Genomic DNA, 288,358 nt, shown 5'->3' with positions numbered 1-288,358 from the left:
AGCACAGAAACAAAAATAAAACATACTTTAACTGTCAAAATAAAATACACCGTGCTCACGGATCATATTTCCCTGCACTACACCTTGAAAACGTCATAATGGGTGGAGACAGCCCTGAAGTCAACAGGTCAGAGGTTTTCAGCGACCAGTTCACCCCGTTGCCACCATGGATGAGGAGATGCTGATCATTCAAGTCCAAAATCACCGAATCATTTATGACCCGTCGCATCCTTTTTATAAGGACAACATAAAAAAGGATATGACATGGAGAACAGTGGCAGGAGTAATGGGTGTGGATGGGAAGTCACTCATTTTGTCCAATTAATAATAAAAATTATAACTATTGTACTTAGCATGGTAAAAACACAATAATCTCCACAAAAAAAGAGAGAGATCAGCAGGTCAGCACCGAGTTGTTTCCCTTCTACTCTTCTTGATGGAAATAACTTGTTGTTGGTTTGCGGTTCTCTTTATAGAAACTACACCCTGTTATATCCCGCGATCACACGTGAATTCGCGAGATCTCGTGGGTCCTTGTGACGTTGTGGCCGCACCACTGTGGCGGAGGCGGTGGGGATTGGCGGACGGCGAAACACGCAGCCGACACACTGCGCCGCTGCTCCGCCGCTGTTCCGCCGCTGTTCCGCATCCAGTGGAAATCAGGGGTAAGAACTACATTTTCCTTCATATGCTAGATGTTGGTGTCTTGTTTGTGATCGATTAGCCATGATCACCTTGATGACATTTTGACGAGCAACATTTCATTCAGTCATTAACATGCTCACTGTAGGCGTTTAAACATACAAACGTTAGCAAGGATGTACTATACATACTGTCATTCAGAGCAAAGTGAAAATAGGGGAAAACTGAAAGTGAGGCAAATGAATTACAGCTGAAACTGAAGAAAGCTGAGCCAAATCTGATACTGAAGGAGGGAGAGACTAGTCCCAATGAAAACCAATGAAAACAGAAGATAAGGACCATGTGTGAAGTTTGGAAATCTGACTGTTGTGATCTTTTGCCTGAAATACTGGACCAGACCTCAGAAAAAACATTTCAAGTGAAAGCTGAAACAAACAGAATGAAACATTGAAAAATAACTATTCTATGTGCCATGTCAAACTTTTACTGTAGGTTAAATAATATGAGGTGTGAAGACATAAGTAAGACTATACTAATCTTCTGAGCAAGAGATGAGACACAATCGCACAAAATGACAATTACAGCCACGGGCTGACCTAAATCTTAACTGTCGTGTTCCGGGACACACACAAATGGCAGCTGGCTTGCTTTATTTCAAAACATCATTGTCATCATAAAGTAATCACCAAAACCCATTTTTCTACAAATTGGGCACATGTTATATGTCACTAAATAGAGGAAAGTGGAAGAAACTGAAGCAAGAACATTGGAACAGGTGACTAACTGTAACACTATAATTGAGTAGTTAAATATTACATCTTACAGTAGAGCGGCTCTTGTGTGGAGCTTTGCAGGCAATATTAGGTAGTCAATGGTCACACAAAGCTGAAAGGTGCTAAAGAGAGTTATGGCACTTCCCATAATGTTCCCTAAAACTACATCTGGTCTGGATTGGCTGGGAATACTAACCATTACACTGACAGCCAATGGAGGAGGGGAAAGCACCACACTGCAGTTTGATCTGATCATGATCTGTTATATGTGCGGTGCTAGCATAAACCACGGTCTGAACATTTTCATCATGTTCATTAAACTCATTACTCCATTCAGGGGGAAAAGATCCAGCAAAAAGCTACAGTGCACCAGAATAGCTCTGCTGTGTAATCAAATGACAGCTTCCGAATGTTAACTGCACCCACTACTTAGATGTGGGAAATTTTATTAGCCCACTTGTAAATGCCTCTCTGTTCTTTCTAAGGGAACTCTTTTCTTAAGTCTGCCCCAGAGGCAGATGCCATAATGTCAGTGACTTTGCTGCCAGTGTCAAAATGGAAGTGGCTTCTTAAGAGAAGAGGGAAAACACAACCATAATTGCTGGTCCAGGCCCACAATGGCCTAGTGTGTGGTTTCGCTATGCACCAAAGAACATGGAGCCTGTCTGTCTAGTAGGGTGCCGGTGGGGTGGTGACACAATCAAGACCATCCTCTGACTAAAGCAGAGGTTTTCACACAGGAGAGATAAGTTGTTTTCTTTATGTAATAACAAGTGCCGTGGGGTGTCAAGGAAAGAAAGTCATTGTGGATGATTACCTATGCAATTGCCTCAATAGTACCTAGAAAAATAGGGGGGGGGGGGGCAAATTAATACCAAGTTGGTGTGTGAGTGCTCCCTCCACACACATTTTTCTGACTCATTCAGTCCACCATTTCCTCATCTCCATAGAGGGCTGGCACTTACATAATCACATCATCAAGCTCCAGCAACAACCCCCCCCCCCCATCCCTCTCTCGTCCCCTATTCTTCTCCCTCTTGTGAGCGTGCAAAATAATCTCATCCCTGAGGAGGATTTATCTGGAGGATGAGAATGAGAGAAAGAGATGTGTGTAGATGTGGTGGGGGGGGGGCGTGGACCGTGAGGGGAGGAGAGGGTAGGGGGCAACGCAACACAACTGCCTATAATAGCTCCGTCCCTTTCTTTCTGGCTTACGCCCTATTACAACAAGAACAGAGATCATGTGTGCCGATTGCAGCCTGTTACCGCGAAAGCACCGCGCCACAGCTGTGAGCCGTGCAGGGGAAGCTAGTGCCTTAGACACACTACCAGTTTGCAAAGTTGTCAGATCGCTGTACCGTTCATACTACACAACATGCTGTCTTGTAATCGGAGGCTTTCAGTCGGTGTGCTGTTCACACTACGCGACTCATCTGCGACGGGGGGTTCACACACTACACGATCCTTCGCCGTGAGAAATGTCTTCAAAGCATATTTTTCACGAAAACACACGCGAGAAGTGACACAGGTAAATATGTGATACACGTGTGAAACACAAATTGTTTGTTACTTTCACAGTGGACGTCAAAAAGAAACTATTCGATATATCGCAGGATACTCTTATGTTGAAAGATCAGAAACAGGAAGTCTGCGGACAGAGAGAAATAACCTGACAGGTTAATATGTGGTTCCACATTTAAGTCAGCTCGAGATTACCCTCATCATCTGTTGCAGTGAAACCGCACAAAATGACAAATGAAAAAAAGCCCCGCATATAGTCTGCTTGATGATTTTTTTTCAGACACACGGAAAAGGCAGAGAATATGGATGAAGAGTGTTGTTGTGCTACAGTGTTTTACAGTGTCCAGGTGTCACATCACAGCTCACACTGCAGGAGATGGGTTCCCCGACTTGTCCAGATATTTAGCATGCTAGATATTTGAAAAATGTCGGCGAGGCCCCGGTGAGTCACTTTGATCGCGTCTTTGGTAGTTCACACATAGCGATCGAGTGTCGATTTGCGTGGCCCTAAATAGGGCTAAAAATCGTGTAGTGTGAATAGGCTACCGGATTCAAGTTAAACCGCGATATCAAAAAGGCAAGGTTCCGAAACCACTTACATCTCCCGTCAAACCGTCCCGACGCCATGAACTGTCTTTTAAATCCTTTGCGCTGAGCTGCCCGGTGTTGAATGAGCGAGCGAGCGAGAGAGAGAGAGAGATTGAGAGAGAAAGAGAGAGAGCGGTGAGCGTGTGTGCCGTTTGTTTGGCTAATATTCTAACGTGCAGTGCCAGTTGCAGTCTGTGTCACTTAAGTTTAAAGAAGACGTCGCTGTGCGTCGGAGCGAGGCGTTGATTCCCTACTACAGTACGATCCGGACTCTGGACACCGGCTGCTCCGGAGAACTTGATTTGCCGTATGGAGCCAGAATTGGGTCATATATACAGCACACAAAAGAAGGACTCACGAGTGATGTATGTGACTTCACACGCGCATATATTCACCATCGCGAATCAGGCGACATTCGCGTCACCAGACGTCTCGTCATCGTATCATGAATGGAGGATCACTACTGTCGCTGTGTGCGTGCAGCCTGACCGGGTTGATATTTGCATTATGACTGGGTGAAGAGGGAGAGGGCTCGGCAGAAAGTGAACAAGGAAGCTGGACACTAGCTAGTTGTCCCCAGTTAGCACAACCACTTTGTGTAGCTTCCCCAGCGACACTCCCGTCTGCCTTTTTTTCCTTCAACAGTTCATGTAATGCGATGCGAAAATTTGCGTCGCGTCCAGTGTGAACGCACCATAAGTGTGAACTCGGTATAACAGGGTGTCTGGAGCCGGACTGACTGCACCGCAGCTTGGATGAATGAAACTGAGAAAGAGTACAGAAGGATGGGATGATATGTCCACCACCTGTATTTATTAAAAACGAAAGAATCAATAATACTGAAATAACCGAAAGCTGCTTTCTAAAAAAAATTGTCTGATAAAATGTGAAGAATGGAAAGAGAACTTTGGGATCCGCAATACATTTAGTGGTTAGTCAGTATTTAACAGGTTTTCTTTCTAAATAATTAAAAATGCAGTTAAAACAAAGGCAGATGTGAAAAGATTGTACACAAACACCAAATTAAAATAACTGTGGGTAAATACACAAAGAACCTTGTAAATAACAGCAATAAATCAATCTATTCATCTTAAAATGGCATTACAAAAATAGCTGTTCATTATGACATGGCATAAGAATCAAGTATAGTGGACAACAGAGCCATATTAGAAAATATCTGGAAAATGCTGGCACACTGGCGACACAGAATACAACTTTTATTCACTGCATTATTTACTCACGAGAACAATCAAAGGAAGGGAACACTCATTAATAAACACTTAATTTGTATTACTGCACCATATTTGTTTGTTTTCTCTCTGTTCTGAACAAAAGTGGCTTCTCTATATATTCTTACTATAAAATGTTTTCTCTCCCTTTCTTGAGTAGCCTGAGATCACCTCAGATAGATTGGAAGATGGGAAGAGGCGAAGTGACTGAGATTTCAGAGGAGGATGGAACAAACAACTAGCACAGTGGCTCACCAATGATTATACTGTTGTGGTGTTTCTGACCTGTTATTAGGGTAAACTTGAAGCATTAACTGAAGGGCACATTTTCACCTTGCCTTCAGTGTTTTATAATTAAAGAGCAGATGAAGGACGCGTAGATCTATCCACTGAAGCAGAGACAATGCCTTTCTTAAAAGGAAAGCAAAAGATTATATTAGTGCTAACATTTACTGACAGAAAGTGAACAACCCTCAGTTTCCTACAAATGTAGACGTGGTGTGCACAATTACTGAGACTTGTGAAAAGACAAGCACACATATGAGAGGAGAATAGATTGAAGGATTGCCACAGCCAGAATGACACTATTCAGACTTGTAAAGTGAGGGTTGTAGATTGGATTCAAAAGCCCTCTATAGGAATGCTGAAAGGCCTGATATATTCAACTGAAAGCCTCCCCACCAACAGACGCCTGCCAGCAAAACTAGCAGTATATTTCAAATTCCAGAAAGACAAATGGGCTAACTGCTCCTCTACCCTTTCGATATGATGGTTATTTTCGTAACTGGTGGAAAAACAACATCACTGTTCTACTGTTGACGGTCGCACATGGCATCTGTCTTGGAGAAACCGACATTATGGTTATTGAGCGTAACTGCCAAAGCCCCTGTGATTGAATGAAAGGTGTCAGCAAATCAGGAGCTGGTGAGTAGCAGTCAAATAGCATGGAGTTAATGACCCAGTGTTCCCACACTGTGGTCTAGGCTAGGCTAACCATTAAACCGTGCCTGCACATTGCTTTTTTCATTGAAGACCCTAATCCCATCTGATTGATACTTAAAGACAGCTACTACGCAACTGCAACACAAACCGCTGCAGTCATACTACCATCTGCTGTCTGCTGTTGTAATCTAATTGTGTTCAAGACATCAAATTATTTGATATATCTTGAAAGACAGCCCCAACTCCCCACCTGGCTAACTGTTACTGTAAGTATCTGACAGCTGATTTCTAGTAAAATCCACTCTTCAAAACTAAATGCTGTGCCCCTTGCATGTTTTAACATACGCAAGAAAATCTGCCCTGAGATTAAACTGAGGAGCAAAAAATATCTTCTGGAAATCCTCATGCAAAATTCATGGTAAGCATATATATTATTCACAAGTACTCATCAAGACTCATCCTCAAAAAAACATGTCTATATAAATAATAAACAACCTTGGTAAGTACAAGACCTGAGTCTCCAGAGAGAGAGTACTATTCATACAATGCTTTTGCCTGACTTACAGTTGGTCTTTTGAAGATGGCAAAACTCTGCAAGCTCCATTGCCCCGCAGAGCCTTTTAGCACAACATTACAGAGGACCAACTTGCAGAAGCCAATTACATAAGGATTACACTGGGGGAGGGTTCACAGGCAGAGGCTTTAGTAGAATAATACTGCATAAAAATACAGCTTCATGTGAGTGGTTACTTCTAACAGTGAAAACCACATTATGCATTGATATGAATTGGCCTCTATCAACATATGACATTTTGGTCAGCTCTACTTTACACTGTAAATGCTGCACAGACGAATGTTACCACAAACCGTGTTCAACACGGTAGGTAATGTAAAAATGGCAATGTAATAAAAAGCAACAAAAAACTAAATGATGGCAACAGGTTACCAGTGGGAGAATAGCCCTTATATACAGTATATGAGCATGGTGAACCTACCTCTCATTCCCAGGCTGAAACTCTGAAAGCAAGGATGGCCTACGGCGATGAGGCTGGACCAAGTGGGAACTGTATTCTCTGGCATGAGGGTGGTAGTCCACCAGTCCCATTTCCTGGAACACAAACAACAAAATGTTTTCAGCAATGATTCTTTCTCTTTGACATTGATGCAAAGACCCCTGAATTAAAAAAAATGTTTTCCTACATTCCCCGCCTTGTTTCCTCTGTAATATCCAGTCATTTTCACTCCTGCTCTCATTCTCCTCATTTGTTTCTCACACAAGCTGGGTAACCTATACAGCTACTGTAAACTTGCACCTCTGCCGACCGAGGGTTTGTGGGACACAGCCCATCAACCCTCATCTCCTCCTGAATGTGATGACAAGAGGGAGTGGAAGGATTAACGTGTGCAGCTGTGGGGATCCTGAAGGGGTTAAGCCTTAGGCTCTCCCATAACATATGAACAAGAAAAAAAAAAAGACTTGCAAACACTGGAGGTCACCAAATGAACTTCTGCATCATCTTTAAGTCACTTTGAAGCACAGACAGCTTTGTCCGTGAGACGTAGAAGAAGATAATCTTGAAAATTAGGAGATGTGGGTGGAAAGAATGGGAAAAACCTTACAGTGACACCGTCATGACAACATGAACTTTCAACTCAAACATCTAATGAGGGGTTTGTGTGCACAACATTGTAACCGGGGAATGTTTCTGTTGGAAAAACACCAGTGGGGGCCCATGGGGTCAGACCCTCTCCAACGGTAATACCTTGTTTACTAAATATCCACCAAGAGGGCAAAGTCTGAGCTGCAACTACAGTAAAATCTCTCAAATGTTGAGGCACTACAGCTGGTGCCATTAAACACATTACGCGCCGTGCCCCTTACCGTGTGTGCCCGTTGCAGCTGCAGCGGTAGACTAGCCGGGCTGGGCAGGTGCCGTGTGTCCAGTCCAGTCCTCCTGCCCGACGGCACTGAGTGGGGGTGAGAGGACATGCTGGCACAGCCGCTTCCTCTACAGGCGGGAAGTTTGTGTGGCTGCAGAGCAGATGTCGTGCATTATCGGCTGCTTCTCTTAGCCAGAAACCTGTAGAGACAAAAAACATGAGCCATTTTTTTGTAGCTGAGCAACATCATATGAATTGCCTGAACAATTTATAAAATGTATGCATAACTTTTGCTCTGAAACAATTTTGTAGCTAAAACTTCCAGAGTAGTTTGAGAAGCAAGTGTGTGTCTGTCTGCTCCGGATATCAGTGTCATCGCTTCCCTACCACAGCTGCTCCCCCCACCACTGCTCCTAGTAAAAGAGTGAGAGGGCCTGCACCTGCTAGACTGAGCCCCTCCCTCACTGCTTATTGAATGGGCCACTGTCCGCACACTGAGGGCTCACAGACAGAGACCAGCCAAATCAAGCAGCTAGCTGGTAAACCAAAAATACTCTTGAGTTTAATGGGGCTTTAGAGGCAACATAAATAACTTAATGACAGATAGAGATGTAGGCCTCGAGTCAGGCACTAGATTTTTAATTCCAGATAAAATAATGCTTGTAGAGTGTCCCCTTCTACCAGGAGTGTAGTGGAGAATAACGATGTAAGTAAAATCAGACAAAGCTTCGCATTCTTCTAAATGGCACGGACGCATGAAGCCAACGCAGACAAACGTGACAAAAATGAATGTGACACAGGAGTCAAAATAGATGTGGTTTGATACAATAATAAAGTTTGTCAGTTGACAAAGTCTGTCATTGTGTAACAGGCTCAACAACACAAAATAATAAACCTACATATGTGCATTAATTAGGGCCCAAGGGCCGACCAGCAGGAGGCTGGCGAAGGCCCTTTTGTGTTTGCTCCTATTATTATTTTTCTCCTTTGAGCTTTGCGCTCATTTTTGACTGCCTAACATGTCTGAAAGTTTGCTGGGATTTCCACAATTGCCAGTCTGGCGGTATAATTTGCGATAAGAATTATATGCCATGGACGTTGCAAAATGCCTCTATATTGCCCCCTTAAGAGATGCCCCAGCATTGCGTTTATCAGACATGTACACAATTTGGGGGGCACATGTAACATGTCTAGACCTACCAAAAAAAAGCCTCTTGGAGCCATTCCCTATAACCAACAGGAAGTCAGCCATTTTGTTTCAAAGTCTCATTTTTGTAATTTTACACGTTTCATATAAGGGCTGAACGATTAATTGCATTTGCGATAATATCGCAATATGATAAACGCGATTTTCTAACCGCAAGGGACGCGATTACACAGGTCAGGTGATACGCGAGTGAGTGGAGCCTTCGGTTCCAAGAACAAGCATCCGTCACGCTGCACTAACCTGGTGCGCAATGTCCTCAAGCTCGACAGAACAGTTGGAAACTGATACAGCGGAGACTTTAGTCTCGAAGAGGTACAGCACGTCGGTTTGTTGTGCAGAACATGCCGTGCTACCGTTGCTACTTCACGGGGCAACTCCAGCAACCTGTATCAGCGCTTTGCACAGCGCCACAGCAGCTTCATGACGAGTGTACGGCCAACAATCAGTGACAGTAGTGACGAACACAGAACCACCCGAGAGTTGTTTGAGACTGTTACTCCGCATGAAAATGTCTTACGTGGCACCGTGACAAACACTACGACAATTCCCTCGTTAAAGAGACAGACTGCTAACAGAGAGAGAGCTCTCTCCCCTTATCCTCTTCAACACATCTTGCTCTGTCAGTGTGCGCGTGTGCACGCTAATTATAATCGCAAATCGCAATATCTGTTAAAAAAAAATCGCGATTCAATATTTTCCCCAAATCGTTCAGCCCTATTTTATATTTTAACTCCTCCTCCTACAGATTTCACACGAGCAGCTTTAAAAGTAGTGTGTGTCCAAAGACCTATTGGATGAAAAGTTATCAAAATCCTGACTTTTCTTCAGAGGGCATGGCCTTGACAGCGTGGCGAATTTCGATCATTTGCCATGAAACAGGAAGTTGAGTGTAATTGAAAGTAAATGGTCCGATCTGACCCAAACTTTTCAGGCATGATAACGGTCTCGCCCGCAACACATCTACAGGTCAATGTTGGCCAACCGCCAATAGCGCCACCTGCTGGCAACAGGAAGTGACATGTTTCATATTTTTACGTCCTCTGCGTTGAAGGTTTACCAGATCCACCTCTTAATTGCTCAGAAAACCTAAAACACGATGATGTGATATACAGTAATCTGTGACCCTTCGTCAGATGCCCTCTATGTGGCATGGTGGCGAACTTCGATGTGCCGCTATGAAACATTGGACTGTCATAACTAGGCCATATATGGTCATATCTTTACCAAATTTCTCAGGCATGATAACAGTCTCACCTTCAACACATTCGCATGTCAATATTGAACCAGGGTTATAGCACCAACTACTGGCAACAGGAAGTAAAACGTTTTGTACTTCTATGTCCTCTGCTTTGAAGGTACACCAGCTCCACCTCAAATGTGGTCAGTAAAGTTGTGAGACTCTAATGATGTCAAATTATGAAACATTTAAATAATAAAAGATATATTTAAAAAATTAAAAATTTGAAATTAAAAAAAGAAATTATGAAACATTTGACCATGTGTTTAACGGTGTTGCCATGGCGACCTATAGTTCGCCATTAAATACAAATGTGTGTTTGATGGACTTGGGATGCTTAGAATCTCATGAAACTTGGCAGACGGTTTAAGAGGGGCTAATCCTCATGTCTGAAATGGCTCTTTAGTCTAATGGTGGCAAAAAGGCTCGCTAGCGCCCCCTGTAACATTTCAAAGTCAAGGCCCCCACCTTTAAATTTGATGTAGATGGACTAAATTTGGAATGCCCATGTATCATGTGACGCCCTACAAAAAAGCCTCTGGGAGCCAATAGCCCAGCACCAGAAGTCGGCCTTTGAATCAAACATCACACGATCATAACTTAACCATATGTCGTCATATCTTCACCAACTTTCTCAGGAATGGTAACATTCACACCCTCTACGCATGTCAATATTGAGCCATGGTCATTACGCCACCTACTGACAACAGAAAGTATGACTCGTGCCAAACATCATCCTATTTACATGATGCACTCAACGCATCATGTAAGCGTACGCAGGATGTGAAAAAACACTGTGCGCAGCTTGAAAAACATGGGACGACTTGCTCTAGTTGTAATTACTACTGCATGCTGAAATTGGGTAAGTTACTCTGTTACTTTTTAAATAACTGTATATAATTTCTCATTTTCAGTCACTTGCCCATCACTGGTTATAAAAAGTCTGACACAGACCAAAAAACAGTACATTGCAAACAATACTACAGACTGGTCCTTGTGCCGGCGGCAAACTATACGGCAGAGAATCACGAAGATGGAAGGAGGTGAAAGCCGCTTATGCAACTTACATTTGCAAAGACATTGCCCCTATTTTTTACATTGAAGATTTTACAAAAATGTGCTTTACAGTGATATGTCTATCTAGATATGAGATGACCTTTATTATTATGAGATTTGGGGTTTTTTGTCACACAATTTATTCTTATGTGTGTAATCTCCTGTGTGTCTGTCAATAACGCAGCAGCATTATTATGTACTCGATGATTTTTTCCCCTCATAGTATTTCGACTTGTGATAAATTTTATAGGAGGAATATTTTTTCCTGGATCATAGTTTCACATCCACATGTTGCTTTTCTCCACAGACGCTGACTTTGCTGGGGGAACAGCTGAGGAAGGAATATTCAACGCACCTACTGTATTTTATTCATGTGCCAAATAAGGCTTGACAATATTACATCATTGTCTACTAACTAAAGAACGTGTTATAGTCTAGCAGTGTCAACAGTAGTCCCTGTTAGCTTCTTACCCGTGGGAACGTGGGAACGTAATGTTACGTATCTGGACTGGCTTCTGTTGCAATGGTAGCGTGCGCGGGCACGGCGGACTGGGAGGAGCTGTGGAGGCAGAACCGAAGTGCAGCGGAGTGGGAGGGGGAGGGAGCAGGCGCTGAGGGATTTTGAATTCTGAGACCACACTTCTCTCAATCCTACCGACAGCAGCTTTAATAGGGTTGGGTACCGAAAATCTGGTGCCAGCCAGGTACTGATTCTAAAACAGCCAGTACATAACGGACCGAATCACAACACAGATTTCTGTGCCTCAATTTGCTGCCAGAGGTATGTGATGAAATAGTTGCGCTGCCTTCAGGCAACATTGCCCACATTGCACATGCCTAGTTAACATTATACTATAGTGGCAATACACTCTACATGGCTCTGGCAGCACATTACATTAGCTACAGTTAGCTGGAAGCTACTTACTACCAGCCAAAGTAAGTAAACAAGACATGTATTTAGTGTTAAATAATTGGAGTTCAGTTCGGTTTTATTTATGTTAATTTCTTTTGCACTTATTTATATTTGTATATTTAAATATACTTTAAAGTGTTAATATTATATTATTTATTTATTTAATTTGTGAAATTTCAAGTTCCAATTTGCCTTATTGTTCTTATTGTCAACCGTCATTTTGTGCTTTTTTTAAGGAAAAGGTATCGGTTATGGCACTGTTTAGGCACCGGTACAGTTTTAAAGGTATGGATTTAGCACCAGTATTGGAAAAAACCCAAACGATACCCAACCCTATCAATTGAAAAATAATTAACACTTTAGAACCATAACAAACCAGTGTTGCGGACATTGTCATTCCTTGAGGTCTAAAAAAAAACATGTTGAATGTCTTGCCTTTCATATTAAAAGGCAAATAGATTTTTTTTTTTTTAAATTTTTAATATATATATATATATATTGATCTGTATAAAAATATTATGATACTTTTAGCCATGTTTTCTGGCCTCAAACCTTACCGGGAATGAATTTTTGGATTTTCATGATCAAGACGATGTTGAGCTCTTTACTATGACTGTACTATTCTCAGCCTCTCCAAAAAGCCTGTGATAGTAGTAGTAGCTGGACTTATACTCGTGATATGTGTCCCTGAGACTCCTGCCAACACAGAAATTTGGTCTCCTGCCATTTCTATGAGCCACTGACTAATGACGCCTCTCTCCCACAGCTCATGTTTCAGCAATGTGTGGGGCACACAACAAGAGGCCCGGTGGCAGAAATATGGTCTCTCAACATGGCACTGATCGAAATCTGGACAGAACATCAATTTTGTTAACTGAATGGAAGACCCACCACTACTGAGTCCTGGAGTCCTTTAAGTCCTAGAAAAAGATCGATGTGTATTTCATAAAGCCCGACTGATTTAACGGTTGGCCGATTAAAATTGGCTGATATATGCCTTCAACATATCGGCTTCCTTGTTTCTTTGCTGTAGGCTTGTCGCCAGAACCGACATTACGGTACCAAGTTGGTCCAAACATTCTGAAAATGTGACGGCCCTTTTTTTTCCTGCAGTAGCTTAAGTACCGTAGGAACCGAGGTAGTAATTCTTCCGGAACTGAGGGGGTCAGCATTTACACCTCAAGTGTTGTAGTCTGCCCTCAAATAGTAAGGAATTAGAAGAACACCCCTCAGCACACTGGAAAAGTTCGAGCGGAAGATGGCAACAAGTTCTGCTCCGTCCCGACAACAGTTGGATGCATTTGAGGCGGATGAATATGACGTTATAATTAATGCTCTAAAGCCAATATGCATCGATGCTATCATTGCCATCGTGCATTTTAAACCAAGGGAGTTAACAGCTGACAAGGCATCCAGATCAGTTTAAATAATTCAAGGCGAGTGAGTTTCAATTCAGATTAACATCATATACAAAATGTTAAAACTTCTAATCTGTATCCTGAAATCGGCGCTACATGTTAACACGTTATCTGAGGCAACTGGCATTGTTGCTGTGAAACCTCCTCACGTTCTGCTCCATACAATGTTAGCAATAGCCGTTTGCTAACAACGCTACCGCTACCTCGTAGTGAGCTAACATCTGTTCAGTCTATGTCCCATCAACAACATGTTGCTGATGTTCAGAGTATATAAGGTGTGCGTCTCGGCGAGTGTGTGCTGTGTGTTTGTGTGTGTGTGTGTGCGCGCGCGTCTTTGCGTGTTCGCGTGCCTTAGTACAGTAGCCTCAACTGTTTTCTTAGTCATTGTCAGACAGTATGTTTGATAACTGAAATCTCTCTCTTTTTTCCCAGTAGCAGCCAGAGGATGATGCACCCAGAGCAAAGTCAGTAAACCATATCAGAAGCTCTTCTGAGGTACAGAAAATATGATTTCTAAATCTAAGCTCAGTATTGTTTTAAATATTTGAAGGCTATATGCCACTTTTTTCTTTTTTTGCCATATAAAGAGGTGCTTTATTTTATTTATTATATCTAGAAGCCATGACTTCCAATGGCCAGGTTTAAAAATGTTAAGTATGTGCCATAAAAAAAGTAGATATTTTTTGTAATGCTAAATTGTTTCTTTTCATTTATTATTTGAAGGCTACACGCCACTATTGTTGTTTTTTGTAATGTTCAAATATTTATTTAGTAATAGGAGTAATTGTTTAAGTATTATTGTTTTTGTCCTTTTTTTATACCGTGGTATCAAATTTGGTATCGACTGGAGTATCAACTAATATTTTTCATATCGTGACATCCCTAGTTTGCCGACATGCTTCCATCGAGTCTGCGTAGACTATCCACCCTGCGCCCATGCTAACTACGCACGCTCCAGACAAGTCAAGTGGGTGCTTGTTTCGTGTAGGTATGTACTCTTCCTTTCCCGTTCTTGGTCCTATTCTGGTTAAGCTAGTCATTTTAGGCTTTTATATTCAGTTTAAAACAACAAAGTCTGCAGTCAGTAAATTGCCATCATGATTTTTCATGGAACATGTCCGCATACACATAGCACCAATGAAAGCATAAATAGAAGCGTACCCACATCCTCAGTCCCTAATCCAATCAAGGGCAAGCAAAAACCATGATCTGGCCTAGAGGGGTACAGCTGTCAGCGTATAACTCCAAAGCAGAGGAGTTTATTGGCATCAGATAGCACTGTATTACTTTTTGTCTCTGTACAAACTGTTGTTGTATTAAAATAAATGCCGGTGCTGACACATGCACAAGCACCTTGTCCATGAGTGATAACATGCATCATTCTTTGTGAAGATACATAATATCTTTGGAGACACAATTAAAAGTGCAATAGACAGGAAAGTGCCATTAAGTTTTTGAAAATAATATTTTTAAAAAACTAAAACAACCCTAACCCTAAGTCAATTGTGGTCTATAAGCTGTTGAACATAAGCTCACAGGCTAGGTCAACTATCCCAATTGGTAGCCATAGTTCCTGTTAGAGGTAATTTGAAAGTCTCCAAACCTTCCCAGGACCTCTGCAACCAGGCATAAACAAGCACTTTTTATAGCATGCGCCTACATCATTGGCAGAGTATAGCGGTGTGCCAAGTATGGTGGAGTGCCAGTGTGCCAGTCTCCATTGTCTCACTCTAGTTTTGACTCTTTTTTTTGCTGCACAAAAAGGGGCACTATATTCCTACTCCTGTTCCTTCCTGCTGGACTGTCACAAACACAGAATGTCACTTGATTTCATTTACGCAAAGGGCTCTGTTATGAAAAGCTGAACATGGCTCTGCTTTTAAGGAACAGAGTAGCTCTGTAAACATTGGCTCAGAGAAGCCAATGGGTAGGAAAAACACTGCTCAAAGTCTCACAGCAACTAGACTCTCTGCCTTTTGTCAAGTAGCCTTAACTGTGGCTTTAAATATTTTCAAGAATCTAGTGCACTGGTGCTAATTTTTTGCTTAGAAAAACCTGGATAAACACAACAAACAAACGGGAGTGCTGAAGTCCTTGAGTAGGTCTCAATGCTGGCGAAATATTATATGAGGAAAAGTCCAAATATGTTATATAAATACAAATATGCTCAACAAAGGGCAGAAAAAGAGGCCAGCAATACAAAGAGAGAGTGAGATAAACCATCCTTTGATGACAATCCAGTCCAGAGAGATTCGCCTGAGAAGGAGGAAAACAAATCTGAAGGCAGTCACAAGATCTGCAGAGGACAAAAAACCTGAATCAAGATGAGAGGGCCAACACAATGAGAGAGCTTTGACATAAACTCTGAGGCGAATGGGGCCTTCCAGACGAGAGGGCCAACACATGCACTGGCACTGTTACAGACACCCACAGGCAAGTCGATGGCTGACTGCCAACACTGCGAATGAACTCAGTCACCTCACTCTCTCACTCTAGCGTGCTTCCCCCCACCACCTCTTTTGCTTCCGTCTTCTCCACAGAGTAGAGTGGGCCTCAGCCTTCAGAGGTGCAAGCCAACATTTCATCCTTTTATCCCCCACCCCCCACCCTCCCTCTCCATTTTAGGAATGGCTGTGGAAATACTAGCACAGAGAACACATGCGGCGTCCAGTCTGCCAAGGAGAGCAGGAGGCCGACTTCAAACAACTGTTTAATTCCACGGATATAAACAGTTAATCAGAACGCTGTCTAGTTTGGCTTGGTAGGTTGACATTCCAGCTCCAAAAAGAGTATGAGATATTCAACCATCAATAACCATCAACATATTTTGAGCCTTGATAGCATGGCATGGACTTTGGTATAACCAAGCATGTGATTGACTGTAACTGCAATAATGCAGTGTAAATTATATGTCCATAAATATATTTTGCCTGTATTTTTACATGGGGAAAAACACAGTATAGAGCTGTCAAGGACGGTGAGTGATGATGAGTGTACAGTAATGGACACAAGGCTTGGTCTGGGAACAACATCAGAAGTCTATAAAGCAGTGCCCTACAGAGTTGTGCTTAGGGGAGGGGGGCTGCTAGGACTCTCAGCCTAGGAATGTGGCACCCTGTCAGGTCTCATAAGGATTTATCTCCCTGGAGCCTCATTACCGAAGGGCCCAGGACAAGCAGGCTCTCGCTCTCTTACCCTTTCGCTCACTCACCCTCAACCTTAATACTGAACTGCTCCCAAACACTATGCCTGCATGACAACACATTGATTTTCAAAATCTTTACTCGGAACATGGGTGGTCTGCTTTACCTTTGAAGGTGCAAACAAAAAGTCACTTGCTATTCGTATCCCTAGAAACAACTTACAAACTTCATAATTTGGAGGAACCAGAGGTCTTTTCCATCTACGTATATTCAGTGTTATTAAAGTAAACACTTAGCAGCCACTACAATTCAATTTTGAATACTTCTGCAGAGTTTATGTCTCTTCCCATCCACTCAAATTTAAAGGAGAAATATTGTATTTTTTTCTGTTTCCTCTAGTGTGTTATATAGTTTTTTTGTGCATGTTAAAGGTCTGCAAAGTTAAAAAATACGAAAGTCTGCAGTCTCTCCCCAACAGAAAACACTGTTCCTGGAGCTCCTGAAACGCCTCATCAGCAGTCAGGCCAATGCTTCCGTAAGATGTTGACACCAACATATTACGGATGCACATAAAGCATCTCTAGCGGCTAGTCCGACACGCCCCCAACAGAGCTGGGTAAAGGGAGAGCGAGAGAACGTCCTACACTGCGCTGAAGTTGTTGACCAATCATTAAAAGGGGGTCAGCTGGCCAATCAAAGCAGACTGGGCTTCAGGGGGGCCTTAAAGAGAAAGAAGCTAAAGTCAAGTGTTTCAGACAGAGGTTGGAAAGAGGAGCGGACAATATGAGGAAACTGATGGGTTTACTGAACCTTTTCAAGTAATAACCCAAATTAAAATTATGAACCTGAATAAGGGGTGGGAGAAATAATTTTTGAACGATTATGTCTCGATGCACAAAAATTCATAATCATAATTTTTGCAACTCAATTTTCAACATTAAGATGCAACTTAACATCACCAAGCTTCAGACTGTATGGTGGACTGCTGCAAGCGAATGAGGCATGTAAAGTACATCCCTCCGACATCCACTACGTTCCTCACAGCTGAACGTCACGGACGAAGAGACCATTAAGATGCAACTTAACATCACCAAGCTTCAGACTGTATGGTGGACTGCTGCAAGCGAATGAGGCACGTAACTTACATCCCTCTGATGTCCACTACGTCCCTCACGACTGAACGTCACGGACGTAGAGACCATGGGCGCCGTGTTTACGTTGTAAGCTACATGATTGTTTTTTTTACTAAAAGGGTGCTGCGACAGGCACACTTTTGTTGTTGTTGTTTTTTTGCTGGGAAATATATTGGCAAATATAACCTTCCAGTGGAGACATCAAACACAGCAGACAATTTAATCACATGCCTATATTTTTTCAAGTGTGAGAGCTAATCTTAATTCTTTTTTTAAATCCAAACTATTACATTTCTCCAACCGTCACTGGACAAAAAGGAGAGCAAGATAATGAGTTACTCACAGCGAAGTAAAATCAAATGTTAGGTGACAAGAAAACGGCCACAATAAGCAGAATGTGATAAAATTATTAGTGTAACTCCCGAGAGGCCAGTAGCAAAGTGAATTGACAGAACATCCCAACACCCAAAAACTGATCTCACCCATACCTCCCCTCAACTTTAGACAGGAACTCTGCGGTCACAACAAATATCTAAATCAGCAACTGAAGACGCTGTGAGAAAAGTGTGAGAAAAGTGTGAGCACGCCATCAACTTTGACACCGCTGTAATTTCTCTGAGGGTAAGAGGTACAATCATGTCCCTTAAGCACAGCCTGTCACACCTTCCAATTTTAGTTTGGCTGAACACAACCACAATAGAAGCGATAATGAAACCGAAAAATGGTGGAGGTATTGTTATGTAAACAATGGTAAAATCATCTTCAGCATTGACAGACATGGCTCAATGTTAAACTGCAGCTACAGGTTCAGAATCAGAAACAGTGGAACATTGATTTTAAAGATTTTTTTAGAGGATTATAAGCAAAAATAGATGTTAAATATTCAACACTAATGTTTTTTGAAATGTGTCTAAGATTCACAGCATTTTGTTACTTAAAGTATGAGGTACTTATGCATAGTTAATAGGGCTGGGACGACTCGTCGACGTAATCGACTACATAAATTCGTCGACTCAAATAATTTGCATCAATGAGTCGCCCCAAACAACTAGATTAACTCTTGTTTCGGTGCAGAAGGCTGCGAAGGCTTCAAGCTCTGGGTTGCAAGCACAGCGTTTTACACACTCCTCATACTGAGGTTTATGGCGATGTTTTAAATGGTGGTAGAGATTCGTCATGCTCAAACTTTTAGTTGCAACCTGTTTGCAGGATTCTCTACACATCTGAAACTTGGAATCCATCTCCAAATGATCGAGCCAGTATTTGTAATAATCTTCGGCTGCTTTCCTCTCATTTGTGTCTGTTTCCGTGTTGGTGCTGCATGCAGGACTTGCGTGTGTGTGAGTGAGCGGGTAGGCGAGGGGCTCAGAGAGGAAGAGGGGCGGGGCCAGGCAAAGTTGTGTGCGAGGGACAGACAGGGAGAGGAGAAACAGGCGAACTGACGGCTCCGCGAAAGAAACTTGTTTACGTTTCTTTTACGTTATTTTGACGCAAAATAAATCTCGATATACACAATATTGTCTTATCCTATATCGTGTTTGAAAATATATCGATATATTTCAAAAACTCGATATATCGCCCAGCCCTACCAAGGAGTCTAACGCAGGCGCGAGTCAGAGGTCGCGCTACTCAAAACCCCGTGGTGCAAAGAAAGTGCGGGCCGGCGCGCGACGGCTGAGGTGGGATCCCGGCTCCGCGGGGCTCCGGGCGCACCACCGGCCAAAAAAATGTATCATTAGATTAGTCGATTAATCGAAAAAATACTCGCTAGATTATTCGTTTGAAAAATAATCGTTTGGGACAGCTCTAATAGTTAATATGCTACCTTATGGAGATGGTGATCAGCACAGTCATTTTAACGGAGTTTGGAGAAGTGGATGTAGCGAAAGGTGCAGAGGAAACCCCCGAAAAATGCCTTTTTTCGCCACATTTTTAAAAAACGTTAACCTTAAAAAAAATGATACGAAGATATGCCATTCACTGTGGACGTAGGAGGATACCTTTATGAGCTATGATTCGAACAGCTAATTTGTAGAGTGATACGCTGATTTTCTGCCCCGGCGTGAGTTGGTGTAGTAATACATGGTCGCTTGAATACAAGTACGCCTTTTTTTTTTAGGTAAGCATTTAAAAATGTGACGAAAAGGACGTTTTTCTGTGGTCCCCTCTGCAACAGTGGGACAACAACTTTCGCTACATCCACTTCTCCAAACTCCTTAAAATGATGGCGCTGATCACCATCTCCATAAGGTAACATATTTACTATTTATGAATACCTCATACAACCCCACTTCAAAACCACTGAACTATCCCTTTACAATGAGGGAAGTATTCTGCCGTCACCAAAATATTTGACATGTTGATGGTTTAATGACAGAAAGGATGTATTCAGACCAAAAAAAGCCCTGGTTTAAAAGGCACATAAGATTGTGCTTGTGGGCGTGTTGTTTCATATACCAGTGAGACATTGAAACATGATCCAGGGAAGTCCAGTTGAAGGAATGCCTATGAGTTGAAAAAGACGGTTAAATGCGAAAACGCAGCACAGTGATTTGGAATACTCAGGCAGGATTTTACAACTCAGGAAAGTTACCTCGGGAACAACTGTTTTGCCTTTCGTAGCAGCAATCTTGAGGTAAACAGCAGATATTCAGAGTTCACGTCACAAAGTAATCCCCAAGGAATGCGCACTTACATGTCTTATTTACTGCAGCAAAAGTAGATTTCTTATTGCCGCATAACTTTTTTGCAAGCATGAGCTGAAGGCTTGGGATTTTATGAATTGGATTCAATTACATGACTTATTTACTGCAGCAAAAGTAGATTTCTTATTGCCGCATAACTTTTTTGCAAGCATGAGCTGAAGGCTTGGGATTTTATGAATTGGATTCAATAACTGATTGAATAACACTTCTTTTTATTTCGTTTTGTGTGGAATTTTCACATCACAGATGGTGTGCAAAGGCATGAAGACATTACAGGAAAATGTGCGACTGGACACGTAAGCGGTCAGCGGAGTATAATGTGGGTCAGAGCTCTGCTATTATGAAGGACTGTGGTATAACTGTGTGGAGGCTGAGAATATATTTCTTATCAAGCCTGTTAGGGTGATCTTTTAAAAAAAAACATCAATAATAATGCAGAACAAAATAGATTCTTGTGATGAGGACAAAAAGGATAAAAGGACAGGAGATGTGTTTAAGTGTGAATTATATATCCTCATACTTTTGTGATCATTATGCTTTTAAAACCAACTACAAGAAAAATAATGGCTACAAATGATCAAATTATGTACTCATGTCAGATTCTAAACATTTATTAAATGTTGGGCGGGCACAGTCAATTCACATATTCTCTTCTTTAACAGATTCTATCAATCATAAGCATTGCCCCCACACACAGACTGGAAAAGTACATGCCTGACATGGAAGAAACAAGAGAGAGGAGCAGGAGACAGATGAACAGGGCCACTGACTAGCTGGCCTGTCCCTCCAGATGTGGTCGTCCAGCTGTATCCATGCTGGACAACATAGCAGCTATCTGACTTCCTGCCCGTTGCCCTGCTGGCCGCCTCAGCGACACTCTTTGAAATTACATAAGGCTCTACCCTCCCCCTTCCTGCTGGCAGGCATAGAACCGGGGCCTTTACACACTGCCTCAGCCATCGACGACTCCCTGTAACCATGGAGGCGCAGGCACTCCACTGAAACACGCTGAAGGATCTGAAACCGACTTCCTCATATAACAGACACATGGCGACACCACGAATAAACATTCTACATAATAACTATGATCGGTTAATTATAACAATCAATAGTTTTTGGGGTAAATTCAATTACTGTTTAAAAATATAGGGGTGATGCTGACTCAAACTTTCAAGATTTATTCCTCTGGGAGACACCCACATATAAAATAAATGAAACCACAAGTTAACAGCACAGTATTTGTGTATTAATTTAAACAAGGGAGTATATATTAGTAGGGCTCCAACGACATGTCGACGTAATTGATTACGTCAATTCGTCGATTTGCGTAGAATGCGTCGACACGTCACACTGTTTACATTCATCCCCAGTGATGGCAACTCCCGTTCTGGGGAATGCAGGAAATGAAACTTAATATGAAAAAGCTTGTGTTATATGAGTGGCGTATGTGCATCGTGTTTGTGGCAGAACGGCAGAGAGAGAGAGCCTCGGTGCAAGTGAATGTGAGCATGGCGAGGTCCGGTGAAACGGAGTTTGTTGCAGCAGTGAATTTACAGTGAAGGTTTCAGTCTGTCTGTTGATAAATTGCAGCGTCTAAAGACAAGTTTGAAGTTTCACCGCTTCAGTATTTACCGCTGGTTGAGGAAGTAAACGGGGTAAGTCTCGGTCTGACCGAGACAACACGTTGGCCCTGGAGAAAGTAAAATCACATCTCCCCTGGAGGAAAGGCTGCAAACTCAGATACTCACACCAGTTAAGCGATGCGTCAATTTTTCCGCAAACTGCGACAAACATAAACTATGTTTTACCTTTAATATTTTGTCATGATAAGTTGTGTTTTGAGCCATAAATTTGCTCCTGTTCATGAGTTTTACAGTGAGAAACGTCACATCTGACAATGTCCAAATAAAGCCTGTAACTTCGCTCTTCTTCACTTTATCAGCATGACATTTGGGAGAGATAATGTTCAGATGTGCTATGGAAGATCTTTTTTCTGTCATATGCATTATTAAATAGAGAATACTCACACTAAATGTCTTCTTTTTTTTTGCTGTGATTTGTTAATCGATCCAAATACACTGTCATTCCAAAAGGCAAAAAATATGGGCTTCCTCTCAAATCAAACAAACTATTTTGCCAAGTAAGTTTAATAATAATACAAAAGGCAAGAAAACCTATCTTGTGAAATTTTACTCTTCTGAGATCTTTACACATCGTGTGTGTGATTTATAAACAACACAAAAATGTGAAATCCTCGCATGCAAATGTTTTGCATTAAAACAATTCATACTGGCAACGATGCAAATTTGTGAGCTTTAGCACATGTTCGGATAAAATCATCCTCTTATGGAGAAGCGATTTTTCAAACTAAAACGGTGTGGGCAGTTCTCTCAGTTTTAGGTGCTCTGAAAACTCTGGAGTAATGTAGCAGCAGCGATGTGTTGTGTTGTGTGGAAACAAAAATGTAGTAATATGGATGTAGCCCAAATCAGTCCCTCTCATAGAATTGATCATTAGTTTCGCTAAAAGATTGTCAGCGTCAGCTTACCATCCTGCGTCTAGAGCCTAATGTCACAGATTCCAGGACTGCTGTGACTCAAACTCACAACAGGTAACCAATGCCAACACTAATAATTTACAGCGACGTGAAGTCAGATCTTGGAACTTAAATAATCAACACTGTATCATTCACAACAAAGTGTCAAAAAGCATTACCTCGGTGTCACAGTGAAACTTAATTCAACTTGAGGAATTGAATCAAAACATTTAAAATATTTATCCAGGCAACTTACAGCACTTTAACAGCTCAGCCTGGTTGCTATATTGAGTCAAACAATTTTTAGTACGTGAATTCTTTTCACCACGATAAACACCCTAAATAAATTGCGAGGAAATGTACATGATGGTAGAATAATGGGTCACTGATCAAGTGTGAATGATAACTACCAATGATTGTTAATTATTGATGAACAAAATTACTGAGCAGATCCCCTTGGATGGCACTACACTAAACACTCCTCAGTTCGGGACACAATGTGACAACATGGATATGAGGGGTCAACTTTTCGAATCTCTCTTTATTCTCTGCCGGCTCTGCTCTTAAAGTACACCTGACATTCGGCTCTCCATCTGAGGAGGAGGAAATAAAACCGAGGAGTGCACTTGTCTGCCGGGTTGACCTACTTCCTCTTCACTGCTACTTAATTATTCAAGAGCTTTGAAATAAGCTTCTGTATGGCAGCATGCAACCCAAGAGCCTCTGTTTGCCCCTCATGACAGCAGCCTCACAGAGCTTCCATTTATGCATGAGAGGGTTCAAGTGTGTGTGTACAGTGTCGGCGTGCGCGTCTGAGAGCACTGCCAAACACTAATGGCCATACGTGCCCGTGTTATTTACAGACAACATGACAAACAAAACATCCCAAATAGATTTGATACACAAGGTTTTAAATTATGGACAGGGAAAGGTTCCGTAGAGGGGAAAAACACTCCAAATATTTCAAAACACAGACCAGATGTCACAACAGCAGCGCAATGTTTATATGTATTCAGAGGAATAATTTGGTCAAAACTGTGCTGTCATGGATCCAGTGCACATGTTAAGGCAGGGGTTCAATCCTTCCACATACGCAAACCATAACCTGTAATTACACTCCACTTAGGCTTTCATACCTGTCACTGTAACATATTTATTTTGTATTTTCACAGTTAGATCATCAACCCTGAGGTGTGCACCCTTGGCTGCCCTTACAACATGCTTTCCAGAAGCTGCAAAACTAACTATGCTGTGACATACGTTCCAAGCTTAAATGTGAAGATAAACAGAGGGATTTCTTTCAGCCAATAGACTCATACCACACCTCTGTCTGACACTCTGGACTCTGTTTAACAAAAATCCTGCACATTTTCACCTGAATGTCTTCTTCTTATGCACATTACTGGTGTCTGATTATTCACTTGCACATATATTATGTGCATTATTTATTTTTAATTCATCATACTTGTACAGTCCTGCAGTTCTTATATTTTAAAATTTGTATTTCTTATATATAAATATATATACATTTAATTTTTTGTAAAGTCTGTTGTGTGACAGATACCTGCAGCTATGACAACGGAATTCCCAGTTTGGGATCAATAAAGTTCATCCATCTATCTACGAGTCAGATTCAATACTATCTACAATACAAATTCTAGGAAAATAAGTCCATCAAAGCAGCAACAAGGGCAAACAATGATAAATAAGTGCTTCAGTGCAACATCTAACTGCATGTGGAGATCTTTCCTGGAGTAGCTGGTGCTGAGCAGACTAACACACTTGTCGCACTCTAAGACCGCAAGACAACAAATACTGAACATTGCTCCACATCAATGTCGCGCTGTCTTAAATGTTTGTCCAGATTCGAGTGCGACCCCACTTGCAGCTTATAAACGCCCCGTAGTTTATAAATGCCCCGTATTTACTGCACTTTGCATGGTTGTCGCTTTCTCTGTTAAAGTACAGGCAGACTTATGACCGTTTAACTTGGTGCATGTTTCACTCTGTGGCCCGGACGTTAGCATGCGTCCTATGCGCTAGCTCCTTTCAAAATACAGGTGCAGTTACGTTGATGCGTGACATATATTAATATGTATATATCTTTAAGGAACCAAAATGTAGAAGCGAAGTTTAACTTTTTCTGACAGGTACCCCGTAATAGGGCTGCAGCTATCGATTATTTTAGTATTGATAAAATATTCGATATACTCGAATACTCGATCGTTTAATCGAGTAATCGGATAAGAAATAATTTTGCTTAATTGAGAGGAGTGTTGATCTTTTATCCTGCCCGTTGACCGTAGTTGGGGAGACGGGAGAGCTGTCTGCTCCGGGACCAACCCCTTATTTTCCCTCCAACAGCGCTGAGAACAGACATACGGAGACTTCTGTGTGGAACACACAATAACTTTGCGGCTTTAACATAAAACTTCTGCAGATGTGTGTGCAGTGTCGGGCTTGCGAGCACAGGCATCAGCCAATACCGACCATCTCAAAATGACTAAATGCTGCCCACAGCTGTAGCCTACGCACAAACAACAGCAATGGCCTGTAACATGCCGTCATCCATGTTGCGTAATGGAGTCAAGTGAATCATTTACCACAGAGCCATTTCTAATCTCCGCTAATCCGCTGTTTGCCACTCTTTTGGTATGTTTAAATATGGGTGACTGATTTTTGGAGCTACTCCATTTCATGGCCAGAGAAAAAAGAAAAAAGAAGCCTTTGAATGATTAATGACTGTCTTTGAATTCATGTAGTTTCTAATTACACCCAAAAATCATCAATAAAACAAAAAAGTGAATTCAATATCTTTAAAGTCCAATTTTGATTATGTTCGCATACCTCAAAAGAGCCGTGCGGAACAATCTCCAATGACCGGAAGCTGATTTATCACTGATCGGTCAGCTGAGTTGTCAAATATGTGCCAATGTGAAAACCTTTATATACAGAACGTAAAGCACAAAAATATGTTTGGGTGAATAGTGTCATCGCTAATTTTGAGTAGTGCTCCTACACAATTGATTACTATTGTCTGCGGCACATTAAACAGAGAACTTGACACAGGTTAGTAAACGATGGTGGCGAGACAAGCTGTAATTCTAGTCTGTCACAAAAGTCCAGTATCGGCCGTGCTCTACCAAAGACCCAGACTAACTCACAAAAACTCATTCAAATGCTTCTTAAAACACTCACTCATGCACACACACATACAGACTACATTGCGTTTGTGGTTTATTTGCATATTAAGCAGGAAAGCCAGCTTCAATCACTAGGGGCTACTCAATAAATTAAAGGTATGTTGCTTTTTCTGGCCATTGAGAAAGGTCATATGATTTCACTGGAGCAACTTACAAAATGGTGTAAATTTCAGTTTTCAATTAACCCTTCTTTCTGGGTCATGCCGCGTTACTCACGTTACAACCCGAAAATATCTGCTCGTTCCCTGTTTAATGTGGACGTCGGGAGCAGCGCTAATTGGCTTTTGCAACATTGCGTCACAAGAATATTTTGTTGCTTCATCCACGCCATTCACTTCGCCTGGCTACGCAACATAAAACTTTAGAGAGATACTGTGTCTGCCTGTGTTTGGGAAATCTGAAATTTTGGAGAGGAATTTTGTTAAATATAAGCTGTATTTAAACAACATCTATGAAAGACTATTTGACAAGGAGGAATGTCTTGAATTTGTTTTTGTATATTTAGTGTGACTATATATTTTTATGTTTTGAGTTTAGGAATACACATTTCAAAACTATCATTAATCGCTGCATTTTTCTTGATAAGCAAGCAATTAGACTCATGATAGGGGTGTGAATCTTCACTGGTTTCACGATTTGAATACGATTATCCTGTCAACGATTCGATTTGATATAACGATGCATCACGATGGGACGCATCCTCCATTTTTGATATTACTGCACATCATGGCTTCCTTTTTCATCAATGAATCAAACCATTCAGATGTATATGAACTCCCTTTTTATTTTATTATTTTAACTGCTCTAAAGAAGGACACTTAGCAAAAAGCAACGTAGTGTAAGCAATTTTACTTATGTAACATTACGTTTCATTTGGAATCTATTTTTTGGGCTGCCTCAGAAAAATACTGAGTGATTTTAAGTTGGGCTTTTACTGTGAAGGGCAGAACGGAAGATGGGAGCGGATGCATGTTTGACGGTGATAAATAAAGTTGTTGTTCCATCATTAACAAGTAACGGCAGTAGGCTATAATCAATTATGGTCCATAATTGCATGGATGCAGCATCGTCCAAGTCCGCATTGCGATGCACCGTAGAAACGATTAATTTCAACACCCCAAACTTATGATAAGTTGGCCAAGACGTACACGAGCATTCCAGGCAGCAGTGTCTGTGCAGAAAGAGTCTTTTCTAATGCGCAGCGGAGCACATTTTTGTTTTACCACATATTCCACAGAAAGCACTATTTTTGTATGTGAGCTGGTACAAACTTTTGTATTGTTTTTTTTTTAATGAAAGCTGTTTTGATTTAGATACAGGCTACGGCTACATAGCAGGGATTTTATGGATGGAGGATTAACAGCTAACCTACTCCGCAGTTCGTAAGCTAGCTACCTAAGATAGCTGTCAGAACTGCAGAGTAGGAAACGCCAAGTTTATAGGACATCATTGATCATATATTGGTGTTCTCTGCATAGACACGCCATTCAAATCGAAACACTACCAAAATCGACTTTTAATAAACAAATTTCAACTTTGTGTGTTTTGGATTAGAGCAGCTTTTTATGTTTTCATGTTCAGAACACGTTGAAGTCTTTTTTTCTTTTCTTAATCTACTACAAGGATAATGCTACAGTATAGGACCACTTTTGTTATTATTGTTTTGCTGGGAAATATATTGGCAAATATAACCATCCAGTGGGGATATCTCTTCCATTGATTATTATTAATGAAATATAATGGAAAGAAATATATCTGTATATTTTTTATCAATACAAAATGATAAATGATTAAAAAAATAGATCACGTATAGAGAATGACGCATCGATAAAAGTTTTATAATCGAATCGTAGCCCTCTGAATCAGAATCAATAGTTAAGAGTAAGAGTGATGTGGAACCTCACATCAGCAGGCAACTCCCTTTGACGCCTACATCCTTACATCTGCATCCTAAATATGAAAGTAGGAGAGCATTTAAGATGAGGGAAAAAATCGCAAGTCTACAGGCTAATGGCTACTTCTGCATAAGCCAACATGTCATGGTTTTTCCATTTAGTCCAAGATAATAGTACAACTGCTCAACTTCATTCCCAACGCAGCCACTTTAACTGAGGTGGCACTGTGTACAGTTCATTTGATTGTGAGTAATGTGAGGCACTGCAACAGACCAGCTGTGCTTGATCACAATATTCTACCACACTGAGTCAAGCATAACATTCTCCACACACGAAACCTACCAGGTGCAGTCCAGTAGAGAGCAAAAAATGCTGGCCAGCTGGGGTTACTCATTCAGTGAGAGGGGAACCGGGTGGGAGGAGGGAATGCGCCTGGGAGGCAGTTTCACAGTGACTGCCTCACATTTCCCCCTTTGGTTTCTGCATGTTAACATAAGGGTTCATAAAGTGCACCGCAACATACCAAAGTTGTGTCATTTCCCTATAAGCAGCGTTTCATATGCTGTAATTACAGTAAATATTGGTAGCAGAGTTAAATCAGGAAAGCGCCATATACTGGAATTTCCTAAATTAAAAGAACAATGATCAAAACTGAAATTACAAACCATATGATATCCAAATTTCAAAAAAGGGACATAAGATACACAGTAAGATCTTAAGAACCTGACATAGCAAGCAGATGTGTTGTGTAAGGCTGTAGGTGACTGGCCCTAGTCAGCTCATATCATCCATCTTTCAGCTAATTTGGGATGTTACATCAGGATATCAGTATGCGCATGTCAGCTATTAAGCTCACTCACTCACTCACTCACCACTGATCTCCAAGATCGATTCCATTTTGATATACAAAGTCCCAATACGATTTAATTTCAATATTAGAATTCAATAATGATTCAGTTAGGAATATTTCACTTGAAATACCAATTATGCAGCATGGCATAGCCAGACTAATACTCAAATGTGTATTGTCAGCTCATTTCCGATTTCCAAGAGGAGTTACCAACAATCGCAGACCAAAATGCCTTTGGATGCAATTGGATAGACCTACAACCAGTGAGAGAAACATGTCATGTGATGTCTGTTGAACGAAAGCGAACATGTCAACAGACATTCTCACATTGGCACAGAGCAGAGAGGCGATGCCTGTAATGGTGATTCCACAATGACTGTGAACCAGTTTTGCTGTTTTTATGGGAGAGATTTGAAAATATCGGGTACTTTTGTCAAATGCTCGTTCATCAGCCATCTTGTTTGTTTGCAAAAGTCGCTTCTCTTTTCAGCAGAGTGAGACTGGAGTGGAGACAGGAGAGACAGAGACTGATGTGAATGTATTGCCAGAAGACGACGAGGACAGCAATCAAGGTCCTGTGTAACTAGACATCTCTGCAGTACCGTTCAAGAGATCCAGGCATTCTTGCTCTCTAGCTGACCTACTTGGTCAAACATATGCTGCAGGTTAGTGTGATAATACTTTAAAGACCACTAGGAAAACTACAAAGAGTGCCCATGATTTCCCATCATGCAAACATGTCTGAAAAACAAATATGTCAAGTCTATTGTGTTCTGCTTGAACAAATTGAACTTCCCTGGTACCCTGTAATAAAAGGGTGCTGCATCAAGTCACTGTGACTGATGCTGCAAATAAATAATGTATATTGAAATACTGAAAATGTATAAAAAATGATGAATGACACTTTATTGTGAGATTATTGATATTAATTTATTGTGTTGTCCACCCCTCCTGCAGGTGCTGCAAAGAAGTTGAAATACAAGGAGGAAGCTCCCCTGCCACTTGTAAACAATCCACTGGACTGTTGGAAAGATCATCAGAGCGAGTATCCTCTCGTCACACGTTGCAAAGAGATACCTGTGTATCCCGGGGACTACCGTCTCTTCAGAGAGAGTTTTTTCTACTGCAGGGGATATTATCACAGCACAGAGGGGTGCACTTTCCCCAGACCATCTTGGTCAGATTCTGTTCCTAAACAAAAACTTGAAAAAGTAGGCCTGCCAATGGATCCATCCATGGGTTGGACTACATATTCTATGTTTACATCATACTGACTATTTGTTCTATTCATTTTGTTTATATAGGGTTATATATATTTAATATTACATATTATATATATATATATATATTTTTTTTTTTTTTTTAATATGCACTATGTTGTACATTTCAGTTCATTGTGTTAAGTACCTGTGCATATGCACTTTATTTTCTTGTTTTAAATGTCAGTGTGTCCACTGCAGTGCCTTCAGTTAAAGTGCAAGAGTGATATTAAAGAATGGAGAAATACATTGAAAAGGAATTACATTGTTTTGACTCAATTTGTCTGCTGCTTTCAGTTAACTATGTGGAATATCGCAATATGCATCGTATCGCAATGTATCGTGATATAATCGTATCGTGACCCATGTATCATGATGCGTATCATTTTGTGAAGTCCTTGCCAATACCCACCCCTAAATGTGCTCTCCCAAATGTAAACATCAGTGATAATTTAGTAAAAAACACTTTGCTGTGATTGTCTAACAAACATCAAATAAACACACAGTGTGAGAAGAAAAATTACCAAACGTACCCTGCATGGTCTCCATCCTAATAATCATTAGGAAACATCATTAGCTTTTCATTTATGGCAGGTGCTGAGTGTCGCACACGAGTCACACGCAAGATAACAAACATGGAGCTGGTTCAGCGAATTAGCTGTAACTAATTGATGATAGGCCTAAATGAAAGTTGGCTGTTGACAGTTGTGTGTTCACTGTACACTGTCATGCCATAGGTAGTTAGTGAGATAAGAATGGCCACTCTACTATAACACCCCTGTACAACCCAGTGGTATATTCCAGTGATAAAAAAGTTGCAGCAATGCAGCTTGAGGAACATTCTGTAGGCTGTTTTAATGACAATAAACAATAACAAACATGATCATTCTTTGTGTGCACTAGCAACACCCCATATACTGCTCAGCTCTTAAAAGGTCCCTGGCATCTGTACGCAAACATGGAGGAATACACAACACCAGTCTCCATTGACTGGGGAGAAAACCCATCCTGACATTTTATTTTGATCACATCTGTTTTGACAAAAGTGATTGTGACATCTCATATGTAGCTTGGACTTACAATAGAGCATTTAGCCCACTTACGTATGTAGTAGAAAATGCAGAGATCAATAGTGTATCACCATGCAGACCAAAAATTACCAATGACTTTTGGTCCATATTAAGTTATCGATTAATAATTCAAATGACATTGAGCTGCCTCTCTGATAATGATTTGATACTTAACTATTAACAGACAGATAGGTGTTGCCCTCATGAAAAGCAACAATGTATGACCTTTATGTCTTTGAAGGATAGACTTTGATTTTTTTCTTTTTCTTGCATCATTACACATTCTTTAGCGATGTGTGATGACGCAACATGCTTTTATTCTTCGCTGTGAGGATTTGTCATTTACAGACAATAAAAGCAAGAGCTTTTCCAGTTACATGACAAAGCTGTGTTTCATAATACAAGCATAGATTGAACAAGCAGTGAATTGGTCTCCCTGGGGCACCAAACGGGATCACTTTGCCCCGTTTACCCTTTTAGATAAGGGGGAGATATCTCCTCACTCTCATCCAAACTGCCTAGTTTAAACTGTACTATGAGTGCACAGAGCCAGCCATATAAGTCTTTGTGCTTTCTATACAGCCTTCTCACGCGCACCAACTGTGTTTCAGGTATTAAGCTAAATCAGTGCATCTATGGCTTATACTAATACCATAAAGGTGTATGTTAAAGTACTAACCAAACTGTTGGTCCATACCACAACATATCACGACGTATCAAGTATGAACTAAACCATCAGGTAAATAAACTTCATTCATTCATTCATCGTCTACCGCTTTATCCATTTAAGGGTCGCGGGGGGTCGCTGGAGCCAATCCCAGCTAACATTGAGCGAGAGGCGGGGTACACCCTGGACAGGACGCCAGCCTATCACAGGGCCACACACAGAGACGGACAACCATTCACTCTCACATTCACACCTACGGTCAATTTAGAGTTTCCAATGAACCTAACCCCATTCTGCATGTCTTTGGACTGTGGGAGGAAGCCGGAGAACCCGGAGAGAACCCACACATACACGGGGAGAACATGCAAACTCCACACAGAAAGGCCCTGGTTGAACCGGGAGTCGAACCCAGAACCTTCTTGCTGTGAGGCGAAGGTGCTAACCACTACACCACCGTGTAGCCAGGTAAATAAACTTGACCCAAATATTTGTTCAGACTGTAATTATGTCTTTCCAATTCTTTTGTTGGATGTTTCCTTAATCAAATCACAAAAATATTTCTCTCATAACTTATTTAAGGCTTTATGTTCTTGAATGCAGTCTGTATAAAGAAATCACTAAACAACAATGTATTTGAGAAGTGTGCCTTTTTTCATGAAACCTCAAAGTCTGAGGTCAGATCATCAATGCATTATAGCCCTCAACAGACGAAGAGAACTAAGATAAGATCAGAAAGACAGCCCACTTCACAGATGAAATAAAAATCATCAAAGCGTGTACCAACACCTCCATAAATGAGAACAAACAATTACTTAAAATGGAAGGGTATTAACTGAATAAAGACATTTATAGAAAAAATGCTCTTGATGATGTGGGTAATTTTAAAGTGTTTTATAGCAGAGAGGGACCATGAACAACACATCCTGTATCATTCAGGGGGTTATTGTTTGGAGAGAATCAGCTAACAAGTGGATAACCAGATGAGATGCAACAATATGGCTTACCACCTCAGGCTAAACTATTTCCAGACAGGTCTCTCAATGCCTGAGCATGTGAAACTGAAACTACATTAGTGGTTAAATACCAACCGCAGTAAGTGACAAAATATGTCTGTGTTTTGGATGACCCAACATTTCAACAAAAAAATTGAGAGCCACCCCCAGAGAGCAATAAATACTATGTAAATATTTAACTCATTGCCTAGTGTATGTGTATGTTATTAAACAGAAGGCCAGATCTTTTCAGAAATAAAGAGTATTGTTTGTGAGTAAGACATTCCTTGTATATATTACAAAATAAAAGGTTATGTACTGTTTTAAGTTTTCCAGAGTGGTGTTTACATATTCACACAAACTGGGTGTTATTGCAATGTTTAGTTTAGTTTATATGTTTAGTTAACTACAAAATACAACCATGTATTCACCTTAACTGTGTCACAGGCAGTGATATAGGTGCTTCATGAAATATTCTCAAACTGCTAAATCACAGTCAGAAAGAATAATGTACCTGGCTGGATTATTTTATAGAGACTGGAAAAAAGAAAATGAAACATCCAGTCTATTGCACAACACTACGAGTTTACGTCATTAATGTAAATTATCGTCTCACCTGCCTGTTCAAATTAGCCTCCCCTGAAAGATTGACAACATTACATTCAGTTGGTAACTCAGGCGACCTATATTACACAAATGGATCTCCGTCTCCGGGGTGGCTCTGAATGCAGCCTTCCAATAAATTACGTTACAATGTAAGAAATGTCATGAGACTAAAAACCACAGTCCAACGCAAAAACCATGTGCGTTGTCAACAACAGCAATTTATCAATCCGAGACAACCAGCTATTTAACGCTAACTCGCCTAACATTCCAATTTACTTGGGTCGGTGACTTGACGTCAAGGTGGTTAGACAACTTGAATTAATAAATCATAGATTATCACCCCAATTGACAACAAAGCGTTGTGTTACCGGTTGACGATAGTTGAACAATCGACACGGCGCATTACGTCTACTCGATGTTAAACCAATGTTAGCAAACGCCAACCGGGCGCTTTTGTGCATAGCTATGTTAGCAGGCTAACTGAGTTAGCCAGTCATCACAATGTATCGACACATTGTAGACAGTTGACATTGTTTATTCATTGTCGACATTGGTAGTGTTTCGATTTGAATGGCGTGTCTACGCAGAGAACACCAATATATGATCAATGGTGTCCTATAAACTGGGCGTTTGCAACACCGCATTTCTGACAGCTAGCGTTGGTTGCTATCGCTGTTAGCGGTCGGCTAGCATAGCCTAGCCATGTAGCACGTGTTCCTGATTTATAAAACAATTAACTAGCAGATGATAGGCAAGTAAACTGGGGGTGTTGTAGTCGGGCGAGCAAGCCGCTAGTCGGACTTCCCTCAAACACTGCGCTTCCCACGCGTTCGACGAACCGTGTAGCAGCGCATAGCCTCGAAAAGGTCAATACTGCTATGTATGTTGCCACTCCAAAGAATAGCCGGACCCCGTCGTCCAACAACAGAACAGACATACCCCCCGCCCCCCTCCCTACACAAACCAACGGACAGCCAGCCATGGAAGCTAACTAACCTTAGCGGTGAGGCAAGAGAAACCATTCGGCGGTGTTTTCCTACAGTAGCGTATGTCCCAATCCTCGTCAGTCGGTCCAATTTCGCTTAAAGAGCCTCGCGCCTCGATGGCGTGTCTCGCCCCTGAATTAATCCACACGACACAGTAGTGTTCGTTTCATTTGTTCCGCTGGCGGTTTCCAGCTACGTCGTGCCTGATCCCCGCACGACACAGTAGTCTGGTACTTCTCCCTGAGCCGCCGCTGCCGAGACCGTGGCGGGACTGAACCGCCTCCCTCTCTCGATAGGTCGGCGTGCTCTCTCGCCCCTCCTCTTTACTCAAGCGCTGCACATTTCCCGTTCCCTGTGCCCACAACACCGTCAACGATACGGCGATGTCTTCCCGATGGAGTCAGTGACTATCTAAAGGCACCAAAGCAAAACTACAAATATGTTCTTAGAACCTGTCTTTCCTTCATATCCATATCTGTTTGAACGTGCTCACGTTTCTTAATATATATTTCTTTGTGTCCGCTACGCATTTCATTTGATACTGTAGATCTCTGATCCAATCACAGTGTATTGCTTTACAAATACATGTTGCCTTCGTCTCATTTATGTCTTGTGACGCACAAATGTTCTACAAAACGATTGATCGATCGATCTATCTATCTATCTATCAATCTATTTATCTGTCTATCTATCTATCTATCTATCTATCTATCTATCTATCTTTCTATCTATCTAGATATATATCTATCTATCTACTGTATCTATCTATCTATCCACCTACCTACATACCAACCTATCTATCTATCTATCTTTCTATCTATCTACATATATATCTGTCTATCTATCTCTATCTATCTATCTATCTATCCATCCTTATAATATCCTTATATGCACTCACAAATCAACGTCTGTTTGTATGTGTGTTTAGGTTTACAATCGCCTGAATCCCTACATCCCTGCTGTTCAGTCATGTTGTAGCCACATATGTAACAATTGCCCCCCCCCCCCCCCCCCCCCCACCCCCACCCCTTCCCTCCGTGCTGTATTGTGAACTCAGAGGTTCCAAATGGGGGTCAGCTGAAGCCCTGACACTCCAGGAAGCCTACATCTGTGCTGCTTGATGCCCACGGAGAAGTACAAGCTGTGAATACAGTGACTTAACACTGAAGGATAGTATTTGGCAGATCACAGCATCCCATTCTGTGCACATGGTTGATGACTTTGCTGAAGCCACTGCCCTCTAAATGGTCTGAAACTTCCCCGAATGCTTCACACCACCTCACCGGCTTCCAAAGCCACCACACGTACTGCAGCTATTTCACTCACAGAGAAGATTTTGTTCGAAAGTATTTTAGTCAGTGTGGCTCAGTGCCTGCTGCTACATAATTCTGGTTTTGACAGATGGAGGTAATTAGTTTCAGTTCATCTAATATTGTATAATTTCAGTTACTTGTCAAGTCAGTCACTTGGACAAAGTGCCAGCCACTTGATACTATCTGACACACTTAGGCTTTATCTTGACTTACATTTTAGCAGCTGCCTCTTCTATGATGTGGGATGGGATTGTTTTTCTTCCTAGTGTTTTCTTTTTCTGCTATGTGGTTTTGGGAGGCCCCCTCTAACCATCAGTATACCACCATCTATTCATCCCGCCATCACTGAGCAGGAAGGAGAAATGTTTATTCCAGCTGGGCTTTTTGGACCAAGGCATCTGTCTGTATAATCTATCCCCTATCTCTGCAATGCCCAATTTGTCAGCTCACTGATAAAGCACAATGTTTCTCACTTGCCAGTTCTGATGTCAACAGCTGTGTTTCATCTGCAGCCAGAACCCCCTGTAGAGTTAAACAGCGCATCAGACAAAGCCCAAATGGACAAATGAACTTTGGAGGGATTGCAATATCTCAACCAGTGAATATTTAATATCTGAAGAAGGGAGACTTTCAGTAATTTAAAAAATGAATCTGCATTCCACTTCAGGGGGGAAACATCAGAGTTACCTCCTCTATAAGATACTAAAAAGAACCGGAGAGGATCGTTTCGACAGAGTCAGAGCCTACGTGAAACCACTGAGAGGGACTGCATCAGCTACACAGACTTCACAGATTTCAAAGGCTGTCAGTTGATAGATGCACTGCAGACACTCATTACAGCTCTGGAATAAAAGATGAACAACAGACAATACTTCGGAACAGAGAGGAGGCTGGAGGGAAAATCCTCATCAAAACAGCCCTCTTAAAATATGAGCTGCCTTCCAGAGTCTACCAGATTAACGGAGCTCCCCCTTTGTGAATGATCAGCTTTGATGACAAATTCAAATACTCGTTTGCTGCTGCCGTCATCCAAAACTGTTGCTTATGAGAAATACATTGTTACACTATGCCATTCTCAGTTGTCTATTGTCTTCAGGGGCAGATCATAAGGTGCATTCAGTTCGACTCTGAATAATTGGATTCAAGTTTGATTGAATTAGAAAAACACAATATATGCATATTCAAATAAACATGAAATATCGCTAATTGAGACCATGTGTTCCATGTATAATGTGATTTTCAGATGAAGATGATATATACTATGTGGGACATTTGGCTATTTATAACCCTGATATAATTACATGCCAGGTTCTTCCTTTGGCTATGATGTACATTTTTAGCTGAGACATAATTCATTCTGCCATCACTAGCATTTATTACTGTCACGCCTGGGCTCGAGTCAAACAGCATGGGGAAATTATCTTCCTCTGTAGATATCGGAGACAGAAGGAGAGGCAGAACCAAGAGAGGAGCCTATTTTTCTATCTGCTTAATCGTGACACTTTTTCACTCACGTCATTAGCAAATCAATCTTGGTTTACGATGCACAAGTCAGGGTTGAAATTTATTCTCAGCCACAGGACTTCCCCTTACTGCCTCCTCCTTGCCACAACAAAGACAGCACTGAGAGCAGAAATGGCACCATCTCACTGAGGAGTCTAACGACTGCCTGCATTGTTGGAATTCCCGGAACTTCCTGAGTCTGTCCACACTGGCCAACCGCCAGCACACACTTTTTTTTCCCCTTTCCTTCCTTTTATCAAGATCATATGTAGACACATTTTGACTGTTGTAACACCATGAGTCTTTCCAAGCTCACCCACATGTAAAGTATGATTATGTGCTGTGTGATACAGGTTTAAATTTAGTTGCAGGGCAGAAATCTATTTGAAATGTCCTTGATTAAACATACATACCATTTAATAACCACAGCAATGCACACACCACTTGTAAGAGCTGCTTGGTAATTTGTGGTCTATTAGACCAATGTATTTCAAATTGCAGATCAATTAACAATTGTCTTACTGCTGTATGTGCTTCAGTAGCTCAAATTTCTTCGCTGTATCTGGCTGCCATGGGTGTGACAGACATACTCAAACTCGTCCCATGTCCAAGTGAACCCCTGTAATTAAACTGGCAGTACCACAGTATCGCAGGAGCTTAGCTCAGTCAACCATCTGTTAGGTTGCATGAATTCATGTGGAGTAAACTAGAGTGGACCTTGTATGGACATGTTCCAGCACGACTGTCATGACATCAATGTTCACCATGAAACAACCCCCCCCCACACACACACACAATTCCTGCCTCTTTCTAATGGAAAAAGCATGTGGGGAGAGTATGATTCACTGTCTTTCATGTTGAATCCAGGATTCAGTACTTTAAATAAATTAGATACAGAGACATGATACAGCATAGTATATTATGCATTTATGTCAACATTCGCACACGGATCAAATTTTGGCAATGTTAAGGCTTTCCAGAAATATTAAAAGGCTAGTCAGCCTTGATATTTGCCCTCTGATCTCGTGCCACAACATCTACACACGGCACCCTTTTTACAGATGAAATCAAGGCCTTGGTGTTTCAGACTTTCTTCAGCACATGATGCTGAGTTGTGTTATACAACTTGGCAGGTGAGAAGGATATCATAGTGATGAAAGAGCTGAAAAGAATGAAAGTGGTATTCTGCTAGCATGGATATGAAGTGAGATGACAGGTTGTTGACCTTTTTCAAGCAGGATGGAGATCGCTGCCTACTGGACACCATCTCTGACAGAATACGTTGACATTTGATCTTGTGATGAAGATAAGAGTTGAGTTTGTCCTATCCAGCTATGACACATGGAACTCCTTTCTCTTTCCTCAATGACACAGTTGGTTTTGGCTTTTGGTTCTCTTGTTAAGTGGCTGAGCCATAAGCCCAGAGGTGAAAAGCTCTTGTCAGCCAACTTAAATACAGCTCCACTGGAAGTGCTGAGCATTAAAAACTCAGCCAGCGCTGAGTCCTCCACCACTTCAGAGCACATCACTATCTATCCAGCCTTTTTGTCCGTCGCATGATAACAGGCATTAGGCTCACAGGCTGCTTACCTCTTTACTGCCACATAAACCTGGCAGAGGCAGGGAATAGTTCCCGAGGAAGATATGTGGGAGGGAGAACACCAGGATTTCCAGAAGAAAGAACCATGGTGTATGTGGGTTGCCATAGCACTATATAAGGGAGGAAGGAGAAGACTAGCGGTATTTTCAGTGGGAGGACAGAAAGGGGGGTTCAAAAGAGTGCGGAACCCCCATAAATAAAACTAATGAAATGGCATTTGAGTCTGGAGAAAGGTGGAATGGCTGGTTGGGTCTTACCCACTGTCTGATTTATCCTCAGTATCCCTGTGAGCACAGCGGGGAGATCCATTACTTCACCTCATCAATAACATCCCATGGACAGGGGAAAAGGCCTACCTTCCTCACTGACACCCGCCTCAGGGACCGGCTCAGAAGGCTCACTCAGTGGGGGAGGGAAATCCGGCATAATGTAGTCACACATAGAGCAAAAATGTCTCGGCTGGGGGATGGGTTACTTCAGGGGAGCTGTGCAGGGGGTAGCTCAATGTAAACAACAGAACACACGCAGCATATTGCAGCAGATAATGATCACATGAATCTTGCAGGCAGTGGAAATTGATGTATAAGCCATTTTCCACATGGACACAACGTCTTTATTCTTATTGGTGGCTGGACGGTGAAAAGATAAGCTTATAGCTATCATCTAAGATAATGTCAACACACAGGCTCGTAAATGATTGATAAGGTAATCGATCTAACCTAATTCATAAGCAATGTTGTCAATAAACTAGAACAGTCCAAGTGAACGTATGTCTAACATAATGATGACAGAGCAGTCATGGTAAATTTACAATGATTGGGGGTTTTTTTGCTGCTAGAACTTGACTCTTTGAATTATGTTCAACCTCTTTGTGAGGAGACATTTTAGGGGGCCGTAACAGCAGCAAATTATGAAGGTTCAGGTAATCAGGTCCTTGAAATTAAGGGAAGAAGCAGAATTAGAACAAGGCATGTGACAAAGATAATAAGTCCTTGGAAGTATTTTACACAAGAAATGAGGTGAACTTTCAATGGAGCTCATAGTCTAGAGGGAGCTGATAAGAGATAAGAATAGAGTGCGGTGGCAGATATGGTGACTGGATTAATCTCTGTCACACACTCCCTCTCTCTCACTCCATGTGTATGTTTGAGAATGATTTTCATGTGCTTTTTCGCAGTGAGATCACAAGGTACTTGCAGTGTCTGTTTTAAGGTTGAGTAAGACGGCCGGAGGCAAGGGCTTCTCAGCCGCTGAAAGGAGGAAGCTCAAACATGCCAAAGAAAGACACACTGTAGTATGAAATCCTTATTAATTGCTACCCATCTTTGAGTCTCCACTTTTTCCACCAACTGCACTGGTGTCAGCTGGGCAAATGCTATACTTTGATCACACAATTTGCGGATTTCTCTGCTTGTATCTTGAGTGAAGAATCCAGATTTGCCCTTGGTGAGATCCCTCAATAGTATAACCTATTGCTTTGGGGTGGTGTTTTGGCAGGGACCTTTTAGCTTAATTTGAAATGAAATAGAATGAATCTTTCCCCTCAAAGCTAATCCTTTACACTGCACTAAATGTCATAGACTTCTATCCTCTCTGCGTCAAGAGACACCTAAGTGAGCCTTAGTGGGGGCATTCAGAGTTTGGTTCCCTCCCCAGGCCAAGCTTTTAAACAGACAGACAACCCGATCATATCTTACTCTCACTGTCAAAGAAGCTGAAGGAGTCTCCAGGCACGCAGATGGAGCTCTCTTGCAGCAGCCCAAGATTCAGAAACTGACTGGACAATGGAAGCCTGAGCTATTTTTAAGACCTTCCATTGCTACAGTGATTTTAATAGTTCCACTCCCAGTGGTTTAAATTTGGCCATGTAAAACACAAGTGACATTTTTGTCACTAACAAAAATGTTAGTGACAAATACTTGTTTTCAGACTGTCTAAAAACAGTGAAGTTTTATAATTAGTTTCTGATGCCATTAATCCCATCACAGCTGCAGCGTTAAGCTGGACACAACACTGACCTATTATAACCTTTTAAGCTATGGCTAACCTCTTAAGAAACAGTGGATTATGTACACATCCAGCAGACACAGGGCAACATTAGCATTCACTGAGTAATGTTTCTGGCCACTTGGCAAATGCAAGTCGAAAGTGCTTAGTGCTAATATCCACATGCTAACATGCTTACAATGCTAAATGCTCATACCTTACAGGTCTCACAGCTAATGGGAATGGAGGTATTATTATTCTTAAACCGACTTGATTTTGAGCGAATCAGTCACTAGGCTTCATCCACATGGGGATTAAACATGTCTGTACAAAAAGTGGCAAATTTCCGGTAGTTGTTGGGACATTCATTCTGGAAGAAAGGGGTGAGATGATCAATAGATACAGCCGTGCAGCTAGGCGCTAGCATGGCTCAAATATTAAAAGGTTCTTTAATGATAGAACACGTCTGCTTGTTTCATATTTCACATTACATACTGACATATGGTAAAAGAATAAATATATATTTTATTACAACAGAATGCCCTCTTCATTTCACATTCAAAAATCATCCAAAAATAAACACAAAGCAGATGGCTGCCATACTTCCTTGAGGAAAAGGGAAATATCTTATTCAGCAGCTTCTGTCTGACTCTGCTGACACCAAAACATACACAGCCCTGCTTGGGAAGGAGGGAAAAAAGTTGTGCAGCGAACCAGGCGCCTGCATCCTCTGAGAATAGAGCCTGCTCTTTCACGATCTACAAAGCTTGCCCAAGCAGCCACAGTATGCGTTCCCTTTTCCACCTGTCCTGGCCGTCTGTTCTCCAGCACAGAGTTTCAACAACACTTGAGTTTTGCTTTCATAAATGTAATTTTGTCATGCCTTTGTGAGTGCTCAGAAAGTAGCATTACTAGATGATTTCATTCACGTGTGCCACAGATTTATATGAAATACACCACAGCTGATAATCAAAACCTCATTTTGACAGTGTGTAAATTCCTGCGAAAGTGTGTTCTCCAGTATGAAATCAGACGCTTGACTCCATTGTGGCTGACTTTGAGAGAAAAAAAAACAAAGGAAGTGGAAAGAGCTCAGTGGTCATCGCAAGAGAGTAACAGAAGAAGAATTTAGCCTTCAACTGCCAAAGCTAGTGACTCACATCCAATCTAAGAGATTCTTGTCAGATGTGGGAGAGTGGGAGGTGTGTGTGGGCTGCAGAAATATGATATAGAAGTGCCAACCCAGCCTGCAAGCGTTTTCTCTTGAACACCCAGAAATCAATCCATCCAACTCTGAATGGATGGCGTTTCATGGAGGATGTAATGTGTTACAAACAGGTTTGTATCAGGTGTTTGGGTGTTTATGTCCCGAAGAGACAGCGAGAGGACACTGTGAAGGAGGAAAAGTATACACACTTTAAGTTGCGAATGATGCAAATTGAATGTTTTCTTTGAAATAACTCAATATCTTCTTCTCCGTTCCAATGTGTAACTTGACTACAGTGGGCAACATTTGCAGCCTCTCTGATACTGCAAGTGTCAAATCTAAAATATCAAACTCACATTTATATCCCGCAGTTCATCTCTTTTTTTCTCATATGCCAAAAACTTAGCATTCTGTTTTTTTCTATTTCCCTCTCTCCCATCCATTCACTATCTCTGTCTGCTCAGAGGAACAACCTTCATTTTGATGCTGGTAATGATTGGTGCCCAGCCACGAGGATATAATATGCCCATTCTACTGTGTTTCCTTCCAGAGGTCAGGGGTGCTGAGTGATTAACACACAGGATGTGACCTTTAATCCACGAGCAGCTCCGTGCAGCATTAACCTCCCCCAGTCTGCATTCAGCTCTGATAATGGCATGTTAATTAATGATGCTCTGATGTGGCGTCAGCCAGCACTGGACCCTCCAAGTGCAGGTTGACACCTCGCACATGTTCTCAAGCGTCCAAGTCACCCCCTGAATATCAAATACAGAGATGCACACTCAAAACTCAGCATGTGACAGCCACATCATGCTTAAGATTTCTTTCCAGGAGCTGTTTAACTTGGTGCTCATTATCTTCTTCAGACAGTCGGTGGATTCATGAATAAATGTTTTAATAATTAAATGTTCCGTTGTTGAATGAGAGGAGTTGGAGGAAGTCTCATTTAAGCTATAAAAAAATATTCTTTGTGTCAATGCTGAAGAACAGCGAGATTTGTGCAGTATGTTATCTTAAACATACCGGAACAGCCATGAATGCATGTTTTAGCAGGCAAGACGTCAACCTCTCCTCTCTTCCTGTCTCCTCGTATCTCTCTGATCCATGCACAATCCACCCATTGGACTCTCGTAGCCCCTGCTTATAAATATTTCATCCAATATTTACATTTCTCTTGTCCACTATTCCCTGTTGACGTTAGAAGGAGAGACAACTGACGATGTCTGGGCTAACAGTACAATGGATGAGTCAGGGTGATATGGAAGAGAGGATAAACTGCCCATCCAGTTTCTATATTGATTATTTAACAGCAATATTTTTACAAAAAATAGATATAAACTTACAAGAACTATATGAAATTTACTAAAGTAAGTTTAACCATACTACACTGAGCAATGTTTTTTTTCAAAATATGTTATGTTCGATGTTACCTCATACCTGTAAAACCAAACTAATGCTGTTTCAGAACTTATCAAGACTATCAGTCATTCGAGCAGCTCTTTCATGCTGCACTTTTAGCTAAATGCTAATGTCAGTGTGCTAACATGCACTCATGTTAACATGTTGATATTAAGCAGGCATATTGTTTATAGCAAACAATATTTACTCAGTGTAATAGTATGCTAAAATATTTAAAAAATACAGTTGAGGCTGATTGAAACGTCATTGTTTATGCAGGATAATCATTATAAATATAGTATATATACTATAGTATTGGACAAATTCAAATTGTGAACAAAGTACGACAAATTGAAAAGAAAGGAACATGATTGTCTGTACCAAATTTCATGGTAATCCATCCAAAAGCTGTTGAGATATTTCTGTCTGGACCAAGTGATGGTCGACTGACCCTGCCAAACAGAGATGCTTTATTTTTACACACTGGTTAGCCAGTCAAGATAAATGCCTCATCTGAAGATATGGATTAGTTCAGTGTGAAAGAAAAGAAATTCAGAGAGGTATAAACTGTCCACTTGTGCAAAATCTGTCTTTTGAACCCATCCAGGTACGAGGTTGACCACTGCAGCTTGAGACAAAGCATGATTTCCACTTTCTCCTTCAGAGCCTATAGCTTCACCTTCCCCACAGTGGCTCCATGTCTCCCTCTGGTATTTCCACTCAGTGGTTTTGGAGGAGCCGGTCCTCTGGCTGGTGGCTCGTTTGGCCTGGGCCTGCCTCCATAACTTCCTGAGCCAAGGCCTGGTCCCCAGCTGGTGTCTGGCTCTGAGGCTGAGCCTCTGCTAGCTTCGGAGCAGAGATGGTCAGGTAGGTGCTTACCACTTTGTTTAAGATTTCTGTGGAAATGTTAGCTTCATGAGTTGGCTTAAATGCTGTTTCCAGAAAATGTGCACTTGATAGATACTGAATATTCCAGGCAAAGTCTCAGCAAATTATTCAGCTGATGATCCATGTATCTAGCTTTATAATAGCTATATACGAAAGAAAAAACTATAGTAAATGACTAATTGCTAAGACACTAATATTTCCATGCGTGTGTGTGTGTGTGTGTGTGTGTGTGTGTGTCTGTAAGAGGAAACACTGAGACAAAAAAAAACAGATCAGAAAACATGCAAACTCCACACAGGGATGCTCCGATGATATTCGAGATATAAATAAGAGCTTAAGAGTGAACATTGCTGAACGAGAACACACTATTTGTGTGTGTGTGAGAGAGAGAGATTATAAATCCCCCCCCCACCCCCCCACCCTTTCCTTTCCTCTTCTTCCTGGTTTCCTCCTTCTCCTGTCTCCCCCACTTCTTCCCTCTTTACTTTGAGCCCGCTCTAACAATCAAGGCATGAGAAGAGCCCCCTGACCCAGATACTGGACCCCATCACCTCACGACATAGAAGTATGTGTGTGTGTGTGTGTGTGTGTGTGTGTGTGTGTGTGTGTGTATGTGATTTATGTGTCTTGTCCAGACTCAGTGGGAGCAGGGAGTGCAGACCCCTTCCCCACCCTCCCCCACTTTCCCAACAAAGCCCTCTAAAAATGTGTGTAAGAGGTTTGGGGGAGGTCCCCCTGAGAGGCAAATAGAATTAAGGAGCCAACACGAGTCACTGAAACTATGCTTATAGCTCCTCAGCTGACAGTGGGAGCACACACCCAAGTCAGTGAGAATTTTCATCCACACACAAATGTGCATGTTTTGTTCTTTCTCATACCTGCACGTTTTCACACAACTCTGCTGTAGAAGCGGAGAGATTTGAATTTGTATCATCCCTTGACCGTGAAAATATACAATTTGCAATTACATACACTTACTCAATATTATGATGACATAAGCAATGAATAAAGCAAACACACCACACACACACAAACACACACACACACACACACACACACACAATCAGTACTTCCTCTGCCATTAATCTCACATATCGTCAGTCTACTTGCAGGCAGGAATCCACCAGGACATCTCATGTTGCATATCAACACTTCCATTTGTGCAGCGTGGGGCTTAAGTAGGTTAGAGGCTGGCATGCACACTCCACTTTCGTCTCCAAGCCCTCCAGGCAGTAAGCGATTCTGTCAGAGAGGCTGCTGCTCGTTATCGACGTGCTCGCAGGCTGGAAGTTGTGGGCACAGCCGCAGTTCCTGCACATAGCAATGCAGCCTCTGCCCCACAACAGCCACGGGTGATCGAGTACATTATTGATCAGCTATGACACCATTCACAAAAACACGGTCAAACCCCCAAAAGTGAATGTGTATTGATTCTCATGTAGCACATTAGAAATTGAAAGCAGAAATCACACGAGTCTGAGTGCTGAGCCGACTCAAAGACTGACTGACGTTGCCATCCCTGGAGCCCCGGTGCTATCGTGGCTAGAAAAGAGAACATTGCTTGTTCTTAATCTGCTGCAGCTAAAGCCACACCACACAAGCATTTTAACTGACCGTGCACGCCTCAGGTGTTTTGAAACAGCGATGTTATTAGATAGCTTGTCTGCATGTCTGAATCCTCAGGCCGGTAACTGTGTAGGGGTGTGAGCTAGGATTTGTGGATGCAGTTGCACCAGAATTACAACACTCCAGTTCCTCTGCATGGCTCAGATTCAATGTTGTATTTCATTGTGCATTTGGAGGATGTGAGTTTATTGGAATAGTTCTACTGTATAAGTGAGGCCACTCACACACACCCTGTGACATTTACAGAGAGGAGTGCACACTATAAAGGTTTGGGTGGTTTATGGAGTAAAAGGCAGCAAACTTGTATGATCCATGTGTTGTAACTGATACGTCTGACAGGAGCCCCGTCAGGCATACATGTGACAGGGAATTCCATTATCTCCCACCAACCAACCTCCTCATCTAACACACATGTTTCCTATCATGGTCTGGACATCCAAGGCGTTGTCCGGCATTCCACAAAAACATCTATCATGTACCAAATACGTCCAAATGAAACAAAGATAAAGCACGCTGAGAAAACCTACTAGGATTTCAATGTTTGTGTGCAGAATATAATACGATAAAGTTAATGGCATTAAGTGGACAAAACTAAACCGAACACGGTGGGCAATTTAATCATTGTGCACAATGTCTTGTTGAGTTCCTTGAAAAGCTCCATAGCTCAGCCATGTCTTACAGAATTTAGGGAAATATATTAGCAAAAAAGAAATAAGAATCGTAATAATGTTTTCATCAGTGCATTATGATTCGAAAAATAAGAATTGTTGTGTTTTCATTAGCTTAGAATAAGTCCTTTAAAACTTTGTAGTGGGAGTCAACCATGCTGCACTGCCATGTTTCTTTGGTCGCCTAGACAGACAAAAACAAAACAAAACAAAAGCTCTCTAGTTTTTCGGTGACGTGAAGGCCTCCATAGGTTCTCCTACACCCTTGGAAAGGTAGATATGAGGATGGGATATTCAGTTGGTTGCCATCTGCAATTTCGCCACTAGATATCACTTTCTCCAACAGACTGGTCCTTTAAAAAATAAATAGATATCGAGACGCTACTCTGTAGAGCAAACTGCAAGCTCCACCGTTGTACTCACACTACACTTTGAGTGTGGGTCTTAGCCATAGTAAGTCAGTCTGTCCAACGCTTTGGTCCAAATTGAAACATCTCAAAAATGGATGTTTACCTTAACATTCTGTGCAAACATTCCTGGTCCTGAGAGGATGGGTGCGGTCGAAATGTCCTTCCCATCAACTATTCCTTGACCTCAGTGGAAAACATCATGAAGTCAAGGAAAGGTGTAAAGGAGGACTGATAGGATTTAGGAAAAGCAGACAGCGCTGCTCGGAGAATCTGACTAGACTTTCACTATATTAAGTCATCGCACAACGGTGGATGTCATTGACGTGTGTCTGCCGTCGTGAAACTACAAATTTTTCGAAAAAGGTCTACAAAAAACGCAGCGAATCCGTCCAGCTCTGTGTTTTACCACCGTGTTACATCAGATGTAAATGATTCACATGCAACAGTAACTTAAATGATGATGTGCGTCTCTTCTGGGGTCATATTCATACTCTTCTTCTTCTTCTTCCTCTACTTCTACTTCGGATTGAATCGTTTACGTTCGTGCATGGTGCGTCATGTTAAATATCGCTGCATTGAAGATTCTTCCTTTCTTATTGTATTCTGATCAAATACTTCCGGGTCACTTCAAGATTTAGGAACCTTCCTAAGCCAATTTGACAATTGGACCATACCCGATGAATCCCACGGGCCTTGATCACTGACTTTTCATCTGGAGACACCAGGTAGCAGGTCACTTCCTTTACTTTATCGGTTGGTACAAAGTTTTTTTCACACAATTCCCAGAGGATATATCCTAAGGACAATGGTGATCCTTTAGTCTTTAGAGATTATGCTAACGGACATTGCTCCTGATAAACATACGCATGGTAGCATTGTCTTTGTGAACATGTTGGCCTCTTGGCATTCAGTGAGGACATCCAGTGCAGCCACACACTGATGTCCTCCATCAGTGTTCTCACAGCAGTTTTTACCTGCTGTGAGAATACAGGAGGAGGAACAGGAGTTTGTGGAGGAGGAGATTATTATAATTGTAATATGGATACCTCTGTATACCTATCAACACGTTTTTTACACAAATAATTCAAAGAACTACTGCTACTACTCTCTAGCTTACAAGCATTGACATGGCCGTGTAGTGACGAATGTTGGGTGTTTCCCTTGATGATTAATGACAAAGTTAATTCCTATTGTTTAAAATTGGATTGTATTCTAAAAAAAGATAATATTAAACAAGCTTCATGAATCAATACAGTCACCAACAGGTTAGTTGCCAAAAACGCCTTCAAAACTGATTGTTTATTGTACTGGCTCCCTCCAACTCTTCACTCTTTACTTGTACATTGGTAGATATGCTTAACCTCTGAAATATTTTCATCTTACTAAATGTATATTTGGACATGCATTTTCTACATTTATACTAGAGCTGGGGGGCGCTGGGTCATCCCATATTTCCAGTTTTTGGCCACAATGTTAGATAATCACTATTGCAACCTACCAAAATGTGATTCAGAACAAGTAAGCAATAAAAAGTTATGACATATGAGCCAACGGCCACATTTATATTTGACACACACACACACACACGGGGGGGGGGGGGGATTTATAATCTCTCTCTCACACATACACACACAAATAGTGTGTTCTCATTCAGCAATGTTCACTCTTAAGCTCTTATTTATATCTCGAATATCATCGTGTGGAGTTTGCATGTTTTCTGCTCTGTTTTTTTTGTCTCAGTGTTTCACACACACACGAACACACACACACACACGCATGGAAATATTAGTGTCTTAGCAATTAGTCATTTACTATAGTTTTTTCTTTCGTATATAGCTATTATAAAGCTAGATGTTGAATGTAAACAATGACTCAATGAACAACCTTAGATCTACACATTGTCTGTAGTTAAATGGGAATAAAGTGTTGCTAAAGCCCTTTCTCAGTTCCCCCTGGACATCATGCCAGGTGCAGGGACATCTTCCACTGTACATCATGAGAGGAGGCGAGGGGAGTCTACCAAGCCATCCGTGGGGGCGGATCAGGACAAGATCAATGGGAGTGACAGGGAGTGCAAGAGGCAGCAGGAGATTCAAAGTAGGCCAATAAATAACATCCTAGTGAGACAGCAACTGCCTCCCGTTCATCCACCACCGCCCCGTTACACCCACGACCCCCCTGGCCCCCTTGGGGCCCCCTTGATTATTGGCGTCCGATGTGGGGGGGGGTATAAAAGCCCCGGCTGCACAATGCAGCTCTTATACGGGGCCCTCACTCACCTCTTGCCTCCATTTGTTGGACATTCATCTTTCAGCATGTGTGTGAGTTTGTTTAGGGGGTGGGGGCTTAGTGGATGAGGGGCCGGCAGGGACTGGTGGGGAAGGGGGACGGAGCGATGGAAGGGGGATGGAGGTCTATGAGTGTGCGTGTGGTGGAGTGGGGAAGTCTTCTATGTTTTTTACATTTTCTCTTTTCCATCATCCATCCCCCCCTTTAACACCCTTCTATATTCCGTCTTGCCCCCCCTTACCATCCCCAACCACTAAGCTCCACACTGTGGTTTCACTGAGAGAGTTGAGTGGTTTAAACATTTGCCACTTTTGCTCCATAGTAGCCAGTCAGAGGTACAAAAGCTTGTCATCTGTTCAGTCTGGCTGCAGCAGCAACAGTTCTGTCAGACACCTTGAAACCAAATTTGCTTCTGACATCACAAAGACACAAAATTTGATGGCTGTTTGATAAATCCAGGTCATTGTTCATAACAAAATCTAAAACCTCATCACAATAAAAAATAGCTGGCAGTCATGAGAGGTGAGGAGGAGATTAAAATCAAAGCTCCAACCAAGGATAGTGGATACATTTAATCACAGTGGATGACTGACTTTGGCATGCACCTGGGAAGGAGAGACTATACCTGCGGTTGGCTTTCTTCCACTGCTTCAGCATAGAGTATCTAAATATTTCACAATGCAGGCACAGGACATGCAGGACAGGCGGATGACAGGTCGGATTGAGGAGCGAGGGGCTCGCGTGAAGGCAGGTGGAGCGGGGCCACACCTCAGACAAGCTTATCGCCAAGACTCAGGGAGAAGACAGCGATCCCCTTTGTGGTTCGCAGCCACTCGCTTACATGACTGTCATACCACAAGATGTTTGCGTGGAAGATGAGAGCAGCTGAGCGTGGTGAGCTGACAGATTCGGCCAGGGAGTAAGAGAGCAGAAGGGGCAGGGAGGGAGGAGAGAGAAGCTGAGGGACGCAGGGAGGAAGAAAGAAAGAGAGCGAGGGAGAGAGAGAGAGAGAGAGAGAGAGAGAGAGAGATTCAGAGAAAACGAGTGGGTGGTGGGATCAGAGACTGGCAGACTCACACAGTAGATCTTGGTGGTACGTTTTCAAAGTCCCAAATTACACTTCCTATAACATTGTCGAGGGAAGTGGAGTGTCAGCTCCGGTGCTCTCTCACCCCATCTTGCATGCAGAGGAATTACCACTGCCACGTACAACACCCCCCCCCCCCCCCCCCCCCCCCCCCCAACCACCACGACCAACACCACCACTATTCTCCCCCTGCAATTCAGTGCAATCAGCCAGCAGACCTGTGACTCATCATTTAGAGTAAAAGGCCTGTTCTGTGTTGGCCTGAGGAGTCTCTACTTGTTGGAGGCTTAAGGAGCACAGGGGGACGACCAAACAGCACACAGGTCGTCTCATTACAGGGGGCGGGGGCATCATGGAAATCATCTCACCTCTAATCCCTATTAATATGGATCAGAAAGGCAGGGTTACAGGGTGAAACACCTTGCTTGAAGGACAATCAGCAGCAGAGTATGAAATTAGCTTTTGCTTGGTGGTCTTAAATCGTCTAAAGAGACATGTAACTGAGGCACGTCTCATAATCTGTATTGCCAGCGTGTGCTACAAAAGCCATTGTTTTACCAGCCTTGTGATTTGCGCTGAAGGGGGTCACAGCGGGTTGCCATGGCAACCTTTCACTATAGATGGCCTGTTTCTTTTCCAGCAGTGGTGATCATCAGCGTCATCGGAGGTGCATCATTAGCTGCGAGACCACCAGGGCCGTGCGATCAGCGCCTGGCCAGGACATCGGAGAGTGTGGAGGGAATGATGGACAGATGATTTGGCCTTTATCATGAGCTGGGTGTAGCAGAGCTGAGGCCTGACGAGACAAACCTTCATTGGCTCTTTCATACCTGGGTACCCACCACCACAACCCCGGCGGGATGTGCTCAGGAGTGCTCCATTCACGGCTCTGTGCAAATAGATGAACCCCCCCCCCCCCCACCATCTTTGGCTACCACATTTGAGACTGTTCAGAGGCTGTAAAGACCCTCACCAGATAAACACTCACATGGTGGGAAGGCGGGCGTGTGCGTGTGTGAGAAAGGTGCAGTTACCTTCAGCTGCAAATCTTCCTGTAAACTGATATTCAAATAATATGAGAGCTGATAAGTGTTTACATTCCTCTTTCCTCTGCCACACTCTCCATCAAATGCACACATTCACCGTGAGTGGGTGGGTGTGAAACCACTGATGAGATGTATGAACTGAAGTGGTTGCGTTTCACCTCCCCCCAACCAGATCATGACAGGTCATATGCTCCAGTTTTAGTAAACGTACCATTATAGCTCTTCGTGCTGCTGACGTTCACAACACACACAAAAATATCCCCCATCCATAACTCCTGCTTCATGTGCACATCATTTCTAAGTTTAACTAAGGGAAGTTAAACACAGGGATGGAGCAATGTCCCAGTCATAGGAACCAGCTTTGCCCATCTGTTCAATCACTTGGACTTTTCCCTTCCAACTCAGCTCCGTCCTCTCACTCGTTTAGTGGTGAATGTGGAACGGCCACTGAATGCCAGAGGAGAGAGATGCAGGGTGTACACCGTGGAGCAGATGGGAAATTTCAATGAGCTGGAAAATCCTTGGTAGTGGTGGGCCTTCTCCTGAGAGGGTACAACAGTGCCCCCACCAGGACAAACACATACATGCATCCCTTTCTTTTGTCAAGAGAGCAACACTTCTTTTAATTGAGGCCATTTTCCTGATTCAGAAAGTGAATTTGCAAAGTGTATGGACTAAAAGACAAATGTTTTTGTGTTGGGTGGCTGAGTTAATCCTCAGCTCCTCTGTCCTTGTGTCTGATTTAGTCAGCTGGCATATCTGCCACTGTCAGCAGCCAGCCAGGCCAAGCAGACAGTGCTGATGCTTTCTAGTCTGCAGTGTCTCCCCCTCACACTGTCTCAAGGCAAGATGCCTAAGATGCAAAATCACCTGCCTGTCAAACAGAACATTCCTCTGCAGCTCTACAGCAGCAATTGACTCCAATTTCTGTTCTGTCAGGTGTCTTTGTCTAACTGAAACCTACTGGTCCAGGTGCCACCTCCGTCCACGACAGGAAAAAGTAATGGCCCAAATTCAGAACCGCTGATCAAAATACTGCTGTGCTAAGTGGCAAAAAACTGATTTGTGTGCACTATTGAAAACCGGGAATGTGTTTTATAAAAAGAATTCACAAGATGTCCGAGTAATTACAACAGATTTAATGCAAAAAAAGGAAAAAATGATGAATTTGTGTATAAAAACAAAACACTTTATTACAATTAGGCTGAAAAAACCCAATGAAAACACAACTACTTTACAAGTACAAATGTTTTTGTTGATATTTACAGTTTTTTTTCCTTTCACATCAATAAAAAAAGACAATTTATGAGAAAACACAAAATACTAAAGTACATGTTTACAGTGTATTTGCTGCAATAAAAAACAAATGACTAAAGGAACGTGCATTTATCTCCATTCAGGATCTATAAACAACAAGGGAATTAGACATAAAAGGGACTATTTATGAATACATTTATTCTAATGGACAGCTCGCATTCCCCAATGCATAATTACTCATCAGCCTCATATCTGTTGAGTAACCACTTAGAAGGCAAGATGAATTGGGTCGTAGATGTGGGGGACATTTTTAAGTTGTAGCAATATCAAGAAACATTCCACATTTCATGGATCAAATGAAGACAAAATTAACTCAGTTGATTCAGTAATGCAAAATTATAAATCTCCACAGAATTGCGGGCAGAAGTGCAGTGATGGATCTGCCAAAACTGTTAAGGTACGAGTACCGAAATGGTGAATTTGTTATGTTATCTTGAGATATGCTCAAGTTAAGATATAAGGTCTGGTGTCCCAGCTGCTGTGAGATCCATAAGAGCGCTTCAGCACGACTGTACCGTTACATGTGTGCTGCAAACAAACACTTGATCAATCCAGTTTCATTAGTGCGGCTCTTCTAGCTCCCCCCGCTGGGCTTGGCAGGAGTTTTGGCCCTGATTCCGCCCTGGCGAGCTTGACCCTTGGTGGTCTGTTGGGGCTGAGTGGGCTGCAGCACTGGGGACTCCGTGGCGGAGGGTGCTGCTGGCTGCTGGGCAGGGCTGTGTGGAGGAGGCGTCTGGATCTGGGGTGAGGCGGCTGCAGTCACCACCTGCTGCTGGATGATCTTCTGCTGGACCACCTGGGCTGTCGCAGTACCAGCGGGAATCATTTGCACCTGAGCAGAGGCGGAAGTGGCTGCCTGGGTCAGAGTCACAGTCTGAGGCTGGATCTGAACAGACAACAGCAACAATAAAAAAACATTTAGATCCTGTTTCAGAGGTTCAGGATGAAGCACCAGCCTGGGACCCAGACGAATTATGGGAGCTCATTTCATTTGCTCTGCTAGACAACGGTCTGGATCCCCTCCATTGGGAAGTGATTTCCACCAGTAGAAATCTTGCTGGTCCAATCACAACTTATTATCTGATAATGGCAGGGGTTTATACCATGACGCGCAGATAAGCGACTTTTGTAAACAACTAAGATAGCTGCCCCTGATGAAGGAGCATTTGACTAAAAGTACCTGATATATTTTCACATTTCTCCCCCCAAAACAGCAACACTTGTTCACAGACATTGTGTGATCATCATCACAAGCATGTCCTCTCCGCTGTTGACATTTTCGGGTCGCTCAACAGACGTCACGAGTCGTTGCTCTGTGGCTGTAGGTCAGTCCAATTGCGTACGGGGGCATTTTGGTCTTAGTCTGTTGGTAACACCTCTTGGAAATCGAAAATAGAGAGGTCCCAGACTAATACTCATTTAAGTATTAGTCTGACTACGCCAGGCTAGCGAGACACTCCACTGCATTTAGAAGCTTTTACAAAGAACAAGAAAAGCTCTTTATGAACCATAACAAACAAAAAAACTTTCATAATCCTATAGCCCATTTTCCAGATAGTTCCATGACCACAACCCCATAGTGATGTTTAAGGAGGATATAGACTGTCTGAGGATGTGAGGTGAAAGGTCTATGAAACAGACAGAGGTAACCAGGCTTTCAAGTGATCAGCCATACAGAAGTTACATACAGGAGCAATGCTCAGCCTAAAACCCTACCTGCTGAGAAGACACGATTTGTTGAATATTGGCCACGGTGGGTTGCTGCTGCACTATCTGTGGGAGCTTAGCAACCTGATAAGAGAAGTAAACAAGGAAACCTCACATCAATACACAAATCCATTGTTTATCTGCAAATATTTACTTTGCCATAATGACTGCCACTGCCACAGGGTGTACCTGGATTTGTTGGGCTCCAGCTGTTTTCTGAGTCTGGGCGATGGAAGTGGTGAAGAACTGGGTCTTGATCCCTGGTTGGAGTTGGGTAGTGGCAGCGTAGGTCACCTTCTGTTGCGGCTGCTGGGCCGCCTGCACTGTCACCTGCTGGGTGCCAATCTGAGGGAAATAACAAAACTGAAGGTCAGGCAGTAACTCCATTCACTTTACTTTTTAATATTTCAAGAACTAATACATTAGCAGGAAACAAATTTATCAATGGACATATATTAAAATCTGCATATGATGTATTTGTTGCTTCTGTTGAGGATAGAAACTGGCAAAAAAAGAAAAGAAATTCCAGTGTGTTGGTGTGGCACGTGTACCTTCTGCTGTACAGTGTTCTGTCCTTGCTGTGGCTGCCCCACCTTCTGCTGGGCTGCGGCTGCTGCCTGAACCGCTGCCTGTTGCTGCTTCTTCATCTGAAGCAGTTGCTGGACTTGCATCTGGGGGAAGGATGGCGTCAGCACAGGCCCACCTGACGGAGAGGAGGAGGAACATGACACATAAAAACTCTGGGACATTTCAGAAGATTGTCACAATTGCATATTTTTCACAGTTACAGGATGTCACAAAAAGTTTTAACGACAGAATTAAAATGACAGAAAATGATGCTTAACATGATAAAAAACAAAACAAAAAAAAACACTTCATAAAAGCCCACATGGAAATGCAGAGCAACAGACAAGTCAAAGTGATCAAAATCATTCCAACACACCGGTCTTCTGGGCCTGGCCTATAGCCACACTGATGCCTGCTACAGTGACTGGAAGTGTAGTGACACCGGCAGATGAAACCACAGCTGGCACAGAGACCACAGGAGGCTTGGTGAGGGTCACTTGGGCCGTCTGTCCCGCCTGGGCCTGAATCTGACCCTGAGTGGGCACTCGAGTCTGTAAAGGGGAAGTGAGCAGAGTAAAGAAGAGAACAACATCTTTATTTCAGTGTCAGTGAGACTCAAAGGTGAAGAAAGCATTAACAGCTCTGCTTTAGTCGGTCACTTAACTCCCGCTGACGCTGTTAAAATCTTAGACTTTCATTTCTGGATGTCTGAAAGCAGAACTTCAAACTCTTCTTGACATTGGGCAGGAAGTGAAGCCTTATATTGTATAATTGGGGCGTTAATTATGCTAATGGCTCGCACAAATGCACACAGGTGGCATTCATCATGTTAAAGCATGTCAATTACACACTTTACTGAAGATGGAAGTGTTTGATGATTCATGTGGTCTGTTCGTACGAACTTGCGGTGCAAACAAATGTAAGAGAAATTTAGGATAAGAATACTTGTGTGAGGCTCATTGTCTTGTTAACACGCCACTTTTCATTTCCTCTGATAAAGTACAGCAACAATAACATAAAATTATTTCCTAAACCAATCAATCTATTTTGATTCATAATATTACGAGGATGTTCTATGCCATTAGACTTTCTCTGTATTTGTATCAGATACAATTCTTCTTTACACAATCTTACCAGTCTGGCCACTTGCAGGTTGGCCACAGTGGTGCCAGTCAGCACCGCTCCTGGTCTGGTTGCTGCCACAGCTGCGAGCTGGGGATTGGCTTGGGCAGCCTGAGCAGGCTGCACCTGGGCTGCCTGCTGGGCCCCTGCAGCCTGTTGGCCCTGGGCTGCTGCTGCTGCAACTGCTGCAGCGACCTGCTGCTGTTGCTGCTGCAGCTGCAGCTTATGCTTGTGCATCTTCAGCAACTCCTGGAGAAACACAGATTGCCAGTGAAAGATGAGTTTGGTTAACACATGCTGTTATTAGAACTCTTACACAGTTTCAGCATGTTGTTTACAGGGTAAATCTCAGAAACGTCGCAGTTACAGCTGCTCACATGGAAGCTTTATCCAACAGAGTATGCAGTAATTGTGTAAAGATGCTGCTGCTGGTGTACCTGGGGTTTGCCCACAGCTTTGATCTGCGGGGAAGATGCCTGCTGCTGTTGATGCTGCTGCAGCTGTTGCTGTCGGAGCATCTGTAGGTGGGCTGGGATGAGAGGCTTTCCTTGTGACAGTTGCATACCTGTGGCTGGATGGAGGGCAGTAGATAAGTCAGATCTGTGTGGGATCTGATGTCTGATCAGAAAAAAAGCCTTAAGTTCAATTACCTTGCGTGACCTGAGTGACCAGTGGGCGAGTCTGTGACTGCCCCGGGCTCAGTGTGGTAGAAACAACTGCAGATGCTGTTACTGGGGTAACCGCTCGAACACCCTGGCCTGTCGCTATGGTGACCACTTCAGTGGGAGCAGTAGCAGCCGTAACGGCTCTCTGTTGTGTGTGGACCACCTGGGCTCCAGCTGCACCAGCCGGCTGGAACATCAACAATGACAGACACACAATGAGCAAACCACTATGACACTTGTGATGATCATTGGGTCTTAGAGGGTGTATTGGGTGTGCATTATGCTTCATGTGCCATTTCAAAAGGCTATTTGCATCATGATTCCCTACAGTTGGTCGGTGGCTGAGTTCAGTCAGAGCAGTGGTAATTAATGAACAGGACTCACAGACAGGGTGCCTGGTATGACTGGAGATGCCAGGCGTTTGTTGGCCTGGAAGGGACTTGGAGGAACTCCAGCTACTGTGTTCACAATCACATTCCCCCCTACAGTGGCTGGAAGAAAGAAATATAAATAAGTTAACCAATGGAACTCCCAAAAGCTCACAGTTGTAATGACAACTGCATGAGTGTTGACGTACCAGCCTGGATGGTTGTTCCCACAATGGAGTTTTTTATGGCTCCAGCCTGAAAAACATGAAATGGATGCTTATGAGCCTTCACGGGGTAAAGTGGCATCTTTTGAATCGCACTACATGTTGAAGATTATTGGTGGAGGATGTTTTTGATTCTCACCAGAACGGCTGCATTAGGCACAGCAGCTCCGGCCACTGTGGCTGCCTGGGGGACCTGAGCCTGAGCCTGGCCAGCAGCAGCAGTAGTCTGGGCCTGGCCGGCGGCAGCCGGGGCCTGGGGAGCTCCAGCCTGCTGCTGGGCCAACTGCTGAGCTTTCTGCTGCTCTGCAAGGGCCTACAAACAGACACAAACACACACAATGCACAAAATCAACATAAATACAAGCATGTCAGTAAAAAAACATTTCTCTATCTGACAGTGATGAAACACAGCTCCTCATTTATGACCCTTAGGAAGAAAGGGGTAAATTTGATGTGTTTATCTAGTTTTTAATCTTATTTTTTCTTCCTCAAATATGAATGGAATTTTTGTGGAGATCCTTTTCTTTGATTGTGGACAGTGCATGTCAGCACACATGTTGGGGCATTCCAGCATATCTGTACATGAATGGAACAGTCCCCGTGAGAGGGAGGCAACTATGTCTACTCAAGTGTAACACAAGCATGCAGGTTGTCCCTCCAAGTGAAGTGTCAGATTAGCTGTGTAAACAGTAAAATAAAAAGCTATGTTTGTTGAAGTAAGACCTGCATGGCACAGCATATGGTTAAACACATCTGTAAGCATATGTTGGCACATGGCTGACAGTCACCTTTTTCTCCTTGGCAATTCTTTCAGCACGTTGAGATGCAACCTGAATGGGTGGTAGGGGCTTGTCGTAGCTGATCCCACTGAAGAAAAGAAAGGCATGTTAAATCTTTTTGTTTGTTTCTAGATTAAAATAAAGTTTAAATGAATAGCACAAAAATGGCGAAATCAAACAAACCTTTCTGCCAAGACTGATGCATGTTTGGGATTCTTCTGGAATGGATTCATTCCAAGCCTGGAAATAATGTAAATTACATGAATGCATCTCAATGTAAATCACTATAAGAAAGAAAACAACAGCTTGAAATGTAGAGGATTTTCTTGGTTTCCATTAATCAGGCTTCGTTATCTAATGAATGAACATTGATCATATTAAACTCAATAATTTAACAGTTGTTTAAGTAAGATGTCATGAGAAGCATTTTTCAGTTTTGTAAATCTAATGGTTTAATGTTTTAATGTTAATGGCTCCTTGATGAGTCTAACATAATCAGTATAAACAAACAATGAGCAGCGCTTACAGTGGTTTTATAGGGGGGCTCCTCTTGCTTGCGATGATCTTCATGAGTTCAAACCGGCTGTTGTAGAGCTGAATGTGAGTAGCATTGTCATCTTGTGTGTAGATCTGACAGGTCCTTAGAGGACGACTGTTCTTGGACTGAGTGTATACAAACACACACAATGAAGAGAAACACAACAAAAGTGAGTTCAGAAATTCAAAGCATAAGAAAAAAATGATCACATACACAGAGCAGGTTGGGGTACCTTGTATATGCTCTTTGTTTTCTTCTTGGGGTTCGCCTCATACACCAACTGAAAAAAGTTTAGAGGATCGGTTCAAACAAACAAGTACAAGGTGAGTAATCCAGTTTACAGCAAAAGTAGGATGTCCTTTACCTTGCCCTCCTCTCTGGGAATGATGACATTCTCGTAGCGGTTGCGACACTGTTTGGGCGAGCGGTAGATGCGGCTGCAAGAGTTCACCACGTCGCTCACCAGATCCCAGTTAGGAGTGTGGGCAGGAGACACGATTGTCAGGTTCAGCGGCAACTCCAGTAGCTGCTTCACAGCCTGTGAGAAGCACAAGTGTGATACTTGGATGCTGAGTATACCATACTAAGAGACATTAAGTTCAATAGATTTAATCATCACCATCAATACATTGTTGAACAGCACTGTACAGTACCTGAAGTAGAGCCCAGTCCTCACTGATGAGCCACTCGGGGTTGTCCTGGCCGGCCTCCATGGCAGGTTTAACAAGCGAGGGTAACGGCTTGGCAAAGGGGGCCTGCTGCTTGAGGGAAAAGTTCTTTTTCTGGTCCTTGCCCTCGCGGCGAACTTTCAGCATGCTGGCCTTTTCGAAGAGGGAGCGTGGAGGAATGACCGTCTCCCCGTGGCCCTTCTTTTTCTTTCTCGCTGCTGCTGGACAAACACACTTGAGTAAGAACAGAGATACCAAACAACCAGCATGTATCTATTCTTTCAAAGTCTTTCTCTTAAAAATATGGCGACTTCAAGACGTATAACAACAATTCCCACTGTTAAACATGTTCATGTACTGGAGGTTTAACACTGGCATTCACAATAACACTGCTCTCTTCTTTTAAAGCATTGGGTGCGATTACAAATGCCACATCAGCCCCCACCAAATATAAAATAGTCTTAATACAGTACATGTATCTCAATATGTAATCAAAGCCAGTTAAGGACCAACATTTTGTACAACAGAGTTATTATTATTAATGAGAAATCTTTCACCTGAGGGATCCATCTTGAGCCTCTTGTTCTCCTTGCGGATGTAGATAGGAGGCAGCTTAGACTCGGGCATGGGTGTGGTGTCATACATCAGCATCATTACAGAGTCGATGTAAATGTCATTGTCATCCTGTGGTGGTGTGGGCGGAGTCCAAAGCTGCGTTGGAAAAGTCAGAACAAAGTCAGAAGACAGAGCAGGATATCATGATGTGCCTCAACACAAACTTATTTGGAAGAGAGTAAGGAAGGTGCAAATTCTATCCCAGTTATTTCCTTGTAACATCCCATTGGTGTCTTACCGGCATTATTTCTGTGTGGCCATCCTCTGCATCAAACACATACTCCTGTTGAAACGCACAGAAAAGGTTCATGTCAGTCCACACATCTCTTTTTGGTTGCTTGGCAGTTGGCACAGATCACACTGGCCACCCACCATGTTGTAGGCATCCTCTCTGGTGTAGGTGAAGAGATCTTCATCTCCCTCCATCATCTGCCGCTCCTCCTCCTTCAGCCTCTGCAGCTGCTGCAGCTCCCAGCCTCTCTTAGAGTTCTCCAACCGCTCCTGAGGAAAAATAAACACAAACCATGAATCAATCAGTCCAATTCATTCAAATTAGATTACAGTTAGTTGATTACAGTTTTAGTGTAAGTTACCTTGAGAGCAGTTTCATCATCACTGATGTGGAGGTACTCGAGGTAATGCAGGGCGTACCTTTCAATTGGTGTGAGCTGTTTGAGATTAAGTAAATGTAAAGACCAAAAAACGAACAGCATTTCATTTTATGTTAATTTATTCCATGTATTTGTTTTGTTCCGTTTCCTCTGGTTTCCAAACAGTATGAAGAAAAAGAAATGCTACCTGTTCCATGACTGCATTTAGCTCCTCAATCTGAGCAGGCTCTTCTTTAGCTTGGCCCTCTGACTCCAGGATGTCATGTGATGACTCTTTGCCTGCTAACTCCTCCGCTTCCTGCTGCTGCTCTTCCTCCTTTGGCAGGGCGTCCAGGTTTATGCTATGGAGAGCCTGGATGTAGGGTCTGGCCACTCTGGGAGAAATGGCTTCAGACGCCGATGGCTCTTGGTGAAGGACGACAAACTCCTCCACCTTCTCTCCTGACCCTGCCTCCACCTCAAACAGATCCTGGATTGTCCGCTAGAAATGCACAATATCAGGCCAGTTACTTTATTTCCCAGGTTGAACAAGACTATGGCAATGGGTGTTCATTAACAAGTGGAGGAAATGGCAACTTAACGGATTGGAGGTTTGTAGTTTCTATGAGTGCAGGACATCAAGACAGCGACTGAATCTTACTTGTGTGAGGAACGCCAAGGTGTAGTCAGTACCCTGCGCAGCCACCTCTCTGATCAGGTCCTTGGTGCCATTTTTCAGCAACTTCTCTTCGATGGAGTTCCCACTTTCCAACCTGGGAAACACACACAAAAGTAAACATAGCACCAAAGTTGATCATGATCTATGTTTAATTATGTTTTACCAGTTACCAGGTAGTTAAAGACAACAACATTTGAAAGTAGTTTATTAGTATTCATAAAATACAAAATCAGATTTCCCTCTATTAATAATATCACCTGTATATATGTATATCCTTGGAACGTCCTATCTTGTCACACCACTCCTGGGTGCGGGCATCCATGCTTGGATTGAGGTCTGTGTCGTAGAAGATGATGGTATCTGCGTCAAACACGGTCCCAACAGCAGAGCAGCAGCGGTTGGTCAGGATGCTGCAGAAAACCTGCCTGTTCCTGTTGAACTTCTTCAGATTCTCCTGCAGGGACACAATACCAAGCACATGAACAGACTAGGACAAAGGCCAAGAAACAGATTTCTCTGTATTTTCTTTACTTATCTCAGTAGTTTGAAGCAAACTATGGTGTTTACCCCTTTGTTTACCCTCTACAGTATCAGTACACTATCTTCATACTCCTTTATATTTAACAGTTAGATTTCCCACAAGCTCATTAAAGATTAGCTCTCCATTATCCATTTTGATGTGACTAACAAATGAGAGGGATTACATAATGGACAACAGTTGAGATAAAAACAAGGGCTGTAGCATGTAAAATTTCAATTTGAAAGTTCAGGCACAGTAGGGACACTGCAGCAGCAAATGGAAAAAGCTTTAACCCATTAGCCTAAAATGACTCATGTCTCTCTTGATGTCTGACAGGAACAGAGTCCAGCAGGGAGGAAAGAGAACAGGATAGTTTGTCCCTTAGTTGAGCCAGAACTCTGCACTGACACTGGGAGGTCCATATGTTAGACAGGGAGACACAAAGGTAAAGATGCATGTGTAGGTATCTGGGTAAAGAGTATGCAAAGTCAATGTAACTGTGGTAATTTAGGTATTTTGTTTTTGTTTCGATGTTTAATGCTGATCGATGACCGAACATAACGCAATGTAACTAGTTTTGTGCTCTTTGACATTAATTTTTGCTATAATTATATGCATCATTTCCAGCGTCACAACAGCCCATTGATGTTGATAACACTAACTTAATCTAAGAAAATAGGCTGTTTTAAGTGTAGCTTGCCATGCCGATTTAAAAGGAGGTGGTTTTTACCTGTCGTTCGTCAGGAGAGAAGCTTTCATCAAGCCGTACATAAGTGAGCTGCCTGTAATCGAGGAAGGCCTCCAGGATGTCTAGCATCTTCACCATCTGAGTAAAGATGAGGACGCGGCGGTTCTCTGACCTAAGCTTCTGCAGAAGAACAGCAAGAGCTTCCAGTTTACCTTTGGAAAAGAGAAATAACAAAAGTTGTTAATCTTGGCATGGTCAGATTTTTGTTTCAGAAAGGTTTACCTCAGCTGCAGAGATTTATTTTTGTTGTACAGTATCAGTATCTGTTTCCTACAATAGGAGCAGGAATACAATTTTGTAGCGTGAGCCTTTTGCTCTAACACCAGCAGTCTTTACAATGTTTGATGACTGAGTATACTGAGTATACCAAGTATACAGCAAAAATAAAATCGCATTTACTGAGCCCAGAAGATGGTTGTGTATGATAGACCAATTTTTTCTGTCTAATGAAATATATAATAAGAAAAATGTAGAATGAGTAAATCGGGCAAGAAGGATGCAATACATAATTGTTATCAGTTAATTCTGTTGTAGTTATTCATAGACGTTTTTAATTAATTTATTTTGAGGGGAAAAATGCATCGCTAACCCGAGTCCATCTGCATTATCTGCATATCAGGAAAATGGAAGAGACGCCTGGACGCTAAGTGGTGGATGTCAGCACTGTGGGGGGCAGAGGCCTCTTGTAGCCGATAGCGAAGAGACTTCTGCTCAAGGCTGTATGGGACCAGGGGATTGGCTGCATACAGGTGAGGAGTTTGTGCTACAGCTGGAGGCACCACACACACAAGCCTAAGACATGACAACAGAATATATGTTCATTAGAAAGTGAGTAATTGGATTAAGAAGTAAAACATAAGGAATTGCATTATGATAAAAAAAAATATATTGGGAGAGATGGTGTTCATTTTGAATATTGCACAAAGTGTTTATATTACCTGACCAAATACTTCTAACAATATGGCTAATAACTAACACAGTATAACCCCAATGCATAGATGTGGAAGATTTTTTAGTAGGTTTTCAAACAACATTGAGTATAGAGGGGGCTTTAACACTGAGCTGAAGTACCTCTTGATAAGGCTGTTGGCAGCCTCCAGGCGGTCCTCCACCGAGAGCAGAGAGGATTGCAGTGTAGAGGTGGAAGCCATGCAGGTTCTCTGAGCCCTGAGGCAGCTCTCTCTGCCCACCCACATCCAGCCTCCCGCCGTCAGGACAGAGTGACCAGGCTCCGAACTCAAAGTGCACGCCTGCAGCAGGTCTGACCCATACAATACTCTGCGACTGCAGCGTCGCTCGTTCGCCTCGAACAGGCGACTCAAACGCTCTTTAAGCTGATGTGTCTTTTCTTCTGAGGACTCCTGAACAATACAGAGAGATGGTACACACAGCTACATTTATTCATTCTTGTTCAAAAAATTCAGTCTGCGTTCTTCAGATGAAAAAGTAAAACAGGGCACTATAAAAATGATTTCGCTTGAAAGTGTGTGCTTACTTGAGAAGCAGCATGAGCTGCAATCGTGAGCTTGGTGGGGGCTGATGTGGCATTTGTAGTCGCACTCAATGCTTTAAAAGAAGAGAGCAGTGTTATTGTGAATGCCAGTGTTAAACCTCCAGTACATGAAAATGTTTAACAGTGTAGGTAATGTATCATTTTATGTCCCTCAAAAATGTCTTAACTTTCATCTTATATTAATGAATTGGCATTGGAAGAATAAGTCACATTTGTGTTAGAGACAGTTAATCAGAGAAAATAATAAAATATTTGTACTGTGAATGGTTCACCTTGTTGGGCTGTTGTTAGGGCAGGATGAGGTGTTCCAGGTGAAGATGAGGCATTGGAGACAGGTGCAGCTTGTGGTATTGTTTGCATTACCATGGGTCCCTGGGGCCTGATGATCTGCTGCCCTGGAGCTGACACAATCTGCAGGATGTTTCCTAATTATATGACATAAACATTGAGCAACCATTATAGGAGTTGCCCTCATGGAATGTAACACTAGTAAGAATGGTATTGAAGAATGGCAAGACCAAGATGGACATAAAAAAAGAAGCAAATCCAAAAATGCAGAATAAAACCAACCATTTCACGCTATCAAGATTAGTAGTTACAGTACATCCATATCAAGAAATTGCAACACAAAAAACAGAAACTAAGTTTAAGATAAAATCTAGACAAGACATATTTAATTCCTAAGGACTCCTTTGTTATTTACATTCATTAAGGAGATAATAAAAAGATAGGACAAACGAGGGGACAGGTTGAATAAGTTTCCAGAATTTCATATATAATTCGGTATATATTTCTTAAAATGATTCTACCAATATGAAAAGCAGGTGAATAAAATGGAAATGTCAAAAGGAAACAATGGAGAGAACTATGTTGAGGTAAAAAAATGTGACAATGGGATGTACATTACCGAGTGTACCTTGCAGCTGCAAAGGCTGTCCAGTGGTGAGCTGGCGGAGCTGGCTGGGAGACAAAGTGAACTTGTTACCCTGAAACTGCAGTGTGACGGGAGTCTCTGGCTGGGAAATACGATTCTGACTTCCTGCTATGTTGGCCAGCTGGGCAATCTTCACCACATCTCCACCTTTAATTAAAGAGGAAGAACAGACACTTCATCAAAGACAGCATTAAAAAGTCAAGTGAAAGGACTCACATTTCAACAGTTATAAAACAATATACTTTGCATCAGTTAGTTAAAGGGTGAAAAAAAGACAAAACATGCAGAACCAGGGTGGATTAATCAGTGGAATGAGCACAGCCGCCCTCCACAACAGAACCAGAGCAGCTCCTACATTTATAAACCCTGAAGGGAAAAGAAAATGGATGTGGGGGAAGTCCTCAGGTGTGAGAGAGAGCCTGAAACATACACAAAGCACTGCACCTGACTGCCTTTTCAAGCCAAGGCACTGGTCACAGAGGAGAATATGTTGGGATTGGTTTAGGGAAAAATTATATTCTGTCAATAAAGTATATAAAAGTATGATTAATTTCATGAAATTTAATTTTTTAAATTTTTTAAAACCCTGTACCCCTTGTAGCCATACTGATCAGGCTTAAATTAGAAAATATATGTAAATGAACATGTATACATGAATTGAATTTTACTTGAATTTTTTAATATTTCAAATATTGCCATTTGATGCATTTTTCAATTTTTTCAAAATAGTTTGCGAATGGCACAATCAACCTTGGATTCCTCAGTCCATATGTTTCCGTCCATCCTTTATGTATCTTAAACTAAAGCAAATCTCAGGTCAAACAGAAAAGTCATTATAGTAAAAAAAATACATAGACAGAGCTACCAGACAAATGTGTCATATAATACAGGTGCCAACTATGCGGGATGTTCAAAACACCTCAAACTGGCAGTGAACCTCTGAAAATCATTTGACAATTTTTGCGCACATATTAGTTAGAGTGATGACAACAACAACCAGTGAAGGGTAAATACCAATAAACAGGTTTTTAGGCATCAGTCTAAAAGATTCACTTATGCTTTGGAAACACTCGATTTTGATTGTTACACAAGTAAAAGTAAAAAAACTAAAACTAAAAGAAATGTTATTACTGTTGCTGTTAGTTATTAACTGAAGTTATTAACTCAATGAATGTACCAATTGTTAGTTAGTGGGCACATGATATTAGTTTACATGAACTAAGTTTATATACCACTGATTTATGCACACAAATTATATTTAAAAGATGTTTACTTCAAGATTCAAAGCATTACAGCAAGTTGGAATAGCTGAAATATGTTTTCTCTTTTTATATTTAAAAAGTGTGTTGCTACTGAAAAGGTTTCTCTGTTCACATTTGAGGCAGAAAGGGTTGTGGGACCATTTCCACATGCTTTACATTGATGCTTAACATCAGTGAAATCATAACACTAGCAAAGAAAAAAAATGAAAGAACCAAAGCTTCGGGGTTTTGTCCTGCAGCTGGGCTGATGCAAGAGACAAAGAATATTAGTAAACTGGGGGGAAATGATTAAAAGAAGGGGAGGGGCATAATAATTATGTTAAATAGTGTAGTGATGTGCAGTGTACCATAAGTGGGCCGTTCATAGTGTACATGCAGGTTTTGAGAAAGAAACTGGGGAGTGCTGAGGCTGTGGAGATGCTGCTGATATACGTAGCTACAGATAAAAAAAATATTTTTTTTACCATGAGTTGTATAGCTACTGAAACATGGCATCTCTGCCACGACCAAAATCGCTGCATTATAGTGCAGTAGCCCATTGCACATTTGGGCCCATGTACAAAACCATTTCTAGTGAGAAATAAACCTGAACACATATCAGCAGTGCCCCAAGTAAATGCCTCAATGTAGAGAACCTATACTGTTGTGCCAGAGGTGGAGGGGGAATGCTGAGAGGGAGGGGAGGGGAGGCCACTTACTAGGCAACCGTGCCTGGGCCTGGGATGTAAGAACCAGCCTCTGGGACAGTAAGCTGGGCTGGATGGCATGGCTGGGGGCTAAAGCTGGCCTGGGGACCTGTGATAATCCAGGCTGCCTGATGGGAGCCATAGATCCCATGACTGGGCCAGCTAAGCTCTGGCCCAAAGCCACAGGGGCAGCCCCCAACACATGCTGCCCAATGCCACTGTTCCCAGTGGAGGCGGCAATGTTGCTGCTGCTGTTGCTGACAGGGGGGGAAGTCTGGGCTCTCTGAGAAGCCGTTCCAGCCGCTGTGAAGTACAAGGCAATGGGGTATGGGACCACATGTTAGGTCTAACCGATATGTAGTCAAATCATTAGTATTATCAAACAGTTTCCTCTGTATATTCACTCAGCAGTGGTGGGACAACACAGCAAGCAGGGTCTGGGGTGTTACTGATCAATCACTGCAATTTCATTAATGAAAAAATGAAAAAATTGGTGTGACAATGATTGTGTATCTCTAGAACATTAGTACCATCCGAGTGGGTTTATTTAGTGCTGGTCAAACTTCACCCAAACTGCTGTAAGTGCCTTTTGCCTGCAGTTCTTCCTCTGAAATGTTCTTTGACTGGTAGAGGATCAGGGCTAGTTGTCCCAAAATGACATAATAGTTACTCAAGATAAACGTTTAGAGTATTGGAAGCTGTAGCTGCCTTGCAATAGTTTTAGACTTGCCCTAATGGCTGTGCTGCCATGAGGGGACACAGCGACTCCCACCCACCACTGCTGCCTGAGGTATAAATGTAAACATATGAAACCTTTGGTGACACATCAAACTTGCCAGTAAAGGTGAACAAATCCTTTACTGAAATGTGCTGCAAATACAATATATAACTGAATGGGAACAACATCAATAATGTTTTAACCATGACACAACAGGTACATTTATTTCCAAAAAATTATCAAAATCATGCAGCATAACATTGTATAATGCACGAAACACACTGGTAGAAGAATGTGAGGTAAAGGCCAACAAAAGGGGTCGTTTAAAGTTGGACGTTAGATGTCACCATCTGGAATCCTTTAGTCACTGTAAAACCAAATATTCCTGTTCTTTAACGAGTGCCTGCCCCTGAAGTGGTCTTACCATGAGAAGTGGCATTAGTAGTTGCAGGAGTGACCGGGGACTTGCCTCTGCTCTGGGCTGATTGGCTAGTGGTGGAGACAGAGGTGATAGTAGTAGCTGTGGAACTCTGGCCTGATGCTGTTGTGATGGCAGCCAGACGACCTTCTGGGTTTGTCCCATACTGCACTGGCTGGAACAATCTAATCAGAAAAAAAAATTAAATGATCGCTTTGCGTCAGTGTTGTATCAATATTACAATAGCACGTTCACATTTTAAAACAATTTGAAAACGTCTGAGGATCTCCACATCGTTTGGTCATGTTACATGGTATTGGAGATTTTATTGCAGACCTCATGGGTTTTATCGGGCATTGTTTGGGTCGTGGTGGACGATCTGGACTGGTGTAGATCTCCTGGATGAGCTGCTGAGTGACCTTCAGTTTGGGTACAACCTCTTCTGTCTGATGCCGAGTCAAGGTGTTCTCATTATTGATCAGATCAAATATGGACATGTTCAAAATCTAGGAGGATAATGAGATAAAAGAAGCAGGAATGTATCAATGCCAAATGATTAATCACATTTTAAGGAAAATTAATACAACATTTTTTTCAATTTAAAAAAAGGGAAAAATTGAACTTCAAAGAAACTAATTTTAGTTTAAAAAAAAAATCAATTAGTGGATCAACTAATAAGCCTTCTTTCCACCACACCTTTCCAAAGGAAATAATGAAAAATACAAATTTCAAGTTGCCAGTGCCCAAAGTGATGTCTAAATGATACCTATTTTACCCATTCAATTATATTAATTGTAAACACATACATTTTGAGTTTAAACGGTTGAACATGGTTGGTGCAATTCAGAAGTGCAAAGCACAAGCGTATACCTTGGTTGAGTCATTCTCAAGGGCTCCCAGCACCAGTGATGGGACATTGTATTGAAGAGAGGAGCAGAAATAGGAGCTGCTGGTCTCTCTGGGTGCCACCAGCTCAGGATGGTTACACACTTGCTGTAATTGCATCAAGACCTGAAGCACACTTACGAAATGGCCTGTCTTCAGTGCTTCCTGAGCTCTGAGGAAGGAAACATGTATCAATATTTCTAAATATAGACATCTTGGCACATTATACTATATCTTTCATCTTCCCTCAACTACAATAGATTATATTCATCTTTCCAAGTAAAACTAAAACTAGTTTTAATGCTAATGTTGAATCATTTTTGGTACTAAACATTTGAAGAAAAAAAACTTAATATCAGAAAAAACTTAATGATGAATGTCATAGCCATAAATCATTGTAATAAAGATTCAAATGCTGTCCAGTAATTCATTAGTAAATTCCCTAAAATTTAAGGTATAATGCGAAAATTAAATTTTTAGTATGTGATCTCGCATCTCTTTACGAGACCAGATTAATCTGTGGTGCTTATCAAATATTTCCCAGTGCCTGTAAGAGTAAGTGCAACGCTTCTTTGATAACACAATGTAAGTATGCATACGGAGCTCATATCTCACCCTGATTGAGTGAGGATATCCTCGTAAAGGCTCTTCTGTCTGTTGGAGAGACGGCACTTTAGGATGTGCTCGTACTTCTTGGGCAGCTGTTTTTCCACGTCCCTTTTGGAGCGTCTCAGGATGAACGGCTGGATCATCTACAGTTGAGGGTGGGTGAGGTGAACTTATTGTGTTTCAGAATTTTAATGTGCAGTGAGGTTTACAGTTTAATGGGCAGAGGGATATGCTGGTGCTATACCCACCCTGTGCAGACGGATGACTAGCTTGTGGCAGTAGTCCTGGTTCTGGTCTGTGCCTGCCTTAACGGGGAAGTCAGAGTAAGGCCTGGTGATTCCTGGCAAAAGGAAGTGGATCATGGTCCACAGCTCCTTTAGAGTGTTCTGTAGAGGTGTGTTGATGAGAAGAATCCTCTGCTCACTGGAAGATGCACAGAAATATCTTACTTAGTTACTCAGTCTGAAGAGCCCTGTTAGATGCATCTTGTCAGAATATTAAAAGTGATTTTAACATGGACATGGAAATAATCTCAGCAGTGAAATAATTCGCCAAAAACCACTTGCATATATGCACATGAATCTCTGTCACTCTTTAGTGCTGAGATCCTCAGGAACACAAAATATTGACTGTTAATTTACAGATCACTGATAAATTCAATAGTTAAAACCTATAATCCAGATTCTTGATAAACTGGAATTGATCATATTTTTCCACCCATCTCACCTTCTGAGAGCAAAGACTGTTTCCCAGTGTTTCTCAGTCATGTTTTTTATGTGCTGCACCTCATCCAAGACCAGGTGCCTCCACTTTCTCCGAAGAAAATGGCTCTGGTCTTTCATCAGCAGCTTGTAGGATGTCACACATACATGGAAGCTGTTGGCTTCCCCCCACCACTGTGGATCAGACAATGGGATTATTTAAAAAAAGAGACCCCATATATTGATAAAGTAAAAGTGTTGTTTAAACACAGCCAAAACTACCATTCTCTTCGATCTCCGCTCCCTTCTGTTGCCAAGGTACAGGAGGATTTTAAGGCCAGGGCACCAGCGCTTGAACTCCACCTCCCAATTTAGCAACTTGCACGTCCTTACCACAACAAGGTGGGGTCCCCAGATGCCTGTGAACAAAAGTATTCACAATTTAATATAATTTACGATCGCTATGTAAAAAATAATATGTTTGTGCAGTCTCATACCTTCTTGACCAGCTAAGTGGGCCATGTAAGCCACTGTCTGTACTGTCTTGCCAAGACCCGTCTCATCGGCAAGAATGCCATTGAGGTGTTTCCTGTGAAGGTTTACCAGCCAGTCCACACCGATTTGCTGATACTCTCGCAGAGACCCATGGAGAAGGAAAGGAGCTGTGCTGCGGGACTAGTAAATAAAAGGTCAGTTAAAAATGATAAACAGATTTTTTTTCTTTTTGTGTCTGCGAAGTCTCTATGTGTCTTACTGAGGAGGTTGTCCTGAAGCTGCCCTTGGGCAGGATGAGCTCTGTGGCGGCAGCCACTTCAGCTATATCTTTGGCAGGCTTCCCATTAGTGTCACAGGAGGAGGCTTTGTCAGCACCACGGTACTGGTCCACACACAGCAGAGAGTCAATCAACACTGCTTCAGGTGGACTCACCACAGGAGTCTCCATTTCTGGAAATTAAAGAATATCAACTATTTTAGAGTCACTGCCTAAAACAGCTTTGAGGCTGAACATAACATTTTTTTTTTTGATGACAAAGGCACCTTCCGTCTCTTCCATGTAATCCTCTTCACTTGGACTAGGACTCGGCTGAGGCCACTCAAAGCTATCAACATAGGCGCCAGCATACTGCTTCATCAAAGCATCCAGAGGCATCTCGGCTAAAAGACAAAAAGAAAAGCATTGAGTGAAAAAAGCAAACACCTGTATTATATCTGGTACTTGAAAAGTATATTTAACTGAGCATAATAATGTTTTTATTTTGTGCATTAATTTGTAACTTGATGAGAATTTATTTTTATATATTGCCCATTTGCCCAACTTTCACTATATAAATACCAAAAGTGTTTATCTCATGAATTATCACCATTATGAGCAATAATAGCATATATCATGCATAACATAATTTGTTAACACAATTAATACCATTCACAAAACTCTCAGCCATAAAGAGTGTCAATACATGCAGTGTACATTAATTTCAAGATATGAAAAGAAAACTTGTCCTCCTTAATTCTGCTTTTCCACATGCACATAGGAATCCAACAAGAGTAAATAAGTACCATTTTTTGCAAGGTCAACAAGCTCTGATTTGTGATCTGCCTCCCCTTCCATTGCCTCCTGTTCCTCCATGGTGCTCTCTTCATCTGGGACTGAAAGAAAACACAATGACCAGTCACAATTAAGTTTGCAATGTCAATGCAAATGAAAAAACACCAAGAACTCTTTAAACATTCATGTTAGTGTTTGGTTGTTTTTTCCGACATAAGACCCCAAATATTATGACACCTACCATGTTCATCAAACACAGGAAAACTTGATTTTCTTTTTTTTGTTGAAGTTGCTGCCTCCTATAAAATGACCAAAGAACATATTAAAGGATATTTAAGATGCAACAAGTGAATTCTCATTAGTGTATGAGTGCATCACTTACCTCTTTATCACTCTTCTCTCCGATTGACTGACCGGGTACTGTAACACATGTAATTGAAGTTCAGTACAAAATTAAAGTAGTTAGTTTGGGTAGATCAGCACAGTTCAGCTTTGAACAAGAAAAATTGAACGGGAAAATGAAAACCATTGATATAGAACATGGTAGTTGCTCGATGGGGCATACCTTTGGCTGAGGCTTTTTGTAAGCGGAGTGCTTTGAGCCTCTTTTCGTAAATTTCAAACTGGAGTTTAATTTCCACAACCTGACAGAAAGAAAAACTCATTCAGACTTTAACACATTGTTTAAAAACCATGACAAGGCTTCACAATAAAAGAAAAATAAACAAATAAAAAATACCTGCTCAATGTTTGACCAGAAGAATTCCACCTCTCGGGCTATTGTGCTAGCAATGTGCCTTAGGTGAATTTCTCTTTCTTTCTTTGACCTCTCTTCACTTTTCTTCTGCTCTTGATGGTAACGGGCACATGTGCGAACAAGCTGTAGCAAAGACACGTGAGGCGTGTTGGCTTTTAACAAGGCATCAGTTGTAACTTGTCGTTTTGCTGATTTTTTTGCTCTGAATTACTCCATCTCAGCCATACCTTCTTAGCGGCAGCCTCTTTCCATCTTCTCTCCTGGGCAAAATCTGCTGCCATCCACTGCATCTCCTCCAGGAGGTAGTCCCAGTGGGACTTTGGACGTGAGGCTTCCACAAGCTTGGGAAGTCTACTTGCTGACCACTGGCCCTCCTTCCTTAGCTCAGAGATGCGTTGATGCACTTGACTCTCCTGAGAAATAGAAAGTGCACATGGCATTAGAATAGGAATAGAGGATGTTCGTCCTTGTTTCAGTTGTTCCAATCAGAGATAGGGCGTTGAACCCCAAAACTAAAACCTCTCAGTGGGCACACTCAAATAAAGGGAATGCGCAAAACCAAAACATTTAAAGAACAAAAACAACAGACATTATTGGGCATTGTCAGTAACCTTATGTCAATTGTTCTTCTTTGTCAGATTTCAAGATAATCAACAGTGAGGGAGTTAAAGTATACAATCTTTACTTTCACTAAGAAAAAAAAACTTCAAAACTGTATTTTGTTGTATTAAGTTTAAAAACCAACACATTGCTGTATTTAAAACATTTAAAAGCCAATTTCAAGCCAAATGTTTTAATTTATTTATCTTTTTCCAGATTAGGTGTACATTGGTAACTCACCAGTTTGGCTTGCTCAACTTGCTTATCCTGAGAACCCTCCTGTGAGGACTGCATGGTCGCAGTTTGACCAAAGCCACCAATTTTGACTGCGGATATACCATTTGTCCCAGTCAGTTTGGACTGGGGGCTTGTGTTGATGTTAGAGGCAAGAGGACGGAGTGGACTTGCAGTGTGGGGGGTTGTAACAGAGTTGGGCGTAGAGAGGGGAGCAGGAGAAATGGAAGTCATGGATATCGAGTTGGTCATAATCCTCTGAACTGGCTGGTTTGACTCTGTACCTGGGCGAGCAAGTGTCACCGTCTATAGAGAAGGGAGTTGGGAAAAAAAATCTTAACAGGAAAAATAGCAGTTTCCCCCTTTAAGTCTTAAATACACATGAACATTTTATTTTTATGGATTCATGTCAACTGACCGCTTGTCCCGACTGCAGAATGGCCTGGGATTGTTGCTGCTGAGGTTGCAGTTGAAGATGAAGACCTGGCTGCATCTGCTGCTGCAGTTGGGCCTGGAGCTGTGTGTGGGGGTTAACTGTCGCCAGGACAGGCCCACCCGCCTGCACCTTCACCTGGGCCTGAAGTTGACCACCAGGCTGAGATGTATTCTCCACTAACTGAGCCTGCTGAGAGAGTGTCATGGGTAGGCCTGCCATAGGGAGGCCACCTTGGGGCAACCTGCCAGGCAGCTGGGGAGGTGGGGTGTGCAGGCTGGCTGCATTCTGCACTGGAGGTCCTTTGGATGGGTCGTATTGCTGCTGGTTCTGTTTCTGTCCTGCAATGTGGACCACTTGAGGAGTAGGCGGCATCCCGCCTGCACACATAGTAACCAAATTATAGGACACACAAAGGGGTGGTACAGAAAGACACTAAAAATCAATGCCAATATTATCAACTGAAGTATTTTGAAAAAATTAATTTTGTGCTCTTGCTAGAATCAAAGAGGATTCAAATGTAATTTAGTGTTCGGTAGCTTTTCCTTAATACATTTTAGAGGGACCCCTTTAAACAAGTAACATCTTTTGAAGCTGGTAAGTAGATAATAAAATAGTACTTTTAAATTTTAAATGACCGAGCTTCCGATGTCAGAGCTCCTCAGAACCATGAACTAGATGTACTGTATGTATCAACAGTAGTGAACTACTTTCTGATGATCAGAGCAGAAACTAATGAAACTCATACAGCAAAATGATTACAGAAGAAATGAAATCAATGTGATAATCTACATGTCTCTCAAATAAAATACTACTTTGATTAATGCAAAACCAAAACATTGCATTTCAAATGTTGAGAGAATGTGTGTAAAAACATCAAAACTTATACATGCAATAAGTAAGTTTCTTTAGAGAGGAAAATATAAATGTTACAAAGGAAAATGAAAATAGGAGACATTTTGAAAGTAAAGAGACAGGGAGAAGAAAGGGGAAATAAAAATACAGAGCGGACACTCACAAAAACACTATGTTTGGCATGCATGAAGCAATGTCATTCTAGCGGTAACCAAGGCATCTGGATGCCTCACACAGCAACATAGCACAGAAATGAGCAAAAGGACAGACGTGGGGTCTTGCAGACAGCAGGTGTGAGCGGAGCTGTGCACACTAAAGCAGCGCCTGCCTTACCTCCCTGCACGTCACACCACCTGGCCTAGACGCCATCAACACCTGGCCCTGACACACCCACACCACCACAAACGCAAAAACCTGTGCCGTGAACACAACTCCTCCACATCATTCCCCTCCTACCTAGACTGAGGGAAAGAATCCAAGTCAGAATAAAATGCCATGAAATAACATGGAAGAAAATCAACCAAATGTGAACATGAGATAAAAACAGACAATCTTGAAGATGTCACATATGAACATTAAGATTGATGTTTTTAGAATCCTCGTCGATGATGTGAGGACGGACAGTTGGACAGGGACGGACTTGTGAAGGAATGATGATGGGAAACCAAAGGGGGAACCATGACACGTAGATTCATAAAATGGGAAAACAAGAAAACCCCATTAGAAAGTGAATGTATTCACACAGGGTTCCCACTTTCTGTGATCCATCTCCGAATATGACGAAAATCCATCAGCAAAGGAATGTCTGTCCAAATAAAGACTAACGGTAAAAAACTTCAGAAAAGAAGAGATGGATAACGACGGGTGATCAATAGTTATAACTAAAAAAGGAAAATCATAAGACATGGCATCTTCCCATTGAGTGGCTACTCTTCTTCAGACTTGGATTGTCTTCTTCCCCATTTATCCTGACAGAGAGAACTGGTGCTGGTAGAGCTAAGCTTCTTGACTATTAAGTAATCCAGCAGATGGCTAAAGATCTGTTTGTTGATCCTACTTGGAGTTGTATTCATTGAAGGTGAAGGCTGAGATTCACTTTTTTTTTTATCTCTCTACTTTGTGGAAGGGGATACGTCCAGCAGCATCGAGCAGAGCACAGAACGGCCTGGTAGTAGCACTCCTACCTTGCGCAGTTGGCATAAGCTGCTGGAGTGGAACGCCAGGTGATCCTAAAGAAGATACACCAGGATGCTGGAAAATCAGCCCATGGCGACCAACGTCAATCCGGGACCTCTTAGCCTGATCTGGGATTCAAAACACACAATACCCTCGTAACGCAAAAAAAAGTACTCGGAACACATGACCTTCGGAAGACCTTACAGGTCACCTCTCCTTCCTCGGGTTAAGACTTCAACACAGAGCGCTAGTAGAGGATGCCAAATATCTAAAAGCAGAAGCAATTAGAGGGAGAAAGGAAAACAAACAGAAAACAAAGCAAACGGGGAGGAAACAAAGCAACATAAGAGAGACAGGAGTCTACAATCCTTGCCCTACCTGCTTGCACCATAGCCTGTTGCCTCTTAAAGGCATCCATGTCTCCAGGATTTGTAATGGTGCCAGCAGTGGTCACTTGGTGTCCCTGTAAAAACAAGCTCTTAAAGAATTATTGAGGGATTACACCATTTTAAATAGATTAAATAATAGTAGTGAGTGCTTAAAAACAAGCATTGCCTTTATTACCTGAAACTGCTGCTGGACAGAGAAAGCTGCAGAAACATTGGGTGGAAGCTGTGTTGCTATGGCAACTGGTGTAACTGCTTGGCCATCCTTTCCCGTAACAACCTTTACCTGAAAAATATACAAATTTGAATGATGTACATTATTAATCGGCTAAATGAACAATATTCTAATTGTAAAATTCCAACTGGATCTCACAATAACAGCCAGCCAGCATACCTCATCATTAATGACCTCGGACTGTTCTTCTTCTTCCTCCTCATCTTCAATGTCCAAGTCGTTCTGTCTCAAGTAAGTATACAATGGAACACAGGGCTTCTTCTTAAAAGCTAGGTAGTCCATCATGTTCCCTTGCAGGTGTTGCAGAAAGAAAAGCTCGATCAGATATTCTTTGAACACTTCCTTTAGGTTCTCCATCTTCTTGTTGTGGTGCTCCAAGCACTGTTTTCTAAGCTGGGCTATCTCTGGTGTAGAAGGAGAAATTTCCTCCAACTTCTTGGGAACTTGCTTCTTCATAGTACCCACAGTCAGGATGGTGGATGCAAGAGGATTGTTGGTGCTTCCTTGGGGTGGACTAGTGAGGGATGGGCTAGAAGGGGGAATGGAGGAAGGTATACTGAAAGTTGCAGCCGTGGTGGTTCCTACTCCAGCTACCACACCCCCTGAGGTCTTCTCAAAAATCATAGGGCGTGCCAGCTGTCCTTGAATGATACTGCTGATTTGTGGTGGTAGGTTGGAAGTGGTGATGTGACCAGGACTGCCAAGAGTGGGGAGAGCGGCACCAGAGGCCACTGGACTTTGAGGTCCGAGGTGGTGGATGGTGCCCCCAGTCTGTGAGTGAGGCTGAGAGAGCCGGCGTTCCCTCACAGAGCCTGGTGCTCCTGCAGAGGCCAGCTGTACCTGGCCAGCTGTGGCTGGGGCAATCTGGGCCAGTCCTGTCCCATCCTGGTAAACAAAGTGGCCACTTCCTGATGGACTGCCTAAACTGATTTGTCGCACTAACATACCAGTTTCAACAAATCGTGTTGGACTCTGTCCACACACACCCAGTGCTGTTGTGGGTGCTCCTGGCCTGGTAACACCTTGCAGAGGGACTGGGCTATGCTGGGTAGGACTTTGAGGCTGCATGGGTTGGGGCACAGGCGAGGTGACCTGGATATAGGAGGATGGAGCATGCTCAAACCTCCACTGAGATGCAGTATGCTGGAAGCCTGGGGATGCTGGGTTTTGGATGGGGAGTGGGGTTAGGGTGATCTGCTGGTTACCAGTCACCATCTGTCCCACATTTTGTAATGTGATGTTCATGTTCTGGCCAGTGACTGGGCTACGACTCATGATTATCTGATAATTGGGTGATTGAGGGGCTGAAGGGCTGGCAGCGGAGGAAAATGTGGTCACGGGCGACTGAGGGTGGTTAACTGTAGCTTGCTGCTGCGTAGCTGCCACGTTAGGCTGCTGCGGCGGCTCCTCTGCTTCAGACCCGCTGATAGACTTGGATCTCTGGAGCTGTCGTTGCATATTCTGTGATCCACTTCCATGGTGCATTGCGTGACACTGTTACTATGTCTAAACACAATAATCTGTGGAAAGGGCAAAGGACACTAATAAGTGATTTTTATCAATTAAATATGAAATATAGTCAGATGGATATGTTTAGGGGGTTAACCAAGCACTGCAAACACTATCAATATGTAACATACCAAAAAATAGATCCCTCCTGGTCCCAGATTTCAGACACCTTATTGATTTTTTGAATTTGAAAGAATATACAGATGATAATGTGGATACTGCCATCTATCCATTTAATATATCAGGGTATATTGAGTCAGTGTCTGGAATGCTGAAACTTAAATAATTTCAGTAGTGTTTTGTGCTAATATTAGTTTTTTTCCATTCACATTAATGTGATGATGTAAGTCACCATAGTGTTGTACCTGAATTCTCAGTTTTATATACTGGATTTACTGGATTAACCTAAAACAGACATTTATGTCTGGTTGTTTTTATGTACAAACAATTCCTCAAAGGATTTCAGGGAAAAATATTTCCTTTGTAATAATGAACATAATATGTTGATATCATTTTGCACACATTGTACAAGAGGATTTTCTCCAAACTGCAGATTTCTTGTGTCAAACTGGTAGACTATAGCAATTTCAAAATACATACACACGCACAGAGATCAGAACATACTTGCATGCAGTTAAATATTCAGAGGTTGCTAGAGTACACCTTTAACGTAATATTCAGTTCAGTCGTTTACTGTCATTCAAACGCTTTAAGACATGAGGGAACGAAATTTTATATTTAATAATGTAAAAACAACTGTGTGTAATTTTAAACGGGCATAATATAAACAACAAGCAAGACAAATACATTACATATTCATCTAGTTCGGTGAAGGAAATTATACGTCTGATCTACGGTACCGCTGAGAAACATCTGCATTTTAAACAACGGTTATGTATCGTTACGGATATTCGTAATGGTGATTTGAACAGCTACTGTTGGACTGTTACAATAAACAACGTTGAGAAACGTTCCCGTTTTAACTAGACCACCGGTTTTTTTTTAAACTCTAGAACTGACATTATATATTCAACCACAATGACCTACATAAAAAGAGGATTTTCTCAGTACTTGCTTGCCTTTTCATTGTTTGTTGGGACGTTAACGTTAGCTCCCAATTTCAGTGTAGCTCCGGGGCGGACCGTAAAATAACGCTTTCTAGCTAACAGCGTTACTATAAGACATTAACCGTCAATTGTCCGATTCTTTTAACACGTTACAGATTGGGCTATAAATACACCAAAAACCTATCACAATGTATAACGTATAAACAGCTGCAACAACATCAATTACTTCGACCCTTACTCCGAGACCGAACGAGCTAATGCTAATGGTGTTAGCTCGTTACTGCTAGCAGGCCAGCTGCCAATCAATAAATACATTTTATCACCTCTACGTTGTTACTTACGGGGAATGGGGCTTCTGTAGTAGTGTCATAAATCCTAGGTCATGATTACAGTAAGTCACATGCTGTAACAAATGTACCTAGACGAAAAAATAAAATATCAATATTGCTAGCGGCTAGTCAATGTTTTGGAGCTAATTTCATTCAGCAACATGGCGACCGCGGCAACCTTTTGTGTAACCCGGATGTAGTTCTGTCTCCAGGAAGCGGTAACACCATGAAATAATGACGTTCGCATTTCGCCTTTCTTCCTTTATTATTTATTATTTAAATACGATGCATTTTTTGTGACTCCACAGGACTGCTATTAAAACTGCTTTGGCTGAAAGTTTTGCTTTCATTCTCTCTTAAATTTAGAGCCTTGTTGTCATAGGTTATGTTTTCTACCTCATTGCCTGTAGCCTTGAGCTGTTGAAGTTGCATTATTTTTCCTTAATAAATGTACGTTAGTAATAATTGGTAATAAGGCATCACTTTTTTTGATAAAAAAAAATTTGATTTACTATTTTTATTTGGAGCATGGAATATCAGAATGAAGTTAAGTGTAATGCTAAGGTAATGTCATAGTCAGTTCATAAGGCGAACTGATAAGCAAATTCAGACAGACATGAAGAAAACCCATTGTTTAACAATAAATATTTATTTTCATCTCTGAATGTAACAACTCATTTTAGCAGGTTTAACTGGCTGTCATAAAAGTAGAAAAGGCAATATGATAACTTCTAATGAACTTCATTTTCAAACACATAATATTGATATTAACACAAAACATTCAAAAAATATTGACTATGTAATTGTAATAAACTAATGTGCAGCAGACAGAAATCAGGTAAAAATAAATTCACAAACTTTTAACACAACTTGCACCTACCTCTAAAATAAAAATGAGCACAACTGAAAAAGAAAACAAATGTGACGTGTCATGCATTTAATGTCACTTGAATTACCTCATGACCAAGCTTATCATACATAGTTGAATCAGTGGTTACAAAACATAAATTTCATTAAAACATAAAAGAACATACTTAATACAAGTTAAGACAATTATTCGTTACAGCCACTACTATGCTGTAATGGAAAATGTAAAAAGTACAGTTTTACTACGTATTGCTGCACATTGGCAATATTTGGTCATCTCATCCAGAATATTGTGACTCCAGTTTGCCTGTGAAGTTTTACTGTACAAATAACACAAATGCCTCAAATACAGAAAAAACAAAACAATTTTGGTTTCAAGTACATCCATCCATTTGCTATATCCTTTGAGGGTCGCAGGGTGACTGCAGCCAATGCCAGCTTACATTGGGCAAGATGCAGGTGGCACACTGGACAGATCTCCAGTCTCTTAAGGAAATTTAGAGTCACCAATTAAACTAACCTGCATGTATTAGGATAATTGGAGGAAGCCGGTGTACCCGGCCTCACTTGCTGTTAGGCGACAGTGTTGACCCTTGTTGCCCTGCGTCAAGTACAACACATTAAAAATCAGTTATTATTTAATCTGACAGTTCTACATGCAAGACAACACACTAACACATACAGAATATACCAAAGCAAATACTGAGAGACATTTACCATGTCAAAATATCCAAACAATCATTTTTAAACACTTAAAAATGTGTACAAAACAGGACTTCCAGTCTATTCTGTGCATTTACGTTGAGATAAGAGACAGGGTTTTGGTAGAGCGGATGCTCCAGTGGTCATTTTCCTTGAAGAAAGATCAAAGTGCTTGTGTGTACCGACAGTCAAGGTGGATTCATCTACATCGAGGGGAGATGGATGAGGCAAGATAATCCTGTAGCTGTGCAGTTGTAGAGCTAATGGATACTGTTAAGTTTGCAGTGCAGAAAGGCGTCGCTCAATACACTGCTTACCTGAGAACAACACAGAGATTGAAAAATTCAGATTAGAGTAGAATTTAGTCGAGGCAAGGGCAGGATGCAATGGCGACCCGAGTCCAAGGGGTCTGATTGTAGCATTTTAAGATGCTGTCTTGTTGTTAATGTGTCAAAGTGCTGGCACATACATTTATCTATGCTGTCAATGTCCTTTTGCTCTGTGACGATTCGGGAAAGACCCTCCATCAGCAGAAGGGCTCTATGGTAGCGCTGGACTGATGATGTGCCATGGTGGAACATCTCATCTAAAGCAGCAGACTGTACCTGAATGCAATAAGACCCACATTTAGGCAAAGATAAGGATGCGTGCTGAATACACAGTGTACTTGATAGCCACAGAGTGCTTGGAGTGAATATCAACATGTCCTGTCGTGAGGTGCGCTCACCATGTTCACAGTGTGGCTGTAGATGAGCTTCTCTGCTGTGAGGCCATTGAATCGGTCCATAAGCTTCTGCTTGTCAAGCAAAAAGGTCTGCAGGCGATCGTTGAGGGAGCGACAGTATGTTACACAGTTCTTGTACAATTCATTCAGCTTCCTGATCACTGCACAAAGGAAACACACGGATGCAAAGAAATCTTATCACGGTAATAAATATCAACTCACCCTTGTCATGCTGCTTCAACATGGAATGCCAATTCTCACAGACTCCGACAACAGAAATACCTGGCTAGGTCAAGATACTCTCTGCAATTTAAATGCTTTGAATTTTTATAAAGAATATCCACAAGTGCTTGTTCTTTCCTGACCAACTACAAATAACAAACATTAAACAGAAAGTCTACAAAAGGAGTCCTGGAGAATGAAATCCAGACGTCACTGGTCTCACCTTGTTTGACTATAGCAGAGGGATGGAGTCGGCCTTGTTTAATATTCTCTTTGGCAGTGTGCAGTGCCGATGACAGAAACTCCTCAGCCTTCATGTACAACAATAACTGCTCGGCATAGCTGAAATATGCACATTAAGAAACAGAAATCATTACCAAAAGAACATGTGAAGAAAGTGTGCTGCTGTGCATGTTGAGGAAATGCATAAAGCTTCTTGCTTCTCACCTCCATTCCCTACTCAGAAGGCTAATCTGATCTGCCACCAAGCTCTGCTCCAGGAAGGAGACATCAGGACTGCTGATGGCATCCAGCTCTGGTTCTTTAGAAGAAGCCAATTCAATGACACAATGGACAAAAGCCAAGGTGAAACGCAGGTCACTCAGGGCATCTGTATGAGCCTGCTGTGATAAGAACCAACAGAATACTGTTAATATTGAAAATGTTCAAATAGAATCAGACTTTTTCTATTTTATGTTCATCTGCAAATGTATGTAAGGTCTATAACAACCTGGAGGATTCATCTCATAGCATCTTCAGATCTTTTTTTAGATTTTTTTTTTTTACCTCCATCAGTGTATCTTCAGCGAGCTCTGGAGGGTGAAAGGCCAGATTGCTGTGTGTAGTAGCGTCCATAGCTTCAGTCTCACTGTCTCTACGGCTTCCTCTCTGGAGGAGGCGGCTGTTAAGTAGCCAGGCTGAGTTAATGTAGCTGGGAGAACCTGCAATGAAGACAAATACAGGTAAACTCTGAACGGCTGAAATCTGAGTTATTAAAAGGGCACTTGGGTAACAGACTGCACATTTTAGGGCTATAATAACCCAGTGGCGACTACTTCCTATGTGTTTTTGTTACTATTAAGACATTAAAAACATCAACAATGTAATGTATGACAGTGGACTATAACTTCAATGTTAAAATTAAGTTAGCTGTTTTACCTGACCAATGGTTTACCTCTCATTTTACCTGGTTAACAAAAGTAATCAGTGTTTGTGTTGTTCTTCAGACGATCTAATTGGATGATTGCACCTTATAAATTTGCATAAGTGGTTTAAATGAACTCAAACTAGAGAAAATATGACAATTTAAATGACAGCCTCATTGGTTCACTCCTAACTGTACAGTATGTAATTAAGGAACTTCTGAAAAATCCTCCTAGAACACAATCGATGCCCTCAACATTAAGTCAATATTCATGGCAGTCAGAAAACCTACCTGAGAACATCTTTGATACCACGGTATCAGGAGGAGTGTTTCCTTTGGATGGAGAACCTATGGTGAAGACTGCAAGAGGTGGGCTGTCTGAGCACTGAAAGCCCCTATTATGACCAGTGGGTGGAGCTGTAGGAACAAAAAAGAATAGTCCCTGTAAATAACATAGCCACAGCCACTGCAGTTGGTACCTCAAAATAGGCACTTAAAATAGACACATAACTACTGCATACCATCACATTACCGCTACAATTATGATTATTTCACAATATGTCTTGATTTCATTATTACTGAAAGTCTTCCCTTTGCATTACTTAAGACTGAAGAAGCCAAGCTATATTAAGCTATGAAATGAGTAGCTGTCTTTTTTTACAGTATCACTAGAACAACAGCTTGATAGTCGTAAAAACTGCTGAACAAAGACAAAGAGACCATCAGAGGAAGCAGAACTGGTCCCATTACTTCGCACTGGTACCTGTTATGTCCATGCTTTTCTCACTGTTAAGGCTTTCGCCACTTCCCTCTTCGGTTCCAAAGGCCGCCTTCAGCAGCATGTCAGACAGCCTGCCTGGGCTCAGTCCTCTGGACATTCAATACAACCACAGACACCATGAGCAGTTAATAATTTATCAGATGGCATATATTCAGTGCTGCGTGGCATCTTTAGGTGCTGGATGGCAGGTTTTCACATATATGTGGATTATTTACACAAGCAAATTCACATCCTCTTCCATGATTTTTGCAGGATGTCTTTATGTAATCTTATTACAATAATTGTCATATTCATAGTATTATAATCATATCATAATTTTCTCACCTTTTAAAAGGACCCTTTTTATTGGCAGATTTCCTGCAGAGGTTGGTGTGAGTAGCAGCAGATGGGTCAAAGGGTTGCAGGTCTTTGATCATCCTGACCCGGTTTGGCATTGACGACTGAACCTGCTGTTGAAAAGCAAATAAAACTTACAAAACCTAATTTAAGCACAAAAATGTACACAGTACAGTTAGGCGACCTTCGATTCCAGAATATTTTTATTCTGTAGTGTTAGATTGTAGTTACTTCATAATAGTTTTTAGCCCTCATAGGAAGTTTAAAAGAGTTAGTCACCTTTACTGTTCTGAAGAGAGGTGAAGCAAAATTGTGCCAGCTAATGTGCATGTGAACCAAAAATGTCAATGACAGACTGGCACAATTGTGTGTAGATGATAAAATATGTAAGTGTATGTGTATAATAATATATAGATGTTATAGAATCTGACCTTGGGGCTGGAGGTGCCCTGCATGTCAGGAGAGCCAGTGAGCAGTCCAGTTCTTGTGCTGAGAGGGAGAGTCTGCTCTGAAGTCTTCGGGGTGGTTCCCACTAGAATACAGAGTATTAGGGATATTAAATTTGTTAGCACAACCAGCAACTTAATTGATATTGGTGACAGTGTTCACTATTGTCAGAGAGAGTGAAGTAAAAGTAGATGAGTAAGGCAGAGAAAACAGAAAATCAAATACCAACACTTAACAATAAAACAACTCTGGGGATGTACTGAACAAGACATATTTCCGTTGATGAAGTTTTTCACCCAAATGGCCTTGGTAGCCAGAAGCAAGTGACACCTAATTGTCATCTTCACATATAATGTGTGTGTGCTGTAGGAGTGTGACCATTGCCTAGATTAGAGGTTACATTACTTCAGATTTAAGTCAACAGTTATGGGATGAAAGTTTAATTGACGGTGACTTAGCGCTTATGACGTCATGAATAGTTGACGTCAAGCTTCAGGTGCCATTGCCGAATAGGAATGTCAACAAGTCCACTATTTCAACAGTCTGTGAAAGCCACTGCCCTAGATAGGTAAAACAATAGCCGACTAAGATGGCTACCTAGTGGGGAGCACTGTTGTGGCTGGGCTCCTCCAGCTGCCAACCTCGGGGAGTTGTGGACAAATCCTGGACCTGGAGCTCTACAGTCTCCAAATTGTGGGGAACTTCCACTGCTCCGGCCTGCACAGCACAGTGGGACTCTAAATAATACAGGACACAGTTAGACAAAGGCAGAAAATAATAACAAGGCACCAATGTGGAGTAGGTGCAGAGATAAAACAGCTGACAGAACTATACATGCCTGGTGGAGCCATGCAAACCAAAAGGCTGCAGGTTCTGCTCCAAACGCTGGTAGTTTCGAATCTGTGTTGGGACAGGAATGGGCACGGAGTCGCTGCAGGTGCGGCCAGCAAATTCAACAGGCTTGCTGCAAGGATGACAGAGGAAGTCAAAGGATTAGACACAGAAGAGGGAGCAGTTAGGAGTGTTTTTGATGGTTTTACAAACCAGAGAACAAACAGTTGTGCAATCAAATCAAAGTAAATTTACACGATATTGAAGCACCACTCATCATGAAGACATACAATACATATACCGTGGGATTCATGCTCACACTCAACCTCATCACCTATTGTTGAACACTTCATCTTTAACCCACCAAAATATTAACCTGCCTGGGTCTCTCTTACCTAACAGGTTTGGAGGGAGAGTGAAGCAGGGGACAGGGTAGAGGTGTCTTTCCTTCAGGCCCAGGACCAGGCTCTGCCACCAGTGAGCTGCTGGAGAGAACATATAAAGGCATTTCTTTGGTCTAGTAAGTCTATGTAAAACGTCAGGCATAAATATATATATATTAAAAATTAACTGTTCAGCAAGCATTGGCTTACACTGAGACACACTAGAGTTGTACTTTGGATTTTTGAATTAATTTATTATTATTGATATCAATGTTGGGGCTTACATGAAAAGTCGGTTCTGTTGTTTGTGTGCAACTCACCCACTGTATATAAGACAACTTTCAATCGGTAACTCAGCATCCACATCACATGTGTATTCACCTACAAAGCAGTAAAACATAAATAGTCAGACTTCAACAAATACATGAGCACGTAACAGTCTGATGTAAAGAAAACAAGCAGGATAAAAATAAACAGATATCCATAAAGTGAGCTTGAGGTTCAGAGGTCTTACTGGGGAACTGGGCAGGCACCATGACATAATCCTCTGTGTAAGATGAGGTGCTCCTACTCTCTTGATTGGCCATTTCTCTCGGCAGGAAGCCAGCAGTGTTTTGTGTAGCGGAGTACTGCACTTTGGGCTTGAGTTGGGGGATCTCTCCATTGGAATGCTAAGAGAGTGGAAGATAACAGTCTGTTAGATTAGTGTTGACGATTTTTGTTTTTTTCACATTCACATTCACATGTTGGGTTTTGTTCCATCTGTCCACAAGAGTTGTAAATACTTGAGGTGAAGCCTGATGGGATGTGGAGGAGCTGCTAGAAGAACTGCCCAAGTCTGAACTGGGGCAAATGAACATGGGAGCTGGAGAGCCTGTCAAAAAAAGTGTGCTTGTGTTAGGAACCCGGCTATAGCACCTGAGTTGATACACAGACTCTTACACAAACAAGAAACAGTACATACATTTCTTTAAAGATGAGCTCGTCTCCAGGAACGGATGGTGGAAAAAATCATCTGCACACGAAAAGTTTTAGATGTAAGAGAAGCTTTTGGAAATCAAATTGTGAGAAGGGGTTCTGAATGCTAAAAGGCAGGGGCTCACCAAAGCTGATCCGCTCATTGTGGTTCCTCTGAAGCAGCCGTAGTAGTAGGTTTCTGAGGTGACTAGAAGTCTCCTTTGGGATGCTGGGAAAATACAAAGGTTTCCTATTTCGATTAATAACACTGTTATTGATTATAAATATATATTATAGTATAAATATTATATATATATTTATAATATAAACACTAATATGTATATAAATAATGGAAAAATCAAAACACTGAAAACATCCAAGATTTATGAGAGGCTTAAAAAAGTGTGACGCACAGTATGTGTAGCCTAAAAACTGACAGAGCATGCTAATGTCTTTTAACTTGCCACTTCAGCTTGTTCTTGTGATTTTCTTTGCTGATACATCTGGCATACAAATTATATTTAGGTCAGCGTTTTTACATAAGCTCAAAGTGAGCTGTAAAAAATGTGAATTTTTTTAATCTAATTAATGGTTTCTGTGCAAAACCTCAGGGCATCATGATACTTAGAGACAGTACAGGCTGTGAGTGTGTGTGTGTGTGTGTGTGTGTGTGTGTTTATGTCTGTGTGGAGACATTTGGGTCATGTGGAAAATGATAGCCGTTGCAGGCCACAAACTGGCAGCTCGGAGCAGGTTATATATAGAATGACAGGAAAACAACAAACCATGTCTCCTCTCACACAAGCAGGGCCTGACTTATCATCCGGCTTTATCACTGATAAGCATGGCTACAAGCCAAACGCGGGCTGATAAAGTGCACCATGAAAACAGTGGGAAAACATGTCCACCTTCGAAAAACCGGAGATTCTGTGTTGGATATAACTGTAAATAGCCAAGGGAACTGACAGTAAAGCAATCTGTATTTATTTTAAAATCATGACAGAGTCATACAGTTTCACATTACAAATGAACAACAACTCATATAGAGAAATATACCACATATAGGACACTACATTTCCAAATATCAATGGTGTGAGAGAGCTGATTTAGAATGTTCCAGATGATCGGTCACGTCAGGCGTCTGTATCGGTTTCTTCCGCACTGGGACTATTATTAGTGGTGGTATGAATCTTTTGGATTTATGCAGTGCTAATAATGTTTGTGTGTGTGTGTGTGTGTGTGTGTGTGTGTGTGTGTGTGTGTGTGTTTGTGTGTGCAGCTTGCACGTGGACATGAACATCCTCAATGTCATTCATCAGCAAACTGAGCGCAGAGAAGACAGATCTCCCTGTAATGCCTGTTTACTCTCCCATCATCTTCCTGGGCGTACTGTGTATATACAACATATACTGTGTGTGTGTGTGTGCGTGCGTGCGTGCGTGCGTGTTGGCGGGCGCCCGTCCAGAGGTTCACTCACCTGGGTAACAAGGTCCTGTTGCTTTCATAAAAGAGACGGAGCTCCTGCGGTGTGCTGGCCTACACACACATATATAGACACACAAAAATGAGTTGAGTTAAACATGTAAATAACTCCACACATTCGCACATTAACATGTGCAAATGAACACACCCTTAGAAACAAGCATTTGAATAAATTATTGTGAAATGTTAAACAAATATTTTTTTTAAATAGTTATGCCAAAGTGCGTAGGATCCAAAAAGCAACAACAGGTGGGTGTTTAATGACCCCACTCAGGACAAAGTGGAATGCTAGGAGATGCCAGCTAAGTAAACATCATCATCAACATCATCACCAGCGAACCTCACACTGACCCTTGGATTTATCTCAACTCACTGACCTGCCTGGCAAAAATAGAAGTCAATCTTCCCAGTTATTCTCGTGGGATTCGAATTCAAGGAAACTGCGACATAGATAACCCCAAAAGGTACAAAAGGTCAAACAACAGAATTTGCGAGTTTGTCTTTAACTGCTAGTACGTGGGATCAAAAGTAATTTCACAGAATAAAATTGGGACTAAAGAGGATGGAGAAAAAAACATTAGCACCTGTCTATACATAAATCATGGCTCATGCAATCTGCAAATAACAGTTTCATCTGAGCAGCCACGTGAATAGCAGAAAGTAATACCAGCCGTTGTGAAACAATATTTACTCTGGCTTCAGAGAAATGGTTCACAGCCATTTCCGCTTAGGGGTTACCATCCGTAAACAAGGCTCTTTCCTAACAAGTAGTCAAGCTGTTCCAGCACTTTCCAACTAACAACACTGCATATCATGTAGAGTGACGCCCAGCAGACAGGTGGTTTTTAATGGTTGTGGACCATGTTGTACTCTGTGTTGTGAAATTGATGCATCATGTCAAGTGTTGGGTTCACAAGAATGAGTCTGCCCTCTCCCAAAAAATAAAGCAAAACAATTTAATGGGTATTTGTAAGTATGTGAGGGACTGCAGCAAACATTTTTTTGGCAAATTGCTAAATCTATTTACATATACACTTCAAAAGATTATGACTGAATTTCTTAAATCTCTGTGTGTTTGCTGTGGCACATTTTAAGTGTCACTCACGTGAAATGGTGCCTTTCCAGTCAGACACTGGTACACAATTGTGCCTATGCTCCACAGATCAGCCTTGGCATCATAGTTCTGGGACATGATGACCTCAGGAGCCTGGGTCCAGGATAAAAGTGCAGCTTACAGGTTAGGTACATGGTGATGCTACACTTTGTTGGCACAGCAAACCAGAGTAAGAGACTCACCATGTACATAGGAGAGCCACACAGTGTGGCTGCCATAGTGTTTGTCTGGAGATGACGTGCAAACCCAAAGTCAGCTGGAGCATGAGAGAAAAGATTAGGGATGTATATTAGTGTTTGTGCGCATGTGTGTGTGTGTGTGTGTGTGTTTGTTTTGTCATGTCATTACCTATCTTAATGTAGGTGTTTGTGGAACTGGACCTGCGCCCCTCTGGGTGGCAGAGCAAGATGTTCTGGGGCTTTAGGTCTCTGTGAAGGATGCCTTTGCTCTGCAGGACCTTCATGGCCTGAGCAATCTGCTGGAGGAACACTCGGATTGTGTCCTCACTTAATGTGCCCTTGGCTGTGGGTCAGAGGGATGAAATACAGGAGAGAGAGTCAGCATGGCTGTATAGTGTATAGGCATATTGTGTAGGGCAGTTGTGGCTCAGGAGGGAGTGAGACCAGAAGGTCAGTGGTTCGATCACCGCTTCCCCTAGCCCGCACGCTGCGCCCTTGGGCAAGACACTATACCCGAAATTGCCTCTGAGAGCTGTGCCAGCAGTGTATGTAAATGTGATAGAAAAAGTTTAATATAAAGTAGCACTGTATGAATGTGTGTGTGAATGGGTCAAAGTTATTTGTACTGTAAAAGTACTTTGAGTGGTTGATAAGACTAGAAAAGTGCTGAAAAACTAGTTATTGTTGCGTACAATCATGCAAGTTAAAAGTTTATGTCAATTACATATCAAATATATCACTAGTGATGAAAGTGAGTAACCAGTTAGTTAAGTTGTCCTTAGATTTTTGACAAATGACTTTTTAAGCTCAAATGCCAAATATTTACTGGCATCCGTGTCTCAAATATGAATATTTCAGGCGTTTTTTTTGTCTTTTGTGTTATTAAACTAAATACTTTTTTTATATTGCCCTGATAGCTGGACAACATAAACAATTTCAGTATGTCTGTTTGGAATTTTGGAAATTGTAGTTTTGGACAAATTAATTTTTCACTATTTTCTGACATTTTATAGACCAAATAAGTAATTGGGAAAATTATATTTGTTAGTTGCAGCCTTTGATCTTACTTAAAAACTAGATTGAACTTGTTTGTTCTGACTCTCCCATCAGAGGCTCCAATGTGATCTGAGGTGGAGATGCATCTTATCACAAGCTCTAATCACATCAGTGTCACTGCTGTCTCTCTTTGTGGAAGAGAATTCTGTTAATGATGAGGCTTAATTTGGAAACCACCGTCAACATTTTCCGGCATGCTAGCGACCCCCTACTTCCTGCTAAGTCCAGTATTTCTAGCTGCAGTGTTTTTCCACCGGAGCACACGGGATATGTGAGTGGCAGATGGGTGAGGTCATGTGGGTGCTCCATGAACCGTGCCAAGTGTGACTGCAAATAGCTGGATGCGTCTTCCTGGCAGGAACACAGAATGGGCCAGTCTACCAAATAAGAGATGCTGGCATGATGGCGGTAGACCATCACTCTACAGCAGCATTCAAATGGAAACATCGACACCATTTGGGCATATTTAGCTTGAGTAAAAAATCTGCTGCACACTCCACACCTTCAGCTACGTCAGCATATTTCGAAACAGGGTTTGAAACTTGAGGCAGTGGAAATTTGCAGCGGGACAGTCCAGCGAGAGAAAAAAAATCATCTGAGAATTCAAACATGATGACAACACAGGGTACATCGAAAGCCTGTGGCACGGAAAATATTTTATCCTGTTTTTTTTTATATAATTTGCAGGAAAAACAGAAACAAACTTGATCCCAGGTCATGATGAGGGGTTTAATTGTATCTGGGTCAAGTACTGCTGAGTATTAGTAATCATTTACCCAGTGACTTGTCAGAACCTTAAACCTGATTTCTTTCATTGTACTGGCAAAATCCTATTATTCCCTTCAAAACACTGACAAAGCTTAGCCAAGCCTCTTAAAAGTCACACTGACCTGCCAGTTCGGTAAGCTGTTCCAAACATGTTTACAAGTCACAACTCTGTTTCAACAATAAGGCTAGTAGTATTGATGTCCCCCTTTAAGGTGTAAAGTGGAAAACTTTACTGTGGTGACAACGTGAGCTAAAATAGGCTCCATGTGATGTAGCAAGCTTACAGTGAAGGTACTCTGCCAGGTCACCTCCATTGCAGTACTGAGAAGACAGAAAAGAAAAGTCTTAATAGAGGCTTTGACAGTGCCGCTTTAATACTGAATATGATTTACATCTCCACATGAAAACAGACCAGCCAATGTCCCTTCTAATACAACTCACCTCCATGACAAGATACACACAACCTCCCATTTCCTGTTGAAAAAGATAAAATGCAAATGATCAGCGGAACAGTAATTGAAATACACCGAGGCTAAGAATCAGATCAAGTGTTACTTTTTATACCAATTTGATCAGTGCTAATAAATACACATTTCTGATTTAATTATGACTTGTAATGATGACTTCATTTTTCATTACAGCTTTTCCCCCATGTCACACAGCAAGTGACATCAGGTCATTGAGTTGGCCTGGCCAGCGGTTCCCTGACAGCAGCAAGTCTCAGGGGCCTGAAACTGTACCCCGTCATGATCCAAACCACGCAGGAGCCCTCCCTAGTTTGGCACCCTGTGCGTAACCATAGGAAATCTTCACAGAGCAGTGAGGTGGCACAGTGTGGAAGAGGGTGAGAAGTTTAGGGTGTCAGTCCCACTTCACTTGAAAGGAAAGTGGGAAGCAAGTTGAATCCTGTTTGTCTTTTTGCGTGCCGGAGTGAAACTTAATGAGTGTTTACCATTTGTGCTATTGTATGAAAACACATTAGGGCTATTATTAATGTAGGAGATGGCTGTGAGGTGAATTAAACACCTCATCTCAAAATGATGTCATTATCCTTATGTGTCTTCCGTGCCTGCTGGGAGGCCGGCCTCTGATTTAAAAGCCATTGTTTACACCCTGCCATCTGTCAAAAAAGGTAATCCCACCATGTGTGACTGTCTGGCAGGTGTCAGTAAGTAAGGTGAGAAGAAAGCACGCAAACTTGCACATACAAACTCACATCCTCACAAATATTGTCAGTGATTTGTGACTTGTATGTGCTCCAAAGGATACCGGTAAAACATCCCGCAGAGATTAACCAATATCATGTTCGGATTTAGGATACACCACATGCTAATAAAATCCGTTTCCACTCTTTCAGAATTGAGAAAGCTTCAACAATACAGGTTATATCCGATTCTCGGATAGCTCGGTGGAAAAATTACAATATTCGACAGCCACATTTGCACAACATGAGCAATTTTACCTGATAGTCAAGCAGACTGACAATATTTTCATGTTTCAGCTCCTGGGGGAGATAGGGAAAGAATAATATTTTAGTAAAAGGTACACAGAGAGCCAGACACAGAATGTATGGCAGCATTTTAAAAAGAAGTGTCTTTACCTTTAATATTTTGATTTCTTTACCAAGAAGAGACTGCGATTTCCCCAAGTTTTTCTTGTTGATGCACTTCACAGCAACCTCCCAGTCACGTCTCTAAAAATATTTAGTTTTTCTTTAAATCAGAGCAGCATATCAACAATTACCAGGCAAAACCCAGGTTGGAGCTAAAAGTCACCTCTTTATGTCTTCCCTTGAACACAACTGCGAAGGCTCCGTGGCCAATCAGGTCTTTCCTGCTGAACTCAAACTTCCCAACAGACTCCATCATGGATAATGATTAAAAAAAAGAAGATAAATAAGTAAACAAACGTGTTTAAGTGTCCGAGCAGGTTCAGGAGGTTGGTTGTCCAACTGTCACAGATGTACAGTCCCACGACACGTCTGTCGTGCAGGTAAATCCCATTTCATTGATTAAAAGATACTGTCACGAGTGACGCGGTTTGTAATCGAAGAAAATATCGGCAACATAATTCCGGAGTTTCCGCCAACAGAAGAAGTTAAAACAACGTGCGCAAGGATAAAAACAAAAAAGAATGTAAACAAAATATTAGCGACCCGTTGTGACTATTTACTGAATCAAATGAACCCCTGTCGCTTCTCCACAGCCGGCAGAGTTCAAAAAGTTACAGTTGTGCTGTTAAACGTTGTTGGTATTCAGAGAGTGAGCTCAGATATTATTGTCTTCCTCACCTTCCAACCCATCTGCTGGAGTTATTCATATCTCACGGCGAGCATGCGCAAACAGGCAGGCAGACGTGATGGTGGCGCCTTCAGGGACACCTCGTAAACTCCCAATTCAATGTTTACCAATTATCCAAAAAGTAGTTTGTCTGGTGTTTTATTTAAAGTCTAGACTCACAACGTCTTTTTAAATATCGTGTATGTCCGAGTCTTATAATACTAGAGTGTTCAAAAATGTCTACATGTCCGTGTAACGCTTATCATTTAAATTTTCTATATTAGAAAATGGAAACATTTTATTGAGTTTTCTAATATTCTAAGTAAAAAACAAAACAAACAACACAAGACGGCGTTGGTCAAAATGCGGAAGTTCGCAAAACCGATGGGTGACGTCAGAGTGGGTTGTCACACAATTTTTTTTTACCGTTACATGGACCCGGGTTCACATACGTCCTTATTAAACAACGCTCGCAAATCTTATGTTTGGATTTTTTCAAAATATGTCCATGTCAGTCACCTTGAAAGGTTTCAGGTTTTCAAATATTGCGTTGTCATGTTTACCAAAATTGATTAGTATTTACATAATTCACACAGGAATAAACCAAATAGCATACCAAGTCATACCAACCAATAGAAATGATGGTAAAAAAAAAAAATCGTGCAATGAAGAATACACTGTTTTCTTGTCATAAAAGTTTTTTTTAATAAAGATAACTGAAAGCATAAAAAACATAGTACCATAAGTCAACAATCACTGAAGGCCATATATAAGCTTAGATATACTAAAATATTAAATTTTTGATCTGACGATGGAAGTGAGCGCAGAGTGATATACAGTAAATCCTGTCTTAGGAAACTTAATATTGGTACAGTGTAATATCAATGGGATATTTTAAAACACGCCATCTCCCTCCATTCTCACAGTATGTTAAAAAAGCAACATCCTTATCAAGTCCCCCTGTTGTAGAAAATATTTCATATTTTATTGTACAAACATATATGAAAATGTAAAAGAAATAAGCAACAGAAATATCTTAGGTTCACAGAGTTGCGTCCAAAACACAACCAGTATTCACTATTCCTCAAAAAGCATAACATACCGCGGCTTACAGCAAATAGAGAGAAAACACTCACATAAACACAAAATTTATCATGAGAACATACTGAATGTTGAGCTGTGACACTTTACAGGAGACACGATAAAGAACTCAGAATCACAAATAAATAAATACATTATATCAGAATTACATGGGGTCTAATGCACTGATACTTCATTTTTTCTCTATCAAGCAGTTATTGTGTTGTGCTGTTCCAAAAACTGGATCAAAGCTGTATGAATCAGGTGAAATGCGGAGAAGGTTATCCAGGTACAGTAAGCAATTTATCCTTTGTGTGGATGAATACTGGAAACAGACGGTGAAGCCACTGCTTTTAAGCAAAAAATTTAACGCTGCATTTAGGGAAAACATACCTCTTTTCTTCTCTGTCCTTGGTTATGCATTTGTACCCAACCATACCCTGAAAATTCTGCACTTATGATCATCTCAAATTTTAATAGTTTACATTTTCTGCAAGTAAATTAAGCAGACGTGTCTGCACTATTTCACTGCGTGAGACAAATTTCATGTGAAAACATATAGTTTAAAGGAAAGTTTTGACATTTTAGAAAACATGCTTATTTTCTTTCCTGCCTAAGGTTAGATGATAAGATTCCTGCTACTCTCATGTCTGTATGCTGAAGCTGCCACCATCTATAGATTATGTTAGTTTAGCACAAATTCTGGAAACGGGGATAACCTAGCTAGTCTGGCACATAACTGTAAAACCACAATATGTTGTTTTTTTGTACAAATGAAAAAAAGTCGATATTACACATTAATTCCTGAGCTTTAGAGGAGCTGGTCTGCAGATTTTGTTTACCTATGGACCGTGCCAGATAAACTGTGTCCAGTCTTTGTGCTAAGATTAGTGAACCAGCTGCTAGCAGTAAACTCATATTTACCATACAGTCCTGACAAGTGGCATCAAACTTTACATGTAACGAGGACCAAGAGAGCAAATAAGTGAATTTCCCACATTAACTTTTCCCTTCAATAAACTCTGGAAAACTGCACAATACAGAATTGAGACACTCCACTGCACAGGGCCTCATTGCATGACCCCAAACAATGCTCAAAGATCTTAAGACGTTCTGTCACTTTACTGAACTGCTCCTCAGAAACCCCCTACACTTTATTGTGGGAGCACTATGTTTTATGTGACAATAATAAAGCACAGTCACCATAGTCTGTTTGTCTTTTAAATGAGGAACTATTAATATGCTACAGAATCCCTCTCCTTCAGTTTCAGTCTCTCTTGAGGGAATGAGTATCCAATTCATTATTACATATCGGGAGAGTATACTCTGGCCAGTGTTTGTCATTCTGCACTAGTGAGCTCCAGGTTGCTCTGACAGAACCAGTGATCTACGGTTCTACACGGCGGAGAGGTCAATTCGATTGGCTGAGTTGGTGCTTTTGTCCCATGTGTTCATCTTGGTAGGAGTCACACCCTCCTTGTTTCCATTCATCTACATAGGAAGACGGGAAGGGGAGCATTAGACTCAGGCAGTCAAGAAGAGAAGACCTCTTTTTTTCCATTAAAGTAAGTGTCACAGCAGCACTCACAATGTCAGAGTTGAAGGGCTTCACATTGATGTTTCGAATGGAGCTGCTGGTGAGGGACCACACCTTGGTTTTATGTTTGAAAGCAGCTCTGACCTACAGAAATGACAGACAATGGTGATGATTGTCACTCCACTTTTAAATCACACAAGGCATATACAAATAGATTCAATTTACAGTCCAGTTATATCCTATCCAATAGCCAGATAAAATGTTGGCATTGAAGTGTGAACAGTTTTCTCCCATTGGGCATGACAAATGAGAAAAAGTATATATATATATATATAAAATATTCAACATATTAGCACCATACCTCAGAGTTGAGAAGACAGTGAAATAAGAAAACAAAGAATCCCTAAAAGTAAAAAAGGAAAGTGTAAATTTTAGGAGGACATTCACAAATTACTTGCTCACAGTTTAGAAAAGAATAGACCTGTGGTGCAGCACGTACTTGTAATGAGTTGAACACAGCAAAGATATATAGGAATGGCAACGAGTGTGTGTTGAAAGCAAGAACGCCAAAGATCCAGGAAATGCCAAGTATTGGAAGGAGCACTGCCACTGCCTTTGCGGTCAGCCTTGGAACAAAACAAGAGACAACCATGTTTATATTATTAGGTTCTCATAAAAGTAAAATAATGAGTAATTGAATAAGTATTGGTCTGCTCACAAAGACAAATAAACTCACTTGACAGCATTTGCATCTCCATGAACCTTGTAATTCTCTCCACTGATTCGAGATATGATCCTGGTCACAGATATCAGGATGCCTATGTTCACCTGGGAATCAGGCAGGGAAGTTACTGTGAATATACAATTTACACGGTGGCACAAAAGATGTGATTTTATGTGGTTTTCTTCTTGAATAGCATAACATCTTACACTGGATTTTGATTAAGTTGTCAATGAACTGAGGCAACTACTGGGGGACGTGACTAATGCTTATTTTTGCAATTTCCTCACCACAATGACAAACAGAGCCGGTGCCACAAAAGCCCAGATGGCTCCATTCTTCAGCGAAAGCCAACAGCTGAGAAAGCAAGGACAAGAGCAAGAGTAAAAAAGAAAAAAAATCACTTTATGTCCTTCCAAGCAAATGTACAACAACCCAGTAAATGTAAATATGGAGTGATGTGCATCGTAAATGTTAACCTAAAGTCATTCCACATATATTTAAAATACATTATATATATATATATATATATATATTTATATAGTGAAGGTCATACTTACTTGTCAACTTCACCATAACTGTCCAGAGCTGACGTCATGGACACTATGCATATTACCAATGGAGAGCCTGATAAAAAAACAAAGAAAACAAACACACATGTTATCATGTACTAATGTCACATAATATTCATGACTGTTCCTGTTCACTACCTATTTCTCCTGCTTTCTTTACAATGTGTATGTTCCCTGTTGTGTTCAAGTACCAATCAAATACAGTCCCAACAAAATATATCGTGGCTGCTTGATTTAAATATATTTAAATTTAGGATAATATACAGTATATAGTTACTATATATATTTACTGACACCTCTTTACTGTACACCTTCAAATAAATGCTACAATTATACACAGATACACCTGCGCACTCTGAAATAATTAATCTTATGTAATTCAGCGCTCGATGTTGAGACATGGCCCACACACGAGTCAGTGTCTGCAGATTATAAAAATGGAATTAACATTATGTTTTCATTCACTGCTTCTCCACAAAAGGCACTGCGGGCAAAAAAGTTTAAAACCAGTTGGTGTATTGTGCTGCACACACACTCCTGCGTTTGGACAACACAGATACTGCACTGTATCTACTCTTTAAAGCATTGCTCCATAGTTTAATCAAATTTAGTCAAGGCACGCATTAAATCTGAGGATTTTAGGCCCCACCCAGGTCTGGACCTTGGACCCAGGTCCTGGGTCCAAGGCTGTTGCCCAGACGCAGCAGGGCTGGCAATCAACAGGATTCACCAACAATCTCATGATCTTAGATCGACAGGAATCAAAAAATTTTTTCAGAAAATCTCTCAAAACAATCTAGCAGACCAAAATTTTTTGGACCAAGGCCACAAGCAGGTCATAGCATGTTCAGTGCAAATATTGATTTCAAAAGAATACATTTTATATTTCGACTTCCAGAGGGTTGTCTGCACGTATGCCACTGTTTATTTTAACAAACAGGCTTGGGGACCTAATGAGTAATGTGACACCTATATGGTTCAATGTGTTTAACTCCTCACATAGTGGCAAATGTCTATGTCCATTTTATTTCCCATGTACTTAAAAACAAGTCTTGGTTTTATTTATCTCCTGTGCTGCAAATTGCTCATTTCCATGAAAATAATAATTTTATTTTAAGATCTTGTAATCTTAAAACAAATATTTTTACAGTATTCTACTGACTTGATCTTTTGGCTCACCAAGCCCAATGGTTTTTTAAAACATGTAAAAGGACACTTTTAATTTGTGGGAGGAAATGAAAGATAGAGTAGTCAACAGCTTTTATCACAGCTAATACCAGCAGCAATTCATTATAAAATGAGTATTTACTTTTATGTATAACAGTTCTAATTCTAACTGTCAGACAAGTCTCCAGCACATAATTTGCAGTTGGCCACACAAAATGAAAAATTACTCTGGCCAGAAGAAAGGAAGTAATAAAAGGGGATAGTTTTCCCTCTAATGGCTTCAGCATGTGAAAGAGAGACTATGTATTCGCCAGCAGCCAAAGACAGTATACGTATGTCCCAGGTTCTTTTCATCTGTCCATCAACTCCGGTTCACTGTGATCAGGGGAGGCAATTGTTATGCTGGAATGTAACTCAAAGCACATTCAGACCTTAAAAAGCAGGGTTTATAGTTTATTTGCCACAAATAATATTTGACCAGTAATGTGAAATAAAGAAATACTGCAATCATATTTACAGTAATGGCTTGGCATGAACACTGGGTCAAGTTAGGGACAATAAAATAAAAAAGGAGATGCTGTACTCTTAAAACCAAAAAAAAACGAAATGAAATGAAAGTCACACAATATAATCACGCAAAAAACACGTTTTGGTTTTCATTTGAGTATTATAATTAAAAGACCGCCTACCCCAACCAATGCCGTAGTAGTAGAAGTGTTTGCTGCCCTCGGAGCCGAACACCTTGACCACCATACTGTAGAGGTGGAGGCCCTCAACCAGCATCCAGGCGAAGGCGCTCAGGAAGAAGAAGTGCAGCAGGACAGCCATTACCTTACAAGGCAGCTGGGACATGGAACAAACACAGATCAGGCTTTCAACATTAAAACATTGTCTTTTTCTTTTCCTTTGCTCGGTTTCCCCCCCCCCATATGTACTTTGATATATTTCTAGGTATAACATCGTTCATTCATAATTTAAATCATTTAGTTGGGGTTTTTCTTTTTACCACATTTTAAGTTTTTACAACGTAGCTCACTCGATACAATTGCATTTTATTCTAACAATCTTTGAACTATTAGAATTACCGTGCCCAGGTCAAAGCGAGCACTGATGAGCAGTAAGATCTCAGCCACCAGGATGGCGAAGGACAGGTTGGCGTGGATGTGGTAGCGTTGGTTACGGATGGTACTCACCGACCTACAGAGCAACAGAAGGACTTGCTATTGCACCTTAGTAACAAGTAAGTACATATGTACAGTACATATTAATGACCACATTGGTAGATTTATGAAATAAAATATACAGCATAGGCTATATTAAATAAAAGAGCACAAACAGTATACATGTAGCTCTGACTGATTGCTGATACTCACGACAGGACTGCAAAGGTGACAAGAGTGATGGCAAGACAGAAGATGGAAATCGAGCAGCCAACATAACCAATGGTTGATAGTGCCACCCGGTGGCCAGTAGTGAGCTGTGTAAGGAGAAAAAGCACCATCAACAATGGCCCAGACAACACGTAAAAACATTATTATTTTGCCTACATGGTAGGTTAGTACACTGTGCCACCAACACACATGTGAGGCTTGTTCAGCCTGCTTCATTCAGCCTTCATAACTTGCCAAGAAATTTAAAGGGGCCCTTTAGAGTTGGAATGATGAACACAATTCTGACTCGCATTAGTATATGTGACTGACTAAAACCCTAAAGATAAAACACTGAAGTTGGGTCACAAGTTACCTTTTGCAATAGTAAGGATTCATATATGGCCATTACTTTTTTAACTACACATTTTAGATACAGCCAAATACCTATATTTATTTTAAATTTTGAGATAAGCAAAATATAATAATAATAATAAACTTTATCTATGTAGCACCTTTCATACATGAAATGGAGCTTTACTGCAATGCATTTACATAAACAACATGAAGACATACAATCAACACACTGTACAAAGAGTTATAAATAAAATGGAAATAAAACCCACGAAGTAAAAACCTGCGATGAAATAAGATTCTGAAGAATAAGACCACAGAATAATAATCATAATAATAATAATGATAATAAATTGAGGTCAAGATGGCATATAATTTACGTTAAAAACTAGTCAAACACAACATTATAAGAAAAAGGGAATGGAGCAGTCTCTGTACCAGGGAAGACAGAGCTAGTTTAATGCTAAAGTGAAGAGGTAAGTCTTCAGCTTTCTTAAAAAATATATTTAAAGTGCTGGCTCCCCTAATATCTGTAGGGAGTGCGCTCCATAGCTGTGGGACATATGAGGGTGCATTTCCAATTTTTTTTCAAAATATACATTGTCCAAAAGTTTGAAACGTGACAGCAGCAATTGTGTTCCTCCATATGCACATCTCCATTGCATTAGGCCTCATGCATTGACACTGTTTTGGGGTTCATGCTATTTTAAGTGTGTGTGTTGGATTCTCTATTAATTGTCTTCACATGTGCCATGTCATTACGAGGGCAGAGGAGTCCAGCCTTCCACAAAAGGGATATGTGGAATGTTTCCTCGCAGCTGAGGGATAAGGCAGCCCACTAATTAAAGACTGGCTGAGGGCAAGTATAGCATCAAACATAATCTATACTTAAAAACTGCACTGGCCCACTTTGCTGCAATAAGGCATCCTTTATTTAAAGTAGCCATTGTGGATGCTGACCATATGCTCCCACCGTACAGATACTTGGATAACAAAGCTTTAGACTGCGGTGGCTATGTACACATGGTTTGTCATTCCAAATTGCTCTACATGTAGATAACTTAATTATAAACCGATGTGCAGGACAGTGTTAAGAGAAGAGAATGAACGTCAGCCCAGATGCTTTAAAAGGACCGTTTTTGGAGGATGGTTCATCGGGACAGCGCTTGGTCTACCAGAGAGACTGTACTGATTGGAGAATGGACCACTGACCTGTGCAGCGACCCAAAAGAACCACACTTAATCACTCTAGTCCAGAGTACTGCTGTATAAAACCACCGGTGAAACTGATATTGTGACTGTGTAGGACTTCTATCATTGACAACTGTCCAAAGGCTGCAGTGGGGGCTTCTGTTTGGCGGGTTGCTGTGTGGTAAACCACGGTTTCCTGTCCAATTATCCTCTAACAAATCCACTTATTTTGCAAGGAAGACAGAGGGACTCTAAGAATTAGTTGGAAATTAAAAACAAAAAGCTTCATAAACCAATGAGTAACGTCACAATTTTATAAATAATAAAGTTTATATGGCTAATGTGTTGCTCGTTAAACACCAAGAGATGTGACCTCCTATTTCTGGCCTCCTGGAAAATGTAAATCCAATACTATTCTTTTGGCTCTTTAGCAGCTAAATGCTCCAGTATGTTCACCAACAAGTTACTAACTTTGTCTGTCAACCGTTTGGTTGTGGGCAGTTTGTGGGTCTATCGCAGCTTTTTTCAATCAAAACAGCTAAATGCTGTGTGTGTAGATGAGGTTGATACAAACAGTGAGAGTGACCAAAACATTAAAATTGTAAAGCAATCAGCAGGTTTGAGGGGAACTGCAGAGTCAAGTGATATGCTTCATCATTATGAGCAATTTCACATCACACACGTAGTAATTTGATCAGTTATTAATATAAATATTCATCGGTGCAGCTTTAATGTGTATCCAAAATGTACCTTTAAGGGCACCACTTGCATTAGGATGGCGAAGTTTGTGAGGTGGTTGCACAGACATACAGAGAACGTCATGTTTCCATCTGAGCGGACACAGCCTTTGTTGGACCATACTCCCTCATTCGAACTGAAAAACGCAGCAATTAGGAATTAATCACAGAGAAAATACATTCAGAAATAGACACAGTTTTAATAGGAGCGCAGCTGGCACGGATCACTCAACATGATCAACTTTGGGAGGCAAAGAGATAAATTTCTTTTGCTGAATTTACCAGGACCTTCTGACAGGACAATGTAATAATTCACATTTTCTCTTGAGTTTCGAGACAAGGGGAGTAAAGAGAGGGAGCCTTTTGAATTCAACCAAAACACACTCCCTTTCAAAATGATTTATTCTGTCTAAATGGTGTTTTGGCTCCATTTGTCAGATCACCATATTTTTTACACAGTTCTATTACTGAATATATGCCAATCTGAAACAACAACACATGTAACACTCAATGGTTTTGATTTCAATTAGAAAAGGGGAAATACACATTTTCTAAAACATGGTTATCATGAGTTAAAACCTTGAAAAAAACCTAAGTAACAAATATGCAAAGAGTCAACAACTGCGATAAAATCTCTTTGGCACAACATGAAGACAGAACCCACCTGTAGTCCAAGAATGCACAATAGAGGAAGACTTTATTGCTCTGATTTACTGCTTGGTCTTGCTGTTCTTCAGTCTGAAAAAAGAAAAACATTGAGATCTTTAATTGTGATGCGATATAGGAAAATATTTGCTTTTGGGTTGTACTGGTGAATCAAATTACATGCTTTGTTGTCCCAAAACTAATAGCAACCTGTTTGGAAAATCTACTTTGACTCAAAAGACAGCATGGAATATTTGAGGCAGCAATCAGCAGCAGTCTTTCCTTAATGCACACTGGCCTTTTCTTTCCATTCATAAACTCAACAACAGCATCCCATTTTGACAGTTAAGACAGTAGCACTACAAGTATTCTACAGTACCTATGAAGTGAGTTAAAGTGCTTTGTTCCAGATGAAAAATAAATAAGTATTCATTGGTGCTAAATCCAGGAGGGGAACTGAAGCTAGAGAGATCTGAGATCATAGTCAAGGAGAGACAAGCACTTAGCAAAGGTGATTATTTCACTGAGTGGAAATCCCTGCTGTCTTTAAGAATTTGATTATATTTGATCCTAAATCCCTTTTTCCATGTCTTTCCTTAATATGATATTTGGAGTCCCAGGAGACAGTGAGCTAATGGCTACAGTGCAAGAATGCAGTAATTGGGGCTTGGCCCTGGTTTCAGGTCAAACCACTACCCTCCTCCATCTGTCATCTGAAGAAAACAACACTTCCATTGGCTGGTTGGGTGTATACCCAGAGACTCCACACCTCTTCTCATTTCTCCGAGCCCTGAGCCTCGACTCTCAGACTGAGTAAGTGTATGATTCGATGGACTGTGTCTGCACCATTTCCTTCTGGAAAAAGTGAGAGTGAGAGTGAAACTGACAGTCAGGCTGTCTGTTTCCTGGCTCATAGGCTCAGTGATTCATATTACAAAGCATAGCACAATACATTGACTTCATTGTGTAACCAAATCACTGCTCTCATTCTGTCTGTTTTGCACATGCAGTTCTTTAGTCGTCATGTATTGGGACCCCTCAAGATGAATACAATACATAGATATTCATTTGGCACATTAGAGTAGGTGGGACAATGGGTCCAACGGCCATGAGAGTGCAGTACATACTAGCAAACCCCTTGAGTGAATTTACTGCTCCCTGTGGGCTTTAATAATTCACATTTGTTGGGTTTTAAATGAAAGCAAATGGAAGAGGGACAAGTTGCAATTGGCAAACAATTGCGAGTCTCGCTTTACCATGTTATATCTGCTCGCTAAACTTGTGGAACCTTTATTGTTCCTGTGCAATGAAGGGAGACTAATTGTCCACAAAATGTAAACCCTGGCTCATGGATAAACAATCCATTGCCATCAAACCCAGATGTGTCCCAGACACAAGCTGAAATCTATATAGGAACTAATAGACTAACATACATATGCTATAGTGCTGTTTGGCCGTGCTTCCTCTATAGCAACTGTCTGTTTGTGGAATATATACGGGATGTTGTCGAGTTGATATCTGAGGAGAGGTGCTGGAACCCAAAAGTCACTGGCGAGTGTAAACATGCACTTGGAGATCTGGCCCAACTTTGTGAGCACACTGTTTGCCCCCCACCCCCATGCCTCCCCACCCCAACCCTTTGTTGCCCCAAAGCCTCAGCATCTATACCAGCCAAGACCGCAGCTGGCGCTCCAACTCTTTATTTGCAACAGAAGGCCAGCAAACGCCGCCTGGGAAATCAATTTGTGCCTAGTAAGGAGAATAGACACATGGAAGGTATGAGAGGAAGAAGAGGAAGAAGAGGGTGCGAAGGCTAAAGAGAGGAGAGTGAGGTGGAGTGATAAAAGAGGAGATAATCATGGCGTTTCTGGTGCTTCTATGTTACTATGTCTGCCTCATTTGCAGCTGTCAACCACTGCTCCATCTACAGAGCATTCTTGAACCACAGATCACTGACTCCTCTGCAGCAGCGGAGTTCAAAATTATTAAAAAGTTATTAATCACCACATTCACCAGCAGTGGTGATAGAAATATCCAGATCCTTTACTCGTGTTATAGTACAAGTACAAGCGGTTCCATATTCACACTGTGAATGTATTTCTATGTTGTACATCATTAGATGCACCATTTTTCTAACTACTTCTTCTACTGTTATGTAGTTTAATTCAGTGGTGGCCACCATAGAGGTGTTGATTGTCCAACTCACAAGTATGGTTCCTCCTACAAAATGCATTTGCTGTGGAATTTAGTTGTAGAGAAAGATATTTTCAAGGAGACAGGGTGGAATTTGAATAGCCTGATTTTCCTAATTTGAATACTGTACTCAATGAGTATAATACTAGAGTAAATGTACTTAGTTTTCATCACTGGAATCAAACACATGAAGAGAGTCTTGGGTCTAACTCACATTTGAACGGCTGCATGAGGATACAAATACTGTAAATTATGATGCGACTCTTGGAGGGCACAAATACTTCTTAGTAACCATGTCACCATCATTACATACCTGTAATATGATTGTGTTTAACATAATAGATCCTGTTGACGAATGGAAACACAGCTCTCCCAACTCTCCCAACACACCAGTCATTTGTCATTGGCAACAAAAGGCCTTCAACCTCACCATGAGAACCACTGGCTATCATCGGTGCGTATACTGTATATCCCTCTAACAGAAAGCACACCTCATCCTATTGCTTTTTAATGAGTGTTGAGCCCACTGGGTAAAATGATGACGGATTAAAATAAACACTCTCATGCATCACAAAAGCATTTCAGTCGGGGGCGACGTTCAGAACCCAGCAATTTGTATAAAAGCAATCTCGGTCCTCTGTGGTGTCTTTCAGACCTCCCATGACTGGCAGAGCTGGAAGCCTGAGCTTTGCTGTGGTTGAGCCTATGCCTCAGCAAATCCCAAGACATGGGCAACCCCAGGCCAATTTAAGTAATCTTCATGACCAACATTCAGGCATTCATGACTTTCACAGAAAGCTACAACATGTTAATATTGGCATGTACAGTAATAAAATATAACAGTGAGCAACTCAAATGGAATAAGTACGTGTGCATGTGTGTGTGTGTGTGTGTGTGTGTGTGAGCATATTTATTATATATTTATTTCAGTTTCAGTGGACAGTAAAGTTAATCAAATATGCTCTGAGCTCCATTGACTAGTTTTTTCCAGGGATTGATATGTACTTGAGCACATGGGATATGGGATGTGGTTGTATGCTTTGGAAAGGGCTTGTGATTAAAACTTTGAGTCAAGATTTCCCCCCCCCCCCCACAAAATCTAAAATATAATTTATGAGCAAATCATGCTCACACCCACTCATTCCGTCCAGTACTGGTACAACAATATGCAGCCACAAGAGCAGTCAGGCATATTTGAGGAGGAAAGAAGTCTAAAAAAAGGTTTGGTTGTCCTAAATTTAAAAAAAAGATAGTAGTGAAACACACAACTGCATGAGTGAATAACTTAGTGATCTTCTTTTCCTCAAACATTTCAAATATTTGAGAGCACAGAGAGCCAGGCTGTAATTTGGACTGCTCTTTCTACATTTGGTATATCTACATCTATCAATTTTCAACAGTGTAGCTGCCATCAGGGCAGAAACGGCAGAGAAACTCTTGAAGCTACCATCATCTTTTTGTGGAATTGAACAGTAGGTGAAAGTGTTTGTTAAAACATGAGTCAACAGAAAGGCTGACTAAGAGGTGGCCAAGGTTTGAAAATATTCTTTAAAACAAGAAACAGACCATACATGCAAAAGCTATGTTGAGTGCTGTAAAATTTAGCAAGGAAAGGAAACACTTCATTGCAGTGTGTGTGGGAAAGGTACGGCATAACACTATTCAAACAACCAGCTTTGGACTTTGAGAAAAACCTTCCCCTTGAATCACCTTGAGGTCAATATATTAAAGTATCACACTGATGGAGCACAGATGTCATCGTTGTTGTAACAGGACTTTCCAATTGGAGGCCAGACTTAAGCCGATCCACATACAGCATGTGGAGTAACGATCTGAATCCATGCAGGAAAACACAACTGGCCTTGAGTGAGATCATGCTGTCAGGGGAAATGTAATAAGACGTGCAGCTGTGGTCTCAGCTCAGTCTCTGAGGTAGACAGCGAAAACAACGAGACGTGTTGATAGGCACGCAGGGTGTGAGGAGAATTTGGGGACAATTAAACAACCCCAAAAGTTACGTTGTTTTCAATACGGTGAGTGGCGGATGTTCACAGATACTATACCGTTTCTACTACATTGGTTCGAAACAACAAATGTGACTTTAAATGTTTTTCTTTCTTCTGGAACTACACTCACAATGGGAAAGGTTCTCCATGCTTGAATTCATTTGCTGAATTCCTCTGGGCTTTCATTCGGGCCCACTGTACTGTTTCTTGGATTTCTGGCCTGTTTCTGTCGGCATGACAAGATGAGGGCTGCATTTTGAGCCTTTGCAGAGAAGTTTAAAATGTGGGGAATACACGTGATCGAATAAGGGTCAACACTACGATTTTTTTGGTGATGATGTTCAGGGACAATTTCAAACCTGTAGTATTTCATAACCATTTGTAAACCTAGAAAAAGAATGAGAAATACAAGCAGAGTGAGTTCAGTCATCAATCAATTGTCAAAAATAGCTGAACATAATTAATGCTCTATTACAGACAGAATCAGCACCAGAATCTTTCCTCTGGGCCTAAGCTGGTGGTGGTTGCATGGTTGGAGAGGGTGATACAGTAGAGAGGGGACGCTTTACGGGAGGGGCTGCAGAAAGAGACTCTAAATCTTTCACCAAGGCAATAGCTGGCCTGCCATCTGTGATTGATCAGTGTGTTGGCTCACACCAGAGCCTGCGCTTGTACGTGTGTGTGTGTGTGTGTGTGTGTGTGTGTGTGTGTGTGTGTTGGTGTATGGGTGGGTGTGGGTGGTTGGGAAAGAGAGAGAGAGAGAGAGAGAGAGAGAGAAGGATTTGAGGCTTTGACCACAAGGTTCTAGCTGGGCGTGTGCTGGGAGTTATAAAAAGACTGGCAAAATTAAGATCTGTTAAGATTGTGGTAGAAAGAACTGATACCAGCGTTGGCATACATCATTAAACAATTAGGAGCAGGGCTATCAGAAAGTGTGCATGTCTACTTTCAAAGTCAGTGAACAATCAATCCATTACGTTCCACGAGTGTGGGAAGCTCAAACACGTCTAGACATCTTTGTAAACAATAGGCACCCAGTTTCCTCGCTGCCCCGGCCCCACCGGAATCTCTTCCGTGTCCTTTGAATTATGGGAGGGAACCGGTGGATAAAACACAATGGAAAACTTGGTCACTTGTAGTAGTACCACACTAGCGATAGTTGCTAATGGTGGGGTCTATTGAGTCAACTTGAATAATACAATACAAATTTCTGACAAAAATCCATTAAATTCATAAAATATATTCAACTTTTATTCTGTGTGAAGAGGCAAACGTTCGACATTTAAGGAAAAACTCTTTTCATCTCTAAAACCAATAGCAGGAAGTACTGCGACTCATAACCTGTGGTAAACTAGTTTATTAATTGAATTAATGAGTTAAACTGTGTTGAACTGAGTGAACATGCATGTTAATGAATGAGCTTAAGTTGTACACTACTGGTAGTTGGATATTTCCGCTAGCTATTTTCCCTTGTTTCCAGTCTTTAAGCCAGTCTATGTAACTAGCGGCCAGCTGTGGCCATTTCACATAAGTTGTTTTTAGACTCCAGAAAATATCCGAAGTCTATAAACAACTTATGTTAAATGTGCCGCTAACATATAAAGAATGCAGCAGGAGATATTCTAGGTCAGACTACTTCATAACAGCAGGAATATTCAACCAAGGGGTGGCACCTGGGTAAAAGCGCCCACTTGCTTGCTTTACATTTTCTGGAGATTTTCCTGTTGTATTGTCCTATGGACTCACTCCATTTTCGAGAAGCTGGAGCGAAAAGTTCTGTAAAATGTCCAGAGTGATATTTAAGGACAATTGCATTCTCACTTATGGCCCCTGCGGAAAAGTTCATATCAAGCATCTCATCTAACTCGGCACCAGAAAAAATATGATAAACATTTTTTTTAATGTTTCCGATTTGAAGCTCTACATTACATCAAAAATTAAATTAAATTAAAATGAATTGAGGGACAGATTGAGGCCACCAGCAGCCTTCCATTGCTGCCACACTGCTCCACCCTTCGCCTCAGCCGCCAAACTCACTGCTTTATAAGCCTGTAAAGTCAGGCCCCCTTGTCAAAATCTGCTTTTTAAATCCTCTCAGTTTTGACCCTATAAATTGACTCTCCTCATGAAATCAATCTTTCCATTCATTCACTTCATACACTTCATACCATTAGTGTGATTCTTTGACAGAAGAAGGGGACAGGGAGAAGTTATCTGCCTTTTTATGTATGCATTAATGTTTAACTACAGACCCCCCTGCCTCCCGTCCTTCTGTTTCTTCTCTTCTTCTCTCCTTCAGTCCACTCAAACTGAACTGGTCTCAGACAGCAGTAATAAATCACAGACAGAGCCAGGGTCCAATCAACACCAAAGCTGAATGGCGTGAGAAAGCACGTCGGCCTCCAGCAACCTTGATAACACCATGTCTGGATATCAAACTTGCTCTGCACCACATAACGCAAAATGGTGGCATTTCTTGTCCGGCTGAGTCAGCTGGGAACGGCATGACCTCAGTGGGCTGTTTCAGTGAGCTCAGAGGGCATCAATCAGGACTGCAAGGTCACTCAGATGCCCACCACATGGCTTTGACCTCCAGCAACTGGTACCTGCCATGACTCAAGGACTTTTTTATATGTTGGTGACTCCATCAATCCACGGTACGACACGTTTTATCATGGTAGGTGTCAGATAGAGAAAATAGATGGCATTTGGGTTTGAGCCATGACAGTAGGTGACTGTTTGTACAGTCCAAGAGATGGCACATAGGATTTGTTGTAACCATGACAGCATGACAAGACAGATGAGGTAGCTGACATATTTCTGCTTTAGACACAGTCAGCCCCCCCCCTGCTAGGTTTTAATGAAGTCACTGGGTGCTTGTCTATTCTCAGGGGATGAACAGAGCGGTCAGCTGCAAATCACCCACTCTAGTCCACTGAACTGGTGCCATGAGAAGACATCTTTAAGGTTGAACTTGTGCAGACAGTAAAGTGCGACATAAAAAATGGCGGGAAAGGTCTGCCTCATACTGTGTGTTAGCCGCCCTCCCTGCCTCCAAGCTAGGGAGGTGACAAGTATCTGGCAGTTGCCAAAGACATTAAAACTCCAAAAATAGTCACTTTTTGACTTGGTCCAACTTCAGGTCTGTGCTGCAATCCACTTATAGCAAAACACCCCCTTTCCTGGACATGTTCACAGCCAAAAGCACCGTTTGCGGAATTACGATGCAGCCCCTTAATATAAATCATTGTCCAAACTATGCAGCCTAAGCACCACTGAGGAGTGCTGGCACGGTGCGATCGAATTCAGTATGCTTTAGTAATAAGCATAATAGCTTGTTTGTAATGGGTTAGAGAGGAAAGAATGTAAGAGACCTGATTCATCCTTACATCAGAGGCCAATACAGTCCAACTAAAATAGAAACACCTTGACTCAACAGACAGCAGAGCTGGTGAGCATCTCCAGCACTCCCACAACAAAGGAGGTTATACGCTCTCTCCCATGGTGTCCGCTAAAAAAAACACCGTAATCATTGTCACAGGAACCAGGCCAGATAATTGTAGCATAAACATTTATTTCACTGGGGGAAAATGAAGGTAAACAAAGCAATATTGCTATGGTTACAGGTTTTCATGTTTGTTGTACTATTATGAGTGAAGAGAGAGATATAAAAAATATATCCATAATTCACTTCAATCGAAAGCAAATAATTATTGTTGGGGTCGTGTTAACCAGAACTACATTATTGGGGGTTTGTTAACAAACAACGACTTCAAAATCCTGCCAATGTGCAAAGAAATTACAAAAATATACATGCTGTGAAGTACGTTGCCACATTTCTGACTTTACAGGGAAGGGAGCTAATGCTATACACATTTTTGGGTTAATATTCATTAAGAGTTTCAAGTGCATTTCCCATGGAAAACTGGCACAGCCCCTGTCATAAAGCAGCAATGAAAAGTATGTTGTTCATAAAATAAAGTTATTGTTTCTTTCAAAGCACCCTAAGCCTACAGTTGAAATGTTCATAATCAGTTTGGTTTCTGGAGGCCACATGCTCCATGAGGGAAAATTTAGGCAGGATAATGAAAACCAAAAAAGGCTTCGCTCTTTGTGCTGGTGAGTACCCAGCTGCACAAGCCTCGGTCAGTGATAGACACTCATCGGCTTACATAAGAGAGTACCAAAAATAGAGCAGATAGATTTCATATGGTGGGGATACGGCTACTGTAGCCACAGGAAGACCATGGTCATCATACCTCTGATAATGTGGAACCTAATAACAGTGCCTGCCAACTGGAAACGTGTAACACCATTTACTTTCTGTATGATTGACTCACACAGAAAGTAAATGGTCCATAAATACATGATTTAAATAAGAAGAAACTTGATCATTGTATGGGTTGAATCTTACCAGCATGTGGGTGAGGACAATCTTGATGAGTGGCGCTCCAGAGAGGTTGACTGACAAGGCTGGCGAGGGCTCAACTTTCAGGGAGATTAGACAGCTTGCTACCTGGATCTTGTGATCCTTGAAATCAGCTGCTTCTTTAATCCTAAGAGGCAAAACATTTCGGAAAAAATCATAAAAAATATAAGAAAATAGAGGCAGCGTGACAAGAAATAATATAGGCAGAAAGGAGTCATGGATATAAAAAGACATAAGCTGATACAGACAGATACATTAGAGGAAAACACTGTGACATGGCACTGATATCAACACTTAAGTGTTACATATGGTCCCAGGGCAGTAGCATTTAAGTGGGACTTTGATGATTCAGACAACAGCAGTATTGCACCAGTAGGTTTTCAAAATCATCTGACATGTGACATTAGGTTCATACAAGCATCACCTCTTTATCAAAACTGAAAACAAAGGTACCGTCTCACCCACAGAGGAGCCCGGCAGTGGGAGAGCCGTGCGAAAACAATCAGTCTCCACATGTACTGTCACATATCTTACATTCTGTACTCTGAAGTGCAAAGTGGAGAAAACATGTTGTTTAATCGCTGTTGTGTCAGGTTTGGTAAAAATAAACATTGTAGCATGAGTGGAACAAGCTGGTCCGGTGATAAGACAGTAACTTGGGGGGGGGGGGGGGGGTGTATCAGTCAGTGGAGGTTGAGTGGTGAGATGAGAGATAGGCGAGAGGACAGATAAGGCCCTGGCTCCAGGCTTCATCGGCTGCTCTGCGACTCAGGAAGCTGGGGCTTTCTTTGTGCCAGTGGGCCTGAATTCCCACACAGGAAGTATCCCCTGCCAAAACCAAACTATAAAGCTTGTAAAGGTAAATGTGATTAGATTGGACTGGACTAACTTCAATTAACTATTGACTTTGGGGTTTGTCCCTTCCGCTTACCTGGTCTTAACAGGGCTGATCTCTTTGTAGTAGCTGTGCATGTTGTGGTAGAAGAGGCCAACAATGGTGGTTTGAGCTGAGGAAAAAAGAAATTCAAATAAACTCCTAGATGAATGTGAAAGGCATGGCAGAAGGCTGGGAATGTAAAGCAGGGCTGCTAAAATACTCACAAAGAGGTGAAGTTAATTAACACTGCCTTGCTGATGCATGCTGGCACTGGCAAGCTAATAGGACGCCTGTAAACTTGCACAAAAGTGAAAGGGAGAGGGCTGCAAACCGCATGGATGTCGGGAAGTCTTATGAAACCTCTAAATGACTTCAGTCTGGGTGCAGGGGGTCTGATCCTCCACCCATGATCTAAACTATTATCCAGCTCTGCGCAAAATAAACAATGAAATTGGAGGAAATCCTTAATGGTCCTGTTCCTCCTATCAAAGGCCTTCTACCCGTGCCCCACTGATTGTGACGACAAAAGTTGCTGACGTCAAACAAATGTGCGGTGTATATGCTCCAGGCGGGTTTTTACCCTTCCCAAAAAAGAGTGACCAGAATGAGCCCCCAGGAAGTGCCACAAGAGATCTTGAGGTGGTCAGAGGGAGAGAGAATGAAAAAAAAACTGAAAATAGAATAACGTATCCAAACATATCAAAGTGTCACTTTCTGTCTGTTTAATGAGGATAAAAAACTTCCCCTTAGAGCATTTTAAATAACCAGGTATTCAGAGCTATGAGTTCATTTGGTTCTGGCTCTAAGGTGTCACGCAATGACATATATTCCATTTCGGATGATAGTCCTTTTAATGAATTATTAAAATGGTTTATTCCAGTGTTCATAAGGCAACACTGTGCACACAGCGGCCAGGTGAAACCAAGGGAAACTGACCTGAACAAAAACTTAAACAAACAGAGCTTTAATGCCTACTATAATTACTCCTCTACTTCAATCCGCGATGTGAATCCATTCTTTTTAATGACAGAGGAAAGTGGAGAAAAAGTGCTCTCTCTCAATCTTTCTATTTCAAATAAAAGGGTAGCTGCCAACATTAAAGCCATAGCTGGATCTCTACAGTGCACCGTAAAGCCACACAAAAGCTCTCATGGCACTCCAAGTGCCATGAGAGCTAAAATGAAGTTTTAGTAGTCCTAAATCTTAGCATAATAAATTACAGGCCAATAACGAGAGTCTCCCAGCTGGACAATTTTCTCTTGGCTGAATCAGAGCACAAATAGTGTGCAGTATTCACATTGAACCTAGCGACTAGTTTGTACACAGAGACGCCCCAGGATGGTTCTGTTTTGTACATCACTCAAAGCATGTCGCTGAATGTCTGTAGTTTGTGATATTGCACTTACACTGCATAGTGAAAGCCTCCCCAGGCACAGAGATGTAGCTCTTGCCCTGTGTAGGGAAGCGATAATGCGGCAGGTTGTAGTTCTGTGGGAGCTTCATCAGAGAGTAATCTGTGGGGGTCGGATATTAGAAAGAGTGAGAACAAAGTGAGCCACAAGAACAGTCTGCTGTATCAGGGTTGGGTCAAAGATGTCAAAACGCCCCTTGGGGGAAAGACACAACCCGGATTAGGGGCAAAAAAAATATTACACAAAAAAAGAAGACCCACAGCCGTGAAAGGCAAAGGGGGGGGGGGCAACCCCTGCTTATCTGACCCAATTTGTCTTCTGCATAAGAAAACGAATGATGTCAGCTGGATGCTCCATGTCCTCCTACCATAACCGTGTCCACACAAACTACAAACTGTGAGTCACCTTAGGGGGAGCTGACCCATACCGACCTGCAACAAAAGATGTTCCACCCAGGGTGATGAGAGAGTTCGGGCTGGGTTCCAGGTTCGTCACCATGTGTTCCATCACTCTGTCCACAGTCTCGATCAGGCCGCTGACCACTGGGGTGGACTGCTGCTCAACAACAATGCAACACATGTTCACGATCAATTCAGTCTAATCTTTCGATGTCCTTGGGATAGTTTGTTTCTTTTTTAAAATGACATTCTTCTTCCCAGGTTCAATTTACAAATATGAATAGGCCAATCCACAAATTTTACACAGAGATCAATTTTTCTTGTCTGAAGCATGTGGAAACAGTTGTATAAGGTATTCTATGGCTATGGAATGAACTTTCCAAAGTCTTATACCCTTTTTACCTGAAAATTTGTGCATACGTTGTTTTTTATTTGTTAATATACACACAAAGCTAGGGTACTAGTAAAGATAATAAACCGATGAGGAAATTGGTAGAAAACAAATATATGCTCTCACAAATGACCATTTAATATGGAACCATATAACTGTTGTTGGACAGTGGCCACTTCAGCTACAAATGATAATCATTGGATAATGTTTAATGCAAAACTATGTCTTAGCATATAGCTATAATGCTAAGCTATGTCAGATAAGTGAAGTGAAGACAAGTCATAAAGTCAGTGGACTTGCTCAGTAATGTTTGAAATACTTACCTTCTGTTTGTTAAAATAAGCAAACATTAACTACACACTTGATCATACCAGAACAAATTAGATTGGTCAGCAAAACCCTGAAGTGAGCTGAAGAAATTGTGAGTTGTTATGAATTCAAAGTTTGGTCCTTCCCGTAAAAGCTACTGTGTCATTTAAGTTTACTAAAATGTGCAGCGTGTGTCACACAAACATTTTGAAATCAGTAATTTAACTGGATCAAAAACAGAGGGGCTTCAGAGAAGGCCCAACATATCAGCATTTTGAATGTCATATTTAACATATTTCAATTAATAATAATGTTGTCTTTTAATTCAAATTTTTGGCTGATTATCAATCAGGTTTGTCAGGGTAAGTGACCTAAAACCTTGAAAATAGAGTTATCCAATCAGATTTAGTTGTTGTTGTCTTAAGGCAGAAAAAAGGTTACAGCTCGCTCACTCATTGGTTAGGACTTCATGATCAGGGTAGAAGTCCTGAGCTTGTGTGTTCATTTAATGTGATGGGTAAATCGGCAATGTGTGTCGGAGCTTTTTACCTACTGTGGTGCTGAACGTGAAAGTGTGTGTGTGTGTGTGTGTGTGTGTGTGTGTGTGTGTGTGTGTTTGTGTGTGTGTGTGTGTGTGTGTATGTGTCTATTGGAGCGGTGTGTTGGACCTTGTTGTGCAGCATGTTAGAGCTGTTCACAACTTTAAAAAATATCCCAAAAACATTCTGACTTTGCGATGTTGAAGGCCCAGTGCCAGACCCCAAGGTTCGCTCCTGACAAAAATACAAACAGCAAAGTAGCAGGCTATGTAGTTTAAAACTAAAAGTCATATGGAAACTTGATAGAGAATGTATTTTAACCAGTCTGATTGGTAAATGTAATCACAAGATCACAAGGTTGGTTTGCTGAACACTGGATCTACTGTCCAAGTTTTTCATTCTTTGTGCAAGAACATCTGTTTCAGCTCGCACTTACAAAAACAAGCATGCTTGTTCTGAGCAGTAAATGTGCTGAAACCACACATTTGCTCAGAATGTCTTTCTTCTGGCAATAATGTGTCTGTATATGAGAGTGCAAAGATTTGGCCAGGATAAGTATACAGTACAAGAAGCTGCAAATTTACATGCAAAGCGTTGTGTTGTAGAACACTCCATAGTCCTGCAGTACTTTCTTATAAAATGTGTACAGGCAGGCACACTGCCAGATACTGTTATTGCTGCTGGCACCAGTTATTCCAAAAATATGTTGAATTCTCAAACGCATAGATCTCTTAAGTGCCTTGGATTAAAGTATTCTCCAAATTGCATATGTTGCATTATGTCATATTTGAACATTGCACAACAACAGCGTGAACTCATTTACCTCTGGCAACCCTGGAGAGGACAGCACTTCTTCCACACTTTTGAGAAAAGCCTGGGTGGAAGAAAATGGACATCACGGAACTGTTGCATCATATGCACATGGGTGGGCATTGCGTCTTAGTTTGAACTGGTTTTGTGTAAAATGTGTGTGAGACTGCTCTCCGAGACCTGCGTGAGGTTGTTGACAGTGTTGTGAAGAATGGTCCTATTGGGCAGTGCCTTCAAGAAACCCAACACTGGCATGGACCCTGTGTCCTGGGAGCTTTGAGCCTCCTCCTGCTGACTGCTGATGACAGGGGGACTCACTTCAGTGGCTCTCTGGGAAGACATCACATTAGGCGTCAAATGAAGACGACTATCAGGAGGCCCTTTCTGAAGGAGTACTAAGTTCCAACATACACAGGATGTTTGGTGACTGATAAGTCCAGGGGACACTCTTTGGACAAGGAATTCACTGTTGCTCTTTTTCAGCCTAGTGCCCGACAGGGAGCCATTTTCGTGTGTAGTGTTGAGCACCTGTCTCCACTTCCACTATTTCTTTATTCATTTTCGAACTCCAAGGACCTTAAATGAACAGTAACCTATTCACTGTGCTCTTTTTGTATCCCCTTTCCAAACTTCTCGATGTGCAACATGAAACAATAGGTCAATAAGACATTTGTGTTTCTATTGACATTTCTGCAAATTTGTCATACACTGTCTATGTGGATACTGTATTTCGGAGGATGACCTAGTTCCCAAATATGGTATAGATTATGTTTTTCACAACTGACACACCTGAAACACTGTTGGTGTTGTTGAAGTGACTTCCTTGGACAATCTGGGTGTTGTGGCGGAGACCAGGGCTTGACCTAGAAAAGACAATAAAAAGGTCTGTATTGAAATGTGAGAGGAAACACACTAGTGGCCTGCATGGATGGGTGAAATGCAGTCTTTATCTCTTGGAGGTTTTCCAGTTAAGACAGACGCTGCTTTTTGTCATTTTGTTATTAGGGCCTGTGTTGGACTTGACCAGACTTGGCTGCTGTAATGTAGCTGGACCATAGACTGTAAAAAAAAGGACAGTCACAGGGTTCGGAATATGAAGCCGATGCTGAAGTGCCTGAAGCCTGTATTTTCTGGAATCACCAGCAGAGGGCGACTCTCTGGTTGCAAAAATAAGTCAGTTTTTTGATCCCGCTTTACACTTGATTTAGAATGTCTGTAAACATTTTACAGAGGAGTTTATGTTCTTTATCGCTAGTTTCAAGTATTTTTCAAAACAACATGATGTTAATTTTTTTAAATGATGGTCTCATTTAGAGTAAAATAAACGATAAAGCATCGTAGCATGGATACAGCATGATTGACAGCTGGTCCATCCAATTGGTGCATTGTTGCAGCTCTCAGTCAGACCCACCCCCAATTCTACATCTGGTTGCAAAAAAACAAGAACATTGCGCTGGTCAAAACGCGAAACTCGAGGTTTCAAAACGGAAGTTCACAAACCAGCGGGTGATGTCACAGTGGGACCATGCTAAATCATGAAAAGAGATAGATTACAACCTCAACAAAATTTGGATATTCAAACAAATGATACTCTGCCACCAGCTTCTATACAAGACATTTTATATCTTTGGTGCCATTTCATAAAAACCCCACCACTAGCTACCAGAAAATGACCATATATGGAAATACATAAGAGGTATTACAGTGAGTGTGAACTGTTCCTGTTCCTCTTTGGTTCGATGCAGCATTTTATATGAGTGCTCGAGAGAGGTAAAAATATTTTTCTGTAACCATAACAGTCAAGCTCTTTGTGTCTGGTAATAGTCTATGAAATATATTGCTTTTAGGAACGACATCGATGAAGAAATCCATGCACTGTGCTCCAGCAGCACCCAGTAGTCGTTTTCATATACTATCACCATACACACAGTGGAAGAGACAACGTGCACACGTTTCATACACAACAACAAAGTGGTTCAGCCTTTGTGAGGCTGAAAATTTATATTTCAGGAGTCTCTAAACTTTAATCCGACTATGGTCAAATTTGGTCATACGGATCTTCACACAGCAAAATATTAACTCTAAGTTCTCATAAATGTCAACATGATTTTTTTCCATTTATGGCATTCCACCAACCATTGGAGGTTAACAGCAAGAGAGCAAAAACAGACAAGAGTGTGGGGGTTATGTCTTAACGTGTTATAACCTGTCACTTCGAAACAAAATGATCTGCCCCCTGCAACCCAACCTGCCTCTGCACTCTTATACAATAAATACTTATAAGGCAGAACTATGTGAGCCATGGCATTTATATGGTGGAAGGTCACAAAACTGTTTTTGGTAGAGGAGCCATTTGACAGGGAGGTGGGGTATATTTGTACAGTTTAATATCTTGTTATTATGCATCAATGCTGTGGATGGAATGTGAAAGAGAAAAGGACGGAATTTGCTTGTTAGCCCCTATTTCCTCAGTGCAGAGTGCAGAGGGAGGAAGTCTTATAATAGAATGTCCTAGAATGTCAGGAAATGATTTCCAGTAAAGCATGATTTCTTACCTGTGGCTGCACTGTAGTATAGCAAAATCTCGTTTGGAGAAAGGGCCCTTTCCCAGATGACAAACTCATCAAAAGCGCCTGTTACATAGTGGCGGTACGCCCTGTCATTGCCAGTTCCAATGACGAGGTCAGGGTAGGGATCACCATAGTTCTCTGACACATTGCCAGCTGTGTCACCAGCAGTAAAGGTTCCATTGATGTAGACCTTCAGACCCTCCTTTTTTGTCCATGTGAAGAGAATGTGGGTCCAGAAAGGCCCTGAAAAATAAAACAGAGAATGATATTTAGTGTAGATTTATAAGCAACAGTTTTATAAAATAAAAGCACAATAATAAGGCAGTATGGATAATAAAAGAAAAGGAAAGCAAATAAGGAATGGTGGAAACTGACAATGGTGGTTCTTTCCTTTTATAGTTGACATAGTTGAACACATGATCTGTAGTTGTCCGCACAAACAGTTGGTTAAAGAACAAAACTTTTGGGTCAATGAACTGAACTGAATCACTTCCTAACTTCCTCACTCACTCACTTACACTGCGATGGAACAGTGAATGTTCAGTGATTTCTTCACTGACTATCTACGGTGAACGTGAGCCTTGAATGATAGTCAGCGACTCACACTGCTGGAATCAGGCCCAGCAAGTTCAAGCCTAAAGTCAAATGGTAAATCAGTTAAAAAGACTTGACAATCATTAAAAGCCAGCAATTCTTCTCCAATATTAAAGGAGGAAACTTTTTAAATATCAAGATAAACGGACAGTGCTGTCCGAGCTCCAGGCCTAAAACACATAGTTTTTCAAAATCTCAGACAAACATGAAAAAAATGCCCATTGTTGTTTCCCAGAGAAGAATGTCTACAGATATGCTTGTGGCTTTGTGAGACATGCCAGTGTTTTAGGCTAACTGCTAATGGCCGCATGCCAACATGCTACATTCTGTGATTAAAATTTAAACATTTACGAAACAGTTAGCACCAAACACAAATAAGTTGAGTGTTAAGTGTTAGTTACTGTCAGTAACTCAACTAAAACTTTGACCTGATGGTGGTGCTCGATAAAAGGTTGAGGGATCACCAAAAAATCATTACCATGAATTCAGAGTGAACGTTAGCTTGGTTAAAAATGTCTTAAATTATTCTTCATTAATCATAATTGTTCCTGTTTTTCATATTCATCAACTAATAGCTACATAAACTAATTTTTTTTAATCATTTTATCTGTCTTTGCTATTTTATGATAAAATGCAATTTTTAACCTACAACTGAGAGCACTTTCCTCCTCTCGTTCCTCTGACGTAAATTGACGATAACGGGAGTCCCAAAAGACAATGCATTCACTGTCTGAAAACATTTCTGCCAGATGAGCAAAACAACCAGACCACATCTCATTTGTGGTCAGAATATAAAACACATGTGCCACAGACCCCCTCCCCCATTTTAAACAATACAGCTCTCCCTTTCATTTCTTCATGTAGAGACTTTCATCCATAGTGTAACTTTTAACCTTTACTGACAAAGACATTGGTCATAGGGCACCTCAAGGTTTTCTCCCACTTGTGAAAAACGAGAAAGAACTGACTTATTTTGCTAGTATGTCCTGAAAGTTGAACATGTCACACTGTATGAGAACCAGATGATATTTAATCCTCTTTAACTGAACACATCCAAATTGAATTATGACGCCCCATGAACACAACCTTGAGTAACTGCTGCAAAAGCAAAGAAAATATTGATCGGTTAAAGTTTCACATAACTGCTGAGCCTCACATGGTTGATTCCTTTTTGTCAAAACGTTTTTTCAAAAATAATTTCATCTCATTAGAATACAAAGTTGATTTTCAGAATTTAACTCATTACTCATCCGTGATGTTTTTTCAATGTTTTGTGATAGAGGAAAATATTTATGAAATGTATCCTTGATTTTTGCAAAATCAGTTACCTAGACAGACATTCTGTCTGGTCCAATTCAATAATTAACCTAATAACAAATTGACAAAAATGCAATAACTATCTAGACTGTGTAATACAAAGCCAGATTCATTCACTCTACCTGGGACTTGGATGTTGGCCTTCCATCTGTGGTTGTTGCCTCGAGTGTAAAACTCCACATACCCTCCAAAGGGATTGGTGTAGACGGAGAACCCATTGGATATGACTTTCCCTCCTGAGGCTACAGCAAAACGGGACTCTGCCTCATGGTTTTTCCAAAAAAAGGAGAAAGTAATCCCTAGGGAATTATGAAGAATTAGTTTTAGCCATCAAAAGAAGAGAATAAAATGGTTTGGAAATAATTTGTTTATATTCGTATCTTATTGAATGCATAAACTACGGTGCACTCACCCTCAGGGCCGCACAAAGTAGGGTCACTAATGCAAGAGTTTTGGTAGTTTCCAAAGTGGAGAAAGGTACCACCATTATCTCCATTCAGAAAGATGCCCTTGTTAACCATTCCTTCAACAATGTCTGTGTCAAAGTACAAATCAGGGACATAATTATTATTGAGGCAGAAGGTCGACTGTAGTGCCAAAATATGTTTATTTAACTGCTCATTCTACAATTGAAATCACGCAAAGACACTCAACAGTAAACTAACCATAAATTGTTTGAAACTCATCTGCTTTCTTTGTATCTCATAAAACAACACCTTTGATTAACAGAGTCACTTTAAATGTATTAATATTTGCAATTCTGATCTGACTAAAAGGCTGATGAACAATAACAATTTATCAAAAGACATGAATCCCACATATTGTGCTTAACAGACAAGAGACTGAACAAGGAGAAAAGTATGAAAGGCTCAACTCAACCATGTTTAAATACAGACGACACCAGAGAGCAGTGCATGGTGTAGACACAAATTTCAGTGAGCAGAAAGTGATGGATCCTCACCTACTGTTGCAGAAATGTTAGTGTAGGCAGAGTCATTGGTATACACATAGGAAGAGTTATGGGAGGAAGGGAGCACAGTGTGGTTGTGGATTCTGAGAGCTGGACAAATACAACGGAGAAAAACAGTGATTCACACCTATTTAGACACATAACAGGAGACACGGGAGAACAGTGAAAGGAAGACAATGCGAGGGACGTGTTGTGCAGATATGAGACAGAGTGATGCTGAGCAGAGCACACGGTGGCAGCGCTCAAAGAAAACTCCACACATCATGCTCAAGTCTATACCCGATCCCCCATAAACTTTATCTTTTTTTAAAAAAAAACTTGCACTGAAAATTTATCAACAAAATGGCTACAAACTCAGTGTGTCAGAAGTAATTATCTTTCAATCCCTCATTTACTTTTTTTTGGTCAAGACTTTTACCACCTCCAGATTATGGGATACTATATGTTAAGTAGTGCAGAATTTTAAATAATGTTACATCACACACCAGATATTTTATACTAAAATTTCAGTGATAAATCTAGCACACTGAAAACATTGGCACATTTAAAAAGCATGATGGCTGTGGCTGGGAGGTGGGTGGTGAAAAACAGCTTGAGACCATGCAGAGTGGAGTCAGAGAAAGACATTTAGGTGGTGCAGTCATTTGAGTATAAACAGTCCGTTTATGTATGCACATACTTATGTTGCTTCCATTAACATAACCTGGCCTGTTTCCAAGCTGGTCCCACAGTTCATGAATTCCGTCCACAGCATCAAGAGGCCAATAATGCGAGGCCGTGGCCAACACCTGCAGGCCTGGACGGAGAGTTCACGGGTAAACAAGTATCCAGAAGGGGCTTTTCCCCCCAATCAGACTCATTGCATGAAATTTGGTTTCCTAGCACTCCACTTTGGATTTTAGAGGGGATTAAAAGATTGATAATAATGATAATGTTTATGTATTCACCAGACTACTCTGATTAACGAGAGGAGCAGTAAACAGATCAATAAAATCATCTGGTTTGGAATTTAGAAGGGGAAAAATCACTTTTTCTTATCGAACATATATAACTGTATTTAAACTTGGCAACTTTAAACACTATGAAAGAATGAAAGCAATCACACCACCCATTACTACCTGGATGCTTCGCTGGTTGTTCCACTTGAGCATAAACCTGTAAAGAAATCAAACATATTTATAAAAGATGCTATGCAGCAGATGAGAGGATAGGATTATAGTCATGAGAACATGTATTCATAAACGTACCTTGATGCATGAGAAAAAAAAAAGATGAATTTGCAAAGAAAATTCCATAGCTTTTGGAAAATGTACCATCTACAGTCTTCTGTAAAACAACTGTTAAATCCCCATATAAAAATGAAACCAACAGGAATCCCTCATTATTCCAAGATGTTAAAACATGATCAGTCCACAAGTCCAGACGTAAAAATAAATAATACCAGTCGGCTACTAGAACAAAAAAAGAAATCAAATCAGATCAAAAACCTTTCATGATAAGATGTGAAGCATAACTTCCACTCCCACGCAAAAAAAAAGTTAATCCGTGATCTGTATCCTCACATTGAACTTGTTTCTTTGAGTTTCTGAGTCTTCATCTGGAAACTGCAGTGGGTAGAGAAGCTCCGTGGAGGCGAACAGAGTTTCTGGTCTAAACGTGGGAAATGCAAAGCGTGATGTCATTTTTTTCTGATCCTGTGAGGTGGGGCGTTAGAGGCTGTGCGTAAAAGCCATTATTTGTGCGTAATTGGAGATTGCGCAGGCAATGAATGAGCTGAAGATCTGCGCTGCGCAATCTAAATATCGTTTGAATATAGGACGCGTATTAACACGCGGTTTCATGACTAGTTTGGACACAGGGTTGAATTAGAGGACAACACCCTGGACTCTGTTGAAAAACAGGGATGCTGCTTCTTTTTTTGGTAAAAGTCTGCTGAAAGTCAGGCAGATTCAGAACTCACTGATCTGAGATGGACAGATATAAAATCTATAAAAGACTAATTACTTCTTTTTGTGGGTTTTCCGAGATGAAAAAGAACGCAACTGACAACTTACCACAATACTGTAAATCGAGGTAGAAATATTAAATATCAATAGTTAGTTGTCAACTGATATGGGTCATAGCTCTCCTGGGTTAATTTCCGTTGTGTGTAATGCAGTGAGGATTCACACAGGTTGGGGAATCATCAGCGCTACCGGTCCTGCCACGGGCTCCCAAGGTCACCTTTCCTACATGTGATGGTAAACAGCGCCACCATGTGGCCACATTGCCAGCAGTTAAATGGCCAAACAGCTGTGCTTATCTATTATTTATCAAACCCTCTCATATGACTGCCTACTGGTGTGTTTGGTATCACACGAAAAATCATCGTCTGATGTAAAAAAAAAAAAAAAAAAGCAAAAAAAAAGCAATACAATTCAATACGACTTTATTCATCCCGAAGGCAATTTGGTTTAGGGCAAGAAAAAATACTGACTAGACATATAATATTGTTACATTAGTTTAGATTCTTTAGAACAATGGCCGGATTAAATTGAATTGATGGTGGATTAGTTTCTCTCCCCCTGAGGGAGAGAGAGACAGAGAGAGAGAGAGAGACAGAGACATAGACACACAGAGAGAGAGAGAGAGACACACAGAGAGAGAGAGAGAGAGAGAGAGACAGAGACAGAGACACAGAGAGAGAGAGAGAGAGAGACAGAGAGACAGAGACACACACACACACACAGAGAGAGAGAGAGAGAGAGAGAGAGAGACAGAGACACAGAGAGAGAGAGAGAGAGACAGAGAGACAGAGACACACAGAGAGAGAGAGAGAGAGAGAGAGAGAGAGAGAGACAGAGACACACAGAGAGAGAGAGAGAGAGAGAGACAGAGACACACAGAGAGAGAGAGAGAGAGACAGAGACACAGAGAGAGAGAGAGAGAGAGAGAGAGAGAGAGAGAGAGAGAGAGAGAGAGAGAGAGACAGAGACACCGAGAGAGAGAGAGAGAGAGAGAGAGACAGAGAGACAGAGACACACAGAGAGAGAGAGAGAGAGAGAGAGACAGAGACACAGAGAGAGAGAGAGAGAGAGAGAGACAGAGACACAGAGAGAGAGAGAGAGAGAGAGAGACAGAGACACAGAGAGAGAGAGAGAGAGAGAGAGAGAGAGACAGAGACACAGAGAGAGAGAGAGACAGAGACACAGAGAGAGAGAGAGAGAGAGAGAGAGACAGAGACACACAGAGAGAGAGAGAGAGAGAGACAGAGACACAGAGAGAGAGAGAGAGAGAGAGAGAGAGACACAGAGAGAGAGAGAGAGAGAGAGAGAGAGACACAGAGAGAGAGAGAGAGAGAGAGAGAGAGAGAGACAGAGACACACACAGAGAGAGAGAGAGAGAGAGAGAGAGAGAGAGACACAGAGAGAGAGAGAGAGAGAGAGAGAGAGAGAGAGAGAGACAGAGACACACACAGAGAGAGAGAGAGAGAGAGAGAGAGAGGGGCGTTACCCAGTGAAAAAGGTATTGTTGACCTGTAACGGATCCTTTTCCCCTCGTGCGGTGACACACATCGACACAGACTCCAGACTAGGAACAGTAACATCGGACATTTCTTTGAGTAGCGATATTATTTTGTAGAGCTGAATCTTTGACCCAGTTTTGGTACAAATGCAAACTTTTGGACGTGGCGCGCGCTCTCTTCCTATTTCTGTCGCTAAGCCGCTGTTGCAGCAGGCGCACTGTGACCTCGGCCCGCACTAAGGTGGCGCAGAGTTGTTGTGTTACACATGGAGACTCTCAGGATGAACCAGCGGGTGTTTCACTAGAACCACCTGGCCCGCGGACGAGCCGATCGTCGTGATGAAGGATCGACTGGCCGAACTGACAGCTGTAAGTGTCTGCCTTGTTTTCACTGCAGGTAAATATTCCTAAGAATTCCACCCAAACAACATTTTCCATCCACAGAGTAGGACACAAGCTGATGAGGATGTTGCGGTCACAGTGGACAGAGATGGCTTCATGGAGAGCTTCTTCAGGAGGGTGGGTATCACTGTCGCTCCCGGGATCTTGTGCACTGATTTCCACAATGGGATGAGTTTGGCATTTGGTGTTTCACTTATCCTTGATTTTAGGTGGAAGAAGTTAGAGGACTCATTGATAAGATCTCCTACCAAGTGGAAGAGGTGAGGAAGATGCACAGCATGATCCTTACAGCACCCAACCCTGATGACAGTAAGTCTTTGTAAGAAAACCAAAAAAACAGGATTTTGATTTCAATGCTGACACATCTGTATTAATTGTGCTTACTGTTGAGTTTGACTTTTGAAGAGGGAAAATGCAACAAGTGTCTCACTTCCTTTGTTGCGTTTGCTCCCTCATTGTAAGTGAATTAATAACTGGCAGGAAACCTGTGAAGGAAACCACAACGTTTAGCCCAAAAATCTCATTGTGGTCGTTGGCTTTGATGTGTTCTGTTAGGAAACTTTTAACAGTCAGAGATTTACACATGCTACCAGAAAAAGAAATGTCAATTTAATTTATTACTGAAAAGAAATTGTTTATGAAAATGATTTGAAGCTATATAACAGGACCATGTTCAGCGTGTGAGCTGAGGACTCGAAAGGACAAAGACAAAGTTTACAGTGCCATGGCACCATCAGTGATTGTTTTTACTGTTACATGCTACAGTGTTTTAAGATCGACTATGGTCGCCAGGCAAAGAAACAATAGGCTTGTGCTTTGTGCTTTGTGATCTCTACAATATTGCCACAGGATTGTTGCCAAGTTACCGGAGTAAATCACAGAAAATCCAATATTTATAGTGGGGAGGGTCACAGTGATTAGGTGGATGACATTATGTTTTTTTCTCATTGACAAACACAGTTTTTCCTGTGTGTGTGTGTGTGTGTGTGTGTCAAGGCCCAAAGGATCAACTGGATGCACTGACCAACCATATCAAAGGGAATGCCAACGTCGTGCGAACGAAACTAAAATGTGAGTGGATCCATGACGTGATTTCTTTCCCTTTTACACTTGTTATCTACACCGTGCAAAAGCTGATGTTGTCTGCAACAGTGTGACACTGTACCTTGACTCTCTCCGTCTAAAGCCATGGAGCAAAGTATGCCCAAAGACGATGCGGTCAACAGATCCTCTGTCGACTTCAGGATCCAGAAAACACAGGTCAGGAAATTCAATGATGACTAACTAACTCATCATATATTGGTAACAGATCCTGCCCATACTGTATATCGTAATCCTCGCCCGTTTATTATTACATGGATATTTAGAGAGAAATGGGGATTATATTCTCGTGAGGATACATTCAACTTTTCGTCCTTGTGTTTTCACTTTTCCTCAGCACACCGTGCTATCCAGGAAGTTTGTGGAGGTCATGACCCAGTACAATGAGACACAAGTGTTCTTTCGGGAAAGAAGCAAAGGGAGGATCCGGAGACAGCTGGAGATAAGTAAGTGACAATTAAGGGAGCCCCATGTCCACTCATACGGCCCAAATTATGGGCCATATTTAAGCAAAAGTCTTTGAAGCTTTCAGAGCAAAATAAATGATGTCAATCAGTCATACACAAAATACTCCTTACCCGTTGCTACGGCTTGAATGTGGTTGCACGTACTAGATATGTGAGTGCCAGACTTGTAAATGTTGAGATAAAAGAGTGACAAATAAAAGTCAGAGGTGCTGTTGGGACAGGATCCAGGAAACAGACCACAGCGGTTTCCTCTCTGCTTCTCTCTGACATGAACCTAACTGTTAATAAACAGACAACAGCAGCAGGACAGGACTTATTTACTTTTTTAGTCAAGGTTTATCTCTTTTACACATACCAAAGTTACATGGAATACTAGAAAATATTTTAATATTTTGTGAGTTTTGATGGAGTAATTGGAGTAGTCCGATCGGAGAATAGATGTATAATATAGCACCAGCCAGTTACATAAAGATACAAACTGGGTCCGGACAAACCACTATTAATAAAATGTACTGAAAATGTGGATCACAGCATTAACATGATGTGTAAAATAGCAGCGCTAGTGTCTGCAGCAGCTTAATCTACAGCATCCACTACAGATTTACCACCAACATACTCCATTAATTAGTATATAGGCACATTAACATTCAATCTTGATTATTATTAAGTTTTAACTTGAGGTCAGTGCGTTTGTCGTTGCAGCCAGACAACTTGATATATTCCACCACTTTCCTGAGGAGTATGTTTGGTCGCCTCTTTATGGTGACAAACAAATGAAAAGACAATGTGTATACGCTGTGTTGTTTTATGTATGCATGAGTAACAAGGGACTGTAGTGAAAGGCAAAAAAATAGGACCGTCTCCCACAGTCCCTGCGGCCAGCATTAATGAGATGCTCTAGTTCTCCACACCGCAGGCGGAAGAGCCCGATACCTTCGCTGTGTTTGCGTTGCCTGGGAGACAGGCAAAGGGCTCAGCGGCTTGTGTAACAGTAGTTTCACCAGTCTTTGACATGGCCACATGAGCCTCGGCGTGTGCTGTCACAGACTTGCAGACCATTAATTCACACCGTTCAGAAGTGATACCTGTTTTGCATGAAGTCAGCCGATGGGCTGTAATGGTGGTGTGTTTTACTGTGTTTGGCTGCGGGTCTCTGAGGAATAGCTGTAGCGAAAGGTGTGTGACATAAAGCGAGCACCTGCATTCAGCTCTGTCTCTCCAGGGAGGGTGTTGTACAACAGGGGGCATGGCTTCAGGAAAAGAAAGCTTTCTGTTTATAGAGTTTCAGCTGCTATCTCTGTGAGGGCTGCTGGGTCCCTTTGTTACTCAGACACTAATAATCTTTGTCACAAGTGCCACCCCTTACCCATGAATAAACAGAACACCACAGCAGGAGCTGATTATATTTAAACATCACATTATCTAAATTAACAGGCCTCTGAGAAATGCCGCAGTTGCACTGAGATTTACTTTTGTTTTCCTCAGCATGTATTTCCAAACCCAAAATAATTTAGTTTTTTAAAAACATGTTAACAAAAGTCTTGCAGTGGCACTTAATTTCATCCTTACCCTCATTGTGCCTTACTTAATTATTATTATTTTTTTTTACATTTGGAATTAAATCACAATGTGTTGTTCCATTAAACAATACAATTCTCACCACAAGGGTGTCCCCTGTGTGGATAACAGCATTTTTTTGGGTCTGTCAGCTCCATCGGTAGAGCTACAATGAGGCTTCTTCTCCTCACATGCCACGCTTTTTTCACAACAGCTTCACAACACTGCCAGACAAATTAATTACCCTGGGAATAAACAAACAAACAAAGAAATTGTTGGCCTACTGTGTAGATTTGTCTATTTAATGCCAGAGTTATGTTTTTATTGTTTTTAAAGCATGCTACATGAATGAATGAACAAAGATCACAAGTCACTAATTACAGTAGAGTGCATCAGATAATCTTTTAGTCATAGGCAGAGCTCTGTCCACTGTTCTGTCAGTTCTCAATGGCTGCATCCTTTTCTATACAAATTCTTTTCTCAGTCCTTGTCAATGATTCTCTGTTGCACTGCACAAGTATGACCTGATTTACGGTCGGCACCAGTCTTTGCATCTGAGATTTTTTTTCTCACTCTTTAATGTCACACATTTAATGTTTCATCTACAGTTGTGTGACAAGACCCAATACTACACGGTAAAGTGTAGTATTGGTAGTGATGTTGTAGTGATGTTGTAGTGATGTTGTTTACAAATGGACTTTTTTAGTACTCACACCCCATTATCATAGATGTTATTTGCATCTACAATGTGGTCGACAAGGTAAATATAGAGCACTATTGTAAACAGGGAGTAATTTTGGAAACAGCAGAGTTTGTTTTTTTCAAAAGACATTTTGTCAAACCATACTGATAAAATGAATGATGGATGAATTTTCTTTAGCCGCTTCAGTTCTAGTTCTAGGCGTTTCCTACTATGACAAAATGTGTGCTGTTAAAATGAAATGACCCATTGATGAAACACAATTTGGCTTTTTTCTTTAAATTATATTTATTTATATTTATAATTTAAAGTCACTTTTGCTTGGGAAATTAAAAGGTAATGTAACAAATAACTTTTTTCCTTTTATTGTTTTAGCTGGAAGAGTGACCACCAATGAGGAGCTGGAGGTCATGTTAGAAAGTGGAAATCCATCAATCTTCACATCTGATGTAAGTTCTCATGCTCTCCTGTGCAGAGTCCTGTCATTGGAGGATTAATGTTACTGTCACTGCCATCTACTGGAGTTTTAGTAGTAAATGATCTAGGGTGGTGTAGTGTGCTGCCAGGCCTTATCTCCACACACCTAGGAAAGATTTGCTTGTGCTTTTAATACTTAATTACTTTAATAATTTTAATAAATTTCTCCCTCAGATAATTTCTGATTCCCAGATCACACGTCAGGCTCTGAATGAGATAGAGTCGCGGCACCAGGACATCATGCGTCTGGAGTCGAGCATCAGGGAGCTCCACACCATGTTCATGGACATGGCAATGCTGGTAGAGACTCAGGTAACATATCAGTCTCATTAGAAAGTTTAAAGTAAAAGCTGCTCTTTGTCAATTAGAAATTTTGTCTTATATGTCTACATCTAATAAAGATCTACTTTGTGCAACTTACTCACGTCACACAAGTAGAGCCTGACCGATATGGATATTAGGGAGTACAAGATTCCTGATACCGATACATCGGCCGATATATATTTATATATATTCTAAAATGTCATTTTCTTTATGACAAAGAAATCTAATTAAGTCCTGATACTTTAGTTTAACCATAAACTTTATCATAAAAAACGAATAAAAATTACAAATACAACCAAATAAATAGAACTTGAATTAAGAAAAAACATTTATTTTACTTATGATACATAAATGCACATTTAAAGCTTCATATGAGTTGGCCATTAATATTGGTCGGGCTTTAAACATATCGCCCGATGCCGATATGTCTGTGAAAGGCTAATATCGGCCGATATTATCGGCCAACTGATATATCGGTCTGGCTCTACTCGCAAGTTCACCAGCAAAAGCTCAATACATTTGTAAGATAAGCATTCTGATCCTCATATTTACAGGGGGATATGGTTAACAACATTGAGAACAACGTGTCCAACGCAGCGGAATACATTTTACGTGCAAAGGAAGAGACCAAAAAAGCAGTGAGATACCAGAAAAAGTCTCGGAGGGTATGTGCTCCTTTTCTTATTACGTTTTGCTAAATTGTCATGAATGAAAACATTTGTAAATATCAGATATACAAGTTCTAGTCATGTGCGCCCACTAAAAGGTGTCGGTAGCTCTTTTCAATGGTGCCTTAGTTTGTAGGGTGAAAATAACTTCCTCCTCTTCAATTGGCAGAAATACATTATCCTTGCCTTTGCTCTGTTGATCCTACTTGCTGTCATCGCACTAATTGTTGGCCTGTCTGTTGGACTAACCAAACCTCCTGTATGAGAGTCTACTGTGATTACTGCGTGAGGTAAACATCACTACCACATCCACGACTTCATTCCATGAACCCAGCATTCATCCATCCATCTATCCATTTGTGAATGAATTAATGAATTGATATTAGCCACTGAATGATTTAAAGGATTTATGCAGTCCTTCACCAGAAAACCCTTTTGACTTGCCTTACCTTCTCCTTTTGACAGAAACATCTCTGCCTTGCCACATGTGGGGTGGCATGTTTCCTCCTTTTACTCATCATAATAGTTGGAGTCTTTGAGTGATTGTTTACAGCCTTACAGCTGATCATGTAGCGATGGCACATCGAACAGCTTCATAGAAAGACAGTTATTCACTATCCATCAGCATTATACAGATGATCTTGTGACCAGAGTGAAGTAAGTATAATGTGTGTATTTCACCAGTAACATCAGGCCTCACCATAGACTGCTCTGGAGCAGTTGTATACAGGTAGAATGAAGCATCCTGTCTGCACATATCCCCTTGCCTTAGCATTGATATAATGACCTCAGATGTATACACTGGTGGACATGCTGCCAATTTCCATATTTCTGTATGATCTTCAGACATTTCTTGGCCAAATGACTTTAAAGGAAGTGTTTCCTTTTTGAGAAATAGCCTTCTTCGCATCCTTGCAGAGAGCTTGATGAGGTCCATGTTGTAAGTATGAAGCTACAGCCTCCCCCACAGCCTCATAGCTTAGCTTCACATAAAGACTGGAAACAGAAAACAGCCAGCCTTGCTCTGTCCAACGGTAACAAAACATGTGACACGCATTGTTTGCCAGACCTTTTCTTGTATATTTTGTGTGCAGTGACTTCCCGGAGTGTTTTTTTGTTTGTTATTGTGAGGTTTACTGGTAGGCCAGGCAACAAGTAGTGCCTCCAGGAAGTCACTACGACAATGGGTCATTTTTACATCACTGTTTGTGTTCATAAAAAAACAATCACACTCAGTCACACACACACACACACACACACACACACAAACACACACACACACACACACACACACACACACACACATGTATATATTGAGATGTAGAGGGGCTGCTAGGCTACTTTTGTTACCTTTGGGCAGAATCAGGCTGGCTGTTTCAGTTAAGCTAAGCTGTATTTAGCTTATACACATGAGAGTGGCATCAGTCTTCTTGCCTTATTGTCACCAAGAAAACAAATGTTTTTACTCACAAATTGTAACTATTGCTTGTATTAACTATTGTATAATCTTAAGTTCTCTTTTTCTGTAGTATATATACTGTATTTCTTGTGTGATCAATGTAAAGCTACTACATCTGGGAAGAAGTCTTGCTAGGAATAGAAACATTAATAAAAATATTATATATTACTACAATATATATATTTATTCAGATCAATCAAATTGAATTAGTGAATTGATTAATTGATTTAATAACTCTTACAAAAGTACCCCCTTGACATTTAATATGAAACCTTAACTTATTGAATTGTATTGGTCATGATCATCAAAATATAGCTGTAAATTAGGACTCCTCGATGATGTTATTTCAAGAGCATGAGAGTTTTTATTTTGATACATTTTATTCTTTAATATGTTTTGAAGTTACATCTTGTATTTTTTATTGTAGCAGAACAATTTAGTTGGGTAATTAAAAAATAAAGATGTCTGCTGATTTGTTTCCTTAACAATTTCAGGGTGATAAAGTTGAATATTGCAGGATCACTGCAGATATTTTAAAAAGCAAACACCTCTAAATTAAGGTTATTCTTTCCGTCCCTTTAACACTCCACACATGTTTACATATTTGGTTTGTTTAGAGGAAAGCAGAAAGAAACCGAGGGTGCTGTTTACTCCAGGACTAATTAGCACCTCGCAGAAAGCGTTTGACTTCCGTGTAATCAACCAAACAAGATTAGTGAAGAAAGTGGAAGCAGGTCCCCCGGGGGAAGGTTCTTTCTTCTCCATGAATCAGATCAAAGAAAACTTCAGAGGTGCACTTAGAGTGAAATGCCAGTGAATGTCCTTAAAATCTGTACATGAGGATATTCTCAGGTCACTGACCAAGGCATCCTAGACGTCAAGTCAAGTCATTTTATGGACCGTGATTACACTTGGACATAGCAGTTCATGTGGATGAGTAATTTCTATGGCAACCTGCTGAAGATAAATGAAAACAAAAGCGTTAATAATATTCAAAAACATATGGTTATTCAAATATTTTAACTTTTGTTTTGAATGATATGGAATTACACACAGTTGTCTGCAGGCTATTTCAATTGACAATGAAGAAAATTGAGACAATTTGAGAGCATCTTATTAAGACAAAAATAATTTAAAAAAGGAGATATTCATACTTTCCGTGTCAAACATGTACTTTGAGGCACAGTTCTGCATTCGTAACAGGGTAATGGATGGAGCTACAGCGGGAAACCACAGCACAGGTCGCAGCGAGGTCCCCACTAAGAGGTCAGTACACCAGAGAAACCGTGTTGACTTGAACCGACACGACCGCCGCGAGCGTCTGCTATGTCAATGCAAAGTTTAACACTACACGCATAGTATACCCCCTGCTTTAAAACCACCACTGCACTCCTCTCTGCCCTAATGTAAATATTGGAGATAATTGTGTTCGTCTATGCGAATGCATTCATGAAACCAGTACCGTGGTCATTCATGCAGCCCAGTGAAGAGAGGCAGAAAAAACAGGCAACTCTTATTTTAAGGGAGTTTAGTTCCTACCACAGTTGGCCTACTTCAGTCAGAAATGAACATACATGTATGTCGAAGGAATTTTATCATAACTCATTTAGCAAAATGGCTAAATGAGTTATGATAAAATAGACTAGAAATTGATTTGGCCACGACTCCAATCCTATTGTCACAGATATACAGTACATATATATATATATATATATATATATATATACAGGAGACAGGTATGTGTGCAGGTCATCTATCTTTTACTTACTATATATATATATATATATGTATATATGTGTGTATATATATATCATCATCATCATAATAGTTGGAGTCTTTGAGTGATTGATTTCATGGTTTATAGCCTTACAGCTGATCATGTAGCGATGACACATGGAACAGCTTCATAGAAAGACAGTTATTCACTATCCATCAGCATTACACAGATGATCTTGTGACCAGAGTGAAGTAAGTATAATGTGTGTGTGACCCACGTTTCACCAGTAACATCAGGCCTCACCATAGACTGCTCTGGAGCAGTTGTATACAGGTAGAATGAAGCATTCTGTCCACACAGCCCTTTGTCTTAGCATTGATATAATGACCTCAGATGTATACACTGGTGGACATGCTGCCAATTTTCATATTCCGTATGACCTTCAGACATTTCTTGGCCAAATGACTTTAAAGGAACAGTGTTTCCCTTTTGAAAAATAGCCTTCTTCGCATCCTTGCAGAGAGCTTGATGAGATCCATGTTGTAAGTATGAAGCTACAGCCTCCCCCACAGCCTCAAAGCTTAGCTTCACATAAAGACTGGGAACAGAAAACAGCCAGCCTTGCTCTGTCCAACGGTAACAAAACATGTGACACGGATTGTTTGCCAGACCTTTTCTTGTATATTTTGTGTGCAGTGACTTCCTGGAGTCTTTTTTGTGATTGTGAGGTTTACTGGTAGGCCAGGCAAAATATATATATATATATATTCAGATCAATCAAATTGAATTCATCAATTGATAAATTAATTTAATAACTTTCACAAAAGTGCGCTCTTGACATTTAATATGAAACCGTAACTTATTGAATTGTATGATTAACTAATTAACTTTCACTCTAACTCAAGTTGTTATTTTGATGAGAACTTTTAAGAAAGTAAAAGCACTTTTTACTTTAGTGCCGTTTGTGGCTATTCTATCCACCTCTGATCACAACACTAACAATTTATATTACATTATTACATTACATTCATTTTGCTGACGCTTTTGTCCAGAGTGACTTATAATCATTGAGGGTTTTTTTAACCCATATCAGAGGTAGGCAGGTAGCATTAAGGGCCTTGCATAAGGGCCCACACTGGATATTAACAGCCATGGCCTAACCGAGAATTTTATGTATTAATCTACCATGGATTGGCATAGCAGTCATAGAGCCCTTAACACCAAACCCGCACTGCTGGATATCTGGCAAGTGAAATCACTCACTCTACAAACCCTTTTCAAAATCCAAAATTAGAGCCCGTGTGTGCAGTTGTTCTTGTGTATGCACAAATATAACCTTCTAGGCCTTCAAACACTAAAGACTGCCTGTAACTCTTACATAACGAAACACGGAGGATTGTTGGGGAGGACTAAGCAAACACCAAATACTTCTCTGACCAATGAGAAGAAAACTGTGGGCCTCTTGTTGAAGTCTCTCAAAGCGATGCAAGAGGCATCACATTACTTGGGCTGTGTAGAAATTTATCCCATTGCATTTGAAGGCTGTGGGAGGATTTTTTTTTGTCGCTGTGTGTACTGAATCAGATATGTCTCTGCTCTTAAAATAATAAGAGTGAATTGCGGACTCCAGTAGTGTTTGCTCTACCTAGAATTGGAAATGACGAGGAAGGAAAATCCAATAGTATATAGTCTCGTTTGCAGTCATTTTGGAGCACGCTGGAATGGACGACCCAGTGGGAACTGTAACTGATGACCGCACCAGGGTATGTTATTATTGGAGCTTCATTTCTGCTGGCGCCAGGCTTATCCTGCATCCCAGGTGGGTGGTAGTAAAATATTAAACAAATATACAGGATTTTTATAAAGATGTTAATAGTCTGTAGTCAAATTAAAGCATGCAGCCTCTGCAAATCATAAGTTTAAGGTCAATGAAAGCTTGAATTGTAAGATCAAGATCAATCTTAATGTTGTTTTTACCATAAAACACCATTAAGCGATGTATTAAAAAAAGCTGCAATGATGCTGTTTTTTTTTAATCCTTACAGTCAATTTCTTGCATGTATAGCAAACATTTTTTCCTTGTTGTTCTTGTTCTGGTGATTTGTTATAGCTTTATGTATTTCCTGTAGCAGCTGTACCACCTTTTCGGTTTTATGTGAACTGAAAATAATCCAACATCCATTATTATGTAACTACGCTGAATAGAGATATTTATAATCTGATCATGCTGGAGCTATGACATCATCGAGAGCTGCTGACCATGACACGCGTTTGGGGAAGCATGCAAACTGTTCTGTCATGGTAAGCCATTGCTTGTAACAAACAGGAAAACGAAATCACTGAGATGTAATGTGACGTGATGCATGGCTTAACTTTATGCATTATTTTCTTCTAGGGGGCAATGGGCTGTCAGACCTACGAGGTGGACAAACTCCTGAAACAGTCTCAGAGGGAAGTAGCGTGGAGCCAGAGGCAAAGGTTAACCATATCAAAGAAGAACAGCGGCACGGAGAAGGTGAGAGTGGTGTGTTTCTTTCCTGTGTGTTGGTTATAAAGCTTTCGATGAATACGCTTTGATTCGGCCTGGTGTGGACACTGGCACTGTCAGCACTTGTTGATGCCTACAGCCATAATCTGACCTCACCCTTCCCTCCTCAGCGAAGGCTACTTACTGTCACCAAGGCTCAGCATTAAATGGATGCAACCGTATGTGGCATTTATCTTATGCAGATGATTTAGCTACTAAACAAAAGGATGCTGTTCGGCTTTATCCTCTCTAAATGGTATTTGCTCATTTATAAACAAATTACATAACAAGCCATTATATAATATGCATTTTACTCTAAAAAGCATAAAATAAGCAGTTCCAACTTATTTTTTTTGCATTTGGCAGCTTTGCTATATGTTTTGTATTGGTCCATAATGTAGATACTGTAATGTATTTTTATATTTGTAGGGAACTGATGGCCTTTTAAACAAACAAAGAGACGGTGTAAGGGATTCATGGGAACTAAACATAATACGCCACAAGGATGGACAAAATGCTGAAAAAGTCAAGTGGAGAAGCACTAACATTTTTCCTTACAATAATGGTTGTAGTAGCTTTGATGCTACAATCGGGTGCACAGCCAATTTAGGAGAATATGGCTGATTAAAAAAACAATTCCAGCACATGCAGCAGAAAGTAAGTGATACACAATTAAATGCTGCTGTTTTTCCAGATGTGTGAAATGAAGATGTGTTGGTAAATAGCCTGGGTGGGTATCTTACGTTAGTGTCCATGTGCAGATTAACAGTCAGTCTGTCATTACAGGGTGGTGTGTATCTTTGTGTTGTGAGTTTGTGACTATGTGAAAACCTGCTTTGGGATGTTAGAATGGGTGGTGGAAAATGAGAAGGGTTGGCTGAGAACACAGTAGTGCAGGGAACTGTTGTGTGATGACCTGAAATCATCTTCCAGAGTGTAGTAGTATGTATGTGCACTGTTGCTTCCGTCCTTGCGCTGTGTTTGAGCAGGTATTTGTTTTTCTATTGTGATTTATTATTATGTTAACTGTTGTCATAGCTAGAGGATGGAATGTGGAATTGTCCAGTTTGACTGGAGTTCTGTTATGACGTCTGTAGCTGACATTGGAATAGTATTGTGCTGATTAAATTGCACGATGTTTACTACATCACACATGCACATAACTGGTGTGGCGTAGCCAGACTAATACTCAAATGCGTATTATTGTGGGACCTCTCAAACTTTTTAAATTTCCAGAGAGCAATGAATCATGTGATGTCTGTTGAGCGACACGAAAAAGCAACAGACTAGATGATTCCACAAAGTCTGTGAACGAGTGTTGTCGTTTTTGTGGGAGAGATTTGAAAATATTGTGTACTTTTAGTCAAATGATCGTTCATCAGCGGCAGCCATGGTTGTTTACAAAAGTTGCTTCTCTCCGCGTCGTGATATAAACCCTGCCCACAATCAGATAACGGGTTGTGATTGACCAATGGAGGGGATCCAGACAGAGTCTGGCAGAGCAAATAGCAAAATGAGCTACCAGAATTTGTCTGGCTCCCAGGCTAGCACATAACATTTTCCAGGCGGAACATTTCTAAAGAAAAGTCTGACATGATCTAAACCATCATATCGCACAGCCCTGATTTCAGCAGACTCGCGTTGCTCTTGAATGCTTGTTTTGAAGCCGAAATCTTCACACAGGACTTAGTGGAGGCAGGTGTGGACAGCATCAGAGGAGTTCACACTGTATGCAAACAGCAGGAGGCAGGACAGGACCTTCATTAAGTCAGTTCCTCTGTAGTAACAAAGATTTGCATTTATGTCTCGCTTTGGTATGAGGAGGAAAATGGATGTGATGAACTCAGCAGGACGTCTTATACTGATATAAAATGCATATCAGTATATCATTAAGACTAGATATTATCTGAGGTTATGGCTTTTCTGAATTCAGGCCTCTATCTTTTTGGTCACGAATTGCAAATTATTTATGATTGTTCTGTTTCGTGATATCTTGTGCATCAACATTTATCCCCAAAATATTTGTGTTGCTTTATCCCTTTTTTGCCTCTCAGTTTATGTGTGAGATGCCATAGCTCTTATTATTTTTGCACCTCACGCAGTATTTTGTTAATCTGCAGAAGCCTTCACAAAGGGACTGTCAAAACAGCTGTTCACACCTCCAAACTTGTCTTAGTCAGCTGAGTCAAGGCAGCCTTGAGCTCCTGTTCTGCCTCCAGACATCCGTTGACAGCTGTCCGAGCAGGTTTGGTTCCCTGGAACATACCATGGAAAGCAGGCGTCCTCTGAATCACTATTAAAAAATAAATAAACTAACACGAGACCATCAGCAGCACCAGTTAGTTTATGCCTCTTACATAGTTCTGTCCTCCCTGGTGAAGAGTGAGAAAATCCCTTGATCCCACATAGGCCAGACATAATCTGCAGCTTAGAGTTGATGATTTAAAAAAAAGAAAAAGTTCCATCAGTCTTTTGTCCTTTCCTTTTGACAGTAACTTAAAAAGCATTTATTTTTGACCTGTGTAGCTTTAATGTGCAGTTTGAGGGGGGAAAAAGTAAACCTAGAAATAAAGGATTAATCTCCTGCATACAGACACATGGAGTCCCTGATTCAAACCGCCACCACATTCACACGGCACATGCATCGTGTCGCATCTACTTCCTGTTTTTCACCAAACTGGGATTCATGTGTGTTGGAATTACATACTTAGCTTGGTTGGGAAGGCCTGAGCGAGAGCGAGCCGGTGGTCAAGCGCGCTACAGAGTAAATACAGAGGGGGAGCGGTGTTAGTGAGGACAGATAATTGAATCAGAGCGATACAAACGTTTTGTTTTATCTTATTTATTTTAAAGGTCCCATATTGTCAAAATTGAGATTTCCTGGCTTTTATTATAATCATAAGGTCTAGGGGCTTTGTAAGAACCGTAAAAGTGTCAAAACGGTCAATCCACATACAAATACACACAGCCTGCCTTTAGAAGCTTTAGGCGTCAGGACTTTAGTAAGTATGTGATGTCACAGCTACATAGTCACTGCCTTCAGCCATTCCCCCAGCACGGCCCACCCGTCATTCCGTTGCTGAGCTATCAACACCATTGCACAGGCTTCATTATTATTTATTATTATCTAATCATTGCACAGGCTTCCTAAGGATGTTAATATAAGAAACTAGTGGCTAATGCCCAGGAAGAGGGAGAGGGAGACACGCCGCCGCAGTTACAGCTGGGCGCTGCTCCGGTCCACCAGCTCCTTCAGCGTCCAGAACAGACACGGTCTCTGCAGCTTTGGCCGACACCAGTTACCGATGAATTTTGCAAAGGTAAAATAATTCTGAGCTAGTTTACAGACCTTTTTGATTAGTGTTACTGTGTTCTTCTCTCCCTTGTACTATCCACAGTCGCACATCACTACGCACATACTCCACACACTGCCCCATTCATGACAGGAGTTAGGCCACTCATGCAACACGTGTTTGCGGATGTGGTTGGTTTTCTCCTGTCGTCAACAATATGTGGTTGGCCTGGCTGTGGCCTAGCCGTGTGTTCCTCAAGAAAACAGTCGGGCCAATCAGAAGAGAGGCTCATGAGTATTAATTAGACAGGCCAAAATCGCCCTTTTCTTAGAAGAACTGAGAGGAGATGAGCTATAAAACTATATTAAGATGGTTATTGGTACTTAAAACCACAAATATATCTTCTTAAGGATATCAAGATTTCAAATAAAACCAGAAAGGTGTAAAATATGAGACCTTAAATCTGATTGTTTCATGGAGGTTATGTTGTAAAGCAGAAACAAACACAGAACACAAAATGGATCTTTTTCAAGAAAGGTTTATGTATCAGTTCTTTTTTTTTTTTACTTTTTCATCACATTTAAAAAAAATACCGTGATAATACTAATAACAATTAGTATTAAACTAATATTTTTTTAAATAAAAACAATTTTGGTCACGATAACCATAATGTTGAATTTTCATACTGTTACATCGCTTATATTTACACATTTTATTCTCTTATTTATTTATTTATTCCTTTTTATATGTTCTACATTTATTTTCTTCTTCTTGAATATGTATTTATATATAGCTTTTTTTTTCCTTTCTTCAATTTTAATTTCACAGTTCATGAAATAGGACTTTGGATGGTCATTCAACTCAATTTGGTGATGATAATTTACAAACACAGATTCTACTACTTTCCCTAGAGGAGCTCTGTTGTCCGTAGCAGCTGATGGTATAGTGTAAACATCAAGTGTGCTTCCTGCTCATTGTCAGCGCTCAGCACCTCCCCTTCAGTGTTTACACAGAAGATAGAGGACATAGGCGGGAACATTTGACATCAGTCGCATGTGAACCAAGGGGCCAACTCTGAGGCTGAGAAATGAAGCCTATGCGGAAGTGCTATAAACTGCAGTTCACTAGATGCCCGCTTGAGGCTGGCTGCAGAAGCGAGTAAATCCCCATAGAGCCCCATGTTAAAATGCCCAACTTTACAGCAGAATTAAACATGTTTACAGCCTGGTTCAAAAAACGGTTTTGGTCCCAATGACTGAACCCCCCCTTCGTGACAACTGTGGGGAGGGGGGGTTTCAAACCTTAATTTATTATATTAAGGTTTGAAATTCTGCATAATTAGGGGCGTGGAAACGTGATGGACAGGTGACGCCGCTGTTTGTTAGCCGCTCGGTGGCAGCTAGCCGCTGGCAGCGCTCGGTGTCACCTGAATTAATCCCCGCTCAGTGAACGGGACTTCTGGACCGCCGTGTCGGAGGCTTAAGGAGAACATTTCCAGCTACTACCGGATGAATAATTCGCCTGCTCGTCCCAACAGAGAAGTCCAGGAAGCTTGCACTCCTTTTGTTTCGGTAAGTTAAATGATGGTGTTGTTCTGTCTTTGCAGCCGTTAGCAGGTGTCGGTGTCTGCGCTCGGTAGCTGCTCGTTAGCTTAGCGCGCTAAAGCGCTTCTCAGCCAGATAGCCTGGGGTTAGCCTCGAGCGAGACTCCGGCTCTGCTGATGAGGCAAGCGGGATCAACACCACATGACACCGACATGAGCCGGTTAACAGGCGTCTGCGTGTGGATGGTAAATATGGTCCACCACGTTAAATACGAACAATGCAATGTAAACGTGACATTAATGCAACTGTCAAGGTACATTAAGGTTTTTTTAATGTAGTGTTCATGTCACATATGTGATTGTTGTTGGTTGTGATGGAGGTTTTTTATTGCGCATGTACGGTGACTTAAAATTTAACACAAGAAGTTTGATACATATGTTTTACCAAAACCGACACGATAGATAATTAGGATCCAGAAACAGACTTGTTGTGATCGCCTGTGACGAGGTTTGTCTGTGTAGTGTTCCTCCAGATGATCCAGACAAACTGGACCAGTGGAAGCTCAACATGAGGCAGAACTGAACTGGGCTCATCCCTTCAGCACTGACCCCAGGTCCACATATGGTTTGTGAATAACTTAATGGTCATATTTTTCCCAAGTGAAACATGAGAACAAAGGTGCCCGTAAGCTTTGATGACAATTAAATATTATATACATACTGTACTGTACATTAACTGTGTTGGTAGAACTCTGTTAAACCTAAAACTACATTCAAATACAGTTGAATATCTACAGAACACAATCACACAAACCTCTTTATTTACAAACGTGTCTTACTATTTTTTATTTGGGTCTTTGTTATTAGGTAAGGACCTCCCTGAAGGACTCCACTGTGCTGACCATGTTCTGTCTCCATGAGCACAGAAGATCACTCAGTTCTTATCATTAAATGTACTGTTACACAGCTTTTAAAATATATTTAAATCACACAAACCTGTTATTGCTTAAGTTTTATAAGTTTTATGTAGTGTATGAGTTATTTGTCAATTAATAGTCAGATTTGAATGTGAAATCTCACATATTCAGTCAGTATTAAAGACAAAAATAGTTATGATATAAACATAATTTATTTTCCAGAACCAGAAGTTATAGATTAACTCTCAGATTTATTTTTAGTGAAGGTACAAAACACAAAAAGTTGGACAATATTAAAATTATAGAACACATTTAATATACAGACTGGGCCTGTGCAAGCGGTAACAGCTGAGTACAGAATGAGCCCAGAGGTGCAGACTCCATGTGGTGGGAGGAGAAGGGGATACACTGTGGGACTGTAGGGGAGGAGAAGAGCAGAGGTAATAAGTGCTGTAGCTATAGTTGGGATTTTTCTATCAACATGGATGCACATAAACTCAACATTGCCCATGATAGTCAGGGACATGTTTAGACTTAACAAAGTGTGTCCTGAAGGCCAAATTCAATAGCAGTGACACTGCCAACTGTAGCAGCTACAGGTGCCCTTCACAAGGTGCTGGAGGTGAGTCTGCTGCAGGTCGTCTTCATGTTGACCAGCCTGATGCTACTGATCTCCCTCAGGTTGTCGTCACCACAGTGGATGTTGAGGACGTCAGCTGCTGCGCTTCCTCTGGGAGTGGAAATAGAGTGGAAGAAGATTTTTCCACCACAGTCCACCAGCCAAACAGCACGCCAAGGTCTGCAGGTCTCTGGGCACCTCGACGGACAAACTCATCACCACGTCCACATTGTGACTGTAGGATTAAAATTAATAAATGAGTGTGATAAATGCTTCAGATAATGAAAAATGTGATGTCCACTAAAGAGTGTAGCTCACATTTTTATGTTGACAACACTGTTATGTCACATCTGTAGGATAAAATGGAAGTAAAGAGCTACATCTCAGAATATTGATGAGTCTCTAATACTTGATTTTTAGACAGACTATATAACTGTAAAGTCAAGCAGCAACAACTGGTACTGGTTTGTTTTGTGCAGCAAGTGGAAGCATCACAGGTGAACTGAACAACAACCAATGTGCTGGAAGTAATAAACATATTGTAACAAATATAAAAGTGCCTTTCTTACAGTCATATTCAAAGTGATAACCTGGTACAGTAATGTCTATAGCAGTACAGGTAAGGTAGACTACCATTGACTTCTGTCAGAGTGAAAACTTGATCTGTGAACTGTTTACAACTGGTGGGGGGAATTATAGTTTTTCTGTTTTCCTGTTTGGTGTATGTTTGTCCCTTAAGTAAATGACAATAATAACTAAGACTACAAGTCAGTGTTAATAAAACATTTACTGTATGCCAAGAACACTAACCATCACATGTAACTTCTGTTTAGTTAACGTTTATTTGATTTAATTTATTAGAATCAAAATATAGTGGTGCAAACTACCACTAATACAAATAAAAAAATGTAATTTTTAAGACTTATAATTTCAGTAACAAATATCTAATTCAAACGTTGTTCCAGTGTTACTTACCAAATGTAACGTTGGCTGGGACGACTGGTACCGGAGCGCAGGTTACCGCAGTCAATAGACCCGGTGCAGCCTCGGGGCCGCGGCTAGCCGGCTCGCACTTAGCCTAGCTTATTAGCTTAGCTCCTTAGCCTCAGCTAACTGGGAAGCTTCGGCGTAGGTGATGACGTTTCAGCTACCGGTCTGCATTCGGCCCACCTCTATGTCCATATTTGGATTAGCCGGGTAAGGGAGGAGTCGATCCCTGCCAACATGGCGACGGCCGAGCCGCTGCGGAACCGCCCACTTTGGGCTTCAAAACCGGCTTGCAGAAACCAATGGGTGACGTCACGGAAGCTACGTCCATGTTTATATACAGTCTATGGTGTGAACCCACAGTGCCTTGGGTGTTAAACAGCCACTGTGCAATATAGGCTCTCGTTTGCAATTGCAGAGAGGGTCCTGCTGGAGGGGGAGGGAAGGTTCTAAACAGAGGCAAGGAGCTACTGTGGTTGCTAGGCATCCACTCTGAGGAAAACATGTCTGTTTTGGGCCCTGCTCCTCCTCTGCTTTTCCCTAACAGAGTGCAGCACCACTGTGAGCCACAGAGGGCAGCCACACTGCACATGGTCTGCTGATCTTCTCCATCTCCCTGTACAGGAAAAAATCCCAACCCAGGATGGCCCAAATAATCCCCTATAATACCATTCTGCATTTGATTTCCTGATCTGTGATTGGATGCTAATGGTTGTGATGCTGTTTGGGAGAGCTGATTGGTCTAGCCCACCATTCAGTGCTTTGTCAAGCCAAGCCTCCAGGGCAGCCTGTGTGGCATAATGACCTATGACGAGGAGAGGCAGAGCACCCGTTTCAGCGTGCAAAAAAAATCACTGCTACAAATCTGGGAACAGAGACCAAGCAAAGACCAAGGGGGACGCCACCTCACATGACCTTGCCATCTTCAATCATGGCTGGTGATCAGTGGTGGTTAGGTGGGCAGGCGGAATGATGGAGCATGTTGCTGGGAGGGTTTATTGATGGGATTGTGTGTGACTGCTGAGAATAAGAAAGAGAATGACCAATTCTGATTAAGGGAGACGAAAGGCATCCTGGAGAGGGAGCACTGCTCAGTGCTGCTGCACATTATACCGCCTCTGCATCCCTGCATATCTGCGTCTCTCTGACTAAGCGTGTGTGTGTGTCTGTGAGAAAGTGAGGGAGAGCGAGAGAGGGGGGAAAGGGGGCGTGTTGATGTGTGTGCTCTGCTGCACAGCCACTGTAGTGTGAGCTGAATGATGCTCGCTGGCTGACTCTCTCTCTCCCTGCCCTGCCTGGCTGTGCCTCTTTCTGCCGAGCACTGATGAACCATTTTATGCTACCGAGCTGCCATAGCCATCATCCCAGTCCCGCTGAAGGCTTCTTTTCTGTCCTGCCAACACCGTAGGAAATACTTGCCATTGCATCAGTCTTTTAACTGCTGCTTCTAAGGTACTGTACTGTCCACTCCCTGCTGTCAAGCCTTGTGTTTTTCTGAGCCAAGGATTGTTGTTCTGGCTCTGCTGCAAGATCCCTGTACTGCTGCTGCTGCTGCTGCTGCGACTGAAGGGATAAGGATGATCATAACATGTCTTAGTGTCTTCAACTCTTAGCGGCTAAGATAACTGAAATGTACTCTTCTGCCTATCACACACTCATAGCCGTCTACCCTGCCATGCATTTCTTAAGAGATGGATCAGTCCTTTTTAAGTTGCTCTGCACATGAAAGCAGGTTTGACAGCAGCGTGAGGAGCCAGAGGACATTGCACATCATTTGCATGCAGTAAGGATTCACTGCCATATTTTTTTCTATTCTGTTTCAGTTTCTTGTCCTAGCTGAAAAACATACCGCAGGATGGTGAAAGAGTACTTCAGTCGGCAAAGCAGGAGCCGTGTGTTAATTGTCTGTGGGTGATATAAAATGATTGTTGTGGTTGAGGTTGGTTGAGGTTTGTCACTGCCATGCTTGTCAGAAGGGGCTTTCTATAAAGTCTACATGCATAGTAGAGGAGTCAGTTTTAAGAAGAGAAAATCATTAGGGTTGCTGGAATTATGGAGGTATGAATGCTGTCATGATCATCAGACATTGATCCGTTTGCTCGCATGAAATGTATTGAACATGTCTGCATCGTCTACCAGTAGACTATTATCAATTCCAAAATGTGTCCTTGGATTTGTGTGTAAACATTATGAACTACTGTGTGGTGAAGGGGGCATTAATAGATGCGTAAAGGAGACAAATGTATCTGTTTGTTCTGTCATTAGCCTCAGAGTTTGCAATGAGACAAGATCCTATAGGTGGCAGTCATGAGAACAGAGGGCAGCAGTGGGCTGAACTGAGATTTTCACAGTGAGAAAATATGTTATTTGTGTGTATGTGTGTGCGTTTGTCCACAGATATGAACATCTCAAATGGATGACCTCCCAAGGTCACACATTTGAAGAGCCTCCGTAATTAGGACTGTCAGTCTCGACCCACACCTCAGAGAACTCTACAAACTACCATTCATACTGTACTGTGCCTCCTGCCCACCTTGACAGGCAGACATGGCCATTCATCATTTCACTGGTTATCCCTGAGCTGCCATCAAGGGAATTTTATCTTCACTCTGCACTGGACATAGGTATTCATTTTTCTAACCCAAATTTGTTCGCTCAGCAGTGAGGTGATTGCAAGAGAAGAAGTGGGGAGGCTGTTGTTTGTGGTGGGGGAATTCAGGGAGGGAAGAAGAGTACTGTTGAGCATTATTATTTTAATCCAGCCTTAGGTCAAATAATATTTACATAAAATTCTTGATGTTTATTTCCTCCTTCTGGTAGCACCAGATGGGTGGGGTTTATCGCATTGAGGGCTCAGATATTTTGTTTCTGTCACAGAAAACTATTGGGAGAGCCATTTGGTATTTGCTCAAATGATACTAGATATTTGAGAGTTTTAAAATCTGATATTGATATATCAGCCATTATTTGCATTTATAAGTGTCAGTTTTTCCGTAATTATAAGTATCAGTCTGGTAGAGATTAAAGCAGCTGTTATACAACCCCTCTATCCCCCAATATGTTTACATTACATGTCACTAACCGTGTTTGTGTTTTCTATATCTCCTAGCGTATCTCTGACCCCAGAGCTGCAGGACCCAAACCCGTCATTATTATTATTGTTATTATATTATTATTATTATCAATAATAATAACAACAACATAATTGTATATATATATTTGGCGTCTATATATATTTTTTAAGTATAAGTATCAGTCTGGTAGAGATTAAAGCAGTGGTTGTACAACTGTCCTCTCTCTCTTTCTTCTGTCCTACTGTCTCTCACCCTCTTTCCGCCCACTTCTCCACTCTTACCCATTTCTCTCCTCACCCCAACCGGTCGAGACAGATGACCGCCCAAAACTGAGTCCGGTTCTGTCAGAGATTTCTTCCTGTTAAAAGGGAGTTCTTTCTCTCTACCGTCGCCAGGTGCTTTGCTCATTGTGGCATTTGTTGGGTTTTCCCTCCTAATATTGTAATATTGACCTCACTATGTAAAGTGCCTTGAGACAATGTATGTTGTGATATGGTGCTATACAAATAAAATTTTATTGAATTTGCTAAGTAAAGATCATTCAGATTTGCTATTATATAATTGGAACCAGTATTTATTGAGTGGGACTTGCATAAATAATAACATTTTTGTGAACTATGTGAAAACAACACCGACACATCACCTTTTAAGTTGTTATCGTAAGCTTGTTGGTAAAGTGCATCAATTTGGAGTCTTGTTCATGTCCACCTGGCAAGTCCGATATTTACTTTTCTCCCTTTTAGTTTTGTTTTCAGTCTCCAGCAACCAACCCCTGATGTAAATATCTTTCACTTTAGCTGCTAAATGCTCCACTATCTTCTGAGCTGGGCAGGTAGTTTTCCTTTTTCTTTAAGCTGAAAACAGCTCCCAGCTGCTGTGTCTGGAAATGAGGCTGATGGGAGCACTGGGAGGGAACCAATCGCCGCACAGCCAACAGTGAGCTAAAAGATGCTAAAATGCTCAGTAGGGGTGAGAAAAACTGCAGAGTCGGGTTCGTCACTACAAGTGGCCCCTTTGACACAGCAGACCTATAAAATTACTCCTCGGATCGGCTTTAAAGTTGCAAAATAAACTCGTCATTGCTCTCTGGGGGGTAATCTTTGTAACAGTAAGCGTTTCTAAATGACCCTCAACATATCTTTAACATTTCTGTGCAGTATTTCCTAGAGTTTTTACACTGTTACTGAAATACACACAACACAGATATACCTGTGATAAGGAGAAACTTGTATAAAAGTATACTATCACTGTGCTAATAATAACCCTCATGGATTTGTGTTGGGGAAGCTGGTCTGTTTCGGTCCATATAATAATGGCTAACACCACAAGGGCAATGTTGAGACACAATAAACAACCTTTGAGGCAATGTAGCTGGTGTGTACAGGGAAAAAATATGGTTTTAATTTTCTTTGCAATACTATTCAGTATATGGGGTTGCAGTTGAAACCTCAACATAATATGTCAGTGTATCCTCTATGTATGTACAGTGCATAGGATAATTTGGATTCCATTTCTAGTTTAATGCATTGTCTCCAGTGCTGTTGTGACCAAAAGTGAGAGAAGGACTGTGGCGCTGAACATGGTGGATGGAGGATGAAACGGTGTGAGTGTTGCCTGGCTCAGCATGGTCCTGAGTGACTGAGGCTAGGCTGTAGTAACAGCTGGAACACTGCTGCTGCTGGCGCCTGGATGTGGCCTGGATAAGGCACGTGACCCCGCCACAGTTTGAGGCATTAGTGATATGAACAGCAGGGTCCTAGCCGCTGTTACATAACACCATCTTCACTGGGAAATCTCTGTAAAGATGGCCCCGGGAAAAGTCAGTGACAGCAGAGTGAATGTGCATTATCATTGTCAGCATCTGCATCACTTGCTCTGATTGCTGGACTGTTCAGTGCATGAAAAAGCAAGTATGTGTCTCTTGTGTGTCCTGAGGATATCGCCATTTGAGGGTGGATTAATGTAGAGGTTTTGTGCAACATAAGCCTCTAGACTAGATCCGGTCTACACACATCTTCACTGTATGTCCTTGTCCACATATGTGTATCTATTTGATAGTGTCTTTGCACCAGTATGTCTGTTGCAGTTTGTATCTTCAAACATAGGCGTATGTGTATTTACAGGACGTTAGTGTTACACCATGGCTCCCGCAAATCAAGTTAAATGTAAGTAGATATGTTGTGCCAGCTATCATCACATTGGCGGTTTGACTGACTGCTGTAGTCGTGCTCATACATTCGGGGGTGGGGGGGATTGTCTACTGACTTCGCTGGAGGTCAGAGGATAGTAAACAGTAATCACCTCGGGGATCTGACTACGTTCATAATTGATTGTTCCTGGAGTTGATCAGGGCTGTCCACTCAGTCAGATGGACAACACTGATCTGGTGTAAACAGCAGGAGATTAGATGAGCCCCCCGGAAGTCGGCTGTAGCTATTTGTTGATGGGGTGATGCTATTTTGTTGTGAATGTGACACAATACTCATTTGTTTCTGTGACATTATCACAGCTTGTGTTAATGTTTAAACCTAATCAGTGTAAAAATTCTGCACACGTCCTTGATTAAAGGGATCAGGATTCCAAAATTTAAAAAAAATATTTTATCCAAAACATATATTGGATGCAGTATTTTTAGAGAGCGTGGCTCTCTCTCTCTCAACTCTGATTTAGTCGTGTGTCTGTGGTCTGTCAGGCTGTGTGCTCAGTGAGGTGGAGGGTTGTTTGGATCCCTTGTGAAAGGTGGACTATGAGGACTGTGGGCGACAGTTGGGGATGATTATTCAAATCTTGCCAAAATCCACAGGCAGTGATGATTATTTGTCAGGATTTGCTTTGTAATGAAAAAGCTTATCTTAACAGGTTCATTCTCGGCCTCTGTCTCTGTACCTGCCTGCTCACAGGTTTTGCTTGCTGTGTCTGCTTTGTACACACTACTCATTTTTCCTTTAAAAAGCAAAGTTGTTTTCAGTTTTAATGTTGCATAGGTAAATTAAACCCAACTTGCTACAGATGGAATTGAATCCTTGTTCATTTGATTAATTCAGCTTAAACAACAGTAGGCAACAAGAGCAGCATCCTTTGACATCTGAGGTGGTTGTTGACTGAAGTTTAGCGCTTGTGTTGTTTATACGGACACACTCTTCTCTGTGCCACGTTGGAGGTTAATTGCAGACCATTTGACAACATAGTCTCTGAACTGAGGATTGTTGGCTGTACAAGTTCAAGGCACACTTGCTGTTTCTACACCACTTTTAATGTTGAGGATGATTAATGGAATATTAATGTGCTCCATAGTTAAAGCTTTTTGTTTATGTGGGAATGTAATTGATTCTAATGTACCAATCAAGTGCAATTTCATAGCAGAAGCAGCTAATGCCTTCATGCCGGTGACAGCTGTGGCCACACACATTAGGTTTTCAGGCTGACCACATACCCGTCCGTATGTCCTTCCCCTGCTTACCAATGTGATGTCTCTGGACACCTTGAGGGAATTTCTTCAAATTGGGCACAAATGTTCATGATTGATGTCTGATTAGATTTTGTGCTCACATAACATGTTTTGGTTATAACTCAAGAATTCATATGCTTAATTAAGACGCCATTTAACACAAATATCTAAGTAGAATATAGGTTATGACATTTTATATCCTAAAGATCAGGTAATCTTCACTGTAACATACACCTAATATTCTGCAAAAAACTTAACACATGTTTATTAAATTATTTAAATGTCAAGACATGGAGGTAAACTGCAAATTGACTGGTCGGTGCAGGCATACAGCCGTGAGGCTGTCATTCTAGTTTTGTAGTAATTCATATTTGTTAACTTTGTGATAGGGTGCATTATACAGTGGCCCTGAAGTGCAAAACACAATGGCAAATCAGAAAACACAATGGCAAAACAGAAAACACAATAGTAAATCCAAAAACACTACGGCAAATTAAAAAACACAACGGCAAAATATAAACCACAACAGCAAATCAAAAACATTACGGCAAATCACAAAGCAATACAGTAAAACAAAAAACACAACTGCAAATCAAAAAACACAACGGCAAATCGCAAAACACAACGGCAAATCACAAAGCACAACGGCAAATCACAAAGCACAACAGCAAAATAGAAAATACAACGGCAATTCGAAAAACACAACGGCAAATCAAAAAAAACCCACGGCAAATTACAAAACACAACAGCGAAACAGAAACCAAAACTTTTGTTTGATTTGTTGTTGTGTTGTCCTATTTGTCGTTGTGATTTGCACTTCATGGCCACGGTAAATTTACACTCTTCTATGTTGTAGATCTCTGTGTGGTTGGTAAGCTCGCTCTCTGTTCCATTGCTTCCATGCTGGCCTATCAATGAACAGGGAAACAGGGTAATTGCATGAAGAAGCTCTAATAAGGTGGATTGAATTAGCTTTGCCCTCACTAAAATGAATTAAAGTGGCAGTCATGACAGACTCCCAAACTGACTCATTATACCTGCTCAGCCAAATATGTCATAATATACCATTTTATTATAGAGATACTGACACTCTAGTCCTTGATAAGAAATACTTGAATGAATAATTTCCATGATATGGATGAAAACAGAAGGTAACCCTCAGTCCTGACAACTATCACAACTAAAATTGTGTACATTTTAAAGTTAAATCCATCAATCTGGTGAACTTTGATAGCAATTTAGGATTTTGCTCTTGGAAACAACTGTGTGCTGTAGCTTTTACAACCTATATATGTCTTGTATGCATAGCTCCAGACTTACTTCTTTTACTAGGAGCGGTGTAGCACCTTAATTACAATTTCCTTAAGTTGACCTGCAACTCAATTATCCCCATTTTCGACTATTTTAACAGTATTACTGATAAATGCTTTGGTAATGAATAGTTTCATTTTAAGTTCACAATGTGACAATTTAATTGAGTTGAATGAGAAAAAAGGGTCAATGGTTATTTTTGCCATTTTTGAGTGAGTGGGACGTTAGCGGGGATTTAATGCGAAAAAGAAAATATGATTGATTTTTTTTTTTTCTGGCCAATTCATTTTCCCCAATGACCACTTTTTACCTGCCATGCAGTAGCTTCCCATAGGTTTTCATGTAAAAAGGCCTTCTAAATAAGTGAAATTATAATATTTATGATATTATAACCCCTCCGTGAGCGCACCGGCACAGATCCGTCAAGCCGACAAGGCTGCAGACGGTGAAAGCGATAAAAGAGCTCACTGTTCCGGTTGGTTAAACCACACCAGGGAAGGCCCGGAGGCCGACCACGGGTGCAGGAGAACACGGAAGGGCGAGTCCGTAGACCCGTACGCACATGTAATCCGGACCCCCGCAGTTGACTCATCACTCCCGGACTCTTCCCCATCTCACACACATTAGTCTTCACTGGCGGAGTGCGGAATCCCTCCCTCGTATTTTGAGTAGTTGTAAAAAATACTTGCAAAGTACAAAATGCGACCATTTTGGTAATTTGGTGTGAATCCAACTTTAAAGATCTTTTATTTTGCTATGTTAATTGTAAACATATTTTAGGTTTATGAGTCTATGGTGCAACAAATTAGACAGTGGCGGACTGCCACAGTCTCGTCAATGTATCGGAAACGCTGGTGTTTTTCCATAAACATGTGCTGGCTCGGCTCCTCTGCATAGCGAGGCAGGGGTTTGCTTTTCCATTACAGCAGGGCTACCTGGTTGTGGTTGTGCTCTCAACTGATGATGCGCCGCCCTGAGTTGATGACGTATAAAGCCACTGCCCACTCTTGCTTTTTTACTTTTGCTTTGTGCAACAGTAGTTCAAATATTGAGGAAATAAATAACTATATTTATTTTGCTGCACTTGCAGAAATAGGTTTAAAACAAAACAGAAACATTACCTGTAAAAAAAGATACTGTATACAAATGCACATATATTTTGTAGTGAGGTTTGATTAGAAAGTATGCTTCCTGCTGTGGTCCCATTTTGGCATTGCACAGTGATAGATTGAATACTAAATTATTCAAATACATCCATTTAAATTTTTCCCTAAGTTACCTCAAACTTGGTGTTTGTAGGGTATTTGGGTTTGATGAAGCTGAACAATATCAGGTCTTGTGCTGAGTCATAGTAATAAGAATAAATGCCTAATTGTAGTCACGAGTCAGAGCTCTGTTCAGTTTAACATTGCCAATTGATTATCTAAAATATATAGATAAAAGATTATTTTTAATATCCCATTCAGCCTGGATGTGTCCCAGGGAAAACCTCAGTTCGTCTCAAACGCATCCTCTATTGTCCCTGGGATGATGGTATGCCGTTGGCCTCAAGCACTGAAGTAACTTCACATACAAGTAGTGTTTGATAAATTAATCGGTGTTTGGTCTTGCCAGCGTTACTTTGGCTCAGATTTAAATATTTTATCCAACAACATGGATTTGGATGGATGAGGAGGCCAACAAGTCAGTTTGTTGACAGCAGATATTAGAGAGAAGAGTTTCCGCGCACCTATGAAGGTTGAGGTGGATGGCGATGACTACATGGCTTTCCGAGTAGTGCCTTGCAGCAGGGTTACAGGGCAGGACAGAGAGAGCCTTCGTCCAGATGTCTGTTGGCGTTGGGGAGGTTACAGCACTGCCTCCTGCCATGAGAAAAAAAACCACTAATTGCCCATTGGCCCCGGGTTGGAGATGTGCAGCTGGGGACATGCGGCTAAATATAGCACTGTTTGTTCCCATGAATGGCGGGGCACACAGCACCATAGCATTAGTATTCAGCACTAAACCATGGCATGGGCAAAAAAGGTCATCTTTTGACCATGGCCACAAATGTCAGGGTAGGGTACAAAGCGACGCCAACACAGGGTGGGTGAACTGCAAGCTGCACCTCAGACTACACCCCCATGTTGACCAACCTACTGAGCACTTGCAGGGAAATGTCTCATGGAAACAGCCAAGCAAGTGTCATGACATCCTGTGTTTTGTTTGTAGCCCAGCAGAATCCATACTTGTTCCATGAAGTCTTTACCTCCATGCAGCGATGGCCCTCCATGCTTTAGTCGAGTTACAACTCTCCCTCTATGACACAAAGGCAGCAGCATCTGGTTCCACCTGACTGGAGCCATGAATAATTTAATAGGGGGCATTAATATTTCCAGCCAGCTCCACTAGCTTGGCAATAACAAGCAGTTTAGGTAGTGCTATCAGCGTTGCTGGCTAAGTGGTTGAACATGGAGAGAGGATGTTATTTTACCTTGTTGGCATCTTATAGTTGTGTGGGTTTGTAAGTATCTGGTTGAACGAGTGTGTGAGAGTTGTTCTTCATTGATACACCTGGTCAACATGTTGCTTGCAGATTTTCGAATGTGGGTAAACAGAGCTGTGTGAAACATCTGGGTGACTGGGGTAATGCCAATCAGTTGATGTCTTGTGACTTGTGCAGATTATGAAGCACAACTCATCAGCACATCAGATTTTGCAGCTAATCATTATATAAATATTCTTGTTTTAACATGTTCATCATGTGTGATTTTGAATTTCATAGGACTACCTTTATTTTCTTTGAATTGAAAGTGTAGTGCAAAGCTGTTTTCAATCGGTGCTCAAAGCAGCAAGGACGACAGGTAGTCTAGTCAGTACTTACTTTATTCCTTCTTTTGTCAAACTGTGATGATCAATGAATGGGGAATACACTCTGTTTGCACTGCACGAGTATAGCTCTTAGCTGTTTTTCCACTAAGATCACCTACTGGCTCTGAGTGTCCTCTCAACCACACTCAACAGACAAGAATGCTTGCAAATTTCGCCACTAGGGGAACTCAGCAGCAGTTGGTGACAATAAGTTGTCAAAAAATTCCAAAATAAACTATTGTGCAAAGCTATTATTATAATTGCTGCTATTTGAATGAAATACTTTAACTGACTGCAGCTTTTGTGTTCTTGTCTGTGTGCCCCCCCCCCCCCGAACACACACACACACACACACAAACACACACACACACGCACACACACACACACACACACACACAGCTAAGAAACAAAGTTTCGTCCCATCATCCTCCAGATGTGCCGAGTTTGGATAGCTTTCATCTTCTAGAGGACAGCAGCAGAGCTCTGAGACCTAGCCCGGAGACACTGAGTGACCAAAGACTAAAGCAGACGGTACTGGTGAGTTCTCTATGTGAATGGGAGATAAATGCTTGTTGATGCTGGACTAGGCATGGGCCATTAGGGGCAGGTGCAGACTGCTGTGGAGGCATGTGCTTTCAGCAGTTGTCTGGCTTTACTGGTCTTCTCCCTGCTTTGGATTGTGAACTTGTGAACCGTGAGTTATCTTCCCTCCAGTTGTTGGTTAAATTTTGAAATAGCTGTGCTTGCCTCTGCTCTTAGAATCATTGTCGGGATTAATTGGGGTCAAACTGGCAGTTTTCTCAGTATTTCATGATCACTGACCATGTCAGGGAAAACACAGAGGACTGCCTCTTAACTTGGCCTGTTCATTCACCTAATCAATGTCCGTGGAGGCGACATTAAACCATCTGGATTTGCCATTTAAACTTTATTTATTTGTCAGTGATACTGGCCAATTCATTTTTGACTATGAAGCATTATTTTCTTGTATTGTATAGAGTGAGTTGAAGTGGTGACAGGAACTATGTACTATGTTTATACAGGCAAAAACATATAGGCCTTGATGGCTGCTCATCCAGGCTGGATTACCAACGATGGTAAATGGATTTGCATTTATATCACAATTTTCTTGATGTCTACTCAAAGTCAGCTTAACACTTCAGATCACATTCACCCATTTGCACACATACATTTGCTTGTTCTGTACAACACACACGTGCGCTAATGATCAATCATCCGGGGCGATTTGGAATTCAGTATCCTGCCCAAGAAGGCAGGACATTGACATGTGGACCACAAGAGCCGGGGTTCGAGCCACCAACCCTCCAATTAGTGGAAGACCTGCTCTACTTCCGGATCCACCGCTGCCCCTTCATCCCCATGGACCCCAAAAGTCCCAGGTTCACTATATGTTAAATTGGGTCTTTTCACCACCATGTACAAAATAAGCTGAATTTATAAGGATCCTGAAGGTAGCTTTTGTATTTTTTACCTACAGTAATCTCCCCCCGGACCCAGCTGTTGTTTGTTGTACATCTGACATATTCCTGAATGAGTCAGTATAATCAAATGATCACAAAGTAACTTGAAGAAGGAGGTTGGAAGGTGGCCAATGGACCTTAAAGGGGCATTTAGCAATTCTAGAGCAAAACACGTTTTGTAAAAATCTAGCTGCCGGTTCTGTGTGTGCACCAAAATAATATCCAGGTTTTTGGCTCAGCCCTGGCCCCTGGCTCTGTAAATCGAAAACAAAACAAATGGTGCAAGCTGTACCAACAACACTGCGAGTGCAGTTTGTAAACATCACTTGTCGACACCTTAAGACACCTGCTAGTGGGTGGCGTTACAACGCCATGGTTTTGGCCTAGTGGTTAGTGCGTTGGTCTCCCACACCCGAAGGCTGGATCAGGAAAATCACAACAACAACAAAGAGAGAAACAAGCACTCTCCGAAATCGCTTACTGACCCTTTAAGGAGTTCAATCTGACCCTGCTGCTTATCAGATCACAAATCTGTTGTTTTGAGTCAATAGTTCATTACTTTCCAAAAATATACAGTATGAAATACAATAAGATACACCAATCTAACAGTATTGGTTCCCTGAATTCTATCACGCAGTGTGAATTGCTCCGAGGTCACATGATGATGTTTGAATGTGGCGTGATGTTTTAAGTATCTGGCTTAAAATTGTACCTGTTCACTGCGATTTCCTGTGGAGTGAGAAGACCCAGTAGCCATGCTGTTGGAAATGCTGTGGAGAGTAAACAACAGGTTTCCAGAGCGAAGCTGGCATCGTCTTCCTCAGGCTTCCTCACAGGTGATCTCACAGTGGAGGCTGCTTGTAATTCCCCCGGCTTCCCCTGACGTCTGTGATTCAATATGAATGAGCTGCATCGATTAGACCTCAGTGTGTTGCTTGCACAAAGGGGGATAGTCGTGTGTGTGTGTCTGTGTGTGTTTGTTTGTGCATGCGTTTGCTTGTGTTTGAGGGGGGCGGGGGGGGGGGCTGCTGGCCCTCTCTCCTGTCTCGTCAGCACTTACCAGACTGTTGTTTTTGCAGAATGCTATGTTACGAGTGACATTTCTCTGAACCTTAAACTGAAGCTTTCTTATAAGCAGCCTCTATGTGTTAGAGATCAGCGAATGTAACTGACATGTCCTACTGGCATGAAAAGGGACATGAACCTGCTAACGTGATGCTAACAAAGATGTCGTCTATATGAAATGTCTCTGTCCACGTTTTCTGGTTTCAGTTTGGATACCTGCATCAACAGGATTTAAAAAAATGTTCTTCTGCTTGTGACAGGGCTTGTTAATTAGCATATAAATATTTATTAAGGGCTCATCTGACATTACAATGTGCAACAGCATTTTAAATCAAGTCAATGTGAATAATAACATGTTGGTAGCAAGTAGGTCGGAAAGGAATTGGTTAATCTGTCAAACTCCCTAAAGATCTCGCATTAATTCCCTGTAAAGGACGTTTAAGTCTGCATTTGCCTTCATATGCTTTTGATATTTAAGACAGTGTTTGGTGTGAAATATTTACTTGGCAGTTGTCGCCTTCTTTCAGTCTTATTCCGCAGTATCTTCTTATAATTCTAACATCTTTTAGCTGAGATCTGGTCACACAAGAGCTTCTCCTGCATACTGTACCTGCGGTAATTGCTGTTGATTTGAGTGCTTTCGAAGTCAATGTGCGTCCTATCATGTCATTAAGCTGCAGTTTTTCACTCTTCAGTCAACAGATAAATGGACTGGGGGGAACAGGGGTGTTGGTGATGGGGTGGGTGGGATGGAGTTGGTGTTCTTTGTTCTTTGTTCCCTCAAGTGGAAAAACAGCTGATTATGAATCCTGAAGGACTGACATAGTAGTAATTATCAATACTGTTCGGCCCTACTTGAGGGAGAATGAAAAATTGACAAAGCATGGGCCACATCTTCTACAACCACCATTAACCTGCAGCTCTTTTATCTTATGATGGAGATGCAATCAACAAACTGCACCGTGGTGAAGGCTGTTACATCTCTCTGTCTTACTGTGTGTGTTCTCTGGTAAGCAATCTTGATAAAAGGGACCTTTTTTCTAACTTTGCCCTAAAGATTTTTTTCAAACCTTTGCTCGCAGAAGGGTTAGGGTGTGCGGAATAGGGATTTTCATCGATTTTCAGTTATAATTTTCTCTCTGCAGAAGTTGACATTTACATTAGGTTTTCCTCTGTTTAGGACTTTTTAGTGTATATCTGCAGGAGTTTTCAAGATCAATGACAGTGGCAAAAGAAAGAAGCAGTTCTGTGTTAGCTACCTACCTATAAATTATGTATACACTTTTGGAAAATGCAGTCATAGGAATAAAATTCTCGATATAACATACAGCACTTTGTATTTTGGGGCATTTTCTTGCTTCTACTGTCCTCAGTCATCCAAACCAGCCTAACAGAAATTTGCAACCAATCTACGAGCTGGTTTTGTATACTACACTTTTCTCTAAAATCTGGTGATGAAGATATTTATTTTTACATGATCAGTCTGTCCTCGTCAATGTTTTCTTCCTGCTCTACAGAGTTGAACTTCTGAGGAAAACTGGCTGGCTTTCCATAGTGGCAAAGATATAAAAATGGGCACATCCATCAAAGACTGATCAGAATGAGTGTTTGAGTATTTTGCAGCACTCAGCGCCTGAGAGATGTGAGTTGCATGAACAGATGTGCTGTTTAAAGTGGAGAAGATTTCCTGATTTACTGCCCAGCGTGGCAATGTTATGGTTTAGACAAGTTCTCGCAGTATCCATGCAAAAGATTATTTCTCTGTAAGTTTTTCTTCCTCCGCTCTGATTTTCCCACCTGCATTTTGTTAAGCTGAGGATGTGACCCGGTACCCATCTGTCAAGTGGGAGTGTCTCATTGTCGTAGCTGAAATGGCAACGGGCAAGACTTATTAGGGATTTGAATACTATCTCACTGTTAACTCCTGCCCTTGTAACTATTAATGTCTGGGTGCAGTCCTACAGTGAGACCTACAGATTCATTCCGTCTGCGCTCAGTTTGATGGTCAATTGAATCACCAGGCCTCAGCACATTAGAGGTCTGTTCATAAATATGCATCACCCAGATGGCAGCAATCACAGTCACTTCTCAGTATTGATATCATAGATTGTGGTTACCAATCATGTTCTTGTAAACAGACAGAACTAAAAATAATCTCTGGTGTCATCTTAATGTCTCATGCACTCTCTCTTACACTATGGTCAATACCAAATGTGTCATCCGTTCATTTTTATTCATATTCAGGAAACATAATCGTCACACAGAGAGGGCAGAATCCATCTCCTTCTCGCTATGAGCACACGGTGCGAACCACAGAGCCACAAGATTTACTTAGCCTGCTTCACCATGAACTGCGTTACACTGATTAGTGTTACCGTACAACTCTCGGCAACACAGGCTGAATTTTTTGTTTGGTATGGGACAGGATGACAGGATGAGACAAACAGATGTAAAGTGTAGATTTGTGGTTTTTTCATTTATTTCTGCATATGAGCATCATATTCCTTGTTTGTTTGTCTGTGTGTCGGCTTGTGCATGTATTAATGTGGGAGGCCCCTGCGCTGGGGGCCAACCTCATGTTTACATCACTTGTAATGAAATTAGAGCCGCATGGCGCCCACTCTACAGGCCTCCACTGATCCTCTAATTCAATTACCCCCCTTATTAACGCTCAGATGGTGCTGGCTGACCCAGGACCGCACACTGCTTTTGCTACACACCATTCGCTCAGCAGCCCTCTCTGCTTCTCCTATGGACTGACAAGTTATCAATCATTGCTTTACTAATGCATAGGTTTACAGTAGTGAAATAGTTTACATGTCTAACATTGTGAAGCATGTGTGAGAATCTACAGAAAGACTGGAGAATATTTTCGCTATTGCTTTTGTGTGTGCGGCGAAAAAAAAAAATCGAAAAAGAAAACAAATGGTGCAGGCTGTACCAACAACGCTGCGAGTGCAGTTTGTAAACATCACACAGAAACGTGCTAGCGAATCTCTGCAACTCTGCAGTTTTGGTAGTGGTTGGTGCGTTGGACTCCCATACCAGAGGTTGTGGGTTCGCGGCCCAGGCAGAGCAGCAAAATCACGACAACAACAAAGAGAGAAACAAGCTTTCTCCAAAATCGCTTACTGCCCCCTTAAGTTCTGTATTCAGGCATCCAGTTAGGTTCATTCTTAGTAGCTTTCTACCAGATGTTCCACAGGTGATATATTTACCTCATGATCATGATATTGAAACCTTGCACCTTGTACACTTGACAGTGGACATCAAAATGTGGCCTCCTCAAAGGGGTTTCAAACTGACATTATTGTGCAATACCACCATAAGTCATCTTTTATGGCCTTTAAGCTTTTAAGAGCTTTCACATATTTTTTATCATAGACACTTCTGACCATCTTAACATTCCTTCGTGCCTCCTCCTTCATTACATGCACAACAAAGCCAAAGTTTTGAAAAAAAGAAAATGCTATATGGGCCAAGTTTGTTTGAATTTTCCCTCTTTCAACCCTGCTGGGGTTTTCCCACCATTCATTCTTACCCAGACATTTAAAGCTTTTATTTAAACTTTTCTTTTTTATATATTAATATTTTGTGTACTTTGATTAATTTACTTAGGTAAATGGTTCTTATACTATAAATTATTTTGTGTACTTGTTTGGGATCTAAACTTACAGGTTACATATACTTTACACATGAAGAATTAAAAATCTAATAAGCCAGCATTAGATTCTGTAAACTTGTGGTGCTACCAGACCCAATAACATTGTATCAGCTAATACCCTGGGTGTAATTAATTCAGCAAGAATGCATTTTATTTCAAGTGAATTCCACATTTCATTTGCAAGATGAAAAAAAAAAAGTTGTCATGCATTTGCTTTTAAATTGTCTTAGATATCTGACAGTACTGAGGTGAGATGTTGAGTCTGTCTGTCCTCTACCATGTTTTCCCTCCTACTCTTTTCGCTTTTTTTTCCAAATGACTGTTTTATTTTACCTATGTAAATGGTTAATATGCTGCATGTTATCTTAAAAACAAGACATTGGGCAATCTGTGCAATTGTGCAATTTAATTCAAAAGCTGTAGGCAAGGCCTTGACTGTCTTAGTTTCTGACTGAGAAGCCTTGAATGTAAACTGCAAGACTGTGTTGCTATTGGAACAAGGCCCATCGCCTCTCTGCTGTAACAGGTCTGCAAGGAGCTGGCGGGATGTACGGCATGATTTAACACACAGGGTGTCTGGTGCCAGCACGCACACTGACAAGGGCAAACACACACGCACACACACACACACACACACACACACAAACATGCGTACACATAACTGTATGTAGTCAATGGTTGGGCCTTTACGTCGCCAGATAAGAGACAGTTATGATTCTGCGATAAGGTTTATCACAGCTATATCTGCAATAGCAGAGATGGAGAGAGAGTCCTTTTCAGTCTCCTCCAGGGTCAGGTGTTTCTATGTGTGCTGAAACCAGTCACCTTCATCTACAGCCTGGCCTGTCATGATAGCCGTGGACTTAAGCATGACTCCACTCTCCTTGTATTCATGTAGCAGCGGCTTATCCTGAAGGGGGAAAAAAATGCTGTTTTGAGATAACATGCCGTTACAGTAATGGTAAATAAACCCTGTAATATAAACATATACGTTGCCCTGATAGAATCCTATGATGCTGATCTGGAAGGGACTACATTAAAATAGCAGCTGAAACATTGCTTCATATCACAGATTAAAATGCTGGGGGAAGTGTCGGAAGTTAAGCCGGTTAATGGGTTTATCACAGGTTTGCAGAATCCCCTATCTTTTGACCCGCTTGAGTGCATGCCTGATACAATGAGGCTAAATCATCTCATGCCCATATTCAGGATTTCAAAGCTAAATCTCTGCCAAGTTTCTTAATCTCTAGCCACTGCATTGGGCTTATTAAAATTTCAATCTGCTACGGGCTCCCTTTCTCGCCTCACAGGATGAATGTGCCCTTTTAATAATGTAACCGGTTTTAACAAGATGTAAAATGTTCATCTAACTTTCATAAGCCCTGTTAGCAAAGTGACAAATTCATTTGATGGCAGGAATCACTTTGGCAGTCCTTCAGTTTTTGAAATGAGAACGCAGTCAGTTTATTAGTATTTTTTATTTATTTAATTTTTTTCTTTCAGTGCAGCTCTGTTGAGACTGGAGAGTTATGCCTAGGTTTACAGCCGCCTGCAGGGAAGGCTGAGCATGTTGCTGTGTCACCCGCCCCGGTAGCCCTGAAATAGAGGCCAGTCACGATGGGGGAGTTTTAGATTGGCCTTCTGGTAACTGATAGTGCTCCACTGAACACTCCCCTTCTCCTTTGCCTCATCTATAATCTACATGAGTTACAATGGGCTAAACCCTGAAAACATGACCTTTCCAGATGCGGCCACGGCATCTGCCACTTGATGACTTTTATAATCCATTCATGGCTAATGAGCTCTCGCTGTTTTTAACATCTTTAATACAGAATGTGGCTCAGTGACATTAGTTGATCTGGGGCAGGGTCAAGGTGGCGTGAATGCAAAAGTCTCCGGCTGATTCAGTTGAGTGTGTGTGTGCTTCTCCCTCTCAGGCGTTGTTGGAGTAATGTGACCTTCATAGGCAGATAAAAATATGTAGCACGTGTGCATTGATTTTTGGCCTGGCCACTGGTATCTATGGACTCAGTCAGTGCATAAATATTGATACTCTAAAGAAAGACCTGACTTTGTATATCTGTGTTTGTTTGCACTCTCATGTGTCTAACAACTAAAATAAGAGATAGTATGAAAAGATGCCTGATATGAAATAATAATTGGTAGCACATGTGTATTGGTTACTTAAATCTGCCTGTGACCCAGCAGCAGCCTAATAACTCCATTCCCATGTGGGGGCTAATTACAATGCCATTCATTGAAGTCCCCAAGCTGCACAGTCAAATAAAAGAGCCTTTTAAAGGGGCAGTTCATCCCTGAAAACAATAGAAAAAAGATTTTTTTACTTTAATCCAGAGTGCTGATTATGTTTTTAGCCATTATAGCAGTCTGCGTCAATGGATGGCAATGTTGGTCCTGACTGAAATGTCTCAACAAGAATGGATGTAGATGCAAGTCTCAACAACTGTCTGGAGGACTGTCATGAAATTTTATTTAGACATTCATCTTCCGTACTTTTTTCATCTAGTACCATCAACAGGTTAAAATGTTCTTTTGTTCCGTTTACGACAAATACTCGCAATACTTCAGGTATACTCAAGTGGCAACCAACCGCGATGTCACCCGTTGGTTTGTGAGCTGCCTTGTTAAAGCCTTGAGTTCTGCATTTGGCCAGCGTCTTGTTGTTGTTTTTTGCAACGGGATGTAGAATTGGGGATGGGTCTTTGCAACCATGCACAAATATATATGGTGCTTTATCTTCTATTTTACTCTAAATGAGACCACAATTTACTAAATGAACATCATGCTGTATTGAAGAAGACTTAAAACTAGAGATTGAGACCATAAAATCCTCAGGAAAATGTTGACTGGTGTTATAAATCAAGTGAGATAGTCTCTTTCTCACAGACCTCTATAGAAACTATTCTTTTTGTAACCAGTGAGTCCCCCTCTGCTGGTGATACCAGAGAATACAGGCTTCGGGCACTTAAGCATTGGCTTTCAATTTTTGTAGCTGGTGACTATACGTCTATTTTTATATACAGTCTATGCTTGTGCTTTGTGATTAATAGAAAATGAGAACTCAGTCTTTGCTGAGACTGTGCCTAGCTTTTCAGCAGCAGCACTACAAACATGGCTCCGCTGTTCTCTTCTTCACTGTCATAGCTGTATGCTGAATCCACTTTGACCCAGACTGTTTTAATCCATTCGTTCCAAATTAAAATAGCATTTTGTTTCCTTCATCAGATATTTGATAATTAAGATTGACTTTGATAAAGAGAGGTCTCACCTGGAATCAAACCGGTAATGTTGTAGTTGTGTGTCTTAATCGATAGGCCTCCAGGAGGCCCCTATCCATCCGTTTAAGTTAGGTGTGATATACTAAGATTTACATTATGGCTCCAACAATACAATGCACTCAGTGGTATTTGTTTTGTGCTCTAAACACTGTTTCCTATTATTTGTTCTTTTATTCTATAAATAGGCAGATTTTTTGAGCATGTTACAGTTTTTGTTTTGAAATCTTGTTGTATGTAAATCACGAGGATGTGATTGTGCTCAGTCTAGTGACCCTTAATTAGACTGGTGCCTGGGTGGAATTAAAAGCCACTGATGGCTGCCAGCAGTCTGCAGACAGAGAAGCTGACTGATAAGCCCCTCACTCACAGCATCAGAAGAGTTTCTATGAGATTTTTACTATCTGGAGAGTTGTTACTGTTTGCCGCTATAACCCCTCTATTGCTTCCTTTAATTGCTCCTTTGTCTCAGTCAGGAAATGCTTGTTCAACAAAGCGTTTTGTTCAGTGGTTAGGCTTTTTTTTTTTATCTCAGAGCCTCCTGCCTCTTACTGCATTTGAGATGCTGTCCTCTGTGAGGTTTTGTTCTTAGTATGTACTTTGGGATGAGTGTGTGGGGCAAGTGGCCCTGACAGGCCGACTTGGGATGACTCACACTGCTGACATGACTTTTTGTCCATTGAGTTCTCCACAAAAGGGTTGTTTTCTGGGTCATTTGCTTAGATTGCATCTTTGCCCCTCTCTCCTTCCTTTCTCATTCTCAGTTTCTTTTTTTTTCAGTCTGTGTCTTAGGTATCACAGGTTTCCAGTGAAAAGAGAGCCAGCTTGTGAAAGCCCTGTGTTTTTGATGATTACAGGAAAATTCTTCATCAACATTCAATGTATTAAAAAAAGAAGAATCGAAAAGTGAAAAAAGATAACAAGGAGTCAGTCAACCACCCAGAGCTACATCTGAATGAACTTGGCAACTTAAAGCGCGTAAGAAACAGAATATCAAAGTTTCAGTCCCTCAGAGAGTAACAGAAAGAAGTGTCCAAAGAAGCTTTTTTTAAAACATTGATGAAAACAGATAGTCCTTTACCTTTGTAGTTGTTATGCTTGCCTAAAATTCATATTAATTTACTATGTCAAACACTCTTTCTTATCAGCTAGCCTGTAATGGTGCATTATTTGAGCAACTGGAGAGCTGGCAGCATGCAGTAATTTAATCCGCAGGCTTGGATAGCAGCAAGGACTTCAGCTGAACTTGTGGATCAGGTTGCAGACCTGTGCTGCACTTCATCGGACTTCTACGAAGAGAAGTCATTTTATCTTGCCACCTCTGCTGCAGTCTGGACAGACTTGTTGAGACTGAAACTTACCATTTGTGACCAGCTGCTTGTCTGGATATGAGGGAATTAGTCTTCAAGGCTTGCTCCGTCTCTGTGTGGGAGAGGGTAAGACCAGGCCCCTGAAAGTGCTCTGTCAAAAGTAACCTTTGTATATTTTGCGTGAAAACATTTCGGGAGGTCGTGGGAATGTTGAGAAAATTGGATTGAATTGCGCTGCTGTTACAGAAAAATACTTTTTTTCTATTTAAGTCAAAGTACTCTTTAGAATGTAATATTTCCTAGATTACAAGTGCTTATGTATCCAATTTGTCTCTTCAAATTTGGTTTGGTTAATTGAGTCAATTTTGTGTAAACTGTTTACTGTAGAAAATTTCGATTTTAACGTGATTTAGTGTCATTCCACCGTGCTTTTAACATAAAGGCTTTTAATATAATTTACTTTCCATATATTTATATTTATATTCTGTTATTTTAAAAAACGTTGTTCCAACTTTGAAATTACAAACAAATTGAGCGAAAGCCCAGATTTCCACCAGCACTTAAACGCAGCATACATTTGTGAATCTTTTTGGAGCGGAATGCGGAAAAAGAGTCTACAAACTCCACACGCATGTGTTAGCTGATCCCTGCGTATCTGTCGATCCGTGCACATGCATTTAACAATCTGCAAATGAATACAAAGAATGTCACAAATATTTTTAGACATTCGTACCCCCAGGGAGCTATTTGAAAGCCAACATTAATACATCTGTGAAGTTGAGGTAAAAAAATCTGAACCTAAGATTTTGATATATATTGAGATTGTGTCATGTGCATCTGTAAAACAGTTTTACGTGTGAAAAAATTGCTTCGTGTTCGCATTTGTGAGTTCCCAAAGTGTAAAGCCAATTTACACTGTAAATTGTTGATTATTTTCTGCCATTCAGCTAATCAATCAACTTATTGTCAGCTTTAAAAAATATAATTTTAAGATGTCATTTACTTAATTTGTTCTGAAGAGGATTTTACACTCATTTCACCATTTCACACCTTGTGAGCTACAGTGATGCGTGCAGGGCTGTTCTCCTTACAAAAACACGACCTCAATGGTAAGAGGTAGGCTTTGGACCGACACATTAGTATTTATTTGATGCTCCGATCAGTGAGGAGGTTTCATCGGGGCTGTTCAGCTGAGCTGCTGTTGCATAACACGGAGACTACGTATGCATTTACCAGCTTGGAGACTTTTACCTGCCGTTATCTGATATTGGTGGTAGATTTGAGCCCTGATAAAGACGAAGGGTGTTTGGTATTTCCTTGCTATATTGCTGCCATAAGCACTGTCTCCGACTTAAAGAATGCCTCTCCCCTGTTTCCCTGTCTCTGCACTGATGATGACTCACACTCCAACACACCCTGCAGAGACAGAGAGAGAGCGAAAGAGAGAGACAGAAGAGATGTGCTCTTTTATATGGCTCTAATACACACAATACCTCTTCATGTGTCCTGCTTTACCTTACTCTGTTACTGTCTGTTTACAGAAATACCTGTACTCATCAGTATTCCTTATGGTTCCCTGCAGAGTGGAAATGCAGCTGGAGTTGTTGCACTGCTTAACCCTTGAGTGCATTTTTGCATTTATTTGGGCAACCAGTTCTCTTATTTGCACCCAAGAGGCCACAGGTGTGCGTTTACATTCATCAGATGAAGCTAATACCTCTAAAAAAGTGAGGCCAAATCCTGAATCACAAAAAGCACCAATTTGAGTTGAGTGTCAGATCAAAGAATTGGCCAAAACGCTGCATCCATAAAGAGTTGGATGGAGAGGTGCCATTTATAGGTTGTTCTCGTGATCCCCTCACCATAGGCTGCCCTCCAGTAAGCGAGCTAACATTGTGTGACATTTGCAGTGATGCTGAAGTCCAGCCTGCACGTGCTACAGTGCCGTAGGTCTGCTGCCCTCAGGATTTCACTTCTCTGGAAATAGAAAAAGAGCAAAGAGCCCGAGCGTGATTAATGGCCATGTATGTGCAGCGGTAAACACAACGGTCCTGTCTGCTGCCATTTCCTAACGTAAGGCCCCACAGGCTGAGAATTACATAACAGATTTGCATAGACGCTCATGCTGATTCCTAATTGCCTCAGTTTGGGTATTGTGTGTGCGTGTGGCTGCTTGGCCTTATGTGACACACGTGTCAGGTGGGATCACAGTCACGGTGACATGTGTGCAGGTTCCATTTACCATATTAACATATTTGATTTCTCTGGACTTTTCTTTGTAAGAAATGTTTTATCTCTCCCTCCTCGTGCCAGTCTGGATTCCAATGACACTCTTTTTTTTCTGTCTAGAATCTGCTATTTTTAGCCCGCTGTGTCAAAACATGACTGTCTCATCCTGTGTATGTATGTGCTCACCGAAATAACTTCCCTTCCCCAGAAGGCTTGAGTGGTCTCTTCAGCTGCATGTGCTGAAGCCCTGTTTGCTTTGCTTCACGCTGCATGCAGACCCATTACGCAACCCTGTGAATCAGCCGCAGGGCCACCGGGCCAGAATGGCGGCCAGCTACCAATCACTCTCCCTCTCTCCTCTTTCTTTCCTATTTTCATCTCTCTTTGGCTCTCTGTTTTACCCTGAGCACCTCTTTGTTCCTTTCTTAGCTCATGTTCTTCAAGGTAAAGGAGAATGCATGGGGCACTGATTTGTTTGTATACCAAATTACAGCAGCCTGCGTTAAAGGGAGTTGGTTATAGCTGTGGATTGCCGCTGGCATGCAGAGTGGTTCTCTCTCGGTGTACTGGAGTGTGAAGGCAGGTCAGGGAAGGCCAGCAGAAGAAGAGAGGATGATCTGTCCTTTGTTGTCAGTGGGCTTCCTGTGTGCTCTCATCTCATCATGCAAAAGTGGAGGGTTATATTTTCGTAAAGGATATAGTCGGCAATACTCCACTAAATGTTTGATCGACCAGAATGGACAGTGCTCTAAGCATGTTTAACAGAGCCTTGACTGTGCCTTGAATTCATAATATGCCATCTATTGTCAATGATAAAGTGGAAGGTGCAGATCAGTATGATGTCCCATGTTCTACATGTAAAATTAGGTGGGTGAGGTGTTGTACATTATACAAATAGAGCAAAGGCAAGCAAATTGATGGAAGAAGCACAGACAGACAGGTGACAAATTAAAGGGGAAACCAGAAAAAAGTGTCTTGTTATTCAATGCTTATTAATCCTACAAATCTCTGAACTCCACTGGAGACATGATCACCACCATTTTCAAAATCATGTTCCTTCATTTGGTGTTTTGGTGACATATCTGTCCAAAATATCCCACATGTGCCTTACAGTAGAATTGGTAACAGTGAAGGCCTTAGCATATGATTTGCATCTCATTTTCCTACTTATCAAACCATTCTGTGACATCTCATGCTCAATGGATGGGGTTATTGCAATTCCACTTATATCAGATATTGTTTGTTTTAATGTATCACTCATCTGTATTTAGTATTTCAAAGAATAATAACAATTCAAATATACTCCATCACAGGAAAAATTCTGGATTCAAAAGTGAAAGTGCGAAAGTATTAGCAGTAAAATATTGTCAGAAGTAATTTTTTGAAGGAACATTTGAGAATGTTCAAGTATTGATCAAGTTTACCATTGCCACTGAAAACACTGGATACTGATTGTCTGAAATATGTGAATATAAGAAGCTGGATAGTTTAATCAGACAACGGTGTTTGTTAAGCAGTTCTAAATAAATGAGGCAGTATTAAACTGTTGGAAGATGAGGCTCAGCTAAAATGACCTAAAAATGTAAAAAAACTGAATCGCTTCTCAGTGGGAACCATGCAGATGTAATTTTACCTGGCAGATGGCTCTAGCTTTTTATTTATCATGCAGACTACAGTACAGGTGAAGCTACAACCAACAGATGTTAGCTTAGCACAAGGACTGGAGTTGGAAGACAGCTAGCGTGGCTCTGTCCAAAGAAAAAAAAAACAGTTCAGATCGACATTCACCTCTTAAGTTGATTTATTAATACTAATAATCTACATCATAAAAATGACATGCTGTGGTCTGGTAGAGCCAGGATACCTGTTTTCCTCTGTGGTCAGTCTTTGTGCCAATCACGGCCAGCGGGCTGCTAATTGTGGCTTCATATTTAATGGACAGATATATGTGGTATCTGTCTTCTCATCTCAATGTTGGTAAGAAATCAAATAAGGTTATTTCCCACAGACAGTAAGGGTTTAGTCAGAGTAGTATTGTTCACTTAACCATGATCTTTTCTACAATTGGTGAGATGGAAACGATGGAATTTGAAGAGAGAAGTTACAGGCTAAAAACGTTCTATAAATTCACAGCACATTATACTATTAAAGTCCGCTCACTGCGCCGAGTGTCTGCTTTGACATCCCACACTAGCGCAACCTAGGATATGAATGTTTTGCTGAGACACGAAGGTGGTAAATGTGCCTCAGACAGATATTTGGATTTGTTTAGAGTTTTAATTGAATGAAGTGGGAAATAACCTCACATACAGACGGTCCATTTTATTTATTCCCTTTTGTTTTTCTTTTCAACACATGGAAAAAAGACAGTCTATATGATAAAACCATTGACAATAGTGCAATCAGTGCCATTTATGACTACACTGAAACACTTCAAACAATCTGGATTTAAATGATTTGTGGAGAAATGAGAAATTTAAAAAAATTCTGCCTCCACTTTTATGTAGATGTAAAGTAGCATCTGGTTTGCATCATTTGCGTCATAGCATCTCTTCAGTTTCAAAAGAAAAACACAAAATGCCATGGTAACTGCTGAGAGCAGTGGAGCATCTGTTGTGTGTGTTGTGTTGTGTTCTCATTGGAAAGACGTGTATATTGTATTAGTTGCTAAAAGGATAATGCAATGCCTGTGACAACCAGGACATGCTTGTTGTGTACACACCTTTAAAACCTTCCAGCAGTGTTACTGTACAAGAGCTTATGAGAGATGTTAGTAATGAGTTCCATTGAGCCCGAACTGCTTGGGTCAGTACTAATCCTGGCTTAGTTCCCTCCAAACCAGCTTCGCCCAGCCCCTTCTAACGCGGAGGCAGCAGAAATTGATGGGGCTACAGTAATGTCCCTTTTGAGAAACACTCACACACACACACACCCACACACACACACACACACACACACACACACACACTGCTCTAAGTCATGTCGAACCCTGTCTTGCGGTCTCCAGGTATGTGAGGAAGCATTGAGTCATGGTGGTGATTCACACAGCACCAAATTTTTGTTTTGTTTTTAGTCTGCTGTTTGTTAAATGCAGACGGGAATAATAAGTTAAGTAATTAACCTCACTGCTTATAAAAATGAAGTGCAGCAGGGTGAATTAGTCTTTGGGATAAAAGAAAAGCATTTTACCACTATTAATATGGCAATGAGATGGCCTTTCTCTGTCTCCCACCCACTTTCATGATTTGGACTCTTCTGAGTCATTACAAAAGCAAAAGCTAAATTGCAGTTGTTTTTTGTCCTGCTGAATGCTCAAATTGTCGTTCATAGTGACAGAAAAAGAGAGTCCAATGATTGATAGGTTAGGGTGTTGTTTTTCTGCAGTTTATACCCTCCTGTGTGCAGGAATCAAAGTTCTGACAGCCCCTCTCTGATCCCTGGAACAGGACCAGCGAGCATATTGACAATCAAGCCTTGTGCAGTAGCAGCCATCTACTCCAGGCTGTTGTTTATATGCTAATTCTGGTTTCTTTCACTCCCGCACAACTGACTCCCTGTTATGCTGTTAGTAGTGCACAATAGGCTTCGTATGAATTTTCCTCCCATATCTGTAAGTTTTTGATACCTGCTAAATTTAATTTACCAGCAAAGGTCCATTAATTACAAAATTGACTTCACTGTGACTTCTGGAGGACTGGGGCCGAAACTAAATGAGCTTCAGATTCACAGCTCTCATTTACCCTGGAGTTACGCGGATCTCTGCTGTAACAATAAGCAATTTGTTTTCAATTGAGACTCAGCAGGGGAGCCTCCTCATTTGTTCCCAGCTAGTTCCAAATTGTGTCTGTGTGACCAATGTCTGTGGGTGTATGTCAAAGTTAGGGTGTACATTTTCTGATGTACATTCATGTATTTTTTAATCCAATATTTAAATTACTAGAGCTTTTTTTTGCTATCGATTATAAAAGAACTCTATATAGGGTACTTTTCATATTATCAAAATCATTTTTTGCCATGTAAGGGGCATTGTTCATTGTAAGGCAATGTCCATCATTTGGTCCAAATTTGGTTGGAAATATATAAGTAACTACAGTAAAGGATGGATTACCATACAGTTGTGTACAGTCATCCATGACACTGTTACTGTATGTAGTAGCAATGTAGAGTTTTCTGGCTTGATGTCACCTACTTCCATCGTGTGTGTAGAAGGAAAAACATGTCTAACGAGGCTAAAACTCCAACAACACCTGCAGTATATAGAACAACTTTAGTGTCAGACTGACCAGTTTCGGCTTGTTGCTGTTCCTTTGTGTCATCTCTTTATTTACATCAATGCTTGTATCTTCTACCGTGTATCCATTGGCATTATTTAGTCTCTCAGTCTGACCACTTGTACGATTTGACACTCGGATGCTGTAGGCAGCAGATAGCAGATCTGTTAGCTGCTATGGTAGTGACCAGTAATTGAGTGTCCTGTAAATTGGCAGTGATGGTTAAAGAGTGTCCCCCAGATGGGAGGCAAAGGCGTCTGTTTCTGCTGCGTTTTGTGCCAGACTCCTGTGGGGTGAGAGCCTCGCTCTTTATCTCCTCCTAGGCACCACCTGTCTCCTATTGCTGGGCACAGGAGCTCCTCACCCACACCTAATGTGAAAACCCCTCATATCAGAGTCTGTCTGGGTTTGTTCAGGCCAAAAGCCAAGTCTGACATCTCCTTATAATCTTGTCATAGAGAGTCTATAAGCAGATCATCCTCTACACCCTCCCTCTCTGTTGTGAAATTTTGTCTATCCTCCCCTAAGAAACTGTTAAGACTGTAACGGGGGGCGGGGATTGAACCCAAGAGCAGTACACCACGGGGAGATTTGTCAATGTCCTTTATTGCAGCAGACCAGCAGGTTGGCAGAGAAAACAGGCTAAAGGCCACTTTAGAGGTGAGAGCTGTGAGAGGGGCGGCAATGTAGTTGCGAATGAAACTGCGGCAGGAATTGGCGAACCCCAGGAACCGTTGCAACTGCTTTGGGGAGTCTGGAACTGACCAGGAGGTTACCCCCGATACTTTGGCTGGATCCATCTGCATACTGCCCTGACCCACAATGTACCCAAGGAAGGGGACAGAAGTGGCGTGGAATTCACACTTCTCTGCCTTCACGAAGAGGGAATTCACCAGAAGACACTGCAAGACTGTTTGGACGTGGAGGACATGCTCGTCATGGGATTTAGAGAAGATCAGAATGTCATCCAGGTAGACAAACAATGATGATTTAGCATGTCTTTCAGCACGTTATTCACCAAGGCTTGGAACACAGCAAGGGCATTGGTGAGACCGAAGGGCATCAACAAATATTCATGATGTCCGGTGGGGGTGTTGAAGCCGGTTTTCCACTCATCCCCCTCTCGGATCCGGACCAGATTGTAGGCGTTGCGTGGGTCGAGCTTTGTGAAGATGGTTGATCCCTGGAGCAGCTCGAACGCAGAGGAGATGAGAGGAAGGGGGTAGCGGTTCTTGATGGTGATGTCATTGAGTCCCCGGTAGTCAATGCAGGGCCAGACAAAGGGTGAATGATGCCTGCAGCTAAAGAGTCATTGATATAGGTGTCCATGACTTCCCTCTCAGGGGTGGACAGGGAGTCGAGATGCCCCTTGGGAGGGGATGTGCCGGGATGCAGGTCAATGGCACAGTCATAAGGGCAATGAGGGGGTAAGGCCATTGCCTTGGCCTGACTATAGACCTCCCTGAAATCCTGGTACACAGGAGGAACCCTTGCCACATCTGGAGTCGACTTGGGCCAAGGCACGTGCAGAGGTTTGGCAGCTTGCCGGAGGCAGACCTGGTGGCAGGAAGAGCTCCACCCAATGATGACGCCCGTTGTCCAGTCTAGATGTGGGTTGTGACGACACAGCCAAGGGTACCCTAGGATCACAGGAATACGTGGTGATCCCAGGATGTGGAACTGGATGGTCTCATGATGGTTACCAGACAGGAACATGTGGACCGGAGTGGTCTGATGAGTGACGGTCCCCAGAGGATGACCGTCCAGGGTGTTGACTGCTATCAGGTGAGAGAGAGGAACCCGACCAATCCCCAGGTGGCGGGCGAGCCCTTCATCCATGATGCTGGCATCAGCCCCAGAGTCTAATGGGAACCCTCCTGGAGAGGAAGCTTGATGTGTAACAGGGGTCTTTGGTTTGGGAAAGGTTGCATGGAGGAATGGCTCACCAGTACTTCCCCCTCTACTGGTGAGCCCTGGCTTTTGCTGGACAGTGACAGACAAAATGGCTGGCCTGGCCATCGTACAGGCAGAGGTTAGCCTTTCGTCGATGCTCCCGCTCCTCCGGTGTAAGGCTGGTGCAGCCTAGTTGCATGGGTTCAGGACCACCTGGCTGTAGTCCTGCAGGGGTGGTGGAGCTGGTGGCAGGGGAGAATCTTTGTTGACGGCCATGAGGTTGATGACCCGAATCATGAGAGACTAGCTCATCCTTGATGTAGTCAGCCAGACCATGACGAGGGTTCCAGGCAGGAGTCTGTCTCTCCCACTCAGCGGTCCCCCAGAGACGAGCTCTACCCGTCAGATGGTTGATGGTGAACGCTACCTTAGCTTCCTCAGAGCCAAACGTGTGGGGTTGCAGGTGAAATAGCAGGGAGCAGTTTGTCAAAAAGGGCCCACAGGTTTCAGGATCCCCAGCATAGCGTTCAGCAGTCCCCACTCGGGGCTCAGGAGCATACCTGGGCGGAGAAGGTGCAGGAGCTGGCGGTGCTGGGGCTGCAGGAACAGCTAACTGGGTTAAAGCAGTTGTTAGCTGCTGCATTTGGGTGGTTAACGCTGCAAGAGTCTGTGCTTGGTTATAAGCTGCTGCTTCGTGTCGCTGGAGGACATTCTCAATCCTCTCTAAGCGACTTGATGGTGACGAGGTGTCTGCTGGATCCATGACTGGCCAGATTGTACTGTAACGGGGGGATTGAACCCAAGAGCAGTACACCACGGGGAGAGTTGGCAATGTCCTTTATTGCAGCAGACCAGCAGGTTGGCAGAGACAACAGGTTAATGGCAGCTTGTAGCGTATACCAGGCGGAAGAGCAGGCACCCAGGAGCAGTCCAGACGACCGGGGCGTAACACAGCTTAGAGTCTGTGAGATGAGGCAACCCTTAGCATTGATGGCTGGAAACTCACGACGAAGAGCAGGTACGGGGAGAAGCCAGGCCGCCGAGGAGACAGGCAGACAGCGCTCTAGAAACACACTGACAAAGCTCGTAGTCGGGGGCAGAAGGCAGAGGTGTTTACCGTGGCAGAGATGAGGCAGGGAGGTCGGGTGAAGCAGGGTCGAAGCCGGGAAATCAGTCCAAACCCTGGAAAGTCTGTCATCGATGCAAAGAACAATCTGGCAATGAGTCTGTGAACTGGAGAAATTTACTGGAGCCAGTATGGAGGTGACCAGACTGTGACAAAGACGAGTCGTCTCAGGCACCAAGCAAGGGCAACCTGTCTGTGGCAATCCACAATAATTATAGTGCAGCTGAAGTCTCTCTCGAGGTGTCATAGTCGCGGGGAGATGATGACATTACCCTACACTAAATACACTACAGAGACCGGGAACAGGCAGATTGTCTTGGGGCGCCATACACTGACCACCTTGTTGATCTGTGTTAACGAACCAGAAATCTCCTTGATATATATTGAGATCTTATAATAAATACTTCTGCTTAAGACATCCATGGTTTCCGTCTCCCTGAATTAGCATCCACTCCATCAATTATTCCTTTTCACTCTCCATATTCCCCTTCTCTGGCATCAAAAAGCCACTAATGGACACCTCTGTGGGGACAGGTTGCCGGCATCTTGGCAAACACTGGTAACTCATGTTAGAAAAGGTAAATATCTGTTTAATCTTCACCTTTACTTAACAGGAACAATCTAGAGTGTAAAATATTCACACCAGCGCTTAATTTTTAAACATCAGCATTGTACAAACTATATTTTGCCTAAATTTTGCTCCTCTTTGTTGAAGGATATAAAAGTTAAGGTTTTGTCATCATATTGGCCCTGCAATCTGGAGCGCAAACTAATTAGTCACCAGTTGTTGAAGTGTAGTTAATGAACGGAAAGAAAAAGGAGGGTTGATCCCTGCATCCGGAACGGCTCCTCCCTGCAGAATGGAGGAGCATATGTCTGTGGCTCTGGCACAGGATCAAAGCGAGGGGCGGGCCACCTCAGCTGGGGACAGCCCCTTAGCCCACGACAGCCTGAGCTCTCGCTGTGTCATGGTTAAATTAGCGACAGCAAGTGTAGAATTAGCGTTTAAAAGTTCATCATTACATTCTGTTGAAATGAGCTTTAAACTGAGGCAAAGGAAGGGGATGAACCTTCAAACAGACAATGAAAAAACTAACGACTGGCTGAAGTTGTGACAGAACCATCTTGTGCGGTCAGCCCAGAGTGCAGGTCAGAGTCTGCTGCTCTAGTGCTATGGATCAAATTATCACATCTGCATCAACACAGTGTTCAGGGTTATTGCCGTCTGATACAGTAGAGCACATCAGTCATTTCATAAAATACAAGTGTAGATGGAATTCATGGACATAACAACTCATGACAGTCCTATTTGTGCCAAAGGTCGCACCAGTTTGTATCTGAAGGATCACTCCGCATACCTCGTAATTAACCATTTTAGTCTACCTTGACCTTTCATAGGTCAGCGATTTCGCATTACCAGGGACATCGGGATAACACTGGATCACAACAAATAGGACAACATGTAATATTTTTGTGTTATAATCAGCTTATCTGGTTTGGGCCCACGCTTGCAGACAAAACAGGCTGCCCGGTTCAATGTGAATTAATTTGATCATGGCAGGTTTGCGAGATTCTCTGCCTCTGTTGGCTTCTGATTGAGAGGGGCGCAGATGTGAGAGCACAACTCCCGGCAGAAAGGGAGTGATTGATTCTGCCAAAGTCATGACAGCATGAAGGGAAAGATGGCTGTTCTTTTTACTTTTCTTTTTTATGTTTTGTTGCTATTTTGTGATATGTCTGGTTGAGTTTGTCTGGTCTATGTAGTAATTTATACTGAATGAAGGCTGCATGTTTCCTATAATATTATATTGTACGTGTATTAGACATGATGTTTGACCTTAAATGCCTGCTGTGCAACATTATGAAATTACAATTTAGACATGTGGCCAGATCAATTCTGTGGCTATTTCATCTGACCTAATTAGAATTTGAAATGATTCAACTGTTTTATTTATATCTCATTTTAGTTTGCCACAGGCCATTACATTTTTGGAAATGATAGCCAAATATAACCCCAACATAGCAATTGAGCAATGTACATTACTTTTTTTTAATGCCCTAAATGTTTTACATAGTATGTAGCAATTGTTACCTCTGTTGTATTGTAAAGTGCCTTGACATGATATGTCAAATGTTTTGATTTGGGGCTATAGAAATCATTTGAATTGAATAATTATTAATAGTGTGTGAAACACACTGAGCAAACATTTTACAGACATTTTAACTGATCAAATTAAATAATATATGCGAATTACAGACAGTGGGAAGTACAAACAGCTTATTGGTTGCAGATGAGTCATGGGTTCACATTTTCAAAGATCAAAGTCAATTTGAATGTTGAATAACAAAATTTCACTCAGTTAATGCAGAATCGTGCTCTTGGAGATCATATCTTTGTCCAACCCACTGCTAAAAAGAATAAACAGAGGCCTGTGTTGTGGTTAATGTGTGAGGTGTGCCTCACAAGTGCCTTGATTTCCTTTGTGTACAGTTGCATCGTATTAGTGGATCTTGATTCATGGCTCATTTGTTTTCCTGTGTTTACTCTCCTGCTCAGTTTCCGTTGCCGTCCGAGGGTTGAATACTTTGTCCACTGCTCAGGGAACAGTCCATCATCTCAGTAGCTCATCTACCTGCACGGCCACTCTAATGAGACTGAGCCAGCCATGATACTCCGCTGTTCAGGTCTCAGTGTTTGTTTCTCAGTGTTTGTCTCTGTGTGTATTTACTCACGGGCCGTCTGGGTGCTTAAACTTTTCCAGCAAAGTGATGCTACATGAGCTCTGTCTGAAATCTCCAGGGAAAGAGTCCGACACAGGCAACATCTGCAAGAAAGTTGAATTGCTGTGGTTTAGCGTTGATTTGATTTGACTTAGTCCCAGATCAGTAGTTGAGTAAATTTCGCAAGCTCATGCAAATATTCCGGAGATTGCCTTAATTATGCCCTTAAAGGAGATAAACACATAACGTACTCACATGTTTTTTTTCTAGTTTTAGAGCATTTAGCTTGTGTGCGACTAAACCAGCTGTGATCCTCTGCAGTTCCATGGATCCCTGCACCTTTGTTCAGCAATCTCCAATTAAACAGAATAACATGGGCATAACTACACCCCCCCCCTTCATTTTTGTGGTGCAGGATGAACAGTCCCCAAAGTTTACAGTCCACATGAAGAAAATAATGTCCTCACGCATCACCTTGTGCTTTTTACTGAGCGGTTGATTCTCAGACTGACATTTTTGTCTAAACAGTCTCGGTAAAAGCTGCAGAGGTGATACGTGTTTATGAGAACCATCTTTTATTACAAGGTGCACACTGCTTTGCCACAAGAAATTAAGGTTACAATGTGAACTGAAAGACAGTCTGAAGAAGCTTGGCCAGCAAATCCAGCTGGAGATGAGTGAACCTCTGTGTCTGAGTGGGCGACAGCAGTGGGCTGCAGAAGTAATCATCAAAGTTCTCTGTGGACCTTTAGTCAGCAAAATGGTTTCAGCTACCAAAACACAATATAAAATCTGTTTATTCTCTGATCATACAGTCATTTCCCCCAAAATAATGGTTCATTATTGAATCTAGCGTTGTCACTACACTGGCAAATGAATAGATCTTACAGCAATACACATAACCCACCTTCATCTCTGTGGGAGTCTGTTGTGGCTGGATGAGTCATTGTTTAGTTTCCATTAAGGTAAAAGTCTCATCTGGCATCTTGGTGTTCATGTAGTCAGATTATCAGATTTACAGTCCTCTCCCTGGAGCCTCTTATAAACTCACCGGACCTGCTCTTTCAAATTAGGACCCTATTCCAAGAATCTTACATTTTATTATACATCTTATTTTATCATTTTTCTGCTCCTGTCACTTTCCTTTCATCACACCTTTTATTGTCGAAGTCTGTGATAGTAGCCAATTGTTTTTTCTCTATTTCTTTCTTTATGTTTTTCCATTTCTTCATTCATTTCTTCCTTGCCGACCCCCATTCCTCTCCCACTCTCCTCCCTCTTTGCTCTTCAGTAGCATGTTACACTCATAAGACATTAGCAGGCAGGTAGTGTAGCATTCAGCGGTTCAGAGAGGTCAGACCCCCGGTGATAGTGGCACCTTCATTTCTGATTCTGCAGCACGCTGAGGCTTGTGGTTCTTGGTGGGGAGATGGAGAGTGTGGAGGAAAGAAAGGGAGAGAAAAAGAGGGGGAGCACGTGGAAGCCAGACTAGGTTATTCCTTTTGCCACTGCTGCATGATGTTTAATATGCCTGATAGAGGACAACTCGCTGAGTTGCTGCAGAGCTGAGGAGCTTAGACGGTAAATCCTGTCTCCATCCCATTTTTCATTTTAGCCATTCTCAGTTGTTTTTCATTTGCATTCATATCTAGTCCTTGCTACTTTTACATATCTCTCTCATGATCATACGTTCATTCACCATCACTCTTGTTTTACTTACCTCACACTTTACCCTCTCTCCTCTCTCTCATTCTATGTTTGTGTGTGTGTGTCTGTGTGGAGTGGTGTACTTATTGTCTTCTGGGAGCTACACTTGTTTTTTTTCCCTGTAAATTTATGATTCAGCATTCAGCCTGTATGTTTTTTTGCATACACACACACACACGCACACACAGATATACTCTTGTAGGAGGCAGACGAGTACAGTATTAGTGGAGTGCAAGCATCTAGGCCTAAGCACAGAGACTTAAGCTGTAGAGGTTATGTAACTTACTCTGCCATTTAAAATGATTTGAAATAACAAGTGCTTGCTGTGATGGACTAGATTACTGTGTGTGTGGGCCATCAGTATGTGCAGTATGGTCATTTACTACGTGCTATACAACATGCTATACTAGATGTACATGCTGAGTGAAGCCAGTTCTTGTAACTCCAGGGAATCCTCTCTTAGAGAACCTGACAGCACAGGGGCTGTGTGAACACTCAGCATTGGTAGTCTTTCTTTCAGCCAACAGGCAGGGAGGCAACAAATTAGCTGTGCAGCTACAGCATATGCCACAGATGGAGGTGATGAGCAGTTTTTTCTGAGTGGATCTACTCCCAGTTAGAAGTGGACCCCGTTTCTCTTGTGTCTCCATCAGTTTTATTATAATGTTGCTTGGCTGAGTTGTAGCACACCCCGTGCCTGCATATGTCACTTTCGGTGTCATAATTTGATGTGAAGTTAACCCTAAAAGTTTTTTGCAAAAAGAACAAAGGCTGCTGTAAAACCAATCCTGGAGCAAGTCTTGCTCTTGTGCATGTCTGTCAATATGATAATGACTAACATTTTTTTTTTTTTTTGCTTTGTTCCATTGGCAGGATTATTACCCATCAGGCATACTCAACACTACAACTGGTGAGAGAGTGAAAGAGAGAGAGAGAGAGAGTGTAATGAGGTTACCCCTTCTCACCAGAGATTACTGTATACACAGAGCTTTCACTTCTACAAAAGATCAGAAGACTGAATGCTGAGAATAGGACGGGGAAAGCCTCCTGTGTCAATTAGTAATTTCAGAAGTAATAATGTAGCATGTGAACTGCACCTGTGTGCATTGAATTCACAGAAGAAAGTCAGCAGCAAGATAACTAGTTGAGGTAAATTTTACATGGTAAATGGTTAATAGACCATCCCATGCATAAATAGCCAGAGATAATTTTGGGTTAAGTGTCTTGCCCGAGGACACTTCAGCATGCTGACTGGAGAAAGTGGCGACCTTGTGTATACAAAGGGCAGCCACAGCCCGGAAGAAAATTGTGTACATTTAAAGTTAAATTAATCAATCTGGTGAACTTTGATAGCAAATTTAGGAGGCTAGATCTATGAAGGACTTTATGCTCTTGTCAATAATTGTGTGCTGTAAGCCTTACAACCTATACATGTGTTGTATGGACGCTGACCCCCTCCCACATACAAGTACAAAATTGGGAAAAAGAAGCTTCTTCTGAAAAGTGTGCTGCTGGGTGACAGACTGAGAGCTGCTCTGCTGAAGTAATGCTACAAAAACCCCTGAGTACGCCAGTGGTAAAGACATTCAGGAGTTTTATTCATCATTAATATAATTAAAATGAATATCTCTATACAGCTTAATATCCCAGAAAATGCTGTTTTCTTTTCCAAGACAAGCCCAAGTTGTACGGACTAGTGTAACATACATCAGTATTTTGTTTGCAGACAGAAAAAAGCTAAAAACGACTCAATTACTAAAACGTGCCAAAAGGAAAAGTAAAATGTTTTTTGTGAGATAAGAGAGATATTTAGTGCAACAATCAATGATTATTTTCATTATTTCGTAGTCTTTCAAATGTTACAAATGAATAGAAAAGTTTAACAGGATCCTAGAGCATAAGGTGAAATCTCAAATCCACAATTACTTGATATGAATAAAATGAGAAGGAGTAGTTTAAAGCTGAGAATGTAAGGTTTTTTTTTTGCTTGAAGAATAATGATTAGCTAGTCATATTGGCTGCGTTATTTCTTCTCATCAACCGATCGAATAATTGACCAGTTCAGAACAGGTGAAAAATGATGAAATAGCAGCATCTATAACTTCCAACAGATTAACATTACTACTTTTAACATGACCAATAGTAACTTTGGATGTTCCTCATTCTGGGTCTCAACTCAAAACCAAAACGTTGCTTTTGGAGACCTTGGAGACCGCTCACTTGAAAAATAATCATTGTCATTGGTTTTCGAAGATATATGGCCATCTGAGAACAGAAACACCCAATGGTTGTTCACCATCAAAACTGCCCTGACTGCACAGCCCTGTGAACACACTTTGGATGCACCTCTCTTGTGCAAGCATTTGCATCAATGCAACTAAGGCACCAATGCTCGCTCGAGCCTACGGGGATGGTCTACCTCATCTGTCTTCATCTGCTGTGCAGCTAAGGCATCTTCACTCAAACAGCAGCTCTTAACTCACAATGGCAGCCGTTTGAATCTTTTATCACAGGGAGATTTTTAATTGAACATTGGCAACTATGCACCAAACAAATGGGCCTGAGAAGAAGCCTGAGAGCTGGCTTGACATATTTGAATATGTATGTGTGGGTCTGCAAATGTGTGAGTGAAACATTCATTGTGTATGTTGGCAATGCCATAGCCGCCTAGTGGCGAAAACTGCACACATTAGACACCAGTCTACATAGGCGATGGCAAGCTGTCTGCGGAGGCTCTGTGTCACTCAAAGGGGATCAGTCAGGGTCAACATGGTAGTGTTTATTGTGCATATGTATATTTTTCTGAACATCTTTTCATATTTTGTAGGATTTTGTTTGTTTTGACAACATTGTGAACAAGAATGGAGGAGATTTAGGTTTTAAAAATCCTGAAAATGTAGTGTTTGAAAACCTAACCTTATCCATTTTACTCTCAACCATACACTTAACCTAAATTTAAACAAATCCCAAATGTAGAAAACAATAAATTCTTAATCGTGAAATCCTCTCATCAGATAACATTTGGTTTCCATATCTTTTTGTCCTTGTGAGGTTTTTAGTTTTTGAAAGGATAGAAATTCAAGTACATGCGCACATTTTGAATGAGGTTGAGCAGGATCATTGGTGAACCAGCCACTACAGTTAAAGGGGCAGTAATTCTAAAGTAATACATGTTTTGTAAAAATCTGCGAATATTTCCTCACCTTCCGTTAGCTGTCACGTTTGTGAGCCAGAAAAAAATCTCTGTTTTCGGCGTAACCCAGGCTCCATAAATTGAAAACCAAAAAATGGTGCAGAACGAACCACACAACACTGTGAGTGAGAGAGCGTGTCTCTCTCTTTGTTATTGTTGTTGTGATTTTCCTTCTTCAGCCGGGCCGTGAACCCGGGTCCTCGGGTATGGAAAACCGACCTGCAAACCACTAGGCACGTCTCTTAAGGTGTCAACAAGTGATGTTTACAAACTGCACTCGCAGTGTTGTTGGTGCAGCCTGCACCATTTGTTTTGTTTTTAGATTTACAGAGCCTGGGCTGAGCCAAGAATCCCGGCGCAAACAGAACCGTGAGGAAATATTTGCAGATTTTTACAAAATGTGTTTTGCTTTAGAAACACTTACTGCCCCTTTAAGGGGCCAGCCTTTTATTCATGCCAACTGCCACTTGCCCGGGGTGACGGACCACAAGGTCGCAGATCATGAAAGGGGCAAAGCTTGTTCCTCCTCCTTCTGCTCCTCCTGTTCTCTGAACGCATTGCTCACTCTTTTGTTAAATATTGTTTGCACTCACGGATGAAGAGGTGAATCAGCAGCTGTAGCAAAGTAAAGTGTCTTTCGTTTTAACGAATTGCGATCTATATTCAAAGTCAAACCAAGCTCTGAGCTGTGATGAAGTTCACATTCATGCACCGTGTATTGTGCGCTGTGGACCTCTGGTGGCTCCGCTGGTGCTTATTTTAGTGTTGTTCAGGGACACATCGTGCCACACTACCAGAGTGTGTTTATGCATGCACACATTGACACTGATAAACCCCTGTTTAATTCTATTACATCCAGCCGCTCTTTCACTCTCATCCACACTGATAGAAAGCTCAGTCTGCTGATAAACAGAGGATCTGGGAGGTGATGTAACACTTTCATGTATCTTGCTTTGCTGTAAGACCAGTGCAATAGTTGGCTCTGCGTTAAATGATAGCACAAACATCTAATGAGTATACCCTCACCACTGAAAGCCTAACCTGCGTTAGCTTCAGATTAGAGTGAAGTCACAGAGATGTGGCCTCTCCAGAGCAGGACCAAAACTGCCTTCCCCTGCTGAGAAGCCAGCGTGGATGTGTTCTCTGCTAAACACTGATAGACTAAACAAGTTGTCCTCCGTGGAAATTGTGGCAGAGTTAAGTCATGTTTTTGCTCTAATCCCACATTATGAAGAAAGCTGAATTTCTTAGTTTCATTGTAATTCCAGCTAACCCAGCATTCAGCCGTCAGCGTGGTTAAATGGCTGCTTGATGGAATCATGGCAGGCATTCAGAAACCTTAGATGTCGGCGGAGCATTTCGTGAACCTTATACTATAAAAAATGAACACAGGATGCAATCTACTCTACATATGCAAACACATTTATATTTATTGATAGTTTGATAAGTTCAGTGTCTTTATCCATATTCATTCAGATGCAGAGCAAATGTGATTAATGACATTTAGTAAGGCTGCATTCCATTCAGATATATCAGTGCTAGGGCTCTACTGTGGTGCATGCAGACTCACCTGGGCCATTGTTAAAGTTATTAGATACACAGCTGATTTTCCTGCTATAGAGCCTCTGCTGTACAAATGGCCAATTGACTCAATCTCTAAGAAAATGGGAGATATTGAGAAAAAAAAGAGCCAAGCAAAGTTTTTTTTAAACAGATTTGGGGAGATGAATCCGTTATTACACTTTTCATCACAACATTGCATTCAGTTGTCACTTCAGTGGAACGGCTTCTACATAACGATAGAGAATACATAGTACAATGTGCATGTCCAGACACTCAGAGTTTATGGGAGACAGAATAGTCCTTTAGAGAGTCAGCTTTTTGGCCTGTTACTGCAGAGGAAGTACAGGTGTTGCTGAAGGTGCCATTTGGAGTTTTCTTGTTCACAAACACAAGTCATGTTGACATTGGTACTCAACAAAAGTATCACCAGGTCCCATCCAAGTACTGAGTGTATTTCCATTTTCATAAAACAATTGCAAAGCCAATTTTAAATTCTGCATTTTTTTACTGCTGCATTTCTAGGTATCCAGGACTCCTACTTCTTAAAAAATTGCTCCATAGTGTCACTAGAGGTCATAAACTTCACAGGGCACCTTTAATAACATTAATTATTTGCATTCCATTGAGGAGTTTCAGTTTAAGGGCTCTGCTGCGCATGGCTTTACTGTACATGGACCCTTACATGGAACCGAGCTACTGTTAATTTCATTAGTAATGCCTGTGTTTTGTTGCTCGTTGAAGTTTTAAGCCAATTTTGATTCATGGAATGAAGTTATAAACTTATTCTAGCATAACTAATGACATTCCCTTCAGCCTTAATCCTCATTAGGTTTAGTTCTGAATAACAAATTTTAGCATCATGAAACATTATATTTGAAAAATCTACATGTTAACCATAGCCATTTATGAGCATGTTAGCAGGCTGATGTCGGAATTTAAATTGAATCACCTCAGAGTACAACCTCAGAGAGTCACGATCATGGCTGTGACTTGATGTTGTGACTAATAGCTAAATGGGTTACACCGCTGACGGTGTGGGACCTTAGGCAAGTCCCTTAATGCTACAGTACATACCTACCTCTGATATGGGTCAAAATAATCGATGATTGTAAGTCGCTTTGGACAAAAGCATCAGCAAAATTAATGTAATGTAAAATGTCTTTGTTTAATTCATTTACAACTATGACTGGCCAAATGTAGTGAATGCTTTTAAACAAAATTTTATTTGATCTTTTTCATCACATGATTCCTGGGGGATCTACATTTTCAACATTTGGACCTCAGAATCAGTCAAGCCTCTGTTTTCCCGCAACAAAAACATTTTGTAATGTCTATTAGATAACCTCTGGAAATCTCTCTCTGTGTCTATGTTGTACACACTCATGCACACACAAACACACGTGAATATTGCAGAATAATGAAAAGCTCCATCACCCCCCCCCCCCCCCCCCCCCCCCCCCCCCCTCTCTCACTCTCCCTCTCTGCCTAGTAGTCTCAAGCTTCTGTTCCTGACAAAACATAACAGCGTCCCCTTCTATTTTTTCTCCCCTCCCCAGGAGACTGAGATCAGCAACAGACGGAAGGAGTGTGAAGCACTTGAGGCAGAGGTGAAGAAGAAAAATCAAACATGTCAGACTTTGGTAAGTGCTCCAAAAATATACAGCACCTTGGCCACTGAGTGAAAGGACGGAGGCTAAAATTGATTTGTACCTGAGAGCCTCGCCTGCTATCATCACACACAATTGTCCCATGAGAAAATGAGTGGCGGTCTGCTGTAATGAAAGCTGTTTCTCTGGCATTGATGACTGAAATTGAATGGAGTCAGTTAACCGCAAGTTGCAGTGTCTGTGGGTTGGGTCTTGTTTGTGTTGGGAATGCGTTTGACAATGAGAGACACTCAGTAATTGTCTTCTCTGTGCGTGATCATGCACAAACAGAGAAAATACATGGTTGAGTGCTATGATGTGTAAACAAATGTGTACATTACAAGTGGTAACTTTTACTTTAGTTACATTTAGTGTCTTTTGAATAAGCATAATTTCATGGTGCTCAGTGCATCACTGGTGTTAACAGCAAAACACAATACTGTGTGTTTTTTAAGCATCTGCGCTGGCACAGCATTGGGCGGAGGTAAACCGATATCTCAGGAACACCTTCAAAAAAATCATACGTTAATAATAGCACAATTAAACACAGATGATATATTAAATAAAATTATGCTGTGATCATGTTTTATGTCTGAAAGGTCAAAGGTCAAATTCACTGCGACATCACTAATGTTATCTAAAAACACTTCATGGCCATTATATAACTATAAGTCAGTAACATAAGGGGAGACTGTGACCATATTTCATGCACTTTTGATTTTGTTGGTGGAGGCATACAATTGTGGCGGTAATGCTAGTCCAGGTTATGGTCACTACTGTAAAAATGTCAAAGATATGTGACACTAGTTTATTATTTTTATCGTATTTTCATTTTTTCCATGCCCTACAAAAGTAATTCTGCCTGCTGGAGTGTCCTTGTCTCAGGCCAAAAGGCAAATAAAAGTTAAAAAAATAAATATTACAAGGTTAAGTGAACCTGCAGAGAAAAAGAAAAAAAAACATGTTTTTTGCATGTCTCTTCCTGACATTGAAGCAATGAATTATTCAGAAAAAAGGCTGAATATTCGTACATTTTAGATTATTTTGCTTCTAACGATCCCAATCGATGCCTAGTTTAAGTTCTTCATACAGCAGTTTGTTTCCGTTGATGGTGGCAATAGTTCAGTGGTTAGCAATGATGATGTTGATGTGGGGTTGTTAATTATAGCAACTTTAGACTTGTAAAGGTACCCTATGGATGCTAAAGTTACCCAATGGAGTTGTTGATGATTAGTGTTAGCGTTGAACATTGTTTTGATGAGTGGGTTCCCTTTTTGTTTTTATGTTGCCACGCACCATATTAGACCATAAAAACATAAAACCAAGCTAATAATACACCAAAGAATAAAAAAAAAGCCTTAAAAATGGATCCAAATGCTACATGGCCAATTAATGAATGGCTTGAACCAGTTGAAATGCAGCTATTTCATCATTCGCAGAGTTCATGTTAGACTAAAGTGCTCATGACCAACCTTGCACTGTGGCTGTTAAGAAGAGTGAGTATGAGTTTGCCTGAAATTCAGTTTTTGCTGTCAGGTGTTGCTGTTGATTGTCAAATAAATTTGCAGTTGCAGCCAGGTGGCCACTGACCTGCAAAGGCAATTCCTTATCTCTAGTATGTTCTCGAAATAATATAATGATGTAATATAAATAATAACTTATCACTTAATTTTAAAGTACACTGAGATGGCGAGCTGTGATCAGCGTCTGTTAAAGTTTATTCCGGCTGTCAATGTCTGCTTACTGCTGATGATACCAGTAGCCATGTGATTCTCAAAGTGTGCTCTCCCTGACCTATGCAGCTCAATGTAGAGTGGGATTTTAGTTGAATTCAAGAGAAACTTAGGAGAATGTGTGAGTGTAGATATTTAAAGATGTACAGTCTGTTATTTGGGAGTTGGAGAACATGGCCTGGAGTGAGATTTTTTTCCTATGACAGACAGGGGCTGTCGAGATTCAGCAGTAATTTATATGGCACTCTTTGGTCATAGACCATTTGAATTCATTCCCTCATGCCCCTAAGACATCTTCCTTAGATAAGCTGCCCCAAATTTACACTCCATTAGGACTGTTTACTGCCCTCTTCTCACGTTCCCTGCCGTGCCCACAGCAGTATCTTCCCTCTTCACCCACTGTCAGCCTGCTGAGTCCGAGGAAAGCTACCCAAAGGACAAACTGTCCCCGAACAGTGAGCAGAAATGGGAGGCTGGTCGCCACAGACTGTTGCACAGTTCTTATCTCGTCCCGCACTGAGCTCTGAGAACAGAGATGCAAACGCGGACAAGACCAATGGACACTTTTGTGAGGGGATAACTAGTTGACAGTAATGTCACTACCTGTTTGGTCCAAACTGGCTTTACTTTAACTCAAGTTAAAGTAAAGAGTGCACACACAGAAATAGGTGCAGCTGTTGGCAACTCGATGCAGCTGCTCTGCTGGTGGTTTAAAAAAAGATATATTTTTACCAAACACTGACATGCACAGTCTGTACAGGAAGATACATTGACTTTTCATATAGTGTTGAAACTCCAGCTGGTATTAATGCCATGTCCCCTTAATACTGAGTTCAGCTGTCTTTTTCTGACTGAATGTGTGAGTGACAGTAAACACTGGCATAGCCATCTGGCACCTCCGCCTTCCTGAGGACCGGGGTGTACAACTACAGACCATCATCAACAGAGTATGCCTCCACTAGTATTTAAGGCGTGTTCCCATGGTGACGAGCATTTTGTGCGCTAGCGACCCTCAAATGTGTAACTGTGCTAATCGAACATAGATACTGAGGCAGACAGCGGGCAGACTCGATATGTCCAAGGACTAGACCCGAGACCTGACCTGAGATCTTGGCTTTAATTATGATCTGTCTGTAAATACAAACAGCATTTGTTAAAGGCTTGATTGGCAGCTCTCATTTTTTGGACACAGAAAGTAAGAACCGTCAGAAATCAATTTCAAGATAGACTCTCATTTTGAAGTATCGATGTATTGTGCATTTTGGACAGTGCAGTGAATTCAGATATGTATTAGTCCTGAAAATTTGCTCCCTGGCTTCGTACTTAGTTTATTCATGTACACCACAGAGTGCAGTGCTGAAGAGTAATTCTGGTATGTGGTGCTGAAGTGGTGTGCTGGAGAGAAATACTGCACCCATATATTGTATTTATACAATATACACTACAGCCGAAGTCACAATGAATTTATTCCAATGGTATTGTAGACATCTTGTTTGGCCCCCTAATTGTGTTAAATTGAGTAGATGCTCTTCTGTCATCATCATTTAATACATATACATAAACACATAATAATATTCATATTTAAAGTCATCAATGTAAGGACAAACCAAGTCAACAGTCAAGAGGAAGAACTGTTTAGCTCTTTTATGCAGATGGTAAATAAATAAGAACCAGGTGAAACTGAAAAGATTTAGCTAATCGGTTAGTATTGTAGTGGTCAGATGGATGAAGTCTACACTGACCAAGAGCAAATGATGCCGCGTACACTAACTGACTCTGCAGGACATGGAGTGAGTGGGTGAAGTGTTTGCTTTGCTCATGTGTTAAATGAGTTGATTCATCTGTCAGACTTGTTAGAGTTGAACACACTGGCTCTGGCACACTGGGCTGAGTCAGCCCATGCCTGGACGAAACACACAACTGCCTGTGTAGTGCTTTCAAACGCAGGGAGTAACCCAGGTACCCTGTCCTAGGCCCAATTATATTGTTCCGTTGTGTATTATTGATTTAAATGGCCTGGCTTTTCAAGAATGAATACAACATGTCTCTGTTTGTCATGATACAATTGTGTGTTTTTATTTTTTTTGTCTCTTTGCTCAATAGATAGTATTTGTGTTACATTAAAAATCGCAAATACAATGAGGTCTCTAAAGTATTACAAAAACATTAATCAATAATGTTGTTTATAGTTTGTGTAAATTACAAGAGTTCATTAGTTCTATTACTCAAATCTCAGGTTTCCAGCTAAATAATGTTAAAGCCAACTCAATGTGGGCCCCATTTGTTTCTGCCTGGAGTTCTCTCCATACAAATGTGTCTTGCCTAGGGATTATGGCGTATGCTGATCTGTTTAAAGCGTTAACGCGTCAACAATACAGGACAAAGAAACAGCTAATTCTCTCTGTTCAAGACATTTTGTTTTGCATCATTACGTGTGCGCTGTCACATCCAAATTCCAAAAAGGATTTAAAATGAGGATGGCAGTCATGTTGAAATGCTTAAATCAACAACAAGCTTGAAATTTGTTAAGTATTTTGCATCCATTGCTCTAATCAGTGTGCACACAGTGAAATGTGAGCTTTCAGGGTTTTTTTTTTCAGTTGCTGTTTGTCCTTCAGAATGAACACCTGGAGGCTTAGCCAGCCCACACCAGTTCTGAATTGAAGGATCAATGGATATGAATAGGCAAGCCAATGCAATCTACTGCTTGTACGGGGAGCATTAAAATTGACTGGACACAACTGATACAGGTTGAAATGCCAATAAGTTTTTTGGGATGTGAGGGAAATGAGATTAATGGAAAAGCAGCAGATCTTAGATGTGACTTTGGCGCTGTCTTCAGGCTGCTGTTTACTTATTGCTGTTTGACCTTCACAGGATTTCTCCTCCATGGTGTGCACTTGTTCATATAGTTCATGTCCATGTCAGAATTTATTATCGTCATCTTTATTAGAAGTAGTGAGTAGTAGCAGTAGGGTAATGGTAAAGTTCTACAATAGTAGCGGTATTAGCAGGATTACGCAAAAACTAAGGAACTGATTTGCACCAAACTTGGTGGAGGGGTGGGACCTGGGCCTGGGAAGAACCCATTCAAATTAGGTGCAGATGCTGATTAAGGGGCAGATCAGGAATTTTTCATTCACTTTCTTCAAGTATGTTTTGTGACAAATAAATAATTTAGGTTATCAGAACACTATTAGAACTAGACAATGATGTGTAGGATGGTTTGGCCTTGACAGAGGTGTGCGCTCTACTGAGTGCAGTTCTAGTTAGAACGATCTAACCTTATCATGGGATTTTAATGTCCTAAAAAGTCAGGGAGAAATATACAGCTATTAGCAATATCAGAACCTATGCATCTCAAAGAAGAGACTTAAAGGTGCATTGTGTAGTCATCATTTTCTTATTGTAACACATACACCACACATTTTGACTTGTCATAGCAGGAAAAGGTCAAAGGTTGCGGTGTTCTTTTCCGAGGAAGCCAAGACAGTGTAACAGCTAGAATGAACAATATCCTAAAACTGAAGCGGCTAAATTAATTCAACTGTCGTTATTTTCATTATTCACACCTGTGATTTTCCTACTGTCACATCCTACTGTCAAAATGTCTTCTGTTAAAAAGGCCCACTGTCACGACATGCACACTCGTGTGTGCCTGCATATAGGCCTGTCCCTATAACTTCTTGGACAATATATTGTCCTAGAAATAATTGCGATAGACAATATTTTTTTCATTTTAAGACCGCTTTTAGCTACTGAATCATGTGAGCTTGCAGTACAGGCCCATTGGTCGTTGCGAGTGTGAGTCACTGCACTATTCTCTTACATGATTTGTGTCACTGCCCAGAGAAATGTTATCTAAAGTTTTAAACAATGCAAGTCTTCAAGCAGATGGTAACACCAGAGTTTGTGAGCTGCGCCTCCGAAACAGAGCAGGTGAGAGGATAGAAGCAGCACCACTGGCTGGAATGTTATTGACATTCACTCTTATGTCAACAAATGTGCATGTCAACACAATGGCTATTATTGAGGTCAATAAAATCATTTAGTTCATGTTCATGTATTGTAGGTTAAGTCAATAACGTAACTATTGTGACAGGCGTATGTGTGCGTGCATTTACTGAAGAACTGACGCTGACTTTGTATTGCTTTGCGAGCATCTCTACAGCAAAGGAAATAGCTTAACATACTTTAGTCTGTTAACGTGTACCCCTCACGCATGGTACTTTTTTTGTTAACGATTTGCCCTCTGAAACATCCCTCATAAGTAAAATATAAGGGAGCAGGAGCAAGCACACCATTACTAGTCATTAAGAAGCACTGTATTTACTGTAAATGTATCATGCATGAGCCAGTAGGTTTCTTAGCTCCTGACGAGCACACCACTTGGCCTACATGCTGCTGTCGCCGCAGTGAAGTGAACGCCTCGGAGAACTCTCCAGTTGACATTGCAAATTGCATCCGTGGCACACCTCATGACTGTTGATTGAATGTAATTATATTTTCCTCCTCTGCATTGAAAGGGTTTTTATTTTAACCTACCATCTGTACACACTTGGTCGGAAAGAGTGGAGAAAGAATGCTGTGTGTGTGTTTGTGTGTGTGTGTGTGTGTGGTTAGGAGGGTATCAGAACAGACATAGCTATAAAGGCTAATGTGATAATAACATTGTTACTGTTCTCCTGCGGTGGCTAAAATGGCAGCTTCTTTTAGTCATACTTTCGAAAACATACTAGAGAACCCAGACGGCGTCCTCAGATGAATAATGCATGGGCTATCGCTAACAAAATGTTGGGTTTGAGTGCTGTGCTCTGGTCTAATCATGGCGTCGTCTTGGGTTCTAAACATAGTTTTCTTTTTGCGTCTCAGGAGAATGAGCGTCAAGATTTCCTTCAGAAGAACAAGCATTTGAACCTCCACTTGTTCAACAGCAGTCACAAGGCATCTGAGTATGAGAAGGTAAGAGGCAAAAGTAGTGGCTTAGTGTAGACATATATATAATATATACATCTCAATGCTACTCCATCTACACTTGTTATGATATCCAGCCGATATTTGTCCTCATTTCAGAACATATAAAACACGTTTTAACCATGCGAGTGGTGCAGCTGGATGACATTGTTGGTCTGTTGGTCTGTCTTTCGGTCAGTTGACCGCCTTTGGTCCAGACTGAAATACCTTAAATATTATTGGGTAGATTTGACCAGAGGATGAATCCCGGTGATAATGAGCATTTTACACAAATCACTGCAATACAGCCGAGCTCTTAACGTGTTTGTAGACCCCCAGTGTTGCTTCTTCATGACCACAGCCTCCCTCGTCAGCTCTTATCAGATGACTTTCTGAGTCATACTATAACTCAGCCAAAACTGTCCTATAGGATGCTGGATAAATGGAGCTTTTTTTCCGCGTCCCAGAATATCAATGCAAGCTATGAACAACTCTATTAAAACCTCCTCGCTTTCCTTTTAGACCCAAGACCTCGAAGGCCTTCAGTAGATCAGCAAACAAAGAGCACAAGGCCTCTCTCTATGAACGGGAAGGCAATTTCCTGAAGGAGCTGATTGGCAGGTCGTTGCTGTCGGGGGATTGAAGAAGGGTGAAATGCAGGTTATTGATGTTTTATCAGGACTGGGGTGGCTCATGGACTAGCTATCACACTGATAAATGAGAGCAGCCCTCTGCAGGGCAGTGCGGATATTAGCCCTTGCTTACACCTCCTGTGTTTTGATCCCTGTTGTATCTGAATGAACTAGGATGGGCAACAAACGGTACCTCCCTCTTCCCTTAAGAGACTTTGACCTGCTTCTGCTAAAACGGATATAGTTATAGGGATAGTCATGGTATATATTTATAATATAGTCCTATTAATGAAGATGGGTTTTACTGTATGGAGGCGGACTGTCCAAAGGTGGACTCAGTAGTTTCTGTTTTGCTCTGTTGGTGTTTGATGAAACGCCCTGGTCATTCATACCTGCTATGAGGAAGGGGCTTTACACCATCATCTCACTGTTGCTGAGAAGTCTTTGAAGCTGAGAGCTGAAAAATTCTTCCTCTTACCAACACAACTGTGGGTGTGGGTGACAGATTATGAAGAATTTGTAGAAATGGAAATTGTTATATATTTTACATGCACCGTTCATAATAGCGACATTGATCTAATTGGTGTTAAATTTATGTACAGTATCAATAAAATGTGCAATTGTTTAAGTCAGTTGAAATGTAGTGCTTAGTTAACAATGAAGCATGAATCATTAATTAATCTTGGTATGCGGCCCTTGGAGTCTGTGAATTATGTTACTCTTGCATTATAATAACATTTAAATGCTTTTTATCATAGAAACCAGCCAGCTCCAACATCTGGCCTGTAACAATGTCTGCCTGTAATAAATGCTTGGAATGCTTAAGAGTGGCATTGAAACAAATCTTTTTTTTATACTATGGGGCTTAAAATCAACACTTCAATACCTGGAAAAAAAATTGCTCTACAGTGCAATTCAATTCAATTCAAAAGAACCGCTCTATCTTTAAAAAGGATAATATGTTCACTATGAGACACTGATTTAAATCTGTAGTGAACTATAGGAGACCTTGTGGTGTTTCTCCACCCTAGAAAAAAAGAAACAAGCTGTAAATGTCACAAGTTAATCTAGCCTATATGCTGGCTATATTATTTGTAAAACCACAGCCTTACGTGTAATTATTTTTGTAAGACTCTGACTTTAAGACTTTCTTTTCCACCTTTTATGTTCCCAATCAGAGAAATGGTTGCCTTTGCTTTTTAGCAAACATGTCATTTTGAAACATTGACTTGTGCTTTCTATATGCAGTAATCCAGGTCTCAACTTTTTGTCCCCCACAACTTTGGCCATCCAAATGTTTTATTAGGGAGGATTTGCTTCCAAAATGTTTTGGGGCTGTGAGGAGAAGGTGTGTTTCTGTGGGAAGAGTTGATTATAAACCAAACTGTGTTTATTTACACTTTTTTTTTATCATTTTGCAACAAAAATCCTGGTCAGGTACATGCAATTTTCTCCAAAACAAAAAAACAACAGCTTATTATAAAGAAACAAGAGTGGTTAATGTGTACAATATCCATCCATTTATCTATTTTCTATGTCTACATTCTTATCAGCGTCATAGCATGAACACTATTTGACCACAACCACACTAGAGTGTTCCCAAAGAGTCTAAAAACCAGTCCAGGGCAGCATGAAAATCATTTCTAAAGGTGCAACTGGTTAAAACTGAAAACAAGCTGATTTACTAACTGTAGTGCATCTGCCCTCTCAGTCACTCAAACTGAGCCACTTTGCTCCTTGCTTGTCGTGTCTGCACAGGTGAAGTCTGAGTATGCCCAGCTCAAAGAGACCCTTGGTGCTGTGACGCAGGAGAGAGATTTAGCCCTGTGGGAGAGGAACCAGCTCCAAGGCAAACTGGAGAACCTAGAGCAGGTGCTCAAGGTGAGGAAGCTGGCTCCAATGGCAGACGCTGTCTGTCAATACGTTGGATATTTCTAGTTCTAGTTGTCCGCCTATCATGGGATTCCTAATTCAGGTGTTTTCTCAGAGCCTAACCCTTTGCCAGTACCCCTTCTCCTACTTGTGCTACACTGCCTCCATCTGGTTATCTACCAAAATTCTTTCTAATGTCCCTGACATGTCTGTTGCCTTCCAGTGTCGTGTTTGGAGTTCTGACCAGGAGCTGTGAAAGAGTAGAAGCTTGGAGCAGTCTGCCCCCCTTTCCTTTCTTTTTGCGCCCTTTCATGTTGTCCTACAATCCCTAACCTTTCCTTTCCTGCCTGTCCTCTCTCCCTCTGCTAGATTTATAAGGTATCACTGCTATGTCCTTCTGTAAGGGAGCAGTCCTATTCAGTCCCATTCTGAATGCTTTCTGTCAAACTCAGTGGCTGTGCTCATCTCTCCCTTTATCCGTGGGCTGCTTACCAGACATACGAATTGTGACCTGGCTATATGACCACAGCAATGTGGAATGTAATTTTTGCATGAGGCAGGACAAGAGTTTGGCTTTGTGACGACGGGAAGGGGGCGGAAGAGGAGATAGAGAAAGTGGGTCACCCTTCACGATGATAATGTCACCTACAAGTTTGATGACATTACCTATCTTAGACCTTAATTTTTACTGGCATGAAAATGTCATTCGCTTCTTTCACTTTACAGTGTCGCAAATATTCACATATAGTGGGGGAGCAGTGATGTGACTGGATGACGCAGGCATTATTGTATTATGAAGAGCCTAGCATTCAGTTCCTTGTATTGTATGGCTTCTTTTGTTGTTGTGGATGACCACAGACAAGTGAGCACGCTATGAAGTTTGCTAACCCTTTTCATGTAATGCAAAACCTTGTATTGATCATGCAAAGACAACGTCGCTGAGGACAGCTTTTCAAAGAGCCCTACTAACTAGACTTCTGACAGGTATTGTGTTACCTAAAGGGGGCAGCAAACCTATCTGTGGATTGATGTTAGTGTTTTTTTTGTTCACACAGCAAAGCACCTCTAGTCCTCATCCATAAGCACTGTTGTGCAAAACTGATCTGATCTCACATGCGGATCATTTGACATAAACTGTTCTCACATGGCATTTGCTGTGGCATAGTTTATGTCTCTGTTGTTGTTCAGGGTTGAAAGACCAGCACACTGTTACTCAGCCTCTCTGTGTGTGATGTCCGTGCACATGTAACACCTGTGTTGTCTCTGAGTGTGGAGTAGATAACTGGAGATGAATTTTGTGTTGGCTCAGTGCCGTTTTATTTATTTAGATTTTAGTTCCACTAACAGCAGCCCTCTCTATGCCCTCCCCCCCAACAACCCTCCCCCCTGGCTCTCCACCCCTGCACCCCCTGTGGACAGCATATGCGCGAGGCTGCAGAGCGGAGGCAGCAGCTAGAGTTGGAGCATGAGCAGGCCTTGGCTGTACTCAATGCCAAGCAGCAAGAGATTGACATTCTTCAGAAGGTAAGGATACTCGGAATACATAACACTCACAGTACCAAAAGGGATTGGAACTCTATTGTTTGCCCAGCCTGTGCCTGTGTCATGGTTCAAAGAGCTTTTTGATGAGCACCGGTGTGGTCCAACGTAGGTCAAAGTCCACTCAAAGACTTTATTGTAGAGACCACAGCATAGAATAGAGCTCTCTACAGGCTATAGCAATCACTCCTCTGAAAATCTTCAGCAGTGGCACTACTGGACCTCCCCTAATGCATCCTCTTAACCTCATCCCTCAGCTGTCTATCACTCTCCAAACCCTGAGTGCTCAACATTTCAGGAGTGCTCCCCTTGTTTGTTACAAGCAACCAAATCAAACATTCAAAACCCTGAGTAGATTTGACACTTTTTGGAGGCTTGCTTAAACAAAAAAATGCTGGCCCGGGCCATCCGATGGTTGGTCTTCCTCCTCTGTGCCCTGGAGCTGACTGGAATGTCAAAGCAAGCCTAGCAAGGGTTGAGATTCCTGATAGCGTGAACGTGATAGGAATTGTCACCGATGCTTCTCCAGACACCGTGTGATAACCCAGTGTTGCTGCAGTGTTGCTCTAACTTCAGTCCGCCATTCACAGTCAGAGTTCTCAGCTTTTTTCTCTCATTAACAGAAGCTCATTACTGCCTTATCTTCCGTCAGACACTGGCTGCTCTCTCCTCTCTGCATTCCTCCTAAATTAATTGCCTGCAAAGTAGATTTATGAAAAGTCCACAGATGCTCCCATATTCATGTGGAACACTTGTTTTTCTCAACATATGTCTCTAGTTCCCATAAGAAAAATAGTATGTATTTAGCTATGATTCACTAACCTTTTTCTTCTTGTATGCACTAGCCTCCGCAATTTATTATTGATGCAACATCATTTTATATTTGTTTACAATTATGTTGGTTTGAAGCATATACCCTGACAACAACATCTACAGGAGGTAGTAATTATATAAAGAGAAATGATAATATAATAATAATTCAGAGACCTGTATTGTAATTCATTGGGTCTAGCTAAAACTAAAACATCCAACTTGGCAGTGCTGTAATTAATCCTGCCTAATGAACGTTAAAATGTTCAGTTTGTGTTGAAACCATTTCAGAGAGGCGTTGGGATAACTTCATGACGTCATTCAAAGGTGGCAGTCTGTGGTGTTGTCGAATTGTACTTTGTTATGTAAGCATATGTTTCTATTATTTTGTCCAACCCCTTTAGTCAATGAGGTTAGGCTAAATAACAGATGCACATCTTCTGCATAAAGCGATATAGTTCAATGCCACCATAAACTCCAGTTTTAAAAAATAACATACAGATGAATCGAACAACTTTCTAAAACAATGTTAATATAAACTCAACTTTATAACCTTATTGACAGGAGGATTTATTGCAGGACTGTTGTTTTTCACTAGTTTTAGTTCTCTACTCTACTGATTTACCTGCAAGCATATAATTGTCTCATGTTGCATAAGTCACTGTTTTGAGAGTTAACTAGACTTAACAATACATAAAATATAAAAGGTGAAAATGGTGTAAGAAAAGCCACAATATATTTAAATGGTTGTGGTTGAGTAGGAATTAATAGTGGTTAAAATCAGGACACTGTTGGTGAATGTTAACTGTGAGGAAAAATAAATAACTTGGACTGTGGCTCTCTTTTCAACCATTTTCACCCTGTGCACCATTGAATGTAAAGGTGTTTCTGATTTCGTTGTACATGCCTGTCATTGGTGTTTTAAATGGAAACTAAACTGCATATAAATGAACGTGAACTGAAACACTGCACCCTGTGTTTCCTAGGCTCAGGTTGAGGCTAAAAAGGAACATGAAGGCGCTGTCCATCTGTTAGAGGTGAGCGTCTGGACTCTTGGGCGGGGGCAAGACCTGTGTATATTTCTAGAGCCATTTCCTGCTCTTCTTGACCTCGTACCCGAATATTTGTTTTCCTTTTCTTTTTTTTTACCTCTCATTTTTAAAAATATGAATCCTGGGTTGAGTACATAGATTTACATTTTACAATATTGTTAAATTGACTTTTGAAGTTCATATTAAAACTTTTCTTTGTCAGAAAATTGAATAAATCTAACAAATTTCACAGACTGACATTATCTATCTTTTATTTCTTCTTTCTATTAGGCTTACAATAGGGTGATATGTATAAGAGCCATGTGCTTTGAAGATGTGTAATTGTGCTTTAATTCTTTCCTACATCTCTGTTCACTGTACTGGTGTGTGTTTATGCTTATACAGAACCACTTGGACAGCATGCAGGTATTTCAGAATTGCTTTTATTTATTTACTTGATTTTTCTTTTTTTACTAATATAGTCAATATGGTGTAAAGTCCCCTTTTGTTTACTGCAGCCCAAGATGTATGGTGATCACATTGCAGAAGGATTTTTTCTTCAAGATCTCAGTCTTGAATTTATGTGGTAGTCAAAACGTGAAAGGCAACATGAAGCAGACATCGATTATGAACTGTTTTATCGGTGGTCATTGTCTTTTTGGTTTTCAGAACAATTCAGAGCTGCTTCAGAGCAATCTTTCTTTTATGTTTCCCAATTAAGCAAACTCACAAGTCAGAGGGCTCTTTGACAGACTTGATTGACAGCACATACGGGTCTGACTTGATCATAAAGAAAATTTCAGCTAAACTCACCAAAAAATTGATGAAAAGAGTCAGAAAGTTTCAGAATATGTATCGACTTTAATTAAAAATAAATGCCTGGGAACTCCCTGACTGACCTCAGTTCCACATAATCAAAGCCCATTTTAAATTGAGCCATGCAAATTTAAATTCATGAGACCAGAGACTATTTTTTTAAGCTTGTGTTTAGATGTAAACAAACAAAAATATGACTACGATATGTAGAAAATATATTCAATCTGTAAAAATAAATTGCAATAACATGTCTGGAAGTCTGTGTTTGCAGATAATTCATAGTGAATTATTACCCATTTTTTATATATATTGTCACATACAGTAGGTAGTACTGCTTTGTTATCAAAGGATCACATTGCCAAATAGTGATGAATGTGATTCTTTCCTCTTGTAGCATTGCATGTATGTTATCCAGCATGTTTTTGAAATCCTTTTAAGTTGGCATACAACTTAGAGCTGTATCATACTGTTGAAACTATTACCTCTTCATTTACTAATTTTCTGTTTGCTAACAGCATGTGATATCCAGCCAACAACCCACTGTGCATGAAATGGACTCCAAGTGTTTTAACAGAGCAGCGTGCAGAATAATGTTGCAGCAGGAGTTGCTGTGTGTTGGGTAGTGCTAAAGAAAAAAATCCATGGTGGCTTCAGTGCTTCACATCGAGAAGTGGCTGCTGATGCATGGCACCGCTCAACTTGAGAAATCATGCTGTAGCACGTGGAATTTCCATCATTCCTGCTCAAACGAATAAGTTAATTTTGTGTTACCTTGTGCAAACTTTTAGTTTCCTGCTCTTAAAGTATGTACGATGATATTTTTGATTTTTGATATTGTTAATAAATCCTTCCAAAAAGTCCATCATGAACAATATTTAACAGCTTCCCCGTGTAGATGTGAATCTTTAAAAATAGGTATTCTTTATAGTCACAAATTTGTACTTTCATTTTGAAAAAGTCAAAGTATTTCCTAAAAGCACTGGGCACTAGTTTTTAGCAAATTTTATGGAGCCATTTGCAGCTTCACATTTGGGGCTCTGCAGAGCATACAGTTAGTGTTCAGAGATTGACTTCAATTAATGTGTTTTTAATAGTTTTTGAACAACAAAGGATCTCTACGGCACAGAGGTATATTCAATACCAGACTTTGACTACAAAGATAATACTCGTTCTTGTTGATTTTGGTCTTTTCAGAGTATTGCTTGACAATAAGTAAAAATATAGAATATCATCATGCTCGTCCTCTAAGAAACTATGCAGATTGTGTTATGCATACTTCCGTAAGGAAAGAGGCTTTTTTTATTTTCAGTATTATGATGCTTTGCATGTGATTTGAAACTGTACAGTCAGTAGTGGTTAAGTTATTTCTTGAGGTTTTATTCTCTGTGATGACTGATCCAAATGTTTTAAGTCACAGTCTACAGTAAAATGTCCTTCCTTGTTCTCTTTATGTTTTCACAGTAGAAGTATGAAATGATATACTTACAGTAAATACTGTACATATTTGTGTGTAGTATTTCTGTGTGCATAATGTTCTGTCCTACATACTGTTCTTTCCTTACTTTCATTTCCCTTTTGCTTCTCTCTTTTTGTACCACCCTGTTTCTCCCTGTCCTCATCTACTTGCCCTTCTGTCTTTTTTCTTCTTTTTTTTATCTCTTTCTTTATCTTTCTGTCTCTCACTCCTTCCTCAATGACTCTCCTTCCTCACCATCATCAGGCCAAAGTGCGCGAGCTGGAGGAAAAATGTCGGAATCAGAGTGAGCAGTTCAACCTCCTGTCAAAAGAGCTGGAGAAGTTCCGACTCCAGGCTGGGAAGTTTGATATCCTCAGCACTGAGCCTTTAAATTTATGCGAATCTCCTGGGTCACCCAGCAAAACCCTGTCCCAGCTTCTTAATGGACTGGCTGCCCCCATAGGAAAAGGTATGTGTAGGATCTTATTGATGCTCAGTGCTAACCCTTTTATTATGCCAACTCTTACCAAAGTACTGTGCAGCTTAATAAGTGTATCCTTTCTGTCATGTGAGAGATGCCGGCAGAGAAGTCTGAGGAGTCGGGCTTCAGACTTAATCTGCATTAAAAGAGCCTCTCCCTGGCAGAGCCTGTTCTCTGCTTTTGACTTGAATACTCAAATGCTTCACTTATTATAGCAGTGTTTATCATCCAACTCTTGCTATAAAACTGTAATTATGTACGGTTACAAGTTATTGGAAAGTTAATATTGTATTACAGGGAGATATCTACCTGGATGATACCTGCTTAACCAAATTATTAGTAAATCAATAATCCATTCAAGCGGTTAAGCCTTTAAGGGACAATAGGCAGGTAGACTGATACCAAACTGTACAGGGTACAATCAGATATGTCTCTGCAGAAGGTGTTTCTACTTTTTTATGGTTTAATTTTGAAGCAGTGAATGTTTTGAATATTTTAAATTTTCTTTTTCTGTGTTCTATTATTTGTCTCTCCTTCATCCATATCCCTCTGAAACAGGCATGGACAGCAGTTTAGTGAATGAACTCTATATATTATATGATTGATAAAAGTTTTCTTACTTAAATGTGATGTGAGGATCTGATGAGAGACGTTCTGTTTGTTCCACAGGCAATGAGACTCAATCAAGCAGATCTTTGATATCGGAGTTCATTCGACCACTCCAGATCAGTGGAGATAAGCCTGAGCTCCTCTCTGTCAAGCCAACATTCCTCACTCGCAGTCGAGTCAGCATCCCAGCACGGGCTTTCATCTCGGAGGTATCCGATAATGTCTGTTTGCATGCCATATGGCTGCTGTTTTATTGCAACTTTCTTTAAGCTTCACAAGGCAGTCTATCTACACATCCTAAATGACAACACGGGGCTGCAGTAGAGAAGAATCCCTAATATTTCAGTGTTTTTTTCTGCCGTTTACCCAATTAGAGTCCTTTTGTTAGGTATGTCCACCATCACCAAGTGACAAAACCAGACATAAGAGTGCCTCCTAAACAGCATTAAGTAAGCTCAGCTCACCAGTGGTACATATGTTACCTGTCTTGTACCTTTTTTGCTCTTTTGTACAGACAGCTCTTTTAACAATTTTGGGGAAAATGCTGCTTCGTTTTAATCTAAGTAATATAATTCACGTTAAATTTATATGTAATAGAAAATCTATGCTACATTGATGCATGAGGCTACCCGTATTACTCATTCAGGCAGACTAGTTGGAATAAATATACATCACTTTTGTTTTGAAAAATAGAAATAGTTAGCTCGGCGTGGTACTAAATGACTTTTGCACTTTGGCTCTGAACATCTTTGAATTTTTATACAAAATGTTGATGCCGAATTATTCTATCCAATTTGTCTTCGGAAAAATGTGAACGATAAAAACATCTGATGTTGGAAATAGGATTATTTTTACCTATTTTTTTTCCTTATCTAGATGGACAAAGAGCTGAGCTCTACCACCAGGTCAAAACCTAGATTCACAGGGAAGGTTCGTCTGTGTATTGCTCGGTACAGGTACGCCTACACAACCCACTATTACCGATCCACCTATATTTAAAGTTTATTTAGTTTCATTTGGAACACTGAAAATAGACAAAATCATAACATGTTAACATTGTTTTGAAGCAGGGGTGGAGAACTTTTTACCAATCAAGGGCCTTTTTAAAATTTGTACAACATCCCTTTGAGGCCTATACTTAGTGACACCATTTCACACTAACCTTTCTCATGCAATGGCTGGAACTTCTTTTTGGTGAAGGATCTGATGTGGTGAAGATGTTGCTAATCGCAGCTGCTTTTATCCAAAACAACTGGCTCAAACAAATCCTCACATTTATTAGTGCCATGCATGGCTTTTCCCGTACAGTTTGTCCATTTTGCCTGGAAAGTGTGACATTCAGCATCTACTTTTATTTTGCTGATTGTCAGTGATGACAAGAAACTGTCAAGTGACTGCTACTTATGCATTGTGTTCACCCTGACCTTGATCTGAAGGGCCCTGAAGGACATTTATTTATGGACATATTTATGATTTGCCTCGAGGGCCTGCTGAATTAAAGCCTAAAGCAGATTTGATTGTACATTATTTTTCTTTTTGTTGCATTGGTTTCTGTGTATTGTCAAGGTAAATGTCAACAGGAGCTTTGTGTTAACATTTCAAAACCTCCTAGGCCAAAGTGATGCTAAAACCATCCTAAGAGAGGGGGATAATTATGAGAGGTGGCCCAAAAAACTGGCTTTTTATTGTGCTGGACAAACTTCTGAGATTATTTGCTTTCTCTCACAGAGCTTCTGCAGTGTAAAGATGATTCAGTGTTTCTGTCTGAAGAAAATGGTCTGTCAGCACAAAAAATAATTGGAATCCTCATAGCACAAGAATGTGAAACCGAGCCAGAGCTTTCAACCCAATCTGTCTTCAGCTCTTGTCATATTTCTTAAAAATTCATGAGGATAAAACTTCATACCTTTTAAAGCAGCACTTAGCAAATCACTTTCCTTGACATACATGTTAGGGAATATGTGTTTGACATAAAAATCCTCAAGTGCATAAATTGTACAATTGTAAACAAAAACTGTATTGAATATAATGCTTTGTAAGTAAAATTATTCATTTATGTTTTTGCTATAGTTATAATCCTTATGATGGGCCTAACGAGCATCCTGAGGCAGAGCTCCCCCTGGTGGCAGGAAAGTACCTCTACGTTTACGGGACAATGGATGAGGATGGCTTCTATGAAGGTCTGACCTGACTTGGTTATTGATTGTTGTTTTTCCCCTTAGTATCACCACAATACCAATTATGCTTTGCCTGTTTCTCAGGAGAGCTGCTGGATGGACAGCGGGGACTCGTCCCATCCAATTTTGTGGATTTTGTCCAAGATGAGGAGACATCTTCTGGGCAGCCCAGGGACACAGTGGCTAAACAACCTGGCTACCTCAACCACAGTAGCCTGGGGCCTCAGAGACTGGGGGTTGGCACAGGAACACGAACAGGAACAAGCATAAGTAGCTTGCTGTCTGACAGTAAACTAGACTGTCTAAGTACCAGCAGCGTGGGCATTGACCTCCTGGGTTCTTCCAGCAATGGAACAGGAATGTTGGATGTCAGTATTGACGAAATTGGTGAAGACATTGTGCCTTATCCCCGCCGCATCAACCTGATTAAACAACTGGCCAAGAGTGTTATTATTGGTTGGGATCCTCCTGTGGTCCCGCCAGGCTGGGGTCCCATCAGTGGCTACAATGTCTTGGTGGATAAGGAGGTACGCATGAGTGTCCCCTATGGGGGCAGGACAAAGTCTCTTATTGAAAAACTCAATCTAGTGACCAACACCTACCGTATCTCAGTGCAGAGCATCACAGACCGGGGTCCGTCGGATGAGCTCCGGTGCACTATGCTAGTAGGAAAGGATGTAGTGGTGGCACCGTACTACCTGCGGGTGGACAGCATCACACAGGTCTCAGCTGAGCTCTCTTGGATGCCCAGCAACAGCAACTACAGTCACACCATCTTCCTCAATGGTGCAGAGTACGACATGGTAAAGGCAGGAGGCTACAAGTACAAGTTCTTCAACCTGAAGTCCATGACAGTTTATAAGGTGAAAGTTGTGGCGCAGCCTCATCAGGTGCCTTGGCAGCTTCCAATGGATCAAAGGGAGAAGAGGGAAATCTCTGTGGAGTTCTGCACTCAGCCTGCAGGTCAGCCTTCAAAATATTACTCACACTTGCACTTATACGCTTCATCTGCATTTTTTTTACTTTGTGGTGTTTGGTTGTATAACAACAGCAGGACGTACGTTTATGGCACTGTTGGTCTATTGGTAGGTTCGCTCACTGGGTTTGTTTCATCACTTTGGCTCAGGCTGAAATATTGCCATTATAATTGGTACAAATATGAATGAGCCCCTGACTCTTCCTCTGGCGTCACAGTGAAATTGATATCTGTGGTTTAGGGTGAATCATCTCAGCTGCTGGATGGATAACCATAAAATTTGGTGCAGACATTATTGTTGCTTAAACAAGCATTTTTTTTGTTGATTAAACTTGCATTAAATTGTGTTTTGGCCACTTGGGGGCAGTATAAAGTTAAGATTGACTACAATATTTCCTTATCTACTCATCCAACAGGCACAAAGCAACTTTAGCATTCATTTGGAGGAATGGTATAAGTCACATGGCAAATGTATAAACATTCACTCCTCCCACTCCTGAGAAATGCTTTGCTATATTTACTTGCTAGTCTGTCTCTACTGTTTGGTTCCGAGAAAGTAGCTCTCTGCTGTGGCTGGAAACAAGTTTAAAGAGAACACTCGATCTGAGCCAAAGTAGTGTCTGCAAATTTAGTCAGTATGCAAGTTTTGTATAAGATGTATTTATTACAAAGTTTTAACATCTCATGCTCTCTTGATTACCCCAATCTGATCTCCATTATTGTAGTCTAATATTCAGTTCTGTTTGAGGGGTCATCTGATATTCCTTGATTAAAAACCAACTGATAATTTACATCCAACACAGCAATCTGTTTATTTACTCAGCCACACACTTCCAGCATGTTACTTTTACAAACCTGACGAACATATCTGCCCTTTTAGTTTGTCCCCGGCCACTTTTAGATTTCCCTCGAGGATTTATGTGTGTACTACTGTAATAAGATAAGACACGTGCATTGTAGAAAAGCAAATAAAGAAAAGTGCAATGATTTTCTCATTTTCTTTGCAAAGTATTTGCTGAGCTACATAACACTCGATGCTTTGCCGTTGCCAGTGTTAACTTGGGTCTCACAGATTTGGTTTTCTTGCTACTGGAAATCTTTTAAAGTGAGAACGTGAAGTGAGAACAGGCAGCTACATGTATGGCACCGTTTAGTGTGTACGTCATAGTATAGATATGGTGTTGTGGGTGCAGCAGAAACACAGGCGAGGACAGAGAGAGAATGATGCAGACATTTTCTGTTGGCAGCTGACAAGCTAACATGCCATGAGTTCATTAAATGATCTATATATTGAACATGTTAATCAGAGGCATCTGAACAAGTCCCAGTATTGGGGGTTGACAACTCAATAAGGCGGACAGTGTCTACATTAGGCTTTCACACTCAGCGTGTGCTCTTCAAAAATGCAACTTCATTAGTTGTCTTCCAAAATTTTATTAAGATTGTATTAATGTAGATGCTCTGACCCACACACAGCTGCACATCGCAGTTCGGCGATACTGCTGACTGCGTCTGCTCACACTCTCTCTCACTGTGTGACTGCAGGGGAGCGACGGCAATGCACAGATGGCTATGTTGTTTAGTATGTAGCCAACACTGACAGATTGTGGAAATAGCAAACTGTGGGTTTTTTTTATGTTCCATAGAATATTGTCAGTGAGATGCTGGCAACAGGATACTGCAGTACATACACTGATATACAAATGTTGGCAAATGTGTTTTTTTCAGCCTTCTTCTTATATGCATATGAATGATTCTTTCACACTATGAACCTGCATACAGATAAATACCCAAAAATATCATCCTCCAAATTACAATATTTTTTATATAATGAATACTCCAGTCAACTCTGTCTGGCTCATTTTGTCACAGCAAATGTCAGCTGTTTATTTCAGCAGAATTGAAGATTCTATTTAAAATAATTTTTCAATAAAATTCTTGCTTACAAAACAAGGTTAAACTATATACAGTGCTTTAGATTGAGACATACTGTACAACACGACTCCCCTAGAGTGTAGATATCCTTTTTTTTCCATACCACTGGGAAATGGTTACCGGATGCAAGAGATCCATACTGTAGTGCTGAGGTCTGCACATTCATATTTGATCAGAATGGCAGAAATGGTTCAGCCACTGTTGAGTTGTTTTTCTTTTTTTTCTTCTCTCCTTTTCCAGTGAGTGTGTTGTGCTCCCCAGGGCCTCCTCTGCCTCCTCAAGAGGTGCAGGTCCAGTGTGGTCAGAGTCCCGGGTTCCTGCAGATAAGATGGAAGCCACCACCTCTGACATCTTCAGGAACCTCCAACGGGGCCAGTGTGATTGGCTATGCTGTGTGCACAAAGGGACAAAAGGTACCATATGCACTGATTTTAGAACAACTCATTTGTTTTGAGTCTAACAAAAGATAGTCTTTACCTTCCTCAGTTGTGAATTCTGTCAGTAGTGCTCTGTTGCCATCTCCTGGAGAAGTGATATAAGCCTCCAGGGCTGATGTTTTGTCAAAATTTAAAAGTGGTCAGTTTATCAAACTTCTACAAATCTGTTTTATCATAATCTGGAATAATCAGGTATTTCCAACATATAAGAGCTACACATAAATGTTGTTATGTTTTTATGATGGTGTGGGTATGGAGTAAGAGCTTTTGCATGCTAACTTTCTGAATTGCCCCTTGGTAACTTTGGACTGTGGTTCCTTTCTGAATGCAGATAGCAGAGGTCTTGTATCCCACAGCAGATTATGTGACCGTGGAGTTAAACAGGATTCAGTGTCTGGAGGCCAGGGAAGTCATTGTAAGGACGTTATCGACACAAGGAGAGTCCCAGGACTCGCCTGTGGCCATCATCCCACACAATCTCTTGGGCTCTCCACGCCTCTCCCACCGAGACACGGCAACCCCCCACCCTATGCCTCACCCGCAATCCCATCCTGTGCACTCACAGACCCATCCTCCTTACCCGTCAACCTATCCCCCGACTCACCCTCAGCCCCAGCCCCAGATGCAGCCTCTGTCTCGATCACAGCCCCAAACGCTGCCCCACTCACAGTCGCACTCGCAGCCTGTCTGTCATCCTCCTCCTCCTCCTCAACCCCAGCCTCATTTCCAGCTCCACCCCGTGTCCAAGTCCAAGCTGTTAGTAAGTGCCAGAGAGCCAGAAACCAAAGAGCATGAGGCGGGCCTGCGGCCAGTCCAGCCCTGGGAGCGCTCCCCGTCTCCGCTGCCCCCATCGCGGGGATCCAACCTAGAGCCGCCCCACTTCCAGCCACGGCGATCGCCGTCTCCTCAGAGGATCCTTCCGCAGCCTCAGGGAGTCCCCATCACCAACACCATCGCCAAGGCCATGGCCAGGGAAGCTGCTCAGAGAGTGTTTGCCGAGGGTAACCGGGTGTGTGGGGATTTCATTATTAATCAGTATTCATCTCAACATGTGACAGAATCTAGCATTGAGCCGGGAAAACACAGATTCCATCCATGTAATAATGTAATAATTTAATATTTACTTATTTGTGAAGAACAGCTTACTTTAGAATCCACTAACCCAGTTACCGTTTTCAAGGTAGATGTTTAAACCTTTTGAACATTTCTATGATACTATATTTTATAAATTATTTGTATCCTTTTTAAGATCTAAAAGTCAAACATTTCTCTCATCAGATTGAGAAAAGAAATATCTTTAGTGAAAGAAGTAACGCGTTGCATCCAGTCAACTCTGACGAGGAGGAGGATGGATACGACTCTCCTCACGCGAGGAGGAGAGGCGCCTCGGTGGATGAATTCCTCAGAGGCTCAGAGTTGGGCAGACAGGTACTACTACATTTTGGTAAAATAAAAATAAAATAATTCCATCACATTCTATGAAATGTGTATTTCTGCATCTGAATTGCAAGCAGTTTTATAGACTTTTATTTTCTATAATGTGTTTTTTCATTTTTATAAATACTTTAAAAGGGAAGTCAAAAAAGTATTTGTGTTAACAAATCATGTTGTAAACTGAAATTTCGCACATTGTATTCTTATATTTGAATTCACCAACACTCAACTTTGTAAGCACCACTGCTTCTTATACAAAAGGTGGCAATTGCCACATAATCAAGCAGCAAAGATGTCACCAAATTAGAGAGATAAGAATATAAAGTTATGAACTTGTTCATCTCTACCCTAACCCCCTTTCCCTCTCTCTTATTCTCCTCTAGCACCATCATCACCACTATAGCCACAGTGAGGAGTACCACACAGAGAGCAGCCGGGGTTCCGACCTGTCTGACATAATGGAGGAGGACGAGGAAGATCTCTACTCGGAGATGCAATTGGAGGAAGGCCGCAGGCGTAGTATCAACTCTCACAACACTCTTAAGGTACTCAACTGCACGCCTTCGGTCTGTGGTGGCGCCCAGGGGAAGATATATGGTGGGGAATACCAGGGGTTTAGAGAAGGAGGGAGGGACCAGCCACCTGCAGAGATACTTGTTCTCTCTCACAGGCTCTACAACCAGGCCCCTTGTGGCTTTGCCTGGCTGAGCACCCGCACATTATATTAGCTGAATCGGCCTCCCCGCACAATCTTGCTCCTTCACCTCGACCCTCCAGCACCGCTTTATTCATCTAGGGCTGAGCTCATGGAAATGGCTGTGTATATAACTGAACAGCATGAGAGAGGAGTAGCCTGCGAACTAAAATCTTTATATCTTACTACATACTGAACCAAGGGAGCATTAAGGAGCAAGGGAGTGTTTAAAGTCTAATGTTAGAATGTGAAATTGAATTGCAAATATTAACATACTGTACTGTATCAAAGATCATGGCATATCAAGGGTATATGGGAATCTCATTTAAGTGAGTACTTAAATGGAAATATTCACTTTTGTTTGTCTGTCATGTTGTAATGTTTAATTTTATTGTTGTCGATGTAGATGTTAACATTTGTTGGTACATGATCCTGATCTTCGGTCTGTCAGTGGGGATGATGTGTGGTAAATGAAGCAAATCTACCATGTTAGAGTGAGAGCTACTGTAGTGGCTAATTGGTCCTCTGTGTTATTGTAGACTTGCAACCAGAGGTCATTACTATATCATTGCAAATCTGTTTGTCCAGTTGATCAGGTACAGTAATTTGGTGCTCACGGTCATTGGTGTATTAACTCTTTATACACCTATACAGCACCTTTTTGTCATTGCAATCTATTTGTAACATAATCCCTCCACTTCTGAAAAAATCTCACTATTATAAAATATGTATAGTATTGATAATGCTAAGGGAAGAGTTGAATATCCCCTTATTTTTCTTCTGTCATTTTTTTTGTTAGAGGAAAGTTCGGTATGTGTCACTACATTTTTAATTTTGCAAAATGAAGTTTGTCCTTAGTAGCAGATTCTTCAACCCACTTAACTCCATGTAGTAGTTTTGGCCTTTTTTATGGTTTATTTATTAATTTATGGTTTATTTATTCACTCCACAACATTGATGTTTTCATTTACCCCTAACCCATGGCACTAGCTAAGTCTGACACATACTTTTTGTTTTAATATTTCTGATTTCCCCACAAGCAAAATTCCCTTCTCCACAACCTCTGTGCCCATGCTCAGTTTATCAATATCACTCCATATTTTAACCGTTACAGATTCCTGTTCAGAGCATGCCATTTCCTCCTCAAGGAATGAGACTGCATGTCTAACTACATTGCCACAAATAACTAATTTTGTCTTTATTTTGTCTTCCCCCATTTGTTCTATTCACATTCTGTGTTGTTTCCTGCCTGTGCTTAAACCTTCGAAAAACGTTTCAACCCCCCCACAAAAATCTAAACTGAAACTTTTGAATTGAACTAACTGAACTGTGAAATTGTGGAACTTGGCCTCCTGGTCATGACCGAAGGCATATTACAAGCGTCAGGACTTAGCCGAGCAAAGAGACAGCTGGGACCTCCAGAGAGAGGTGGTGAAGCAGAAGTCGCTCCGCAGAAAGCGTCTCCACAGCATCCCTGAGGTGGCCGAGGAGGAATCGGACTGCATGGACAGCATGGGCCAACGCCTGTGCTTTGAAGAGGGTGGACGCCCGGGAACGCCGCACATTCAGCGGAGGATGTACCCACAGGACACCCACATGCACAACAATATCACCTCCAGCAAGACCTCCCGCCATCTGCAGCGCCAGCGCTCCTCCCCTCGCTTCACTGACAGCCGTTACTACTACAATGCAGACGAGCGCAGTCTAGGACGCCCCAACCGCCAGAACACCAAGAGCCCCGACAGTGGTTTAGACTGCGGCAGTGAGGAGGAAGGCTCTCTAGGCCGGGGTCATCGGGGGTACTATGCTCATGGTAGCCCACTGAGGGGATCCGTGCGCATCATTCACTGTGAGGGCCCGGTAGAAAGGCGAGCGCTGGCAATGGGCCGTAAAAGAACTCTGACCCGCCAGTGCAGCGTGGAGGAGGAGTTCGCTGACGTTCCAGTGACTGCAGTCAAGTTTGTACACAGGGGTGACTTTAGGAACAGGGAGCACTTTGGACCTGGTCGGGAGGCCGGGCCGCGAAACTGCTCCAGGGAAGGGGCCCTGAGCGAGGGCAGGCCGAACGAGCTGGACAGGGTCTATTACAGCCCCCACAGGGAGGCTAGGGCCCAGTCTTTGTCCAGGCTCAACCGGGACCAGCCGCTGGTGTGTGATTCACACTTTCTGCTGTACTTTCCATCCGCAAGCTGCAGCCATTCTGTTTTCTTAATGTTGTTTGTTTTTCCTTTACAATTATACTTCCTTTTATTTTATTTGGCTTTTTTTTTCATTTTATGACAAGTTATCACATGTTCATGGTTGGTCTGATTTGATGTTTTGGTTTGTGTGAGTCCTTTGCTCCTACTCAGAATGTCAGGTGGATTTTAAAGTTGTTTTTTTACCTAAAGGCCATTTAAATAAGTTTTGACTTCTCATGTCTTTGAGGGGAAAGGTGCAACTTGAAGGAAAGCCTCTGTGCAGTGTACTGTATGGGGACGAACTGCTTCCGTCTTTTCTGCCCTTGCCTTCTCTCTGCCAGCGGCTGGCTTCTTATGTTGCTCTCCCTGTCTCGCCGTCTAGAGCTGCAGCCGCAGCACTTCATCTTGTGCTTGGTGCTTGATCTCAGCACCTCCTGCCTCTCATTGCTTCACATACAAACTAAAGGCCAGATCAAGACTCTTGCAGCCTGCTGCGCTTCATCTAGCCGTCAACCCACACACATCATCTCTTGCTAGTCTCATTCACTCGTTTCAGCAAAAAGTTCTCATAATTTTCATCATCATTTGATATATTTAAATGTGTTGATTGTTGTAATTCAAAGCCCCGAGATGAAATTGTAATGGCTTTGCTCATCTAACCACATCTTTATCCATTTTCAATTACACTTGCCCTCTGCTCTTGCTCTCCTCATCCACTCTTTCTTTCTATTCCTTTGTCACCATCCTTCATCTGTCTTTTGGGCCATTGTTTGCTTCCTTTTCTCATCAAGGAGCTGACATGCACAGAGCAAAACCACCCAAGCAAATGGTCTTTAGCTAAACATCTGACCCTTCTAACCCCCCCATTTCTTGTTGTTATGTTGGGGTTTGATTTGCTTTACTTGTGTTGATGTTTTGTCAGATTTCTTTATTTTTGTATGGATTATTTTAATATTATTTTGCCTCCCTAAGGACAAATGGAAGCCACATCCTGTGCTCTTGTGGTTTTCAGTTGTTCAAACAGGGTTTTGAGACTCTTTTGAATAATTTCTAAGTGTTTACTTGTCTTATTGCACGTGGGGTGTTGTCCTAATCTCCGGTCTGTTTTTTTTTACTTTAAAGATAATTGGGAACTCACCATCACATGGAAACGCTGATCGTCTGGACCATTCGGGGAGGAGGCCGGTTCACATCGGTACCCCCCCTCAACGACGACCCATCCCATCCATTGGTTAGTGAGGTCACCATGTGAGGAGACGCCTCATCCCCACCTGCAGGGCTTCTGATGTTTGTGCTATTTATACCATGTGTTTCCCCTACCCATGTGAGCCGAACTGTACATCTCTCCCCAAGAGCTTAAGCGATCCACGTAGACCCTTGTGTGTGGGGTGTATGAGCAACCTGTAGCGGTCCATCCTCATGAGCTGGGTTTCACCAAATGTTCTCTTGCAGTTTTGCAGGAAGGTTATCACAGATACTCTCCTTATTGCTGTGTTTAGTGTGGGTTACCCTGTTTACATGACCGCCGAATTTGACCTCCCTGCAACAGTGAAAGCATTGCTGTTTTACACCCAGTGACTCCAGAGTGAAACCTGTTGCCTTGTACACCCCCCCCCCCCCCCCCCAACAAACACACACACACCTCAGGGCAACCTCATCACCCTACTGTCTCAGCATGAGTGAGTGGGCCATGGGGTGGAGCAGAGAGTGTGTGTGTGGGGAATCTCTGACCGTAACGTTGTGATTGGTGTCTTCTGTAGAGATCACCATGGACAGTAACAGTGAGGGGAGTGAGGGGAACCTCTCACCCGTCAAGGAGGATGTTTACTATGGCAGTGTAGCTCGGCGCAGGAAATGGCGATCTATGTCCTCAGAGGATCAATATGGTATGTGATGCAGCTTCTCTACCAAGATGTCAATTCACCTAACCAATGCCAGAAAAGGCGAGAAAAAAAAAAACATGCAGTGATATCACTATGGTCTTTGTTCTGTGCTGGACCGTTAACTGCTTTGTTTAGTCAAGCTTAGCTTAGCTGATTAAAGCTGATGGGGGAAGAAAAGACTGACCACTTTTTCCGTTGCTGGAGAATGAAAATCCTTTCCCTGTATGTACTCCTACTCCTTAAATCCCAAGAAACCCCAAACCACCCACTCTTCCCATTCAACTTCCATATCCTGGCCACTCTCCCACCCCATCTCACTTTTAGCCCCAACTCCTCTTCCTTCTCCTCTGCCACCTCTGCTTTTCCTTCTCCTCCCTCCTTTATGAGCCTGCAGGCCATTTCCTTTGCTCATTTTGCATGACCCGTTTACAATACAGTGAGAAGGAAAGACTTGAGATTCTTGCCTTGTTGGTATCATTCGGTTGCACATTCATTGACTCTGCTGCCATCAAAATCAAACATTGTCAAATCACATTCTACATCTTCCAAAAATAATATCTCTCTCATTGTAGCTGTTGCTATATCTCCGAACCATTATTCCGACTGACAATCTGCCATTGAAACATTAACATGGTGATCCATGAGAAGCATTGGGAGCTGATATCAGGTTCATCCCTTCCCCCGGTCACTGCCCCTGATATCTGCGTTACCAGGAACTACTGGGTACATTTGATGTGTCACCTCCCTCGGGAACCTGCCTCCTTTGCCTTTTTTTTGCTGCACATTGTTTCCACATGTGGCCTAAACACATGACACTACACCTGCATTTGATGTACGAATGCTCCCCACAACATGTCCGGTCCCAGCAAAGCATGCATGTCAACCAGCCTCTGTGAGATAAGGCAGTGAAACAGCAATGGACGGTAGTGCAGTGTTACTTGTGTCACAGTCATTGTGTTTCCCTTGCACCCCAAAAACTGCTTGACCTGTGTTTCCTGTCTGTGCCGTGGTGTGCTGTGCTCTGTGATGTTTGGTGACTGTCACGCCAGCAAGCAGAAATGTGTGAACGAAGAACGCTGCTCTGCTACGATTTTAATGAGCCTTTCTTGTAAAGCATCCGAACTCGGCAGGACTATCGTTTTTCAACGTGAGAGAGATTAAAACTCAAAGTACAATTATCCTATTTGATCTCTGGCTCTTTTTTCACACATGAATCTCATCGCCCTCTCCCCTGTCAGCTCTAACAAAGAGACATCTTCTGCTCTCATTGCCTCTACAGCCAGCGTGGCTGTATAAGGCTGGTAGTAGCAGCAGAGGCCTCCTCTATGTTTCAGACGGCTATGGCGGTCGCAGGCACGGGCGGGGACGGCGTTCCCTGGATTACTATGAGGAATCAGAGCCAGAGGAGATGACCCGTGTGTTTGTGGCTCTGTTTGACTATGACCCCATGTCCATGTCTCCCAACCCTGATGCTGCTGATGAGGAGCTGCCATTCAAGGAGGGCCAGATCATCAAGGTGGTGCCTTGATTCATTATGCCTTTAGAATTGAGCACAGTCATTTCTGCCAACCCTAGCTGTGGGTTTTATGGTATCTGTCCTTTGTTTCTGTCTGGGTGTCTTCCCTCTGACACTTTGTTGTTCCTTCAGGTGTTTGGGAATAAAGATACGGATGGCTTCTACAGGGCGCAGATTCGAGAACGAGTGGGGCTGATCCCCTGTAACATGGTGTCTGAGATCCAAACGGAGGATGACGACATGATGGACCAGCTCCTCAAACAGGGCTTCCTGCCTCTCAACACACCTGTTGAGAAGTTAGGTGAGACATCATTTTCCCCACGGTGCCCAGTCAGCTTTGTTTGTTTTTTTTTACTTAAACCTCCTTCCCTTTGTCTTTCTAGGCAACTACTTTATGTTCTACTTCATTGTCTTTCACTGACACTTCTCTCCTTTTCCTACTTAATTATATTTTTCTCTGCTTCCCTTTGAAGTGAACTGTGACCGTTTCAAAGATGGCCGCTCAATAAATCGCAGGTCCAGAAAATCCAAGAGAGGTCTGTGTCCAGTGACATTCTTCGATGCTTTATCTTTTCTGCTTCTTTCATTCCTCACCATCCGTACTGTGAACTTTGGACTAATTTCTCCTATATTCACTGCCACTAAGCTTCCACCTGCCAACCCCCGCCCCCCCCACATGGACATAGCACTTTGAGATTGCTTTTAGCATTGAAAAGTGCTCTATAAATTAAATGTATTATTATTATTATTATTATAGTTTACTTTGAAATCCAGATGGGTCACATATTGTAAAGACAGTTGGACTTGCAGGTCTGTCATATTTTGTCACTGGTCATCACATCCTTCAGTGAATTTTTTTTTGAAATCTTATTTTACCTGCACTGATGACTCTCGTGTGTCTGTTTTTATTACTTCTCCACTTCACAGAGAGGAACAGGCGGAGTGGCCGTCAACATCCAATGTCAACACGGAGAATGGTTGCTCTGTACGACTACGACCCCAGAGAGAGCTCCCCTAACGTTGATGTAGAGGTACTGTCCTCCTGTTACTACAGCTATCATGTCATGTGACCATTTCATAAAAGCAGCTGATGCACAGAACGTTTTCAGTGAGATAAAGATACTCTTCTGATTTGAAATATATGGTTTCCCATTTTGATCAATATTATTATTACTTATTAAAAAAAATTGCCAATAGTTTAAAGAAAATATTACTCTTATATAGATGTTAAATATAATGCTACAGCAACTACATAAAGACTGGAAAAATGGGGAAAACCGCTAGCTCTGTCCAGTTTACCTGGTTGATTACCAGTTCAAACCAAATCAATACAAACTGTGTAGGCTCTTTAAATTAACTGAATCAATAGGGTTAATATTGTGTTTTATTTGTATGCAACAGTCCGCTGTGGTGGTTTTGCTGCCATTTTGTCAGTGGCTTGTTGACAATTCACCACACGGGAGGTAACGCTGCTGTGAGAAACTTCCAATATCCACAACTTGGAATCACAACTCAGAGGCTGACATGAACAGATTTTCCCATGCATAATTACACACTAATTTATAACGTGTACATTGACATTACCTGGCAATCTCATGGTGAAGTCACGCCCCTGGTAAGTGACTGCACTCATCTAAGAAGTAGTCTGGCACTTAAACTGTAAAACCACCAACTGTCATTTTTATACTTTTGTCTTCATTTTTTGCATGGATAAAAAAATACAATGTGTGGATGAATCAGCTTTAGAGGAGCTGGTAGTTTTTAGTTTTTCTTACTTTTGGACAGAGCCAGGCTGTTTCCCCCTCCTTTGAGTATTTGCGCTAAGCTTATTGTTGCCTTGTTTTAGCCTTATCATTACCAGGCATATAAGAGAGTGCTATCTATCTTTCTTATGTGACCTTGACATGACACTCTCTAGCTATTCAGTGAGGGAGGTATGTACACAGGTATTTACCGTTAGCACTGTGTTAGTGAGAGGATTGAAAGTACTGTCCCATGCTGTTCTTTTGGCCCGCCCCTCCGGTTTCACTTACTCTCACCTTTCTATTGGCACTGCCACCGACACAGTATGAGGGCAACAGACTGAATGAGGAGGTGAGTGAGGGCGAGGAGGGTACGGTACTGTCTGCTCTGTGTGTGTTTCCTCTCCCATTTGTTGGAGTGCAAATCAGGAGGTGGGCTTGGGATGATGGGTCACGGCCCTCTGTCCCTTGTGGTCATGAACACAGCCCCTCATGCATTGCCTGAGCCAGCATCCCCCACCACGGTTTGGTCTTTTGTGTCGACCTGTCCCCTACATACTGTACAATGTACATATGCTGTGTTTGGTTTGTGTGCTCTGATGACTCCCACTGGAGAGATGTGCCCACTGTGTTGCAATCCTGTCTTCGCAGTTCCAACATTTGATGCATTATCACAGTCGCAACAGTTCATCTGCTGAGACTGAAATGACACTTGTTATTGTTTGAGATGCATCACATTGATTTGGAGAAGGAAGCACAGCATTTCAAACTCATCAAACCCCAGTAGAGTTGATGTCTTGAAAATTCTTTGGCTTAAACTTCCATGAACAAGAACTGAAGTACAACAGTCCAAACGTATCTCAAGGCGCTCTCTTCTTCTGCAGGCTGAACTGACGTTCTGCGCCGGTGACGTCGTCACAGTTTTTGGTGAAATAGATGAAGATGGCTTTTACTATGTAAGTACTGACCCACCACTATTTAGAGCACAATGCACCCTGTGAGCTGTACTACAGTATCTGCATCTTCACATCAAAACACATCTGTGCTTACTCAACCATTGGTTTGTGAAATGGGAGGATTTTGGGCATCCAAGGTCCTGGAAATATAAATATGTTCATTTTCTGCTAAAAGTCTGTTGAGTGCTCTGCTCATGGTTGAATCATGCTTCATATAACTCTGCTAATGCAGTCTTCAGATTCTGGGTCAAATGATTTGGCCAATAATATTTATGAATCTGACTGAACTGTGGTTTGTGGCCCCAGACTGGATTCTTCACCACAGCAATATCCTAAAGAATCCTAATCACTGATGAAAAAAAGTTATATCCGAGAAAACAGTGCAGAAGTACAAGGAAATAATGCCTGCTTTCTGTTCTTGCAAGTCAGGCTTATCAGACACACCAGTTAGAATGAATCCTTAAATCCTGTGACATTACTGTGAACATACTGTGTAAAATATGAATTATGATAAATGTATGTAAGCTCAGCAGCCAAACAGGGTTATATTAGGATTAGAACAGAACTTTCTCTACACAACACGAGAACAATGCTATGTCTTTATTTCTATGGTCTTTTACATGGATCATCAGCTGTGATGTGATGATGAAGAATTTTCACTTGGGACATTCAATTTTGCCTCAGCCTTTGTCACATAGAGTCCCCTCCAAAACTAATGTAACAACAAGGAAGGAACCTTCCTTTGTTCTTCTGTATTGAAGACATTTGGGTTTAAGATCAAAGAAGCAAATGAGACAATAGTTCAAATTTTAGTTAAAATAGCTGCGGGGGGGAAATGATTTTGGCACTTCCCTCCATTTCTCAGCACTGTTGCAGCATTTAATATGACATGTCTACGTGCCTATATAGTGAAATACAGCCGAGGGAGTTTCACTGCTCATGTGTCCTCCACAGGGTGAGCTCAATGGACACAAAGGTCTTGTTCCCTCCAACTTCCTAGAAGAAGTGCCTGACGACGTAGAGGTTTTTCTCACTGACTCACCGTCTCGATACCCCCAGGACAATCCAGCACGGATAAAGACCAAAAGGGTACATGCTCCTTCGCAGTACTAGCCCTCTGTCATCCATTTACTCGTTTCAGTTCCCTCTATCTCCTTCAGTTTTGTGTCTGTGCGTTTGTTTGTCACATTAATTCCAGTACAATGGGATTTCTGACTTTGGAGCATTACACTGTAAATATAATAGATGTCTAAGATCTATGAACAAAAAAATAAAACTTATAAGACTTTGAAACTAATACTTGAAAAAGGTACTTTTATTTTTTGTGTTTACTGCTGTGAAAGGGGGGAGGCTCTGCATTGTATAATACAAGGATATATTGTATTCATAAAGCATTCTCAATGAGAGTAAAACAAAGGGGGGGGGGGCGCTCCTGTGACTTTTTACTTGTTCTGTCTTGTTGAAAACAGCAGTTAACACTTTTTTGCACATGCATACTCAGCATTCTGACAGATGCTTTATGAATATATTCTGTTTGATCTCAAAAATATTTCTAATAGAGTCAATAGTTTTGTTGAACTGAAAGATGAACGGTGTAGTCTGTAGCTCCGCATGTTGTATATTCCAGATGCATGAATTCTTGTAATTTTATATAAAGATAAAAATCCGGTGTAGTACTTTTGTATCCGCTCCTGAACGCCTTGTTTTGTTTATTGCTTTCTTGTAAAGTAGCACGCAAAGGTTCACTACAACTGTGTTGCCATCAGAAGAATCATTTCCGAAACTGATGATTTACTAAATGTGACTGTGATGTTATTTTTTTCGTGTTTAACAAACAATGCAACTGTTGAAAGATTAATAGGCATCATCAGATATTTCTTTCCTCGTGTTCTAATTTGCCATTGTCACAGTGCAAACTGTATTGAAATGCTGTTACCACATATATTTTTGTTTTTTATTTCTTTTCCTCATCCCGCTGGGCAAAACAGAAGAAGAGTGTTCATTTCACACCTTAAAGGCTCTGTTTCCGTCACGTAAGTGAGCAACTGAGGATACCAAGATTACCCCCCCCCCCCCCCCCCTCTCTCGTCTAATGCAGATGACATGGGTACCCTGTATGCAACTTTGGTACTTTGCAGGATGTTCCTTTAGTGCTGCTGCTATTATTATTTTATATTCCTTTAGGTCGTTTTTAGGACTCTTCTTTGTTCCCCCCAAACACTCTGCACTGTTGGTTGCTAGGAGACAGAAACCGAAGCCAATGCATTAGACAAGAAGTATGGTATCTTCAGTTGTTTCTCTTGAGTGTTGTACATGACAATGTCTGTCTCCTGCAATAAGTCTCCTGCTGTAACTCATGGTGAGCTAAAAGGCCATTGTTGCACAATTACCCGCGATTACCCATGATTGAGAATTTGAGTTCAAATGACCTGTACTGCTAACGTTCAGGCTCCTCTCAGTGCAGCATGACAGGCTGCATTCTAGGAAAGATTTACAGAAAAAATTAAATCTATGCAATAACCCAAAGAGATTTTAGGACCTGTTTCCTTGTATTTAAGGAATAATGTGGAAGGGAATCACCGTTATGAAATCAAAAGAAAAAAACAACTGGTAGAATTTAATTTTTAATAATGTAATGACCCAGCGTGAATTTTGAATTATTAGACTGCATAGTAATACTGATTGATTTAGAGCACGTCTTTTTCCTGAGCAGCAGCCTTGTGCTTGCAGATAAATATTTAATGGGAAAATGTGAAATTGCCACACTTCCTTTTAGCATTTAGCTCAAATGCCAAGTTATAATAATGTAAACATGTGGAGCATAATCAAAAATCAGGACACTGACTCAGCAATCCTTACCTAAACTTTTCTAACAGTAGCTAACAATTAGCTACTGTTGGCAACTGGTCAAACCAAACGGTGTCAGGCTGCAGCAACAAGCAGGCAACACTGACCTGAGTGAACTGACCTGAGAGAAAGAAACTTTTCATTTGTTTCATTTGCTAAATATTGTACATAGAAATATAACCTTGTATTTAAATGTCATCTGTGACCAAAGTGCAATTCAAAGGAGCCTTTTAGCTCATGATTACAGAAAAAGGTGTGTCCAGTAGTTTCTCTGTAACCCAGTTGTATCAGTATATGTCTCTCTCTCTCTCTCTCTCTCTCTCTCTCTCTCTCTCTCTCTCTCTCTCTCTCTCTCTCTATATATATATATATATATATATATATATATAAGAGGAAGGGAAGTGAATGTGATCTAAAAATTTGCGACTTGTCCCAAAATGAAAATGTATCTGTTCATGTGAGAGGCCTTTGGTAATTTTTGGCAAATGTCATCTTACATCAATGTGGGAGTTAGTCGATGCTCATGCTTCAAGCTGTGTTGTAGCTTATTCGTAGAAAATTTATGTTAAAAAAAAGAAAGAACCCCAGTGTGTATCTGACAGAGGGGGAGGGTGTCAGTCATGTATACCTGAGTGCACAAGACAACATCCAGGGAGTGTAGATGTCAGAGCTATGGTGGCCCTGCTGAGACAGAAAGGACTTTAATTATTATTGAAACTGATCATTACCCGGGTCTATTGCAGAGTCATTTGACCCGGGGCAGAATGCCGATTAAACGTTTTCACACTGCAGAAAACGCTGGGTGTTAGCGGTTTAAACAAGTTTTTTGGCCAGTGTGAAAGGGGCTTAAGAGAAGGAGGGGGAGTAGTTACTGAGGTTTGAGAGACTTGACTGGGCATTTTAACACCATCAACTGTCCCTTACGGGTCTCCCATTAGGTTCCATCGGGAAAATCGGCTCCGCCCAGAAGAGCGGCCTCTCCTACAGTGTGTCCACGGATCCCTGGCTCTGGCCCTGCCACCGTGGGTGCTCTCCAATGGGAAGAAACTATTGCAAAGACTTGGCGCTGTACAATAATTCCTTGACATACTTGGCAGAGTATCAGACACTCGCTCGCAGTGTTAAAAAGAAAAAAAAAAATCTAAATATCGCCCAGTCGACAGGTGGCATCTGTGAGCTCAGCAAATGCTTTATTCTTGTACATCTATTGTATACTAGTATATTTGTAATTTGTTAACGGTATCAACTACATATTTTCAACAACACATTTCATACTAATGGTCCCGAGAACCTCATGGTGTCAGCTGATGCAGTCCACAGTTTCTTACCTCTGAGTCTCTGGCTAACAAGGTTTTTGCTGAAGACCGAGACGGGGCCGGGGCCTGCTCCATTTTGCACTTGGTCAATTCTGATGACACGTAGCATGCCACTTTATGAGCCTGGCCAGTGTCTCTGTATGCAGAAGTCAGAAAACCATTCAAGGGCTCAATCTGGGAGTCCATTTCCTGTCCATTTTTGAGGGTTCTGGTGGACTTGGGAGGGCTTCGACCAGATTGTATGAGAGGCTTGCATGCTTTACTTTAGCACATTCCCTCCTGAGCCCGAGAGAGGGCATGCGACGTGATGCACTCAGTGTGGAACCTGGAGCATGCAGAAGTTTTAATACACAGACCTGCTGTTTCCTGCGACAAATCAGCAGAATAAACTCCCACTCCTCTGCCCCATCTCAAAAACGTAAAGTGTATGTCAGGCCCCCTTAAAACAAGCACATATGTTCCTGCTACAGGGTCTTTGCAGTAAAATGAGCCTGGGTGGAAACGCCTAGTAGATCCAACCTTGGTGTATTTGCCTTATATTCGCACAATGGTTAGAACTTTGCCCAGAGGGGTGTGCAGCTCCATGCCTCCTATTGATTTACAGATGAGAAACAGGACAATTCCATCAACCATAGGACAGAAGGGGTCACTGAATGGTTAGAGGAGTATGAAAATTATGTAAATCATATGTTATGGCCTTCACAGTCACCAGATCTCAGTCCAATTGAACACCTATGGGAGATTTTGGACAGACTGTGCCCTTCACCATTCTCAAGACACAGAATGAGGGAATATGTGTTGGAAGGATGGTGTTCATCCCTGCAGTGGAGTGCAGAGACTTGTAGAATCTTTGCCATTGCACACAGAAGTATTTCTGTCAGCTTTTCCTTTCATTTGTCACGTGTACGTGGAGTCACACAGTAACACCAGATCTGTTGATCCGGACATGTGATGTGCAGGTTACTGTGTGAGGCTGTCGTGAGTCCCACAGGGCCAGAGATTACACGAGCATCCCACATTCTACTTACAATGTCAATCATCCACAGTTGAGCCCCCCCCCAAAAGGAAGATTTCTTTAGAAAATAGATAATTCAAGAGGCAAACTTTCCCCCTGCGAAGCAAAGTTATGGGGCTACTGAAAAAAAATTAAAGGGGCTTCTTTTCATGAATTCACGGCTTGTGCGGCCCACACTGATTTAAAACAATGACTTCAAAGGAACAGATTAAAGGATAAATAAATCATTAGTGTTATATTGCATCAACAATTATGTCCTGTTGTACTGCATTTGATTCATAACATGCAGCACTTTTAGGCTTCAGTAGTAAACAGTGAGACACAAGGCTACCTCGACGCTGCCCCTCTACTCGTCTAAGCCCAAATCTATAGGTGTTTATTCAAACCAATCTGTCAATGATGCCTGTTGTGTCCCGAGTTCTGTTGGTGCAGGATACAAGTACTGTATATCTATATATATATATATCATACATATATATCTACAGCTTAGAATAGTGAATGTATGATGAATTGAAAGCCAATGTAATTTCAAAGCTGCCCAAAACGATTGTGCAGATGTCCGTCTTGATGTGCGTGATATCGAACAGTCCATCTTCATCTCGTCACACCACTGTTTTCCATTTCATCCTCGAGTATTTTCAAATCGTCTATTTTTTCTAAACACAAGTCAAACCTAAACTGCCAAAAAATAAAGAATGTATGCAAAACATTCTGATACTATCTGTACAATTTTCGGCCAAACAGCCATGTCAACTTAGCCTAAGGTAAACCGATGTACATCTTTTCCTATTTCTGGACCAAGTCCTGAAAACATTGCTTCTATTCAGTTTGAGTGACTGTTGCTCTTTTTGTACTTTGTCCATTTGTAAAATTGTTTTTAAATGTTTATACTTGATTTTCAAACTGCCTTTTTTGTACATTTAACTTTATAATCAAACAGTGCAAGCTTTCCCCATGGTGTCTTTAAGACCATATTGTTTTAAAGTCTGCAGTTGTGTGCTAGCTTTGTGATAAGAATTATCAGCCTATATTGGTGGTTACAAATTATCGTGTGGGTGTGCATGTGCAATCTTTTCTAAAAAAATTTAATCTAAATAAATTTGATATTTTGTAGTTTGTTTGTCTGATTTACCTTTTAAAAAAAGTACAACTCATACACGACAAACATTTATTAGAACCAGCAAAACAAGTAACAGTTTTAAGACCTAGACACTCGAATCTCATTGCTAACACAAATTGTTACTCCCAAATAATATTTTGTATAAACACATTGGAGGCACACTGGAATAATATAACAGAAAGATTCTAGGTTCTTTTGAAAAAATAAAATGAATGCTTTGCTTTGACACTTTCAAAAGGCTCTGTCCGACTTGAGTCAGAGCTGAACATGTTGCTCATCACTGTGTCTTAAAGGTAGAACAGGAGCTCGTCCAGCTGAACATTGGGCTCCCGGTGGATGCTCTGACCCACGAGGAAAGCCAGCTTGTGGGCATACATGCAGGGAGCAGGCACTCGGATGATTCCCTTAAGCCCAAATACAGAGGGGAAAAGAAGAGCATATTCTATAAGATCAGTTATCACACTAACATGTACTTCTCTGTTTGGCTCTGATCAGTTATTTTCAAATTTAACAACAGACTAACATTTTTCAGTACAAGTTGACAAAATGTCTTGTGATCTCTGGAGACATGCTATAGTACAGTCATCCAGGATGTAACACGTATAAAGACATTGACTTCCAGGCACGCCTACCTGCCAGTTATAGTACATGTGGCACAGCTTGTAGGTGAGCCGCTGCATGTGATCAGGCTTCAGTCCGCTGGTGTCGTACACCACATTGTAGTGGGTTGGAGCGACACTTCCACAGCTGACCGCCTGGCTCACTATGTAGAAGTCATACCTGACAAGATCGCAGCAGTTAATCACAACCACTAAATACAAAAATGAAAAGATAGAAGTTGAGCCAAGGAACACACCACTCTGGACGGGTGACATCTGTGTCAACAATGGTGCCTGTGGGAGGGTTGGACATTCTGCCATTCAACAAGGCGAAGAACCTGCTGCTGATGCGCTTCTTCACCACCACCACACTCAACTTGGGTCTACAACAAGCACATGGAATTACAGGGTCATTTGACTTTTGCTCAAGTTTGTTGGTGTGTGAAGCTAACCACATTCAAGCCAGCGTCAACATCAGTGGACATTATTTGTGTTGCCATTCTCAATGGCATTCACACAGGAGACTGGGGGAGGGGAGGGGGCACCTCAAAAGATGAAAAACTCACAAGTAGTCTTGCCCCATGGACTTGATAGAGTCCATGATCTGAGCAACTTCATAGTTGACCACGCTGTGCAGCTGACCGTCTCCCACTCCGTCTCTGTACACAATGATGCGTGAAGGCAGGCAGCCGTTAAACTTCAGATAGTCCTTCAGTGCAGCTGGGGGAAAAATAAAATGTTCTTCTGAGACTGTTGACATAATTATTGTGTAGATTATAAAAAGTTGCAAGTAGAGGGAAGCAACTTGCCAGTCAAGGCCATCTTCAGTCCGTCGATGATTTCTTGACCTTTGTGCTGCAGCACACATTTGGAGAACCACCTTGACAAAGACATTTTAATTTCACAACTTATTGGACTGCATTAATTCAAATACTAGGGGTCTTGGTGTAGACATGCACATGTAAAGCACAACCCTAATTCAGACTGTAGATGAAGATACAGAAAAACAAACTGACAGCACTCCACCCTTCGTCAAAGTTGTATTTATGTAGATACCAACCTGCTCATGCTCTGGTTGAGGCTGGCCACCAGAGCTCCGATGGACCTTTTCCCAGCAATGGTGTCATGGTAGCAGTCAATGCCCACAATCATCAGCTGTTTGAGCTGCACAAATAGTGAGACAAATTGTCAGAACAATGGCAGCTTTCATCATTACTTCCCATTTATAGACTTGTCTTTACCCCAACATACCCTTTAAATAACTCAAAAACTAATGCAGACGATTACATCCTCTGCATTTACTGTGGATAAACCATAGTATGTGACAGTACAAAGCATGAAGCCACCAAAACAAGAGTGAAGGTGGCATTTTTGCAACCAGCCCCATATCTTCTCACAAACAAACCTGATTCAGGCCCCAAAACTCATTCAGCTCCTTGTGACATCATGTTGTGTCTCGTTAAAAACTTAATTTGCTCAAAATTTACTTCTCCACAACACAGAGCTCCAATTTCTTTTTCCTTATTGTACAAATTACAGATGATTGAAGGACTTACAGGGATTTCCAAGCTCCACAGCTCTCCTCCCATCTTGCAAGCCATCTGCAGGGCGATTTTGGTAGCCACGGTCATGAGTGCCTGAGGTCGGCCGAGGGTACGGGACAGCACGCACTGACTGGGAGTTGGGCAGTCCACACAAAGGTACTTCTTGATACTGTCGTACTTGTCCTTCCTGTTGCTGGGGAGGACCACCACCACCTAACACATGAAACAATCTCTCATACGGTTTTGCTAACAGGGAACACCTCGAAGCCCCCACACACGCCAACCCTGGATCACAAAGAATGTCACAGAAGCAGCTACAGTACATGAGGAAAACAATGAATATGATCTGTTCATTTAATATACATTCAATCACTAACCATCTGTGTCTTGGGTCCGACATTCTGCTGGAGTGCTCTGAGGAGGGACTCCTGATGATCCTGATACTCAACCCTGAATAAAAGAACTGCTTCATGAATAAATGACAAAAATAAACGCCCAATCACAGCTGGGTGATACGTTCAAAAATTACCGGAGCCATTGAATTCAGGGATTAAAGCAAAAAAATACATCTGACTTTTTCAGGCCAAGTCATTTTCCCTATCTACCTTTAAAGTGTGCCCCTGGGTAATTCAGTCTGGATCACTCCTCCCTGGTTAATTTCTACAGTAAAGACGTGTTCGGAGCTCGTTTATACTCAACAAATTATTTCCTCTTTTTCAGCCGTCCTCACAGACTCCTGCAGGTTAAACTGGAGCAGCAAACAGTTAAAGGCTGATTAACTGTGAAAAACTTGCTACAGACCAGGGGGTCAACCAGTCCAGCATAAGTAGCCCAAAACAATCCCCACACACCTTTGTAGGGTTAGTGTTTCCCAAAGGACTTTGAGAGACAATGGTGGGTGGATGTCAGACCCCTCTAGGGAGGTCCGGGGACATGCTCCCCCGGAGAACATTTTCTACATTTCAAAGTTAAATCCATCAATCTGGTTAACTTTGACAGCAATTTAGGAGGTTATATCTATGAAGGACTTTATGCCCTTGCAAACAATTGTGTGCTGTGGTAAAGAATTTAATCATAACACACATACAGTATGTTGTATGAATATGAATGATGATCACCTACATTAATATCCTTACAACGTATGATGTAACTGTAAACATAAATAGTGAACTTGATACCTACAAGAGTTTTAGTAAAGTAGTAATTTGTATATTATATTTCCCGAGGATATTGTAATGTATCAGATGAGTTGTCCTCATACGTTTATTGTAAACGGCTGTTGCTCACACGCTTTTATTTTGTAAAAGTCTGTTGCTGACTTCTGCGGAAACGGAAAAGAAAAGAATTGGCGGATAAAAAAAACGGAGAAGGGTACGGAACCTTTACATGGCCATTTTCATTTTAAAGACGGCGGAGTTGACAGAACCAAAGTTATTTGTAACCACTGCCAAGTTGAATTTTACTTCCAGTCTGAAGTATCACATAAATGCAAAACACACATTTGATACCAGCAAACCATTCAACGAAATGGACAGTGGAGAGAGGCTTCGGCAAACTACGTTAGATGCAGCGTGTGGGACAAGTATAGACAAACAAATGCAATAGAAGATAACAAATGCCATAGCGTAGTGGACTGCAGGCCTATAAGTGTAGTGGAAGACGTCGGTCTGAGAAACACTGAGAATCGCAACAAATGACGGCAGGTATGAGATTCCCTCAAGACGCACCATCACACGAACAATACACGAGTTGTATGAAAAGCAGAGGACTGCAAAAGCGACAACTTTACAACGTGCACCCGCTGTGGCTCTAACTGGGGACTACTGGACATCACTCGATAACCATAATTACCTCGGAGTTACAGCGCATTATATTGCTGAAAAGTGGGTGCTGCATTCACATGCTCTGACTAATGAAAACAGAGGAGAGACATTATGCTGAAACGTGCGCGGGACACTTTATTGACGTTGCACAGCAGTGGAATGTGTCAAATAAAGTCACCACACTTAGCACAGATAGGGCACGAAATATGATCGCTGCTGCGAGACATCTGCCTTTTGATCATGTCCCCTGCTTTGCGCACAGTCTCCAGCGTTCTGTCACAGTATCTCTGCATAACAGTGCGTGACAATGTCCTGGCCAAGTGCAGAAAAGTTGTGGGGCATTTTAAACAGTCCAGCAGAATTAGAGGAACAACAAGTTGAACATGGACAGAAGATAGCAGGCATCCGCAGAAACGAACAGCCCCTGAGGGGCGTCCTCACCACAAACACCAAGATTGCCATGCCAACTAAAATGAAATGGACAGACTGCAGAGGTTGGAAACGCTACTGGGGCCTTGCAGGTATGTTTTACATCATATTTCTCACTATCCTGTCTGAGTGCATGTTAGGGAGAATGGTGTAAATGTAGCATGAATATGTAGAGGATGTTTTTTTGTGTATAAGTGAATGCAATTTATTTTTGACTGAAGTGGATTTGATTTTCCGTTGCAGATATTTGACTGAACTTTTGGGAGGAGACAAGTATGTCTCATGCTCTGTGGCCCTGCCTGCTTTTTGCCATCTCTCTCGGTTGATGGAGAGCTCAGATGATGACCCTGCCTACGTGACCACGTTCAAGTCTACATTCAGAAAACACCTGGAGACACGCAAGGGAACTGCCAACATTGCAAATCTGATGATTGCTACTGCATTGGACCCTAGATTCAAGGACCTCAAGTGTATACCCAGAGCTGAGAGAAGTGAGGTGTGGGCCTCAGTCACCAACTTAGTAAGGAACAGAGGGTTATTGCAGAGAAACCTATGGAAAAAAACACCTCAGAGCCACCAAAGAAAAAGTTAACCCTATCGGCTGCTTCATCTGAGTCTGATTCTGAACAGGAGGAAGACTCAATTGAGAACAGTGTGCGTCGATACAGAGCAGAGCCCGCCATCAGTTCAGATTCCTGTCCGTTAAAGTGGTGGTCCAAACATGCAGGCTCACACAGCTGGCTGGCCCCCTATGCACAGAAGTACTTGGCCACACCTGCAACCTCCGTCCCCTGTGAAAGGTTGTTTTGTCTTGCTGGTCATATTGTACAGAAGAAGAGAGCATCTTTATCATCTGAAAATGTAAATAATCTTGTGTGCCTTAGCAACTGGCTTAGTGCAGAGGAGTAAAAAAACATCAAGTTTTAGGAATCTACAAACTGCACTAAAAGGGTTTTCCTGTTCTTTTTTGACCAAAGGAAATCCAGTATAAACATGGACTTTACAGACTAGTCCCCTGCAAGTAAATCCCAGCAGTGAACTTTTTTGTGCTTCACCTCACTCTAACAGGGATATTTGGTACTGAACATAGACTGGTTATGCTTCTCCCTGAGAAAAGAAAAATGTTTCTGCTGTTACCTCAGAAATTGCCTGTTTTAATGTTATGAATGTGGCTCAGGATTTTGTGGGCAGTTTTTTTTGTTACCATTTAAAACATGCTGATATTAAAAGTGTTTGCACAACAAATGTTATGGCACTTTCGTTCATATGGCAGAACATTTAAAATAAAAGTGTGTACACTACTTTTGAATTCATTATTGGATTTCGCATATAAAATTTGTGATTAATCGTGATTAATCAGGGAAATAATGCGATTAATCGCAATTACAAATTTTAACAGTTGCCCAGCCCTACACTTTATACATATGGTCAGCAGAGAGGCTACTCTCCACTACTGAACTACATAAGAAACGTTGTCAATCAACACAATTTCACAACAACAGCGCATTCATGACGGCAACACCTGATTCTCCGGTTCAGGGATCAGTGTACTGAGTGGTGCTTCACTAACGTTTGAGCCAAAAACCCAGATTTTTTTCAGCGCACATGCAAAAGCGGACGGTGATGAAACATTCGCTGATTTTTACAAAATGTGTTTTGCTTTAGTATCGCTTACTGCCCCTTTTAAGTTAAAATATTGAACCTCCTATTCAAAGGTAAAACTTTGTGTGACATTCTAATACCTGAAAAACATGTTACAAGATTATACTGAAATGTACCGAGAATATAAAAAGGATAACTATCATGCTCACAGATTACTTTCTTCCTGAAAGGAGAAAAAGAAAAAAACCCTCACAAAGTTTTCAGACACTCATTTGACCACCATAACTCCACACTTCTTCCTGTATGGAACATTTTATATATGCCGGAACTCACATGACAGCTTTCTGTATACGTATACCGAGTGCACCAGAGACTTTGCCAAGGTGCTGCAGGAGGGCCTGGGCTTCGTTGCCATTGCGACGGGTGTAAAAGACCAGCCAGTTATTCAGCGGAGGAGAGTTGATCAAAGGAATCCCACGCATCTCTTTGGCCCATTCAGCTCCTGCATGGTCAAACTAGGTGACACAAATATCTGTGTCCAATTATTATTTATCACATAAATAAATCTGTCTAATTAATTTGACGACAAATGTATGGAACAGCAAGCATATTTCACCGATCTTGGTCCCTGGAAAATCCTCTCTGCTGGGAGGACTCTGCCAGTCAGTTTTACGAGTTCCTTATCAAAGCCCAGTCCCCACTTATCCAACTCTGCCTGTGCATCAATATCCCTGTGAAATAATTTTCAGGATTTAAATCAAAGCCTGGGATTATATTGCCTGAAGATGTTAACAGAAAACATTGCTTTTCTAGCTTCTGTGAATGTGAGCAGACTAAATACACAAGCTTCTAAGATGAACACACCCTTCAGAAAAAATACAGTTCATGATCAATTCAAAGAAATAAATTATTGTATTTGAATAGGCAGGTAAATGTTGTCACCTAATCTATATCAACATTTGTCAGGTTTCATGTGTGTGATGTGTACAACCTTAACTCCACTGCACACTAGGATCTAATTAGGTGTAAATAGGATTTTCATGGCCTTGAAATCATAATCTACATTATCATGTGTTAATTAGACCTATTCAGCTGGCTTCTGGTAAACTCTGACAATATAAACACTTTCAGCAGTGCAGAGATCAAGAAGTGGCAAATGGTATTCTGCTGTACAAGAGCTTATGCCGCCTGGGCAATATGGAAAAATATCTTATCTTGATATTTTTTTTCATATTGATCGATGTCGATACATATCATGATATAAGTCAAATCACTATTTCTGTCAAGCTTAAATGTTGTGAGATGTAAAGATATAATACTTAAACCAAAGTTAATTTTGGTTTAAGTATTATTTATCTTCTGTGAGAAGTTGAGCATGACAAATGTACTGAAGAACATTATACAACTTCTGCTGTATAATGCAGCATAAATTGTATAATGTATATTCGATAGTCAACATAATTTGTAGCGCACGCTACTACTCTGCTTCTTGTCGGAATTAAATATTCCTCGGACACTTCTTTTCAACAATGTCCTCGCCTTTTGCGCCTTGTGTCCGTCAGGACGTCTCCTTCAGTAACACTGTCGCTTGAGTTAACATTTCCTGTCGTCCTTTTATCTCCCTGTCACTCCTGTCTGACTTATGTGCACGCTGCAGAAGCCCAAACATAAACAGAGCTGCAGCTGGCTGCTTCTGCTACACTCTGTGCTGTGTGCGTCAACCTAACTTTATGTGGCTGTAACTCTACTCCAGCCTCATGATTGGTTAAGCACGGCACTATTCTCATTATCATTGGCTGTTCCTGTTGTCTGTCAAAACATTGATGGAATTAGTTCTATAGAAGTTATATCGATAGGTCTTAAATTTCTATCGAGGAAAAGTTATTTCGCTATAATTATCGTTTGCGTTTTATCGCCCAGCCCTATGCTGAACCACCAGCGACTCTCTTCTTTTCAATATTTCCCATATTGAATAGTAGCATGAAGCTGCTGTTAGTACAATGTGTTCCCGGATCTCAGTTCATGTAAATGGGTGCTTGTAATATTTCTGAATATAAAACACAAGTAACAAGTACACAGATAAAACATAGTTAATGCAGACGCATTGCCACCTACCTCTGTATATTAGTGACAAAGCTGTTGAGGCGCCCCTGTCTCTGATCTGGGTTCAGTCTTGTGTGTTCGCTCAAGTCCTTCATTATTTTGAAGTCCTTTCGCATCTTATCAGTCAGCCCTGTCGAACACATTGACAAAAATTACGACCTCTTCTCGACCACGCCTTTCAAAGCTTTTTGCATTCAAAAAGTGTGCTACCAGTAAAAGTCACGCTTCTTATATTATACATTGGATACATAAATGTGCTATGGATGGGTCAATAAATGTCTAAGTTGTTGACATTTTGTCTGAATCGAGACAAACACGGCAGATTAATGCAATGACCTGTAAGGTAGCACAATTCTGGGACAAGCAGGGCCGGACCAGGGTGACCACCAGAAGGACCCATCTTCTTAATGTGGCTGACCAGCAGCACTTGGTTGTCATCAGCGATGTCCTGGTTATATTGCTAAGAACAAAAAGTGTAAACATTTGAGTGAAGGGGCACAAAGTGGTCCAATAGTGAGGCTATATGACACTCAGTTTAACTCCCCTCAAAGACATTGTCAGCAATTCTGATTAAATATATTTTTGGTCAAAGATATACCCCCTTCTCTTGCATTTTCTAAATTGAAATTTGCTGTTTTCAATACATTTTGTACATGTCAGTCATGCTTTTGTTGAGGACAGTTTCAAGTTATACCAATACTTGTGTTGAGTGCATGACACCTACTTTCTTGAAGTAGTTCTTGAAGGAGACTTCTTCGTCTCCCCTGGTGAATGTGTTGCAGGGAGTTTTATCCCAGGCAAAGTCATCAATCCTGTATGTTTTGTTGTTGTACCTAAAATAAAATAAAAATGATGAGCCAAGTCCAGTACAGGTATTACATACAAGTGGTTGAGTTTACACTGCAGTGCTTTCAATTTGTTATGATAAAGATGTGGGATTTTTAATATGAAAACAAGTGTGAAATGTGAATCCTACTTTGTGAGCACTATGAGTCCAACAAGCTCCTTAGTGCAGATCTCAGGGAAGCGTTGCTCTCCACACTGTTGCTTCAGGTTGACCATAAAGTCGAGGACTGTCTCACTGCGGAGCACTTTGTGACTCACGTCAATACACATCATGATTGCTGACTCGTACTCCAAGATGGTGGTGGTGTAGCCTGGCCAGATGGTCAATCTGATAAAGAGGACACGATCATCATTTTTCTACTCTTAGGAAAATTGTTTTTCCATCATTGACGACTGCCCATTTACTAGACTAAACATGAGTAAACTCTGATATGGCTTCTCATTGGATTCACAACAATCTACTGGGACAATTAATTTAGTATTTCAAAACCAAGATAACACTTCAAAAGTTTTAGTCAGGAATAGTCATTCACATCTTATTTTCTACTACTAAGAGGGTACCTTAAAGGTTCATTGACTGCATTTCTCATATAGTATACAGAAGCTCAGTTTATTGCACCTCTCAGAAAGCAAAAATAACTGTTGAAGAACACAGATGTCTGAAAGCACTTGAGTTTCCTAGTTTTGAAAATAAGACTATTTTTAGGGGGGTTGAGAACCTTTTTATAAACACCGAGGTTGAAAAAGAGTGAACCTGCTGTGACCATTCTTGGTTGTGAATGACTAATGCAGTTAATTCAAAAGACAACTTCATACACTGAGAAAAAAAACTACCATTAAAATTTTGATTTGTTAATATATATCAGTTCTTGTTGTTAGAGAATCAAAATCTTATTTTAGACAAAATATCACATAAAATGCATTTTATTTGACAATAGACAATTATTTTATATACAATATTTAACATACTTTGTGTGATAGTTCTGTATAAAAAGAAAATTAACCTGTGCTGTGGGATGCTGAGTGAATCTTTGGGGTTGTAGTAGTTGCGTCCAATCTGCTGCATGTTGAGAATCCTCAAGATCCTGCAGAAATGAAAAAATAAAACAAAATAACAAAAATAATAATGATAATTGATGTGATATTTGAAATGCTGTGGAAAAGTATGTGCGTCGAAGCTTTTGTACTAAGATGTAATGATTTACTTCCATTTAAACATGCAACAGCCGCAAGTTAACTCGTAAACCAGCAAGACCAGGTATTTCAGGATTGCTGTGGCTGTTACATTAATTATGTCAGTCCTCATTGTGCAATACTTATTTTAACTAGAAAAACTTGCCTTTTGAATAGGATGTTGTAAAACTGAATGCACATCGGTGATGTGGGCGGCAGTTCATTTGTCAGTGTGACAGTTATCTGAACCTTCTCCCCATTCCTTGTTTCGCTGTGAAGCACAGTCTCCTAAACACAAGGTGAGACATTTCTGTTCAAGGCAGAATAATCTCATAACTTTATCAATATTATTACTTCTGTGTTCTGTGGCTGACATGAGCTTGCAGTTTTAGAATACCTTGTTGTGCAATCTTTGAGGCAAAAAGAGCATAGCTCCATCAAAGCTCCGTGCTGCACCAAGTGTTTCCTCATGATGGAATAGGAGAGCAGATCTCAGACGACGAGACTCCATTGGCGGGTTAAAGTCAACGTGGTACTGATACAGAACCCAGCGAGGGCGGGACATGATGCGAAAGTAGTTGGCTGTCAACTGAATGGCAGAACCACTTGTTCCTGAGGAAGTACACACACAATTGTAAGGAGTGTGTATTGTCTTCTCCAATCACAATATATAAATGCACAAAGAGTGCTTCAGAAATGGAATTAAACATGATGACAGACCAGACTTTGATTCCTTAACATGCTCCATGGCATGTCTGGTGTTAATCCCTGCATCATTAAAATCCTGGCGGCGTCCACCTCTTTCTCCCAGCTTCACCTTCTGAAATCCAGCTGATATCTGTAGAACGGCTAATAAAACAATAGATAAATATATTTTGACAGCTGGAGTGACCCTGCCACCTTTATAGTCCTCAGAAGGTACAATAGGCACAGTGCAGGAGCAGTACATACTCCAGCGTGTGCCTATTTAATATGATTTATCTTTCTATATTTTCATTGAACCACATGGTTTGAACCGAATTCCCTGCACTTCTTAAGGTGTAGATTAAGTGTTAAAAACAGTGAATGAGTAATTATTTTTCTGAATACACTAGTTTAATTGCATTTCCACGAGATTTTTTAAAAGAGAGGAACAACCTAAACCATTTGGCGTTAAAAACAAAACAAAATCTAAATAAATAAATAAATAAAAAGTTTCATGACTTTGTTTTTGTGTTTTTGACTGTACCTTCTGCAGAAAACGCTCCTGGGGCACCTTTCTGCCTCCCTCTTCCAACCAGCTCCGCCTCTGTTACAAGGGCAGTTGCTGGTGCAGCCTCTCGAGCCTTGCTCTACACAAAAGAGAAGGGGGAGATTTAGGAAATGCGGTGTTGCAGGAATTGTCCATTCTTTTCAAAAGAAAAAAAAAAGTCAGTTCTGTTGTACTACTTTGCCCATAATGCTTTGTGTGACTGAGCCCCCATATTTCCTATTCAGAATGAATTAAACCAATGAAAAGACAATATTATCATTACAATAAAAGCTGCCAACACAAAACAGTTTTAAATCTAGTTTTGATTCTTAATTTAACGTGTACACATTAGTCTGTACTAGGCTCTACCATCTTGTACCATATATTTTTTACAGTGGGACTACATGATGCACATAAACGACCCTGACAATGTTAACATCAATTGTTTGAAAGGTAATAAATTGCCATTGTGAGGTTTGAAAAACTCCAAAGACCTATTATTGTCTTTAAATAGTACAAAGTACTTATTATTGGAACCAAAAGCTCAGTAACAGGACAATTATGTAGCCTTTACAAACCACCACCACTACGCTGCCAGAAGGGATTTTTCATATGCTAAATATTCGGCTCATACAAGGATCAATGACATAACATTACATAAGTATCTATGACTTCTGTATAGACTGATCTTACCGCTCCTGGCGCAGCAGTCTCTTGACCACGTGCTACTGCTCTGGCTCTTGCTCGTGCGCGACCAGTCATTTTCGGGACGCCTGAAATGGTACCGCTGAATAACAACAATACATATTTAATGCATATTTCAGCGCAATGCAGTAGTAAATATTAAAATTTTACTCAATGAGCTGAAAATCTCAAAACAATTAATTATTCATTTCTGAAGCAAGAAGGTGTATTTTAAGAGTTTGATCGTGAAGCACGTGTCGCATTAATTTTCTAAAGTTGTTTGAATAATTTTCTATCAGCAGCTACATTTTCCTCCGACAGACAAAATGGCGCCTGGTCATTATCATCAGGTGCGGCCCGCAACCAGCTAATGCTAGCTAAGAGTAGCACGCTAACAAAACCCAAGGCTGTGTTCTAAAGTTATTTGACCTTAATGGTTAGCATGATGTGACAATACCGTTTATTAGCTAAGTGAAATGAGTTGCTTGAAACTTTATCTAAACTTAGTAAATAAATCAAATTCACTGGTAAAAAAAAAAATCTATTTACACAAAATATTATACATATTTTGTGTAAATTCTAACGGGGCTCCTTACCTGCGGAAAAGTTTCTTACAGCTCAGTTTTCGACGTTAACGTCTAACCGCGGGTGCATCACCGAAGAAAGGGGGAAAATTAACTGCGCCAAAGTGGTATATGTCGGCCTCTTCACTGAGAAAATTAATACGCTTGTAATTTAAAAACAAACAAACGACATTTTAAATACTTTCTTACTTTGCATATTGCATCACTGTGTATTAAAGGTGCTGTTTTTTCCAGAATAAATGCACCTTATAGACAGGCTGCTGAAATAGTTAAGCCGAAAAACCCAAGAACTACTTTTTAAGCGCAGTGATCCGTTTGACCTAGTGCTGTTGTGTTTTTAACAGGATGGTCTCAATTGCGGCCACTAGATGGCAGCAACACTTTTACAGTAGAAAAACTGACTCGCACTGCCTGAGTTAGAGAGATGGATAGATAGATAGATAGATAGATAAATAGATACTTTATTTATCCCAAGCTGGAAAATTCCGGTGCAACAGCAGCACGTTTCACACAGCACACTTTACATATATATATATATATATATATATATATATATATATATACACACACACACACACACACACACACACACACACAAACAAATGTAAAAATATACGAATTACAAACACCCACTTCAAACATATTGTCGGCTTTTTTAGATCTTGTTCGGTGATTTTCCCGAAGCTGATTTTGCCCTCCCTGATCCAGGCAATCCTGGATCAGCCCAAGCGCGGAACTCAGTCACGAAACCAAATGCCGAACTCACGCTGCCTTGCTCCTGCTTCTACTCCTAACTGCTCAACGTCGCCACCCTCAATCATCACCATCGTTCCCTTGAAAGACTTTTAAATCTGTTAAAACTGCCATTGAGTCTGGTCGTCTGCATTTTGGGTCCAAATTCTAGCTCAGCATTGAACACTTAATAACAAACACAGACAAACTGTGCCCCTGAACTGTCAGTCACGAGCTGACGTCACGATGAACACTGCTGTCATGTCGTGATGCAAGTAACCAACACATGCACGTTATAATGAACCATCCAAGACTGTTGAGTTGCAGCTAAAAAGAGTCGAAAAATATAAAATTATTCTTGACAGTTCTCAAAAGTTTCTTGAATTATTTATTATCATTTATATTTGTATTATTATCTATTATTGTATATTATACATCTTAAATGGTGTAGAGAGTACAATTTCTTGCATTGCAAGTGGTGTTTAGTGTTGGACAAATAATATGGGGGGGGGGGGTTGTCATGTACTGTAAACACGCTGGGGCCGGGGGGCACCGATCAAAAATCTTGCCTAGGGTGCCAACATTGCCAGGGCCGTCACTTAGTTGAGTAATCCCTTTCTTATCAAGTTTAACTTATGACCATGATAAAAATGAGGCGGAAATGACCAAGAAGTGACCAAGTCAAAAAAACTCTCATGCACTCCTTTTAAAGAGGTACCTCATTGTGAGCTATTATTTATTCCCAAACTTTTCCTCTGTTCTCCACATCCATTTGAAATAGAACTTGGCACTTCAGAGGGCATTTTTAGGAAGATGTACGTAAGTCTTTCATGTCTGAGATCTAAGAGTGATTACAGATTCAGACCTGAGGGACCAGTCTGGGAGGACCTGCTTCAGTCACTGTTTACCTGCTGGAAGGAAACTGCGTAGAGATGAAGCGAAAGGCTGGGACATCAGTGTCATCAGGTCTGATAGTGTGGTAAAAAGGGAAAGGTCTACCAAGAGACCTGTGACACAGAAATACACTTGGGTCTATTATGTCTAAATGTGAATAGTTACAAATACAATTTAGTACTACACACACAATATTATGTGGTCAAAATGCTGAACAAGTTGTCAGAACCACGCTATCTCATAAAAAAAAACAACAGTAAAGGCCAATGGAAAAAAGAGTCAAAGTGAAAGAACAAGAAGAAAACGTGGCTGGTGAGAAGACTGCAAGCTGAGCAGTGTGAGGATGAGAAAGGTGCACCCTGCCAGGGACGTTGATGAATGCGCTTCAGGCTTCAAGCTCTCCCTGCAGCCCCCAGCGGCGTGGATTCCACGCTTACGCTAATCATGCTCTGTGAGATCCTGCGGCCTGGAGCTGATGAAAGGAAACATGCAACACAGTTCATATGTCAACCTGGTTGCACTTTCACAAAATACACACTCTTCAGTCTTACATTAACAAGGACACCATCATCATCATCATCATCATCTACTTCATCACTATCGCTTTGAGGAACATGGTTCAATGTTGGCTGACGTGTTTTTTTACATAGTTCTAGTTCACTTCATGTTTGAAACATGAAAAACAAAACAGGATCAAAGCCACTGTTTTACATTAATCACAGTGGCCCATGAAGCTTGAATCCCTAATTGTAAGAACAGGAGGGGATTCTGAATGATAAGGATTCTACCGTACCATGATATCAGTAAACTGGTTAGATTATTCATTAGGAAATGTATTTATTAGGAATAAAATCTGCTCTGCACCAGTGTATTCCTCCTTAAAAAGAGGCAAGTACTGCAACAAACACACACACACAAAAAATTGCACCATGGTTTTCTAAAACCCATAAGGAATGAGTCAAACCGCGGATATACTGTAGTATGTAACATGAAGGAAACTGCCATTTATTTGTAGTATTTAAAAAAAGTGATGGTGCAAAGTTGTCAAAATCCCTAAAGGCATTCTTCTAACAGAAGCAGATTCTGAATGAGAAATAAATTAATTAATGTAAATGAAAATTGAGAGATGGTTTTCTTCCCAAACAAGTTGAAACTCCTTTATTTATAGATAAAAGGTTTATTGCCTTAAATCATTATGAAGACATAAATTGTACTCCATCTGCTGAAAACAAAGTTAAATAAAACGACAAGGGAAATATTTGAATGATAGGCCCCTATTGGAAATAAAAGAATTAAGAGGCAGATTTGGGACTCTTGTGTTCATTGTGCTATTCTTCTACACAAAACTTACATATTTTAATTAATACATTCTACATTTTAAAGTCCTGTTACACGTATGTCATTTTGAGGCGAAACTTAATATTGTGAGTGGCTCCTACAATGCTGCTTTAATGTTGATTCATTCTTTTACTAATGAATCACTCAATGTTTTTCATCTGGTTAGCAAAGTATCTGGCAATGGACATATGTCAAGAGCTTGTGGGTCTAGACAGAGACTAAGTCAAAAACAGCTATCTGGGTTCACACAAACCATTTTTTCATCAATGATTCAATCCCTTATCCACGAGCAAGAATGCTAAGGACATATTCCATTCAAGCTCCATTTTGTTCATACCGTATTTGGAAAATTGTTGTTTCCTGTTCATTTGATAATAAAGACTCTGGCTGGTGTCCTTGAGTCAATAGGAATGGATTTGTCCTCTAATTATACCTCTTTCACACTAAAGCCCCTTTCAAACTGGCCAAAAAACCCATTTAAACCCGCTAACACCCGGCGTTTTCTGCAGTGTAAAAACCTTTAATCGGCATTCAGCCGCAGGTTTAACCGCAACACATAAATCCTGTGAATCTATCCTTTGTCAGTTTGCTTAGTGGAAGTAATGGCCAGGAAGGGTTTGGACAAATTTTCAGCCGTCGTGTTTGTTTGCAGTTTTTTTTCCGATTGCTAACATGCATTGGTCCAAGCTGAAGTCACATTGTCAAAACTCTTCACAAAGTCAGTGAAACAGAAGTCTCCACGAACTAAACCATTGTCCATTGCTTTCACACAAAATGCATTCAATTACCACGATTTCCAAAATCCAGGAACTCTTTTCTCATTCATAATCCACCAACTGCAAAACACTTTACATTTGCACCGCATTTTTCAAATGCTTACAGTTTTCAAAACGGTTAAAAAACACATTCAAAACAGAATGGTGGCACATTTCATGCATTTCTCCAGAAACCGTATTAACATATATAGAAAATCTCAGCAGAATAATTACAATAAAATGAAATAATAACAATTCCGAACATAGCTATTTGCAATTTCAGCTGAAAGTCTACAAATATGTTTTTAGTCTCGTTATCAAACAGACAAAAGGGGACGGCTTTGGAGGGATTTTGTTTGGAAACATGGATTGTGGAAGAAAGGTTGGTGGGAAAAGAAGAGTGTCAGGGGCTTGTGGACAAATCCAATTCAATTCAACTTATTTGTATATCGCCAAATCACAACTTACTAGGCGGAACATCTGCCTCGACATGCAGGAGAGAGTGAGGACTTGAACACTCACTGTACAGTATGAGTGATTATACTATACTGTATATGCTGTTGCTGGTTTTTGGTAATCATTATCGCTGCCCTGGAATTTCAAGATTCTTTTTGTTTCAACCTTTTATTTTGCTAAAGTTAATTACTATATGCAAGGATATAGAATCTAGAAAGATATTGAAGCAATTTCTGATTCATTCTTCTTACACATACTTTAATACAGTCATGTGTCTTTCTTATTCTATAATATAATACTAATGTATGTAAAAAAAGTAACTAAAACTTCAAAGATAAAATTCCATCAATAATGTGATGCTCACTGTTGTTTGTGTTTTTAAGCCAGTGTGTTTTGAGTGACAGTGTTTGCTTTCTGAGTGAGAATTGTCTACACCAGTGTTCTGGTCGAACAAGCTCATTTTTGAGACATGTACAGTATTGCTGATATGAGTGAGTTTTGGAGGTGAGATAAATTGTTGGCGCAGATGCATGTTGTTGATGCAGATTGTATGAAGAGATTTGGAAAAAGTGGCTTCAGTATGGACCAATGCTTGTTAGCAATTAAAAAACAAACTGTAATATGCTTGGTGTGTTCAAACACCAGCCCACATGCAGGCGCTAAATACAGCAGAAGAAGGAGGAGGAGGCCTGTGTTGACCATAGCAGAGTCCTGCAGAGGCAGAGCCCCCTCTGTGCCGGCACAGAGAAGATGCCATGTGATCTCTGAAAAGTCAACAAGGGTTGGTCCACAGCTGGGCTGCAGGAGAACAGAGAGCAGGCACGTAGCAACACCCTCCTGCTGGGAGCAGCCAAGGAGACGGAGGACTCACAGACTGCTGCCTACTGTAGATTTCACCGCTGTGCAATGTGAGCAGACAGTGGGGGTGGGGGGTAAGTTTTATCATCATAGAAGCAACTGCTTATTTTAATTGCTGTTTTCTAATCCTTTGCTCTGCTGCATTTTTGATTCTTTAACAATAAATATCATACCGTGTGCTTCAAGCAAACTGTCAATCCATCTCTCGATGTGCCTGAGAGCCACTGTACAATGGGAGAGATCCAGATTTCATTTCCACAAAAGATTAAGTTGCCTTCTGCATCACTGAAACTTCTTGGGGTTTGAAGTTGAAACCTCTGTGGTTATTCCTTCTTTGTCCAAAGAAGGTTTGAACAAAGGTGCAGTGAAGCATCCGCAGCAAAGAACCTAATAAGCACAATGTGGGAATAAAGCAGAGGGGAGTTAGAATCAAAGGGAGCCTCGCACAGCATGACTGGCGTTGGTCTGAACTCCCAACCCAGGACACTCAGCATGTTCTTCAGCAATCGCCCCCTTCAGACCAGTCCTGGGCAGTAATTAAAACCATCATTCCCACCGCCTCGGTATCTCATTAGCCACAGGACCTTCGGCTTTCATCCCTGCTTGTCCAAAAATATCACAACTCCACACCAGCAAACAGGAGTTCCTCATAAACAGAACACATCTCTGAGCCGAACAGAGCATTATCTAACTATCATCCAACTCCAAAAGAACAATGGGAGATCACACAGGCCTGTCCATTCATTTCCACTGTAATTATAATTGCACCTATCAGAGATTGCTTGGAGGAAAACTGTAACCCTGCTGTTGGTGGATTAAATCTACCTGCGCAGCAAACAAATACAGATATGAAAGTGTAACAAAAACGTAACTATGACTATTTTTCTCGGCAGGGAACAAGGCAGAAAAGGAGAGCTTTTGCATAATTTTGTTTTTAGTCACACACATCAACCAGTGTTTGTTACTGAAGCCCATTACCAAATGTGGACTAACCGATACATTGGAAGCTCCCAAGCGTTCACTATCAAAGGGAGGATTTGAAGTGGGCGAGTATCAGTTGCAGTGGTCAGACTTTCCACATTTTGGCTGCGGATGAATAGAACTCTTCTTCCATGTTTAATTCAGAATGAGCCATGACTAACTCATGTAATATACTGGGCCTCTGAAGTTAGTCGACATCGTCTTCGCTCACTTTGTGTACTTGGGACAGAAAGGAATGTGTCACTGTACTTTGACGGTGATGCACCTCTGCACAGGGATGCAGGTCAGGAAAATGTGTTGGGATAGGTTTATTTTATTCCCATAGTGAGTCAGATCTTCAGTATAGCGGCACTGCAGAGCTACACTAAAACCTTAGTCCACTGCATTTTATTAACCTGCATTGCATCACTGTCAAGCTGTTTTTGGTGGTTTCAAATGACAGCAAGAGAGCTAATGTGGAAGACAGGATGTCAGCATTATTGTGTTTCTTGCAGGTAAACGGTGGCCTATCTGTCATTCAGTGGCAGTTCTGACGTGCATATACTGTATAGTAAAATCCCTGTGTCATGAGCCACAACAGCTATAGTTCTGCAAAATCAGTGGGAGCATCTATGGAATGGATGAATAATGAATTTCCAGAATGTCGTGTATGAATTTTTTTTAATTAGTCAATGATCCTCCATCAAAACGCTACTGAATAGTTGCAGTGCCAGGATGCCCCACCCAAACATACAGCATGAAGCAAGATCATTCTGTTCCTAAAGAGAGCTGTAACATCGCAATCACAAACATGCCAACCACTCCCCCCCCCCTCTGTGTGTGTGTGCAGTATATGTATTTGAGATGGAGTCTCCCCCCTCTCTCTTTCTTTTGCCATGAGAAGCCTCTGATCTTTCAATGACACAAAGACTTGTGCAGGTTTGAGGAAGAGCTCTCAACCTTTGTAAGCATCCAGTCTGAATCTGCAGCACATTGTTTATGTGTTTGCCTAAAAAAGGCCCTGATGCCACAAAACCCATTTCCTCCTCTGTGCCATTATGAATTGATCAAAATTAAAACCCAACCACAAGCTGGTTCTCAGACAAATTCAGTTAACTGACTTTGTCCCGCTCTGTTTCTTTGAGGAGCCTTTGATGATAGCGGGGGGGCTTTTGCACTTGCATGTGATGGTAGCGAATGATACTTTCAGCGATTCTTTTTTATCCGGTGAGCTTAATGAAAGATTAATGGGTTTGATATTTCCCTTGTTCATATTTTATTTAAAAAGTAAGCTTTGGTCCTTGGAACCTGTTAAAAGCCTCTTCTTAATGATATCATGGATCAGTGGAAGCCATATTATGATCTTTGGCACTAAATGCAATCAGGAGAGACGATTGTCTTCTCATACCTCTTTCACACAAAAATTATCGCGTAGACCCGGGTTTTTTAAACGTGGGTCGACGTTTAATCGGCCCGTTTAATCGGCAATTGGCCTTCTTTCACACTGCGTGTAATGAGAGACCGCCTGATGAGCCCGTGTATGTCCACCGAAGGGTTGAAATAAAGTGCCCCGTTCCAAACCTCATCGATGATCTGGATTGTATTAGTTGTCATCACCAACGAGCCAAAGCTAGGCTAAGCGAGCTAGCTACATGCGAGGTCTCTTTACTACAGTTCTAGGCTGCGAGTTCGAGATGTAACAGCAGTTACAGACGGAGGAGTCGAGCCTTCATTGCCTCCGTCATTGCGCAAATTAGCGTGTTCACCCGGGTGTGACGCTCATGCCGATTAAACGTTTTCACACTGCAGAAAACGCCGGGTGTTAGCGGGTTTAAACGGGTTTTTTGGCCAGTGTGAAAGGGGCTTCAGTAACAATATCTTTACATGAAGAGCGTTGACCTTGAGTCTTTGTCTGATATGGCAGAAGCATATTGTAGCTGCAGCAGCGATGTATCACAATTCCTCTTGCTAGAGACTCGCCATTTCTCTCTGTTTCACAGCTGAAAGGATGAAATGAATCAGACCCAGTGGATTTTGTGGTGACAGTCGATAAGATTGCCCCTCCATCATAAGATATGATGGTTAAACAGAGGAGCAATGCAATGCTCTGATGAAGATGAAGAAGAAATTGTGTGAACATTTCTTGATTTGAAGCTCTTTTATTCAGTGTGTAGTTTTTTCGCTCTCTGTTTTTTTTCCACCTCTCCTGACTTTACCCATGAAGTTCATTCCTATGTATGGTGCACTTGGTAGCGCCGGGACCCTATATATGGAGGCCTGAGTCCTGCTGCTGCGGCCACAGGTTCAGTTTTGACCCCTATGTTGGAATTAACTAATTTCCAAATGAAATTATCATGCTCAGGACTATTTGATAGTTACCGTTGGCCACATTGATATTGAAAACATCATATATTTCTGTTCCAAGGACTTATATGCCAGAAATATGAGAGGGGTACATCCCCATATTAGATATGGATAAATCTGTGCTCTTGTGGAGAATCTAAAAATTCCCTTCAGACATGGCAGGAAACAAGAAGATTGGCATATGCACACATTCGCAGCTGCAGCCATTATTTCCTGTGGTATGTTGCTTACAGCTTTAATGTGTATAGGATGAAGAAGAGTGGTGTAATCAGGAACCCTCAGGACGATAAAGGACCCAGTCTTACTGCCACAGCCACAGCGAGGATGTGAACCCTGAGAGACAGGCAGCGAGAATGTGTTTGACTGTGTGGGAGCGATGAGAGAAAGAAAAAAAAAAGAGAAAGACAGAAAGTAAAAGAAGGGACAGAGTGTGAGAGCATTTAGGAGGGAACAGTATGTTTCTGAGTGTCAGGGCCTCCTCTTACCCTGAGGCTATACTAGTATCTCTCTCTTTACTTTCTCCGTCTCTCCCCCTCTCCCCTACCTCTCGCTTAGTGATTTGTGCCTAACCTCTGTAATTACAGTGCCAACTGCAGCCGCCGCCAGGTTCAGACGGGGTAAGGCACAGACATGCCCCATCACTAGAGAGGAGCCCTAATCCTAATCTTTTTGAGGTTGCCCATGTACATATTTGTGTGACAACAACACACTGCGGAGGCCTACAGCCAAAAATCAGTCAATTGTTTTCCATCAGAAGACACAATGAGGTTAAGAAGAGTGTATGTTTATTTGTGTTGACTGATTTCTGCTCTTTGGTAATTGTTGGTCCATTACAACAAACTGGTGTAAGAGTACAATAGTAGCACAAACTAATAATGCATGTGGCACTGCCTCAGTTGGCATGTAGCTATGCCGCCAAATAATCTTTTTTTTTCACCAGCAGTGTTTTGATGATGGTCGCTAGCCAAGAGCTTCAGCAACTGTTGCCCTTACAAGCCAAGGGATTATAATAGGCCCCCAGGGCAGCGACACTTCTTCAAGGCAGACTAGACACTATTGGAAAGTGACAAATATTGGAGGGAAATTAAACCATCGCTGACATGGAGCCCAGTTTCCTGGGACCTGCTCCAGCCAAAAAGCGGAAATGGTGCAGGTACGGGGAGAATATCAAGGAATTACTGGTACCTTACTTATGCCTTACAGACAGATATAGGCACATGGAATGTAAGAAAAGATGGCCTGATAAAATAGATTTTTGTTACAGGTGTTGTGGATAATGATTTACACATTTTGATAGTTACGACACAGTCATTCTTCCCTTTGATCTCTTTCATGAAAAATAATTAATTCAAGAGTTTTTTGTGGGATGTAATGGATAGGCTCAATGAGTTAGACACTGAGAAAGTTAAAGCACAGTCACTTGTTTGTTTGTTCGTTTTCATGACAGACACTTGAGTTAATGAATACAAAGAAATTGTATTTTGAGTGTTTTATGTAAAGGTTGTGATAATAATCTATACACTGGCCTATATACAACACAGTCATTTCTTTCGTTACCTTATGAAAGACAGCTGAATTCATTAATAAAAATAATTTTAATGTTGAGTTTTGACTATTCATTGCCACTGTGACCACGCCCACCCCTACTCCCCTGTCCTGAATTTCACCAATTCTCAATCTACCCGCAGAGCATATTCTCTACCTGACCTGACATGTCCAAAACACGTTTTGGAAAGGAAAGCCCTTGGATTTTCTTCTTTACACTGTATATGTATGAGGAAAGTTCTCTTGGGCAGTGCCCCTCTGTGAACGAGCACGATAGAAAGTCAGAAAAAGAAAAGAAAGAGAGGAAGAAAGAGAGAATGTGCCTGCATAAGTGTGACATATAGTGTTGCCGGACTGATTTGCTCACCATGACAACCGTGCACGGGGGAGGGGGGCCGGGGGACCCCCTGGCTTTTTGGCCCGGCACAATGCAGCGAGGCACGGCTGTCTTAACCTCAGTGACATTCCTGTTGTCAGTGGGTCAAATGCTTGAATATCAATGAACTGATTCAATGTCCCTTGCAGTGGTCCTCAAAAGTGTCTGACTCACATGAGAAGCTGTTGCTGTCCTCTCTGACCCCTCCTGACCTGCTTCAGACCAGGAAGACTGATTCCACAGGGTTAAACACCATAATGAGGGCACATGCATTCCTGCTTCCAGTTTAAAGTTGTTTCTGTCAATTTGTTTTCTGCGAGGAGCGATGATTCCCAACCAATGGTACTTTCACTGAGGGTAACTCTACAGCAGCCAGAGGTTATTTAGAGCGACGTCCACACATTTGAGCTTAGGTTAGAAATAAAATATCCAAATAAGATTACATTTGTATGATGCTGAGTTTTAGTGTAGTGAGCTTGCTTCAATAGTCTGATTGTACACTGAGACAGCATTAACACACTTAACAAACAAGTAGAAAAATTGTTATCTAAAAGTAATGGATATATGGTTTAAATTCCTATGTAGTGAGGATAAACATTTGAAACAGTCTAAAAGGAACAGATTCACAATATAAATTGTTAGTTAGCCTAAAGTAATAAGTAAGCAGGAGTTGACTGAACTCTGACAATTGTTTTGTAAGAAAAGACAATTTAACAAAATGCCAAATAATTAAAATGGACATGGAATGTGTGGATAAGGGGTACTTGAAAGGGATATGATTGCGATTAAGAGGTATTGTGAGATAAAAAAAAAATGGTTTTGGACCCTGTTAGTAATACTTTTGATAGTACACACCATAAACTATTTAATTCCTAGAATTCATCTACTTCTCAAGCACATCATCAAACTCTAGGCTCCTGAGTAGCATTCTTACAGCAGCGCCACCCAACAATTCAATCCCCATCTCCATTGAGTCATGTATTCCTTGCTTAAAAGAACATGTTGTTGTCTGTAGCACTGCTCCTTTCTCTCCTTCGAAGAACAGAAGAACAGAGGCTTGTCTTTATGTTGTTTTGTGAATCTACCCATGTTGGTTCAAAGAGTTGTCCGTGACCAGGGGCAATGATCAAACAGAGGACTAAATTGAGTACTTCATTTCCATGCCAGTCATTGTTGCTTGAGATGCACTGCACTGCAGACATTCATAAGCATACTGTGCAGGTGTTGTGTAGTAAATACTGTATGTCAACACGGCTTTCGTGAAATACAAACTGTGATGGCATGGCTTTGATTTGGGCTTCTCTTGCAATTAAGACTGCAATTTTATGGACAAAAAAATGAGTTTCTTTTATTTGGAAAATCCTGGCTATGCTCTGTTTTAAAGGACTTTGACAAGTAGAATGAGGTAAATGTTTTTGGAAACGTTCATAGCCCATCGTAAGTAAAAATACAAGTGCATTTTATGTGTTGACAAGTATATGAACATAAACAAACCTCAAGTCACACATTAAAAGCTAAGGAAGTAAATGTCAGTGTGAAAAAATGTCTCGCAGCCAGTAAGTCACAATGTAAACAATAGCAACAGTGGAGCAACAATATTTCAACTGGGTTGTCATACCGCAATCACAGACTGGTCCTTTAAGTGCTGTTTGAGCCCTGTTATTTTCCACTCAGGCCAGATAAGCGGGTCCTGACCCCTTCTCTGTGTAGATTAGCCACTGCTGCTATCACTCCCATTACCATTATCAGGACCAGACAATCTGGCCCACCACCAGTGTCCAGGAAACCAAGATTCTTTTGCCATGTTATAGCTTGTTTAGTCAAAGGAACACATGCACTTGTATCAGATACAGTTGCAAAAACCCAACAATAAAGTCCTTTATCATCTCCCCAACTGTTCCTTGGTACTTTTACCAAATTGCTTCCAGTCCTGTCCCTGCATATAACAAGCTTGGAGCAAAATGGGATGTTGCCTTGGACCCCTTTAGACCAGCACATGTTATGTGTTGTGCATGCCCATTCATATTAACTTGATGCCCCAAGGAATAAAAAGTACTCTGCAAAACCCAGGAGTATTTTGCCACAAAAAATTTGGCTGTAAAAACACAAGCAAGTAGCGTGTTACCTTGTATTTCACGCCTATATAAATATATGCATTTGAATAACAAATAAGTAACTGAACACCACAGATGTGCAAGCCAAAAAACGCTGCTTTCTCAAGCTGACAAAGATTGGAGTTAAGGTCTCTCATTCAATTTCTCTTGTCTCAAGTGTGCGTTACTTTCATAACAAAGTATATTTATTCAAGTATAGCACTTATGTACAATTTTAACATAAAGGCTTGTTTGTACTTTACTTGAGTGCTTCAGTTTTATACTACTTGATAATTATAATTTATAATTTCACATTCATTTTCATAGCACTTCGTTTATCTGTGGAGTAGATATGCAATGTGGTAAAGATTGGAAACAGGGGGAAACAGTTTTGTTGATGTTGTCCAAAAGGCTGAAAAATAAGTTAGGAATTCCTTATTGTTGGACAGAGCCAGGCTACATGTCCCCCCACTTAAACGTAATGGTTAGCTAACCAGCTGCAGGCTGCAGCTACATATTTACAGCAGACAGTGGTACTGATCTTCTTGGCAAGAAAGTGAAAAATTATACTTCTAAAAGTCAAAGGATCCCTTTAAACCATAAACTGAATTTAGAACAAAAAAATCTCATCTTCAGCTACAACAGTTAAATACAACTCACACATTAACGTATTGATAATACTTAATGTATAATATATAAGAGTAAGCAGTAATATATAAGATAACATTCATGAGGGCCGTTTTCCAACTAATGAATACTTTTACATTTGATACATCTTTACTGATATTTAGGTACATTTTTGAACTTACGTATAATGTGATTGCGTTTACTTTGTGGTATTGGTATTTTTACTTAAGAAATTGTGAATATTTCCTCAATCACTTAAATAATGATTGCTTAAATAATAAAGAGTTTAAGGTGAAAAAAAAGACATACACACAGTTTAAGACCTCTACTTATATCAGTAAGTAGAGTAGAATATTATCTCCCTTTGTCACAGACCAGGGCACTTGGTTTATGTAAAAATAGTAATAATATTTGAATCAGGGCTGGGATGTTTTCTCCAAGTTTATGTGACAGTTGATTGTGTAGTTTCCTCCCAGGTTATCCCCCTCTGTGCCATCTTTCTTTGTTAAGTTTGCTGAGTGTCTTTGAACCACAGGCATCTTCTCTCAGCGGTGCTCATGAGCCCTGTCAGATCCATCATCATCCCTCTCCCTCTGTCTACCCCTCTATGCTGTCTGTAAACTCTCTCTCTATCTCTCTCTCTCTCACACACACATACACACATACATACACACAAACACACACACACACACACGTAGAGAGTCTCCTGTTGTGCTTGCTCTTTCCACTCAATCCTGTCACTGCCTCCATAACATCTCTGAAAAATACTTACATGTGACTATCCAAAACCCATGGTTACACACACACACACACACACACACACACACACACACACACACACACACAGACACGTACATTCACAGCTACAAGGCATTAACTGTGATTAGTTTTTATTATTTCATCTGAATTTCTTAGACTTGAGCGACAACAAAAATTAGATTGTGTGCTTAAACGAATATGAGTGTATGTGGGGGGGCTGTTTTAACATAACCCTCTAGCTCTTTGCAGTGTGGATTAGGAAGGTGGCAGATTAGAGTTTTCTGCTAAATCACCATGGTGCAAATCTTGTTTCCAGCTGACGCCAGACTACTCACATCGCTCCAACCACACAATCTCTTGCCTTCTCTGTCTCGTTGCAGCCCATGGGTGCCAACAGTAATGGCAGTGGACATGTCATGTGCATCATATTCCTCTTGATAATAGGTTCAAAATTTTTGGTAATATGTTTTTCCCTTTTCTTAAAATGATAAGACTAATGCCTCTCTGACGTCTGTCTATATAATTCAGGGCTACCAACAGCAGCTGGTAATCCTATATGTTTGAGTCAATACATCTAACCTGGCATTTCCCCCCTTATGCTAAGCTAAGTAAGCGCGGCAGCTGTTAAATGAAGCTTCATATGCAGCATACAACTTGAAAGTGGTATTGATCCTTTCATTTAACTTTTGGCAACTTGACGAGATTTTGCAGCCTGATATGGTCTGTTATCGGTTTAAAATCCCTTTGCACCTGTCTCCATGTGTTTCCCAGAATGCACTACCTTTCAGTCGGCCTGTGTAGTAGTTTGAGGGTTTTGCTCTTGTTACGCTAAAGTGACTCTTGTTGTGAATGTGGCTCTGAAAGAAATTCTAAAATGAAAACATCTTTGATGTATAGCCGCCAGTTACTGGATTTCAGTTCACTTGCATTGTTCTATCAGCCATGACTGTGCATAAGTTCAGAAGCACTAATGCAAACAAACCAAACTTGTGAAAAGAAGGGTCTGGCCAAAGGGAGGAGACTGGGTTACAAAGAGTAATGTCTGAAAAGTAACAGGAATTGCCCTGCTCCTCGCTATGTGATGTTGTATTCAGTCTAACTTGTCCTCAGAGGAAGTGCGCCGCTGCCCTGCTTGTATGGAGGGGGAGTGTCTGTTTGCACAGGTCTCTGTCAGTTAACACTAATCTGCCTGATCTCCACCTCAAAGTCACCCACTTCTCCACATGCAAATAAACATATTCAGTCCTCTTTCAAACCAAAGCCACTTGTTTGATCAGCAGAGCGCCTGTGAGATAGTTCATTACGCATTTGAAAAAAAAGTGCCATGCCCCCGCCACTGCTGGGACAGAGCTCATTGTTGCCAGGTTTTTATGTAATTACTCTCACCTTCAGCAGCAACTGGGAACAACTGCCTTCACAGCAGACTGAGGTGTGCTTTTATTACACTCTAGGATAACACTTTGGTGTATGAAACTTGCAGCTCTCTGTGTAAAGTTGTATTTTTCTTCAGTAACCCTCATACTACAAATTACTCATTCAGCAGGAAATCTGTTTCATTTGTCATGATGCAACAACTACTTTTCTTCCCTGGCACAACCAAAGGAGGCAGAATTCTCCAAAAGCGACGGAACATACATTCAGAACAGCTGTCTAATAAGAGAAACAAGTGCCAGGAATCAGCGTGGGTCTAGCGCTTTAGAAGCAAACAATAAGAAACCCAACCGCCCCTCAGCACCAGCCAAATTCCTGTGTGTGTATGTTGTGTGTGTCATGTACGAGTCTATGACATTGAGAGGCTAAGCAGTGCTTTCCAAACAGACAGGCCTGAACTAGCTAACAGGTGCTGCTGGAGCAGCTGAGGATGAGGACATGGGGCGTCTCCACAAAGCCTGATCAAAGAGAAGCTGCCCCAGCCGCCAGTCATCCCGGCAACTTGATTTATGTTACTGTGTCAGAGACTTAGCTGACGGCCAAAGCAGCAGACAAAGTAAAGGTGCACAGACTCATCCACAACAACACGGCACAGAGAAGGAGGTGTAGTCACTTACTCATACAGACACATTATGCTTTTGACTGGTGATGGTGTTTTTCTTTCCCCCACTGAACCTGAATCAGGCTTTGACTTGCAGAGAAGGCTTAATTGTTCTGTCATCTCAACTTTTTATGTTTGTAATACTGCTCGCTTCCACAAAGACACCTAACATCAGCTCAATTACAGAATGTAGAAAGCTGAAAATCCTGGCTCGCTGGCAAAACAGTCAGATTAAATTAAATTCAAATAATTATCAAAGGTTTGATGCCGTTTCAACAGCCCTGATCACAAGCATAAGCTTCTTATTGTCAACACATCATAAGCCAAAGCAAACGCTGCTATCTCCTACATGGCACAGCGGAAAGAATGAGACGAAGGGAGTGGATGAGCGAGCGGGTGACGGCATTCGTCCCGTTGGAGTAAAGAAGTATGTGGGTTTGAGATGCATCAGCCTTCAGTCACATGGTTGTGGTGGGATTCCCCACTCAGTCGAATAAAACATTTCATCGCAAGGAACAACATGTAATGATCAGATGGGGGATGTTTCACTCTGTTGAGAGACACTCCTGGCTTTATAACCTGTGGTCTGATGAAATAAGATCTATACTTTTAACCCCCAAAATCCAGCAATAGCATACAGTTGAGTGTGCCTACCCCCCCCCCCCCCCCCCCCCCCCCCAAAAAAAAAAAAAAAAATCCCGCCCTTTCTTGCCAGCAACACTTTGCCCTTGCTGTGAGCAGGATTTTTTTTCCCTTTGAAGAGAGGAGAAGAAGAGAGGTGAAGCCTGCTTGGCTGAAGAAGCCCTGAAGGGGGGTGGTAACTGTCATTTATATTTACAGCCTTCCCAGACACCTCGGGGGCTGTTATCCAGGTGGCCTCTGTTGAAGCTCTCAGAAGCACTCACACCTTTTCAGCAACTCTGAGTATCAATAGACACTGGCTGACTTTGATTCAGCCACATAGAGGTTGTGAGTCATGTGCTTTAGACTGTTAAAATGGGCCAGGTTGACGCTGGAACTTGAACGCCCTCAGGGATGAGGTATTACTACACCTCTGAAACTTTATTAGACCAGAGAGGACTCTTTAAACTCTCAAAAAGAGATTGAAAGTGAGTAAGATAAAGGTGGAAAATGTTCCTTAAGACTGCATCTTTTTCTCACAAATCCAAAAGTATGACCTCCGTCTTTACGTTCACGTTGACTTCTGACAATCTATTAATATTCCTATTGGTCTGCTAAATGGTTACAAATACTTGTACATGTAGTCGATGACTTAAAGTATCCATGTTTTCCTGTTGCTCTGACAGCGCTGTGAAGACAAAAGTCAATTGCCGTTGCTTGGATTCAAGACTAGACTTGTGGCTCTCAGAGCGTGCACCCTAAAATTTGTTGACAGGATAAGGGTCGTTTAACACCAAACATCTCAGGATACCACACAATGCTTCAGTTTGCTCATGCTTTAAAAAACTGCTTCGGTCAATATGTAACTACTTTAAATCCTTGCCAGATGTGTCTTTAGAAATGTCACTATGCCCTGCTGATAAGCAGAGAAGCGATGACAGATACCGTGTATTTAGGTTTGCAGCGATCCTCTTTTCAAAGTCAAACCTGTCGAATAGTCTAATCCTGGTATGAATGAGAGCTGGATTATTGTATAACTCTACGCACCGAAACATGCAACAACGCGAGAGAGAAAGAGCTATAGAAACACTAACATTAAAATGTATATTCACTTGAGCCGAGGTGAAGAATTATATAAAGGGTTTTATAAGCACCCAGTCTAAATGCAGTGATCAATATGAAAGAGAACAATCACTGACAACAGTTAAATTATCAGACATTTTGGTCACTTAATTTCCCATTTTTATGACATCGCCACTTTTAAAATGGAACACAATGTATTACAATCTCAAAAATGAAAGCATCTTGACCAAAATCTGAGAATCAAATCAAAATGGGTTTTTTTTTCCTCTCTCTTGGTGATGCAAAGATGTTGAAATTAAAGACTACATGTTATTTTATGTTTTAAAAAACTGGATACATCAAAACACGTGCCACGACCAAAACTCGCTTTGTTGCCTCATTGCACTGTCCACAAACAGCAAATGAAAGCCCATTGACAATCCTTACTTTTTTTGCAGTTGTCTTTGATGAAGTCACTGAAAAAACGGACATAAATTCCCCGTTGCATATCTGAATATTTAAAAACAAGAATAGAGATGCCGCTTTTTATTCTTCCTGTTGACTTGAGTACCATCATGTCTTAATTTCGGCAAATCAAGATCAAAATATTAATCTATTATACACAATATTTTTCCATAGCAGGAAATATATTGTGCCTGTGCAACATTTATGACATGATCTAAAATTGCTCATAAAAACCAGTCAGACTCTAGTTAATAGATTATCTTTCTTTCTTTTTGCTAATACAATGTTGTCTCCATCAGTTTTTCTGAAAGACAAACAGCATTTTAAATACAGCTCCAACATACCATCACATTCACATATTACGATCACTGAAGTTGCTTACAAGCCGCCGTATGAGGATAGAGTCTCACTCCAGTAAAGAGGATAAAAAACTGGAAATACAATAAAGTCCGACTCTACAACATTTTAAAACTAGAACGTTTTATTAATTTTACTATAAAATCTCAGCATCTTTTTTTTTTAGAAATATATACAAACGTTCTCTTGTGCTATAAAACAGCAAAGAAAAATAACAATGGAAAACTCAACTGTGTACAAATAACTTTCCATAACGAGTGCTTGATTAATTTATGGCATGGATTTGCCTCACAATGGGCAGTTCGTAAGGTCTTGAGCGCTTTTCAACAGCTTCTCTCACTTCAGATCAAACATATGTGACACTACCTCGGTTTCCATTAAAAAGCCTCCAAACACAACACTCATCTTTCTGACCATTTGCCTCCATTGCCTGTCTGGGGTTCTTGCATTTTCTGTAATCCGTCACTAACGGTACCAGTGTCCTTTTTTTGCCAGTAGGGAAAAACATCTATTGCACATTATTCAAGTAACCCCATGGCACAGTCAAATGGTTTATTCCACTCTTTTTGTCTTGGGAACAATGCAATTTTTCCCCTCTACCAAGTTCCTCAATAGGATAAGTGAATCCAGGAGTGCCAGATTTTTTTTCCTCAAACAAAGGCAGCTCTTGTTGCATGAGATGGCTCAAGATACAAAAAAGAAAAAGAAGAAAACAAACACATTTAATTATCTTCATACATTTTGCATAAATAAAAAATGAACCTTGATTCTTTTGATGGCACTCTGATTACAAAGTCGCATTTAGGTAAGGGCTTTACAAGTATTTTTGGGTTTATGCAAAAAGAGAGAGCCAGCTCATACACATGTTGGAGGGGGCCGTGTAGGCTCATACTTCGTACTGTGCCCTTTGAGAGATGGGTGAGGTTTGATGTAAGGCCTACTGCTGGTGAACACACTGGCAGCCTTTCTCCTCGTCCTCTTCTTTAGCTTCCTGCTAAACACATTCTGCCACGACTGCAGTGTCTTTGACGTCCAGATCCACATGCCACTGGTGATGCCCACCACTAACAGCATGAAGATCTTCACCATGAAGATCTCGACAGCAGGAATGGAAGTCTTCATGACACACTCGGCTGACTCTGGCCCGCTGCTGTCAACACACTTCTGCTCCACTGCCAGGATGCGCCAGTAGTCCATGTTGAGCCTCTCGTAGAAATAGCAGGCAATGACGCAGGTAGCAGGGACAGTGTAGAGCACAGAGAAGACCCCGATCCGAACCATGAGCTTCTCTAGCTTGTCTGTGTTCTCTCCCTCTGTTTTCATTATCTTGCGGATGTGGAAGAGGGCCACAAAGCCAGAAAGCAGGAAAGAAGTGCCAATAATAAGATAGCAGGAGAGAGGGATAAGCACAAATCCAGTTAGAGCTTTGACATCCATGCTGCCCACGTAGCAGACGCCCGTCAGCTCATCACCCGCCACCTTCCTCATCACCAGGATCATGATGGTCTTTACAGCAGGAATGGCCCAAGCCGCCAGGTGGAAATAGCTGCTGTTGGCCTCGATGGCCTCGTGGCCCCACTTCTTCCCTGCAGCCAGGAACCATGTGAGGGTCAAGATAACCCACCAGAGGGAGCTGGCCATGCCAAAATAATACAGGATGAGGAACACAATGGTGCAGCCGGTGCTCTCCAGACCCTCCTGAATAACATATTGGACCCCATTGTCTCTGTCACAGGCTATTCTGTCCGCTCCCACAAAAAGTCGGATGAGGTAGCCCACAGAATAAACACAGTAGGACATGGAGAGGAAGATGATTGGCCTCTCTGGGTATTTGAATCGCTGCGGGTCTATGAGGAAAGTGAGCACAGTGAATGCGCTGGAGACAAAGCAGAGGATGGACCATATGGCCATCCACACCAGAGAGAACTGTTTGTCTCCCTGACTCCAGTATACGTCCACTTTAGGGTAGCATTTAGGGGCACAGGACTCACTCTTCTCCACAAAGTGGAACTTGCCGGGGTTGCTACACGCCTGCCTGCTGCTGCTGTCCTTCAGGAGCAGATCGTGGCTGCTCAGAGGCCGCTGTGGCCTGAAATCTGGGGGCTGGGTGTGGGAGACTTTGGGAGGCTCGTCTGAGCCATTGTTGGGTGCCTCCATGCAGAGGTTGTTTGGGTCATTTTTGGTCGGCAGCCGGGAGCAGTCCAGAGAGTCAGGCCACGGGAAGTTGAACTGTTCCAAGATAGGTGAGCATTTTAACTTCACCTGCTCACACATAACTCTACATGCTGGGATGGGGTTGGATACCTGCTCTGTGCACATGGGAGCGTAAAGGGAGCACAGGAAAAATTTGAGGTGACTGTGGCATCCAAACTGTATCAGTGTTGCAAACTCCTGCAGCTTTATTGCCGCCTCCTTTTGGTCATCATGGCCCATAAGATTTGGCATGCGAGTCATGTTGTAGCCGATGTCTTTACACTGGGGGATGTTGATGTGCTGACATCTCCCTTCCCCTGACCAGTCCGGGTCTATTGGGCTAATGGCTGAACCCCCACAGCTCCACAGGACCAGCAGCACACAGATGAGGCTCAGCCTGGCGGATGGACGCATCCTCCCCTCTTGGTTTAATGAAGAAATGGACAGAATGTTCATCACCACCACTAAACACGTATCGAGATGAATCCCGGCGGGTGCTTGTGTTTAGGGTGCATCAATGAGGGAAAAACTTGATATACTATATGTCGGGAGATCGCAGAGTTTAATAAACAACAATTTTCCGCGATGGTCCTAAGATGTTTTCTCGTTGGAAGTAGCGTGCGTTCAGGTCCATGCTGTCAGGCGCGCGGTGCGTGGCCCAAGTGCTGGAGCTCCTTGCTCAAACTCACCGTGCGTATCAGTCTACTGTCATTCGAAAGGAATTGCAGTGCGTTCCCAATTGTTTCTCCCACCTGTTTCCAGAAGAATCGCTGATCCGTCCACGCATTTCATTCCACTCGTCTCTGCGCAATGGCCAGTCCGCGTGCGACAACTTGGAAGAACAACCAAAAAATCATTTAGTCCTTCGATCGGCGGTTCCGTCTCGCGCCGATTTTTCTTCCCCGCCAGGCACAGGAAACAATTAACCAGATGGCAAAATAAGTCAGATAAAAAAATCCCCGCGGGTGAAACTAAATGTGTCCCAGGACCGTGGGATTACGCTCCTCCCGTGCGCAGGCGACCGATGCGTTTGGTGGCAGCGCTCGTCTGAGCTGGTCGGAGCTGCGTCCCGGTCTAACCTGCCAAGAGGTCCGCCTTCAAAGACAGCTACTTTACATAAGAAAGATGACACTGACACGCAGATTATTCCCCGAATCGTGCGGAACGGCTTGTTCATTTGAGCAGTTGCAAAGGCTCACAGCAAACTCCCCTCTCAGCTGTTTGTTTGTGCGCAACCACAAACTTCCACCACCAACGGGACAGCGACACATTTTATGCGAAGCCCAAAATGCTGCACAGGCGCGGGTCACAGGCTCCGCGGTCCAGAGGGGGGGCCGACAACAGAGCTTTGGTTACGACTGATTTAAGACTATTTAACTGTCTGTGGTGTGTGATGCATAATCAATACATTTGACTTCTTCCCCGAATAAGTTATAAGTTATAGGATGCATCTCCTCTTTAGATTATTTGATTAAAACCTGACAAATAAAACATGTTTATATATATATATATATATATATATATATATATATATTCTTCGTGCTTAGTGTGTAACATAGCTCTCAATATATGCATATTGATGTACATCTACATAGTTAGGACCAATGCAACCTTTGATTTTTGCATCAAGACCTACATAGACAAGTGTTCATAGATAACTAGGCATATATTTTATGTAATTAAAAGATACGCCTTCAATAATAAGGGAATCAATCTGGCAACTAACTTCATATTGTCCCCAAAGCACAGTAAGACACGAATGCATAAGATGTGTAAAGCAGACCCTTTACTCTAATGCCATCAAAATGAATGCTGATCACTCTGGGACGAAAATGTTACCATGCATGAATGATGTTTTAAGGTGGAAATTCCATTTTAAATCATGCATTTGTTGATATATTTTATGAAATGGACAGTGTAAACAAGTACCACATACCACATCTTTACTTGAATTATTCATTCCTCAGTTGTGACTTCAATGCAAGTTTTCAAACCACATAATAATAACATTCACACACAACAACAGTGGATACAGAAGTAAAAAAAAAAAAAACACCAAACAACAACTAATAACAAAATTCTGTTGAAACAGACACGTGAGTCAATTTGTCCGCTTGCGGACTGGGCGAAACTTCTCAAGGCATTCTTGAAAGCACCAGGGCAAACCACTCATCGGGAACATGTGTAAGGATGTTAATAAAAACTTATCCCAATTTTGAATGTGTTTATAATTTAGTGGTGTGGGAATCTGTATGTTGTGGCCATGTGTTCTTTGTGCCAAATTCAACAACACCTTGCAGTCATTTCCTGTCTTTTTCAGTGAAGGATGTTATCCAGCAAACACATAAGAAGGTTAAACCACTTCCTAAAATGTCAGCCGAAAGTGCTGACATTATTCTATTGTCAGGAGGAAGCTTGAAACAATAATTCAGATACAACTCCGCCTTTCTCACAGTGACATCTGTAGTCTCACCGTTCTCTCGGGACAATTTCAGTTTTTTCCCCCTCACAATTTTGCTTGGATGTCAATGTATTTAGTTGTTTCCTCACTTAATGCCACATAAGACTTAAATGCATCCGTATAAATGTTTAAAAGAATTTTATGAACATTCTCCATATATTCATCATGTAATCCTATCATGAACAACTAAATGCCCTCTATGAATGGTTGGTCAACAGTGACAGGCACGCTGGCCTGCTCACCAAGGACAATTTTGCACAATGTTTGTGGGAATGTGCTGCAGATATGTTTTCTGTGTGTGGAGACATGTCATATTATAAGCAATGAAACATTCTCATAAATCAGAGAGGAAGCCATTTATAACTGAAAATTAATTAATCATATTACTCAACAACGTTTATAAAGCACTGCAGTGGCTATTGTTCTCATAGAAACAGGAGTAATTCCTCTGTTGTAAACTTTTGACATAGTTTTTTTTTATTGCATTCTGAATCTGTGTTGACTGGTAAAGTAAAGTTTTTTTTGCATGTTCAGTATGAGCTTTCCTCAAGTGCCCTGCTTTCTTTTCACTCACCAAAGACATGCAGATTTGGTGAATCACCTCCCCATGAGTGTGGATGTTATGCTGTACTCAGGGCCCTGTTTAGCCCTGTTATAAAGTGTCTAGTATGTATCCGGTCTCTTGCATGGGATCGGCTCCAGCCTCCTTGTGACCCTCAACAGTATAAGTTGTTTAGAACATTGATGGGCTTTTATCAGCCTGTTAAAGTGAACACAGCACTCCCAAAGTAACAGTCTGTCATAAAATAAGCCCAACACAACATGCCTACACATAGGGAGCTATAATAAATGGCAATAAACCATCATGCTGCATTGTTGTTACAGAGAGTAAGAACTCCATCTTGGTTTTATCTCATCAGTCTGCTCGTGGAGGTGCTGGGTGGCACGTTAGACCACGAGAATCATAGGTCATGAGGCCTTTTGTCCCTTTTATGTTTTTGTGTGTGAGAGATCCTCCAGACCGCACTCACATTACCTTGTAAAAAGTTTGTGGCATTAAGATTTATACTCTGGCCCAAGTCATGGTACAGTAAACAGCTGTGTTTTTTCTTACAAGAGTCACTTAAGTGCTTTTAGAAATATTTCTGAAATGTGTTTGGGCAAGATGAGAAACCTGGCACCAGCATGCATAAATGGTTTAAGCACAGCATATCTCAGTGAGAGCATTTGAGCTGTTAGTGCTCAGTGAGCGGAGCAGGAGCATAAATATAGGATATGAATACACTTATGAACACAACACACTCCTCCATATGCAGCTCAGATTTCACTTATCCAGTTGTTAATGTTTGAAGTGGTTTGGTAGGAATATATATATATGAATGTATGTATATAAATATATATACACACACACGTGGGGGGGTATTCTTCATGGTATGCAAACCATTTTCCTTTGTCAAAAATGGCATCATGCATATTCTAGTCTGACCCCTCACATTGACAAAGACAACAGCTGACATGCCTCCCTCCCTCTCCACTTACGCTTTTCACTATGTGTGGAGGAGATGACAAAAGAAGATGACAGCTTTTATGTGTAAAAAAATTATGCAATATCACTGCTTGTCTGCCGGGGTCAGTTCTGCTCTCCCTTCGCTGGTCATCCATCTTTGAGGAAACCCTCTGTGGTGTATTTTGAAAAGAATATCTGTCATTATTGCTGCATATGGTGTAATGAAACTGAAAGATAACATTGTCACAGTCTAATAAGAAGACACAGTCCACCAGTTTGCGGTAATTCATCGACTTTGTTCTGATCTTGCTCTTGTCTTCCCTCCTGCCTCCCTCTCCTTCATGAGTGTTTTGGTGGTCATGATGATATCTCTTTGAAAAGGAGAAGAAAAGAAGAGGAATCAGGCCTGATCACTCTTTAGCATCCATAGCCTCAGCAGCGTCTACTGTCTCCCACCCTCTTCTTCAACAACCCCCCCCATAGCTCATACCTGCTCACACGTGCAAAATATGCACATTCTCTCTCTTTCTCACACACACACACACACACACACACACACACACACACAGACACACACACACTTTATCTCATCTGCAAGCACAACAGTGTGATGAAGAAAAGCAGTGCACCTCCATCTCTGAAAAATCAGCAACTGTGAGATAATTCTGTAACTAATAAAGTGAAAGGGGGGGGGGGGGGGGCTTTGATGGCTGAAGCTGAAAAGATATTTTATTTTTTGTGTGTGGGATTTGAGATGTGGGATTCTATGGAGCGAGCTCGCTCCCCTGCTGTTAGGCTCTGGCTGGAAGCTGGCCCCCTCTGGCTAATGTTATGGAGAATCGGAGGAATTTTATGGCTGTCTTTTCCCTCAGCCCCCTTTTTTCTTTTGTTCCCCTTTGAAGAATGACTTTAGACATTTTATTTACATATTTAACCATGGATGAAAGAAGTGAAGGGTGAGGAAACAAAGCTCCTCGGGTTCTTAAGGGAATTTTGATCAGTAAAAATGAATTGCAGCCATTACATTTTTTTTCCGTTTGCATCGCATGAAATTAAAAGGGTATCAAACACAGCACTATGATGGTGACACTTCTGGAATTAACGCCATCGCTTCTTTGAGGGGAAACATGATCTCCTTACACCAACGCTTTATCAGTTTGAATGATAATAGTATTTATCTTAATTGCTGGGGTTTGATGATTGGCATGCTGTTCCAACATGTGAGGTATGCCATGGGAGAGATGGGGGGATGTTTTAGACATGTTTGGCATTGTTACCGGCGTTGAAAGGGCATGTTGATTAAACGTACGGGTGGGGTAGGGCTATAATCTTCTTAACCAAGGCCCTCCTCTTCTCTTTCAGAGTGCACAATGAGAAGAAACAACACACTCAGTTGGAGGTGAGACTATTTGTTCGCATGCCCTGCACATTGTCCAGAGATCCTGTTCGCCCTCCTGATGCATGCATTCAGCATTTAGCTCAGGATGATCCTATTTATCAACATAATCTGTTATTTTCATCTTATTGCCACTCATTAGTTTGTGAAGAGGTTGGTGCCAAAAACCAAAAAAGTGATGTAAAAGCTTTTGCATCTGTACATAGACACTAAAGAACCAAGAAATAAACCTGTGCGGGGAAAAAAAAGGCATATCCAAGCTATAGAGATTTCTACTCAGAAAGATGATTTTGTTGAATATACATTCCCATTTTCTGTCCTGTTTTAAATGCCGGACCAGTTTTAGTAAAGGGTCTGACGTTTTGAGGAAATGCATATGAATCAGGCAATTAATTATTAAAGAGCCCTGTCAACATCAAAGCCTGCTGTATTCTCCCCTCATATGGTTTAAATAGTTCAATAAAGTAAGTTATTAATGAGGACTAATTTCTTTCAGTCTTTTCTTCACTTCTCCAATAAAAGCTGTTTTGTTTCACTGCAGTCATCACGTGAAGCGTCACGTCAGTTGAAGGCGAATCCTCAGACCACATTCATTGTGTATTGTGGTTGATAAGAAGAGTTCACTGTGTTTCGTTGACCTTTTATGTGTTTATAGAGTACATTAGAATAATTATATGGATGGTGGCACTTTTATGACTGGGGAAGCCATCAAGCCAATCTGCAATAAACAGTGTAGTAATGAATTTTGTTTGTCATGAAGCCTGATAACAACTGCTTTGAAACAGCAATATTGGTTTAGTGGGGTGTTCCTACATCATTCTCTTTCATGTGGTGGTCGTTTAACAGCAGAGGGAAGAAGGAGAGGAGGAAGAAATGGAGGAGAAAAGGGAGGTGGGGGTGGGGGTGGGTGGTATGTTGGAGTTCAGCGGCTTGAGATGAAGCAGGATCCCAAACAGTAACTGTCAGTCGGGCTCAGCTTCCAAAATGCATTTTGTTTCTGAAAGTCATATCAGACTTTGGCGGACACAGTTGGTGGACTTTTCTGCAAAGTTCTTAAAAACATGAGAGAGATTAGTGAAAACATTACAGATAAAGGAGAAAGAAAAGTCAAAACGGGAGTAAACATTTTATTGCAGAGGACACTGATGGTAATAATATTACCCAAGGTCTTTGTGGGGGCACTTGAGTGTGAATTGCTAATCAGGAAGGCCTTCTCTGGCCTAATCCCTCTTTGAGTGGCCGGCCTGGTATCAGCGCGTCTGGGGAGACTCCCCACTGCTTCTGGCTCTGGAGGCTCCATTCAATTGTGCAGCCCTCCTGTCCCATTCCCACAGTCCCCTCACACTGTGCAGCGCAACCATGCATGCACGCAAGCACGCATGCACGCAAGCACGCACACACGCACGCACCCACACACTCACTCAAACACACACACGCACACGCACACACACACACACAAACACACACACACACACACACACACACACACACACACAGACACGTGTGCACGCACCAACACAGCGCACATCCTCCTCTAACCAAATTAGATTAGACCCTTCCCTTTCTCCCCAGCAAGGCGCTGGTCTTTTCTCTGCCCTGTCATTTATTCTACCCCTTTTGTCTCTGCTTTATAAAGGAGAAACAAATTCCCAAACAACTCCCCTCCTATGAATGTACTTGGTTTGGAAAAATAAAGATGAGGGAAATTCGGACATCTTCAGCAGACCTCAGATGATAAAATAACGCCAACCGTTTGGCGTGTCGTCTCTGAGGATGTGTGGGGACGAGGAGTGGTGTGGCGGCGGTGTGGTTAGCAGAGCAATGAGAACAACGGCAGCTGTGCATCATGTCAACCTGTTTAGCCACAACAACACTGAGCCGTTTTTGACAGCAACACTAAGGACCTCTTTATTGCGGCCCCTCGCTAACATTGTCCAACATTTGCTCTGCTTGGTTGTAAATCCTCCCTGACTAGAATACATAAAGTGCAGTCAGCGAACTGTCTGCATGAGTAGTGCACCAGTGTGTCCGAGTCCTGTAGTATTTGTTGTTTTGATTCCCTGTATATTTATTCCTAGTAAACCAGTAATGGACACTGATGCATATAGGCAAAATGAAGGCCGCAGTTCAAAGGGTCTTTTGTAAGAAAGCCCTGGTGGAGGCTTTTTCCTCCTGGTTCAATGTGCAGCCAAGCTATCCCAAAAGCAGCAAATTGAGATCAAAGCAAAATTAAAGCTGACTCGTTCAAAGCAAGATAAAAATGTGTGAGCCTGCAGCGATATTTTCTCTATTGATTTCCTCCTTTGCCTGCACTCCGTGGGACTGTGCTGGCTCTGCTGTGCTCAGCGCCAGCAATGGAGACTCTGAGGCTGCTTCAGGGAGAAAGGAAATGACTATCGATACAGACAGCAAAACACTGTCATAATGATCAGGGATAAACGGATTTCACAGAGTGCTGGAGATCTAAGTGATTGGGTAACTTTTCATTCCCGTCCAAATCTGTTTTCACTTTGCAGAACGACAAAGGGAAGAATAATGAGAATATCTAATGGCAAGCATGAGAGTGGCATGAGGAGCGAGCATGGGAACTCTTTTCTTGTGCTGTTATTAGCTCTGATTCTCTAGACAGAAGAATGCATGTAGAGCCATTGTCTTCTCATCCGGAGCATGGGTCTCTTTTTTTAAAAGAACAACATGTGGAGTCTATATCTCTCTGAAGTTTATTTATATTTGCAAGACGACTGAAGAGCGTCTTTCACAGACGTTTCTCTGTCCATTTTTTTTTTTTTTACAGTTGCTTTTATGTTCAGTGCAAGCACAAAGAATGAGGCACAGATGAAGTTTTTGTCAGTGCTGCACAGCAGATAACTCCACACTTGAAAGGTGTCAGCTTCAATTAGAGAGCTCGAGGACGTGATGTTCCAGTAATAACACAACAGCGAACAAAATTCTTTTCTTTGTTATGATGAGCTCAATTCTAGGTAATTATGGGTAATTTACTGTCGCTCTACCTGTGCTGCAGGTTGTCAGCAAGGTGTGAAGGGATGAGTGAAGGTGCAGGGGAAGGATTCAGTGCTGCGTTTGAAGTCCAGGGAGGGATTGACAAGTCTCAGAGTGAAACCTGAACAGGTATTAAGACAAGCTGAAACAATCAGTGTCTGCCAGACACTGCAGACCATGAGTGTTTCTCTCTCTCTCCTCGTGTTGGATTCTTTACACTGTCTTGCACATCAATCTGTATCCACAGTAGAGCCATGAAGCAAAGATGTCGGAAAGCGAAGAAATCTAAAATGTCAGTCAGTCAATAAAGGAGGCTCCAACAACCGACAAAACTCTAGTTGTTTTTTCTCTGCATCTCTCGAATACACGCAATAATGCATTTGCACATCTGTCCTGCTCTCTTCACCTTTCTATTGTGAGGTGTAACACCTGGACGAGCTGAAAGGAACATGAATCAAGCTGAGGAAAATGTCTTTTTATCTGTTTCAGATATTGTTTCATAGCTGTAAGCGGTCTTACCTCATCTATGAAGCTTCCTCCGCAGACAGAGGGATCACTGTATCCGTAGGCATTCCTCGGGCTCAGATATCAAAACAGCACTAAATAACCTGTCATTCTCCTTCCATAGAACAGACGTTGCTGCGTGATCATACTTGTGTTTGCCCAATGATGGTATAAACTCAAAAGGTTTTAAGTTATTACATTAGAGTGCAAATTGTAGAGAGAGCAAGAAGTAATGTAACGATTGTCCAAAGTTTACCCAGAAATAAAGAAGTGTTGTTTTCAAGTGTGATTTACATTATAGAGGTTTATATTATAGAGGAAATGCCTCAAAAATAAGATAAATGATCGTACCAGTGATACATGTTTTATAAAACCATATATGTAACCCAGTTCTGCAATGTGCTCTGAACAAGTGTAATAGCTGTTTGACTTTCACATGTTCAAGAGGTGTCCCAGACACTGATATCAAACTTAACACCAAGTGATTTCACATCAGTGGCTCTGTGCCTCCTGAGTGATCGAACGGGGAATCTGTGACAAATCCAACACTGTCAGAAGCATATAAGCCACTGTGACAGTTAGTCAGACGTTGTCCTGTTCGGAGCTGTTTGACATGCAAGCTTTGTACATTCTGTCTGATACGCTTCAGGTTTATCTCCAAAGCATACAGGCATCTTCGTGAAATGGCTGTTTTTTCCCCCTTTTGAATAAACAAACCCATGAAACAATATGCATTCATTTCTATCTGCCACACATGCAAACGTACATACATGCATTTTACTGTTTCATAGGGCCCTGCATGCAGACAATAACCACCGCTGCGTCTTGTCATGCAAGAGGATGAGGATGTGGAGGTTTTAGTGGAGGGATTTGAAAGCAGTTTGATTGGTGGCGGCTCTGATAAGAAGCCAGTGACTTAAGCAAAGAAAAGAGAGCACACGGAGTGTTCAAAGATGGCTGCTGGATGTACAATAAACTGGAGGAGATTGGGTATGAGAGACCCAGGCCAGGTCTGAGCTCTTAAGCTTGTCATCAAAAGGCATTCATGGCCTTACACTTAGAGCAGTTATTTCAAAGTCATTCTTATTTAATTTCAAATCAGGAATCTCATTACAAACAATCATGGTAATCCATTTAAGTAGAATCTATGTTATTTTGGCTGAAGCTAAATAACTAAATAATCTAAAACACTAAACATTCATTCTGTTCAGTAAATCCAAGTCTACATCCAGCAGCAGTTATTGTAGCTTAGCTAGAGGGCAAACTAAAAACATCTACCAGTACCTTGGTGTTTCCAGTCTTTGTCCCAAGCTAACCTAAGCCAGACAATATTTAGCATAAGAATGGTATATTCTCATGTATACTTTTTTAAATTTCTCATGGAATAATGAGGGAATGGGTCACATCTGGTCATGAAACTGTCAACTGTTCAATGTGTATAAATGTCTATAATTCCTAAATGGTATATGCAATAGTTTAGTCAAACCCCCTGAAATAAAGCAAAAAAGTCTACCCTTAAACCACGTACTAATTGTTAAATTTCAAATCCATTGTGGTTCTGTATAGGGGCAAATACTGACAATAGAACAACTGGCAATATATATATATATATATATATATATGTGAAAATATCTCTTCTGTACCTTAGCGGCAACTTTAGCACCAACTGTGTGTCTGTAAAGTAGTATGTTCCATGCACCTCTTTGTATGTAATAGTTTGTTTGAAACATAATCAACCCTTTATTTATTTATTTGCTTATTTGTTTGTTTTTTATCATTCATGGCTAGGGTTAGCTGGATTCAAACTGACCATACTGTTACTATCCCTGTTGATCTGACGTGTTGGTATTTATTATTCTGTGTATATACTGCCACTGAATTTAGTTGTGTTTAGTCTGAACACCACTTAAAAAAGAACTGGACCTCTAAACACTTACTGTATATCGAAATAAGATTTAGTTGGAGTTTGTTTCGTTACATAATGGACTATTTCCCAGTTGAGTTCTGTTTGTCCATGTGGTAACTTGGATCTGCAGTTCACACACAACTAACTGATAAAATTCTGCCTTAACATTTACCAGGTGTTACTACAAAATGAATGGGGCTCTGTGTGAACCTCACTTGTCTTTTTCATGGTTGTACCCGGCTATTATTTTTGTTTTTAGTCTTCAATACAGATGTTGTGGGGATTTATGCCTGCATTCACTTGAGAGGAAGTGGAGGGGAAACAAAACGTTTCTTGCCTAAGTGCTGTCGTGAGTGTCAAGTGCTGTTGACAGTCTGGGTTCAGAGTCAGCAGACTGTTAGTTGTCTAAACAGGCTAACAGCGGACGGCCCACTGTAGTTCAAACAGGTCAGCGGGAGTGAAAGACAACACCGGTTCGGCTGCGCGGCTCCCCTGTACTCTGGTAGCTGACAAAACCAGCCATCATCGCCCTTAAGAATAGGAAGTCCTGTCACCAACACGACTCTCTCCAGGTTTGGACAAACAACTGCTGCCTCAATAGGTTTCAGTGTCTGATTCTTCCTCCCTCACCTCCTCTCCCTCTGTGGTCTTTAACAGAACGGCTGGTGTTTCAGGTTCAGGACGTTTCCATTTGCACTTTTGGGTGAAGCCCTTTCATCTAGTCGTTTGGGGCCCTGTGATCTGTTAGCCTGCCGTTGTGATGATGTCAAAACAGACAGACCCGCCAACACAGAGGCGGAACTCCTCCGCTCAGCAAAGGCAAAAGAAATTGTTTGCTCCGCTGTCTTGAAGTGTTTGTTTACGTCTGTTTGACATTTGACTCACTGCTGACATTCGATATGTGATGGCAATATCTGCCCTGTAAAAATCTTCTTCCTGAGTGCAATACAATCCACAGTGAGGTGTCATGTTTGATACTGTGGTTTCAACTAAAATATGAAGATAACATCAGCATATGAAGATAAATTCTTATGGCATCATTAGACCTGCATGGATTTAATTCTACCTGTTTACTTTGCATGCATGTTCTGGAGACCATGAGTGGATATGTTCTGTTCATCTATCTTCTAGTAAATTCAATAATTCATTCAATATTTTTACTATTGAAAAACATCAATTCTTTTCCTTGGCTTTACCGCCCATATTTATAAGACATATGCACTCATATAATAAGTTTAAACTGCAATGCATTCAGGTTAACCATAGTGCATTGTTTAGCATAGAGAAAAAATAGTATTCATGTAATTTCCCTTACCCTATTATTTTCCTACATATCTATAAATACATTTCCATCCTCTTGTATGTAAGAAAGGAAAGGAAATTGAAAAAATGAAACAGCCTTAGTTAGTTAATAAATCAAGAGTCAAATGATTTCATCCACTGAAGCTTGACAACAAGACAACAGCATCATATGTTTAAGGACCAACAAAGAGCATCTAACTGTTCTCACATAAAGGAGACACATTATGCTCAGGTTCATAATGTAAATTTGAGTTGTTACTACATCGGTTTCCTCATACTGTCCAATCCTGCACCCTCTCTTTTCAGCTTCTCTCTGAAACACTTGGTTTTAGCTCCTGTCTTTTTAAGGTTGCCCTACCAATGAAGCCCATTCTGCTCTGATTGGCCAGTTGGCCCACTTTATTGTAATTGGTCAACTGCTTCCAGTGCAGGTAGGAAGTGATGGACTCCGTTCTCGCTTTGCCTGGTTTTGTGTCTGGTTTACCAAACTAGTCGCTACGCGTGCCCTATGTAAAATTGTGATGCCACAAAAAACTTATATAATACATTTGAGGAGAGGGAAACAACTGAAAAGCATAATATTTCTCCTTTAAATAAAAGAAACTGAATGAAAGTAAAAATCCCATATTTCGATCACGTTTTCTTCATTGCCTTCCATCGTCTTATGTAATATTTTAATCTGGTCTTGTTCTCTAATGGTCTGAAATATTAGCGCTAGCTGTTTATCTCAATGTGCGCTACTCTAAATGTTTAATAACTGTAGTGGATGGAAAAGTACACATTATTTTGTGCAATTTAAAAAAAAAAATGGGTAAGATTTGTACTACAATTGAATAGAAACCTGATTTATGAAATACAACTCTACTCTCTTTTATGTCATCTCTCCAACTTTGTAACTGTAATCTCTAGTATGTCGATACAGATGTGTCTGAACTAGCCATGGAGCCTCAATTTGCCCATGCACTCGATAGTCCAGAGCTTATCCTTGATGGAGGTTGAAGTCCGCTAAAAACAGACATATTGAATAAATAATAATAATAACAGCATGTGTTTAAGAATTGTCCTTATCTAGACATAAAGAGTGAACCACATAAGATACCGTTGGCTTTAATTTTCAAGGCTGGATTTCTAGTCATAAACGGGATTATGAGCATATGATTGCTCAAAGTTGTGGGTTTGCTTGGGCTCTCCGTAATCACATGCGGTTATCATAGAGCTACAGTATAAATGGATTAGCTGCCTATAGTTATGCATAAGCCTCCGCAGAGTAATGTGGACTTCAACCAGTGATTTGTTCTTTGCCAGAGAATTCATCTCTTCGCACTGGCATCAAGTCAAAGCATTAAAATGATTAATCAAGTTCTCATTGAATACCAAGGGATACACTTCAATTGATGGGGCAAACAATTAATGGCATCCTGTTTATTTGAAGTGATTATACTGGGTTTGTTCCCATCTGCCTCGTGGGAGGAAGTGGTGTCCCTGGTGCAGATGCTGTTTGTCAGAAGTCAGAACGGTGAAGCGGTGAGCCAGCATGCAACGGTGGAGATTCAAGCAAACTGAAATAGAACAATAGCTCTTCCAAGCCTGTATCCTATTTCATAGGGAACAATGCACACTGTACGCATTTTTGTGATATTTTGGTTTGGATTGCTGTGATGTGTGTTAGGGGAAAGACAAGCCTCTGCACAGCATCAAATACTTTGCTCGTGTTAAAGGATTTGTGATGTAGTTCCAGACGCTGTTTTAACGGGTTGTGCCTACGATATATTTATGATTAGCTGCTGCATCTCAGGCCTCTGACCCACATGTTTGAGTCTGTTGCTTAAGTTTTTATTTCAAAATTGCTGTGTTCAGTGTTTCCGTCTTTGTGAGGGAACCCTCTCACCCTCTCACCCCCCTCGGCCAAACTGTGGTTTAAGGCAACTCCTCCATTTATTGTCCAATGACTGTTTGTTGTCATTGCAGTATTGTTTTCACTGTCACTTTCTGATCTTGGTTTATGGTCCCAGATGTTGGCAGAGGGGTGCACTCCCACAGAAAAGACATTTCTGGGCTGTCTGGGGTTCTCTGTGGTATAGTTATCCTAAAACAGCAAACACAGATTCGTCCTCCCAAAGCAGCCATACAGCAAAGAATCGTGGCTCGAGCCTGCGGCAACCTGTGTAGTTGGACAACTTGATTGTTTTGCAATTTCAATTTTCCACTCTGAATCTGAAATAACATGTTGAATAGGCTACATCTATAGCATTAATGATGATACCTTTTTCATGTGTTTGTTTTGCAGGGAATTTTACTTCATCACATGAAAGTTGGGAATCCTACAACTACTTCCTGTGTAGGTCACTCCCACCTCCTATGCTATGTTTGCTGTCTGATGCGTGTGAGGAGGCCACCATGGTCTTTTTCTACTTCTGTAAAGGTTATGAGAGTGAATGAATCAGGTCTGTGTGTGCCCAGGGAGGAGGCAGCACAAAAGCTTGTTGTGGGGGGTGAGATGGCCCCAGTATGGCTTCTTACCACCAATCAGGAGTGATAAAAAAGAGGAGAGGGAGCCAGAGGCAGTGAGGGGAGTAGAGCTCCTCTGTAATTACAACATGGTCTTAAAAAGCAAATACCAAGCCTTAGCAACCTCAGCCAGGAGACAGAGAGAAAAAAAAGGAGGGGGGAAACAGTGGAGAGGAGGGGTAGAAAAAAATAGGCAAGGGGAGTTAAGAAGCGCCATAGAGAGGGACCCTGCAATGACCTCGGCCCTCCAACAATCGTCCCCTGCCAGCTGGAGCCAGGGTTAGGGGCGAGCGCGAGGGGCCGGGCAGGATCCCCTCCGATTTATGACTGACTATAAGGCCCCTGAAAGAAACCCAATCACCCAGGATTCCTGCGCAGCATGACTCTGGCTGGAGAGAATAGATAGCCCAGGAGAGTGTGGGACTAGGGCTTCGGCAGCAGAGCCAACAACTCATACACAAGCACTGACACAGAGGGCCACTTTGCCAGGGGGAGGGCCAGTGTGCACTGGCTCAATTATCTGCAGCTTGCTGCATTGAGCATGATATCATTACACTGTGCCGACTCTAACCTCTTCTGCGTTCATTGACTGCCCAAAATCATCCTCTGACCTCTCTTTGTACAACATATTTCACGAACTGGATTTACATGCACCCGGCTAATTGCTCTATCTGTCTAATTAGTAGAAATGTAATGGTTATTAAATTTCAACCTGCTATCAATGTAGAATGGGAAAGAGAGAGGCAGCTCTGTGAGTAGGGCATGAAAAGAAAGGGAGAAGGCAGCTGTCTTTTAAAGCGGGGTAAGCCGCGCTCGGAGCTACCCCGCTGATCCATTAGCATATCTGAATGATCCTGTTCCTGCACAGCCACCACCACGCTGCAAGGTGGCACATCTGAAGAGCGCAGCCTTTGAATCCGTTTGCAAGCTGGGGAAACTCCTATTTTTCAACCCTTTTGAAAATCCGGAGACAACTTGATGTTAGAGAAACCAACAAAAATAAAAGAAGGAGAGAAAAGGGGAGAGGGGAAGAAAAAGTTTGAGATTTTGAGGAGGACAGAGTTTTACAAGCTTTTTGAAGCTGGATACTTAATAATCCACTTGATGCTACAAGCAGCAGTGAGGCGGTATGGAAACACACTCAAACTTGACAACTGTTCTCAATGCCAATGCGTTGTCAAAAGAAAGTTTGTCACAACCCCTGGTTCAGACAACAGATATGTGGCATTTTATTGAAAAGTGGAGTTTCATGTGTGTGTTTCTAAGATATTTCATAAATTGTGCTCACAAAATTTAGATTATTTTAAACATCTACGTCTTGCTTGAACAGCTATTACTTCCACTCTGTCTCCTCATGGACGTTCAGATAACCCCCCAAAATGATTCTCAAGCAGTTACAGATCATGTTCAGAGCACTGTGCACTGTGTGAACCACAAACAATGTGCAAAAGAATTTGCAACATGTAAATAATCATTTACACAGTGTCCAAACAGGTTTGTCTCGAAGCAACCCTTTGGTGGGACACACCCAATATCTGTTGCACAGGCAGCAATTTTGAATTGTTGAATGTATAATGTATCTGTACGTTCAGATTCCGATCTGATTTAGTAAATGTGTCAGAGCTTAGGTTTTCTTTTTCTTTTTTCCTTTTTGGATCAGCCTTGAAGTTGCTCTCCCCTCGGCCACAAAGCGGGCTTCTATTGACTGGTTCCAGGGAGCGTATTGATGGTTCCATAATTTGGGCACAGGAACACAAAAAGGCTGACCCCCGCTGGGCTCAGCACGACAGCCCAGTCAGCAGGGAGGCTTGCATTTATTAGCCTGGGAGAGGAGCTCCTGCAGAATTAAAGCACATTCACATCCACCCATTGATCTCTGTCATGAAAACAATACTCGCCTCCCTCTCTGGCAGTGAGCTAGGCACTGCGCGCTCTGAGGTATTTCGGTGGCCATAGAAAACAGGATGGCTCACCCTCGGGCTCCAAGTAAAGTATTTGAAAAGTGAGAGGAATAGGATAAAAAAAAACTAAGCCATATTAGATTATCAATCCACCTGTCCAATTATATTATGCCATGCATTGAGATGAATGGTGGGTGAATATGAATGCAGCTGTTGGATGTGTGCTTCCAGGGAGCAGAAACCAGTCTTTGTTTTTTTGGCTGTGATGTGACATGTTGAATGCTACTTTCTGTGCCTCCACAGGATTCACATTGCAAGTCTCCTCTATTTTTCTGAAAATCTGTCTGTGGATTGAAGCATGGCTAGGCCTCTCGCGGCTTACTGAACTTGTCTTTTCCTTTTGGCTCTGGCATTTTTGGTCATATGAGAGGCACAGGGCAAGGTTGCATAGTTTCTGTCTCTCCAAGGGATCTTATCTGCTGGCCAGTGGACAGGAGTAATACATGGGATGCAGGCGAGGGGAGAATTACGGTGTGAGCCCCCACCATCTTAGCTTCTGTTAATCCACTGATAATAGCATTCATCACCTCCAAAAACACTAGAGAGTCAGTCACAAGGCAGGAGCACGTCCTCCAGTATCTTCTGTCTGATAGGATAGAGTGTGCATGAAACACACACCTAAAACTGCATTATAGCAAACCAGCACAGCCTCCAAAGTCAGGAAACGACTTGAAAATTAAGTCATCTGTTGACAATTTTAGTCTGCAGGCCTCCCTCTGGCCAAACATGAAACAATCAAACATCTTGAGGAAGCTGCAAGAGGGAGGTTCCGTACCAACACTACTCTCCTCGCCCTTTGTGTCCGTCGTGTGTGTGTGTGTGTGTGTGTGTGTGTGTGTGTGTGTGTACACATGCTTGACAGTTGACTCGAAGGAACTTCCAGGGCTTTGATGCTGCCCTGAGTGGCTAGTGTCCAAGGAGAGGGGGAGTAGTGGTTGTCGGGACTGTCCGGTCAACTCCTCACACACAGGCTGCAGTGTCAACACATGACACAAGTAGACAGAGAATGTCACACTTCACACATAGTTGAAAGGAGCGATGTGCCTCATTATGCCACCTAGAGCTTCTTTTGTCAGCCGAGGTTTGATGTATGGAGGGGAAGGGCTCAGGGAGACGCCTTGGCCTGGTATGGGGCCCGCTGCTGCCACGTTTGAAGTCACTGTCGGGACAAGGTCTTTCATATTTACAGAAAAGCGAGGAAAAACTCAAAGGATGGCCTTGATTGGCACACTGTTTTGTTAGCGCAATAAATGGCTGGAGCTAATCACCATTTGCACCCGCCCTGTTTATCAACTCTCTCGCAGCCCCAGGAGTTTTAAAAACAGTGCTTTGCAGGCACTTTCTTGGCTCCTCAAACATGAAATTCCTTTAATCTATTCTTACTCAAAAAGCCATTCAAACATCTTACATAAATTATGCTCTTAGCATTAGAATCAAAGGCGAGCACCATCTCTCCACATGCTGTCAGTGAACTTTTTGATGGACAGATATATTGAGGCTTGCTTTATTGCTAGCATATGCTTATTGTAATTTCAAAAGCGACTTTGAAACTCGACTGCATCCCTCGGATACTGTGAGAATAAGCTCCTGAACCACCATTTATTCATTTCATGTTGGAAGACTGCTGTTAGAACTCTAACAAGACAAAAATTAAGCACTATCTCCTACTCGGTATATCAAACTAGTGCACAATTTTTAAAAAAATCACTTCAGTACAAGACTGGAATACAGTGCAACAATTCCTCAATATGGCTCCTTATTGCTCCTCCTCTTCCTGCCTTCCTTTATAGTCCGTGTTCCTTCATTGTATGTGATCTCTTTATAGTGATTAACATGAAGAGCGTCCGCAAACAACATTTAATATGCTTTGTACTCAGGATGAAGTAAGATCCTGTGTCCTTCCTCTATTTTGCAAAAGAAAAAGAAATAATACTACAACTCAAACCACCATGGAAGGTCATGGCCTAGGCATCTTTCTGTAACAAAGGGATAGGACAAGAGTGAAGAGAGGGTGTGTGGCAGCAATTGGTGGTGGTGGTGGGGGACAAGTAAATAGGCTTTGTTCTTATCTTTGTTCAAACAGGTTGGAAAGGGAAAGTCAGGAAACACACAAAAGGGAGAAAGGAGAGTGGAAACAAAGCCAGGTACAAGATAATGACAAGGTCAAGTGTGCGCTCAATGGCTCAATTCAGTTGGAGAGAGATAAGACCCAACCTGCTGACAAGGTGTGTGCAGCAGAGGGGAATGGGAGGTCAGGTAAAGCTCTGGGGATAGGTTACTGTTCCACATGCACACAGTCTGCAACTTCGTTGGAGCGTCTGGCAGTGGGAACATCAGCTCGCCAGCACCCCCTTCTGGAAATGTGAGCACATACGGCTGCACAACGTGAGTAACAGCAGTTTCAGTTGAAAAGTAAAAGAAAAGAATGACACTAAAAACGTGTATCTGTATCATCGGTAGTGAGATTAGCTTATGCAAGGACTCATAGGGAAGCTTCTGAGAAACTTTGATGTGCTGTGTTTATATCATGCCTTGGTGTCTGGAGCCCAGTGTTGTATAATGACAGTAGTGTGGGAAGCTTTCAAAACTCCCCAACCAAAAACAATGCTGGCTTGAGAGGCACGCTGCCAGTGCATTCATCATGTATTTCCTGGAGCAAATCCAACAATAACCAACAGTTTGACTGGAAGAATTGTTGTCACGCTTTGATGTTTAAGTTTCTTCTTTTTCCTGCGAGGCACATCATTGACTGAGTGAAATTTAAAAGGGGCCCTTGATCTCCCATCTGACATCAAGCATGACATTAAGTATGATTTCAAACGACAACAAATAAAGTGTGAAAGGGCTGCAGGCCCACAACTTACTTTCACAGAGCATAAAGGATAGGCTTAGTTGAAGGCTATTTCTGATGTGTCACTCATCTCCAGGAGAGTGGAGAGGGACAACACAAGATGAAACATCTTTTGGTGGAGCAGAAAAGCCAGAGAGGAGGAGAAAGAGAGATAGAGAGATATGCTTCAATAGATATCTGATACAACTGATCCAGATACTGACCCTAAACCTGATCTGGAATTCTGATGCCATGCCTGGATAAAGGTATACAAGTCCTTTGGGTGATTTCAGGCAAAAAGGGAAGCCTTGGGTCTGATACTCTGAGGTGGGCTGGGTCAGGCAGGAAGCTCTTTGACCACACCAAGCCTTGAAGACATGAGAGGCCAATGGTCTATCAAGTTTCATCCAGCACAGCCAGCACGGAGACCACTGAAAGAACTCACCAGGAGAGTGGGACTGAAGTGAACTACAGGGAGCAGGATGACTATGAGTCAGCAACTCTTTATCGGTGCACACAGAACCGACAGCTAGCGGACCGTGAGGGAATATACAGTGATTTTTAGAAAACGCGTATTGCTTTGGATTCACATACTGCCCCTTTAGCTGTCCATCTATTAGTTATCTAATTCAAACTTCTTCGCCATTCTTCCACTATTTCAAGCAAATTGTTCTTTCACACACTAGTATTTTTATTTCATTAACTAACCTGAGCCTCTCCACAAAATGTACATGTTCCCCTGCTTTAAATGTTAGCTTCATATATGGTTTTTGTATTTGCAACCAATGAGGCAAGACTATTCAAAGTTATTTGCTAAATAGTAAGATAAAAGTAATGGATAAATAGTTGAAATCTGTATCTAGAAATTATATAACAAATTGGCACACATTACCAAGTGTAATGCATGGTTAAAAAGGTAACTTAAAGTAATGGATACATGCTTGAATTTGTTAGTGAAAAGAAACGGACGAAAGGTTAAAGTAGTTAGTAAGTGGTAGTAAACATAAGGTTAACACACATTGCTACATTTAAATGATAGATCGTTGAAAATGTTAATAAAGGATTGGCAAACAAAAGTTGAAACGTCCAGCTTCTGTCACTCCAAGTGGTGGTATTACAAATTCCATCAAAGCAACTTTATATACACGGTTAAACAGTGTAAAAAAAATATCATTCAATTGTATAGTCTTTCTGAACATTTTTCAATTTAAAATGGTTTGTCGACTAGCTCATTGAGATCATGTCAGGTAGCATGAGGAAAAAAGTAGCCTATGAGTTCATCTGAAAGCTGTTGGGTGTGTCTGACAAAAATAGTTGGGAGCCAATTACTTTTAAATGATGGGAAGGAAAAAGATCAAAATGTCCCCTGAGACATCAGAAGCAAATGTTGTGTGACAGAGCATAGCTCATTTGATCCACAGTAAAAACTGCCAAATATATTTTAGCTGATGTTGCCATCTAGTGGTCAAAACAGAATCTGACTAATTACAATTTCTGCAGGTACTTTGAAGGTATTTGGAGGACACTGAATAATTTTTCCTTCTGTCCATCATCTTTCTCCTTTAAGAAGGGGGGCTGGAGCCAATTCAAGCTGACATTGGGCGAGTGGCGTGGAACAACCTGGACAGGTGCTAGCCCATCACAGGGCCAACATACAGAGACCAACAACCATCAACACTCACATCCACATCTATGGTTAATTTAGTCCAAGAAATTTGGATTGTGGGAGGAAGCTGGAGAACCCGAAGAAAACCCATGCAGACACAGGGAGTACATGCAAACTCCACACAGAAAGCCCGATAAATAAACCAGATGACATCCTGCTTCCAGGAGGAGGCAGCCTTAGCTCAGAGATAGCGGCACACACACACACACACACACACACACACACACACACACACACACACACACACACACACACACACACACACACACACACACACACTCACACTCACACACAAACACACACACACACACACACAAAATCCCTACCAGAGCCTCTGCTTGGTGTACAGAGGATTAATCGACCATAACAGGGTCCATGATAGAGGGGGAGCCGAGCAAAGAGAGAACATGGCTGGCACCCACTCTATCAATCAGGCGACTCCTCGTCTACCCAAACCAAATTGACCTGCCGATGCACTGGCCACGTCCACGCTCTGTGCGGAAATAAATCACGTTGAATCAGAGGTAGGTACCTGTCAGCTGCACCGAATACACCATCCCTCCCTCTGCTCTGCCTGGATGGAAAGATGTGTCTGTGTCTGAATGGCTCGCTACCTCACACCAGGCCAGTTGACTGAACTGCACGTGAAGACGATTATGTTTAGAGTTTGATTGGTTTTTGCCAGGGATCAGTAATCCCACGTACATTTATTTCAGATGCAAATGTGGGATGAAAGGTTATTTTTCTACAGAACAATACCTCTTTAATCCCTGGGATGTTAATCCTTTGGCTCAAACGCAGCACTAACAAACTTATGCAGCAGAACAGGAGAGGTTACGTGTGACGTGGAATTTTGAGATCAAAATTCCATAGATGGCACTGGCGAATGGTTGTCAATACATCCTTGCTTCAGCACTGACGTGATAAATTCCTTGACACTTGTTGTACTTGATGAATGAAGTGATTTGTAGTCTTATGCTCATTACAACCACTATATGCACCCGATGGTGTAGCAGGCCTACCCTCATCCTTCAGCTGTCCCTTTAGTCTCCCCTTGTAGTCTGTCCCAGTGGCTGTGAGCTCCAGGAAGTATCACAGCATGAGCCAAGATAATGTGAGGGGGGCTGGCTCTAAATCTCACTTCTGCTCATCTCCCTTCTTCCTCTGCTTTACCCATGCGGCCGGCTGACAGATGACACAGCCTGTGGTCCGGGCTGCATCTCTGTTCTTGGGTCAGCCACTGCTCCCGTAGTGATAAGTGGCTCTGTCATGGTGCGTCCTGCTGCACATACGCAGTCGATTCACAGGACTGAGTCACAGCACAACAGCAGCCTGTGGAGGACAGCAGGGCAATAACAAAATTTAAGGTGACATTTGCATCAGCTGAAGTGACAATAGAATGGACTTCCCCTTTTGCCACTATAACTGTGAATCACCTACAGCAAATTTCTAGTTTTATTCGATAGCTTCTTAAAGTGACATTTAAAGAGATTAAAGTTATGAAGATGCCAAGAGCTGAAGGATCCACACTGTTGAATTATGGAATCCCTCTACCGTTAAGCCAAATTATGAAACTAATTATGGTTTCTTTTTGTCTCCTGCTGCATAGCCATAGGGGAGCAAAATGTTACTGTACTGATATGACAGAAATACTACTCAACTATTCTTACCACTTGGCCTCAGAGCTGCTACTAGTCCTAGCTTTTGAGACAATGCTTGTATCATATAAACATTAAATAAGAGATGCAGCAGTGTGTAACACACTAATCAATACTAGTAGATTTATTTAAAGGGTTGATTCACACAAAAAAAGAAAAAAGGTAATGTTCTCCCAAGACCCTAATGGTTTGAAGCCGTTCAGGCAAGTTTTGCACCAGGTTTTGAGATTGCTGAGAATATTTTCACCAACCCCAATACAATGGAGGTAAATAAATAGTCACAGCAATAGTCCCACCCCCCCCCAAAAAAAACAAAAAAAACAAACAAACATGTAACTCCATCCAGAAAATGTCCCTGTCACTATACAGTTGATTGTGGACAGTTTCTTCTGTGGAAAGTGGCTTTTCTAAATTTAATTCTGAATGACATGCCGCAACCAGGGCAAACGAAATAAAACATATGATCTGCATGGCTAGATACCACTTGAGGTGGGCCTGAGTTGTCATTTGATTCAATTTATTTATTTGTGGGTGACAGCAATGGCTGAACTAGACACAACTCCAGGCATACAGATACCCACTGTGAAGCTAAAAGGATCGAGTGTGGCACTGCCAAGACTGTGGCGTGGATTCCCTCTGGGTTTACCCTTACCAGGGACGTCTGCACTCCTGCTTCTGTATACACGCAAATACATACACACACGCACACACACACACACACGCGCGCGCACACACACACACACACACACAGCCGTGAGGTGCAGGACTGACGCACTAGATGGCAGCACCGTTGTACTGCTGCGCCTCCTGATTGAATATTCAGATGTCCCACATTTCACCTGTTCATTTGTATGACATTACATGATTACGTACATTGTCCATTCACCAGGTGTTATAATTGACACGCATGCCTAAAACTCATGTGCACACAACACAACATCATCCCCAGAAAGAAAAAGGAAAAAATCTAATAACATGGCTGACTAACTGTGCTGCCTTCATGTCATGCTGTTGTGAGTTTGCACGTAAAAGAAAAATACATAAATTAAAGTTGAGCTCTGACATCCACTCATTGGCCTTTTCCTAAACCACCCTCTGGAGACGAAAAAAAGTCTGACTTCTGGAAAGGAAAATACCTGTTAATCCTTTGGACCTGATCACAGCTCACCCGGTAATTCCTGGAACTTGGCACCCTATCAGTGAAAGGGAAATTGGGCTTAAGATGTGGAGCCCCTCTGGTTGTGCAGTGTATTTAAGTTTGCTGAAGGGGAGAACTTGGAAGTTTAATGTGTACAGTCCATGCAACATACTGCTTTACTACTTAGGCTCCTGTAGCTTTTCATGTGCAAGAATGCAGTTTGAACTAAAACATAAATAACCAAGATAAAGTGCATTCTTGCATGCGTACACAATCAAGCTGGAAGAATTTCCTGCATCCAGGACTCCAATTAACCATTGGCCAGGTCCGAACAGAGATCATGGGCTGTCCATATTGCAGTCGTCAAAGCATCAGGATGTGTCGACGAACACATACATATCTGACTCTGAGATTCCTGCATGTTATGATTCATTCCATCATGGCTGACTGTGTTCCCCAGACCATGAGGCAGAAGCTTATCATATGTCTCCTCATTTCATGCCCTGTAGCAGACAGTCTTCACAGATGGAACAAACTCGGGATGTAGCCATCATTGACACACCCGCATTGCTACACAGGAGACATGCGATGGGCATATTTCATCATTATATTAAAAAGAAAATTCCAGGTGTGGATATTCTCACAAAATTGTTACCTTTCCACTTGCAGCTGAGATAACCTATCCAATATCAGCAACTAATGAGGCAGAAAGAGTAGCTGGAGCAGACAGACACTATCCTTTTAGCTCTATACATTTTCTCGTGTAAGATAAGCTTTGTCAGAGGTCAGATACCATGTGATGGTTTGACCAATTTCTAGCACTATTTCTGGAAATGGCTGTCGATTTGATGGTGGCTTAGATTGCCAGATGTGGTGAAAGAGCAGCCGTAGTGTGTTTGGCTCACTGGGGAAATCTGTTTGGGCTGCCCGATGAGAACCGGTGAGCACTTTTACTCCTGCTGAGAAGATTGCTCTCATGTTTTATTGAACGTTGCCCCTGGCACCTCTCATCCTTGACAATCTGATTCCACCAGGTCCACCTCATGACCTTAATGTTCAACCAATGGGGTGTCGCAATTCACTCACACTGACCCCTCCATCAACCTCATCAACCTCATAGGTACCTTGGGTAGCATTTATGTGCTACTCTCAAAGTGGATTAATATCTTTGCTGCCTGCCTGCATTGTACTTAACTGTCCTTGCACTTAAATAACCTGTCATCTTTGCCCTTTAGTTCACTTGTCTGATTACAGACAAGGCTAGACATCACTTTATCATCTATTCTTGGTTCTCTTTCACTGTTAAGGTTTGCAGCCAACAGCCTCCTCATACCGAGTATGTACATGTCCCTTTGACAAAAATATTAAATTTGGGTCAAGGCCTTTCAGCTTGCCAGCAACTGAAATAACAATCTGTCTAATCTCCTTGTCTGACCTCTGGGGCTGTCACCCAAACTGTATTGTGGTAGATATTTAATCCAGTATATTGGAGCCACTGATGCTGGCATGAATACAGTCATCTTTTATCCATTTTACCACTTAACTTCTACACAGTTTCTGCAGAAGAGAGAAAGGAGGAGGTTATTCTTGCCGATATTCTTTTACAACTTAAGACAGAGAAACTTTTTAAACTTCTGTTGATAGTAAAACTGGCCATGATAGCTGTACTTTAGGCACAGAGACAAATACATCCATGTTACCATGCTCATGTTTAGCAGTTACAGTGTTCGCCATGTTTGACACTTTAGTTTAGGGAAGGGGTGTCCAAACTTTTCAGCCCCTGAACCCCAAACAAGAGACTTGTCACCGCCACTATTCTTGGAGGTGGCTGATGCAAACAAAAAGAAAATTGATTTGAACTAGTTAACAAAAACAATTACACATGTCCTCATGTTGCAATGTGTCCCTTGATGCTGTAAATTGACCTACTGCAACATAACTTACTTTAACATACTTTTTATATTTTTTTAACAATGGTGGCTAAATATGCCACTTCTAACCATTTAAAAAAAATGTTATTTGATTTTTGGATATCATCTTGTTGGGATGCTAACATTTGCTAATTAGCGCTAAATACAAAGCGCAGCCAACAGCCCTTTAGGTCTCCCATTTAGCTTTTATAAGCATTAAATAAACTTTAATAGATGGTTTTGAACACACAATAATGTAATTTAAGGCTCATAGAAGTGTTAAGTGATGAATATGTTGACAGCTATCAATTAATGGAGGCTCAAATGATATTTTATGAAAGTATAGACATTTATATAATATAAAATTATAATTAATGACAAATACTGAACATTAATACACAATTAAAATGTCTTTATATCTGCATATACCTACATTATGTGTGTTATAAACCATTTATTGATCGTTTGTGCATTTCTTATGAATGCTACATGGGGGACTTATCTTTTTTCTGTACTTTAGAAGCTGATGACAATGTCATTACTTTTGCTGGCACTTTCTAATAAACCAAAGCATATGACAAATTATAAGTTAGCTTTTTGTTAATAATTTAAATTGACCTAATGAATCTCACACTAGATGATGATGATGTCAGTCAGACGATCATTTAAATGCTTACAATTCATCCTGAGGTGGACATGAATGTCTGCACCAAAATTCATGGCAATCCATCCAATCGTTGTTGATAGATTTCACACAGAACTACAGATTTAAATCTCATGGAGGAGCAAGAGGAAAAATCGGAACATTACACGTAATTGGGATTTATCCTCTGGGTCCATAGGTGTCAATAAAAAATGTCATGGCAATCCATGTAAGAGTTGTTGAGATATTTCATTCTGGATAAAGTGTGGATTGACTGACCGACCGACAGTTTCATCCATATATCCACACGCTGCCAGCTAGGCTGAGAATTGAGAAATTAATGGTGGATGATGGGATTATATGAGTCTTGATTTTGTCCTGAATACTGATTCACTGAGTTTGTTTCTTCTACAACCTCCCTCAGATAACTTATAATAAAATAAACTGATATGCTGATAATTAAAACATGAGGATTCTCTGTGAGAAATGATCTTTGAACTGAGACAATCTGTCTTTTTGATAATTCCCTGAAATATGTTCTTCTTTTGGCTTTAGAAGGAAACAAATCATTAGATGAAAGGATCTTTTGAATGTTTTATTTCATTACTGTTAACATATTTGTTAATAACTGTAAGCATGACAGCCTCCAGGAAAAAAAAAATTGAATACACAGAGATGTCTAAGCTTCCTAATTAACAAAAAAGAAAAAATGAGAAGGGAGAAGCATTTAGATCGTAGAGTGAAAAGCAGCTTTTACGCAGCAATCAAACATCTGTTTTTTACCCTTTCAGATTCCATCTGGATTCTACTTTCCAGACAACATAAATTTTGGCCTCGTTGAATGATTCTCGACCCTCAAAATCTTCCACTATCACATGACTGTAGGTACAAGGGGGACAACAAAATGACAATTTTAAAGGAATGTTTGAAAATTTATTTGAACAAGTGATTCAGTGGTTTAGAAGAGTGCCTGCGTTGAACAGAACTCCTTTCTGAACCAAATCAGTGGTATTTATGTGAGATCTTCTCTTGGATTTTAGTAGAGGAAAGAATATGGCAACGTGGGCATATGCCAGAAATCTCCATCACACATGTCCCAGAGTGGACATTTGTGTCAAGTGACTCAATTTCACTCAAAATGCAAATTATCCTCAGATGCTTCGTGCATTTTTATTTGGCATGTAATGTAAACATCAATTCAATCATCAGTCAAGCGTGAGAGGGAGCCAATTTTCATGTAAAGTGGTGTTCTTGCTGTGTTAACACAGTGTACATGTGCTTGTGTGTACACAACACAGTATGTGTTGGCTGTGCAGAGAGCTGCGAAGCCCTGTCCTGCCTGCCTTGGTGTGTCTGATTTCCCTGTTGTGGTGCCGGGATTACTCCAGGGATTAGCAGGATACTGGCAGAACCCATCGATGGGACAGAGATGACAGCTCCCATCATGCAGTCTCCCGCTTCAACCCCTCACTACTCCGGACTTAAAGCGACACAAACAGCAGATTACGCGAGAACTGCAGCAGGGGGAAAAAGTCACACCACAGATTAGGCTGAACAAACTCGTCCTTGGCTGCCTGGGGGTATTCATCCCAAACATGGAGCTCTGTCTCTCATGCCCCAGTTTGGGCTGGATTAGGAAACTGCAGACAGCGTTTCTCTGTACAAGAGTTTGGGGAAGAAACAACAACTGCCTTGCTATTCAAATGAGTCCACCAATATCATGAGTTTGCAGTTGTGAGCATCACTATTTACACTCGAGCCTTGGCAGGACTTTGATCTCTGTTTGAGTGTCTAATACTGCATGATATGATTCCAATTCACATCCTAAACTTCTATAAAGTATCTAACACAGACAGCGAATGATCAGAATCACTTGCATATGAAGATTAGGAGTATGCCTGCACTGAACTCATGCAGAGCTAACCTGTATGCCTGTAGGACCCTGGGGAATAAATTGAAATCAGGCTCCTCTGTGTATTTCAGCCATCTGAGCTTGTGTTTGCTTTGAATTGCCATTTAAGCTGCAAAGACATGTACCGTGAAAAGGCCTCCAGTTGCCTCCTGCCCATTAAGAACACAGGCGCCATTTTCTTTAACTTTACAGGAAGAGGCCTACAGTATATCAAAGATTTACCTATCACTGTTATAACCAGGGAGGAATACAATGGTGTTCTTCAGTACTATAAGTAGAGGGCTTGTTAATCACTGCAGTTGGAACAATGTACACTCTTTGAAGCTGCATTGGGTGAGAAGGTGTAGACAGAGCCTACGGCAGGTGGGAGCATCCCTTACTGTAATTGCTTGCAGTGACTGACATGGTTTTGAGAATACTCAGTTTGATCTGAAGCTTTAGCGGGTGTATTTTGACTTCTCAGATTAAAAAAAAAATAATAATGTAATTCACATTACATTTTTATTCTGGAGTGCAGTTTAATCCCTTTGTTTGATCACAGCCACCCCAACCTGCAAAATTCATAAGGCCTTCCCCGTTTGTGTGTTACCAATTGTGCCAAAATCCAGTTTATTCCGGTTAATTATCTGCAGAGTAACATGGCACCTCTTGTCTGCTTTTAAGAATTAATAAGTGTTAAAAGGGAACATGTTGCCAAGGTTCTTGTGCGTTTAATTACACACCTTCAGCAAATCTGTTGATTAATCTGGTGAGAAATAGGAACACATGTAAATTAAAATAAATCGAACCTTGTCAACACTAGAAAGTTGCTGCGAACACAACTTTCAGGCAAGTTACGACCAAGAAAGCATTGTGATTCATTTTTAAGATCAGACCCACTCCACACCACACAGCAAACACTGGCACTGCCAATATTTAATACATAGTTACAAGTTAGTCTTCCATGAGAGAATTTTCTTTTCTGGGTGCCAGAGTCTCTCAGTTACAGAGAAACATTAAGAGTGCAGCTTTCAACTGATACCCCCTTTAATCTGGTGCGTATTAATCTTGCTTTGTATTTTGCTTGCTGTTTTAATGTTTGAGAAATAAATTCATTGTTAACTTGATCATGTACAACATCACACAGCATATATTTTAGCACTGAAAAGAATTTTATATAGCACTGATAGACCAGTAAGAACTTATGTAGGAGATCATACTTCAATGATGAGTACAAACACACACACACACACACACACACACACACACACACACACACACACACACACACAGTTACAATGCTATTTAGTTAAATTAAATGGTATCAAATGTCTATATTAAAGGTCTATATTTAAACATATGTAAATTTGAGTGCACACTCTTTTTGAGTTAGTGATGAAAATGAGAATGGGAACATTAGAGCATCATGTGTGGCTAGATGCACCTCAGCAGAAGCTACGTGTATCTGTCAAACAGAAGGATGATGTACACTGAAAACACATTCCCTTGTTCATAGCGATCACATCCATCACCGCTTTATGGCCCCTCTCCTGACTCCAGCACATCTCTGCTGTGACATCCATCTATGTCAACTTCCTTACTTTCATAGCCACAAGACAGTGTCGTTTGTCTGTCCTTTAAGTGTTCATAACATGTTCTTGACACCATATGTTTCCTCTGCATTTGCGAATCATTCTGGATGCCCCCACACAGGGATTCACTGGAAGAGGGTCACAGAATACAGAATTTTTTTTTCCACGCAATTTAATGCCATGTTAAGTGATCACTTCTGTGACACTTCTGAACAAGTGATTCGCATTGTGTGCTACATCAGGTGACTGAAAAAGCTGTTTCCTTGCAAAAGTGTGCTTCCTGTATTTTAATGAAGATTAGGTCAGGAGATGACACCCTTTCAGCTGCCTATTCATCAAGTCTAAACTGTCAAATGTACATAGCTGGGGAAATTGTGGTTCTGTTTACGCTCAGCTCTTACAGCCTGCAGTATCTCATCAAATATTTGTGCTTACATGCATACATGACAAGCATTCAAGTCATATTTATACAGTGCCTGTGTTTGGGTGTGCATGCAGCACTGATGTGTATACTGCTAGAAGAACTTCCGCACCAGTTTTGGGAGGATAAATCTTCTCAGCCCTCCGTAATACAAAGTGTACTTGCTACTTCTGCGTATGTGTGTGTGTGTGTGTGAGGAGCAGGTAAAAAGAAAAAGGATTTAAATTGTCCTACGGCAGTGCTACGGCACACTGGAGCAACCCCAACACATAGATGCTGCTGCTGCTTATCACAGTGCTGCAGTGCCAGGGAGGAGCTCAAGTAAGCTCACAGCAGTAGCTCGTGGCAACTTCCTCCTGTCACCAGAGGCTGTGAGGTCTGGTCACACTGTGTGTTGATATGTTGCTTAATACTCTTTATTAGTCCCCCCCAAAAAAGCCCAGTTACATTGACAGCTGCAAGTCTGCAAAAAACTATAGGCTCTACAAATAGGTTGTAAATTAAACTTGTGTTCAGTCTTTGATGGATGTTTTCCTGCTGAAATCGGCTGCATGTTTCCTGAACGTGCATAAACAGCGAATGTGGCTCCAATGTTAGTACCTCACTTTCTCACACCTTTGCTTTACTGACATATAAACTCCCCTTAACCATAAGAGGGCACTAATAATCCACCTGATGCTCCCAACCAGTCAGAGACCTCTAAGCTAATGTTGAAGTATTTTTTTTTTTACAGGTAACATGTAAATAAAAATCAAGGTATTTATCATATATGGATAAAATTCTAATTTTGTCAAAGTC

General features: G+C 41.4%; 8 protein-coding genes across 42 annotated transcripts in view; 2 read left to right on the top strand and 6 right to left on the bottom strand.

Annotated features, from left to right (window-relative positions):
- The window catches only part of ncor2 (nuclear receptor corepressor 2), a 94,427-nt gene extending 59,703 nt beyond the window's left edge, over positions 1-34,724 (bottom strand). For all 4 annotated transcript variants that reach the window (XM_035638680.2, XM_035638684.2, XM_047329311.1 and 1 more), the window contains exons 1-3: positions 34,463-34,724; positions 7,578-7,776; positions 6,691-6,803 (exon numbers count right to left, since the gene is read on the bottom strand). In XM_035638680.2, coding sequence (XP_035494573.2) covers positions 6,691-6,803; positions 7,578-7,685 — 221 coding nt within the window. In that variant the 5' untranslated portion in view covers positions 7,686-7,776; positions 34,463-34,724. The remainder of the gene's footprint in view (positions 1-6,690; positions 6,804-7,577; positions 7,777-34,462) is intronic.
- Positions 34,725-52,597: 17,873 nt separating this feature from the next.
- On the bottom strand, positions 52,598-79,621 carry ep400 (E1A binding protein p400). Of its 5 annotated transcripts, none has more exons than XM_035639635.2 (54): positions 79,446-79,621; positions 76,688-78,048; positions 76,472-76,579; positions 76,286-76,370; positions 75,916-76,035; positions 73,862-74,256; positions 73,450-73,749; positions 72,837-73,022; positions 72,592-72,732; positions 72,418-72,496; positions 72,235-72,272; positions 72,094-72,151; positions 71,864-71,953; positions 71,345-71,461; positions 71,061-71,251; positions 70,804-70,981; positions 70,589-70,725; positions 70,332-70,501; positions 69,854-70,028; positions 69,612-69,748; positions 68,982-69,168; positions 68,448-68,617; positions 68,118-68,296; positions 66,988-67,278; positions 65,001-65,174; positions 64,366-64,518; positions 64,076-64,146; positions 63,652-63,941; positions 63,170-63,372; positions 62,563-62,732; positions 61,570-61,766; positions 61,295-61,406; positions 60,842-61,135; positions 60,637-60,711; positions 60,416-60,544; positions 60,282-60,326; positions 59,986-60,139; positions 59,414-59,646; positions 59,125-59,298; positions 58,993-59,040; positions 58,749-58,885; positions 58,406-58,462; positions 58,232-58,310; positions 57,583-57,756; positions 57,429-57,474; positions 57,236-57,342; positions 56,837-57,038; positions 56,624-56,757; positions 56,199-56,435; positions 55,441-55,615; positions 55,049-55,200; positions 54,687-54,842; positions 54,507-54,581; positions 52,598-53,676 (listed from the first exon to the last, which is right to left on the bottom strand). In XM_035639635.2, exons 2-54 carry the CDS (start codon positions 78,011-78,013, stop codon positions 53,365-53,367), a joined length of 9,423 nt encoding a protein of 3,140 aa, XP_035495528.2. In that variant the 5' UTR covers positions 78,014-78,048; positions 79,446-79,621; the 3' UTR covers positions 52,598-53,364. The 5 variants fall into 5 exon arrangements, with proteins under 5 accessions (XP_035495528.2, XP_035495530.2, XP_035495529.2 ...); XM_035639637.2 differs by having other exon boundaries at positions 52,598-53,622; XM_035639636.2 differs by having other exon boundaries at positions 65,010-65,174.
- Positions 79,622-80,063: 442 nt separating this feature from the next.
- On the bottom strand, positions 80,064-93,751 carry ulk1a (unc-51 like autophagy activating kinase 1a). Of its 4 annotated transcripts, none has more exons than XM_035640002.2 (27): positions 93,202-93,750; positions 93,027-93,119; positions 92,889-92,930; positions 91,868-91,900; positions 91,711-91,747; positions 89,772-89,945; positions 89,606-89,679; positions 89,415-89,516; positions 88,305-88,363; positions 86,974-87,056; positions 86,835-86,885; positions 86,656-86,744; positions 86,385-86,541; positions 86,191-86,251; positions 85,883-85,972; positions 85,495-85,620; positions 85,254-85,393; positions 84,641-84,741; positions 84,198-84,319; positions 83,856-83,962; positions 83,384-83,509; positions 82,735-82,889; positions 82,396-82,571; positions 82,172-82,290; positions 81,730-81,887; positions 81,472-81,607; positions 80,064-81,319 (listed from the first exon to the last, which is right to left on the bottom strand). In XM_035640002.2, exons 1-27 carry the CDS (start codon positions 93,292-93,294, stop codon positions 81,276-81,278), a joined length of 2,748 nt encoding a protein of 915 aa, XP_035495895.2. In that variant the 5' UTR covers positions 93,295-93,750; the 3' UTR covers positions 80,064-81,275. The 4 variants fall into 4 exon arrangements, 3 of the variants coding, with proteins under 3 accessions (XP_035495895.2, XP_035495893.2, XP_035495894.2); XM_035640000.2 differs by having other exon boundaries at positions 84,198-84,322; positions 93,202-93,749; XM_035640001.2 differs by having other exon boundaries at positions 84,198-84,322; positions 85,883-85,969; positions 93,202-93,749.
- A 634-nt stretch (positions 93,752-94,385) lies between these two features.
- adgrd1 (adhesion G protein-coupled receptor D1) lies at positions 94,386-123,764 on the bottom strand. Of its 2 annotated transcripts, XM_035639997.2 has the most exons (26): positions 123,139-123,764; positions 123,010-123,046; positions 122,571-122,687; positions 121,883-121,981; positions 121,334-121,456; positions 121,044-121,220; positions 118,996-119,253; positions 117,230-117,303; positions 116,621-116,770; positions 116,454-116,504; positions 114,425-114,548; positions 113,988-114,095; positions 112,636-112,711; positions 111,690-111,831; positions 103,096-103,169; positions 102,445-102,568; positions 100,156-100,259; positions 99,868-99,979; positions 99,472-99,625; positions 97,604-97,670; positions 97,334-97,400; positions 97,059-97,150; positions 96,822-96,948; positions 96,684-96,725; positions 96,374-96,466; positions 94,386-96,276 (listed from the first exon to the last, which is right to left on the bottom strand). In XM_035639997.2, the coding sequence occupies exons 1-26, from the start codon at positions 123,205-123,207 to the stop codon at positions 96,181-96,183; spliced, it is 2,757 nt and encodes a 918-aa protein (XP_035495890.2). In that variant the 5' UTR covers positions 123,208-123,764; the 3' UTR covers positions 94,386-96,180. The 2 variants fall into 2 exon arrangements, with proteins under 2 accessions (XP_035495890.2, XP_035495891.2); XM_035639998.2 differs by lacking the exon at positions 121,883-121,981 and having other exon boundaries at positions 123,139-123,759.
- Positions 123,765-125,399: 1,635 nt separating this feature from the next.
- Positions 125,400-133,038, top strand: stx2b (syntaxin 2b). 2 transcript variants are annotated; one of them, XM_035639549.2, is made up of 11 exons: positions 125,402-125,764; positions 125,840-125,914; positions 126,007-126,106; positions 126,794-126,868; positions 126,984-127,057; positions 127,236-127,344; positions 129,998-130,071; positions 130,274-130,411; positions 130,978-131,088; positions 131,261-131,381; positions 131,557-133,038. In XM_035639549.2, exons 1-10 carry the CDS (start codon positions 125,735-125,737, stop codon positions 131,354-131,356), a joined length of 882 nt encoding a protein of 293 aa, XP_035495442.1. In that variant the 5' UTR covers positions 125,402-125,734; the 3' UTR covers positions 131,357-131,381; positions 131,557-133,038. The 2 variants fall into 2 exon arrangements, with proteins under 2 accessions (XP_035495444.1, XP_035495442.1); XM_035639551.2 differs by lacking the exon at positions 131,261-131,381 and having other exon boundaries at positions 125,400-125,764.
- Positions 133,039-134,356: 1,318 nt separating this feature from the next.
- On the top strand, positions 134,357-224,154 carry rimbp2b (RIMS binding protein 2b). Of its 22 annotated transcripts, XM_035639529.2 has the most exons (30): positions 134,359-136,568; positions 136,663-136,782; positions 155,236-155,373; positions 185,912-185,995; positions 192,607-192,696; positions 195,078-195,200; positions 196,611-196,715; positions 198,527-198,577; positions 198,977-198,997; positions 201,108-201,312; positions 201,994-202,142; positions 202,810-202,889; positions 204,004-204,113; positions 204,195-205,073; positions 207,262-207,434; positions 207,790-208,467; positions 208,737-208,886; positions 209,276-209,437; positions 210,955-211,734; positions 212,889-212,997; positions 213,527-213,652; positions 214,984-215,165; positions 215,298-215,466; positions 215,639-215,701; positions 216,093-216,196; positions 217,233-217,259; positions 217,792-217,863; positions 218,818-218,952; positions 219,852-219,896; positions 221,649-221,787. In XM_035639529.2, the coding sequence occupies exons 1-29, from the start codon at positions 136,503-136,505 to the stop codon at positions 219,876-219,878; spliced, it is 5,178 nt and encodes a 1,725-aa protein (XP_035495422.1). In that variant the 5' UTR covers positions 134,359-136,502; the 3' UTR covers positions 219,879-219,896; positions 221,649-221,787. The 22 variants fall into 22 exon arrangements, with proteins under 22 accessions (XP_035495434.1, XP_035495416.1, XP_035495424.1 ...); XM_035639523.2 differs by lacking the exon at positions 219,852-219,896 and having other exon boundaries at positions 134,358-136,568; positions 221,649-224,154; XM_035639531.2 differs by lacking the exons at positions 155,236-155,373; positions 219,852-219,896 and having other exon boundaries at positions 134,358-136,568; positions 221,649-224,154.
- A 41-nt stretch (positions 224,155-224,195) lies between these two features.
- piwil1 (piwi-like RNA-mediated gene silencing 1) lies at positions 224,196-237,007 on the bottom strand. Of its 2 annotated transcripts, XM_035639548.2 has the most exons (21): positions 236,792-237,002; positions 236,205-236,298; positions 235,509-235,611; positions 235,001-235,129; positions 234,678-234,892; positions 234,447-234,568; positions 234,112-234,192; positions 233,238-233,435; positions 232,986-233,094; positions 232,598-232,721; positions 232,274-232,391; positions 230,775-230,889; positions 230,492-230,673; positions 226,682-226,754; positions 226,317-226,517; positions 225,821-225,924; positions 225,570-225,640; positions 225,327-225,480; positions 225,018-225,143; positions 224,794-224,941; positions 224,196-224,565 (listed from the first exon to the last, which is right to left on the bottom strand). In XM_035639548.2, the coding sequence occupies exons 2-21, from the start codon at positions 236,271-236,273 to the stop codon at positions 224,449-224,451; spliced, it is 2,559 nt and encodes an 852-aa protein (XP_035495441.1). In that variant the 5' UTR covers positions 236,274-236,298; positions 236,792-237,002; the 3' UTR covers positions 224,196-224,448. The 2 variants fall into 2 exon arrangements, with proteins under 2 accessions (XP_035495441.1, XP_047185101.1); XM_047329145.1 differs by lacking the exons at positions 230,492-230,673; positions 230,775-230,889 and having other exon boundaries at positions 236,792-237,007.
- Positions 237,008-254,964: 17,957 nt separating this feature from the next.
- Positions 254,965-258,501, bottom strand: fzd10 (frizzled class receptor 10). Its single transcript, XM_035640973.2, has one exon. It carries the CDS (start codon positions 257,720-257,722, stop codon positions 255,929-255,931), a length of 1,794 nt encoding a protein of 597 aa, XP_035496866.1. The 5' UTR covers positions 257,723-258,501; the 3' UTR covers positions 254,965-255,928.
- Positions 258,502-288,358: the final 29,857 nt, after the last annotated feature.

Source organism: Scophthalmus maximus, chromosome 19 (genome assembly GCF_022379125.1).
Source record: "Scophthalmus maximus strain ysfricsl-2021 chromosome 19, ASM2237912v1, whole genome shotgun sequence".
Taxonomy (NCBI): Eukaryota; Metazoa; Chordata; class Actinopteri; order Pleuronectiformes; family Scophthalmidae; genus Scophthalmus; species Scophthalmus maximus.
Note: the sequence above shows the minus strand (reverse complement) of the source record. Positions and strands in the feature narration are given on the sequence as shown.

What these genes read in the sequence shown, in the direction of transcription:
- rimbp2b (XM_035639523.2), top strand. Translation starts at nt 136,503, where the DNA reads ATGACATCATCGAGAGCTGCTGACCATGACACGCGTTTGGGGAAGCAT. An exon ending in GGCTGCCCCCATAGGAAAAG is followed by an intron (nt 201,313 to 201,993) that starts GTATGTGTAGGA and finishes TTTGTTCCACAG; the next exon opens with GCAATGAGACTCAATCAAGC. An exon ending in GTCCTCAGAGGATCAATATG is followed by an intron (nt 213,653 to 214,983) that starts GTATGTGATGCA and finishes TCTATGTTTCAG; the next exon opens with ACGGCTATGGCGGTCGCAGG.
- ulk1a (XM_035640000.2), bottom strand. Translation starts at nt 93,294, where the DNA reads ATGATGGAGTCTGTTGGGAAGTTTGAGTTCAGCAGGAAAGACCTGATT. An exon ending in GGTGCCTGCCCAGTTCCCCA is followed by an intron (nt 86,252 to 86,384) that starts GTAAGACCTCTG and finishes ACTGCTTTGTAG; the next exon opens with GTGAATACACATGTGATGTG. An exon ending in GGTATCAAAGATGTTCTCAG is followed by an intron (nt 82,890 to 83,383) that starts GTAGGTTTTCTG and finishes TCTTCATTGCAG; the next exon opens with GTTCTCCCAGCTACATTAAC.
- fzd10 (XM_035640973.2), bottom strand. Translation starts at nt 257,722, where the DNA reads ATGAACATTCTGTCCATTTCTTCATTAAACCAAGAGGGGAGGATGCGT.
- ep400 (XM_035639635.2), bottom strand. Translation starts at nt 78,013, where the DNA reads ATGCACCATGGAAGTGGATCACAGAATATGCAACGACAGCTCCAGAGA. An exon ending in GCAGCTGCAAGGTACACTCG is followed by an intron (nt 64,519 to 65,000) that starts GTAATGTACATC and finishes TCATATAATTAG; the next exon opens with GAAACATCCTGCAGATTGTG. An exon ending in AAACAAAGAGCATATACAAG is followed by an intron (nt 58,886 to 58,992) that starts GTACCCCAACCT and finishes GTATACACTCAG; the next exon opens with TCCAAGAACAGTCGTCCTCT.
- adgrd1 (XM_035639997.2), bottom strand. Translation starts at nt 123,207, where the DNA reads ATGGTACATTTTCCAAAAGCTATGGAATTTTCTTTGCAAATTCATCTT. An exon ending in ATACTACAGTGCAGCCACAG is followed by an intron (nt 117,304 to 118,995) that starts GTAAGAAATCAT and finishes TGTCTTTTCTAG; the next exon opens with GTCAAGCCCTGGTCTCCGCC. An exon ending in CTGTCAACAACCTCACGCAG is followed by an intron (nt 116,505 to 116,620) that starts GTCTCGGAGAGC and finishes TCTTCCACCCAG; the next exon opens with GCTTTTCTCAAAAGTGTGGA.
- piwil1 (XM_035639548.2), bottom strand. Translation starts at nt 236,273, where the DNA reads ATGACTGGTCGCGCACGAGCAAGAGCCAGAGCAGTAGCACGTGGTCAA. An exon ending in GGACTCATAGTGCTCACAAA is followed by an intron (nt 233,095 to 233,237) that starts GTAGGATTCACA and finishes ATTTTATTTTAG; the next exon opens with GTACAACAACAAAACATACA. An exon ending in AGAATTGTGCTACCTTACAG is followed by an intron (nt 232,392 to 232,597) that starts GTCATTGCATTA and finishes TGTGTTCGACAG; the next exon opens with GGCTGACTGATAAGATGCGA.
- stx2b (XM_035639549.2), top strand. Translation starts at nt 125,735, where the DNA reads ATGAAGGATCGACTGGCCGAACTGACAGCT. An exon ending in GACTGGCCGAACTGACAGCT is followed by an intron (nt 125,765 to 125,839) that starts GTAAGTGTCTGC and finishes TTCCATCCACAG; the next exon opens with AGTAGGACACAAGCTGATGA. An exon ending in CAATGCTGGTAGAGACTCAG is followed by an intron (nt 130,412 to 130,977) that starts GTAACATATCAG and finishes TCATATTTACAG; the next exon opens with GGGGATATGGTTAACAACAT.